General features: G+C 38.5%; 2 protein-coding genes across 2 annotated transcripts; one reads left to right on the top strand and one right to left on the bottom strand.

The window, feature by feature from the left end:
- Positions 1-3,126: 3,126 nt before the first annotated feature.
- On the top strand, positions 3,127-213,150 carry LOC149246930 (Chaperone DnaJ-domain superfamily protein). Its single transcript, XM_089458061.1, has 6 exons — positions 3,127-3,284; positions 73,619-73,711; positions 126,424-126,454; positions 212,451-212,477; positions 212,612-212,741; positions 212,894-213,150. The coding sequence occupies exons 1-6, from the start codon at positions 3,219-3,221 to the stop codon at positions 212,946-212,948; spliced, it is 402 nt and encodes a 133-aa protein (XP_089314187.1). The 5' UTR covers positions 3,127-3,218; the 3' UTR covers positions 212,949-213,150.
- Positions 145,381-208,186, bottom strand: LOC149246931 (uncharacterized). Its single transcript, XM_089457535.1, has 6 exons — positions 208,055-208,186; positions 183,599-183,702; positions 149,758-150,260; positions 149,502-149,643; positions 149,058-149,373; positions 145,381-145,485 (listed from the first exon to the last, which is right to left on the bottom strand). Exons 1-6 carry the CDS (start codon positions 208,184-208,186, stop codon positions 145,381-145,383), a joined length of 1,302 nt encoding a protein of 433 aa, XP_089313661.1.
- Positions 213,151-288,358: the final 75,208 nt, after the last annotated feature.

The raw sequence follows: 288,358 nt of genomic DNA on the forward strand, positions 1-288,358 counted from the left end.
AAGACATGGGAATTGTACCAAGACCTAAGTACACGAATGAGATTGGAGCTGAGTGGGTTTTCAAGAATAAGTTGAATAAATATGGGAAGTTAGTCATGAACAAAGAAAAACTAGTATGTAAAGGGTATGCAAAAGTTGAGGGTTTTTAATTTGAAGAAACCTTTGAACTGGTTTCCAGACTTGAAGCCATAAGAATGTTTTTGGCTTTTGCATGCTTCAAAAGATTTAAATTTTATCAAATCAATGTCAAATCGGCATTCCTAAATGGATACCTATAAGAAGAAGTGTAAATTCAGCAACCAGAAGGATTCCAACTGTTAGAAGACAAAGACCATGTGTGAAAATTAAAGAAATACCTTTATGGGTTAAAATAGCATGGTATTCAAGGCTAGATAAATACCTACAACATCAAGGTTTCAAGAAAAAGACAACAAACAACATCCTTTATATCAAAGTTAAGAATGAAAATTTGTTGATTATTGTTGTTTATGTATATGATATAAATTTTTGCAGTGATGTTGATTTCATGTGTAAAAGTTTTGGAGCTGATATGTAGAAGGAATTTGAAATGTTTATTCTAGGTGAATTTCCCTTTTTCCTTAGATTGAAGATTCATTAATCAACAAAAGGAATTTTTATTTCTCAAGCTAAATACCTTAAAGAAATATTGAGAAAAATTGGTACGGAGAATTGCTCACCCATAAGCACACCGATGATAACAGGAAGTAAACTCAGTAAGAACGATGAATCTCCTTAGATAGATTAGATAATGTATAGGTCTATGATTTTTAGTTTACTTTATCTAACGTCCTCAAGACTAGACATTATGCAGTCATAGGAGTATTGGGACGATTTCATTCAAATCCAAAGGAGAATTATGTTAATGCAATAAAGAGGATTTGCAAGTACTTGAAGGAACTATAGATTTTAGCTTATGGTATCCAAGAGGCACATATTTCACTCTCAAATTTTATACATATGAAAGTTGTGTCAGTAGTGTTGATGATAGAAAAAGCACTAGTGGGGAGCCTTCTTTCTAGCTGTTTCTTCCTGTTCTCGATTTCCTAGCTTTAATCATCCATGAACACTTGCGAAATATTTTGGGGGAGTATCCTCCGACCGTCGTCACGTTGTTGTCACCAACTCTACATGGCGCTATCTGAGTGGTGACACATGGCACTCATATTTGACCCACTAGGGTACCCAAAAACACCGAATATTCCTACCACATATCCTCCATTCTGTACTACCACATCATGCTAACGTTATCATCCACCTGTGTATCCACGAGCCAATCACCTTGCGCCATCTATCTTCTGGTGAGGAGAGAGAAAAGGGGTCCCGAGCCTTGGTTTAGTGACAATTTCCTTTGTTAAAGTTTTAATAAAACCACCAGGTTAAAGCCCTTTTAACCTCTGCTGCCTGGCTCCCTGGCTCTTATTATCTCGGGCCATTCTCAATTTCGCACATCACTATTTCTTCCGGGCTAGGCCTTTCAGCTAATGTCATCATGTTGTCAGACATGGATGCTTCGCTAAAGCTCCATCGTGTTTGGCTATGCGCCAAACTTATCTTTTTCCTATGGGTCCTCTAATAGCTCTGTAATCTTTGACTTTTGAGTCCTTAACTTTGACCGGCTCTAATTTTCAATCTAGGAGGTGATTTTTGATCTTCCACATACCATAGGAAAGCTCATTTAGAGCTCTATCCATCTGAGTGGGTCCCCATTGTGTTTGAAGAGATCTTATGAGCTAAAAATGGCTTCAAAGTCCCTGCATAATCACCAACTTTGCCTTAACCAATCTTTGAGCTATTCTTCATTCTTCTTTGTTATTGCCTTAATCCTAATCACCTTTGCCATCAATGACAACACATTTCTAACATCGTGTGGAGAACTATGTGGTGTCTAATTTTGCCTCAAGGGATTTGACTGACCCTCCTGGAGACCCAACTGATCCACCAGTTGATAATACTCCAACCTTACATTATATCGTCTGATTAGGACTACAATTTGGTATCACAATTTTGGATTTCTTTTGTCAAGATGTTTACGAGGTTGCTGATGTTTGCATGGTTCTCTTTTATTGGAATATATGGAGCAGGATGGTTGAATTGGGGATGTTTTATGGGGGCGCGCTTGTTTGGCCTGAGCAGGGATTTGCAACATGTTTTTCTTGGTCCCTTTATATGTTCGTCGTTCTTTGCAGTCGATTTGATATATCAGCTCTCTGTTCCTTTTCTTGTTGGATGTTTTTCAAATGCTTTGGTACATGAAATTGGGTATAGTGGTGCACCTCCAGTGTCTATGTTGACCTTTGGTGGGCCTGCAAGAAGTTTTACGCCGAAAGCTGGGTTTCTATGACTATACAAGTTGTTTTCCTTCTGTTTTTTGGAAGGAAATGTTCATCTTTCATGATATGTATCTCTTTGTCTGAGATGGTGGCAAACTTAGGCCGTGAAGATGATTTATGTTTTAACTAAATATACTTCTTGTTAGTTTTTTCTCTGAATATATATATGGGTATGAGAAGCGATAAAAGTTGATATTTTCTGCACCTTGGTTATGGCCATGCTTAGGCTTGTACTCCTAATGTAAATCTTATTTTTGTTAATAAAATATATTACGTTCTATTTAAAAAAAACAAAGAGGAGATAAATCCCCAATATATCATTATCATTTCCCTACACAATTGCAATCTTCTTAGTATTGAAAGTGCATGTTAAAATTTGAGTTTCACTACGTTTGGGAAATATATTGCATAAAATGCTAATATGATCTTTTTAGTCAAGAAAATATTTTAAAAATTAAAATTATTAAAAAAAAACACTTTGCCATTTATACCTTGTCAAAAACTCTCGTCTTTTAAGTCAACGAAGCTTGTCCACATAAACATGTAAAGGGGTGTCAAGTTGCTCCCTAACCCATTACTAACCATGTATCACCGAAATAGAAAAAATGATTGACATTAAAATCCCACTTTCTTCTTGCATCCATCTCATGAAGTTAGGTCTACCCACATTCTTCAAAACACTGATTTGTAAAATAAAATAAGCCAAAGAAATATTAAAAATTAATTTTATTTTTTGAAATTATGAAATCAACGTGGCCCACGTCAATATGAAACGCTGACACACATTGAAATGGGAAGAGATGAAAGTCGTACTGAGATTTTTTTTTTTTGGATGATTGAGCATATTTGAAGTTTCATATTACAGCAATGCGGGCAAGCGAGGCAAAGGCATTGCTGGGATTGGCTTCAGATGCCTTTCCTACTCAATCGGAGGTATGTTCGCCTGGCTTTCAATTGATTAATTTATTCTGTCGTTCATCCCGCGAATTTAGGAATCTCATGATGCCTCGAGACAAATTTCACAAGAAAAGAACTACCATGTTATGGCGCGATCCCTTTCAGTGATCACCCTGCTCCCCCATCTTCTGTGATTAGTTGGAAATTTTCATGGATTCTTTTTTTAATAATGCCATAATTTTCTCTTTTCTGGAAGGGATTGTGAATATAGAAAAATAGGTGACATGGATTGCCTGAAACGTCTACAATTTGCTGGGATTTAGGGTAATTCGGGTTATCGATTAATCTATTTTCCTTAGTTTTTTGTGCTTCACTGGTTATCAAGAAATTCGACAATAAGTTTTTGGTTTTTAGCCAAACTCTGGGTTCAAATGTAACTCGATAAGCATTCGTATTCTATCTGTGGCCTGAGAGGCCACACCTCCTGCTTATGAATTTTTCATCATGATTGTCTAGCTGTTTAGGATTTTCGGTCATAGCAATTCGGTCAGCTGGGGCACCGTTTGAAGCACTCTCTGAATCACTCTCTCAAAAGGGATCCAACAAAGCTGCTTGAAAGGGTTGGGACAGGACGGGTTGTGGGAGGACAGGGACAGTAAACATCCATTTGTCTGCCTATACTGAGGATGGGAGCGGTTGGGAGCAGGACGGAAACAGTAAACATCCACATTTAAAGTTTTAAACCAATTTGGCTTGTTGGACATGGGTTAAACCCCTTTGATGGTGAAGGGAAACCAACTCTGGGAAGTCAGATGACTTCCCCCCACAGACACTCAAGGGCCACTAAGCCACAGACTGACAAATATAAATCATTAAAGTGTAGTATATGCCATCATTACAAGGACATCAATTTTAATCCAGAATAATGTCCATGGAATGCCTTTCACAGTCCTTGACCATTGATCTGCTTGCTGAAATAATGGCAGCAAGCACTTTGTCATTGTGGTACTAGTCCCTCAACAGACCTTAGTTGATGGTTATGTTATAGAGCTGCAAAGACATTCCCAGGGTTCTCAACATAGGGTTGGTGTTATCTCTCTCTCTCTCTCTGTGTCTACATTTGTGTGTGTGGAATGAAACCTGCTTAACATAGACTGTGTTACTCATAAACAGGGAACATGAACATTTTTTTTCTCTATATTTTGAGGAAGTGCTTTGAGAAACATAGCTCAAGGGGTTCAATTACAAAGAGCAGACTTCCTTTTGCTATAAAAAATTAAACTCAGATTCGCAAACAGATCACTTTATGTAATAACCACTACCAGAGACAACAAATAATCATCATAAAAAGAACATGCATTTATCCAGACATTCTACAGGTATGGGAAATGAGCTTAAAAAACTAATGCTCCATATGCAGCAGACATGAATAGAACTATCCATGAGGGCCATCCTACCTCGACCGATCTCCAATCTGTCACAATGCATATACCTACCTTTCATACACTCTCAATGCACATCACAATAGACCTTCCAAATTACTTACAAGTTTCCATACTTTTATAGCTTTATGATAAAACTATACGTTATAAACATTCCCAAAGACATAACTACTACTTACAAAAAACAACAGATTTAACGAAATTACATTTTCAATAGCTTTGGCTAGGTGCTAGAAACAGAACACCCATTATATAAGAACATTTAGAAAATTGAGGTCCCTTGGATATTGCCTAGAGACCATATGATAAAACTATCCGTTATAAACATTCCTACAAACATAACAACTGCTTACAAAAACAAGAGATTTAACGAAATTACTATTTTCAATACCTTTGGTACAGGTGCTAGAACACGCATTATATAAAACATCTAGAAAATTGAGGCCACTTGTGTATTGCCTAGAGACCATGAACTCTCTTCTCTGAGCAATCATAACATATAATAAAACAAGTATAGATTTGGAATTTGCGTTAAGTAATCAATGAAAAACGCAAGAATAAGGAACAACCATACTCATACTAGTATAAATATTTTAGCATTTCTACATTTGAGACTGTTTCAAGTGCATGGTCAAACTCCCTAGACTAATTTAATCCTCAAAATTGTTTTAGTCCTGGCATAAATGCACATTGGTAGAGGCAGAAAATCATCATCCATAATATTGATCACTATCATAACTTTTATCTCATATATATATATATGTATACACACATATACTTTCCACCCTTTAAGTGGATCCATATGGTTCTTACTTAAACAATTGACTAACGAGGTCCATGTAGTCGTTAAGAGCAGTTCTAAGATGAATTTTGAATTATTTTTACTTTGTTTCATCTTGTTTAAGGCAAATTATGTCCTCCTACCTACTCTATAATAAGTGATAAATATTAATCCTAACCATTTGGTGTATTGGTGACCTTGGATACCATAGTAATGTGAGGTGTACAGTGCACTTGCAAGATGATTTAGTGGTTTTTCTTTTTATTCAGGTTAACTATTATGATTCCAAATTATGGCACTTTCTGAATGCAATTCTTACCTAACAAAATTATATCTTATTCTACACCAATTGAGTCATCTACAAACATAATCACATTGGAGAGTATGTGTATATGCAGTCTTTATAACATAATCATAATGTAGAGTACATATATATGTGTTGGAAAATGTAACTAGGTTCGGTCTTCATTAAATGTATTTGAGTCATTTTGTAACATACTTGTCTAAAGAATAAAGAAAATATTTATTATTATTATTATTGTGACTTATTAAAGCATGGATTTCATGCTTGGGTCACCATTGTTTAGGTCAAAGTCCCCTTTGAAGACTTCTAGGATTTATTCTGAGTCAATAGAGTCATTGTACTTTTAAAGAGACCCTCCTTGGGCCTTTGAATCATGTAAAAAGGTTTAATATTGAGTCAAATATAATTTATGTATCCTCCACATCAAGTCGGCCTAGAAGAGATCAAGTCGACTTAAGGACATCAATGCGACCTCTCTTGAAGCCTATAAATAGAAGCAACTCGAATTCATTTGGAGGACCTTATCTCAAGCTAGTTCGATATCCCTAAGGAAGCCAAAGAAGTGCGAAGTGGGTCTAAGGAAGCCAAAAGAAGTGCGAGTTGGGTGGAGTCTAAGGAGAAGAAGAAAAACGAAATTTTGGTGCCCCTCTCTCTCTGCTTTGTGCCCATGTTTCGCTAATGCCAGAAGCTGCTACATAGTCGAAGTTGCTGGAAAGGAGGTCGAAGATTTGGGAGGCTGACTTGGTGCGGAGGGAAGGTTTGGTCTTTGTCTAGGGTGAAGAGTTTCAAAGAATACTATCGAAATGAAGAGAATTTTGACTGGGTTTTCCCCTCGAGGGGGGTTTTGCCCTGGCATAGTGCCTGCATCGGGTGTCCATTGTTTTATGTGCTATTGCTTGATGAACTAAAAGAAAGAAGATATAAGGAATCATAATAACAAATCAAGAAGATCACAAGTAATTATCAAGAATAAGAAAATCTTTCTGCCTTTTGATTTTCTAACATGGTATCACAACTTTTGTGAAGAAAGAAGAAAAAGGCAGTCTCAAGCACTTAATCAAGGAACCATTCAAAATCAAGAAGAAGAAAATCTTTTTGCCTTTCTGATTTTCTAACATGGTATCACAACTTTTGTGAATAAAGAAGAAAAAGGCAATCTCAATCACTTAATCAAGGAACCATTCAAAAGGATTATCTCAGGGAAGGAGTCTACTATATTCAAGGAAGATGTCTAACACAATCAAAGGAGAGAACAAACTTGAAGGGGCCTCAAATTAGAGGTCTTGGAAGAAGAGGATTGTCCTCATCCTTGAAAAGAACAAGGTACTAGACTTGGTCAAGGCCCAAGGGAAAAGTAAAGAAGCCTACAGATGACTCCAGTGATGTTGACAAAATAAAATTCAGAGAATTAGACTTGGTGGCCATGACTCTAATGGTAGAAGGAATAAAGGACAATCTTGTCCCATTTATAGCCAACATCAATCATGCTCAGGAAATGTATGAAGCCTTGTCAAAGTTATTCACTATTAAGAACATTGGTCAAGTGGCAAGCTTGAAGAATGAACTAAGGACCACAAAGATGACTAAAGAAGATACAATGGCCTCCTTCTTTGTGAAGATAGCAAGAATCAAAGATGATCTTTTGGCCATTGATGAAATTGTTCTAGACAAAGAACTCGTGATCACTGCTCTATTAGGATTGCCACCTACTTGGGGTGCATTTGCTGCAGGACTTAACAGTTGGAAGGAAGCTCCCACTTTTGAAGAACTATGGACTGCCTACAATCAAGAAGAATTGAGGATCTCTCTAGTTGCCAATCCTGAAGAAGTATCTAATGCCTACACTGCTCAATACAAAGGAAAGAAATCGAAAGGACCAAGGAAGAAAGTAGACATGTCCAAGGTAGAATGCTATCAATGTCATAAGAAGGGTCACTATAGGAGTGACTGTCCTGACAATCCAAAGAATAAGAAGAGAGATAGAGATCATGCTAACATTGCTGAAGAAGAAGATCCAAAGAAAGTCAAACCTGAAGAATCTGATATAAGGGACCTACACTATTAAGTCCTTTGCTTCTAGTCCTAGATATTCTATTTTGTATTTTTGATGTTTTAGAATTTATAGGTTTTTAACATGTTTTTGGAAAAAGACATTGTTTGTTTTTGTAAGTTTATAGGTATCCCTCAAGCTTTGGAGGGAGCCCCCAACAACTCCCAAAGATAAGTATCTCATTTCCTTTCAGTTTTTGGTTTCATGTACTCATTTAGTTTTGGTTATGTTAAATAATAATCATCATTCTCCCTATGTTGTCTTGATTAGGAAAACATCTGCTATATTCTCAAGGAGTATGAAAGAGGACCTCTCAACACAAGGTTTGTCAAGGAACAATGGTATGCTTTAAAACATTGATTTCTTTATAATAAATGTTTATTCATTTGATAATCTATTACTAACATTGTTGTGTCTAGCTATAGTGAATCATATTGATTCTTATTTTGGGTGATCCATCACTTGATAAATCTACCCCACTCCTATTCTTAACTGATTTTATAGAACCCTAGACAGGTTCTCTGGGAAACCCTAATCTAAGGGTATGCTTATGGTAATGTCTGGAACTCTAAACTGCTAGGGTTATTGAGAAATGCTATTTGAAGTTTTAACTTTTTATTGAGTATGTCATGATTGGGATCTTGGTTTCATCAAGAAAACCCAACTTGTTAGGGTTGAATGATAAAGTCTAAAATCCCAAACCTTTGAAAATATTGGTAATGTTGGGTTTGCTATGTTTCTACATTAAAACCCTAACTCATTAGGGTTTGGTGGAATGTGTAAACAAGACCCTTATGATGTCTTAGAAATGATTTCCTTGGAAGGTGTGTTTGTCTGATCAAACCCTAGTTTGTTGATATTTGTGAAGTTGGGTTTGACTAACACATGATATGAAATCCCTATGCATGATGAAGTCCTAGATGTATGAGTTGACCTGTTTCTTGGTGGTCATGGATCCTAGGGTTTGGAACTAAGCCCTAGTCAAAGTTTGTTTTTCTAGGATGATAGTATTTGTGAAATTCTAGGGTTTTGGAGTTGAACCTTAGTAGAAGTAAAAATCTCTGATGTATGATGACAATATGATGATTTGAGATTTGTGTAAGATTGATGAAATCTGAGTTTTAGTTGGGATTGATGTTTGATTGAAAATCTAGGGTTTGCAATTAACCCTAGTAGAAGCTGGTCATGTTAATGACTAAGCTGTGATTGGTATTGATTAATACTCTTGTATGAAATCTAGGATTTGTATGAAAACCTAATGGAAGTCTAACATATGAATTCTGAAAGTTGTTAGATACTTTGTTGATCTATATTTGTTTGAATTCTTTCTAGGGTTTGCTATATGTTGTAGTAGGGTATGTCACACCTTTGAAAGAAACATTGAAACCCTAGATGGAATGAAAGTTGTTATGAAGTAGTCTAGGGTTTATGACAAAGTCCCTAGCAAGATGTTGAAGAATATGTGTTTCTTGTTTAAGTTTAGATATTTGATATATGTAAGGTTGAAATTCTTCCATAATTCTGATATGGCTAACTTCATGCTTCTATAGTTTTGGTTTTACTTGCTATCTAAGTTGTGCAGGTACACAATCTTCAATATGGTGAAGATGTTCGTTGATGTGATAAGCATGATGGGGATGATGATAACTCTGATGAAATGGTTGGAAGCCACGAAAGATTCTTCAATGACGAAAATAGAAGAGATCTCCCTTAGATTAAGAGGGAGTTTGCATAAAGAGGTGCACTCTGGTTGAGAGGGAGGGCATAACTTGGTTTTGATTGAAGAATGAATTTCGAACGATATGTTGCTGCATGGGAAGTGGGAAAGGATAGTTTATGATTGAAGAATCTTCTGTCAGAGATTTGGTTCATAGTCCTACTATGAAAACTCGAGAAGCAACATCAAGTTGTCTGGAAGAACTTGGAGATTTGTATTTGATTATGTACATATGAAAGTATATTATTGATTGGGGTTGTGTTTGTACAAATGAATCTCTCGAAGGTGTTGATAGCATGTTGGTTACCAATCAGTTTCATTGGGAGAGATTGGTTATCCTTAATCTTCCAGATCTAGGAGTGTTGAGGCTTTGTGAGTGAAGCATTGCCTGGGAGGACATTTGGCCGACACTTTGTGTTGATGTCTAGGTCCCGAAGTTGGAAAAGGTGGTGTTGATTATAGAGCTCTGTTTTTGGATACACACCTGGATCTTTGGGTTGGTGGTTAGCAAGTAAGCCTGATGGTACCTAGAGAGGCTGAAAGCTTGAGTCCATCTTATTCCCACTTGGATAGATTGCCCTGGTCAGGAATCTAGTTCGTGGCATTGCGGTGCCCAAATTGTTGAGAGACTATGGATACAGTGCCCTGGTTAGGAATCTAGTCCATGGCATTACGGTGCCTAAAGTTCTTCATGGTTCATATAGTTGAGATCTTCCTTGTACTGTTGGAAAATGTAACTAGGTTTGGTCTGCATTAAATGTATTTGAGTCATTTTGTAATGTACTTGTCAAAAGAATAAAGAAAAGAATTACTATTATTGTTATTGTGACTTATTAAAGCATGGGTTTCATGCTTGGGTCACCATGTTTTAGGTCAAAGTCTTCGTTGAGGACTTCTAGGATCCATTCTGAGTCAATAGAGTCATTGTACTTTTAAAGAGACCCTTCTTGGGCTTTTGAATCATGTAAAAAAGGTTAGTATTGAGTCAAATATAATTTATGTATCCTCCACATCAAGTCGGCCTAAGGACATCAGTTCGACCTCCCTTGAAGCCTATAAATAGAAGAAAGTCGAATTCATTTGGAGGATCTCATCTCAAGCTAGTTCAATATCTCTAAGGCAGTCGAAGAAGTGCGAAGTGGGTCTAAGGAAGCCAAAAGAAGTGCGAGTTGGGTGGAGTCTAAGGAGAAGAAGGAAAACGAAATTTTGTGCCTCTCTCTCTCTGTTTCGTGCCCTAGTTTGGGAGATCGAAGTCTTCCATGTTTCGCTGATGCCAGAAGCTGCTACATAGTCGAAGTTGTTGGAAAGGAGGTCGAAGATCTGGAAGGATGACTTGGTGTGGAGGGAAGGTTTGGTCTTTGTCTAGGGTGAAGAGTCTCAACGGATACTATTGAAAGGAAGAGAATTTTGACTGGGTTTTCCCCTCAAGGGGGGTTTTGCCCTGGCATAGTGCCTACATCTGATGTCCATTGTATTGTGTGCTATTGCTTTGGTAATTGCTTGATGAACTAAAGAAAGAAGATATAAGGAATCGTAATAACAAATCAAGAACATCACAAGTAATTATCAAGAATAAGAAAATCTTTCTGCCTTTCTGATTTTCTAACAATATGCAGTCTTTATTCAAGTACACTTGTTAACTCTTAAGCATAATCATACATATTTGCATAAACTGGCACAATTCAACCTAAACATAACAATGTTAGGAGAGAATATTGATTGTTGGCCATGGGAAGTTAAGCTTATGGATATACAAATTATGATAGCGAAATCTCTCATGCAACTTGATGTGACTATCAACTCATAACAATCTTGGAGGATTTGCTAGTCCCCTCTCCCCAACCTAAATGTACAAGAGCACATCGCTTACTTTTCATTTTTACATTCGGGAATTCCTTTAGAGGAGCACTTCAAATTACGTTAAATTAAGGATGACGAGGACTTTCCATGCTTTGAATCTATCCAATGATCATTTGATAAACTAAGAAATACCATTACAGCTTCAAGTCTACCAAGGTAAAACACCATTCGAGGAGTGTCATTTCAACTTAGAACAAGCTAGTTGACCATGGAACTGTTCTAATCTCAATCACCAACTATACCAAAGTTCCTCAACTCTCTCGAGGCATACTTGATTATACTGAAAGTTCAAATTTGGTTAATGTTGACTAAGTTTGAGAGCATTTACTCTATTTAGGACTTGTTACTGCTCAAATTCTCACTTAGGAGGAAAAGTCCTAACCTCAATGGGAGCGCCTAAAGTAAACTCTTAGGCAAGCCACTCACTGTCACCTTGGTGGCCTTGCCCAACTCTTCAGACTAAGGAGATGGGTGATCCTAGTGTAGGGGAAATCCCTATGGTCAAGCAAGGCAGGTTTGTTGCAAAGCATGTGAGTGAATTATTATCTCAAATTTGACTTGTAAACTTTGATCAATTTTCCTTGTATGGGAAATGAAATATCATACTTGCAAGTTGATCAACTCAAGTGCCTCAGATAAATGTTAACCAATCATTGCAAGACAAGTACCCGAATGAAATACTCAACAAGGAAATATGATTGTTTAGTTAAAACAAACTTGATCAATACCATAGTGAAATTTATCCAAGAGAAGTTCTGTTAAATTATGGTTTGTTCTATGCTTAGAGCAGTTTACTTCTTTTTCTTATTGTTATCCACAGATTAGCAATCACGTGTACATTAAGTAAAGTGCAGATAGAACATTTTAACGATCAACAGAAAAAAGGCCAAGACGAGACACAAGATGTGGCGGCTAGCCAGGGACAAACCCCAATATGGGGAAACCCTTTGATCAAATCTTCTTTTATCTTCAATAATTTAGCAGAGAGAAATAGTACAAAAGTCTGATTTATATCAACAGCAGCAAACCCTAGATCAGCCCTAAACTAGGGCAGTCAATATCTGTCAAATCGGAGGTCAGATCACCTTGATTCCGGTGCCAAAAATTGTGGCCTTCCAAGGAGAATCAACCACACCAAACTCGTAGTCAAAGAGGAGCCCACACTGGTCAACGCTGGTCAAAGTTCCTTTCTGCAGCTTCAGCCCTAGAAATCTGCATCCTCTTTTCCACACGTGTGAGAGAGAGAGCCTTTCTGCGCAGGAGAGAGAAGAGACTCTTTTTCTGCGCAGGAGAGAGAGAGATGTGTGATGAGAAGTGAAGTGTGCAAATGAGGAGAATGCTCCTTGTATTTATATGCAAAACGTTGGGGTTGAATAGACATGACTGTTGGGCTTTTGAGCCTACATAAGTTGCTGGCCAACCTTGACAATTTGTCCATAATCAAAATAAATTCATATCTTCATAAATACTTGTCGGAATCGGATGATCTTTAGATCAATCCTACACCTCTTGACGAGAGGAATCTAGGAAAAATATCAGCATCCATAAATAAGGTGACCCACATGAAGTTTGGCCCTAGTTGCCAATTTTAACACTCCCTCTCAACTAGGGAGAACTTCATCTGCAATCTGTCGGACCGTCATTGCTCTCCATCCATCAAATGCACTGTCCTGTATGGCTTGACCCTACTTGCTCTGCTTTACTCTGCTCTGCTCAAATTATGAAGAAGTAGAAATGATCGAGGATGTATCATACCATCCTCCACTGACCTGAAGCCTGTCTTAGAGTGTGTACCACTCTCACTGGTCCCAGACTAGTATCATTGATCCCAGATCAATGAAGGTCATCCTAGCATAGGGAGTACAGTAGATACAACGATGCGTCCATCGATAGAACTACTATGGTCCCTATTCTCATTTCCCTGCTCATTGATCAGATTAGAGGTACTTCCCATGAGTCCCAGACTGCATTGGTAAGATCCCTCGACAGGAGAACTAATCATCCTGTCCAGTGGATGCCACGGAGAACTAATCATCCTGGCCTACAGGAGAACGAATCATCCTGTTCCACAATCGCCATGGAGAACGAATCATCCTGGCCCACAAGAGAACTAATCATCCTGTTCCATAGTCACCACAGAGAACGAATCATCCTGGCCCATAGGAGAACTAATCATTCTGTTCCATAGTCACCACGGAGAACGAATAATCCTGGCCCATAGGAGAACTAATCATTCTGTTCCACAGTCGCCACGGAGAACGAATCATCCTGGCCCACAAGAGAACTAATCATCCTGTTCCATAGTCGCCACGGGGTGTCACAGGGGAAGGTTGAACCTTTTACCCTTTACAAAGTGCACCAACAGGGGATGGTGAGTCACCCTGTGGTCATATGTCGCTCTAAGAAGTACCCCGCGCCCCCCCTGGAGCTACCAGATCTCAGTACATCATACTTGACCCTCATCAGAGGGTCTTTGAATGACACCAAGTCGTTCTCGGAAAGTTAGGAATTTGACCTTTTGTAGGGGCTTTGTTAGAATGTCGGTGACCTGTTCATTTGTACCAATATGTTGGAGCCTTATTGCTCCTCGCTGCACCATATCTTGAATATAGTGGTACCTGATATCGATATGCTTGGAGCGATCATGAAATACAGGATTCTTTGCTAAACGGATCTCGCTCTGGTTGTCACATATAATCATGGTGGTATCCAATGTAAATCCAAATAGCTCACTGAAGAGCTTTCGCAACCAGACTGCCTCACAGGAGGCCATGCTAGCAGCAATGTATTCTGCCTCGACGGTGCTCAAAGCCACCGACTTCTGCTTCCTACTCATCCAGGATATTGAGGCAGATCCCAAAGAGAACCAGCACCCGGAGGTGCTCTTTCGGTCCTCCACATTGCCTGCCCAATCAACATCAATATACCCAAGTAGTTTCACATTTCCGGTAGTGTATCTTAATCCATGAGTGATTGTGCCACGAAGATATCTCAGTAGATTCTTGGCACCAATCCAATGTGAGTGGCGAGGCTCAACCATAGGTAGACTCAAAGTGTTGACTGCAAAGCATATATCCGGACGGGAGTTCACCAAGAACATTAATGCTCGGACGAGCTGCCGATACTTGGTAGCATTTCGTAAAACAGGTCCGGCAGTACTACCGCTTAACTTCTTAAAGTTAAGCTCCATCGGAGTAGTTACGGGCTTGCAGTTCACCATGCTGAATCTTTCCAGTATCTTCACCACATACTTTCCTTGAGATAGGAAAATCTCCCTTGGTTTCTGCTAGACTTCGAGTCCTAGGAAATAGTGCATGAGTCCTAGATCTTTCATCTCGAATTCAGAAGCCAGCTCCCTCTTACATTTGTGAATGAGAGGGTCTGCACTTGTTAGAAAGAGGTCGTCAACATAAAGCACCAGTATGAGAGGCTTGCCATCTATAACCTTAAAGTAAAGGTTAGGGTCGGCTTCACTCCTAGTGAATCCCAGCTTCATCAAGTAGCTATCGATCCTCTCATACCATGCTTGGGGTGCTTGCTTTAGTCCATAGAGGGCCTTCTTCAACCTGCACACGCGAGATTCTCGATCATAAATCTCAAATCCTTCGGGTTGCTCCACATAGACCTCCTCTTTGATCGAACCATGTAAGAATGCAGTCTTGACATCCATCTGATGTAGGTTCCATCCTTGCGAAGCGACAAGGGCTATGATCGAGTGGATGGTGGTATATCAGGCAGCAGGTGCAAATATCTCGTCATAGTCTATACCTTCCTTCTAGGAGAAGCCATGAGCGACAAAATGAGCCTTATACTTTTCTGTACTTCCATCAACTGCATGCTTTATCTTGTAAAGCCATTTTGAAGTGACAACTGTCTTGTCCTGGGGTCTGGGGACCACATCCCAGACATCGTTCTTCATAATAGACTCATATTCTTCGGTCATAGCATCCTTCCATACTTGATGCTTGACGGCATCTGTGAATGATGAAGGCTCATTTTGGATGATCGTGCTCATGATGGTCAGGTATCCCTGATACCTGTTCGGCTTCTTACTTTCACGGAAGGTTCCTCGGGGAGCTATGTGTCCTTCAACATCATCAAGTGTCCCCCTAAGCCATGAAGGCCTCTTCCTTGAAGAGGAAGGCTCAGGCGGTGGAGGATCAATAGGATCCAAGGGTTCTTCCACATCGGGCATTGTCTCATCTTCTTTTTCTTTCGGTTCCCTGGTGTCAGCTTCTTGAGAGCTCCTCAAAGTAGGAAGATTGTCCACCTTGCTAAGGGCCATGTCTTCGTCAAAGGTGACATCATGACTAATCTCGACTTCCCTTTGACTAGCTACATAAATTCTATATCCCTTAGTATTTTCACTATAACCCACAAAGATTCCTTTCTTTCCAGATGCACCCAATTTATTCCTTTTCTCTTTCGGCACATGAAAATATACAGGGCTTCCAAAAATTCTAAAATGAGATACGTCAGGTTTCTTACCGGTGAACATTTCTTCAGGAGTTTTGGAACCCAATGCTTGATGAGGGCATCGGTTTTGTACATATACGACGGTGTTTGCAGCTTCGGCCCATAGAAACTTCGGAAGTCTTTGATCATGGAGCATAGCACGGACAACTTCCATAATTGTACGGTTCTTTCTTTCTGCCACACCATTCTGCTCAGGAGTATATGGTGTAGTAGTCTCCCTCTTAATGCCAACCTCTTTGCAAAAGTCATGGAACTCATTGGATTCATATTCAGTCCCATTATCAGTCCTTAGGATCTTGATCTTCTTTTCGGTTTGATTCTTGATCAAGGCTTTGAAGTGTCGAAACCAGGAGAACACTTCATCCTTCTTTTTCAAGAAATTTATCCAAGTCTTGCGAGAATAATCATCTGTAAAGGTGAGGTAATATAAATATCCTCCCAAGGAGTTCACAGGCATCATACCGGATATGTCTGAGTGAACCAACTGCAATATATCGGAGGTCTTGCTTGGGCTTGAGGGGGATGGTCCCCTTTTGAGCTTTCCTTCGGCACATCCTGGACATATACCTTCTTGCTCTAATCTGAACTCGGGCATCCCGGTCACCATTTTTCTTACATCCGGTAGAACTTTATAATGATGGTGAACAAACCTCCAATGCCATAATTTGGACTGAAGAGATGTGTCACAAGACATGACACCCAACGGACTTCCTTCGACTTGATATAATGAATCAACTCGAAACCCAAGAGTAAAAGCATCTTTAAAGTTCTTTTTCCATACACGTACCTTGCCATCGCTGAAAGCCACCTTGTAGCCTTTGTCTTCCATTGCCGAAATGGACACTAGGTTCTTTTTGAGATCAGGTACATATAATACATCTTGTAAGTGGATGGTATTACCTTGATTCAATTGAAGAGTGACATTTCCTACGCCTTTCACGGGTATTTTGAATTGTCTCCAAGTACAATTTCCAGGTTGGTTTCTTTCTCTACCAGATTATAGAGAGCTTCTTTGTAACCAGTGAAGTGCCTTGAGGCACCACTATAAATAAGCCAATTTCCCAGCGAGTTCGGGGGAGCAGTGGTAGATAAAGCAGCTGGTAGATAATATTCATCTTGCTTATTGTCAACAGTGTTAGATTCATACCTGGAATTTCTTGCCTTCTTGAATGGCTGTCCTCTTCCTTGATTTCCAACACTCCTTTTACCTCGGCCATTTGACCTGCCATTTCTTTGATTGCCTTGAGAGGGATTTTGATCATCATCTTGGTGTGAGTTCCTTTTATCAGGACACTCCCTTGTATAATGACCTGGTTTATTGCAATGGTAACATCGTCCTTTTCTTCCACCCTTCGATCCAACCTTTCTTTTGGATTTAGCCTCGGAATTGTTTCTTCTTTTAGCATGAGAAGAAAAGGCAGCGGGATGACTTTAAGTGTGGGAATTTCCTGTTCTTCCATCCTTTCTTCTTCTTGAATGCATCTTGCCATTAATTCCTCAAATCTAGGAATTAAATTATTGTTGAGGAGAGTAGTTCTAAAAATATACCATTTAGATGGTAGTCCTCCAAGAGTTGTGAGTGCCATTTCCCTGTCAGGAATTACTTCTCCAATAGATAGGAGATCGTTCTTGATCTCGGTGATCCTTAAGAAACATGCTTGCATATTTTCATCTTTGCCCTTCCTAATCTCCTTCAGCTTATTTCTAAGAAACAGGACTTGATTTGCATCATTAACTTTAAATAAACTCACCAGTCTTTCATAGATTTCCTTGGCGGTGTTCAGCTTAGAAACATAGGCCACCAAGCGCTTGTCGATAGAGTCACGGATGATCTTCTTTGCTTTCACTTCTCCCTTGGTCCTTTTGTTCCTAGCAGCAACGGATGCATTTGATGGAGGCTCAACAACTCCGCCTCTCACATGGTCCAGCACTTCTTGTTCTTCTAATGTTAGATCAAGAGACATCTTCCATCTGTGGTAGTCAGACTTCTCATGGAGTTTGTCTTCAGCAGGGAAGTGTGTTGAGGACCCCATAGTTCTTTTTAGATAGCCTTGCCAACCTTCTCTTCAGTGATTGCTCTTGCTCTTGCTCTTGCTTGGGCTTTGTCTTCACCTTAGCTTCGATACCATGTTAAATTATGGTATGTTCTATGCTTAGAGCAGTTTACTTCTTTTTCTTATTATTATCCACAGATTAGCAATCACATGTACATTAAGTAAAGTGCAGATAAAACATTTAAACGATCAACAAAAAACAAGCCAAGACAAGAAACACAAGATGTGGCGGCTAGCTAGGGACAAACCCCAATATGGGGAAACCCTCTGATCAAATCTTCTTTTATCTTCAATAATTCAGCAGAGAGAAATAGTACAAAAATCTGATTTATATCAGCAGTAGCAAACCCTAGATCAGCCCTAAACTAGGGCAGTGAATATTTGTCAAACCAGAGGTCAGATCACCTTGATTTCGGTGCCAAAAATTGCGACCTTCCAAGGAGAATTAGCCACACTAGACTCGCAGTCAAAGAGGAGTCCACACTGGTCAAAGTTCCTTTCTGCAGCTTCAGCCCTAGAAATCTGCGTCCTCTTTTCCACACATGTGAGAGAAAGAGCCTTTCTGCGTAGGAGAGAGAAGAGACTCTTTTTCTGCGCAGGAGACAGAGAGATGTGTGATGAGAAGTGAAGTGTGCAAATGAGGAGAATGCTCCTTGTATTTATATGCAAAATGTTGGGGTTGAATAGACATGACTGTTGGGCTTTTGAGCCTACATAAGTTGCTGGCCGACCTTGACAATTTGTCCATAATCAAAATAAATTCATATCTTCATAAATACTTGTCGGAATTAGATGATCTTTAGATCAATCTTACACCTCTCGATGAGAGGAATCTAGGAAAAATATCAGCATCCATAAATAAGGTGACCCACATGAAGTTTGGCCCTAGTTGCCAATTTTAACAAGTTCACATGCACTTATCCAAGTATATCTATACTCAATGATGAACCATTAAATGATCACAATAATGTGTTGACAAAGTGCTTGAAAGATTATTAGAAGATGAAAACATAGCACTGCAAATGAATGTCATCCGCGGGACCAAATATAAACCATTCACCATTCCTAATTAAACTTGACTACAAGGAAAACATTACTGTTCAGATTGCATATTGAAAGTTTAAAGTACTATAGCAAATGGAAGAAATGGTCATCCATGCGACCAACAGATTAAACTTATTGCATTCACAAACGAACATAGATCATTAACCAAAATACCATGGACTTGTATCATTGCTTATTACATTCCAGTATCAAAACAGCAAGCTTTCTATTACCAACTCAAAGAAAGAAAGTGCAGTCAAAACAAAATGACATATCAGATTTCACAAGCTTATATTCAGCAGTGTGCAAGTGAAATGATATCAGCCACAAATAATCCAGAGTTAATTACTCATTGACAAGGTAATTTGTGTAGCAAATTAACCACAGGGAGCAAGATTCAAGTGCGTTTAAGAGATTTTTATGCTGCGTATAATCCTCGAATCAGAGTGTTATAACAATACCATAAAAACTAATGAAACACTGCTGAGATTGTGTATAGCAACCAGATTCCACAAATCAAAGTATAAGACAAAACATTATCTCGTAACGGTTTTAGATCATTAACTATATATCAACATTGTGTGACATTAATTGCAAGAGTTAAGCCTCAGGCAACTTATCGAGATGATGCCAAGTTAACCACAGTGAAAAAGATCAGAACTCAAGAGAATTTGGAATCTGTTTTAGCATGTATAATTTGGTATCTTGAAGGTATTGAAAGAATTTACAAACCAAATGTTTTTCTTATGAGGATGTACCTCAAAGAAACTTCAATTAGTGAACAGCAAGCCAATAAACCAGTGCTCTAAAATGTGAATCGGTGTAGAATTTCCTTGAAATTCTGAAGCTGCTTGATGAACCAACTGAAACTGGGTTCGATTCAACAAGACCCAAAATTTCTCTACCAAAAAGATTGCGGCAGAATAAACACAGAACTAAAAACACAGTCACACAATACAATAACACAATATTTTCTAGGGAACCCAACTGGGAAAACTCTTTGCTAGCTATAGAATTTTATTGACAGAAAATAGAGCAATGTGATCTCTTTACAAGGCAATTGTTTCAACAGAGAATACAACTAATCTCGCTGCTTGGACTAAGCTAGAAACCTCCCTGCAAGACTCAACCTCTGCTCCCTATTTCCTTGCGCTGTTTGGCTCTTATTTCCTAGTGCTGGACAGCCCCTATTATTTAGGAATTCCTCCTAAATCCGAACGCACTTCTGTAGGGAAATTCTCTGCCAAGGATCTGTTCTGCGTATAGACTGCTCCTAGCTATGCTCTTCTTACAACCAGCTCCCACACAAAACTCATGCTCAACAATAATGTTACAATTGCGCCTTTTGACCTCCTTTTATGCAATTCAACTCAGCTAAATCTGGCAAGTTAATTTAAGAAGTCAGACTTGTGATTGATTAGTTAGCTGACTCAAACTGACTCTTGTAACTTGTCCTAGCCAAGGTTACTTGGAAGCGGGAGCGGGGAGCGACATTTTCAAAAGCTCTTGGTTTGGGAGAGAATCAGAGCGTATTTTTATATATTTTGATGCATATATGTCAACAAAAGCATGTAAAATGATGAATTAGATATGAAAAACCATAAAAGCATGCATTGAACCGTATAACATCAATCATATAGAAGTTATAATCTTGATCAACCATGTCCACAAGTTAGTAACATACAACATATCAAGTCTCATGATTCATCAATCTTAAAGTTTCAAGCTTTCAAAATTCAATATATAACATTTATTATCATTGAGCACTAAAGTTGTACTTGTAACCATGACAACAAAAAATATCTAACATGAAATGAAATGTTTCAACTTTCACGAAGCATCATATTCATAATTCATTACTGTTAAAATTGGCAACTAGGGCCAAACTCCATGTGGATCACCTTATTTATGGCTTCTGATATTTTCCCTAGATTCCTCTCATTGAGTGGTGTTGGATTGATCTAAAGATGATCCGATTCCGATAAGTATTTATGGAGATATGAATTTATTTTGATTATGGACAAATTGTCAAGGTCGGCCAACAAACTTATGTAGGCTCAGAAGCCCAACAGTGATGTCTATTCAACCTCAACATTTGCATATAAATACAAGGAGCATTCTCCTCATTTGGACAATTCAATTCACTCATCTTCTCTCTCTCTCCTACGAATAAAAGGAGCCTCTTTCTCTCACACGTGTCGCTGAAAGGATGACGTCCTAGGGCAAGGAAGATGTAGAAAGAAGGATGCTAGGGCAGCAGGTCATCTCTTTGACCAGTGTTGACCAAGCGTTGACATTCCAGAAGTGTGGATTGGGTGTGGTTGCCTCTCCTAGGCAAGTCGCAATTTTTGCGAAAATCGAGGTGATCTGACCTCTGGTTTGACCGGTGTTGACTGCCCTAGTTTAGGGCTGCAAGTTGACTTCAAAATTCTGCAAATTGACTAAACTTTTGGGGCTGTTTCTTCAGGCTGTTCGAGGACAAGTGGACTGGAAATTGACCAAGTATTTTAAAGGTCAATTTCAGCTAGTTTGACCAAGTTTGAATTTTCCGATCTAGGGTTTGCTGCTGCTGATATAAAATTACAGAATTCAGATTTTGTACTATTTCTCTCTGCTGAACTATTGAAGATAAAAGAAGATTTGATCAAAGGGTTTCCCCGCATTGGGGTTTGTCCCTGGCTAGCCGCCACATCTTGTGTCTCTTGTCTTGGCTTGTTTTCTGTTGATCATTTAATGTTCTATTTGCACTTTACTTAATGTATATGTGATTGCTAATCTGTGGCTAATAAGAAGAAAAATAAGTAAACTGCTCTAAGCATAGAACATATCATAATTTAACATGGTATCAGAGCTGAGGTGAAGACAAAGCCCAAGCAAGAGCAAGAGCAATCACTGAAGAGAAGATTGGCAAGGCTATCTTAAAAAGAAATCATGGGGTTCTCAACACACTTCCTGCTGAAGACAAACTCCGTGAGAAGTCTGACTATCACGGATGGAAGATGTCTCTCGATCTAACATTAGAAGAGCAGGAAGTGTTGGACCATGTGAGAGGCGGGATTGTTGAGCCTCCATCAAATGCATCCGCTGCTGCTAGGAACAAATGGACCAAGGGAGAAGTCAAAGCAAGGAAGATCATCCGGGACTCTATCAACAAGCGCTTGGTGGCCTATGTTTTCGAGCTGAACACTTCCAAGGAAATCTATGATAGACTGGTGAGTTTATTTAAAATTAATGATGCAAATCAAGTCTTGTTTCTTAGAAATAAGCTGAAGGAAATTAAGAAGGGCAAAGATGAGAGTATGCAAGCATATTTCTTAAGGATCACCGAGATCAAGAACGATCTCCTATCTATTGGGGAAGTAATTCTTGACAGGGAAATGACACAACTCTTGGAGGACTGCCATTTGAATGGTATATATTCATGACTACTCTTCTCAACAATAACGTAATTCCTGTATTTGAGGAATTAATGGCCAGATGCATTCAAGAAGAAACGAGGATGGAAGAGCAAGAAATGCCCATACTTGAAGGTCATCCCTCTGCCTTTTCTTCTCATACTAAAAGAAGAAACAATTCCGGAGCTAAATTCAAAGGAAAGGTTGGACCAAAGGGTGGAAGAAAAGGACGATGTTACAATTGCAATAAAACAGGTCACTATGCAAGGGAGTGCCCTGATAAAAGGGACTCACACCGGGATAATGATCAAAATCCCTCTCAAGGCAATCAAAGGAATCGCAGGTCAAATGGCAGAGGTAAAAGAAGTGCCGAAAATCAAGGAAGAAGACAACAATTCAAGAAGGCAAGACATTCCAGGTATGAATTTAATACTGTTAACAATAAGCAAGATGAATATTATCTACCAGCAGCTCTATCTACTACTGCTCCCTCGGACTCGCTAGGAAATTGGCTTATTGATCGTGGTGCCTCAAGGCACTTCACTGGTTACAAAGAAGCTCTCTATAATTTGATAGAGAAGGAAACCAACCTGGAAATTGTTCTTGGAGATAATTCAAAATATCCCGTGAAAGGCGTAGGAAATATCACTCTTCAATTGAATCAGGGTAATACCATCCACTTACAAGATGTATTATATGTACTTAATCTCAAAAAGAACCTGGTGTCCATTTCGACAATGGAAGACAAAGGCTACAAGGTGGCCTTAAGTGATGGCAAGGTACGTGTATGGAAAAAGAACTTTAAAGATGCTTTTACTCTTGGGTTTTGAGTTGATTCATTATATCAAGTCGGTGGAAGTCCGCTGGGTGTCATGTCTTGTGACACATCTCTTTAGTCCGAACTATGGCATCAGAGGTTTGCTCACCTTCATTATAAAGCTCTACCCGATGTAAGAAAAATGGTGATCGGGATGCCCGAGTTCAGATTAGAGCAAGAAGGTGTATGTCCAAGACGTGCCAAAGGGAAGCTCAAAAGGGGACCATTCCCCTCAAGCCAAAGCAAGACCTCCGATATATTGCAGTTGGTTCACTTAGACATATCCGGTATGATGCCTGTGAACTCCTTGGGAGGATATTTATATTACCTCACTTTTATAGATGTTTATTCTCGCAAGACTTGGATATACTTCTTGAAAAAGAAGGATGAAGTGTTCTCCTGGTTTCGACACTTCAAAGCCTTGATCGAGAATCAAACCGAAAAGAAGATCAAGATCTTAAGGATTGATAATGGGACTGAATATGAATCCAATGAGTTTCATGACTTTTGCAAAGAGGCTAGCATTAAGAGGGAGACTACTACACCATACACTCCTGAACAGAATGGTGTGGCGGAATTTGGAAAGGAAGAATCGTACGATTGTGGAAGTTGTCTGTGCTATGCTGCATGATCAAAGACTTCCGAAGTTTCTATGGGCCGAAGCTGCAAATACCGCCGTATATGTACAAAACTGATGCCCTCATCAAGCATTGGGTTCCAAGACTCTTGAAGAAATGTTCACTGGTAAGAAACTTGATGTATCTCATTTTAGAATTTTTGGAAGCGCTGTATATTTTCATGTACCTAAAGAAAAAAGGAATAAATTGGGTGCATCTGGAAAGAAAGGAATCTTCGTGGGCTATAGCGAAAATACTAAGGGCTATAGAATCTATGTAGCTGGTCAAAGGGAAATCGAGATTAGTCATGATGTCACCTTTGACGAAGATATGGCTCTTAGCAAGGTAGACAATCTTCTTACTTTAAGGGGATCTAAAGAAGCTGACACCGGGGAATCGAAGGAAAAAGAAGATGAGACGATGCCCGATGTGGAAGAACCTATGGATCCTATTGATCCTCCTCCGCAAGAGCCTTCCTCTTTTAGGAAGAGGCTTTCATGGCTTAGGGGGACACTTAATGATGCTAAAGGACACATTGCACCCCGAGGAACCTTCCGTGAAAGTAAGAAGCCAAACAGGTATCAGGGATACCTGACTATCATGAGTACGATCATCCAAAATGAGCCTTCGTCATTCACAGATGCCGTCAAGCATAAAGTATGGAAGGACGTTACGACCAAGGAATATGAGTCCATTATGAAAAACGATGTTTGGGATGTGGTCAGCAGACCCCAGGACAAAGTAGTTGTCACTTCAAAATGGCTTTACAAGATAAAACATGCAGTTGATGGAAGTGCGGAAAAGTATAAGGCTCGTTTTGTCGCGCGTGGCTTCTCACAGAAGGAAGGTATAGACTATGACGAGATATCTGCACCTGTTGCCCGATATACCACCATTTGCTCGATCATAGCCCTTGCTGCTTCGCAAGGATGGAACCTACATCAGATGGATGTCAAGACTGCGTTCTTACATGGTTCGATCAAAGAGGAGGTCTATGTGGAGCAACCCGAAGGATTTGAGATTTATGATTGAGAATCTCATGTGTGCAAGTTGAAGAAGGCCCTCTATGGGCTAAAGCAAGCACCCCGAGCATGGTATGAGAGGATCGATAGCTACTTGATGAAGCTGGGATTCACTAGGAGTGAAGCCGACCCTAACCTTTACTTTAAGGTTATAGATGACAAGCCTCTCATACTAGTGCTATATGTTGACGACCTCTTTCTAACAGGTGCAGACCCTCTCATTCACGAATGTAAGAGGGAGTTGGCTTCTAAGTTTGAGATGAAAGACCTAGGACTTATGCACTATTTCCTAGGATTGGAAGTCTGGCAGAAACCAGGGGAGATTTTCCTATCTCAAGGAAAATATGTGGTGAAGATATTGGAGAGATTCGGCATGGTGGACTGCAAGCCCGTAACTACCCCGATGGAGCTTGACTTCAAGAAGTTAAGCGGTAGTGCTGCCGGACCTGTTTTACGAAATGCTACCGAGTATCGTCAACTCGTCGGAGCATTAATGTTCTTGGTGAACTCCCGTCTGGATATATGCTTTGCAGTCAACACATTGAGTCAACATATGGTTGAGCCTCACCACTCACATTGGATTGGTGCCAAGAATTTGTTGAGATATCTTCGTGGCACAATCACTCATGGGTTGAGATACATTGCCGGAGATGTGAGATTCCTTGGGTATACTGATGCTGATTGAGCAGGAGTGTGGTGGACCAAAAGAGCACTTCTGGGTGTTGTTTCTCTTTAGGATTTGCCTCGATATCCTGGATGAGCAGGAAGCAGAAGTCGGTGGCTTTGAGCACTGCCGAGGCAGAGTACATTGCTGCTAGCATGGCCTCTTGTGAGGCAGTCTGGTTGCGAAAGCTCTTCAGTGTGCTGTTTGGATTTACAGTGGATACCACCGTGATTCTGTGTGACAACTAGAGCGGGATCCGTTTATTAGAGAATCCCATATTTCATGATCGCTCCAAGCATATCGATATCAGGTATCACTATATTCAAGATATGGTGCAGCGAGGAGCAATAAGGCTCCAACATATCGGTACAGATGAACAGGTTGCCAACATTTTGACAAAGCCCCTAGGAAAGGTCAAATTCCTGACTTTTCGAGAACGTCTTGGTGTCGTTCAGAGACCCTCTTATGAGGGTCGAGTATTATGTATTGAGCTTTGGGAGCTCCAGGGGGGCGCGAGGTACTTCTTGGAGAGACATGTGACCACAGGGCGACTCACCATCCCATGGTGGTGCACTATGTACAGGGTAAAGGTTCAACCTTCCCCTGTGACACCCTGTGGCGACTGTGGAACATGATGATTAGTTCTCCTGTGGGCCAGGTTGATTCGTTCTTTGTGGCGACTGTGGAGCAGGATGATTAGTTCTCCTGTAGGCTAGGATGATTAGTTCTCCGTGACATCCACTGGACAGGATGATTCGTTCTCCTGTGGACAGGATGATTAGTTCTCCTGTCGAGGCATCCTATCCTTGCAGTCTAGGACTCATGGGGAGTATCTCTCATCTGATCAATGAGTAGGGACATGAGGATAGGGACCATAGTAGTACTATCGATGGACGCATCGCTGTATCTACCGTACTCCGTGTTAGTGTCAGTCTTTCCAGCCTTCCTCCAGTGATCAAACGTGCTCTTACAAAGTGATTTTGAAGTGTCAAGGTCAAATTTTGTCATTTCAGTGAAGTCTTCAAGCAAAATTTGATCACTAGGCATTAGGTCTACGGTTTGCTTTCACTCTTTTCAAAATTGCCCAAATGCCAATCCATGTCATCATTCTGCTGAGTCTATCATCATTCATAGGGTTGTCATTATCATGTCAGTGTCGAATGAGTCATTTTACACCTTGTTCATGCTTCAGTTGCGCCTAGGTAAGGTCATTTCCCTCTCCTAGAGTTTTGGAGGTAATTTCTCTTGGACGGTCAAATCATCGGCAAAACTTGTATCCTGATGTTCATACACCTTCCATTATCCTTAAAGTACCTTATTAAATGCTTCCCATCCCTTAGATCCGCCAAATTCCTCATTTTCGCACAAACCCTAGTTTCTTGCTACAACTTGGCAATTTTCTAGGTTGGGCCTGTGTTTTGCCCTTTTGGACCCCTTCCCCTCACTCGATCTCCGCGATTCCACTTTCCCCTGCTTCCTAACATCCCTCCCTACTTCCAAAAATTTCCCCAAGAATTTAGAAGCCTCTTATCCCCTTCATTTCACTTCATTTCGACAAAATTCCTTGTTTCACACATCGGGATAAGTTTCACTCAAAAGATGTTTCAGAGCAATCAAAGATGAATTTTGGAAAACTGAGAGAGGTTTTTGTCCACAACATGCCAAAGAAGAAAAACCTCCTTCACTTTTTACACAGGTGTCATGGTTTTAGAGAAATGTCAAAAATACAATCGCCAGATCCAAGGAGGTTGAGCAAAGCACTAAAACGGAGAAAAAGGCCCGATCCACTCCAAATTTTGGCCAAAGCCTCTTTGACTGAGCATGGTACTTGATTGGGGACTCCCAGCCCAAATTTCAAGAAATTTGGAGAAAATTTTGTCAATTGTGAATTTTTTGTGCCACACACAGGTTTTTGCCCTCAACGCGTAGCGCGCCGCGCGCTACCCTGAAGATGGGCAAGTCCATTTCTCAAAAACTCAGCATTTTTGGATTTGTCATGACAAATTACACTTGCTCAGCAATTGCCAAGAAATTTCACCAAGTTTTGAGCCTCCAGAAGGTCAAAAAACATGCAAAAAATGACTTTCTGCCACTTTTTTGACACACAGGAAGCAGTCTTGGGAGATTGCAATTTTAGAGGGGCAAATGGTCACCAAATTCAGAAATTCCACTTGGGATGGAAAGTAGACATCCAGACCTTTCCAACAAGCCCACTTTTGCCTCATTTGGACTCCGGGAAGTGCCTCAAAAGCAGGCCCAAAGGCGCGCTACGCGTTGAGATTCAGGGCGCTACGCATCAGGTTATTTTCACAGAAATGCACCTACATATAGCTCAGCAAAACGCAGTTTTGACTAGGTTTGACTTTTTGGAGTGGGTTTTGATCCTCCTTGATGTAAATGATGTAATTTTATGATACTTTGACACTTATTTATCTCTTCTAGAAGATTCATTCATGAAATAGACAAAAATTTAATGAATGAATTGGTTTCCTAGCTTATAGAGGCAAGTTGTTTTGACTGCCTAGATTCTAGTGCTCAGTTTGGAATTGGTTGAAACAACTCCTAGGATAGTGAGCTCGACTCCTAGAGGCAAGGAAAGATGTTAGATTGCCTATATTATGTACTTTCTTGGTCATTTTCATGGTTGGACTCTAGAGGGAGAAAGCTTCTATTATATTACTCATTGTATCTCTGCAATTTTGGCAAAGGAAGAAAGACCAGGGTTTTGCAGTCCTTTTTGGGATTCCTGTGGTTACATGTATTGATGGTGTGTTTCTCTTTGTACTTGTAAGTTTGTTATGTGAATCATCTTCTTACTTTTCCTTCTGCAAATTAGGCAAATGAAGTGTTAAAGTAGAATTCATGATTACCATGCTCTGCTTTTAAGTTTGCTTAATATCAATGTTTTCATCTGTTTAAGGGGAATTCAAGGTGATTGCTTGCTCTCCTTAGCTCCTCACTAGTCATTCTCATCCATCCAACTCTTTCAAAGGCATCAATACAGTCTCCTATCTTGCCCCAAAGAGCCCCCTGCGAAAACTGTGTCCAATCCCCGCACCCAAAATTGCCTTTCCCCGATTTTCCACCAAAATCCTAAAAATCTCAAATCAAACCTTTTATCAGTTTACTAGCCTAAAATCAGTGTTCTTTATTGGTTATCTCCGCCCTTTGAAGATCTTTGCCGAGATATACCGGAGAGAGCCCTCTCCTGCCCCGTAGGGCTAGCTACGAGGCTAAGTGGTTTGATGTTGCCTTGGAGTTTGCCTTTCTCAGCCTGAGGTGAAATTTCAAGCGCTAACATACTGGCGACCATACTGGGGAGAACAAACTTGTTTGTGGGTTGATGTGTTTGTTTCATAAATCTTAGACGGAGCCTGAAGTTATGCCAGGTAGCCTTCGAAACGCTTTTGCTTTGCATAAGCGGAAGTAGATAAACGCTGCTTCAGTCAATCTCGGTGAGCTTGTGAATACAACATTTCATTTGCATTTTACCTTAGTACATGTATCAAGTTCAGATCTGATTGTTGATAATGGACAACGATCAGACACTGACAAGGCTGAAATCATTCACCTGGCGACTCTTTTCACTGAAGAATCCAGCCACCTGTGCTTCATGGTGACTTCACTGCAGAGAGATCAGTAGCTTTGAGCTTTTCAAGATGGATCGGATTGCAAGAAGATACGCTCCCCTGAGCCGAGATCACATCCCTGGTTTTCCAAATAAAATTCCGAAGGTAGATTGGTCAAGGAATTTGCCTACATTTAAAGATGATGGTCGGAAGGACGCTGCTCTACATCTGGTTAGATTTCACATGCATATTCGCAAGTTGAAGGTTGATTTTCCTGAAGATTGCTTGATGAAGATATTCATGGCCACTCTGGAAGGTAAAGCCCAATCTTGGTATGAAAGTTTGCCGCAGGCCTGTATTTACTGTTTAAAGGATTTTCATGCCTTGTTCATTGAAAGATATCAAGCATCTTATCCATCATTAAATTTGGTTCATGATTGTTGCAAGCATGCTTATAGTTTATTGAAAGCCTTGAGAAATATTATGAAGATGATAATTTTATGGATGTTGAGATCATGGAGGCTCTGTATGAGAATCCATTTCAGCAACATGAAGAGAACCTAGTGGATACCCATCAAGATGATCAGGAAATTTTGCAGCAGAATCAAGATCAGCAGCTTGAAGATGGCAATATGGCTGAAAATGATGAAAGAGAGGGTTCTATTTCAGATCTGCCCACAGAAGAAGACAGCGTGCAGGGTAGTCAAGATTCATGTGATGCAGTCAAGTCAACTATTTCAGATCAACATTCAGATCATGATGACCAAGAATACCTTGTGCCGAATCCTATAAAGAAAAACTTGGCTGTTGAGATCATTTGGCATGAAGAAAACAAAGTTACAAATCTAAGTGCTCCCATTTCATCAGAACAGAGTCTTCATGAGGAGGTCATTCAGTCTGCTCATGAACAGCAAGGTGAGATCTTTGCTCAAGCAAGTGAAAAAGTTTCTTTGAGTGAATTTGTGGTAGACGATGTAAATGATAATATTGTGCTTGATAATATTGAAGAATGTAATAAGGAACTTGATAATTTGGTTGTGATATCATATGAAGATGACCTACCATATTGTCAGACTACAGAAGATCATAGCAGACAAGATTACCTTTCAGATTCTTCATATGTCTCATGTGTTGAAATGTTTTTACAAGAGGAGATCTGCTCATCTACCTGTTCAAAGTGTTTTGAAGCCCATGAGAATACATTTACTGAAGCACATGATGAAGGCAGATCAGAATTTGAAACAAAGGACACCTTGTTCTTTCAGCAGGAGGTGGCAATGGCAAATCTTCATGTTTTTTACAATCCTCTAGCAAGTTTGTTGCAGCCAGCAGTGAAAGTGTTTATTACAGTGTTTTGTTGCAGCCATGGTCAACTATGTTTTTGGATGCCCAGTGATAGGTTTGTATTGTTGACCAGAAGATCTAATCAGGAGAATCAATCAAGAAGGCATCTGCTTGATTGGTTGCATTGGCATTTTGATATAGTTTGATGTATATTGTCTTGTAAGAAACACAGGTGGTTGTCATCATGATTTCAAATCTTCATGGACTGCTGTCCTTCAAAAAGCTTTCAAAAGTCTTGTTTTAAGTCAGTCATGAGTCATTTGTGTTTGGTCTGTTGAGTGAGTTTTTCAAGTTATTTCAGTTTGCCATCGAGTTGGTTTGAGTCAAGTTTCAGTTAAGTTTCAGTCAGTTTTCAGTCAAGTTTTCATTCAATAAATGAGTCAAAGTCTTGTGTCGTTTGCCGAAATAATGGACTCCATAGCCCAATGGACGAAGGCGCTGGTCTGCTCTCCCAAAGATCTGCTGTTCTTGGCACCTCCAAGGAGCTACTATCAGTTTTGGGAGATTGCAATTTTGGAGAGGCAAATGGTCACCAAATTCAGAAATTCCACTTGGGTTGGAAAGTAGACATCTAGACCTTTCCAACAAGCCCACTTTTGCCTCATTTGGACTCCGGGAAGTGCCTCAAAAGCAGGCCCAAAGGCGCGCTACGCGTTGAGATTCAGGGCGCTACGCATCAGGCTATTTTCACAGAAATGCACCTACAGCTCAGCAAAACACAGTTTTGACTAGGTTTGACTTTTTGGAGTGGGTTTTGATCCTCCTTGATGTAAATGATGTAATTTTATGATACTTTGACACTTATTTATCTCTTCTAGAAGATTCATTCATGAAATAGGCAAAAATTTAATGAATGAATTGGTTTCCTAGCTTATAGAGGCAAGTTGTTTTGACTGCCTAGATTCTAGTGCTCAGTTTGGAATTGGTTGAAACAGCTCCTAGGATAGTGAGCTCGACTCCTAGAGGCAAGGAAAGATGTTAGATTGCCTATATTATGTACTTTCTTGGTCATTTTCATGGTTGGACTCTGGAGGGAGAAAGCTTCTATTGTATTACTCATTGTATCTCTGCAATTTTGGCAAAGGAAGAAAGACCAGGGTTTTGCAGTCCTTTTTGGGATTCCTGTGGTTACATGTATTGATGGTTGTTTCTCTTTGTACTTGTAAGTTTGTTATGTGAATCATCTTCTTACTTTTCCTTCTGCAAATTAGGCAAATGAAGTGTTAAAGTAGAATTCATGATTACCATGCTCTGCTTTTAAGTTTGCTTAATATCAATGTTTTCATCTGTTTAAGGGGAATTCAAGGTGATTGCTTGCTCTCCTTAGCTCCTCACCAGTCATTCTCATCCATCCAACTCTTTCAAAGGCATCAATACAGTCTCCTATCTTGCCCCAAAGAGCCCCCTGCGAAAACTGTGTCCAATCCCCGCACCCAAAATTGCCTTTCCCCGATTTTCCACCAAAATCCTAAAAATCTCAAATCAAACCTTTTATCAGTTTACTAGCCTAAAATCAGTGTTCTTTATTGGTTATCTCCGCCCGTTGAAGATCTTTGCCGAGATATACCGGAGAGAGCCCTCTCCTGCCCCGTAGGGCTAGCTACGAGGCTAAGTGGTTTGATGTTGCCTTGGAGTTTGCCTTTCTCAGCCTGAGGTGAAATTTCAAGCGCTAACACTCCGTATGCTAGGATGACCTCCATTGATCTGGGATCAGTGAGAGTGGTTCACACTCTGAGGCTGACTTCGGGTCAGTGGAGGATCGTATGATACATCCTCGATCATTTCTTCTTCTTCATAGTTCGAGCAGAGTAGCGCGGAGTGGGCTCAAGCTGTACAGGACAGTGCATTTGATGGATGGATAACAACGACGGTCTGATGGATTGCAGATGAAGTTCTCCCTAGTTGAGAGGGAGTGTTAAAATTAGCAACTAGGGCCAAACTCCATGTGGATCCCCTTATTTATGGCTTCTGATATTTTTCCTAGATTCCTCTCATCGAGTGGTGTAGGATTGATCGAAAGATCATCCGATTCCGATAAGTATTTATAGAGATATGAATTTATTTTGATTATGGACAAATTGTCAAGGTCGGCCAGCAAACTTATGTAGGCTCAGAAGCCCAACAGTCATGTCTATTCAAACTCAACGTTTGCATATAAATACAAGGAGCATTCTCTTCGTTTGGACAATTCAATTCACTCATCTTCTCTCTCTCTCCTACGCATAAAAGGAGCCTCTCTCTCTCACATGTGTGGCTGAAAGGATGATGTCCTAGGGCAAGGAAGACGCAGAAAGGACGCTAGGGTAGTAGGTCATCTCTTTGACCAGCATTTACCAAGCGTTGACCTTCCAGAAGTGTGGATTGGGTGTGGTTGCCTCTCCTAGGCAGGCCGCAATTTTTGGCACGAAAATCGAGGTGATCTGACCTCTGGTTTGACCAATGTTGACTGCCCTAGTTTAGGGCTGCAAGTTGACTTAAGAAATCTACAAATTGACTGAACTTTTGGGGCTGTTCAAGGGCTGTTTCTTCAGGCTGTTCGAGGACAAGTGGACCGGAAATTGATCAAGTATTCTAGAGGTCAATTTCAGCTAGTTTGACTTTTCTGATCTAGGGTTTACTGCTGCTGATATAAAATTACAGAATTCAGATTTTGTACTATTTCTCTCTGCTGAACTATTGAAGATAAAAGAAGATTTGATCCAAGGGTTTCCCCGCATTGGGGTTTGTCCCTGGCGAGCCGCCACATCTTGTGTCTCTTGTCTTGGCTTGTTTTCTGTTGATCATTTAATGTTCTATCTGCACTTTACTTAATGTATATGTGATTGCTAATCCACGGCTAATAGGAAGAAAAATAAGTAAACTACTCTAAGCATAGAACATACCATAATTTAACAATTACCAATGAGTTATAATTGCCAACTTCAAAGTTCAAACTTAAATTGTCTATATTGTTTACAAAAAATATCATAATAAATATGAAGGAGTCAACAATTATAAAAACTAGTAGAAACTAGAAAAGGCAAGTAAATCTATTCCCTATTGCTAATGCTTTGGCCTCTTGCCACGAGAAATGTCTAATTTCTGAGAAGGTCGTGGTGGTCTTCTAGAAGTCTCGGGAGGAGGCATAGCTGAAAGACTAGGACCAAAAGACACATGCCCTCCACGTGAGGATATAGATGGAGGTGGCAGCAGCAAAGGCAAAGTTGTTGGAACTCGAGCACTGCTACTAGAGGGTGGGGGTTTTGGCTGCTGTTGCTTCATCATCATCCTTCAAAAGTTATATTTCCAATTCTTCTAAATGTGGAACACCATCCTCCAAATTATCTTCCTTTGAGTTGCTGTCCCAAGTTGTACAATATGATGTATCCTCATGAGCCCAATCAAAATAATGGCTCAACAACCTCAAGTTGTAGTGCACATAAACCAAGCTTTCTGCCTGGTTTTCGTTGAGTTTGTTTCTTCTCACATTATGGATGAAGTTGTAGGTGTTCCAACACCTATTTGCAGGAGAAGTATTTACAACTCGTGAGAGCACTTTTTTTGCCAAATTTGGCAAAAATCCTTGGATACCATATGCATCCTACCATGTGATAGCATCAAATCTGTCCCTATCTTCCATTGCATGCAAAGAACCAAACACTCCAGTGCTAGTGAAGTATCTGCTTAATTCAAGACGCAGATTAGCACACTCCTTGTTAGGGACCAACTTGTCTAATGCTTTCATATATCCTTTTTCTACTTCTGGATCTATATGAGGTTTGGCCCTAACCTCACCCATAGGTGTAGGTTTTCCCAACCAAGATGGAGAGTAGTGTTTTGGCATAAGGATATACGCTAAAGCAACTAGTGGAACATTAAGGTTATTCCACCGTGCACACACAAAATCGTGAATCATATCATACAAGTTGGGATCTTTTTCTTGAACAATATCTTTTATTTTCCCTAACATGTTATCCATCTCCTCATACACCTCCCCAATCACTGGTTTATATGTATCTGCAAAACAAATCATGGTATAAATGGGCTTGGTGAATTGCAAAACTTCCCTCACACATGCCCAAAATAGACCATTAAGAGCAGTTTCCTCCACTTGTTTAAAACCTTGCCTGTTAACTGTGGTTGGAGCCCTGTCCTTTAATACTTGCCAGTGTTGACTTGATACCATGCTAGCCAATGACTCTCTCGCCTTCAAAAGGCGCCTGAAGGAGAGGTAATAGCTAGAAAATCTAGTCTTTGCAATCTTCAATAGGTCCAAACTTGAATGACTGCGAAAAGCCCATGGGTATTGCTATGATTGGTAATAAATTTTATCAATCTCTTCCCTCTCTTGTACAGATCACCAATCCATCTGTATTGAGGTTGTTTGTTTTTAATGATATCATGCATCAAAAGGTTCATTGTGTGAACCAAACACCCAAACCAAAATATGTTGGGGTATCTATCCTCAATAATTGTTGCTGCTGCCTTACAATTGGAAGCATTATCAGAGATGACTTGGATGACATTGTATGGCCTAATACGTTCAATTGTTTGAAGTAATGGTTTTGCAATTTTGATGGCGGCCTTGAACTTTTCTGAGTAATCATATGCTGAAAGGAAGATTGCACCACTAGCAGACACAAAAAGAACATTTATCAATGGCTTGCCTTTTACATTTGTCCATCCATCAGATACAATGGATACCCCATGCTCATTCCAAGAATTTGTCATGTTACCCAAAGCATTTGTTATTTTTGATTTTTCATGATCAAGTCCCATGGTTCTAGCCTTGTCATACCCAAGGCTCTTGTATCCTTTGGGGGCATCATTAATGGTCAAAACCATTTCATTCCAATAAGGTGAGCGAAGAACATTGAATGGTATCCTACATGCATAGAGAAGCCGATAAACTTTTGCATCCACATCATTCCTACACCCTTTGTCAAGGAAATATGATATGGTTCTACACCTTAAAGGGATGTTTGTTCCCATGCCTTCATATCCACTGGCTTGGGAGGATGCTAATGGAGTCCTTTGTCTAAGTGATTGTGGGCTATCATGCTCAAAACCAGTGTTGCACGAAGCGCCCCCCCCGGTTCCAAGCCCCGAAGCGCGTCCCGTACGGAAGCGCCTAGGAAGCTTGGCCGGAAGCGCCGCTTCGACTTTTTTAGACGCTTCCTGGAAATTTGGAAGCGCTGGCGCTTCCAAAGCTCTGAAGCGCGCTTCGTACGACGCTTCCCAAACGCTTCCCAGACGCTTCCCAGGCGCTTCCCAGACACTTCCGTACGCTTCCAGAAAAGCTTTCGGAAAAGCATTTAGAAAATCGTTTTTTTTTTCAATTTTTTTTTAAATTTTAGGTGAGTTTGCTTGTTGGGGGTGGGTCCACCTTGGGTTAGGGTGACAAATGAAAGCAAAAAAAAATATAAATATAGCAGATGCTCCCTCATGGTAATGTTAAATTCTAAAATTAAAAGTGACATTCTCCTTTATTTTTCATTTTCATCCTTTTACTTAAATTTTTAACATTACCATGAAATGACTCAGAATGTTTGAGAGTGGTTCCAGCCTCATTGGACTTCATATGGAGAAAATAGAATTTCATATCCTATTCAAAATTCAGCAGACTTAACAGTTTTCAGGTATTCAGGATCAATGGGATTGTGGCATTTCATTAGATTATATCAAGTATGAAGGTATGCGATTAGCATTTAATCAAGAGCACCAAGCCCTATATGTACCCTGGTGTTGGTGGTGTTAATTGTTGAACTCCTTTGTCACGCGGCACGCCCTTAGCAAAAAATTACCTTTCAATCAAGTCAAAATCATCGATCAAACATGTTAAGCTTTTTCTACCATATTTTAAGTCTTGAATTAGGTAGTTTGATCAAAATTGGGCAATGTTGACTAATATCCCTAGACAATCGAGGTAGAGGCAAAGGCTAGAGTCTAGACAAGAGGAGAAGAATCTAGATTCTAGATCATTAATGTACAATGGATGTTATATCTATCTTGATTTATGCAAAAATATGCATGTTTTCATGTCTTCTACAATTAATTTGGTATTTGGGATGTTTGTTTTGAGTATAAATGCAAAAATATATATATATATATATATATAGCAGACGCTTCTGCGGACGCTTCGCTTCCTAGATTTTTGGAAAATGACGCTTCGGCGTCCCCGCTTCCAAAAAACGCTTCTGCTTCGCTCCCGCTTCATGCAACATTGCTCAAAACCCTTTGATCTGAGCAAAGAACATTGAATGGTATCCCACATGCATAGAGAAACTGATAAACTTTTGCATCCACATCATTCCTACACCCTTCGTCAAGGAAATATGATATGGTTCTACACCTTAAAGGGATGTTTGTTCCCATGCCTTCATATCCACTGGCTTGGGAGGATGCTAATGGAGTCCTTTGTCTAAGTGATTGTGGGCTATCATGCTCAAAATCCTTTGATCTTTAGCTCTGTATTGAGCTTTCTCCTCTTCCCTTTATGTATTTGGCACTTTGTAGTGCTGCCACACTTATACAAGTTTTGATTCCTACTTGTTTATCTCCATACCATGACATTTTCCCACAAAGGTGCTTTCTAGCACGGGTGTATGACCATGTGTAAATTTTTTTGCAATGGAGGCATGTAAATTTATTGGTTCCACCCCTTTTCCCTGCTTCAGACCTAGAAAGATATTTCCACAATGTGGTTTGGTTTGCTTTCGTTTTTGTGCCCTCATCACCTCCACTCTACTCTTTCTCCTCCTCCTATCTAGGGTTTCAAATCCACCAAAACCCACTTCCTCATCCTCTTTATCATGATCAATCCCCCTTTTAATCTCCAACACCATAATAACAAAAAAATGAACCAACATCAAGAGAATGCCAAGCCATATAACCATGATGTTCTTTGGTGGAGTTATAGTTTCTTGCTTGCAATAAAATGGAGGAATGGGAATGGGAAAGAGAGAAGAGAACATTTTCATTTAGCATTGAACATATATAAAATACAAATGCTAGATTAGAGTCTAGATCCACTGGAACATATACTGTAGCATCCACTTGCTCTGCTCTACTAGCATCCACCTTCCTCTAGTTTGTGACTAGAGGCATGGCCACGGGCTTACAATCGTGCATATGAAATATTTGGAGAATCTCTGTAGTGTACTTCCCCTGTCCCATGAAGATCTCATCATCACCTTGCCAAACCTCTAAGCCAAGTAAATTGTGCATAAGCCCCATATCCTTCATCTCAAACTCCCTTGCAAGGTCCTCCTTGCATTCCTGGATCAAGTTGTTTCCTCCAATCAATATAAGGTTGTCAACATAGAGCACTAGAATGAGCGAAATCCCTCCAACCATGATGTAGTACGGGTTGGCATTCGCCTCACTCTTAGTGAACCCCAATCATCAAAGGTAACTGTCAATACGAGTGTACCATGTTCTCAAAGCCTGCTTGAGCCCATAAAGAGCTTTCTTCAGCTTTCTGCTTGTTGTCACACAAAGTGTCTAGACAGCGCGATAACACTCAGAGTAAGGGCTCTCACTCTAATCCTTACTTCGTTTAGACTCTCTCCTAGATAAGTCAATGGGGCTAGTCCTTGAGGTGAATGGTAAGCCATCTTATAAGTTATCTTTTTAGCTTATATTAGTGCATCTCATTATATCAACCAATATTTCATATAGCAAGGACTTGACTAACAACTCTATCTCTCCACCAGATTAGAGCACATTGCTAGGGAGACAATGATTTATAGACACCTTCATCATTGTCTCTAAAGGCACATAACCCATCCGAATGTTCACAAAGTATGTCCTTTTAGGACCATTCCCCTCTTGGATTTACACACCCTCAAGGAATTTCCTCTTTGACTACTCTTCCTTATTGGATGTCGTACCTCATCCTCAAAGAGTACCGGTATAGGTCTCAGATGCTTACCCAATCCTCCATTCTTTCTTGACGATGTGAAGACAAGAATGATGTGTCTATCTCTCCCTCTCAACCAGGGAAGATCTACTCATTCCTTTACCCATGAAAGGAATATATCCAAGCTCCCTCTTAACTAGGGACTTGCTTCCAATATCAATTGTCAATTCTTCTGTAGAGATCATGGTACCATTAGCTGTTTGTAGGCCTCCTTTTTCTTCATCATCAACTTTTGTGCACATCATGGAGCCATCTTATTTCACAACTTCTCGTAGGGATAAGCCATCACTTTCCATATCATCAATTTTTATCTGTTGTGTATTCACGAACCAATCACTATGGAGCTTGAACATAGCTACTTCTGAGCATTGGGAAAGTGATCTACCAAGACGTGATCATTGAACCATTTGCAACCTGCTACTTTTCCTGTTAGTGATATATATGCCAAAGTCATCCACTCAATTTCTGCAATTGAATCTCAGTCACTACATCTTCCTGCAAAGCATCTTCTTTTGGTAGTAGAACATATATCGAATCATCAAAGTCATCGGATTATAACATTTCATGCCTTGTCTTCATCAATATCCTTATTCAATCATCAGTAAAATTCATCCTCACATCAGGTTATCTTCTCAAGGATTTCGTAGCTTCCTATGAAGTTGGCAATCTTTCATATTATATCGGATGTTTGATTACTACCAACATGTCTCTTACTTTAGCTGGTCATCGAGCTTTCCACAAATTGTTCCTCATCCAAGTGAATAATTTTTTCATCAATTCATCTAATGAAGGATCGTGAATGACCTTCACCAACCAGATGCTGTATGAACTTCTACTATAGATGTATATTGGATTTTCTTAGTATGTTGTGCCAAATCTTTCTTTTTTATCAATCAACTCATAATGACGATCATCTCAATCACGTATCCTTATGATCTTTCTTTACATGAATCTTACTATACGTGTTAGAGTGCCTAAGGATCCAACTTGTTTACCAAGTTACCATTCTCAGGGTCCTTCCATTTCCCTCCTATCGTGCTCACCAAAACATAGGTTTTGCTTTCTTAAGTGATCTTCCTTTGCTTTCTTCATGATGCTTCTGCAATACTTATTAACAAACACAACCAAGCAAATATATGTAATAGTAAAAGCATGATGTCCATCAGTGATTCTAGGGTTTCCATGGATTTTAAGAGGATGGACTCTTAGTTTTTTCAAAAACAAATCTTAGCGTACAAAATCATCATGTCCATCAATACTAGGGTTTATCAAATACCCTAAACTACACACAAGCCCCAGAAATCAGGAAATAAGTTTAGGATTTCCATGTAGTTAGGGTTTCTCATGTACCATCTAGGGTTTTGCAAATCTAGATTTCAATACCAATATCAACAAATTTCAATAACAAATCTTAGAACCATACAATCAACCAATCCTACAAAATTTCATGTTAGACCCTTAATAAATGAAGATACCATACATACCTCATGATAACATACCTTTCATGATCAAAGGCCTGCTAAGGGATGCCATGTGCTTCTAAATGTTCTTCAAGAGTGAAGACTTATAATGATGCCATTGCCAAGAATTTCCTTACAAAGGTATTGTAATCTTTGATGATGTCATGATTCTTTTCGCTGCTCTTACATGTGAAGACTTCAAAAACTATCCATGGAAGATTCTAAGGGTATTGTCCTTCCCTTTTGAAAACATAGACGATATGCTATTGCTCTTCTTATTATTGATAGAATACTATCTCTTTTTCCTTGAGATAGAGATACTATGTCGTGTTCAGAGATCGACTCTCCTTGCTTCAGGATGCTACTGCTCTGCTTGCACATTTTGTGATGCACAGGTCTCAAAGAATTTATTTCAACAATATCCCTTTACCCAAGAATTTTCTTGAAGTCTTCAAGATATTGATTTTGAATGTCGGTCAACACAACAAAGCCTTCCTTTCACTGTTCACTACCTGTAGCTTTATATATCTAGGCTTCCTTTTCAATGTGAACAATCAATATACAAGTAGCTTTCTTACTGAAGATTAGGCTCTAGGAATAGGGATTTCAAGACAACCCCTTAAACATTTCTCTTGAAGTGATTCTATGTACAATACTTCTTCCCAAACTCAAAACGACTTCAATAATCTAGACATAAGATTACAAGTGTGATAGACATATCTTTCAATGTCAAGAGAGGAGGTCGACTTATTGTTGAATAGGTTCGAACTGTGTATATATATATGCCAATTTCGTCATTGCAGATATGCGTGCACAGATCCTTCAGGTTCTTATCTTTCTATGCCACTCCACAAGTCAACGAATTATGGTGACTGTAGCTTGATAAATACTCTTCTAAGATAGGCCAATTGTGCCTCCAATCAATTTGATTTTCTGAACAGAGTAGGAGTCTCGACTCTTTTTCTTGGTGGTTGAGGCTTCAATATACGTCTTTTGAAATGTAATTATGCCCAAAACAAGAGGAGGTCTCTGCTTCTTCTGAAGTTACTCCTTATAGCTCTCAATTAGGCCTTCAACTTGGATTTATGAAGACTGACTCTAACTTGCAAGATGATCCTTTTCAACAAGGAATTGATCAACCACAAACATGTTCAAAATTTCGGTTCTCTTGGGTAGACCTAATAGGTTTTGGTCCTCTTATGCTTAGAAACTTGGTCTTGGCTCTCTTTATAGAGAATGGGTCTCGGTCTTTAATGAGACTTCAAAATTTCAGCTCCTTTGATAAGGTGACAATAGCTAGCCTTTTAGGGCTTCTGATGCAAGACTTGAGCTCAGAACTATTGAACTATTGTACAATTTCGGATCCTTTTTGGTGAGGGTTTTAGACCTTGTAAGGTCACCCTAGACCTTTGCTCTTCTTGCTAGGATGCTCAGCCTTCCCTAGGATGCTTATCTAGCCTTTCGGTCTTCCAAATACAAATTTTTTATGCCCTCACTTTTCTATAATAGGTTTGCGATTTTGTCACAAAGAAGAGTACTAATAAAAGGTGCCCATAACTTTGTTTTCTTTGTCAATGTGTTTGGCCTAGAGTGGGCTATTGGATTAGCCCTTCGGTCTCCCAAAATAAGGCTTGTATGCTCTTCAAATACCTTCTCTCTTCCTATGTATGCTTGCGGCCTTATCACTGCAATTAGGGCTAGATTGAGTGCCCAAAAATTCAATCCTCTCCCTCTAGGAGCTCGTTCTTGGATAGATGCCTTCCTTGAGATGAATTGGAGCCAAAGAGATCTTCTTTTTTGCCTTTTGCTTCAAAGCCTTAGCTCTGATACCATGTTGAGAAATGTAGGGCAGAATAAATTAGGGTTTTATAAATTTGATTTCTCTTTATCCTTGACATTTTCTTGTGATATTAGATTAGTGCATCATCATTATTATGTTGTTCTATTCATCATCAAGACAAATGCCAATAAGAAGATCACAAGATGCCAATAAGAAGATCACAAAATAACACCAGAGATAGGCTCCAAGCCAGGGCAAAACCCCACAAGGGGAAAACCCAGAAACTCTTCCTTATAGAATCAATTCAATGAAGACTTCCAAGACCTTGACCCAAGACCAACCAAAAGACAAGCCAGCCAAACCCTCCAACGAAAATTTCTGCAACTTCAGATCTGAGGAAACCCTAGTTTCGTCCAGCAGACTCGCACGTGTCATCTGTAGTAGTACCAAGAACATAATTTCGCTCTTCCTTCCTTTTGCTGCTTCTTCAAGAAATTTTGCTCCTCTTCCTTGTACAGATCAGATCAGAAAAATACTTGATGCTTGTGTGTATCTAATTAGGTCGAGCTCCTCTCTTTATATAGGTTTCTTGAGGGGTACATTAGGCCTCTTCTAGGCTGACTGGTAGGCTGATCGACTTGTCCTTTTGGTGGCTTCTAGACTTATTTTTTACACAAATATTTTTCTTTTCTTGATACAAGAGCCCTCCAAGGGACTTTACATTATGACTTTGACCTTTGACTTGACACAATAAATCCTAAAGCACACAATGGGTGCTTCACCTAGAATGAGCAAGAAACCCATATAATATTTTTTATTTATTTTTTGACAAGTACAATGATTACATGACATCATTATAATTATGAACACCAACACTAGGTACATCTTCAACTTATGCTAAGGAAGACTTAAGCGAGGTCTATCTTGGCTAAGGCATGAGTCAAGAAGACTTTTACTCGCTACTTTTCAACAATCAGTTCCAACGCTTATACCATTGGTTTGCTCTCTAGGTTTATTTAGATCAGAAAATGGACAAGATGTTGTGAAGAGGAGCATTCAAGATTCATTTATCAATGGTGAAACCATTAACCATCATGTTCATGGATAGCAAATAATTTACTAAATCATCCACAGAAATCTGAAATTGAGGTTTGTTATCATAAAATCTAGCACCTTGGGCAAAGCCTTTACAAGGTGCTATGACTAGTGGGACATTAGAAGTGTTGCCACCGTTACCTGAGCAAAAACTTCCTTTGTTTTAGCGAAGGAAATGTCCAGCGCAAGAAAGGCTTATAGTAAGACTTGGAGTTTTTAAGGCAAGACGCAATCACGTCTAAGGTCTCCTAAGTAGCTATCCAATTCACCACTGATATATTATATCAAACAACTTATGGATTGGGTGGTCACAAAAAGTAAATTCCAGATTTGATTTTATTTGCTCCAAGGCTGTTCTAGGGGGTTTATCAAGTGGTGATCTCATGCAAAACAATCCCCAAACAATGCCAAAACTTGAAAAAAATGCCAATAGCTGTTACAAAACTTGTGTAAAAGTTGAAAAATTATAGAAGTAAACAAGTTATAACAGAAGTACACTTTATCCCTTTAAATAACTAGTAAATAAGTAGAAATTAGGGCCAAAACAGTAGATAGATCTAGGGTTTAAGTAACTTATTGATTCTGGAAATTTAAGAGTATATAACATCTAAAAAAACTAAGACATCTGGTCCTGAAATTGCTGTAATATAAACCAGCCAGGTTGATTTTCCAATTTAAATGATTTTAGGTCAAAGAACATGTGTGAACTAGGATTTTAGGTTAAAAAAGTGCAAGAAAACCCTAGACATCTAAGGTTTTCAAGGCATGTAAATTAAATGTAAGATAAACAAACCATAAATTTACTCTAAAACAAAGGTAAACTTTGGAATTTGAATTTATGATTGACTAGATGAAAGAAGACCAGGCATATGGGGTCAACTAAGGACTGTCATCAATGTTATCAGAACCGAACCGGTGATCGAACCTAAAAACCCTGAGTTGGGAACCGGGAAAAAACCGGTTTACCAAAACAAAAAATATTCATATTTTAAAGAAAAAATATATATATTCATGTGCATCCATATGAATCCAAACCATTTATACACAAATATGCAAAGTATCTCATTTATATAGCAAGTAATAGTGCATATAACCAAAATAACACTTAGTGCAAAACATCGTTGAACCAAATAACATCAAGAAGCAGGCTCTAAAAGGCCTTTATAGTCCAAAATAACACGATAGTGTGATACTACAGTCTACAATACTACAACTACAACCTACAAGTGCTAATTGTCAATGCCATCATCAAAATCATCATCCAGAACATCCTCCTCATCCTCATTTGAAAAATGAGTAGCATCCAAGTCTTCAATGGGATTACGGCTCGATTCCCCTGGCGCTGAAGCTGCTACTGGTGCTTCTAATATATCTTCCTCTGCAACCTGTGGAGGTGGGTCCAAGTCCAACCAAGAAAGGTCTTCATTGTCAAATACTGGTGCTTGACTCTCCACAACCCATTTTGATGTTGGATAAAAAAAATCCCCTTCAACAAGCTCCAAAATCCACTCAACAAAACCCAAAGATCTTTGGGAAAAAAATTCCTTGAAGAAACTCAAAAATCTCCTTTAGTAATCAGCTCAACAACTCTCCAAGACTCCAATCAACTCTTCAAATCTGCAAAAAATCTCCCTCAGAACAACCCTACAAAACACTCCAAATTCTCTTCATCGAATTCAACTCAAGAATTTCAAGAGATTCGAATGAATAAGGCGAGTGAAATAGAAGGCGTTGTGTAGGTTTTTTTTATCCCTGGGCTGCGCGGCTACGCGCTGTACGAATCGACCTGAACTGACCTTAGAACCGGAATAGGCCGGTTCATTACTGAACTAGCCTATTCCGGTTCAGAGGCCCAGTTCAGACTGAATTTGGCCCAAAACCGGCCGGACCGGTCGGTTCCACTAGTTGCGGCCAGGTTCTGATAACATTGATTGTCATCAGAAAGTGTTAGTAGAACTAGGGTGACAGTTAGTGTTGTACACTACAAACTCTAACAAATCCACCTAGTGCTTTACAAGCTTCAATATAGTTCAAGGTAAAATACTTCTGTAGTAATAATCTAAAAGCTTTGTAGAAGGGACTTGTTTAAGAAAAATACAAAGAGAGTGCGCCACCACCACTAGAGAAGTACAATTGCACTTACAATTGTTGAGGATAGTAGCATCAGATAGATACTTCAGACGAGTCTATGTCTAGAAGTGTGGAAGTCATCCAAGACCTTCAGCCTTAGCAAATTATTTTAATTAAAGGATTTATTAAAGTAATTGTTTTTTAATGGAAAAATTGAGTTAATCCAATGAAATGCAAAGGTTATTTGCATTAGTGAACTAGATGAATTTTAACTGTCAATCTCAAGTGAGTTGAGATCTAATCTTCAACCATCAGTCACTTCAAAGATTAAGGTTGTGGATTCAGTTAATAACTCAAACTTATAAAAGTGAGGCTAGGTGAAGGGAAAAGACAAATCAAGTGAGCACAAGACAGTGAGATAGTGACGATCTCAGTGATTGGGTGGAAGAGAACATTCATCCAAGTTGGCAGATTCTAGAGGAAGAGAACAAGGGGTAGCAAGGGAGAAGGATCTAATAAATAGTCAACAAGACCGACAGATCTAATAGCCAACGAGATTGAAGGTAAGGTTTTGAGGGTTTAATCAGCTAGAAAAAATTCTAGGTTTTATTGTTTGTAATTTTCCTTAGTAGGCATTAGATTTCCTAGGAAGGGAAGCCCTTGCATGCTGTAAAACTACTGTTAATGGACAACGGATTTGAAGGACATAACACTCCAACACATCCCACTGCCTTCTCTATGCCTGGAGATAACTCGTTATCACTGTTCTAAGCTTGAGGATAATTCGACCTCTTCTAGGGCTTGACCAAACCACAAAAACCCAACACAAAATTTTAAGGAATTTCTGCCCTCTACAGAAGGTTAGACTAAGGCTAATTCGACCTCTTTCAAGGCTCGACCCTCCTTCTGCACACAGAACAAGGACTAGATCACAGACAAAATTTTGATGCTTTTTCTTGGCTTGAACAGACCTTTGTTAGGGCATGGATCACAGACAAAACTTGGTGACTGCTCCTCCCAAACTCGCCGTAAAGAGAACCCTTCCTAGGGAACATATACAACATAGAAACTTCGTCCTTCTTCCTGGGCAAACTCGGCCTACCTTCCAGCACAAGATAAACCATAAATTTTGCTTCCCACGAGCTGCAGCTCCTTCTTAGATTTTGCGTCTCCTTTCTAGGGCAAATGTAGGCCTAAGAATGATGTGCTATGATGTGGTGAGACATCTCCTTAGGTCTCCTATATTTATATCTCTCCAGCTATTGACTTAGGGGCTCTTAACTCCATTAAAGTGCCTCCACAACAATAATTAGAATAAAGAAGGATTAACTTTGGGTCTCTAGCCCACAACATTGAGTCCAAAGCCCACCACTTGGGTACATTTCCCACAAAAGCTCATTTTCGTGGGTCAACTCCACACCAACCTAGTACCCTAAGGTTTGTGGGAGTACCTCCCAAGCTACAATTTCAACACTCCCTCAATAAAGGGAGGTACTACCATACCTTGGAAGCATCTCATCTTCCCATACAGGCCAACAATCCCCCTGTATGGCTGCTCTCCATTCATCGTATGCTTCGTCATCTATCATGCAAGCATGACCTCCAGTGTGAACAACACTCTTCTTGGAATTGTCCTCGCCACTAGAAGCTTCATGCTTCTTCTTCTCCTCATAGGCCTTCATGCCATTCCAAGGTTCCTCCTTGTCAGATGTGGAAGTCTCCTTTCTTCCCTTTGATGATGCACTCTTCTTGGGTTGCAGATTCTCCCTTTGAACCTGCAAACTCCCTCTCGAACTTGACTCCCTCTGAGTCCTAGAACCCTTCTTCCCTTGATCTATAGGCTTTCCCTTTAGCTTGTATAGACCCTTCTCCCTGACGCCAAAGATTACTCCTGTGGAGTTAGAGCCACTGGGCCTGAGTATCTCCTTCCCATCTTAGAATAATACTTCAAACCCCTTAGCCTCAATCACCAGGACAGACAACATGTTGCACTTGAGCTTTGGTACCCATAGTTACATCTTGAACTTGTAGCAGCCCTCCTGAGTCCATCCTGAATGGTACAACCCTTGTCCCTCTGATAGCTTTCTGATTCTTATCGCCAATCTTCACATGCAAACTAGAGTCCCACTCAGTCAGGGTCTGAAACACTTCCCGCGATCTTGTCATATGCTTCGATGCGTGGGTATCAATGAACCAAGCACCCCCACCAACGTGGTGCTCTAAGAAATGAGAGACTAGAGAAAACTCCTTATCGAATGTTCTCGTGAAATCATCCTGCTCGAGTCTCTTTCTTCCTCATTATCTCCTTTCTTCCTACGTAGACACTTACTCGCATAATGACCATGCTCGCCACATGTGGAACACTTCACTTTGCTCAAGTCGTTCTTCTTGCCACCATTGAATTTCCCTTGCCTTTCATATTACTAGCAAGAGCCATATTCTCTTCATTAAAATTCTTCTTTTGAAGATCCTCATTGTGAAGTTCTTCCTAGATGAAATCATCCCATAACCTGTTCCAATTCGACAACTTGTCTCAAGCAACTATTCCTTTGATAAATGGCTTCCATTCCTCGATGAAGCCATTCAAGGCAATCCTTATTAATTCGGAATTTGGAACGTTATCTCGAATGGCAGTTAGCTCATCACAAACTTGAGAAATCCTCGTCAGATATGGAGCCACACCCTCGTCATCCAACATCTTGGTGTTCTTAAGCTTATCTCTCAATACTAACAACTGGTTCTCGTGCTTAATTTAGAATAAGTCCTAAAGAGCCTTCCACATCTCATGTGCAGTGTTTTTTATGCTTCAATGAGGTATTAAGTGATCCTTGACACCATCTAGGATGATGAGCTTAGCCTTCGCATCTAACTCTTCATATACTTCCAACTACTTAGGATCTGTTGGTTTTTGAATCTCCTTATTAGCAATTTCCCGTGTTTTGTTCACTAACAAGACCAACTTGATCCTTTCCTTCCAAGGACTATAGTTGGACAACCCGTCCAACTTGTCCTCATATCTTAGACTAGTAACCAACTTGGCTATGCTGTTAGTCCTTCAACAACAAGGCAACCAACTCCCTGTTGAGCTGTTCCTTTTGCACACTTTGATTCAGCTGTTCTTCAAGTAGCTTTGAAACCATGTTGATTTTTCCTAGTATCTTAGATTTGGTCTATGTCTAATCACGATTATAAAGTCATAAGCATAAAGGTTAACTATTTTTTTAATTTTTTTATGAAGTTTGAAATATTTACAAATACTAAAATAAAATATCTAGAAATATTATGTTTACAAAAAATTAAAACAAAAAAATTCAAATATCATTTACAAACATTTACAATGTAACTAGCTCTTTAAATAACAAATTTATTCTATTGAGCACAATAATATAAAAAGAGATAAATGAGATAAATAAATTTTTCCTCTAGCTAAGGTCTAGAAACCTGCAACAAATTTGTCAGATAAATCCTTCAAGTGAAATAAAATGGACTCTCCTACTTAATCACTCAAGAGTTGGTTAACTTAAGCAAAAGCATCCCCTTACACTTGAGATCTGTTTCAACTGAATATTTTCTACACACCTCAGAAATATTTTGTTAGCTTCAGATGAGACATGAAAAATATAATAGAAGAAAATTCTAGCAACTTAAACAAAATCACACTAGCCACTTCCAATCCTCAAATATTCTCCAGATCTAATCACCAGTGTAAGATAGCTATACACTAGTAATTCTATGTATGGAATGACTTAACAAATAAAATCACCATATCCATAAGAGAAGAGCCACAATTTTTCACCCCAAAGACTTGTGTATTATTATTTAAAAATAGAGAAAGCTTCAAGACCAAAAAGCTAGAGCACAACAACATTAAGATATGATACAATGAGGAGCATATGCTTCCTTATATAGAAAAAATGAGAGCTCTAGAGGCTCTTCCAAGTGAATAACGGCTAGTTCCATGAAGGTGCACAATTAAATGCTTGATCCATGTCAAAATGATCTCCACCGTTGATTGCTTGAGAAAAAATTCGAATTCCTTGATGATGCCTTTTTTCTTGGTCCAAATTTTATTTTATTTTTTTTCGCCTTTGGACTTTTTCTCCTTGAAAAACCCCCATTCTTTTAACCAACTTGGACCATAAGTTTGATTTTCATTAAAAAATCGATTTTTCTGGGAATTAATTCTTTTTTCCTAGGCCAAAAATATTTTCTTGAATTTTTTCTTGCTTGATTTGTGGAGATTCCCTTCTTGGAAAGTGCACATTCACTTTTTTAATATTTTTCACTTGGAGAGAATTTATTTTTCTCTCATTTTTATTTTCTGACCAAATTTCGGCTAATTATTTAACCACTTTTTTGCCAGAAAACCAAAAATAAAAATTAATTAATTTTTTGGCTTAGGATTTTAATTTATTTTGGCCAGAAAAATTAATTAATTGATACTAAAAGGTATTAATAATTTTTTCCACCTTTAAATATTTAGGCCATGGTGTGTAAATATGAGGGACCGTGCACCAAAATATTTTTACATCAAGATATTATAATTAACTCAACCCTTGAAAGGGGAAAATACCTCTAGACATAGACCTTTAATAATTTACCCAATTCTGCGACCAATATGATTTAGTAGACCAAGTGACTTGTAACAAAATAATTTAACCAATTAACTTAAATTATTCCCAAATCACCTTTACAAAAGAATCGACTAGAACACTAGGACTCACCTAAGATCTTGACGATAAATTCCATCCTAGCTTTGGGGTGAGGTTAGAGAGAAAAATTTTGCCAATCATCTGTGTTTAGAAATATAGATGAATCAGTGAGACGAAAAACCTCCTAGGATGAAAATCTTTGCCAAGATAATAGGCTTACCTAGGTTGTTACATACGTATATGGTCTTACTAGAATCATTTACATTACAAACATTGCAGAATGGGTTTATAACTTTGATAGACTGATGACTGATGAATCCTGGATATTTGATTGCTTAAACATGAAGAAATTCTTATGCAAAAATGTGCACTGCTATAGGGTAGTTGACACAGAGTGGTCAACATCTGGCTCTACTTGGGGACACGTTGCTTCACTGAAGGAATGTGAGAATCCAGAATCTGCACCCAAGCAACACACAAGTTCATATAAGTAGCATCCATCCAAATATAATCCAAAAATCATCATATAACATTAAGCACATGAAATAGAAGCTCAAAAATATTCTTCTAACATGAAAAATAAATCTTTTTAAAGGACAGAAACAAAAATGCTGAAACGAAATCTAAAATAAGGAGTAAGGTTAGAAATACAATACAGAAGATGCCCTTATGGCATCAGATGTCATCTTTGTAGAACAACTTGAGCATCTGGCCATTCGTAGGTAAGTCTAGTGGTTCACCATCCAATGTGCTCAAATGAAATGAATTTGGTCTAGCAAGTCCTCTGATGATATAAGGTCCTAGCCACAAGCTGTCGAACTTTCCCTATGTTACTGGATCTGTCAGGCTTAGCGGCTGGATTCGCGGATCCCTAGATCAGAGACGGATTCGGATCCGGATCCACGAAGATCCACCCCGCCCAACATTTGTTTGTGTATAATATGGTTTGACGTCAACACATATTTCCAAATTATATTTCAGCGCAAAATCTAGAAAGAAAATGTTAGTGGATGGATAACCCGATATTGGAAAAATCAGCCGTGCGGGAGTTCATTAATCTGTGTGTAATATGGTTCGACGTCAGCACATATTTTCTATTTTCAAATTATATCTCAACGCAGAATTCTAGAAAGAAAATTTCAGCGGATGAATAACGCTATATTGGAAAAATCAGCCGTGGCAATAATTAACAAGGGACTTCATTAATTTCAAGATTATACACCTGCGGTTGACCATAGTATAAACTTTATTTCAAGATTATAAGATACGGATGTTGGGATATTCTAATTAAATTATATGTTTATTTTAAAGGTTTGATGAAGTAAGTTCTATAAAGTAACTTCATTTAATTTAAATATAATAATTATTAAATTATATGTTTATTTTAAAAGTTTCATAAAGTAAGTTTATTTAATTTAAATATAATAACCAGTAATTAATGTTTCAATATTATGATACATTAATTTTAATATATTAAATTAATAATTTTTTTTTTCATCTGAAATTAATAATTATTTTAAAAATATTATATAGAAGTTTAATATTTAAAATTTTAAACAGAAATTATAATTTTTTTTAATACAAATTTAATTAATATTTATAAATAATATATTAATTCTGATAATATTTATCTAATATATATTTTTATAGGTACTATATATAAAAACTATATATTTAAAAATTAATATATGTTTTTATTTTATTTTTATATAAATTTAATTTTTAAAAATCATAAAATATTTTATATTGTTTGTACTTGCCGTATCCAGATCCTGGCTTTTCAAACAACTGGCGGATCTGTATCCGAATCCGGATCCGTATCCGAATCCGGATCCGTATCCGAATCCAGATCCGAATCCTGGTAACTTAGAACTTTCCATGACTTCCTGGTTTCTCATTCCTGCGATTCCAGAGTAGCACCATGTCTCCTACCTGCAAAGATCTAGCTCGAGATGATTTATCAAAACTTTTCTTAACATTAGATTGATTTTTACACATATTATCAAAAGCTTCTATATGAGTTTCATCCAATTCCACAATTTGATCAATTCTATGTTGAACAACATCTTTGTCAATAGAGAAATGTTGAAGGAGTTGATAAGCTGGTAATTTGAGGTGCACAAAAAGAGTTACATCTAAGCCATAAACCAATTCAAAGGGACTTTTACCAGTAGTTTTCTTCTTTGTAATCCTATCTGCCCACAACGCATACTTGATTTTGCTATCCCAAGCCCACTTATTGTCTCCTACTATCTTTTTGATAATGGTTATAAGATTTTTATTACTAGACTCTGCAAGACCATTTCCTTGAGGATAGTAGTTAGATGAATGAGACAAGATAATGCCATACTTAAAACAAAATGATGAAAACTCTGAAGAACTAAAAGCCTTGGCATTATCGGTAGTAATCTTAGCAGGGACACCAAATCGAGTAATGATTTTATTTTCAATAAAGTCCATAACAACCTTTTCAGTGGCATTCTTAGTAGGAATAGCTTCAACCCATTTAGTAAAATAATCAGTAGTAGTTAAGATCCATGAGTAGCCATTACTAGAATTCTCATGGAATTTCCCAATGAAATCCAGACCCTAATGCTGAAAAGGAGCTTCAACAACAACAGGCTATAAGGGCAAGGCTGCTAACTTTTGCTTCCTAGTGAACAATTGACAAGCTTGGCAACATCTAACATACTTGTGCACATCAAAAAAGATTAAGGCCAATAGTAACCAACTCTAAGGATTTTGTGGGCAGTAGTCTTTGCAGTGTAATGACCACCACAAAATCTTGAATGAAACTTAACGATAAGATTTTTCGATTCAACTTCGTCAACACACCTAAGTATTATTCCTTCAGGATTCCTCCATCCAAGGCCATCCTTCATGATGCAATACTTAGTTGCTTTTAATCTTAGAGCTCTTCTCTTATGAGCAACTAGATGGTTAGGACATGTAAGATTTTGCAAATAATAAATAATGTCCTTGTACCATTCAATTTCTCCTAACCTTTGAAGCTCAAGTGAAGTTGAAGAATTATTTTGACAAATCAAGCCTAAAGCCTTCTCATTACCTTCAGTCAACATTTGGGCCAATCCTTGACCCTTAACAAGCTTAGTGGGTCTAATTTCCAAATCATACTCTTGAATCTTAGTGACCCACCTAGCTCTAGTCCCTAAGCAATCAGTTTGAGTTAATATATCTTTAATAGTAGAATGTGGGACAAAAGCTATAACTTTAGAATATCCCACATATGTCCTAAAATGCTTAAGAGACTTGACCAAGGCATATGCTTGCTTTTCCATGGTACTATAATTTAATTCGGAATTCTGAAGCGCTCTACTCATAAAAGCAATCGGTTGCTCATGACCTTCTTTATTCTTCTGAAGCAAAACAACTGCTATAGTATCCTCTGAGGCGAAAGAGAAAATCATGAACTCCTTTGAATAATCTGGGCTAGCTAAAACAGGAGCTTTAGCGATAGAACCTTTGATTTCCTTAAAATATTTCTTACTATCATCTTTCCATATAAACTTTGCATCTTTCTTTAAAAGACTTTGAATAGGCTTAGCAATTTCTGCATAGTTTGGAATGAACCTCCTGAGAAAATTGATCTTTCCAAGGAAGGACTGAAGGGACCTAAGGTTATGAGGCAAAGGAATGTTCTGGATGGCCTCAACTCTTTCAGGATCAATCTTGATCCCATCCTTAGAAATGATGTGACCAAGTAATTTACCTTCAGTTACTCCAAACACAGATTTAGTGGGATTCAAAGAAATTCCAAATTCTCTACACCTGTTAAAAACTTGCCTGAGATGATCAATATGACTAATACCATCCTTTGAAAAAACCATAAGATCATCTTGATATATTTCAATGATTTTACCAATTAGTCCTTTGAAGGCATAGTCCATAGCTCGCTGAAAAGTCGCTCCAACGTTAGTCAATCCAAAAGGCATTCTTATGTATTTGAATGTTCCCCATGGTGTGGTGAAAGTTGTCTTATGACGATCCTCTTTCTTTACCCATACTTGATTATAACCCAAGAAACCATCTAGCAATGACATCATTCCTGAACTTGTTACTCTTTGCAACATGGTTTCCATGTTAGGCAAAGGGTAATTATCCTTTTTACATGCTAGATTAAGGTTTCTAAAATCTACACAAAGTCTGATTGTTCCATTTTTCTTCCTAACAATCACCAAATTAGAACACCATGATGAATGCCTAGTCTGCGCAATAATTCCAGTTGCTAGCATTTTTTGAAGCTCTTTCTGAACCAAGGGAGCTAACTTAGGATTGATTTGCCTAAGTTTTTGATGAAAGGGTTTAGCATTTTCATCTTTTAAAGGGATAGTGTGTTCCATGACATCTTCCCTATAACCTTTTAGCTCATCATAAGAAAATGCTAGAACATCTCTATATTCATGAAGTAAATCAATTAACTTCTTCCTTTCTTCCTCCGTGGTACCCTTACCAATTTTCACAATTTTCGGATCCCTAGAGGTACCAATATTTACTTCAATGTATTCCCCTGGATCAATCTTCTTCTCTTCTCTTTTCTTTGTAGCATCATGCCTATCAAAAAGTCGCTCTAATGCTTGCCGACCCCTGGGGATAGGATTCATCACATCATCATTAACACAATTACATCCTTCCTCCTTATAAGAAATGTTTAAATCTTCAAATTCTTCTGAGCTATTCAATAAGCGAACTCTTTGACTATCATCATTAAATACTTGCCAATGCTCAACATTATCGGGAATTGAAGGCCTAAAAATAACTTCCATCTTGACTTGATCATTTACTAACTCATCAGATAATTGCAAAGTAGATGCTGCCACTGCAAGTTGATCAGCATGGATGTTCTTTTCTCTAGGGACGGCTTGAAGATCAAGAGCATCAAAAAGTTCCATAGTGTCCCAAACTGCATTTCGATATCTCTTGAGTCTATTATTCTTACAAGCAAATTTGTTTTTGATTTGCATAATGACTAAATTTGAATCTCCCTTGATACTAAGCAATTTAATCTTTAAATCCTTTGCCAATTTGAGACCCAACAATAGAGCTTCATACTCAGCTACATTGTTGGTAGCTTCAAATTCCAATCTATAGGCAAATTTGAAAATATGACCAAGGGGAGATTTTAACACAATGCCAACACCTTTGCCATGCCTAGAAGCTGCACCATCAAAATACATATACCATACTTGATTCTTTAAATCAACAATCTTTTCATCCAAGGGAACTATGGAGTTAGACAAAATAGCATAATTCCCAAGGCTAGGTTGTTTTGTTATAATCTCGTTATGAGGCCTCTTGGGGTCTTCCACATGAAATCTTCTTTCAAGCTCCCTATCAAGCCTTACAAAACCATTGCCTCTAGGAGAAGGAATAGTAGCATAAGTCCAATTCATTTGAATACTCCCTCCTAGATCAGAAGCCCACTTTCTCGATAGCAACATACCCCAAGCATCAGGCACATCAATCACAACGATGTCCATGGAAATCATTATATCAGGATAAACGGACAAATGCACTTGTAAATCCTTAATTAAACCATGCACTTCAATTCTCTTAGAATCCATGGCACAAATGTTGTGATAAGGTCTAGAAATCCTTAAGTTGAGTTGTTCCATGACCCTTTTGGTCATGACACACGCCGATGCACCAGAATCCAACATGCAGTTATACAATCGAAAACCATTAATAAGTAAAGTAATATAGAATGGTTGATGATCTTTATTATCTGGTTCCATACTTTGCAAATACACCGGAGCATCTTGATAACCAACTTCAGGAGCCTTTTCACGAAAAACATCACCACGAGGAGCATCAATAGCCTTCAATAACTTAGCCTTCTGGGAGGGAATCTTTATTATCTCTGTGACAGGAACCAAGATCTTAGCATTATTAATCCAACCTCCCAAATCAATATTCAATCCAGAGTTAGAATTCAAACCAGGGTTAGGAACTCTGGGAGTAATCTGATTTTCACATTGCTCCTTATTTCTCTGCTGATAAGTCAATCCTTTATCTCGAGCAATCTCCAAGATTTGTTCCGAAGAAGGATTTTCACCAAATAGCTCAGACATCATGTCCTTCTCATCATTAAAGGTATTAATACTATAAGAAGATTGAAGATTTTTCACATCATGATTGTTTTCGACAACTTCCATCCAATCTTCCATGGATAAGTGATGCTCATCACCAACAATATTAATTTGATTACTTGTCCCAATCATTCCACTATCCATAATTCTCTTTACAGTAGGACAAGTAGCCTCATCATGAAGGGCATCACAAGCTCTACAATAAGGAGGAGCTTCTTCCACAAGATGAGCAGACTCAAGTGGATTTGGTGGTCTTTGCTCATTTGATGGGCCCCTCTTTTGCCAAGCATTATTATTTCGATTATTCCTAGGTTGGATATTTTGTGCTTGCAATCTTTCCATTTGAACCAACCTGGTTTGGATGGCACTGATTTCTTTAGCATGATTTGACATCATTTTTGCTTGATTAATTTCCATGTTCTTAATCATTTGCGTCAATTCTTTAATAGGATCATGATCAACCTCTTTAATTTCTTTTCCTTTAGAATCACGAGATTTACTTGGACCCCTATCAAAACCTGGAATCTCAGATTTCCTAGATGCTTTCCTACATTGTTCCATTTCTTCAGCCAAAGTCTGGGCAGCCCTATAATCATTAGGTTTAGCACGTCTCAGCTCATAAGATGTATCATTGTTAAATGCATCGAGATAATATTCCAAAAGAGACTTATCAGTAGGTTTATAATCTTGAGGTAAATCTCTAACAATACCATTAAACCTTTTATTAAATTCTTCCACAGTCTCATTTTCATTCTTCTTTATGGTGCTGATAGCTCTAAGTAAGTGCCTTTCTTCTTTTTTATCTCCATACTTATCCTTAAAGGCAGTAATAATCGATTGCAATGAATCAAACGAATTATCAAGCTTTTCTGTAAACCAATCCAAAGCATCTTCTTCCAAAGAAAGGACAAAGAGGCTCATCTTCACATCTTCATGATTATAGTTGGGACCTCTAGCATATTTTCCCAACCAAGAGCTAAAAGCTTTGAGATGAGCTTTAACACTAACCGCATTATTTCCTTGAAAATATGGCAACTTGTCAAGACCATTATCAGGAAGATCATGCGGATAACCTTGAATGTTAGCAAAGTTACAAGGGGTGAACAAGTCCATGATGTCTTGTTCAAAACTTCAACTTGGTCAAGAAAAAGCAAATGGATATCAGGGATAACTTCTTGTCCAAGATTATCAAGGAGTCTATGAGAAAGAAGCTTGTGTAATCGAACTCTAAGAGCCCTTTCAGGTTCTGGAGTAGGATTATACAAAAGACTTGGATTCCTTCTAGTAGAGATCCTTGCAGAAAATGTAACAAGTGGAGCCGCCACTTGAACAGGAACCTAACTCTAAAGACCCAATATGCTAAGAATCGAAAGTTAGTGAATAAACCGAGTCAAAGTAAACTTATCCCCAGCAGCAGCGCCAAAAATTGTTGTCGCCTAAGATGTACACCTAAATGTGGGAAAGGTTGATAACCTTGCAAGGTATAATCTTTAAGGCACAACCCTCAGAGTAGGGGCTGTCACCTAATCCCTACTCACTCCGTTTAAGCTCTCTCCTAGATAAGCTAAGGGGGGTAGTCCCTAAGGATAGTTAGAAAGGTAAAAATTGCTGCAACAACAAGTCTAGGAGACTAAGGGCAAGGAAATTCTTTACCTAAGCAACTTGATTAAAATTATTTAGCAAGCTTGATTACTAAAAGAGCAATGTAAATATTTAACAGGACAATCCCAATAAGATAAATAAGACAATGACTAGATTAACAATGATAAACCAGTGCCTTATAACAATGCTTAGAAGAGATTCAACACTTGCAAGATATTTCAAGTCACAAGATAAATAATGCTGCAAGACAAGTATTAGTATAGGAAATGGCACAATATTAAAAGTTGAGCAGAAAATCTGCCTTGCAAGAATAAAAGAAACTTGTACTTTTCTTTTAAAGAGATGCTCAAATAAATGTAACAATGTCAATGGACAATGAGCAAAGAAATTAAATGACTACACAAGATCAATAATATAGAATTGTAAGTAAAGATAGAGTGCTCACAAAATAACAATATGGCAAATTAGACAAAGCCAGATAGGTGAATGCAAACTAAGTTAGGTGGAATGCAAAATCTAACTCTAGAATGCAAATATTGATGAAAGATTTCAATGGACTACAATGATAACAATGTTGCTTCAAGAGAAGTTGATAGAAATCCAAAGATTACTATAAACACTTAGAACACAAGATTAGCTTATACAATAACCAATGAAGCAACCATAATTATTCAAGACCAAAACTGACAATTAAAGTTAAACGAGTTAGAGCAAGAATTCCACAATACTTTTATACAATAGAGAATTTAAGGTTTTCTTTGCTTGTTTAGATAGTTGAACAAGTAAATATTATGGTCAACTCTCAATCGTGAAATGGCAGATGAAATTGCTAACAATGATTAGAAAATTACTTCAGATCATAAACAACAATTGAAGCAAAGCAGGAAATAATTCAATGAAATCAGATCAAAAGCAACTAGGAAAGTGCAAGACAGAGAATGCAATTAGAAGATGCAATGCAGTGTGCAATTTTTAATAGCTAGATCAGAGTTAGCAACGAAACTAAATTCAAGAAGAGCAATTAACAAATTAGATCTAAATTTTAAGAAAACAAGAAAGCAAGAAGGCCTCCTTCTAGACAAGGAGGCAAGATACCATGGGATTGAGGTCCCAAGCTCCCTAAAAAAAAACTTGAAATTTTATTAATGAAGTTACGAAGAAGCCCCCTTTAAAAGAGAGAAAAGCCCTTTGAGCCTTCAAGAGAGTTACAAATGACAGTGCTTTTACAATGACCAATCACTCAAACCTTAATATACCAAAGAGAAAGCTACAAGTCAATACGTGATAGATTCTAATAAGAAATGACTTGCTTCCAAACTCTTTGAAACCCACGGTCTCAAATGACAAAATCCTCAAAAATCCTACAACCAATGAAATAAAAAAAAAATCTTATGATGAACTTCTCAAGTGCTTCAAGCCTTTAGCCTCCTCAAAAGAAAATTTCAATGCTCCCAAAGTTTGAAACTTATTTGTAGTCTCCTTGCACTAGTGCTGAAAATGCTTTCAGCCCAAAATAGAGAACAACAAGGCTCAAATCCTCTCAGCCTTAAAGAAATTGATCCACTAGTTACCCAATAATGCTCACAGCCAGTCTGAAGGAAAGGGAAAAAAATGTTCACAACCTTGCAAAGAAATAAGCTCAAAAAAAATTTAATAAAATTTTGTAATCAATTTGTAAAATCCTCAGGCCCTAAACTCTTTTTTATTTTTATTTTTATTTTTAAAACAAACGAATCAGATTTATAAATTTGTTGATCCATGCTATATAGGAACAAAAAGAAAGTCTGCATCAGTTCTTGGCCTAGGAGAAAATAAGGCTCCAAGACTTACAACCTAGTTCAGAGAATTAATTAGAGTTTAATCTTAAATTTTATTTCAATTTCTGGGTGAATTTCTTGAAGCTTTAGATCTGAAAATTTGCTGAAAATTCCTCCTTCAATCTGGCTCTTTGCGCTTGTGGACAAAGGTTCCTCTAGAGCTCACGACTAAAGGGAAATAGGCCACAAATGAAAGCAATTCTTTAAAAAAAAAAGAAAAAAAATGATGAGATGGCACCAGACCGTGCAAAAACCCAAAATAAATCTCTCAATCATATCCAACGAGAATGAGATTTTAATAATCCAGCGGCCGAGGGGATTAAGCCTCAAAAAGGGGCTTGCGGCTAAGCTAGAATTGACAATGAGGCTAGTGAATCCATTTAAAAAATTCGCTGGTCAATTGAGGCCTTCAAATCGTTGAGAGACCCTGCAAAAAATTTAATTTGCTTCTGCTAAAACAAATGAGGATTAGAAATAAAATTATAAGTCTCTATAACCCTGCAACTAGCCTAAATCTGAACCACAAAACTTATCTATGAGACTGCAAATCAAACCCAAATCGAAATTTGAATTGGAGAACCAAACAAAACTTATAGTTGAAACCATGAAAATTTTCTGAAGTGAAAAGAGGTTCTCAGTCCTTCACTGCCTAGCTTTGGGATAAAAGAAATGATAATAATAAAAAGCTTGTGCACTGCCTAGTTTTGGGATAAAAGAAATGATAATAATAAAAAGCTTGTGGCCTTGTAGAAAAAATAGGCAAACAAGAAAATTTTCTGAGGCACAAAGCGTTAAAATATTAATCCTCTAAGCCTACAATGAAACCCTAAAAGCTTAGCGGCCCCACAAAATAATACTAAAATTTAAAAGAAATTTCAAATAGAGGCCTCAAATCCTAACCATTTAGGTTGGGTGAGGGATGGGCCCACAAATACACCTGTAAAAAGAAAAGCCAAAACCTACGTTGTTCCTATGGAGACCACAAATATATATAAAAGAAAGTCATATGCATAAAGGTTAAATACATTTTTTGTTTTTTATTTTTTATTTATTTTTATGAAGTTTGAAATATTTACAAATACTAAAATAAAATATCTACAAATACTATATTTACAAAAAATTAAAACAAAAATAATTCAAATATCATTTACAAACATTTACAATGTAACTAGCTCTTTAAATAACAAATTTATTCTATTGAGCACAATAATTTAAAAAGAGATAAATAAATTTTTCCTCTAGCTAAGGTTTGGAAACCCTACAACAAATTCGTCAGATTATTCCTTCAATTGAAATAAAATGGACTCGCCTACTTAATCATTCAAGAGTTCGTTAACTTAAGAAAAAGCATCCCCTTACATTTCAGATCCGTTTCAACTGAATATTTTCTACACACCTCAGAAATGTTTTGTTAGCTTCAGGTGAGACATGAAAAATATAATGGAAGAAAATTCTAGCAACTTAAACAAAAGCAAACAAGCGACTTCCAATCCTAAAATATTATCCAGATCTAATTACCAGTGTAAGATAGCTATACACAAGTAATTCTATGTAAGCAAATGAAGTAACAAATAAAATCGCTAGCAGAAAATTAAGCTCAAGAATTCATTACCATATCCATAAGAGAGGAGCCACAATTTTTCAGCCCAAAGACTTGTGTATTATTATTTCAAGATACAGAAAGCTTCAAAACCAAAAAGCCAAAGCACAACAACATCAAGAGATGATACAATGAGGAGCATATGCTTCCTTATATAGAAAAAATGAGAGCTCTAGAGGCTCTTCGAAGTGAATAACGGCTAGTTCCATGAAGGTGCACAATTAAATGCTTGATTCATGTCAAAATGATCTCCACTGTTGATTGCTTGAGAAAAAATTCGAATTCCTTGATGATGCCTTTTTTCTTGGTCCTATATATATATATATATGTATGTATTTGTTTCTGACTTTTTCTCCTCGAAAACCCCCATTCTCTTAACCAACTTGGACCATAAATTCGATTTTCATTAAAAAATCGATTTTTCTGGGAATTAGTTCTTTTTTTTCTAGGCCAAAATATTTTCTTGAAATTTCTCTTGCTTGATTTGTGGAGATTCCCTTCTTGGAAAGTGCACATTCACTTTTTTAATATTTTTCATTTGGAGAGAATTTATTTTTTTCTCATTTTTATTTTTTGACCAAATTCCAGCTAATTATGTAACCTCTTTTTTGCCGGAAAACCAAAAATAAAAATTAATTAATTTTTCGGCTTAGGATTTTTATTTATTTTGGCCAGAAAAATTAATTAATTGATACTAAAGGGTATTAATAATTTTTTCCATCCTTAAATATTTAGGCCATGGTGTCTAAATATGAGGAACCATGCACCAAAATATTTTTACATCAAGATATTATAATTAACTCAACCTTTGAAAGGGGAAAACACCTTTAAACATAGACCCTTAATAATTTACCCAATTTTGCGACCAATATGATCTAGTAGACCAAGTGACTTATAAAAAAATAATTTAGCCAATTAGCTTAAATTATTCCGAAATCACTTTTACAAAAGAATCGACTAGAACACTAGGGCTCACCTAAGACTTTGACAATAAATACCACCATAGCTTTGGGGTGAGCCTAAAGGGAAAAACCCTGCCGATCATCCACGTTTAGAAATACAGACGAATTAGTGAGACGAAAAACCTCCTAGGATGAAAATCATTGCCAAAATAATAGGCTTACCTAGGTTGTTACATACATATATGGTCTTACTAGAATCATTTACATTACAAACATTGCAGAATGAGTTTATAACTCTGATACACTGATGACTGATGAATCCTGGATATTTCACTGCCCAAACATGAAGGAATTCCTTTGCTAAAATGTGCACTGCTATAGGGTAGTTGACAGGGAGTGGTCAACAGGCCTTGTGTCAAACTTCTTGTTGCGCAGACCTGTGTCTCTCCTTTGACTTGCCTCCTCTAGATTCGTCCTACACTCTTTGATTATGCTAATACCCTCTCTCTCCCACCTGTAACTCACTCTTTGATTCAATTTTCCCTTGTCAAACTTCAGCCACTGAGAAAATCGAACTGCTTGAGCCACTGAGTATTTGCCTTGGTGTGTTTTTCATCTACCCATCAACTTCTTCTTATAATCTTCTGTTGGAGCACCAACGGCCAAGATTAAAACATAATTGATGGCTAAGATTGACTAGAAGTCAACCCATGTCTTCTTCTAGAAGGTTCTCACCTAGACTTAATTAATACCATTTAATTAACCAAATTTCCTAAGCTTAGACTTAGGGAATCATTTAAAAAAGTTAATTATTATAATTGAGTTGTCTCTAGGTGGAATTTCCATAAACGATTTCTAGGTTTTGGAGAATACATGTATTCTGGCCTCTCTACAAAATTTTGTGGCTAGAACACATTCGATGTTACAAAAATCAATAAAGGTGTCCCTCTCTAAAGCATTAGGGCACTTCCTTTAGCAGAAGATTTCAGCTTCTTACCAGATTTGGAAGAGTTTCGGGAACTGCACTAAGTGTTCCAGTGTTGGTGGTCATCCTTAAACCACTACCTTATGCCAACATTTCATAGAGCACATTCAGCCTAGTGCTACCATGCATTTTTCCACATTTTATATTACAACTCTCTTCTTGGACTCATACATACCCCTTCGGATTAAGAGGGGAATGTTGGACACCTAATTTGCTAAGGGTTATGGCGAAGAAGTTGAACAGTCAATGGGAGTCCAATAGTCCTTGGAAGATGAATCTAAGAGTCACTCCATTGTATTATAAATGTATATCATTTGAATAATATATCATCTAATGCTTATCTTTCATATCCTCTGCACTCGCCATGGTTGTGTTTAACAAGTACTTCATTGTTCTAAATTAAATATCATTGTAACTTGTCTTTAAGTACTTAAAATATAACAATCTCACCTTAGGGTTTGTTGTCGCACAGATTGTCACGACAACGCTCAGACCAGGGGCTGTCACTCTGATCCCCGATCTCTCCGTTTAAGTCTGTCTTCCGCGGCTAAGGGGGGTAGACCCTATGGGAAAATGATTGACCAACTGTGAAACAGTTGGGTTAGGAGACACGAGGAAACAAGCACTCGATTGATTTGTTAAATAAATAGACCAGTGCCTTATGAAGTTAATGTTTAAATGATTAAATGTTGCAGAAATATGAACCATGTAAAACAAACATTTATCATCAAATAATTCAAACAAAGATTAAATTTTATCAAATGCGAGAAAATGCTTAAATGATACTCCAGCAATTTAAAAATCCGAAAGATAAAGCTCGATACACAACCATGTAATTTTAAACGCTAATTAGATATCTCATTTATGTAGCTAATCTTCAAAATGATCATTCAAGCATGCTAAATGATAAACATTAATTCCACATTAAAATTTTAGCCTTAGCAGAGAAGATAAAATGTGATAAATCCCCGAGCCAAGACTTAAACTGGCCAAAAACTTTCCCGAAATATTTTTATGTTTTTTTTTTAGATAAAACAAAAATTAAAACTAAATGAAACCTAAAAAATAATATCAAAATCTACACTTTAAAAGAAGAGAAACTTGTTTTTTTATAATTTTATAATTTTTATAATTTTTTACGATTTTTTAATTTTTATATATATTTTTAAAGCTTTAAACTTAAAGCTAAAAAATGAAAAAAATAAAATTTAATCTAATCTAAGACCTAAAAAAAAAAAATCAAATCTAAATCAAAATCGAAAGCTCTTAAATCTAACAAATCAACAAAAAACTAAAACCCTAACTGAAGACTAAAGAATTTTTTTTATTTTTTATTTTTTTTTAATTTTTTTTTATATGATTTTTATATTATATAAAAATCTAACTTTAAACAAAATTAAAACTAAATTTAGAGAAGTTTAAAATCTAAAACCCAAATTTAACAAATCTGAAACTAAACTCTAATCTATAGGAGCTTTTTTCCTTTTTTATTTATTATTTATTTTTATTATTTTAAAAGTCAAAACAAAATGATACTAAACTCTAATCTATAGGAGCTTTTTTCCTTTTTTATTTATCTTTATTATTTTAAAAGTCAAAACAAAATGATACTAAATTCGAATAAATTCAAAATTTAAAATCTGATAATAAAAGTCAGACATGAAAAAGAAATGATTTTATTGTTTTTATTATTATTATTATTTTTATGATTTTCTATTTATAAATAAAACGAAACAAAACTTTAACTAAGATCTAATCTAAAACAAATTGAAAATCGATTTTTTATTTTTATTTTTTATAAAGATTCAAAATTTTAAAATGAAAATAAAACTGAAATCTAATAAAATTAAAATCTGACTTAAATAAAACAAACCAAAAGGAAGATACGCTAACTCACAAAATCGAACTATGCTAACCCTGACATAACATAAAAAAAATCGAAATTGTGTGCAGGTACGCGTGAGAGGGATTTGATGGCGGCAGAGAGGATGCAGGTGGAATTGGCAGCTTTGGAGCAGGTTTGAAAGTGCAGCAGCAATGAGGGCTCAGTTTTTGAATGGCTGGACGGAGGGAGAGCCCGAGGGCAGAAGAAGGTGCGGCTTGATCAACGAATGGACAGTTGCGGTGATGGTTTGGAGTCTTGGACACTTTTTTTTTTTGCAGGTGATGGCACTCAGGAAATGGAGGGCGGATTGCACGCGGAGTGCAGGGTTTTGGAAACTGCGTACAGGCAGAGGTAGATGCGCGGAATGGGGATTTGGACGGAGGATGGGCGTGGGTATGGCCCAGGTTTGGACAGGCAGTTCGATGGTGGAACTGAAGGGGCATGACGCAGCAAAAAAAAGAGGAGATCACTACACAGATGAGCAATGGAGCAGCGTTGGAGCTGTATGAGCAAAGGGCCACGTTTTTTTTTTAAATGACTGCGTGAGGAAGTTGAGGGGAGGTTGTTGCGTGCAGCGATTTATTTTTTTTTGCAGCATACAGGCAGCTGGCCAAGCGACAAGGGCTTTTCCTAGGTCACAATAAATTTTCAAGAAATTTCTTCCTGCAATACAATCGAAACCCTCCAGATCTGAAAACAACTGAAATTTGAAACCCTTGGACAACAAAATAGCTTAGACAAACCCTCGGAAATCTTCAGAAAACCTTGCAACCTGTAATGGAAAATCACCCAAAAAATAATATGTGCATAAAAACAAAACTAAAACCCTAGATCAGCTAAATAATTACAATATTTACAGATTAACGACTCTTAAACAGCCAAATGTGTCAATAATCACAGTAATATTATCAGAATTTAATTTTAATGTAAGACGCTTCAGAAAACCCTGCATGCATTCATAAAAAATATTTCGAATGATAAGCCCGGGATCAAGAACTAGCTGGGCTATTTCAGAAAACACAACCCGGGAGTTGGCTAGTTCAGCCGAGAACTTCCCCTAACGCCCGGTAAACTCAAAACTAAGATTTCCTACACAGCTTGCAATCAACCATTAACATAGAGGGAAAAAACGATAGTGAAACCCAGATCAAATGGAGATACCTGCCACTATATTTCAGAATTTAAACTATCATTCAAACCCCAAAGATCAGACAAGATACCTGTGCCTAGATCAATCTTCATTAAGCTATCCTCAATGGCTGAAAATAAAATTATGCAGAAAAATAAAACAATCTTACAGCATTTCCAGAAGAGTAACACCAACAAGATTTTTAACCCCAAAGTCTTCCTTTATTGCACAAAATATGACTACAAGAGAGCTTTCTTTAGCACCAGACTCTCAGATCCAATCTCATCTCAAATGACCCCTAACACCCTATTTAAAGGAAAAATTCCCAACGACTAGTTCGAGTGATCCACGTCAAAATGATCTCGACCGTCGATGAGGATCAAGACATCTCTTAATCTCATCCGTCGAATTTTTTAATGCATTAAAAATTGAAATTCTGCATTTATTTACTCAAAAATATTATTATTTTATTATTTTTAGGTTTTTACCTTATTTTATTATTTTTATTTATTTATTTTATAAATTTTATTATTTTTTATTTTTTAAAATTTTTATTTTTCAGTTATTTTTTTTTAATTTTTAATTTATTTTTAAATGGATCCTCGAACTTAGCCTTTGGAAAAATCACCTATGACCTAAGACTTAGGACTTATGAGGGGATTAAAACATTTTCTAACCCTCAAGACACTTTACATCATGACTTTTACAACTTTACATCTCAAGGGGGAGAAACCATTTGACATAGACCCTCATAAACCACCCAGTTCTGCGACACAACTATAATCTAGCAGATTAACACACTAGGATTCTCCTAAGATTCTAATGAAAAAATCCATTCCGGCTTTGGGGTTAGGCTGAAGGAAAACTCTGCCGATCATAGATTGGTGAGACAAAAAACCTTTCGGAACGTAGATTATCACTAGGAAATTAGGTCCACCTAGGCAATTTACATACACGACTCATATCTGCTAAGATTATTTACAATTCACACATGCAGACTAGGTTTACAACATAATATGATCAAGTCGACGATGACTATCGAATGGCACGGACATGTCGATCAAGCGCTATCCCTTTTTGCGAAGAAAAGGGGGTGTCCTGCTATGGGTAGTTGACACGTAGTGGTCAACAGGGTTAATCACTCATATGTCACATTTACATTTTAGGACTAGTTTTGCATTAACTAACTTACCTCCAAGCATAAAATTGGTTGATCAAGAGATAGGACCACCTTTCTCACCTAACTTTCGAAGTCTAGACCCTCTTTCGTGGTTAACATAGTGACCTTGCAGTCATCAGAGCCACAGTCTTTGCAACACTGGAGGCATCAGGTGGTTAGAACTTCAGGGGAGGTATCATTAATATAGCATTTGCTATCTTCCTTGTTAGCTTTTGGTAGCATTTGAAGTGCTCCAACGTTGAAAAATGGTGGAGAGGCTAAGGCACATGAGTTTTAGAGAACCGAGAAGCCATTTGGTAAAATTCCACCCGGATTGTATTTTATTAAAATAATTAATATTTTTAATGGGGTTCCTAAGTCTAAACTTAGGAAAATTAAAATTTTCATGGGTATTAATCAAAATATGGGTGAGAATGATCTAGAAGGTGGATTAGGTCATTTTTTAATCTTAGCCGTTGATTAGAGACTTAATCTCGATTGTTTAAATCTCAACAAGAAAAGTATAAGAAGGAGGCTTGGGGTTCGGTTAGAGACACACAGAGGGATTGAGGAAATCGATTTTCTGAGGTGAGAAGTTCTCAGGAGGAAAATCGATTGGAGAGATCTTACAACAGAGGGGCATGGATAGTTCGAGAGTACTGACAGAGAGGCGGAGAGAAGCCACTGGAGGCACCGCAACAGCTAAGAGGACTGATGCTGGGCCAATCTGGGCCCACGCAGGCCTGACACAGAGCCAGAAGGGCCAGGGCAGAAGCAGAAAGTTGCCCTCCACACAGAAAGCTGGAACTGCCGGAACAGCCAGGAAAGCTGATGTAGTGGGTAGAAGAGCTGACGCAGAGCCTGTAGGGATGATGCAGGGTCTACGCAGGGCCAACGTGGAAGTAGCCGGGGCTAGCCAGTTTTGTTGCCAAATCAGTGGAAATCTGCCAGGTGAAGTGAGGTAAAACTCCCTCAGATTTTCAGCCATTGTATTTTCTCTGTCACTAGATTGCCGGGAGGGCATCCAACATTTGTATTCAGAATTACTGCTTAATAATAGAAAACCCTTAGAGCTACTGCACCGGTTTTCCTGCAATGGGTTTTTTCCCAAAAATAAATGTGTCCTATGTATCTTGTTCTTTGCTCAATTTCCTTGTTTCATGCAAATCAAATTTAAGTAGTGTTGGCTACAAAAGTAATTTGCTTCAGTATTCAGAAGAATAACTTGATGAATGTAATTAAAATCATGTAGGTGAAGTAGATTCAGATTTGTTGCAGTAGGGGTTCCTTGAGGATTAGGAATTTTCACATGGTATCAGAGGATTGATTTTGAAATAGGAAGAGTAGATCCAGTGCTGAGCAGTGAGGCCAAAAGCTGCACTTGGCAGCGATTCGAATCCCCTTGAAGGGATTGTGCAGTCCTTGTCGGGAAGCAGATCCGAGGAAATCTCTCTCTGAGTGAGACGACAGAGAGATACGATTTCCAGTGGAGTGACGTAGAGCCTCAACGCAGTGCTTGAAGGGCGCAGTTTCTGCTGCGGTAGAAATCCGCTGGAAAAGAATGAAGACACGTAGAAGGGGAATTTTCTCCTCAAAGAACTTTTTGCCAGAAAGTTTGAATTTCTCACTTGCTAAGAAACTGAACAGTGACTAGAGGAGTCAGTTCGACAGTTGCGTGAGATGGCATTGCATGGGCTCAGAGATTAGGAAAAGTTGGAAGATGCTTTCAACAATGTCATATGGAAGACCATAATCTTAGCTGTTCTGGAGGAATATGATCTCGAGGCCTACGTCAATAGTGTTGTAGTTGTTCCTGCTGAGAATGATCAAAAGAAGAAATACAAGGCCGAGCAGGGGAAGGCAAAGAGGCTCATTCTTGATGGAGTACAAGATCATGTGGTTTCACACTTGCAGGCCAAGGATACAACCCGAGAGATGTGCGAAGCCTTGTCTTCTTTGTATGAAGGCTCTTCCGAACAACGAAAGATGTATTTGGAGAAGAAGTTGCAACAGACTTTGATGCAAAAAGGAGAAGGGGTGAACCTCTATCTTCAATGTCTTCAGGACACTAGAGAATAACTTGTTGCAGTGGGCTCCACTCCTCAGCGAACTGCGATGGTGAGGATAGCCCTGAATGGAGTCTCGGATGGATGGAAAGTTTTTGTCCAAAGCATATTGGGCAGAGAAAAACTACCTTCATGGGAGGAGATGTGGGCGACTCTTCAACAAGAGGAGTTAAGGAGGGACCTAGTGAAGGTCAACCTCAATGGTAGCAGTGGGAGTGGAACAAAGACGAAGGGGGAGGAGGAAAATGCAGCTCTAACATCGAAGGGACAACAGACGCTGAAGCGGAAGAAGGACATTTCGAAGGTGAAATGTTTCAGATGTGGCGAGATGGGTCACTTTGCATCTCAGTGTCCTTTGAAGCAAAAGGATAAGGATGAGAAGCATGATCCAAAGGTTGCAACTGCGAAGATAGATGAGGAAGAGTATTCCGTGAGTGCCCACGCTTCTCCAGGAGGGAGATGGGGTGATATTGAGTTGTAGTCGGGAGGACTACATGTGGGCAGGATCCTTGAGGAGTCCACTCTTGGATCAATTCCTTGCTACGGGAGCCCAAGATTCAACAATAGCGAGATGGAATTATTGTCGGATGTTGCAATGGAGTGTTTAGAGGACAAATGCAGTAGCTTGGGACCAGAGAGTCAGAGACTGATCAACGCAGAGCAAGGTTGGCAGTAGTGCAGTTGGCAAAGTGCAGGAGTCAGCGACAACACAAAAGATTTAGAGGGTCAAAATCAACAGCAGTCAGATTCCAACATTCATTGTATTATGTTGAACACAGTTAAGTTCAACTAATTTTGGATGTTTTTCAGTTGCTTTTCTCAACAATTGAGTTGCAGTATGGATGCAGTGTTAGTAGTGGTAGTGCTAGCAACATAGCAGATGCAGCGTTTGAGATGCAGTCGCTGACGGGTCTTTCCATCTTCAAATTTCATAGGGACTACCCCATAGCCTGCTGTAGGGAGACAACTAGAACATGGATGGCGTAGATTAGAGTGATAGCCCCCATCCTGAGCATTGTCACATCTTGCCTATACAATTTGTGCGACAATATGAACTTGTGGTCAAACCCATTCCAAGAGTGGGGCTGACTTGACCAAATGAGGCTGACATTGTCAACATAGAAATTCATAATTTCTCCTTTGCTTTGTCAATGAAAATATCGATTGTAGCTACCAATTTTCAACAGCTAAGGTCCTGACAACCTGTTGGATGGGTACACACATGGTAGGGGCACATTGTCACCTTGACACAAGCCCTGGATGTTTAGGCCCAACAACCTACTTAATGGCCAAGAGAGGAGTCTCTAAGATAACACCGAATGATCGAAACAAGATTAATGCTTTATAAGTGGTCACTGTCGGAACTGCATAGGTGTAAAAAGATGTTATTGTGCAGCTGGAAACGAAATAGTGGATTTCAGTAGTACCAAAAGATAAAAGATATAGCTTGTGACTAGTGGATTTTGGTGTACAGAAAATAATCTAACCAAATATGCAATTAATTTTTGATTTGGGCTATTGGTTGGAGAGTTATAGGTCCAAAAAATTGGTAAGAGAGTATGTCACACTGTAGAGTCTGCGTAAAAATGCAAGGACAACAACCTATTTAGCCCATAGTAGCCACACTATTGGTGCCTAAGCACTTCCATATTGTAAGTCTAGGGGTGCAGAGATATGAAGGTCAATTTTGAGGTTTCCTTCAACCTAAAATAGCTGAAAAAACTATTTTCCAGCAACCCAAAAATCAGTTTTCAGAATTTTAAGTGAAACTCTCTTGGGAAAATTCAAGACAAGGATTTTTAGATTTAGATCTATGCCTTTAATATGGTTGGAAATTATATAAAGTTTACTCTAAACAACAGAAAGGGTTGAAATTTAAGTGCAATAGAGTTAATGGAAGAGGTTTGGTGATAGAATAACTCACTTGGATGGCTAAAACCTCTCTTTTGTTGCAGATCCTGTTTATTACAGCCAAGAAATTTCCAGATCTGCAAGACAAATCAGCTGGATACAAGTGTAAATATACTAGAAATGATACTTGTACATATCCTTGGTTAGATGTGACAATTTACCCAAATTTCCCAAGGAAATGCTTACTAAAGAAAGTAAATGTGAGCTAATTTGTCCTAAGCTAAGTCAATTTGTACTAAATTAAGTCCAAAAAAAAAAGTTCTAGATTTTATTAATAAAGATGTGGTTTTTGGGTTATACTTGTGCCTTACTGACCTCACCCTTGTAGTAGCATGAAATTGACACTTTCTTAGGTTGATATAGCCTGAAAACTCAAGGGCATGGGCTTGGTCATAAAGAGAAATTGTTCCCACTATTGACTTAATCTTCTGGATAATATTTGAACCCACTTAGGAGTGACCTCTCTCAAAGTGGTGTCACCTGTCTTGAAATCCAGTGTATGACGAATACAATACCCTCCACAATTCGAAGCTCCCCTTCGGAATGGTCTAGTTGCTTGGATCGATCCACTTGCAAAGAAAATTGGTAAACTGGTATTGCCCCTTGGTTTTTTCCTTCCATGTGAATTTGTAGCTCCTCAATGGCAAGATCTGTTAAACCTCATCATAGTTTTACTTATTACCAAGAAAATTAGATTAAAACCCCGATAACATATATCAAGAAGAAAAGTGAAGATAGAAATTGCTCCACACAATTTATATAGAATAGATAAAGGTTTGCAAAGAATGAGTTCTTTTATTATGATGGTGCCAATCTCAAATGACAACAAAAACATTGCAAATGAGGGGAGGTTAGCCTTTATAGAAAAAATTATAACAGCTAGAAAAGATCTAGCTAACAACTAGTTTTGACTCTCCCTCAAGAAAATATTTTACCAGTCATTCACATGTTGGAAACTTAGTAAATAATTCATGAAATATTACAAAATATTTTTTAATTCACCCATTAGGGGGTCAACTTGGACAAATTTCCGCAAATTAGCTCAAGATTCCCTTTGCTTATGGTCCACGATGGTCAATAGTTAAAATAGTAGGCTTAGTACGCTCAACATCCTGCTTGTTTGGTCCATGATGAATTTGGCTTGATCATTTAGTGAAAAAAATTATCTTGCAACAACTACTTTCTTGGTCCAATACTCAACTTCCCAGTCCATCTTCCATCTAAGGGCTAGTTGACCCATTCCAACGGCTAATTTGACCAATAGCTAGTTTGACTTGATTTTTCTTTCGAGTAATTTGACTTACCCACCCTTCTACTAGATCTTCAACGCCCTTTCCCTTTTGGCAATTTTGGAACTTGGTATTGCTCTGCTGGCCTGAATCTGTGCTGGGTATCTCTTAGATTTTCCATATCCTCTAGGGCATTGCCACATCATCACCCTGTATGCCATGTCATCACCTCCTTGTGATGGTTCTCTAATGCCCTAGTTGATTGTCTGAAATATAGCACATGGGTATTGTTGGTCTCTTCATGTTCATCACTTTTGATGTAATGCATGTTTGATTTTGCCCAACACTCTCCCTGTTTTGCCCCTTGGAAAGATGCTTTGATCTATAACCAATTTTGACCAAGTTGTAACTAGCCCTAATTGGAAAAATTCCATGTGGCATGGAATCCTCTCATCAAACTGAACAATCTGGGACCAACTTGACTTTTTGATCCCCGAGACTAGTTTACATTGGGAACTGTGAAAAGCCTCGGTAAATGTGAAATGCTGTCAAATGAGACTACCGTGCTCTGAGAGTTGTCATGAGGAATACTTCACCAAAGCCAAGGCCACCTATAGACTCAATAGACCCCAACCATGTGGAATGACCTAGGTGCACCTTGAAGTAGATTGGACTGACCCATACATTGGTGATCACCCCTACAAATACAGACTCCCATAAAACCATGAGTCCACAAGAGTGTTCACCTAAGGCCTTCCAATCATAGCTAGGACGAGAGTAACCTGAAATGGAACTTCAAGGGACCGACCATGGTCCGACCAAGACACGGGTCTAGGATAACTAATATGGGGTTTCACATGGCTTTTACATTGCTTTTGACTTGTGACCTTGGGCTTACAATGGTGATGGAAAATGCTGCAAAAAGTTTTTATGTACCCCTGCTGACATGTGGGGTAACAGGCTGCAAAGACATCAACCAGAAAGAACACCAAGATGGAGGTAGCTCTCTTTCCTTCCTTAAAACTGATATTTGAACTTTACATTGGTGTGAGCTTGTAAAAATAACTAAGGTGTACCAAATAACTAATGTAAATGATGGAATAAAACTTTTGGATAGCCTAATTTCGTACTGGCTCAGGGAAACTAAAAAATCTAGCCTAGGCATTAAGTCAATGCTAGAACAAAAGTATAATTAAAAATACTAAAGTAAGCTCAGCAAAATTTTCTAACCTGGGCATTAAGTAAATGCTAGAACAACAATATAATGAAAAATACTCATGTAATCTCACCAAAATTTACTTTTGCTCAGTTGTCATATTGAGATTTTGTTTGTCTATATATGCCTATCAATTATGTTCCATCCCCTGTGGAATTTCTCGAAGTTTGTGCCAAAAATATTTAAGTTTCAAGCCAGAATCTTCATATAATTTTTGTTCAGTGTTCATCCTCACAAATTCACAAGTGACTTCTAAGGTTTTCTGTTAAACCCATCCTTATACTGAAAAGTAGCTGAAGTGCTATGGTGATGTACATGGAATTGATGAATCAAGTATTTTTTTATTAGGTCACCACCTAGCTAGTCCACTATATATAAGAGTGTGAAGTAACATTGTGCCTTTATTGATGTTAACAGTTATTTTACATACTCATTTATGATGTGGCTGTTAGGAAATTCAAAGTACTTGTGAATGATTGCCTTTTCTTAACTTTTATAACAATGCAAGTTTTAGAAGAAGTTCTAGCAGACCTGGCGACACTGACAGTTAAGATAGTTATCAAACCTTTTTCTCAAAGATTTTCCCATGCTTTTATGGAATTTTGCTTGTGTTTGGAATTTGCTTTAACATTTTTGGGATTCATCCTAGGTTAAAGCTGCATACAGAAGAAAGGTGTGGGAAAGTCATCCTGATCGTTTTCCTCATGGAGAAAAATCTCTTGCCGAGTCAAAATTCAAACTGGTAAATATCTTTAGAGCTTGCTTTCTGCCATTATTTATTTTAAGTTTATTTCTAACATGTGCCCTTTATACTAAATAATTTTCTTTTTAGTCTTCCAAGCACATAAAAGTCTCAACTCATACTGTTCACCGTTATGAACTTTAATAAATTGTTGCAATGTTTCTTTGACACACGTTACAGTCATGTGAATTTCATGTCAAGCATTCAAAACAACTTTGTAGGTAGTTGAGTGTTATGACACTCTTGAAAGGAATGGAACTTTACTAAGCATCTAGTTTTTGATGAGTGAGCACCAACTATACTTGCAAACTGATGATTGTTTAATGATGATCACGACAATGTCCCTGGGGTTAACACAGAGTAGCTCAAGAATTACTAACTTTATCGCAACATATTGCATATTATGTTTCTGTTTGATGAGAAGAAGGGGAAAGAAGAAATTCAACTAATGTCCACAATTGACCGAGACCGATGAGTTTGATAAGAGGGTCCAGAGTATCTGAATTTGGGAATGTACAAGGAATCTTTTTGCCATGTTTGATATGTCAAAAAGTAAATGGTAGCTAAATGAGATGGTAAAAACTGGACTGTTGGTGAAATGCAAAATAAATAGAATGAAAATGGTTTGAAGGATCCATCCTGCAAAAGAAACATGCAGGTGGTAGTATATCTGTTAAGGCTTAATGGCTAGTGTCCTTGTTCATATGGAGTTCTTTAAAAGATGGTTGCAAGTGCACTACTGGGTATATCTGTATCCCAAACATAATCGTGATATAATTGGTTTCATATGTTTTTGTTGTTATAAACCAATTGGTTCATCAACTGAATATCCAATATAAATAGCAGGATTCTTAATATAAATGATGATACTCCATTGTATTGCATGTCAGGTTAAATATGCACATTGAATAGTTACATGCTAAATAGACATGACTTATGGCCCCTGAATATAGCTTTATTCTGTAATGTATTTTACATACGTTACATGACCCCCCTTAAATGATGCTTTTGTCCTCACAGCATGGTTTTGAGAGTTGCTGTTGCTGGAAAGCCCTTGTTTCTGATTGTAATTCTTTCCTATGATGAGAGATTCTTAGTGCTGTCCCAGGTTGAGAAACAGTATGATTAGATATTTGATTGTGACTTCTCTGATTCCAGTATGTGTTTGATTATGACTCCAAATTGTATTGGAACTCTGATTCTCTGGAATGTAAAGAGTGTGTTGCAAATGTTGGTGCTGGTAAGTCAAGTGGTCCATGTGATATCTCTTGTGGTTAGGGTGATGATAAAGCATTTTTGAATCTTGCTTCCTCTTGAGCTTGATTCACTCTAAATTGGGTTTGTTGTCGCCCAAATTGTACATGTGACTGCGACAACAACTCAGGGCAGGGGATGTTACTCTGATCTCCGCCCTCTCTGTTCTCGCTGTCTCCCTACAGCAAGCTATGTGGGGTAGTCCCTATAAAATGTGAAGATGAAAGGCTTAACGGGAACCGACAAGCTCGGGAGACACAACTGAATGGCCTAACAACTTGGTTAATGATGATTAACAAGTTTAATTATTAGCATGATTTGATTAGATTATTTAAGAGACCAGTGCCTTATGGAGTCAAATCACTTGCATAATATAAATTACCTACCAAGTTACCGGATGAATAGTTGCTGCTTAGCATGCACACTATCCTATATGCGATGCGACACCTAAAACTAAGTGAGATTCTTGGTTAGTTTTAGATTAGATGCCTATCTAAGTGAATCTTTTCTCTCAGCTGTTTGGAAGCTAGTCTCAAGTGTAGGTTGTGGAGAGAAACCCAGGAGAAGATAACAAAAACTATATTAACGATACCTGCCTTGAAGTTCTAGCCACCCGATGCCTTCGGCGCTGTAGAGGCAAAGTACAAACAACTTGTAGGAAGTCTCAACTACCTGACTACTACCTGACCGAACATTTCATTCGTTGTTGGAATCCTCTCCAAGTTTATGCAAAAGCCTCGTGAGGGTCATTGATCTGCTGCAAAAAGAGTTCTAAAGTACTTGAAGGGAACTCAAGACTTTGGACTCAAGTATACATAGGTGGATGACTTCAGCTTGATTGGATATTCAGATTCAGATTTCGATGGAGATAAAGAAATTGGGGTATCTACTTCAGTCTATGTTATGAGTTTTGTATCAGGAGCTATCTCCTGGAGGTCATGCAAACAATCAATTCTAGTAGATTCCACAATTGAGACAAAATAGGTGGTAGCAGCTGAAGCAACAAAGGAAATTGTGTGGCTCAAGAAAATTTTGGAAGATTTGCAGGAGAAACAAGTGCATTCAACTCCTCTTTTGATTGATAACACTTTTGCAGTAAAATTGGCCAAGAACCCAAAGTTCCATGATTGAATGAAGCACATCAATACAAAATACCATTTGATTCGACATCATGTTGAGGGGGGTAGTCCCTATAGAATGTGAATATGAAAGGCTTAATGGGAACTGACAAGCTCGGGAGACACAACTGAATGGCCTTACAACTTGGTTAATGATGATTAACAAGTTTAATTATTAGCATGATTTGATTAGATTATTTAAGGGACCAATGCCTTATGGAGTCAAATCGCTTGCATAATATAAATTAACTACCAAATTACTGGATGAAGAGTTGCTTCTTAGGATGCACACTATCCTATATGCGATGCGACACCTAAAACTAAGTGAGATTCTTGGTTAGCTTTAGATTAGATGCCTATCTAAGTGAATCTTTTCTCTCAGCGGTTTTGAAGCTAGTCTCAAGTGTAGGTTGTGGAGAGAAACCCAGGAGAAGATAGCAAAGGCTATATTAATGATACCTCCCTTGAAGTTCTAACCACCTGATGCCTCCGAAGCTGTAGAGGTAAAGTAAAAACAACTCGTAGGAAGTCTCAACTACCTGACTACTACGAGATCTAACATTTCATTTGCTGTTGGAATCCTCTCCAGGCTTACGCAAAAGCCTTGTGAGGGTCACTGGTTTGTTGCAAAAAGAGTTCTAAAGTACTTGAAGGGAACTCAAGACTTTGGACTCAAGTATACACAGGTGGATGACTTCAGCTTGATTGGATACTCTGATTCAGATTTTGATGGAGATAAAGAAACTGGGGTATCTACTTCAGGCTATGTTATGAGTCTTGTATCAGGAGTTATCTCCTGGAGGTCACGCAAATAATCAGTTCCAATAGATTTCACAACTGAGGCAGAATATGTGAAGCAACAAAGGAAATTGTGTGGCTCAGGAAAATTTTAGAAGATTTGTAGGAGAAACAAGTGGATTCAACTTCTCTTTTGATTGATAACACTTCTACATAAAATTAGCCAAGAACCCAAAGTTCTATGATTGAATGAAGCACATCAATACAAAATACCATTTGATTCAACATCATGTTGAGGCCAAAACAATCCACCTATGACATTGTTCCACAAATGAGTAGATTGCAGACATCTTCACCAAAGCGCTTGGAAGGGAAAAGTTTGAAAGATTCAGAATGATGCTTGGACTCACCAACATCCCTTCATATTAAGGGGGGGAATGTTGACACCTAATATTTGGGATTAGGAAATCCACGTACATATTGTAAATAGAAAAAAATAAAAGAAGCTAGAAGACGAAGAGACATTGGGAGATGAAACCCAATAGTCTCCCTCTCCTTGTATATATTCATATTATGTTTTAATGCAAAGGCAACAAGTTATTCGTGGAGTTACTCTTGGCTTGACAAACTAAACCCCAAAGTCTTTGTTTATGATATTTCAAACGTTCCCAGCAGATCCACCAACATTACAAAATTACATAGACCAGAGTAAAAAATTCATCATGACTTGAGAAGCAAATGGCTTCTAATTTATAGATAAATCCTCTAAGTGGAAAATAATGGCTAGTTGGCTTGATCCTCGTCAAAATAATCTTGACCGTTGATAAATATTTGATCATCCTTTAATCTCTGTTGTCGAAAATATTTATTTTTGAGGAATTTTCGAATTTCTCATAAAAACTATCTTTTATTAATTCAAAAATTGTTTTTTTGGATTAATTTCTTCAAAAATTTGATTTTGACTTAACCACCAAGGTCCAAGGGCTCAATTTTTCTTAAAATATCGATTTTTGCCTTGGTGGGGGACCTCCAAAAATCAACTTCTTTTTGACCCACGATTTTTTTGGTCATTTTCCACTTGGAGAAATTAATCTCTAAAATTAATTTTTTGACTCAAAATTAATTAATTTTTTGGCTTAGGATTTTATTTTTTTTGCCAGAAAATTTAACTAATTGACACTTGAGGGGATTAATTATTTTTCCCACCCTCAAATACTTTAGCCATGGTGTCTGATTGCGAGGGACCATGCACTAAAATATTTTTTACATCAAATAATTACAAATTCAACTGTCAAAGGGGGAATACCCATTCGTTTTAGACCCTCAAAATAATTACCCAATTCCGTGACACAATATGATCTAGAAGACCAAGTGATTTGTAATAAAATAATTTAGCCAAATAGCTTAAATTATTCTCAAATCACTTTTACAATATACTCAACTAAAAACACTAGGAGTCACCTAAGACTTCATCAATGAATTCCACCCTAGCTTTCAGGTTTAAACTGGAGAGAATTTTTTTGCTGATTATTCATGTTTAGAAACACACATAATGCGGTGAGACGAAAAACCTCCTAGGATGGAATTTGTTGCCAAAATCATAGGCTTACCTAGGTTGTTACATAATAAAATCGCCGTATTAACATCATTTACATTACAATTTGCAGAAATTAGGTTTACAATGACATAAGAACTGGTTGGCTGATGATTTTGAACTTTGAAAATTTCTTTTCAACGCTTCCTTGGACTTGTGACAAAATAGGTGCAACATCTGGCTCCATATGGGGACACGTTGCTTCATCAAAGTGACGTGAGAATCCAGAATCCTGTATCTAATAAAATGTAAGTCATCATAATCAATATCATCATGCATATATAGAATATCTGCTGGAATAGAAAAAATCTACTCTAACAAACTGAAATGTAAAGACATAAAACATAAGTGCATAACAAGAAAACTAACTAATGACATAAATGAAAAGGAGTAGGGTTAGAGATACTATACAAAGGATGCCCCATGGCATCAAATGTCTTCAACATAGTGCATACTGAGCATCTGCTGACTTTTAGGCAAGTTCGTGGGTTGCTTCTTTGACGTGCCATGCTGAATTTTGAAGATCTTAGGACTTTGACTTATCTGTATATCGAGCTGCTCTCGGCCATCAGATGCATCAAACCTCTTCCTTCTTCTTTTCCATCTTTTACTTTTGTTTCTAGCAGGTTTTAATGCTAATAATGGGACCAATGTAGATTTTCTGTCTTGATCTTGAAAATGCTCGGATGAAAGATCTAAAGAATCTGAAGTACGCCCAATCTTATTCTGAATATACTCTATCAAAGGTGACACATAAGCTTGATCTTTCTCAATTTCTTTTTCAAGCATGGCACTTCTAGTTAACCTGTCTTCAATGGGGCAAGTGACCTCCTCGAAATGAGATGTGAAATGCTCTGGCAGATTGGGAGGCTTATGATCTGTCAAAAGTTCTTTGTTTGAAAAATCCCACACCTACAACCTATCCATCCTTTGTGGCTTACTTTGAAGAGTGATCTGTTCAATTTTCATGACATTCATTTGATTAGAATGCTCAACCTTGATAGCACTGATTTCCTTGGCATGGTTTTCTTCCATGGTCAACAACTTATTCTGAAGACATATTTGACCAACTTCCATATCGTTGATCACTTTGACATGATTTTCCTCCATAGTGATCAAATGGTGTTGCATGGTGTTCAGCTAATTAGAATGATTAATTTCTGTGATTTTCAGTTCCCCAGCGTGTTGTTCTTTCATGGCTAATAACCTGTTCTGAAGACCAACTTCCAAACCTTGCATAGAGCTCATTTCTTTCTTATGATTTTCCTTTATAGTGCTCAACTCCTCAACATGCTTTTCTTATATGGTTAATGTTGGAATTTCTAAGTCTATCCGTTAGAAACCCGTCATGTACTTTGTTGATTTATTCCTACCTACTTGTTCTGTTAATTAACAAGTTATTTACCATGTAAATACTGAAAATACATACAAGTACATGCTCAACACATTACAGATCATCAACTGAAGGAAACAAAACAAGCACACAAGTGACACCGTTGTTTTTGGACCAATGTCCCCAGAAAAACCCAATGCGGGAAAACTGGTGCAACTATCTGAGGGTTTTATTGTTATGCAGTTTCTGAATACAATCTGGGTGCCAAAACCGGGTCACCCAACATAGAATAATCTCGGCAGTAGTACCTCTCAGTCGGAGACAAATGTTCTGGCTGAAACCCTGGTTAATCACTTCGGCAACTTCACAACTCTAGTCTACCCCACGAAACCCCAACGTCAGCGTCTAGGGACAGCGTCAGCCCTTTGTGGCCCAACGTTTGCCCAACGTCACTCTGGCTTGGCCTGCGTCAACCTCTGGAGGCATTGTGTCATCCCTCTGGCCCTCTGGCCCTCTGCGTCACCCACGCTAGCCCTCTGAGGCACTGCACAGCTCCTGGCTGCCTCTTGCGTGAGCCCCTGGCTGGTTCTGCGTCCCTCACTCTCGGCTACTGCGCTGATCCTCCTGGTGCTATCTCTACCTCTCGGCTTCTGTATTCACTGCCCCTCAGATGCAACTCTGATCACTTTCTCGACTTCCTCAACAAACCCAGCCCCAGAAAGTCGAAATCTTGATCAACTCGGTGTGTTTTTTCCAAGTGACCCTCAAGCCTCCTCTTATACTTTTCTCGTTGACAAATCAACGACCGAGATTAAGTCCCTAATCAACGGCTAAGATTAGATCTGGCTTGATCCATGACTTTTGGACCATTCTAACAAAGTTTTATATTAATTCACATTAATATTTTATTTTCCCTAAGTTTAGACTTTAGGGACTCCATTAAAAATATTAATTATTTTAATATCGCCCAAATTGTTTAAAATCTGCCCAAACCCTTTCTGGGTATTGGAGATCTCATGTGCCTTAGCCTCTCCACCAATTTTTGTGGCTAGAGCACATCTGATGCTACACCAAATCAACAGTTAACAATTTGGTGTGCATGGATTCCATTTCCATGGCATGATCTGCGAATAATCTCTCTTGATTAAGTTCCATGGTTTTCATCAATTGTGCTTGACTGAATTGCATGTCTTTAATCATTTCATTTAATTCCTTGACAAGATTCCTATCATTCTTTTTTTCATTGTCAATATAAATTTGATCTTTTGTCCCTGCCTTTCCACTATCGAGTATTCTTCTTGCAACGATACAAGTGGATTCATCATGAAAATGATCAAAAGGTCTACAATATGGCAAAGATTGATGTGGGACATTCTCTTGACACCTTTGTATGATACTTGGGTCCTTCACATGATCACTTTTTTCTTTCTTCATACTACTAGAGGCACAAGGCGAGCTCCTTTTATCTCCATATTTATCTTCAAAGGCATCAATAATTGATTGTAAAGAGTCCAAGGTTTTATTAGGGAACTCAAAGAACCAATCCATAGCATCTTCAACTAAGGTGATAATAAAAAGCCTTATCCATACATCTTTGTCGTCGGAATACATGCGACACTTGTTCATACAGGGGCTGAAATTCTCGAGGTGCATCTTGACACTATAAGCATTGTTTCCCTGAAAAAAGGGAACCTCCTCGATGACGTTGATGACTTTAGTTGGATAATCATGAGGATAACCTTGGAAGCTAGTAAAATCGCAAGGGGTGAACAAGTCATCCATGATGACTTCCTCAAAAAGAAATGATGGATGTAGAGAGAGAGCCTTGTTCAAGAAAAACAAGATGTCTACAAGAAGCGAGCTTCTAGCAGAAATTCTTGTAAAAAATGAAAGAATGGAGTTGCCACTTGAACATGAATCTAACTCTAAAATCCAAAAGGCAAAAACCGAAAAGTTAGTTAGGGAGAAAGAAATGGATATCAAGGAGGCCTGAGAACAATGAATGCTTACTAGAATGTAATTTGTTCAACTTAGCTTTGAGAGCGGGCTTAAGCAAGCTACCAGGATTTCTTCTAGTATAAGCTCTTGTGAATGGATGAATCAATGGAGTTGCCACCCAAACAAGAAACTAACCCAAATGTCTAGGTGCTAAAGGGGTGGATAGAAAAATGATGAGAAGATCGGTGAGAGAATGAAGGATAGGATAATGAAGAGATAAAGAAAAGAAGAACGTCAAAAAATGTGTGGCGTTGCTGGCTAAAATGAAGGATGAGAATGATGATATGATGAAAAAAGATGTCGTAACACAAGGCTCAATAAATTGGTCCCCGACAACGATGCCAAAAAATGTTGTGGCGTTGCTGACTTTAAATGCAAAAGATGACAAAGATTGAGAAAATGTCGTTGAAGTGCCGAGAACAAGATAAACTTATCCCTGACAATGACGCCATAGAATGTTGTTGTTCAGATTATATAGGCACGGTGCGACAATGACTTAGGTTTGGACATGTCACTTTGATCCCCAACCTCTCCGTTCTAGCTGTCTCCCAACCACAGGCTATGGGGGGTAGTCCCTATTAAATGAGAGAATGCAAGACTCGTTGGCAACCAACAAGTTCAGGAGACACGATTGAATGGCCTAGCCACTTGGTTGATTTTAACAAGTTATGAAATTAGATTTGATTAATTATGAGACTAGTGCCTTATGGAGTCAACTACTTGCATTATATCAAATAAGGACCAAATGAGCAGATGAACAATCGTTGCTTAAATGATTAACTATCCTATATGCTATGAAAATCATATGACTTAGATGAGATGCAAGATATTGACTTATTTTAATTAAATGCCTAGCTAAGTGTATCCCATGATCTTTATCTATATTGAGCCTAGTCTCTAAAGTGGTAGAGAGAAGTCAAGGTGAAGAAAGCAAGGGCTTGGTTAATGATCCCTCTCCTTGAAATCTAACGTACCTGGTGCCTCTAGTGCCGCAGAGACTGTGGCTCTGACGACTGTAAGGTCACCATTTTAAATACTATAGGGGCCAGACTTCTCAAGCAAAGATGAAAGGGTGCTCCTATCTCTCTATCAACTAAGCCTATGCTTGGGGATAAGTTATTAATGCAAAACTAACTGTAGGATGAGATGCATGATATGTCGAATGCTTCTTGAGTTAAGATTGTTTAATGACTTTAAGCACTTAGTAGAGTACTTAACAATGAATTAAGAAACAATCTTATACGCAAGATAAAGTGCTCAATGTTGCAAATGCCAACAAGATTCAAGATATATTCAAGGTACAATTGCCTCCAACATTAAATAATCACAAGATATATGCTTTCCAGATTAGATATCCACTTTAGACATGAACCATGAATCTAATGATAACTAGAGCACTTATTCACTTAGACAACAATGCTAATGATGACTACTCAAGAGAGATAATGCCCTTTAGAAAATTAGAAGCCTTTAAAATTCTGTCAACAAGATATTACTAGTAACAATCATTCAAGAGATTAAAAACACCTGTTGATTTGTGTAGCTTGAGAGGTACTCCAAGCCCTAGGGTTCGGGGTTTAGAGGGCAAAGTGCCACAAGGGTCACTTGTGGGCTTGGAACCCAAAGATGGGGTTTTGCACCCAAACATTTTTGGGGCAATTTTGGAGGCACATTTCTACATGTGATGGCATGAGACAATAGAGGGCGGAAAGGAGAATCCAACGCTTCGAGAATCGTCGAATTCCGAGTTGTAGAAGTGGAGAAATGAGTTTTTGAAGCTGACAAATTAATCATTGGTTTTCAAGTCATGTAGGCTTGATGTAAATTACTCCAATAGATAGGTCTCTTCACTAATTCGTTGGATCCCCTCTTTAGGCTATAAAAGGAGGGTGAAGACATGTCATTTAGGCATCCTAAAGTGCAACACCTACATTGGTGAGAAACTTGTTGGAGGAGAGGATTTTCTGAATTAGCTGCAGCAAGGAGAGGTAGTCTAGCATGGGTGAAAGAGGATTGTTTTAGGGCCTGTTTCAAGGTGACTAAGGGCTGGAAGGTAGGTCGAGTACCTTGCTAGAGGGTCGAGGAAATGCAAGTCTGTTTGAGGGTTGTTTTGAGGTAATAAAGGGTGGATAGACCCTTGGAAGGGGCAGTCACAGTCCTAGAAGGTTGTTGTGGGAAGGCCGCAGGCCTAACCAACCTAAATAGGGCTATGTAGGGAAGTGTTGGGGCTGGTTCATGCCCAATACAACAACGTTGAGAATGAGGACACTTCCAAGGGTAGGCCGCAACATTTTATGGCTGTTTTGGTGACCGTTTAGGGGCTGTTATAGCAGTCTAGGATGCCCTAACTAGTCACAATTACAACAAAAATGCATCAAACCCAAAACAACAATGTTGAAGTGTGTTGGGTTATAGTTTGGTGACTAGATTTGGATCAAATTGACTTGCAGCCTGTGGGAGCCAATTTGGAGGCGAGATTAAGTGATCATATGCCTTCATCAGTGTAGATTCCACAGTGATTGGATTGGGTACCATTGATCTGATTGGAGGGTTGTGTGTTGGCTACCCAAAGTAACCCTAGGGAAACAAACAAGAAGGATGTTGTTGGTGCGTGATTCGATGAAGTTTGCAGCCTAAAGAGTAGCTCTTTGATGGATGAAAGAGGCTACTAGAAGGCAAATTGGAGCTCAGGAATTAGGCCTACCTAGAGAGCAGTTTGATGAGCCCGTGTTCATTGTAGCAGAAGTGATATGCAACAGTGATAGGCGGCAACCCTCCGAGAGTCTCGATGTGTAGTGGGCTTGATGGACTAAGGCACTACTAGTGAGCAGTTCGGAAGCGAAGGATCGGTAGGACAAGATACGACATAGAAGCTGCAACAAAGTTTGTCATTGTATCTTGTATACCATAGACTGTTTTATTATTCAGATTTGGTTTAATATAACGAAGATTGGTGATTGTACATTATTGCACAATTTTGTTAAAAACTGTGTATATTTGTGCATATGTGATTTATTGCTTTATATTTCTATTGTGCAAGGTAGTTTATGGTTGAGATTCCTGGTTTGGTAGTGTCAGTGATTTTAAGACTCTAACCTAGACCCAAGGTCGTGGAAATTCAACAACACCTATATTTTTAATACCAATGTGTTTTAATCATTTAAGAGGTAGATGATTTAATGCTCTTTAACACAATTAGAACAAGTTACTTCAAGTGCCAATTAGATTGCTAGAGACAATTAGATCTTCAAAAGGACAATTCAACAATTTAACAAGAGATTTTCGAGATTAATGCCAAGTGCTTTAGAGAGTGAGCTTATGTGCACAATAAGGAGTATGGAACTTGTTACTCCTGCCGCCTACATCTACCTACAAGTCAGTGAGAAAAGCCTTCAAACCCACAAGGTGTGGTTGGTGGCAGGGAACTAAGAGAAGGGGCTGTCATACTAAATCCCTTCTCTCTTCATTTAAGCTATCTCCTAAGTTAGCTATGGGGGGTGGTCCCTAAATGGAAAACTAAGTTTAAAGAAATGTGAGGTTCTAGGAGATGTGTTAAAGTGAAGATGGATTACTTTTAAGAATTATGAGCAAATATGATATGAGCAATAAAATCATTAACATGATAAAACCATAAAACCAGTGCCTTAAGATAAATTGTTCAATAGAAATGAAAGATACATTTGCTCAAAATAAAAGTAGAATGCTTCCAACAATGGAAGCAAAGCATTCTTGAAATGGAAACAAATATGTTAGCGCGATAATCAATACAAGATAAAAATGCTTTCAAAGTATAATCAATGTCTAAATCAAAGCATATAGAGATATCTCGCAAAAGGAAAAACAATTAGTTTTCTACTTGCAAAAGGAAATGAAACAATGCTTGCTAGCATAAAATATTCAAGAATGACAAGTAGAATGGACAATTGCAAGTGAAATCATAAGATATATTAGGATGAGATGCACTTATACTAGATTTGAATGCAATTAATCTTGGTTATTTTTAATCTAAAATGCCTAATCTAAGTAAGAATTCCTCCTCTTGAGCCAAAGGGTAAAAGTTGGGGTGACTGTAAGAAAGAGGGGGCGAGGGCACAAAGGTGTCATTAACGATATTCGTCCTCTGAGTCTTACGAGCCAGCGCGTGTCTTTGTTCCTACAAGGGGACAAGCCACTTTCATAATTGCAGAGTCACGACGCTTTTACCGTACTTCATATCAAATGGAAGAACTTTCCAAGAAAACCTTTTTCCCTATACTTTCTATCAACCAAGCTTATGCTTGGAGGTTAATTTTAGTGAGGCTTGAAAGCCTCCCCATACTAAAATGCCCAGATGAGAGTGCAAATTGTGTTAACCCCCCAATTAAAATATACTTACATGCAAATGCTTCATAAATGGAAAAAGATGACTTGTAAAACTTTGAGAATTTAGCATGTAAATAAACTCATATGTGCTTGCATGAAAATAAACAAATGAAGTGGATTGTTTTAAAGCTATGTTTGTTCCAATAGAACTGGCTCAAAAGCTACCAATGTGTATAATAAAAAAAATGAAGCATGTACTCGAAGGAATAATCAAAACTTGCTACAATGTTGAATGTTATCACATAAGATGAAATTTACTCAAAATTTTACAAGTTGAAGCTTATGCGTGTAAGAGATTTTAAAATTAGGAAAAAATGTATGCGGATTGGAATGAGTTTATTCTTAAGCATGAAATTAAATGACTAGAAGTTAAGAAAACTAAAAGCAAAAAATCAATCAAACCATAAGAGTTCCCTCCTCAAATGAGGAATGGGGATGCCATGGGAAAAATTCCAAGCTCCCTCAAAACATAAATTTTATTTTATTAGAAAATGAGGCATTTTTATAGAAATGAGGGGCTTGGGAAGAGCTTACAATATGCACTTTAAACTTACTCTTTCCAAAAGTTACAAGTGTAAGATTCTAAAGATTTACTTGTAGATGTTACAAAGTAAAAACCCAAATCCTTGAGGTGAATAATGGTTACAATTCCTCAAAAGAATGAGGCTTTAGAAGAAGAGGGGAAGTGATAAGAAGGAGGTACTTGGACTTGAGGTTCCAAATGGAAAAAAAATTCCTTAGCTTATGCTTCAGATCCCTTTCTTCAAACTTGAATTGCCTCCAAGAACACCTATAGGAAAGAAAGCAAAAGAGCTAGCATGCAAAAGAAATAGCGCTGATATATGTGAGAGAAAATCACATGCATGAGAAAGAAAGAGTTAGAAACCCAATGCAAGTATAAAATACACTTTATATTACAAATTCCCTCACTAAGATCAGCTTGAAAGAATTGATTTAGTGAGTGAGAGTTAGGATTTAAATCCAAGAAGTTAGCTTCAAATGCTAGATAAAATCAATATGTGCACAAATCAGAGAAGAAAATATATGAATTTTTTTAGAGATGGAAAAGAAGCAAAGGGCTCATGAAATCTCCTTTTAAATAAATCTTTTGATGTCTTATGAAATTGTTGGCTTGAACAACTTGTGGGATCTTTGATATCCTTGGAGGTGACTATTCCAACCGAAAAAGTCCTCACACTCCAATAGACTTGGTAATCTATCCTTTGAATACACAAATGCCTACAAACCAATTGTTAGTGCAAAAGAGAATTGGCATATAGAGGCCAAGTTGAGCTTGTCATTCAATTGAAAATAACAAGCTACAACAAGAGCACAAAATATGCCAAGCCCAAAGGAGATTTGAGATAGCTGCAAATCTCCCCTCCCTAGACAATAGTGCCCTCAAACAAATGCACAAAAAACCAACTAGATAGCAATATAAAATCAAATGAATAACAACATCAAATGAAACAGGTATGCCTCATCAACCAAAGAATGCACCACAAGAGAAGCTAGTAACCCCAAAGACTTTCACTTTATTTAGCTCAATAACAATTTCGGCATAATAACAATAACCACAAGCTTCAAAAACCATGCTCAACAATGAGAGCTGGGTCACATTTATAAGAACTTGGGAGAAAATACCAATGTAGAAGAGAAACGCCAAGTGCCCAAGAGGCAAATCGAACCTTCCAAGTGTAGAGATGACTGAAGTGAGTGTCACCCAACTACTCTAGATTTCAATAAACATTCTCCTTAAGTTTCTAGCGTATCAGTCTCCCAAGGCAACACATTTCTTGTGTGAACAAGTGTGCAGATGGGTATCGTGGAAGGGAGACACATTCCCACAAAATCTGAACTAAATTTCACTTGATCTGCCATCACAAAGACCTCTGCATACACTGTTGTAGACTGCTAGCTGATTGATTGGCTGTGAGTGATGTAGTTTAGTTACAGTGTGTGTCACAAGTGGGGGACCAAAACTGTCTCATGTGGTAGTTTTGCCCCCACTCTAACTTTTCCAAATCCGTGAGCCTAAAATACGCCCAAATTGCTACGTATGAACTTAACTGCTCCTTGAGTTTTAGTGGGGGACAAGTGGGAGGTAAAGTCTGTCCTATGTGGCAGTCTTGTCCCCCTTCAACTTTCTCAATCTTTTCAACCTTCACGAATTCTCTTAAACTGATTTTTACACCTGCCGAGTGGATAATTCAGGACTCTTTTGACTGCTGGTTGACTTGGTCTGTATGATTTTCCAATGTGGCTGCCATGTCACTGTTTGTCCCCCACTAACTTTAATGTGCACCAACATGTTGAAATGAATCAAATTATTTAAATTTTAACCATATGTAATATTTCAACATTGCCTCTTTAACTCAACATGGACCCTTTTAACTCCCTTTGACTTGCATTTGGAACTTTGACTTTTGACTTGTGCTTCATGTGGTGGGCCCCACATAGTTTCCACATCACCTGACCTTCACTTAATGGTTGACCTTCACCTTTGACCAATTATTCATTTTTTCTTTTAATTTTTTCTTCATTTTTGCCACTGACATTAGAAAAATCGGCTTTTGAGGGACTATAAGTCATTTTTTGACTCTCAAAGTGGGTCCTAGGATAATGCTGGGCCTCTGAGGATGAATTTCGAGTAGCCACACGCATTAGATATTTTCTAAGACTACTTATTTACATCATTACATAGAAATTAATTAAAAAATCCCGTTTTGTGGAAATCTTTTAATTATTAAAAGTTCCTACTTAGACCTAGCGAAATTCCATGAAATTTTTTGTGTGATCTAGTATGGTAATATACATCGACTCTAGACACTATGTGTTAGAGGCTCAACCTTCAAACCGTCACCCCAACTTTGGGGTTAAAAGTGAATGAAAAAACATAGAAAATTATCCGCCTCTAAAAAAGAAGGGATAATTAACCAGGTAAAAAAAACACTCCATGGTGTACTCATTTGCTGATTGAGTCCCAACATCCTAGGCCTGTTACAGACTCAAAACTCATCATTACTAGTATCACTTATTACAATTCCCCGTAGGATGTGGAATTTGCGTACAAGAGAGATGATGAGAAATAGAAGTAGAGTTTAAAAACTCTTGTTGACTGATGATATCTGATGGTACAAGTGTCCTTTGGATCATCCTTGGGCATGGAGTTTTCATATAATCATCAAGTGCCACTCCAGTGGTCAACATAACTCTCAAGGCAACAAACATTAGTGTCCTTATCCAATATTACAATGGTAACAATCCTTTTAACAATAGCACATTAAATAATGAAACAAATTCTTTCCTTAATGAGCAATTATTATCTATAGAGCATGAACAAAAGATAACTTTATGCTACTTATGTTCCAATGATATCAAAATGAGCAACAAGTAAATTTTATGACAACAAGAAGCTAACAGTGAGTTATTTTTATGCCAAAATGTCAAACAGTCCCAAGGTTACCTCTTCTTCTAAATCTAGATGAGAGCACTTAAAATTGTTGAGAAATCAATACAAGTAGATTAGGGTTTGATTCCTCTTTCTTGATAATTACTTGTGATTTATGTTGGCTTCTTTTACTTCTTTATTATCTTATCTTTCATTAAGCAATTACCATATTATGTGTATGAAGATCACAAAACAAAAGACACAAGATGTAGGCGTGCTATGCTAGGGAAAAAGCCCCCTCGAGGGGAAAAATCGGTCAAAAAATTCTTTTCCTTGAATAATATTCTTTGAGACTCTTCAACCTAGACAAAGATCAAACCTTCCCTCCACACCAAGTCAACCTTCCAGATATTTCACCCCTTTGCGGCAACACTTCCACCTCAAGAACTTTGACTATGCAACAACTTACGGCATTAGGCAGCAACTGGCAGCAACAATACTTGGAAGACTTCAATCTCCCAAACTAGGGCACGAAACAGAGAGAGCAGCTCCAAAACTTCATTTTTCTTCTTCTCCTTAGACTTGACCCAACTTGCACTTCATTTAGGCTCCTTTTACCCACTTGACGGTTCTCCAGCTTCCTTAGAGATATCAAACTAGCTTGAGGTGAGATACTTGAAATGAATTGCGACTTCCTTCTATTTATAGGTTCCAAGTGAAGTCGAATTGGTGTCCTTAGGCCGAATTGATCTCCTTTAGCCGACTTGGTGTGGAGGTTACATATATTATATTTGACTCAATAGTAAACCTTTTTACATCATTTAAAAGCCCCGGAAGGGTCTCTTTAAATGTGCAATGACTCTATAGACTCAATATTAATCCTAGGAGTCCACAATGGGGACTTTGACTAATATAATGATGACCGAAACACGAAAACCATGCTTTAATAAATCATTGATAAAATAATAAAAATTCTTTTCTTTATTCTTTTGACAAGTGCATTTCATGATGACTCAGATACATTAATGAAGACCGAACCTAGTTACATTTTCCAACACTTCCTCTTAACTAGGGAGTTATTCATAATATACAAATACAATGGAAGATCTCAGGCTATATAAATAATGAAGAGTTTCAGCACCACAATGCCATGTACTAGATTCCTAACAAGGACAATCTATCCATTGGTCTCTCATCAATTTAGTCACCGCAATGCGACGGACTAGATTCCTGACCAGAGCAATCTATCCAAGTGGGAATAAGGCGGAATCAAGCTTTCAGCCTCTCTAGGTACTATCAGGTTTATGTTATGAACATAAATTATGTAAAAATAAATAAAAATAGATAATAAATAGTAACCATAATAACATAAAAATAATAATAAATAATAAGTAAATTAATTAATGATTAGCTAGTTAATTATGAAAAGGCATGTCTTAAAGACATGCCTGTTCATGAAAGGGTACTTACCTGGCTATATATACAAGACCCTCATGCTCATTTGTAAGTATCCTACATCAATTCTTTAATTCAATATACAGGACCCTCATGCTCATTTGTAAGCATCCTACATCAATTCTTTAATACAATATACAGGACCCTCATGCTCATTTGTAAGCATCCTACATCAATCCTTTAATACAATATACACTTTGCAATTACTGTCCTACAATGGATGTCTTTGTCTACGAAGTATTTTCATATTTCCGCTGCGTATACGACTTTTGGTCATTACAGTTTACTTGCTAACCATCAACCCAAGGACCTAGGTGCGTATCCATGGTCAGAGCTCTACGACACACGCCACCCTTCCTACTTTGGGACCTAAACATCAACACAAAGTGCCGGCCATATGTCCTCCTTGTTGAAAAGTGTAATTAGGTTTTGTCTTCATATTGACATGTAATTGTGACTTTTGTAAATGATGAAAAGAAGAGAATAAAATTATTTTTTGTAATGCCTTGCTCCATGGGTTTCATGAGCAAGAGTTTTTATATATAGATGGCTCCCATTGAGAGTATTAATATTTGTTGTTAAAGTCAAAGAATTAATGTCATGTGTGAAGAGCTCTTCTTGAGCATGTATATATGTCAATAAGATTGTCAATAGCGCTCCAACGACGAGCACAAGTCCTACTCTTCCATGTTGGCTTCAAGATGGAGTAACCAACTCATGTCGGCTCATAGTTTGAAGATCCACCTATTCATAAGTTCATATCAGCGAAATATGATGGACAAACCACTATATATAACAACCTCGGCCTATTCCACAGGACATAATTTCACAAATATCTCTGAGTTTTTCGGATGGGCAAAACAAACATAATTTCGGATCTTTGGCACAGTGAGAAAGTTCAGATATGTTTGATATTTTCAGAGGTCAAGCACAGAAGAAAGTTTGGATAGGAATGCAGAAAATGTTTCGGTGAAGGAGCTCAGATCAGGGTACTAAATTGCAGTAGACAAATTTGGTATTGTCTCATAGTCAAGGGTGAATCTTTGTCTCGGTGCAACAAGAGAAGTTTCGGTGATACTACAGTGATGTCTCCCCACTGTCTCGGTGTTATATCACGGCAAAGACTTCTGTACTCTGTCTCACAGCAAAGGAGAGATCAGTGCCACTCTTGTAGAAGGGTTCGATGTAACTATGATTCAGTGCTATTGTTGAAGGAGAGGTTCATATCTTTACAATGATCTCATATGGTGCAAGATCAGGAACCGAGAGAGAGTAAATGAGAAGATGGAAGAGGACTTGTGTCTTGGTCTTGGAGAGGTTACTAGGTTAAGGGTCTTGGCATTCGTCAATTGGAATCTCTATAAGAAGAATTTGTGCGGGTTTTCCTATCAAAGAGTGAGAGGTTTTGACCCTGGCTCATAGCCTACATGCTGTGTCTCTTGTCTATTTATGTTCATGCATTGGTTACTGTTTGATGAAGAAGAACAGTAATAATCTAACAAGAAGAAGATCCTAATTTAAAGAAGTAAAAAGCATTCACAAGCAGTCACTAATAAAAGAGAAATCACCTAATACTAATGCCCTAGATTTCTCAACATGGAATCGGAGCTAAGGTGCTAAAGTCAAAGGAAGGGCATCTAATCAAAGAGACACTCAAGGATCAAGTTTCAAGAAAGGCATCAAAACAAGTCGAAGGTTATCAAAGCAAAAGATCAAGATCTACATTGAAGAATCAAACTCTAGATCGAAGAGGTAGTCTACAACAACAAAAGTGTTAGATTCTCTAGTCATCATCAAAAGACCACAAAGACCCTCGTCAAGTTATCTACAAAGCAAGGTAGCTCAAAGAAATTTAAAGACAAAGATCACATCATCTTGAAGAAAGTCGAAACCCTAGTGGCAATTCTGATTTGCACTCATTACCTACCGAAGAAGTCGAAGTATCTTGAATGCTAGAAGGCATTTTCATCATATTCAAGGTTATAAGGCAAGCAAGGATCCTCTCCTTGTCCTTGAAGAAGATCATTCGAGGAAGCATCAAATCATCCTTATCAAAAGGAGCCAGATCAAAAGGCATTGTCATCATAAAAGGAGAAATCTTCTTTATTGAAGAAAGGTTTTTCATTTGGAAGAAGATCATCCAAAAGGAAGCATTAATACATCTTCTTCAACCATTATCAAAGTGATCAAGATGAAGATTTCATCTTCACTTGTCAAGTAAGTATCTTTCATTCTTTAATGAAATTTGGTAAAATGACTTCATGTTTTCAAGGAGATCTTTAAGTTGGTTGGGTCAGAAAAAATTCCTTGCATAAAAAAGGAGGATAGACATAGTCGTCAAAGAAAGTGAAGTCATTGAACACATCAATGGTAAAGGTCTCCTTTGAATTCATAGAAAGGGCCCCCCATAAAACAATATTGGAGACAACAAAGAGATGTATATGATAAGATCGTAAGACTATTCTTTGAAGATGAGATAAAGAAGGTCACATGACTTAGATCTGATCTACACAAAGTTGAAGGTGTCAAAGAATGAAGGGATATCTTCATAAGATCTCAGCTGCGAGATCCGAGAGAGATGATAAGAAGATTATCAACATTGTTCTAAAAGCACTAACTGATGAACAAGGTAACGAATATCCATGGGGATAAGAAAGTTACCTCATTCAACAACTTGTGGTTTCTATGCAAGATAGAAGAAGACAAGTTGAGGGAAAAAGTGTTGAAGGTTGAAGGACTCAAACATTTGCAGGAAGGAAAGGGAAGTTTTGAAAATCTGTTCCTCCGAAAAAGAAAGAAGAGAATAACTGAGATTCAATGCTATGGATGTAAAATTATGGACATTACAGGAAATATTGTCCTAAAGAGACAATATCAAAAGAGGAAGAGAAGAAGCCCATATCACCAAAGAAGTGGAGCTGAAGAGAAGAAGTCCAAGAAAAGAGGAAGTAAGAGATCTCTACTATGCTGAGATAGTCTCCCTCACAAAAGGTCTTGTCATAGCTCCTAAATATTTTATAGGATATGGCTATAATAAATAATAAGATGCATCGTGGCATCATGGAAGCATTAGAAACAAGAGCTCGTGACATCACCATAGGGAATCATGAAGGATAGACGGAACAAAATCCATGGCAATCAAATATGAAGGATATAGCTCTTGGGAACCTCATTGCAAACTTAAGGAAAGGAAGAAGTCATCCAGGACAAGGCTCATCATACATCAAGTCAAAAAGGAAACATCTGCCGGATAGGGATATACAAGATCCTCAAGATTCTCTGATGGAATCCTCATCGGAGGGTTCACCGATCTAGAGAGGAAGCAAGTGTTTCATCAAGGACTCCAACTTGTGGAGTTCATGGGATGATGATATGATGACATAAGAGATGTAGCAGATAAAGGGGTTGAAGATCTTTTCAATCAAGGAAGCTGTTGAAAGAAGCCTAGATGACCTAAAGGTAAATGAGGTATGTATGCTTGTATTTAATATTATAATGTCATGTCACATGGTTGCAGGTAACATGGATCACTACTTCTATCTTGAGAAGCATGATCAAGGGAAAAGGATCTCCTTCTCTGAAAGGATGCAGAAAGGCGTAGGTCACACTAGATGAAATCAACATAATATGTCCTCATATGAAGTATGAGGTGGTTGACTACAATTAAGGAACTCTGATTTGAAGCTATTGGGAATGGAATGTGTGAAGAAAGGAAGGAATAGATCGTGAGATATGCAACCATGATAATGGCAATAAACATCTAAAAGCCCAAGAATATTTGACTAGGAAATCTCTCGGAAAGATATGAAGACTTTGATGAAAGTCTGGAAAAGATGGAGACCCTTGACAATGGATATCTTTGGGAGATGTGTCAACATGAATGCGGGATGCTGATACCTACAGGAAGATGTCATGATGAATGACCATCACAAAGGTAATTTTTGTTTTAAATGTTCATTTTTATTTTTGAACAAATATCTGGATGGGCTTATGCAATACTGCCAAAGGGAAGAATTATTAATGACTTCCAAAAGGACCATATAGAAGGATGTAAGATCCTTCCAAAAATATGGCATGAAGAAAGCAACATGACATGAAGCAAGGCGATATGAAGACTGGTGGATCACTTTTTGATGAAAGGAATGATGACATGACTGACTCGTCGATGAATGTGATGGATGGTCTGTGCCCTATGAAAGAAGCCACAAAAGATGAAGACTCCTAGACAAAGAAATTCATGACATCAAAGGGAGGATCTCTTCAAGCAGCTGATCAAGGAGCTGATGTAGGTCTCTAATTAAGAGGGATCTTGAAAGCAAGTTTCTTACTTGGAGGAAATTTGGAAATTCCTAAGCCAAGAGGGAGCTTAGGTACATTCCTTTCGTAGGAATGAGTACATTTCATTATTGGAATTGATATGTCCTCCCTAATTGAAAGGGAGAGATAGACATCATTCTGGTCTTCACCTGGGAAGACAGAATGGAGGATTGGGTAATCATCTGGCATCCCGTACTATTTGAGGATGAGATAGGGCTTCCAAGATAAGAGTAGTCATGGACCGATATTCTTTGAAGACTGGTTATCCAAGATAAGAATAGTCCAAAGAAGGTCATACTCTATGAACACCCAGATGGAGTATGTACCTTGAGAGACAATGATTTTGGTGTCTATGTATCATTGGTTTCACCAACATTGTGCTCTGATCATGTGGATAGAGTTGTTAGTCAAGGTCTTGCTATGTGACAGTGCTGGTTGATATGATGCTAGATAGATGGGTTACCAATCCAATTCTTCTTATGAGAATTTCTTCAGATTGAGAATGACCAAGTACCATTATGAATACCCCCCCAGTTAAGATGGAGTGTTGAAAAGTGTAACTAGGTTCGGTCTTCATAATGACATGTAATTGTGACTTTTGTAAATGATGAAAAGAAGAGAATACAATTATTTTTTGTAATGCCTTGCTCCATGGGTTTCATGAGCAAGAGATTTTATATATAGATGGTTCCCATTGAGTATTAGGATTTGTCATTAAAGTCAAAGAATTAATGTCATGTATGAAGAGCTCTTCTTGAGCATGTATATATGTCAATAAGATTGTTAGTAGCTCTCCAATGACAAGCACAAGTCCTACTCTTCCATGTCAGCTTCAAGATGGAGTAACCCATTCATGTCGGCTCACTGTTTGAAGACCCACCTATTCATAAGTTCGTGTCGGCTAAATATGACGGGAAAAACACTATATATAGCAACCTCGGCCTATTCCACAGGACAAAATTTCGCAAATATCTTTGAGTTTTTCGGATGGGTAGAACAAAGATAATTTTGGATCTTTGGCACAGTGAGAAAGTTCGGATATCTTTGAGATTTTCGGAAGTCAAGCATAGAAGCTAGTTCAGATATCTCTTAGATTCTCTGAGGTCAAGCATAGCAGCAAGTTCAGATAGGAATGCAGAAAATGTTTCAATGAAGGAGTTCGAATCAGGGTACTAAATTGTAGTAGACAAATTCGATATTGTCTCACAGTCAAGGGTGAATCTCTGTCTCGGTGCAACAAGAGAAGTTTTGGTGATATTACAGTGATGTCTCCCCACTGTCTCTGTGTTATATCACAACAAAGACTTCTGTACTCTGTCTCACAACAAAGGAGAGATCGGTGCCACTTTGTTGATTTGGGGTAGTATCGGATGTGCTCTAGCCACGAAAATTGGTGGAGAGGCTAAAGCACATGAGATCTCCAATACCCAGAAAGGGTTTGGGCAGATTTTAGACAGTTTGGGAGATATTAAAATAATTAATATTTTTAATGGAGTCCCTAAGTCTAAACTTAGGGAAAATAAAATATTAATGTGTATTAATATAAAACTGTGTTAGAATGGTCCAAAAGTCATGGATCAAGCCAGATATAATCTTAGCCGTTGATTAGGGACTTAATCTCAGCCGTTGATTTGTCAATGAGAAAAGTATAAGAGGAGGCTTGAGGGTTACTTGGAGAATACACTGAGGGAGACCAGTCAGTTCAATTTCTGGAGCAGGGTTAGCTGAGAAGTTGAACCAGTGGTTTGGTGAGCAGTCAATAGGCAACATGTACAAAGCAAAGAGGCAGGATCAGCCACTGGAGATCAGCGCTAAGGCAGGAGAGGCAGACGCAGGGCTTTTCAGGCAAACGCAGAGGCAACAGAAGATTGCGCAGTCACTTGCTGGGCCTGCGTGAGTGATGCAGAGAGGCCCAGGGCTGACGCAGTCAAGAAAGGGTTGACACAGAGGGTATGAGAGCCACGCAGAGGTCAGCCGGGCTGATGCTGGGATCAGGAGAAGTGATGGAGAATTATTTCTCTCTGTGGGTAAGCCAGTTTGGCACCCTGTTGTACAGAAGAATTGCTGAATAATAAAATCCTCCCTTGCTGCACCGGTTTTCCCACATTGGGTTTTTCCAGGGACTGTTGTCCAAAATATCTGTCAATGTGTTAATGCTTGTGCATATGTTTGTTTCTGTATTACGGTGTGATATCTGCAACAATATTTATTTTAATGTTTATTGAAGTAATTTCATAAATAACTTATTGTGGAATAAGTAGGTAAGATAAATCAGTTGTTGCAGTGATAGAATTTTCACATGGTATCAGAGCAGGTAATCAGAGACAGAAAGGGAAAATCAGTTATGGGTCGAGATCACGATGCAGAGTCATCCACGTCAAGGGACTCACACAGATTTTCAGAAGATTGCACAAGAGAAAGAGATTTCAATTTCTTTATGTTGGCTTCCAGGCTGGAAGAAGAAGTGGCGTGTATGACTAGTGCTGCATCATCAGAGGTATGGTATATAGACAGTGGAGCTTCGTGGCATATTATGGGAATCAGGGAGTGTTTCTCAGAATATTGAGAAGAGAAGATGAACTTTCAGATCACCATGGGGAACAAGGCAAAGTGTACTCCAGTAGGGAAGGGTACCATAGTTTTTCAAACAGAATCAGGAGAATGGTTTCATGCTACAAATGTACTGCATGTACCAGGATTGAGGATGAACTTACTTTCCGTATCGCAACTACAAGGCAAGGGCTATGACGTCTACTTCATCAAGGAGAAGGTATATGTTAAACACCTGAGCTAGAAAAAGAAAGTGCAGATCGGGATCAAAAGTAATCGGTTGTATATATTGCAACTAGAATCACCAATGGCACTAATAGGTAGTCATGGAGACAAGGACTTGAACAAACTATGGCATAGAAGAATGGGTCACTTGCACCATGGAGCTCTGAGAATTCTCAAGAGCACTGTAACAGGAGTTCCGGATCTGAGTACGGAACGAAATGATGTATGCAGGGGATGTGTTCTAGTAAAGTATGCCAAGGCAACATTTCCTAGGAGCAAACACAGGGCCAAGAGTATACTAGGATTGATACAATCTGATATCTGCGGACCTTTGTCCGTCAAAGCTCTCAGTGGTGTCGAGTATTTCCTTACCTTCATTGATGACCACTCAAGGAAAAATTGGATTTATTTTTTAAAAACCAAGGATGAGGTTTTCTGTCGGTTCAAGGAGTTCAAGGCTCTAGTGGAGAATCTGACTGGGAAGAAAATAAAAGTTTTGTGCTCAGATAATGGTGGAGAGTATGTCGATAAGGGCTTCACTAATTTTTGCGCTAAGGAGGGCATCAGAAGAGAGTGGACAGCTCCATATAATCCAGAGCAAAATGGGGTAGTAGAAAGAAAGAACAGGACTATTGTAGAAGCAGCTAGGGCCATGATGTATGATCAGGATATGCCAAAATTCCTGTGGGTAGAAGCATGCAACACAATAGTCTATGTTCAGAACATGACTCCTCATCGAGCAGTGGGCAAGATTACTCCAGGGAAAGTCTTCACAGGGAAGACACCTAAAGTTAGTCATTTCAGGATATTTGGGAGTCTAGCATATTACCGCATACCCAAAGAAAAGAGGAAGAAGCTGCACCAGACTGCGGAAAAGGGATATCTGGTAGGATATAGCGAGAATTCTAAGGCGTACAGAATCTATCTTCCAGGGAGCAGGAAGATAGTAGTACGATGAGATGTAAAGTTCATGGAGGACAGGGCTTTTAGAAGATCTTGTGAAATGCCTTCCGAGGAGCAGTTGAAAGAGGAGCCGTTGGTTAAGCCTCTTCAACCAACAAAAGTAAAGAATTCTTCCTCAGGACAGGAAGATTCTCAGGATGAGGAGGAGGAGCAAACAAAAGCACTTGCTGGCAGAGGATGAACTAGCAGGGAACTTCGTCAGATTCTGCGAGATGCATAGGACTTCATCAGTGCACCAAGAAACAATAAGAGGGAGCGAAAACAATGAGATAGATATCAGGCATTAGTATCTCAGGATGGAGAGACTGCCAGTTTCAAGGAAGCAGTTCAACATCAGGTTTGGCTAGATGCGACGGTAGAGGAATACAACTCCATAATGGTAAATGATGTCTGGGAGGTGGTGCCAAGACCTCAAGACAGATCAGTGGTAGGTTCAAGATGGATCTACAAGATCAAATACGTTGCAAATGGCAGTGTTGAGAAATATAAGGCCAGGTTTGTGGCTAAGGGGTATGCTCAAAAGGAAGGGATTGACTACGAGGAGATCGTCGCCCCGGTAGCCAAGTATACATCTATTAGGACCGTGATATCTCTTGTAGCCCAAATGGGATGGGAGATCCATCAGATAGATGTCAAAACGACATTTCTGAATGGGGTAATAGAAGAGGAGATATACATTGAACAACCAGAGGGCTTTGAAACTCATGAGAAGAAGTCTCATTTATGCAGATTGAAGAAAGCCTTGTATGGGCTGAAATAGGCACCAACAGCATGGTATGGTCGGATAGATGGCTACTTGCAGAAAATGGGGTTTGTCAAGAGTGACGCGGATCCGAATCTCTACTATCTGGTTGTAGAGAACGAGCTGCTAATCTTAGTATTGTATGTGAATGATCTCTTTCTGACAGGATCATCTAGACTCATTGGGGATTGCAAGAAGAATCTAGCCACAAAATTCGATATGAAGGATTTGAGACGAATGCACTACTTTCTAGGGTTGGAAGTTTGGCAGCAGAAGGGAGAAATCTTCCTTGGGCAAGGGAGGTATGCTACAGAAATCCTGAAAAGATTCGGGATGGAGGACTGTAGACCTATGGCTACGCCAATGATCACCAATTGGAAGAAGATTGATGCATTAGAAGACAAGGATGTCGATCCCACCCTATACAGGCAGCTCATAGGGTCCCTGATGTATTTGGTCAATACCAGGCCAGACATTTGCTACTCTGTCAACACCCTCAGTCAGTTCATGGTGGAATCGAAGAGGGCGCACTGGGCAGCAGCCAAACATGTTCTCAGGTATTTACAGGGAACAATCGATTATGGACTCTTGTACACTAGGAGTAAGGATATCATATTGAGTGGATTTGCTGATGCAGATTGGGTGGGAAGTTCAGTGGTTCGGAAAAGTGCCTCTGGGTACTGTTTCAACATTGGATCAGGAATGACCTCCTGGTGCAGTAGGAAACAGAAGTCCGTGGCTCTGAGCTCATTTGAGGCAGAATATATGGCGGCAAGCACAGCTTCGTGTGAGGCCATATGGCCTAGAAAATTGCTTATGAACCTATTAAGAAGGAATATGGAGGCGACCAGGATCATGTGTGATAATCAGAGTTGCATCAAACTCTCTGAGAATCCATTGTTTCATGATAGGTTGAAACATATTGATATCTGGTGTCACTTTGTTAGGGACTGTGTCCAACGAGGAGCTGTACAATTGAGCTACACTCCTACAGGAGAACAGGTGGCGGACATCCTCACCAAGGCCCTTGGAAGGACAAAATTTGACTACTTCAGGGAAAAGATGGGGATGGTAAAGAACCCATTTTAGTAGCAGAAATGGGAGTGATAACTGCAAGGATGCAGAGGGAGTTGCAGTGCGGATGCAGTGTTCGGAAAAAGGACAAGCAGAAGCACGGATGCAGAGGGAGTTGTCGTACAGATGCAACAGTGGCAGTAACAGAGCCATGGGAAGCAATACGAGATGCAACAGTGCAGAGGATGTTGGGTAGGGAGGCTTAGTATCAGTAAGGAGACTGATGCCGGATGATTAGGGTGATACTCAGTGAGGAGTATTACTAGAGCACAGTCCTCGCTAAGAGGGAGTGTTGATTTGGGGTAGCATCAGATGTGCTCTAGCCACGAAAATTGGTGGAGAGGCTAAGGCACATGAGATCTCCAATACATAGAAAGGGTTTGGGCAGATTCTAAACAGTTTGGGAGATAGTAAAATAATTAATATTTTTAATGGAGTCCCTAAGTCTAAACTTAGGGAAAATAAAATATTAATGTGTATTAATATAAAACTGTGTTAGAATGGTCCAAAAGTCATGGATCAAGCCAGGACTTAATCTCAGCCGTTGATTTGTCAAAGAGAAAGTATAAGAGGAGGCTTCAGGGTCACTTGGAGAATACACTAAGGGAGACCAGTCAGTTCAATTTCTGGAGCGGGGTTAGCTGAGAAATTGAATCAGTGGTCTTGTGAGCAGTCAGGAGGCATCAAGTACGGAGCAGAGAGGCGGGATTAGCCACTAGAGATCATCGTTGAGGCAGGAGAGGCAGGCGCAGGGCTTTTCAGGCAGACATAGAGGCAGTAGAAGACTGTGCAGTCACTTGCTGGCCCTGCATGAGTGACGTAGAGAGGCCCAGGGCTGACGCAGTCAAGCAAAGGATGACGCAGAGGGTTTGAGAGCCATGTAGAGGTCAGTCGCGCTGATGCTGGGATCGGGAGAAGTGCTGGAGAATTATTTCTCTTTGTGGGTAAGCTAGTTTGGCACCTTGTTGTACAAAATATTTGCTGAATAATAAAATCCTCCCTTGCTGCACCGATTTTCCCACATTAGGTTTTTCCGGGGAATGTTGTCCAAAATATCTGTGTCAATGTGTTAATGCTTGTGCATATGTTTGTTTCTGTATTACGGTGTGATATCTGCAACAATATTTATTTTAATGTTTATTGAAGTAATTTCATAAATAAGTTAATAACTTATTGTAGAATAAGTAGGAAAAATAAATCAGTTGCTGCAGTGATAGAATTTTCACACACTCTTGTAGAAGGTCTCGATGTAACTATGATTCGGTGCTACTGTAGAAGAAGAGGTTCATATCTTTACATTGATCTCATATGGTACAAGATCAGGTACCGAGAGAGAGTAAACGAGAAGATGGAAAAGGACTTGGGTCTTGGTCTTGGAGAGGCTACTAGGTCAAGGGTCTTGGTCTTGGTATTCGTCAATTGGAATCTCTATAAGAAGAATTTGTGCGGGTTTTCCTCTCAAAGAGTGAGAGGTTTTGGCCCTAGCTCATAGCCTACATGCTATGTCTCTTGTCTATTTATGTTCATGCATTGGTTACTGTTTGATGAAGAAGAACACTAATAATCTAACAAGAAGAAGATCCTAATCTAAATAAGTAAAAAGCATTCACAAGCAGTCACTAATAAAAGAGAAATCACTTAATGCTAATGCCCTAGATTTCTCAACACTCCCAGGCAATGCTTTACTCGCAAAGCCTCAACCAATCTCTTCCAATTTCTTATCATCAATACAATTAACAATATCTACTAAACCAAGCATGTTCCTTAGATATTCAAACTTCTTATTAGGAAGAGCCTTTCTTAGTATGTCTGCTACTTGTTCATTCGTCGAGACATACTCCAACTTCACGATCCTATCTTGCGCTAGGTTCCTAATAAAGTGGAACTTATTGCTGATATGCTTCGTTATAGCATGAAACACGAGATCTCCAAACATCTTGATACAACTTTGATTGTCACAATTAATGACAGTAGGATCTAGAGACTCCTCGAACAAATCTGTCAAAAGCTTCCTTAACAAAATGACCTCCTTTCATACTTCACATGCAGCCACATATTTTTCCTCAACACTACTGAAAGCAATGAGATCTTGCTTCCTACTCATCCATGGGATTATAGTAGCGCCCAGAGTAAAACATCCTCCAATAGTGCTCCTTCCATCAGTCTTACTGCCACCCCAATAAAGAATTTGTGAAGCCAATTAGCTTGACTTCCTTACTATCATACTTTAGGCAGTGATGTATGGTTCCACGAAGATACCTCAATATGTGTTTGGCAGCTATCTAGTGATAATGATGAGGCTCCAACTGAAATTGACTAAGAATGTTTATTGCAAAACATATATCTGGCCTACCAGATACATTAGGGAACCCACCAATTGTTGATAGGAGGTAGGATCCACGAGACTAGAGTTAGAACCCCTCAACTTCTTGAGATTGGTGATCATAGGAGTAGTCATCGGCTTGGAATCCATCATCCCGAATTTCTGCAACAACTTGATGATGTACTTTCCTTGCCCCAAATATATCTCCCCAGGTCTCTGCCATACTTTTAGACCTAGGTAATAGTGCATTAGTCCTAGATCCTTCATTTCAAATTCAATTGCCAACATCTTCTTGCATTCTTGAATTCTTCGCTCCACACCTGTGATGAATAGATCATCCACATATAGTAGAATAATGGTAGGATCATTATTCACGACCTTGATGTAGAGATTCGGATCAACATAACTCTTTACAAACCCAATTCTAAGTAGATATGCATCCATCCTTGCATACCATGCCCTAGGTGCTTGCTTCAAACCATATAGGGCCTTCTTAAATCTGCAAACATGAGAGTCCCTTCTATTAACTTCAAAGCCTCTGGGTTGTTCGATATACACTTCCTCATCAATGGTCCCATTTAGAAATGCGGTCTTCAAATCCATTTGATGGATATTCCAACCCATTGTAGCAGCCAATGAAACTAAAGATCTAATGGTAGTGTACCTTTCTCTGGGTGCAAAGGTTTCTTCATAATCAATGCCTTCCTTTTGAGAGAAACCCGTTGCAACAAATCTAACTTTGTACTTGTCTATACCTCCATCAACGACATGTTTGATCTTATAGATCCATTTGGAGGTGACAACCGATTTGTCACCAGGTCTAGGAACAATATCCCAAACCTTATTATTCATGATGGATTGATATTCTACTTGCGTTGCTTTTTTCCAAACCCCTTGATGAGAAACTTCTTTGAATATAGATGGTTCGGCTTCAATTAACTTTGTCATATATGCAACATAACCAAAATATCTTTTCAGTTTCTTACTTTCCCTGAAGGTTACTTTCTTCGCTTCATGCCCTTCATCATTTTCTAATGTAGCTTTTAACCAATTTGGCCTTTTCCTTATGGTTGGGATGACCTTCGATTGAATAGGCTCACTTGGTCCTCCTTCTTCTTCTTGATTTGTAGTAGGGTTTTCATGATGATCTTCTTCTTCTTCAAATATTGGAATTTCTTCGTCATCAAAATCAATAGGAATATCCTTTGGTTTTTTGTAGGCTTGATTTTCATTGAATATGACATCCCTACTTGCTTCGATATGTCTTCCTTCCTTAATGTAGATTCTATATGCTTTTGAGGAGAGACTATATCCAACGAATATTCAACCACACTTGTTAGTTCAAAACACATCGACCAAAAATTTCTCTTATGTGATTTCTATCGAAGGACGTTGCTTAATTCATTGTGGATCACAGAAGCTTGAATATAGAAATTCCCTTGATACTTGTAGAATCCAACTTCTTTCGCCTGTCTTTCGGAACATGGATGTATGCTGGACTTCCAAAGATTCAGAGGTGATCCATACTTGGCTTCTTTCCTGTGAATACTTCTTCAGGTGTTATATTGTTAAGACTTCTATGAGGACTTCTATTTTGAATGTACACGACTGTCATTGCTGCTTCTCCCCATAAGAATTTTGGTAGGTCTTGATCAAGGAGCATTGTTTGAATGCCTTCTTCAATTGACCTATTCTTTCTTTCGGCCACTCCATTTTGTTTAGGATAATAGGGAACAATGAGGTCCCTCTTAATTCTTGCTTCCTTACAATGTGCAATCAATTCCTTAGAAGTGTATTCACCACCATTGTCGAACCTTAGAGTTTTTATCTTTCTTTCGGTTAGGGTTTCCACTTCGGACCTAAACTCCTTGAACTTTTCAAATATTTCATCTTTTGTTTTGAGAAGGTAGAGCCATGTCTTTCTAGAATGGTCATCAATGAATGTTACATAGTAGAGATCACCTCCAAGTGATTTGTCAGACATGGGCCTATACACATCAGAATGAATGAGGCCTAATATCTCTTTAGACCTAGTTTCATTATTCGGAAATGGATTTCTTGTATGCTTTCCCAAAGAGCATCCCTTGCACACACCTTCATGATCTAACTTCATATTGGGGAGGCCATGAACCAATTAACTAAGAGCAGGGATGACCTTATAATGTAGATGACCATACCTCCTATTCATAGCTCAATGGGATTGATTTGCATGTGAACCAAAGCTTGAGGAGGTGGTGTAATAATTCTATAAAGGCTTCCTTCACGAACTCTAATAACCCTAGCTTTATCAATGCTAGAGTCTTTTCCCCAAACCAATACTTTTCCATCAACAAAAGCAACTCTATCCCCTTTATCTTCTAAACAAGAAATAGAAAGTAAATTCTTTTTCAAACCTGGAACATATAGAATGTTGTTGAGATGCAGTTTCGATTGATTTTCTAGCTTCAACGATGTTGATCCTAGGCCTCTAACAGCATAGCTTTTGTTGTCACCCAATTCCACTACATGAGAATATGGCTCTTTTGATAGTGTATGAAGTTGTTTACTTTCTCTTGTCATGTGTCTTGATGCTCCACTATCAATGATCCATGCATTGTCATCACTATGAGAACCTGTAAGAGAAACCAAGAATCCATGACTTTTGACTTTGTTGAATAAGTAGTAGATGACCTTCTTGATCCAACTTCCAACAACGTTGATACCCATCTTCATGTAGTTTATCAACGAGGCAGAATCCATGCGAACAAAGTGATCTTCTACTTTCCCTGACCTTAGCTCTGATACCATGTTGAGAAATCAATACAAGTAGATTAGGGTTTGATTCCTCTTTCTTGATAATTACTTGTGAGTTATGTTGGCTACTTTTACTTCTTTATTATCTTATCTTTCATCAAGCAATTACCATATTATGTGTGTATGAAGATCACTAAACAAAAGACACAAGATGTAGGCACTATGCTAAGGCAAAACCTCCTTGAGGGGAAAACCCAGTCAAAAAATTCTCTTCCTTCAATAGTATTCTTTGAGACTCTTCAACCTAGACAATGACCAAACCTTCCCTCCACACCAAGTCAACCTTCTAGATCTTGGACCCCTTTGCAACAACACTTCCACCCCAGCAACTTCGACTATGCAGCAACTTACAGCAACAGGTAGCAACTGGCGGGAGCAATACTTGGAAGACTTCGATCTCCCAAACTGGGGCTCGAAACAGAGAGAGAGTAGCTCCAAAACTTGATTTTCTTCTTCTTCTTACACTTGACCCAACTCGCACTTCCTTTAGGCTCCTTTTACCCATTTCGCACTTCTCCAACTTCCTTAGAGATATTGAAGTAGCTTGAGATGAGATACTCCAAATGAATTCGACTTCCTTCTATTTATAGGCTCCAAGTGAGGTCGAATTGGTGTCCTTAGGCCGACTTGATCTCCTTTAGGCCGACTTGGTGTGGAGGTTACATAAATTATATTTGAGTCAATAATAAACTTTTTTACATGATTCAAAAGCTTAAGAAGGGTCTCTTTAAATGTACAATGATTCTATAGACTCAATATTAATCCTAGGAGTCCACAATGGGGACTTTGACTAATATAATGATGACCCAAGCATGAAACCCATGCTTTAATAAGTCATTGATACAATAATAAAAATTCTTTTCTTTATTCTTTTGACAAGTATATTTCATGATGACTCAAATACATTAATGAAGACCGAACCTAGTTACATTTTCCAACAAACATAAAATGCAAATTATGAAAAGATGCTTCAGTCACTGCTATATATATTAGACTTCAAGGTACCTATGACAATCATCCAATTTTCATGAAACAAGTCCAAAAGTAACTAGCCAACTGATTGCAATGACTTGTTAGGTGATTTTTGGCTATTTTAATGATTATTTAACCACTGTTAAAAGATTGTTAGAGAGATGTATCAAAACAGTGAGGAGAGTAGAGGTTTTAAGGGCAAACCACTTAGGCTCAAGGCCTTATAAATGACTAGAATCTTACTCACGATTCCCTCAATGGAATATCTAGCTGCAAACACCAATGTTAGCTAAGAAGATCACTTGAAAACCGCTGCAAACACAATGAATTAGCTCAAAAAAAATCAATCCAAATGAATGAATAGAGAAACTAGGGAAGAGATGGAGGGATCAAGGCTTTAGGAGGCCACAATTAAGAGGGAAGAGGCCTCAAATGCCTGTGATAGGGCAAGGGAAGGCCCAATGAGGGTTGCCGCAAAGGAAGACAAGGCCAACAGGCCGTCAGCTCAAGGGTAGAGGCCTTGTAGGCCTACCACAAGCCCTAAGAGGCTGCGGCTTAGGGAAAGGGAAGGTCGAGGGGAAGGAGAAGCCTTGGAAGGGCCTGCAGTAGGGAAAGAAGGAAGGGAAAGTCAGGTTGAGGAGGAGAGAAGGTAGGATGAGGCAGGGAAGAGGCCTTTAGGCTGTGACAAGGGGATAAAGAGGCAACAAAGGGATAAGGAGGGTTGATGGAGGGAGAACGAGGGAGGGTTGGAGGCCATGGCAGAGGGATAGAGGGATGGCCAAGGGCCTTTAGAGGCCTGTGGCTAGGTCTAAAAGGCTTGAAAAGAGTTACAACATGGGCAATAAGGTGGACGACAAGGGTTTGAGGCCTAGAATAGGCCAACATATCACCCAAAGGGCTAATAGCTAGGCTAGAGGCCCACGCTAGGGCTAGGAAGGCCCCTAAAAAATTTGCAAAACCCCTGCAAAAAATTCAAATTTGCTTCAGATCTTTGAATTTGCTCAATTTCAGTGCAAAATATTCGATGATGGTCTTGCAAATAGAATAGAGACTAGATCTCACCCTCAAGGGCCCAGATCTGGCTCAAAATCCTAGCAAATCCTTTGGGATAACTTGAATCTTACCTGCACAAATCAAAATAAAACACACCCAAAACCCCAATATATACAAAAATTTGAAATAAAACCCCAAACCCGAATTTCTGCAAAACAAGGGTTAGAAAATTTTATTTACAAAAGATATTTACAATTATATATTTACAAGATATATACAAATATACAATGCTTGTGGAAATAAAATAATTTTGAGATTTTTTTTTTTTAAATGATGAATAATGACCATAGATCAAATGTGTTTTGAAATTTATTGTATTGCCCACAACCTTAGCGAAGTAAGAAAACCATAGAGAAATACTGAGAGTCCAAACAAGGTCAGATCTTCTCCAAAGTCTGTGAACTTGGAGCCCAAGGGCTGGTGTACTTGCAAATTCTATATATATTTCCTCAATAGAACTTGTTAGACATATGGCGAATCATATCAACTAAGATAGACCCAAAATCTACCAATAGAATGTTCTTATCACCATCTCATGAATAAACATGCTTATAAAATTTTAAGCACAATATAGAGAAGGATATAATCAGCACATACCATATATCATTCGACAAAGAGCACCATGAACTAATCCCCAAAGTCTTTTATTATGATATTTCAAACGTTCCCGGCAAATCAGTGGAACAACACCAATGTTACAAAATTACATAGACCAAAGTAAGAAATTTCATCATGAATTGAGAAGCAAATGGCTTCTAATTTATAGATAAATCCTCCAAGTGGAAAATAACTACTATCTGGTTTGATCCTTTTCAAATTAATCTCGACTGTTGATAAATATTTGATCGTCCTTTAATCTTTGTTGTCGAAAATTTATTTTTGAGGAATTTTCGAGTTTCTCATAAAAACCATTTTTTATTAATAAAAAATTGATATTTTGGATTAGTTTCCTCAAAAATTTGACTTTGACTTAACCACCAAGGTCTAAGGTCTCAATTTTTCTTAAAATATCCATTTTTGCCTTGGTAGGGGATCTCCAAAAATCGACTTCTTTTTGACCTACGAATTTTTTGGTCATTTTCCACTTGGAAAAATTAATTTCTCTAGAATTAATTTTTTGACTCAAAATTAATTAATTTTTTGGCTTAAGATTTTATTTTATTTTGCCAGAAAATTTAATTAATTGACACTTGAGGGGATTAATTATTTTTTCACTCAAATACTTTAGCTATGATGTCTGATTGCGAGGGACCATGCATTAAAATATTTTTTACATCAGATAATTACAAATTCAACCCTCAAAATAATTACCCAATTCCACAACACAATATGATCTAGTAGACCAAGTGATCTATAATAAAATACTTTTGCCAAATAGCGTAAATTAATCTTAAATCACTTTTACAATAGACTCGACTAAAAATACTAGGACTCACCTAAGACTTCGTCAATGAATTCCACCCTAGCTTTGGGGTTTAAGCTGGAGGGAAAAACTCTACCGATTATTTGTGTTTAGAAATACATATAATGTGGTGAGACGAAAAACCTCCTAGGATGAAATTCGTTGCCAAAGTCATAGGCTTACCTAGGTTGTTACATAATAAAATGGTTGTATTAGCATCATTTACATTACAATTTGCAGAAATTGGACTTACAATGACATAAGAACTGATTGGCTGATGATTCTGAACTTTGAAAAATTCTATACAATTGCTTCCTTGGACTTGTGACAAAATAGGCACAACAGGCTCATGAAGCCTAATGGACATGTCTTTTGACCCTTAACAATTTGTATAAATAAGAGTGATGTCTAACCTCATTTGGCATCTCATCACAACACATCCTTCTCTCTCTCCTCTGATTGGTTTGTACAACTATTGGGCAACTGATTTTTCTAACACGTGTGGTAAAAAAGAGGACAAAAATTATAGGGCCGAAAGTTTGAAGTTTTTCTTCAGTTTGACTAACATTGACTTTGACTTTTTGGGCAACTTTTGACTTCAATTTTTTGGGAGAATCTATCTCAACAGGTCACATTTATTGGCACAAAAACCAAGGTGATCTGGGCACTTTGACCTGCGTTGACTGTAGGTCTATTTTACTGCAAGGTTGACCGAATTTGACTGCAAGGTTGACCGAATTTGACTGCGGATTTGTTCACTGTTTTGGGCTGACTTTGACCAATAAGAGAGGCCGAGTTCCTCTGTCCTTTGACTGAGTTGTTTAGGGGAAGTTTGACTGCTATTGACTGAGGGTAGAATTGCAGATTTGACAACGATGTTTTGGACAATGATTTGGCAAGTCAATTTTGACTTGAATTTGTATTATTGTACTCTCTCTTTCTCTCTCTACTGAACATTTGATATAATAATAAAAAGAATTGATCAAACGGATTTTCCCATCTTGGGGTTTTTCTCTGGCACCAAATACTGGTGTTCTCTTGTCTTGGCTTGTCTTCTGCATTTATTGTTGATGTTCTATCTACAGTCACTATCAATGTGATTAATAGTTAATGTGATTGCTATTGGTAATCAAGGAGATATTGTCACTGGGCTGATAAAAGGACATTGAAGTAATTGTTGCAAGCATAGAACATACCATTGTTATCTAAAATTAACATGGTATCAGAGCTTAGGTGAAGACAAAGCCCAAGCAAGAGAGAGAAAAGCAATCACTAAGAGATTTATTGGACAAGTCTCAGTGGCCTCTACATCTTACTTTAAAATTGAGGACAAGCTCAATGACAAATCCAACTATTATGCATGGAAGATGACTTTGGACTTGACTTTGGAGGAGCATGAAGTATGGGACTATGTGCAGGGAAAAGTGGTGGAGCCTCCTTTAAATGCACCTGTTGCTACAAAGAAGAAGTATAGAAAACATGAGGTCAAAGCAAAGAAAACTCTGATTGACTCCATTCAAAAGCATTTGGTTGCCTATATTTCTGATTTGGGAACTCCTGAATAAATATATGATAAGCTGGTTGGGATGTTTAAAGTGAACAATGAAACCAAATCCTCTTTCTCAAAAACAAGTTGAAGGTTATGAAGATGGATAAAGGGGAGTCTATCCAATCTTACTTCATGAGAATAACACAAATCAAGAATGATCTTCTATCTATTTGGAGAAGTTATTGCTGATAGGAGCTCACTCTCATTGCATTTGGAGGTCTTTCAAGACCATGGAATGTATTTACCACCACCATTCTCAACAATGACATGATACGTGGTTTTGATGAGTTGTTGGCTAGATGCACTCAAGAGGAGACTAGGATCATGGAGAGAGATAAGTCCTCAAATGGAAATGAACCCACTGCCTTTTCCGTTCATGCAAAAAGGAAGAATAATGCTACTTTAAGGAGACAAAGTCAAGGATCTAAGAAGGGATTCAAAGAAGGAAGAAAAGAAGGTGCTATAATTGCAACAAGTTCGACCTCTATGCTAGAGAGTGTCCTCACAAGAAGAATCCTCGAAGGGATGACGAAAATAACAACAACAATTTCAAAGGCAATGGAAATCAAAGGAACAACATGTTCAACAACAAAGGAAAGAGGAATGATCCCACTATTCGAAATGGAAATGGTTGACCTCGCAAAAGGACAAGAAATGCCAGGTGTGATGAAGGTAATGTCGTAGAAAAAGAAGACGAGTTTTATCTTATTTTCGCTCTATCTATTGCCTCTCCTCCAGATACTTTCGATATTTGGTTGATTGATAGTGGAGCCTCAAGGCACTTCATTGGATACAAGGAGGCCCTCTCAAATTTGGTTGAAAAGAAGACTAATCTAAAGATCATACTTGGAGATAATACCACCTACCCCGTGAAAAGGATAGGTACTGTCTCTCTTCACTTGAACCAAGGTCAAACCATTCATCTACAAGATGTGTTGTATGTGCCCGATTTGAAGAAGAACCTGGTGTCTATTTCTGCGATGGGAGATAAAGGCTTCAAGGTAGCATTCATTGATGGAAAGGTATGTATTTGGCATAGAAACCCTAAAGATGCATGTACTCTTGGATTTAGGGTTGATGGTCTCTATCAAGTTGGAGGAAGTCCTTTCAGAGCTTTGGCGAGTGATACTTCTCTCCAATGTAAATTATGGCATCGAAGGTTTGCCCACTTACATTACAAAGCCTTTTTTGGGGTAAGGAAGATGGTCACAGGGATGCCCAATTTTAATATGAACCATGAAGGAGTTTGTTAGGGTTGTGCAGTTGGGAAACATACAAAGGGACAATTCCCTTCTAGTGAAATAAAGACTACGAATATTCTTTAATTGGTCCATTTTGACCTATTTGGTGCCCTACTCGTAACAACATTGGGAGGATAGATATGATATGCAATATTTGTGGATGACTACTCATGCAAAACATGTATCTATTTCTCGAAGAAGAAGGATGAAGTGTTCAAATGGTTTTGTTCTTTCAAGATATTGGTGGAAAATCAAATAGGGAAGAAGATCAAGATGTTGAGGACCGATAATGGAACCGAATATGAATCGAATGAATTCAATGGCTTTTGCAGAGAGGATAGAAATAAGAGGGAGACAACTAGTCCATACACTCATAAGTAGAATGTCATTATTGAAAGAAAGAATCGAACGATTATGGAAGCCACCCATGCCATGATCTATGACCAAGGTCTACCGAAGTTCTTATGGGGAGAAGCTGCCAACACTGCTGTATATGTTCAAAATAGGAGCCTGCATCAAGCTTTGGATTTCAAGACACCCGAGGAGGTATTCACTGATAAGAAACCTGATGTTTCTCATTTTAGAATCTTTGGTTGTCCGGTATACTTTCATGTGCCTAAAGAGAAAAGGAATAAGTTAGAAGGTTCTGGGAAGAAAGGTATATTCGTCAGCTATAGTGAAAATTCAAAGGCATATAGAATCTATGTACCTGGTCAAAGAGATGTGGAAGTAAGCCATGATGTTACCTTTGATGAAGACACTACCCTTGGGAAAGCCAAAGATCTCCCCATCTCAAGGAAGGATGATGATGATGCACCCGAAAAACAAGATGAATTTCCGATAGATGAGCCTATGCTCAACATTGATGGTCTGATGGATCCTATTGATCGACCTCCTGGTGATCCCTCTACCTCAAGGAAAATACCTCTATGGCTCAAAAATACTCTTGAAGATGATGAAAGACATACTACTCCAAGAGGGACATTTCGCAAAAGTAAGAAGCTGAACAGGTATCAAGGGTACGTGGTTGCCATGAGTACTATTGTTCAAGCTGAACCATGCACGTTCGAAGAAGCCGTATAACACCAAGTGTGGAAGGATGCGATGAATGAGGAATATGAATCGATCATGAAGAATGATGTCTGGGACGTGGTGCCTAGACCTAAGGACAAGTCCATGGTCACCTCAAAATGGCTTTACAAAATTAAACATGGAGCTGATGGAAGTGCTGAAAAATATAAGGCCAAGTTTGTTTCTTGTGGCTTCTCTCAAAAGGAAGGAGTGGACTATGATGAAATATTTGCACCGGTTGCCCGATATACCACTATCTGATCTATTATTGCTCTCGCTGCCAATCAAGGATGGAGCCTAAATCTGTTGGGATGATGTCATAGTTGGGTTGTAGGTCATAGTGTGATTGGGTGTTCGGTCAAAATCATTGTAAATCATATTGTATCATGGATCGTTGTCCCTCGTACGGGAATCCACACTCTTGTCTCATTTCAGTCATTATAGGGTGGCAGGGAGGTGCTAGGCTGATGCATGAAGTCGCCTACAGGTTGGAGCCTGTAAACACTTTAGGATGGTAGGTTGGTCTAGGATGTTGGGGCATCCATTCAGTTGACTACTGAAGAAACCAGGGCGTTGGGGTGTCCTTCCAGTGGGAGCTGGAGAAGAATGCTTTTCTAGAATTCTAAGAAGTTGTTTCTTTCATTTCGGTTGGGGTTGAAGATTAAATAATTTATCAGAAAAGCATTCGGTGGTTTTTGACACGGAGGGGGTTTTCCACCTAAATTTTTTGTGCCTACTGTGTTCTTTTATTTACTGTTATTACTGCATAAACATTAATAATAATTGAAGATTAACTAGTGCGCTGAAAAGATTTAAAAGTGCTAATTGCTAAGGAATACTGATTCACCCCCCCTCTTAGTATGTCCAACACAATATTTTTGGACAAATTGTCCTTGGAAAAACCCCGAAAGGAAAATTGGTTTTGCAGATGAGGGTTTTATTATTTCTTCAACAAATCAAGGATTACATAAACTGCTTGCCTGACATTGGCGAAGCTCTAGTAATTATTTTTTCCACTTCCATTGACCAAATCAAACTGGGAAATCAAGAGTTTCCCTTTGCAAACAGAGTCAGCCTCTCCTAGGCAATTCACAGTTCCTCTTGCAACTTGCACTGGCTATTTGCAAAATACAAACTGGCCTTCATAAACTCGCACTGTCTCCAGAAGTCAATCTTGTGAGTAAATACTGCCTCCAACAACTCACTAAACCCACTCGCACTACCTCCAGGGAATAGTTCTAGCAACTAACAATTGAAACGAGCCTCTGGGAACTGGCATTGGATAAACTGCCTATTTAAGCCTTTCGTTTGTAGAATAATTCAACCTCTTCCTTGCTCTTGGAAAACTGGAATCGTTGTGAAGAATTTCTCTGGAAATTCTTTCCTCAATCTCTCCCATTGAAACCCCATTGCTAGTGTCTCCCACGGTATCACTGCACCCTTGCTGTCACAACAAATCTGCTTGTTCGAATGATCTCCAAAATCCCCATCGATCTCCTCTTATAATCTCTTGTTGACAAATCAACAACCACAATCTAACTCCAATCAATGGCTAAGGTCATATCGACTTCTAAAAATCAATTTTCTATGTTAGTTTTCCAGTGTTCTATGCTTAACACAATCACTTATTCCAATTCTTCTTCAATTAGAAATCTCAATTTTCCAGCAACAATAAGAAATTTTAGATAGAACAGTAACTTAAATGCACAATAGAAGACAACCAAGAATAATAGAGACACAAGATTTGGTCAAAGACCAGGGAAAAAACCCCACAAGGGGGAAACCCTTTCCAAAATACTCTTCTATTTGATTGTCATCAAATGTTCAACAAAGAGATACAATGTTAAAGTACATCCACAATGAGTCAAAGGTTCAAGCCCTTGACTAACCAAGTCAACTATCCAATATCCAATCCAAAATGAGCAATGTAGTCAAATCTTGTCCAATGTCAAATTTGTCAATTATGGTCAAAGTCAATAGCAGCAAAAGAAGCCCTAACCAGTCAACGATCAATGGTTAAATCAACCTCCAAAAGGCTTGGTCAAACAGTCAAAGAACTCGACCTTCTTTCCTTAGCCAAACCTTGTCAAAGTAGCCTCCAAAAGCTCGGTCAAAGGAGATATAGATTTTGTGGTCAAACCTCAACAAATTTGCGATCAACTTGGTCAAAGTTTGCGGTCAACCTTGGTCAAATAGGCCACAATAGTTCGGTCTCTTGTCCAATCAATTTGGCCTTCCAAAAGGAGGATAATTCCAAGTCAAATGGACCCAAGTCAAAGACAGTCAAAGGCAGTCAAAGACTGGTCAATGCTGTCCTAACAAAAAGTCAACGCACTAATAAGAAAAGTCTTCCTTCCCCTCGCACGTGTGAGCCTGAACCTCCTATTTCAAACTTGTACGAGCCAATCAAATCAAGAGAGAGAAGATAATGTGATGTCTCCAAATGATGTGACATGGTGTGTATTTATATGTGGTTGATGAGGTGGCTTTTCCTTGCCCAGGCCGACATGTACTTTTTTGCACATGTGGGTTTCATATTAAAAATAATATTTTTCCATGACCAAATTATATTCTTCCAAGGGCTAGTAGGGTCTTCTCTGAATGACAATGGCTTCCCAATGGAGGGGATTTCTACCCGATCTGCCAAATTTCAACATTCTAGAAGTTTCTAGAGCAAAATTGATTTGTCTCAATTAATCCAGATTAATTAACTCATTTCCCTAAGTTAGACTTAGGAAAATAATTAAAACTAGTTAATTAAATCTAATTAAGACATTTCACTTCAAAACTTTTTCTGGGTATTGGAGATAATTAATCCTCTTGTGTTCGTCAGTCTCATAGACACCATTTGAGACTAGAACACTTGTTTCAGGTACAAAAACTAACACTCCCTCTTAGCGAGGAAGGTGTTGTCCATTACTCCCAATTTATACCTGAAGAAAACAAACTTTGCTTTACCCAAGACCTTTGTTAGAATATCTGCAACCTGTTGATATGTGGAACCATTCTGTAGCCGAACTGGTCCACGTTGTAGACAATCCTTGATGAAGTGGGATCTGATGTTGATGTGCTTCGACCTATCATAAAAATTGTATTCTCAGAGAGCTTGATACAACTCTAGTTATAACAGAAGATACTTGTCGACTCCAACCTCTGACCAAATAGTGCCACTAGTAGCTTTTGAAGCCAAATAGCCTCACATGTAGCCATGCTTGCTACCATGTTTTCTTCTTTTGCATAAATCAGTGCCACAGACTTCTGCTTCTTGTTGTACCAAGAAACAACCCCTGATCCAATACTAAAGAAACAACTTGAAGTGCTTTTCCGATCCACTGCACTACCTACCCAGTCTACATTTGTGTATCCCATCAACCTGACACCATCACCTCGAGTAAACCTCAAGCCATACTCAATTGTACTTCATAGATATCGCAGCACATGCTTCACTGCTGTCCAATGTACCCTCTTAGGTTCAACCATGAATTGACTAAGAGTGTTAACCGCAAAACAAATGTCTAGCCTAGTGTTGACCAAATACATAAGATAACCAATGAGTTCTCTATACAAGGTGGTGTTCACTACCTCCTACTCTGACACATCTATCTTCCTTCAATTGGTAATCATAGGAGTAGACATAGGTCTACAGTCCAACGTCTTGAATTTGATCAAAATCTCCATAGCATATCTCCCTTGACCAAGGAAGATCTCCCCATCTGTCTACAATATACCTCTAGACCTAGAAAATAATGCATCAACCCCAAATCCTTCATCTCAAACTTTGTTGCGAAGTCTCTCTTGCAGATCTCTATGAACTTTGGTGACCCTATTAGTGATAGATCATCCACATATAACACGAGAATGAGAAGCTCACCTCCTACCATCAAATAGTATAGGTTCAAGTTCACCTCTCTCTTCACGAAGGTCATCAACTACAAGTAACTGTCGATCTGACTATACCATTCCTTAGGAGCTTGCTTGAGTCTGTATAACACTCTCTTCAACTTGCATACATGAGTATCCCCCCCGTGTGTCTCAAATCCCTCTAGCTATTTGATGTATACCTCCATTTCTATTACTCCATTCAGAAAAGCCACCTTGACATCCATCTGGTGAATTTGCCATCTCATCTATGCTGCTAAAGAGATCATGGCCCTGATGGAAGTGTATCTAGCCACTGGAGCGAATGTCTCCTCATAGCCTATGCCCTCCTTCTGAGCGAAACCCTTGGCCACGAACCTAGCCTTATACTTCACATTGCCATTTGCAACGTGTTTGATCTTGTAGATCCAACGTGAACCAACCACTGCCCGATCTAGCGGTCTAGGCATGACCTCTCACACATCATTCAACATGATGGAGTTATACTCCTCCACCATTGCATCCTACCACACCTAATGCTACGCATCCTCCTGATAAATGGAAGGTTCATTGTCAATGAGCTCACTCATCAATGCCCTATACCTTGAATACCTTTCTGATTGTCTGCTGTCCCCGATGCTCGATCTAGGAGCTCCCACAAACACCTGCTCATCTCTCAACATCTGAAGCACCTCTCTGTTTCTTCTCCCATTAGTGGTGGGTCGAGCTTCCTGCTCCTTTGCCTCCTGTTGCTGCTCCACTTGCTGTGAACTCTCCTCTACACCTGTACTTGTGCCTATACTAGTCATTATACTCGTACTAGTGCCCCGAGCTTAAGATCCCTGTTCATCCCTTGGAGCTTCTGTTGACTCACTTTGATCAACTACTGGCAACTCACGAGATCTCTTGGAGACTTTCTCCTCCTGGAAATAAATATCCCGTCTCACAATGATCTTCCTACTATTTGGAATGTAGATCCTATATGTCTTGGACATTTCGCTATAGCCAACGAAATAGCCCTTCTCTGTAGTCAAATCCAACTTGGTGCGTTTATCATTTGGCATGTGACAATCACTATCCTGCCAAAAATCCTGAGGTGCTTGACTTCCGACTTCTTTCCTTGAATGCCTCCTTGGGTGTCATCTTCCCTAACGCCTTGTAAGGAACCCTATTTTGAATATATACTGCTATACTACATGCCTTTTCCCAGAGATATTTAGGCATGTCCTAGTCATATAACATCTCCGTCACTGCTCCAACTATTGTCCCATTCTTCCTCTCAGCGACCGCATTTTTCTGTGGATTATATGGAGTTGCCCACTCTCTCTTGATGCCCTTGTTTTCACATAACTCCTTGATGGTCTTCTCAACATACTCTCCTCCATTATCTGTACGAAGCACCTTAATCTTCTTGCCTATCATTTTCTCCACAAGAGCCTTAAACTCTTGGAAGCGACTGAAGACTTCATCTCAAGTCTTCAAGAAGTATATCCAAGTCTTCCTGGAGAAGTCATTAATGAATGTCTCGAAATACTCATAACCCCTTAGAGATTTCATAGACAACGGGCCACATATATCATAATGTATCAGGTCCAACATACCCTTAGCTCTACTGTCACTCCTAGGAAACGCTGCTTTCTCAAACTTCCCAAGCATGCACCCTCTGTATCCATCATCAAGTTCCGCACTTATTTTTGGAACTCCTGTTATTGTCTCCTTGAGTAATCTGAGTGCTCCATGATGGATGTGTCCCATCCTCTTGTGCCATAATTCTCTCATGTCTCTGCCACTACTGCTGCTCACTAGTGCCTTTGGAGCGTCCAATTGCAATCTGTATAGCTTGTTGCTTCTCACCCCAATCTGTTTTGCTGATTTCCAACTTTGGTGTTTTATGGACAACTTCGGCCCTCGAAAGTAGACATCATATCCCTTATCTTGAAGAGCTGAAACTAAAATCAGGTTCATACCTAAACCTGGCACATGCAACACTTCTGTAACATTAGTGCTCTTGCCTGACTCCCTCTAAAAGGTAACTGTCCCTCTCCCAACTGGAGTGCACTTGGACTTATTTCCCATATGAATTTAGAAGCCCACTTCTTCCTGGTAACTGGAAAAATATTCTCTAATCGTCGTCACGTGGCATGATGCTCTACTGTCAATATACTAGACACCTGTGGATGTAGAGCTAGAGAAGCAAGCTATGAGAGTGAACTCATCCTATAATCTCGAAGATAGCTCGTTAATATCCACTTAAGTTGCCATCTTCTTCCCTTTCTTCTTCTTGTCGCCCTTCTTTCGGTTCGAACATTGACTAACATAGTGACCATTCTGACCACAACCAAAGCACTTGATTTTACTCAAGTCCTTTTTCTTCTCTCCTCCCTTGGACCCTTTGCTAGAGCCCTTCTTGGCCTTTCCCTTTCCAGCTAGTGCCATGTTCTCGTCATCTTCATGCTTCTGAGTTTTACTGCTACTGCCACCATTGACAATACTTAGTCTAAACTCCTCCTGAGTGAAATCGCTCCACAGTCGATCCCAACTCAATAGTGTATCTTGTCCTCTAATCACATGAACGAACACATCACATTGCTTTGAGAACCCATTTAAGGTCGTTCTCACAAGCTCATCATCAATTAAATGATCTCTAATAGCTGCCAACTCGTCCTTGACAAATCAAACTCTGGTGGGGTAACTAACAACATTTTCGCCCTTCCTCATCCAGGTATTTCTCAGCTTATATCTGAGAATCAACTTTTTTTTTATGGTAGCATCCTGGAATAGTTTTAGAATGGCATCCCACATCTTATTTTCTCTATCCAAATCTACAATATACAGAACAATGTGATCCCAAACCCTGTCAAGGATTATTCTTCTCACCTTGGCATCCTCCTTGTATGCCATGTGCTGTGTTAGATCAGTTGGTACAACTACAACACTTGTCGCATATTGCTTGAGACCATTCTCTTCCAGCGACAAAGAAATTCTAGCTTTCTAGGAACCAAAGTTTGAAGCTCCATCCAATCTATCTTGATCTCTCAATCCAACATAAGCCATTTTTGAAAAACCCTCGAAAAATAAACAAAACCCCAAATAAATCTGAAGGAGTTCAAACTAGGTTTTATAAACCCTTGTTTTCTCTTCCCGTGTCCTGCGCTGAGCCTCTTCTGACCTCAAATCTGTGCTTCACTAAGTTGCTCTGCTACCATGTGAAAAATCTATTGCAGTGATTGGTTATAAATCTTTATCTTTGCAGATTATTTGTCTTCTATAAATTGCTTACGATAAATACTAAATTAAAACACAACAGCAATTTCACAAATAAATAATTACAGGAACTGAAAAAGTAGCTCACACATAAAAAATTGACATCGATATTTTTGGAAAAATTGTCCATGGAAAAACCTCAAAGGGAAAACCAGTTCTGCAGATGAGGGTTTTATTATTTCTTCAGCAAATCAAGGATTACATAAACTGCTTTCCTGACACTGGCAAAGCTCAAGTAATTATTTTTTCCACTTCCATTGACAAAATCAAATTGGGAAATTAGGAGTTTCCCTCTCCAAACAAACTCGGCCTCTCTTAGACAATTTGCACTTCCTCCTGCAGCGCTCACTAGCTATCTATAAAATACAAATTGGAGTCCAGAAACTTGCCCTGTCTCTAGAAATCAATATTGTGAGTAAATATTGCTTCCAACAACTCGCTAAACCAACTCGCATTGCCTCTGGGGAATTATTCCGACCACTGGCAATCGTAACGAGCCTTTGGCAACTCGCATTGGATAAACTGGCTACTCACACTCCCTGTTTCTGCCTTTCATCTGTAGAATAATTCGACCTCTTCCTTGTTCTCACAAAACTGGAATCACTGAGAAGAATTTCTCCTAAAGTCTTTCCTCAATCTCTCTCGCTGAAACCCTATTGATGGTGTCTCCCACGCTATCAGTGTGCCCTCGCTGTCATTGCAAATTTTCTTGTTCGAATGATCTCCAAAAGCCCCATCGATCTCCTCTTATAATCTCTCGTTGATGAATCAACGACCACGATCTAACTCAAATCTTTGCCTATGATTATACTGACTTTAAAAATCACTTTTCTAGAAGTCTCTAGAGCAAAATCGATTTGTCTAAATTAATCCTGATTAATTAACACATTTCCGTAAGATAGACTTAGGAAAATAATTAAAATTGGTTAATTAAAAATTTAAATCTAATTAAAACATTTCACTTAGAAATTTTTTCTGGGTATTGGAGATAATTAATCCTCTTGTGTTCCTTAGTCTCATATACACCATTTGAGACTAGAACATCTGTCCGAGCTACAAAAACTAACATGAATCAAAGTATTTATTTATTGAATAAAAATTTGAATCATGTTTATTGTGTGTGCGTGTGTCTATATATATATAAAATCCTTGATGTCCCCCCAGCTGCCCATGAATTTCCTTAAAATTTGTGGGTGCTCCTAGATGTTCCCGTTGCATGTCTCCCTATTCCTATTTCCGCATCCTGCCATCCCAAAAACTTGGTGGAACATTGGTTTTATCTCTACTTTGATTTATGTTCAAAATTTTAAAGTTTGTAACAGGATGATTCCTTTCTTTTGGATTAACTTCCCTGTAGTTCTTGCAAGGATCAGATTCCAGGGTTTGATGCTCATCGAACAATCTTTGAGATGTTTGGAGACCTCAATAATAAAGGTAAAAGGGCATCCATCCAAAGAGTAAATCAAGACTCCATGCCCAATGGTAGCACCTAGGGGTTTTCTGAGTTTTTCTTTTTCTTAACCATCTCTAAGTTTTTCCTTTTATTTCAAGTTTGTTTAGCAACCTAGGGTTTAATTTATATCATGATCAAGGTTGCCTTCTTCCAAGTTATTGAGCTAACACTCGTTCATATTTTGCACCTAAATTGGAAATTTCAAATGCAGGTCGATCTCTTTGCTTGGCTCTATTTGAAATCGAATTGCAATTTGTGATTGTTTTTATTGCACTTATTAAATATAACCTATTTTAAATCAATCTGTCTCCTTTGGGTTAAATCTGATGGTTTCTCATTTCATTTTGCCTGCATTTAGCTCTTATGCCCTAAACACAGCTTAAAATAATTCACAGATATAATGGTCGATTCCAATTTTTAGTGGATCTGTAATTATATAGACAAATTAGATTGAAATAGCTCTTCATGAGATTAATATTTTAATGGATCTAAGTGGATGGTTAGACTTAGTTGGACTAACGTTTTCATATTTAGAGTTTATTTTCTTTATCGAGTGACTCAATGGTCCAATTTTTATTGGATCTGTAATTATATAGACAAATTAGATTGAAATAGCTCTTCATGAGATTAATATTTTAATGGATCTAAGTGGATGGTTAGACTTAGTTGGACTAACGTTTTCATATTTAGAGTTTATTTTCTTTATCGAGTGACTCAATGGTCTGTTCAAACCATGCTCAATTTATTCTCTTGCACCAAACGATTTGCACTAAAATGATTCGATTGCTGGTCTGTAAATTATCTGAGAGTTTTAATATAAGCTAATTTATTGGATCTGGATCTGAACTCTTGTTTTGTTTCATTTATTTATTGCTCTAACAGCCCTGGCAAGGCAAGTTGATGCATGATCATGCTCAATAATTACCCTTCTAAGCCTAACGTTGCACCATTATGGTTGGATTTTTATGTGGTTTTGGTTCATGATCAGCTACGTAAACCTGAAGTAAACTTTCTATCTTTACGTACTTTTGTGATTATGATCTACTGTTCAAAAGGGTTTAATGTTAAGACCACTCTGAATATTGGAACTGCTGAATATTTTTGACTGTTGGTTTTATATATTGGCGGTGCTTCTCTATATTCATATCATTTGAAACCTACAGTTAACTGTTAAAGGTCTCAAACGAATCTTTTAGAACGCTGAAAGGTTCACCGAAATGTTAACTAGTTCATGATCAGCACTTTAAACCTGAAGTAAACTTTCTCTGTTTGCATAATTTTATGGTTAGAATCTGCTGTTCAAAAGGGTTTAATGTTAAGACCACTCTGAATATTGGAACTGCTGAATATTTTTGAATGTTGGTTTGATATCTTGGCAGTGCTCCTCTATATTCATATCATTTAAAACCTACAGTTTATGTCTCAAACAAATCTGTTATAAGGCTGAAAGGTTCACCTAAATGTTAACTGGTTTATTAGACTTGAAGGGTTAAGCGCTATCATTTTGGTATCTTACAGACTTATCATTTCAACTCACTATAGAGTAAAATAATGCACTCATAATTATTTGCTGGACTATGCTGATGGTTGAGTTTTATTTATTTATTTATTTTGGGTAAGTTGAAATGTTTCAGTTGAAAAATTTCTGAGTTCAAATCGATAATAACACATTCAATACCTACCTTCCTTTGCAAACATTAGGTTTGATTTCCAGATCTTATCACATGAAAACGTTGCACTATAAAATTCAATGACCTTCTTGAGGATTTGATGAGTTAACTTGACAGTGAAGTTATGATTCTAATGTTTTTTGGCCCTTAAAGATAAATTTAATTTATGGTGCATTGATATTGTGCCCAGTGACTTGTATCAAGTTGGCCTCAACTACAGGATGATACCTAAAGGGCAAGTTAATCCTTAACGTTTCACAAACTCTTGCTCTGTTGACATATCACACGGATTAAAGCCATGCACACAACTCATATGCTTTGGTCCAAATCACTGTTATAATGTTGCAAAAATAAATCTCCCATAACATCAAATATTGGTTCAAGTCTGATTTATTTAGCATATTAAATGTTCCATGCGCTATTGATCAGAAGTAATTTAATGTTGGTCTTATGGGATATGTGATGCATAACTCAAGTTATTAAGAATGATGAAGTTGTTTCTTAATTGACAGCAAAGCAATAACATTAATTAGGGATCACTACATGGCTTTCACACTTCAGCAAATAAACCATTGGTTCTATGAAATTCTGTTAGTTGATCTTGACAAAGGAATTATCTGATGATTATGATGGTCTGAGTGTTCACTTACATTGTTTGACAACAATGATATACCACAGAATTGGCAATATTATTATTCAGAGCATTTGGTCATTTTGTGAGGACGTTTGATGGATTATAGCCAGCTACGATATTTGCAGACCTCTCCTTCACATACAGCTGAACAATCATGTAAATCTGGAGCTCTCACAACAGTTTGTGGTGATGACATTTCAATGTGGTCTAATATTTCATTGAGCATTTGTTGCAACAATTCATCTCTCACCCTGTCATTAAATGAATCAATCACTTCTATCAGTTCAATAGAGAAGCACATTCATCTCATTTTCATATCATTAAAGGCTTGTTTTAGCTAGGAACAACTTGCATGTTTTATCTTATCTTAAATCATTGAGAGTGAGTTGGTAACATTGCTAATCAATCCAAACCAAGTAACACCGACGCTGCTGCAACAGAATAGGTTAGATTGACTCTTAGGGATTCCCCTCTAGGCTAGAGTAGTTTCCTCCTTAATCTGAAGTGTGGGGCAAGGCTACAGAAGTGACAGTATGTAGCTTGCCTGTTGTTCCTCTCGGTTCTCTCGCTGTGGTTAGGACTTTTCCTCCTGGGGTAGAGTTTGGGAGATAACAGCTAGTGTTAAACATAATATAGTATTACAATAAATGATGACCTTAGCCATAATTAATGCCTAACGAAATGCATTAATGACACAATATGGGATGGTCATGGCTACATGTACAAATTACACCAATTATTCCAATAACTCCCCCCCTCAAGTTGAATAGAGGGCAACAAAGAGAATCATTACAACACAAGATTTACTTCCCCCACTAACGACAAGCAAGGGGCCACATCACACCCCCAAACTCCCTATTACCCACACCAACATGGTTCCACAATTTAGTGAAGGTGGTCTCTAGTAGAATTGTAGTGAAGTTGATGTCAATGATCTTGAAAGATCCACTATAACATGCCGGTGAACCGAAGGTACAAATTACATCGTAAACATAACTTCAAAAAGATTCAAAACACTATTTCTTATCAAATGTTCATGTAGGAAGCATTTATGTAGGTCATAGACATGTATTTTCACGTTACAGAACAGGTGCCCAAAGCTGGATTAACATATTGCTAAACATTCTAGGACAACAACATACAAGGAGATTGTAGTACATAATAATTGACATCAAGATTTGATGTTTTACTTACGTGCTCAACTCACATGGGTGAATGGTCAATATATCAGACATTTGGATTTCAAGGTCAGTATAACATGATTTAAGCTGAATGGACAGAGGATTTTTATAACAAATCACAATAGATTTGACTTATCTTGTTAGATTGAATGATCAATTACCATTTTTTCAACTTGCTATGACAACAGAAATCATTATTTCTTTCGAGTGATAGTTCACTGACATGCATTTTTTACAAGGGGCAATAACATTTGATCCTTGTCACAATTGATTGCTTTGCATCTTATTCCTCCTTAAGTGTTAGCTTCTGATCCTTGTAACAACTGGGTACTTTGTGTGTGAGCCCTTGAACATGTTTTCAAGGTCACTAAACCATAAACCAACAAATGACGTAACTGAGCAGTTTAAGTATGCTTGTTTGGCATATTGACGTGAAATGATCATTGAATATTGTTGTGGTATATACTTTTGACATTGAAGTTGGAAATTGGAATTCCTAGGCATCTTGCAAATCTTAGTGAGACATTCAAATTCCGTTGCAATTTCACACAGCCTTTACAAATTCATTATTAGTTCAAGTCATTACTCTTTAGTTCCTAGTTTGTTGTTTAAACTTTACACTGAGGATCAGCTCTGTTCATCTTCCACTAGACGTTTTAGTCTTGTGTTACGTCTTTACCAATAATTATTTCAAATTTAATTTCTATCTTATTCTCTATCTCTTCTTAGAAGGGGGTAGGGAATCTTGATACATGGACATACAAACTTAATAACTCTCAACATGAGTCTATTTGATGTCTCATTCAAAATATTATTGGTGCTTGTGTGTCTGGAGGAAGGTGCTTGACCTCCCGTACTTGGTTTCCTCCGTCATCAGAGGGGGCTCAACACATGCCTGCCAATCTAAGTTGTCCAAGTCAATGTTAATAGGATACTTTATCCCTTCTATTTTTGGATTTTTACCGTGTTATTACAAAGTGTTCTAATAGAAATTATATATTAGTTATATGAAATATGTATGGTGTACATAAAGACAGTTCTTTATAGGATATTCCTTCATCTCTTTGTCAAAATTTAGGTGAAAAATTTGACATGAAACTACAGTTCTGATATTTTTCATTGTCAAATTTGCAGGTTTCTGAAGCATATACATGCCTCAAGACTGGTATGGTTTATGCTATTTTTCTCTTAACTCTTTGTTTTAATATACAGACATTAGCAATTACACATATTTACAAAATCACCCCAGCTATACTTGGATACTCGAGTGCCAAAGTACATAATTAGGATCACTAATTTTTATTTTCTACATTTACCCACTTATGGATTTTGAAGAGTTCTATACCTTAATTCTAAATAATCTGCTATGGTGAATTAGAAAATTTTAAATTGATTGTCCGGGACATTCTGGTCTCAAGATTCCTCAAAATGATAAAATATTATGAAATTTCCAGAAAGGCAATTTGATATTGACCCTGGAATTCCAAGAATACTTGTTGTAGTGCGATGTTTCCTCATATTGCTTTGGTCCTTGCTTAGGAGTATTTTGAATGAATTTTGATTTATGAAGCCTTTTCTTTGTAGTGGTGTAGTTAGACTTTCTTGTTCGATAGAGTTTTACCTGGCTCATTGAAAAAACAAGCCAAATCAGTTGTTGAGTCAGCCAAAGGACACGTTAGCAGCTGACTTGGTCTACTTTCTGGATCAGTTGTGTCTTTCTTGAATACTTCCTAGCTAGATCATTTCACACCTTAAACCTAGAATACCTTTTATAAGTGATCTCTTTTCCACCAGGACTTCTCCCATCGGTGAAGAGCAGGGGGTTTTGGCTGTGGTGACAGTGGATTACTACCACATTGTTGATTATAGATCTAGTTTATACTTTGTAGGGTTTCCCTCTCCAAGGTTTGCTAGATTTTGTGGCAGCATTTTTGGCGCTGTTTTCAGGGAAAAGCAAGTCTATCTTTATGAAATATTTACCTTCTTCCCTAAGGACAAGATAAATCATTTTGGCTACTCCATTGGAAGAACGGAGCCCCCAGTTCTTTATTGAACTTCAATGTTCCAATGCTTGTAGGGTGAAGCAAACATTCTTTAAGGCACCTTAAATTCACCCTGGCGACTCTACACTTGATTGTTATGCAAAGTTCAAAAGAATGGTTCCTTGGAAGTTGTATGAGATATTCCTCGACATCCCAATATTCGATGGTAATCCATTATTTGTACTTGATCATATAGCAGAATTCATCTCCTATGTTACAAGAGGGGGCATCACTCACCAAGATACTTTGATGAAATTATTCATTGAGTCTCTTGGAACATGTCAAATCAATGTTCTCTGTGACCCTGCCAACAGCACTTTATTTGAAGTTTTTATTGGAAATTTTTTTCGGTGTTGGAGGTCACAATTCATGACTAATGAAGATGCACGCAACATCTTGGCCATTAACCAATTCCGTCTTTGCCTTTTTGAAAATACAAAAGAAGATCACCACATAAGAGAAATCCCAGGCCGTCCTTGTGATGAAGGAGACTCAATTTTCCTCGTGACAAAAAAGAAAGTAATAAGGAAGTCATAAATATAGAAGATCATGGTCCCCTAGACAATCAACCAGATGAGGGCTACATGGAAGAGTTTTTTGCTACAAGTTGGGGAATTGACATAGAACCACTGGGCTGGTTCTTTTGTTTTCCCCCGTTTACCTATTGAAGTCCGATTCAACGACCTTTCACAACAAATGACGGAACCTTTTTTACATTCTCGGAAATTGATAGATCTCGATATCGGGATCTCGGGTCTCGGCCTCTGCTACCACCTTGTGGTCTCGATACTTGAAAAGACAAATGACGGGGAAGTTCTCGTCTATTGGGACCGTCAAATGACGAACCAGCCAAACTCCTGCTGACATTCACAGCGGGATCTCGAGCCTCAGGCACCAATGGAATCTCAGACCCGCTACCATGATTCTTCCTTGAGGGTCCGATGCCCCTAGGTCTTGAGAGACAGGATGTCAAATGTCAGCGATTTCTTTGTTTCTTGAGGTCGTTAACTAACAAATTGGCCTGCACAGTCTCCAATCGACCAGATGGTTCGATTTCTCCATACTTAACTTGTGTTCTGATTGGGCGGTGATTGAGAGAAAAACCTTTCAACGGAAATAATTTTTGTATCGTCGTCTATTGCCGAACTTCGAAGGACTTGTACTTTTGCGGCATCTCCAGTGGATTCGGCTCCCGCTCAGACTGAATTTCAATGCTTTAACAACACAATGCAAAAACTCAGTGGCATCAATTTCCCCTTTCAACGTAGGTCGTTGGCGAACTTTCCACTGATCAAACCCATAGTTCGATCCATCTTAACAGACTTCATCCTAGCAAAATATCACACCTGGGAGATTCAATCCGTAACGAGCAATATCGACCCTAACTCTAAAAGTCGTTCACACCCTTCTCTACAGGAAACTCGTACGGTTCCCAGAGCAAGCATTTAGCAGTTCATCGTTCACGATTGAACTGAAATATTTAACGCATTGCTAGCAAGCATTTAGCAGTTCATCGTTCACGCTTGAACTGAAATATTTAACGCATTGCAAAAATACAGAGCCAGATATTTCACTAAGACAAACACATGCAGGATATTGCTTTCAACATTTAGATTCAATACACAGGTTTTTTTGGCCTTGATTATACATTGCGGCCGGGGTCCTCTGCCCTGGGCTTTTCGGTCCTTCTCATTGTCTCTACAACTACTTCTCAAGCCGCTTCGAGTTGCTCCTCAGCCAAGAAAAGGAAAAAAATATCCTACAACAAAATGGAGCTTGCTTAACTGGCGTTCCTCTCTTTTAATTATACCTATCCCTATTTCTAGAAAATAGATGCCATTGTATCCTAACAGACTTCCTAAGGACACCTTACATAACTTCCTAACTATGCATATTCTTCAAGATTGAAATATTACAAATTAAAGAAATTGCTAAAGGGAACCAATGCCCTTGGTAAAATTCTGAAGACCCCTTAGGTCTAGTTACACGGTTGATTTTTTATTTTTTATTTTTTTGAGAGGCTATGCTCTTGCATCACATTTCGAGGAATCAGCCTTGAATGAATGACCTAGTCCTTTAGTCTCCAAAGGTAGTTTCTGAAGTTTGCTTGCCCATAATTGATGCTTGATTTATGACTTCTACTAACTAGATTTCAGAGAGATGATATGATTTGGAATCTTTAGAAAATTTTGGATTAATGTCATAAGTCCAGACTTTTCTTCAACCACAAATGTAAATTCTGTCAGTGAGTGTAGCTTCAGTCTTTACATTATTCAGATCTGATGATTCGGTTCCCCTTTATTAACAGATTTTCATAAAATGCCTTAGAAATATATTTCGTAATCTTTCATGTCTTGGAGATATATCACGCACAATTTCATGCTTAAAACTTCCAGCTACACAGTTGTTAAACCTTGACAATAATAGTGCTGTTATTTAAGTAGACTCGACCCCCAATTCATCTAGTTTTTCATAGTGTCACAGAGGATTCAAATGTCACTTTTCGGATGTTTTTGCCTTATACTTCTTGAGCGAGTACCCTGTTCAAAGAGCAAGTAGCTCAGTCTTTCCATTTAGAACAAAGGTATGTATGTTGATGAACTAGAAATAATTGTTCTCCTGTGGCTCGTAATTCCTCCCTGTAGCTTGCATTGTCACAGCTATATTCGTCTTCTTATGGTTCACAATTCCAGGAGTATAGTGCCTCAAAAAAATTGTTTTGTCCTCAAAAATATGTCTCAGAGAAATCGATTTCCACCAATGTTGCAGTTATCGTTATCGGGATAATATCGGCAAGGGAAAAAATCGGAAAAAATCGGGAAAAAATCGTAAAAATCGGGAAATAATCGGGAAAAAATCGTAAAATACAAAAATATTCATTTTTTTTCAAGCATCTACAACATAAAATAAATACATTGACACATAAATATGATAAAAGAACTAATATATAAGATGTGTAATATCATTTCTAGTGCTACATCACACATAACAGTGAATCATGTCCTGAATAGTAAGTCCTGACTCTTGAGTCCCAACTCAGCCTCAAAATATCAACAAAAAATATAATAATGTATCTCATATTATGAGTCATAATGTCATATACAATGAAATGAACCAAATAACTAAACTCTAATACTACTGATTTCCTCTGCCCCTCTTGTGAGAAAATGCAATAGCTTTCCCTTTCCCTCTAGATGTAGATGCCGGTGGAGTTGGCAGTGGACTTTGCTGTGCTCTAGAAGCTGAAGAACTAGGAGTAGGAGCTACAGGAGGTAGACCACGTCCTCTACTGGTGGCAGGGGTAGCCCGGGTAGGTGGTGTCACCTCCTCCTCCTCCCCCTCTACGCCTTCCACTACCTCCTGCTCTAACCAATCATTGGCAGACTCCATGAGAGGCCTCTCGGCCTCAACCCTCCATGCAGCAGTGGTGTCAATCCCATCCAATGAGATGGCCTCCATATCAGGTATCCTCTCAAGTTGCTTCACCCACAATCGAAGATTGTAGTAGACGTAGACCATGTCATTAAGTCACTGGGATTCCAACCTGTACAAAGATCATGAAATAATAATTATAAAAAAAATATTGTTTAATGAATTCAAAAAATTAAGTGGAAATTTGCAATATTTTAAGTTTTAAGTTTAACCCGTTGCGCTTCTTGTTGTGTATTTTATCAAATACACTCCAGTTGTGCTCGCATCCTGAGGAGCTACATGTTTGGCTGAAGATTCGAATGGCAAGCTTTTACAGATGGGGTACCCTGACACCATACATTCTCCACCATGCATCTACAACAAAATTACAAATAAAATTTTAAATAAACATAAGAAAAAAATGAAATTTGAAAGTTGAAGCAAAGTATGAAGTTATGAACTTGAAGAGACAATGAAATTTGAAACAAACTAAAAAATACTTGGCATTTTAGTTGTCCTATCAGTCAGAGCCATCTCAAAACCAAATGTGCCACCTGCCATCCTGTATGTCTCCATTTCTTTGGAGATTTCCGTACGTTCTGCTGGAAATCGGACCATCCTCTAAACACAGGTTAAGAATCCATCCATGATCTCAGCATGATAATGGAGTGTGTTGTTCCATCGTTCATCAATCACTTTCCATAGGAAGAGTTGTTTTTGAAACCCCTTATCTCCCTTATCATCATAGTAGGCCCGAATGGATTCTTTGGCCCTGTCCATGGCCTCATACAAATAGCCCATTGCGGGCTTCTCACCATTAACTAATTGAAAAACGTTTACCAAAGGTTCAGCAACAGTGCACACTTCCTGCACTCCCACCCAGAAGTCTTCCCGGTATGAAACTAATCTGCATATGGCCTCTCCCTTTGGTTTGCGGCTCATTGTCAAAGCACGTCACTCCTCTGAAAGAAACATTTTCTTCACATCCCACATAGAATTCAAGAGGGATTGAAGAGATATGAAACTGGTGGCAAACCCTGTAATGGCGGGGCACACCAACTCCTTGTTGTTGGTGAATTTTCTCATCAAGCTAAGCACAGATGTATGATTATATACAAATTTTGTAATGCTTTTTGATGAGTCAACAATATCTTTGATAAAGGAATTTTTTCCTATGTCCTCCAACATCAAATCAATACAATGTGTAGCACAAGGTGTTTGAAATAAAGTAGGATGCCTGTCCATAAGCATCCTGCCAGCAACAACATAATTTGCAGCATTGTCCGTTATGACTTGGATAACATGTTTTGCACCCACCTCCAAATTAAACACATCCATCAAATCACATAAAGTTTTTACATCTTTGATATGTGAAGATGCATCAACAGATTTCATAAACATTGCCCCTGTGGGACAACTAACCAAGAAGTTTATAAGGTTTCTCCCCTTTTGGTCGGTCCAACCATCTGACATCACAATGCATCCTATTTGTGCCCATGATGCCCTAAACTCCTCCAATATTTTGGTGCACTCAACCTTTTCATTTTGAAGAATATGGCCTCTAGAGTCATCATAAGAAGGGATTTTGTACCCTGGGTCAACAGTTGCAATAGCATCAACAACAGGCTGGAAAAATGGATTATTCCTTGCAACACTGAAAGGAATATCACTCAAAAGGAGAAATTTGGCCAACAACTTGTCAATTTGTTCTTTCTCAGTTTTTTTAAGCATTGAAGTGATAGATGGTTGTGAACCAGACATGGTTCTAGGAACAAAAAATGATGAGGCAACTACCGGGTTGGTTGTAGATATTGATGCTGAAGTAGAACCAGTGCCACTTCCTTATTCACCTGAGCCTAACACCCTCTTTGCCAATTGCTTCTTCATTTCTGCTTTGGCCTGTCTCTCGTGCTCTAATTCTTCCAATGATCTCATGGCTCTTCGGATGATTTCCGGATTTGTATTTGTGCAAGGCCCTACATCAAATCCAAGGATTTGTGCAAGGTGATACTTCAATCTATAAAACCCCTTGAGATATGATGCCCACACAACTTGCAACTCAAGTTTATTCTATCAAACACTCCATCATGTTCACCAAATTCCCACAGAGGGTCCAATTTCCTTGGCATGTTTGTAACTTGGTTGAACTCTTGACTCTTGAGTTTTAAATTTGTAAGATGAAGTTTGAACTTTGAAGTTGAACGGTGAACCTATGGTACAATAATGATTGCAAGTTACAAAAATTAAAAAAAATTACATACATGAGTAACATGACAAAACGCATTGACTTTTTGACAATTTAACAAACAAAAACACCATCAAATCAACTCAAAAATATTTGATAAACAATGGGTTATCCAAACCCAACCAAAAAAAAAACCAAAACAAAACAAATAAATTTGGTGCCCATACCGGTTTGTCGGAGAAAATTGATCCTCTCATCTTCAGCTCTCAATCCACCAGGGTTTTTGAGTCGTTTTTCTTCTCCTCAACTCCCAATCGACCAAGATTTTTCTCCTAGGTCACTCCCAATCCATGCCGCTACCGCTGTCTGTCCAAATGAATAAAAAAAATCGTTTTTTTTGTGCGTTATAAAGCCGTTGTCCGCCGGCCCAACGATTAGAACGACTCGAATCGCGATAACAACGAAAAAATTGCGAAAAAATCAGTGTAAAAATCAGCCGATATTATCGCCAAAGTTAAAAAATTGCGATTTTATGATATTATCGCGATTTTTGCAACACTGGTTTCCACAAGAATATTACAGAGAGTCGAACTGTTATTTATCTTTTTCTTTTGCTTGAGCAAAGGTGTTTAAATATATCCTTATCCTTTATTTTGACCTCAAAATAGAGTTTGGATAGATTCTACAGACTTCAAATCAATCTTCTTAGATTACTGCTACATTGTCTCATGATGAAGTAGGCTTCAGTGAGAGAGAGAGGACTATTTTGCTTCTTCGATCTTCCTTAGCTCTGATACCATGTTGAAATTCTGTAAGATGATAGAATTTCTTATCATGGTAATTACTTGTGACTGATATGTATTCTTTTCTTAGTTTTTACTTGTTTATTTTTGTCATCAAGCGATTACACAATAGCAAAACATAGAGAACATATTGCACAAAAGACAAGGGACACCAAAAATTAGGTTCCAAGCCCGGGCAAAACCCCACAAGGGGGAAAATCCAAAAATCCTCTTTTTATAGAATCAGATCAAAGTGAGATATCCAAGACCCAAGACCAAGACTAGGACTGCCACAAAGACCCAAGTCAACCCTCCTCCAAGTCTCCTCAAATCAAGTCAAAGTCAACAAAAGTCAAAGCTGGTCAAATCTTTGAAATTTGGTCAACTCTTGAAATTTCGGCTCCTGAAATCTCGGGCCTGCAGTACCTCAGAAAAATTTGCACGTGTGAGTAGAACTAAGGCAAAAAACTCGTCTTCTCTCTCTCCTTTGACTTTCTTTTCTCTCATTTGACTTTGACTGTCTTCTTCTTGTTTTCGCACATAAATCGATGTGATAATGGATGGATGATTAGCTCCTCAAGTGGTCGAGTTGACTTGTATATATACATGTCTAAGAGGGACGAATAGATGCCTCTTAAGCCGACTTAGTCTTGTGGATGACATTTTGACTCTTGACTCAATAAAAATAATTTTCCTTTTTCTTACAAGAAGTCCTAATGGGACTTGACTCAATTACATCTCTTTTAACTCACAATAAATTCTCTTTTGACTCAATTGACCCTATATGCATGAAGAACATGCTTTGACTAAAATAAAAATAATAATAATGAATATAATCAATGAACATAATAAATACATCAATGGTACATTTGAATTACATTATGAGGATCGACACTAGTTACATTTCCAACAGATAAGTCACGATTCATCACTAGATATTTACCATGTAGATAAGAGTTTGATTAATTTTGGACTCTAAAGGTCATTTAGAGGCTTAGTGTTTAGTTATTGTCTCTTTATAACAATCAATTTCTTATAACTTTAATTTTATGTATCTCAAAACTTACAACTAATGTATTTTAGAACTCATAATTAATGCATCTTAGTGGAATTTTACTTATATGCACCCTGCATGCAATATAAATTAACAAACCTACTTATGGCTGATGGACTCTCTATAGAAGAGAAGAAACTAATAATGCATTACTGAGAAGATGGATGACACTCCTAGTTTGCTATGATCCTCCTAGAGCTCTTGGCCGTGTTACCCACCAAAGGTGGGTAAACCCTGGGAGAATTTTTTCTGCTCATTTGACAGCCAGGTAGCTAGCAACCCCATGATGATGACCACACAACACTATTATAGAGTTCTCTACCAATTGCTCTGGTCAGATATCTCTCCCATTTGGCATTTCTTCTTGAAGGAAAGTGGGTTATTTCTGGATAGGCACTCTAACCATTCTTGCAATAATGTGCTTTCATTTAATGTTATGGGCATATTAATATGGATCATGGGGCAAATTGGATGATTGAATGATATTGGTTGTATTCTTGTTCCCACATTTCACTTGGGATATGTAACTAGGTTTGGTCTTCGTAATGCCATATGTAATCATGATTTTATGTATTTAATGAGATGAGAAAAATAAATTTGTTATTGGTGTTCTTAAGGCATAGGTTTCATGCTCAAGAGAAATTTATTTTATAGGTCAATCTCCATTGAGAGCTTCTAGGGCTTGTCATTGAGTCTACAAGTCAAAAGAGTCATTGCCATGTATGAAAGACCCTTCTTGGGCATGTTACATATTGTAAAGAAAATTATTTGAGTCAAAATTAGAGTCAAAAGACCCTCCAAGACCTTGTCATGATGCAATGAACAAGTTGGCCTACACAAGCAACAAGTCGGCCTACAAGGACATGAAGCCTATATAAAGGAGGACTTGACCTCATTCAAGGATAGAGAAGATACACACACAAGTTCGACTAAGAGAGAAGAGAAGTGCGAAGAAGAGGATCAAAATATAGGAAGAAAAATCGAAGGTGAAAAGGATTGTTTTTTGGGCTATACTCCTCACACGTGCAAGTTTTTAAGGTCACTCTCTGTTGCAGCAAAATCATAAGTTACAGTCATCCTTAGAAGGTTGAAACAAGGTAACCAAGATCAGTTTGCCAAGCTGAGTTGTCAAGGAAGGAAGAGTAGCTCCAACGAAGAATCGAAGCTCACAAATATGCCCTAATCAGCTCACACATGTGGAATCTCAGTAATTGCAGGCAGGCCGAAAATTGTAGGTTTGTAATAAGAGGTTGAAATTGAAGAGAAGTCGAAATAAGTAGTGTTGCAGACAGTTTGACCAAAGTTGACTTGGAAGGAGGAAAAACTCATCAATTAGAGAGGTTCTTGGTCAAGGGTCTAGGTCTTGGAATTCGTCAATTGAAGGTCTATAAGAAGAGAAGAATTCTTGCGGGTTTTCCTCTCAGTTGGAGAGATTTGGCCCTCGCCGATCGCCTATATCTTGTGTCCTTTTGTCTTATTGTTCTTTATGGTTTGGTAGCTGTTTGTTGAAGAGAACACTCATAATAAACAAATAAAATAAAAAGCTAATCAAGTTAAGTAAAAATATATCACAAGCAGTTATCAAAGTAAGAGAAATCACCTAACCTAGGCACCCTTAGATTTCTCAACACGTGGGACCTCCTCTGAGGCCTTAGGGATAGGAAGGGAATTATTGGAGAGGCACTGATTGATAAAGCATGTCCAGGGTAATCCATCCTTACCATTTTCTATCTCTCCCAATAATCCATCTCCATTCCTTGGGTTGGTAGTCATTGGTCATTCAAATTGGCACCCTTCATCCACATCCTTGAGTCAAGGCCCACTTGGCCTCAGAGGTTGATGGAGTTGAAAACATTAAAAGCGTATAAAGCCACAATGAAGGAAAATGTAAAATGCAAAAGATGGTTAGGATAGTATTTAGCGTGTGGGAAAAAGCCTAGCATGAGCTCTACCCCCCTCATTAGCCATCACTCAATTCCTCAAACATTTAATGCTTTATCTCAAATAAAAGAAACCTTGAATGTCCCAAAGCCGATGAGCAAGAAATTGCTACATCTTAAGGGGGTATTGGAAAATTATAAAAACAATCTTGGGCTCCTAAGGTATGCACCAAATAAATGCAAATCATTAAAGTAAAAGGCACATTGGAGGGGTGTATAAAGCAGGATGAAGAAAGGGGTAACTCATGCCACTTGATTTTGGACCCCCATTAGTTGGTCTTATGGCTGTGGCACCTGGCTTGTATTCTCTCCCACTTAATGACCATCATTATCATAGGAACCTATGGATTTGTTGTAACATTTTCTTGTTATCTTTTTTTTTTTTTTCAAAAAACGTTCCAAATTTTTTAAAGTTTTTGCACTTTGTAAATAAATGTATGTGCTCATTTTTATAAGCACCATATATAATATGTTTGGTTTCATATGAATAAAGTTTTTTTTAATTAAACTTTGGAAGAGCGCGCTCTCATAAAGCTCCCACATCTTGGCGCGGTAGAGATCTAACACATAAAGATCGATGGTGATAATATAAAGCGGACGTCCCCACTTGCTCGACATTTAATGCGGACGGGGGTCTGCAATTCCCTGTTTCCCCGAAATCAGTGTTGCTACGTGGCGTCCTATGATAAATTTTGAACCCCCGTCTTTATACCGCTTACCATTACACCCCCCCTCCCCCTCTACAAACCTGCCTACGGTTTTTGTTAAAGTTATCGTTCTTGCAAACTTTTTAAGATTGCCACTATTTTGATTCCTCGCTAACTACATTGTCGCCAATCGCTAGCATCTATTTTCCAATCGCTACTTGTCAAATTAAAATGTAGCCAACCATTAGTTCATTAATTAGCATTTATCGCAGAATGAAACCGTTATATTTTCAATGTCTATTTTATTAAATCCATTCCACTCTATTTCATTTTCGCTCAACATTCCCGCCATTTCAATTTCTTCAATTTTAACCAAAGCTGTTACCTTATGTCCCTTTGTCAAAGAGTTACAGCCGAAGAAGAACACTACTATTTTAGAGCCAATTGAAGTTATTAGCTGCAAGACTATTTCAAAAGTCCCCATTCTACAGGTAATTTCATTCTCTTTTTCCTCATTTCATATTGAAAGGATGAGTTCACACAAGGGAAAGTCTGCAAAAACACAGTCAAAGAACCCACCGTCTTCTACATTTGTAAAATTAGATGAACTGCCAGTAATTGATTTGGATGTAAAAATAGTGGAAACAAAATGTGAATTTGACATTTATGAATTACACAATTGGGCATTTCAAAAATAGTGACGATTTTTCCTTTGGGAATCATTCCTCCCCCAATTTGTGTTTCTGCAGACACCATTTTCCTGAGTTCGTAGTATGGTGTTCAGATAGGTACCTACCAAGTGAAAGAGCCATCATTGCTAAAAATGGAGAGCCTTTATTTTGTATTACCTCTGAGTCAATTTTGCAGGCCCTTCAAGTTGTTATTCCCAGCTCTCTTCATCCATTATCTAGTGAGGTTTTGTTGGAAATCTATTAGAAGTTGACCCCTTAGCAAATGACTTCTATATTTGAGTCATTTTTTCCAGAAGGAACTAGTATTCCCCAACATAACCCTCCCTATTCTTCAAATGTCTTCCTAGATATTACTAGACAAATCATATCCATGTTGTGTTGTCTTTTAGGGTATGAAAGTGATGAAGTGGTAGATGAAGTAGTGCTTGGTTTTCTGTCAACCCTTCATCAGGAAAGAAGCCTTCAATTATGTTTAATTTTAGTCAGTTTCTTTCAAATATCATTCATGAACAAGTGTTGAGGATGACCCAAGGACAAGATGCCAAGAAAAGGTTTCCAATAATAGGTATTCGCAACATAAAGGCACATGAAACCTCAACAAGCCCTCAAGTTGAAGCTAGATCCAAACTAGGGTTTTATCCTAGGGAAAACAACAAGGGCAAGATAAATTATCGATGAAAATGGAAGGAATAGTCACCAATGTTGAAAAATGTGTAACTAGGTTCAGTCTTCATAAGCATGAAATGTATTTTTGATTTTGTAAATTATGAAATGAAAGAAATTTATTATTATTATTATTTTTGGAGCATGGGTTTCATTCTCAAGGTATTTTATTTTATAGTTCAAACATCCAATGAGTGCTTCTATGGTTTGTCCTAGGTCAAGAAGTTAAAAGAGTCATTATCATAAGTTGAAGACCCCACTGGGCACATTGTAACTTGTACAGAAAATTATTTGTCTTTAAAAGTGTAAGAATCAATGTTGCGAGAATCGCGATTTTATCGCAATAACATCAAAAAAGTGCGATTTTTTCATTTTCCCGATAATATCGCACGATTAATTCAGTGATTTTTTCATTTTGACAAAATCGTGATTTTTTGGGATATTTTATTTTATTTTTTATTTTTAAATTTGCCGATTTTTTGATGAGGAGGAGGAGGTGACACAACCTACCCAGGCTACCCCTGTCACCAGTAGAGGATGTGGTCTAGGTCTACCTCTTGTAGCTCCTAGTTCTTCAGCTTCTAGAGCACAACAGAGTCCACTGCCAACTCCACCGGCATCTACATCTAGAGGGAAAGCTATCGCATTTTCTCGCAAGAGGGGCAGAGGAAATCAATAGTATTAGTTATTTGGTTCATTTCATTGTATATAACATTATGACTCATGATATGAGATACATTATTATATTTTTGTTGATAATTTGAGGCTGAGTTGGGACTGACTATTCAGGACATGATTCATTGTTATGTGTGATGTAGCACTAGAAATGATATTACATGTCTTATATATTAGTTTTTTTTATCATATTTATGTGTCAATGTATTTATTTCATGTTGTAGATGCTTTAGATATTAAAAAAAATTGAAAAAAAATGAATATTTTTGTATTTTACGATTTTTTCTCGATTATTTCCCGATTTTTACGATTTTTTGATTCTTTTTTTTCCCCCTCGCCGATATTATCCCGATAACGATTTTCGCAACATTGGTTAGAATGCCCTCCAAGACGAAGTCAGCCTGGCAGCTGGCAAGTTGGCCTAAAGGAAGAGCCATTTCCACCCTTGAAGAAGCCTATAAATAGAAGAGGACTTGTCCTCCTTGAAGCACACTCTCTCACCACTCATTCTAGCAAAGGAAGAGGAAGGAAGAAGCAACGAAGAAGAAGAAGGACGAAGGAGATTTATGTTTGAGCTATCTTTCTCTCACATGTGCTAAAGAGTGTTGAAGAATGGAGGGCAATGTTGTGTATTAATATTCTTCACACTTGATAACAATTTGTGATGCACTTTGACAATTTATCTTCTTCTTCTTATTGGTGTGTGTGTTCAATCAAATTGCTATCAAAACAAAATAACGAGAATAGAAAGTTTGGCTCTTTGCTAGGGACAAAACCTCTCCACTCTTAAGAGGAAAACCCTTGGTAAATTTTCTCTTATTGAAGCTTCTTATTTGAACAACTACCAAACCCTAGACCCTTGACTAGGATGTCCTCCAAGCATAAGTCAAATCCTTCCTCTTTTTGCACTATAACTTCCGACACATGGACCTCTTTCTTTCGGCACTTTGCTCCTCAGCACTTCGTCCTTCTTCTGCTGCTTGTCTAAGTTAGACTCTCTTCTTCTTAGGAGAAACCCTAGAAAATTAGGGCTTCTTTACTTCGCTTTAGAGAGAACCTTCTTCGCTTTCCTTAGGAGACCTTGTAGACCTAGTTACACATCCGAATGAGGCTTCTAAATGTGCTACCTTCAACTGCTGTCAAATCCGCAAAAAGTACACTGCTGAAATCTTCACACGTGTGGACAAAAACCCTAAAACAATCCCCTTATGTTTGCTATCTTTTCCTTCCTTCTTCGCTGCCTTAGAAGGCTCCTTTTTGTCGACTTCTGCTTCTTCTATTCTCAGCGAGTTTCTGGCTCCTTTTCTACGCTGAAAGAGAGATATGATTGATGTTCAAATGAGGAGTGGACAACCTCTATAAATAGAGGTCTGTCCCTCCTTTTCAGGCCGACTTGACTGTTCATTAGGCCGACTTGACTGTTTCATCATAATTCATCTTTTATTCATTATTTGGCTGCTTGGAGACTTCATTGAAGCTAGGAGAGGATTTGACTTGACTTGGAGGTGTTTCCATGACCTTGTACATTGACATACATGATGTAACATGCCCTCAAAGGGTCTCATCATAATTACACTTTGAATTTGACTCTCTAGAAGCACTTTAAAATGTGCTTGACCTATTTTCAATGAGCAAGAAACTCATTGACAATTTATATAAAAATAATTTCTCTTTTCTTGAATAAATACAAATATCAGAATTACATTTATGAAGACCTAGCCTAGTTACTTTTTCTTCAACACTCCCTCTTAACTAGGGAGGTATTCATAAACCATTACAAGGTGTTTGACAATTTTCAATTTTGAAGAATTCACATAAGAGAAACAGGATTTGTAATCCATCTGTTATAGCATCATATCCATCAGCATTGTCATAGTGCAAGGCCTTGGCTAACAACTCCATCTCATCATGAGATCATGAACTACAATGCTGGCGAGACCAATGATTTATAGACACCTTCATCATTGTCTCTCAAGGTACCCACCCGGATGTTCACTGAGTATGAGCTTCTAGGACTATTCTTATCTTGGGTTCTCAGCCCTCAAAGAATATCGGTCTTCTTGCCTACTCTTGTCTTGGATGCCAGATGATTACCTAATCCTCCCATTCTTTCTTTCCAAGTGAAGACAAGAATGTTGTGTCTATCTTGTGTCTATATTTCCATTCATGGCTTTCATCTAGACTTACTACTGCTAGTCCTGGTCTAGTGCATGACCCATGAAATGAAAAACACAATTGTCAATCCTTTGTATTCAGGGGTGATCCAAAACTCCCTCTTGATTAGGGACTTGTCAGAGCTCCCTCTTAACTAGGGACTCTTTTCATTCATCAACAACTTCTTCTTCGGGGGTCCTTTAGGTGCTTGATCTCCTTCCTTTCTTTGATGTCTTGAAGTCTTTGTTCGAACTTCTTCTAGGTAGGCCACCATCCATCGATCAATTTCCTTCTTGGTTTTTCATGTCATTGCTTCCTTTATGGAAAGTGGTTTTCATGTCATACATCAGGTTTTCTTGTCATCTTGGCTACTCCTTTGTTATCTTGTCCATGCTTCAAAATTTTCTTCTCATGGATGCTTCGTTGTACTTGCTTGTTTACATGCTTTGACCTAGTAGCCCATTATGACGTCATCCTGATATTGTTTCAACATTGCTTTTTCCTTTGTTGGATGGTTTCCTCGTCATGACATCTTTGTAGAGTAGAATCAATTATCTGCATCTTTTATATCTCCAAGGCCTTCATAGGTGTCAAGTGTCCTTCCTTTGTCAGAGTGGCCCTGCCTTCTTTCAGGAGATATCTTCAAAGTATCTTGTCAGATCGTGATTCTCGGTGATCATGGTGTTCTTCCACATGCTTGGTCTCTTTATTCATTTGCTTCTTCTTAGATAGATAGGTAAACCATCTTATGCTTCTTGTGAGAGCATTTCTTCATTGCTTGCTTCCTGGACTAGTTAGCATTTCTTGTTGCTTTGTAGTCAACAATCTGTTGAAATTTCTAAGTCTAACATGTTAGAAATTCTTCCTGCATTATCTGGTTTATTTCATCTATTTGTTTATTCCTTAACAAGTTATTTAACCATATAAATACTGAAAATAAACACAAATGCAGTCTCAACTCATATCCAAATCATCAACTGAAATAATAGACAAACACACAAGGGACACCATTAGTTTTAGATAACCATCCCCGGAAAAACCCAACTTGGGAAAATTGGTGCAGCAGTTTTGAGGGTTTTATTATCAAGCGACTTTCTTGAGTACAACTAGTGTGCCAAACTGGTTCACCCAACAAAGATTTCTATCTGGGAGTAGTATCTCTTCTCGGAGACAGATATTCAGCAAGTTTGCCCAACGAAAAATCCTTCTGGCGCTTGCTCTCAACTCTGCGTCAACTCTGCTAGCCACAATGTCACTCCTAAACCCTCTGTGTCAGCCTTCTGCCTCTCTGCGTTAGCTTTCTGGCCTTCTGCATCACCCACGCAGGCCCTTGAGCCTCTGCGCAGTCTCTAGCTACCTTTGGATGGCTCCTGCTGCCTTTGCGTAGATCTGACTGCCTTTGTGTAGCCTCTCCAGGCTTTGCGCTGACCCTCAAGCACTATCTCTGACTCTCTGTTATGTACTCACTGCCCCTCGCTGCAACTCATATCACTTGTTCGATTTTTCTCAGCAAACCCCGCTCTAGAAAACCGAATTGACTGATCAATCTTGGTGTCTCTCCAACTGACCCCCAAACCTCCTCTTATACTTTTCCTGATGAGTCTTCAACGGTCGAGATTAAGTCTTTAATCAACGACTAAGATTAGATTTGGCTTGATCCATGTCATTTATAACATTCTCACCCAGTTTTATATTAATACCCATTAATATTTAATTTTCCTAAGTTTAGACTTAGGAACTCCATTAAAAATATTAATTATTTTAATATCTCTTTAACCGAGTGGAATTTCCCCAAACCATTTCTGGGTCTTGGAGATCTCATGTGCTTTAGTCTCTCCAACAATTTTCATGGCTAGAGCACATCCGATGCTACCACAAATCAACACTCCCTCTTAGCGAGGAATGTGCTCTAGTAATGTTCCACCACGTAACACCACACTGATCCTTCCACACCGGTACCTGTGCCGATGCTTGGCTTGCTGCCCAACATCCACTGCACTACTACTTCCTATATTGCTGCCCATGGCTCTGCCACTGCCACTGCTACATCTGTACTGCAACTCCCTCTGAAATTGCTGCATCATGCACTACCACTGCTAACTGTTGCACTGCAACTCAGTTACCGAGAAGTAAGTAACTGATATACTCAAACTTTGACATCCTTGTCAGTCCGGAAGCCTCCTGATGCTGAAGCTACCTCTGCTGCCTCTGTGCTGCTGCAAACACTTCTGTGTCTCTCGCACTGTTGCAACCTCCTCTGTGCCTCTCGCATTGTTGCAAACACCTCTGTGCCTCTCGCACTGCTGCAACCTCCACTACACTGCTATAGATCTCTGCACTCTAGCACTGCCTTGTTGCTCCATCGCATCTTGCTTCTACCGACATTCATCATCCTGCTACTATCATTCGGGGCTCCTGTAGCCGGATATGATCCAAGAGTTTGGGTACCTCAAGGATCCTGCCCCTCATCTTCTGTAGTCCTCATGACAATAGCTCGATGTCTCCCCACCTCTTCTCTAGAGGCGCATGAGCACTCATGGCACAGTCGTCATCAGTCTCGACTTCTTTCTCCGCCTTAGTCGGAGTTGCCTTGGAGTTAGAAGCCTCTCCCTTATTCTTCTTCCTGGGACACTAGGACCTAGGTTGCATAATGACCTAGCTCTCCACAATGGAAGCACTTCACCTTGGAGATGTCCTTCTTCTTCCTCTTCCCCTGCTATCCCACAGATGCCAGAGCCGCATCCTCCTCCTCTTTCTTGATTCAACCTCCTTTGTTGCTACTTCCTGTGTTAGTCAATCATCTGATCTCTTCTTGGTGAAGAGCTGCCCACATCTCTTCCCATCCTGGAAGATCAGCTTTGCCCAAAATGCTTTGGACAAATGTCTCCCAATCCTCGGAGACTGCATTCAGGGCGGTCCTCACCATGAACTCCTGATCCGGTGTGGCCCTTATGGAAGTAAGTTGGTCCCGAATCTCTTGCAACCTGCTGAGGTATAGATCTATCTACTCCCCCTTCTGCATCTGATACGACCGCAGTTGATTCTCCAACAACATCTTCCTCTGCACAGAAGTGCCTTGATACAATGTCGTCAAGGTATTCCACATCTCCTTTGTCGTGTTCTTTTCGACAATATGCAGTATTTATGATCCTTGACCCCATCAAGGATTATGCACTTTTCCTTCGCCATTGCATCCTCATACTTCTCATTATCAACTGGATCGATTGGGATAGCCACGGTTCTCAAGGCGAAGCCCTTGATGCGATGTCTATCCAGCACTGATAGGATCCTGGCCTTTCAGATGACAAAGTTGGAAGCCCCATGCAACTTGTCCTGATCCCTCAGTCCGTTCACTGCCATCTCCACTCCTTCTTTTGGACTCCCTCTGTGATTTGACTTCCCTCCTGGAAATCTGCCTCTAAGTCCTGATTTCCCTGCTGGAAATCTTCCCACCAACTGTCGATCCACTCCTCTCTGATCCTCTTTGCAACTGCAACGTGGATCCGGTTTTCTTGGCTAGAAATCTGTCAAGGTAGTGACTCCATCTACCTTGGTTCTGTCCTATTAGGTACTATTCTGCTTCGACAACAACAGCACCCCACCAGCTTCCTAATCCACAATCTGCCCATAGCTCCCTATGCCCTAACAACTGAAGAAACTGAGCCTTCCAGCTCTGCGCAATTCGGCAAAGGCTGAATCACTCCTTTGGCCAACTGCGTCAAGCCTACCTGATTGAGTAGGATGACGTGGCTCTTCGTGAGCCTCTTCCGCCTCTCTCTGCCTCTGTGCTGACCCTCCTGCTGGCTCGAAATGATGACACAGGCCCTCTACATCACTTCTTCTTCGCTACTTCTGGTCTGGAACAACGCTGTCTCTTGGGACAGCTGCTACTGCTACAAATTTAAGATTTCTCTTATTGGCATCTTCCATTCTCCTGTGATTTGTAATGCTCTGATACCATGTTGAAATTTTTAAGTCTAACACGTTAGAAACTCTTCCTGCATTATCTTGTTTATTTCACCTACTTGTTAATTCATTAACAAGTTATTTAACCATGTAAACACTGAAAATAAACACAAATGCAGTCTCAACTCATATACAGATCATCAATTGAAATAATAGACAAACATACAAGGGGCACTGTTATTTTTTGACAATTGTCCCCAGAAAAACCTAACTTGGGAAAATCAGTGCAACAATTTTGAGGGTTTTATTATTAAGCAACTTTCTTGAGTACAACTAGGGTGCCAAACTGGTTCACGCAACAAAGATTTCTATCTGGCAGTGGTACCTCTTCTCGGAGGCAGATATTCAGCAAGTCTGCCCCACGAAAAATCCTTACGGTGCTTTCTCTTGGCTCTGCATCAGCTCTGCTAGCCACAACCTCACTCCTGAACCCTCTGCGTCAGCTTTCTGGCCTTTTGCGTCACCCACACAAGCCCCTCAGCCTCTGCGTAGTCTCTAGCTGCCTCTGTGTGGCCCTTGCTGCCTTTGCGTAGCTCTGACTGCTTCTGTGTAGCCTCTTCAGGCTCTGCGTTGACCCTCAAGCACTATATCTGCCTCTTTGCTATGTACTCACTACCCCTCGCTGCAACTCAGATCACTTGTTCGAATTTTCTCAGCAAACCCCCGCTCCAGAAAATCGAATTGACTGATCAATCTTGGTGTCTCTCCAATTGACCGTCAAGCCTCCTCTTATACTTTTTCTGTTGAGTCTCCAACGGCCGGGATTAAGTCTCTAATCAACGGCTAAGATTAGATTTGGCTTGATCCATGTCATTTAGAGCATTCTCACCCGATTTTATATTAATACCCATTAATATTTTAATTTTCCTAAGTTTAGACTGAGGAACTCCATTAAAAATATTAATTATTTTAATATCTCTCTAACCGGGTGGAATTTCCCCAAACCATTTCTGGGTCTTCGAGATCTCATGTGCTTTAGCCTCTCCACTAATTTTCATGGCTAGAGCACATCCGATGCTACCACAAATCCACATGGTGAAAGAGATTCTTTCATACTTGATCATGTTATAAAACTATTACCATGACTCAATAATATACAAATGATAACATGGCTAAACTTTGATGCATGCATACCTCATCTTGATTCTCCTTTGATCATCTTAGCTTCATTTGGTTGTCCTTGGTGTGGCCCTTCTTGCTTCATTTTAGCTTGCCTGCATATCATCCTTTTCTTGAATCCCATGAATGGGATTCCCAATGAGACATTTGCTTTGGCCCATGAACCTTCTTTTGAAGATTCCATCATAGGATCTTAAAGATCATTGCCTTGCAAATGTTTCTTTTCTTTTTGATGATGGAGGTCTTCTAAGATTCTTAATCATGATCAATTTTCCTTTCATCGTGGATGAGGTCCTATACTAGGTATGCTTCTTCTACATGAATATCTTGAGCTATATCTGCCATGCTCCTATATTTTAGAATATATTTCTACTCATGCATTTTTGTTCTTATCATAAACACTACATCTTCATGAGTATCTAGAACTCTATGTACATCATGCTTCTAGATTCTAGAGGATGTTTCTAGCCATGCAATTTTAATCTATTCCTACATGCTCCTATCCTACTCAAAACTTTGAAAGAAGTCTAAAAGTAAAGAGTTTGACCTAGTCATAGTAGAGATCCGGAGAATCTTCCTTCTTTTGCTTCTTTCCTTCTTCTTTCACTTTTTTAGTTATGTGAGCTTCTTCCCTCTTTCTTTTGTTGTTTTTGTCCTTCTTAAGCTTTGGACAATTCCTTTTGTAGTGTCCATATTCCTGACATCCAAAACATTGGATTTTGGACATGTTTTTGTTGTTAGTTCTTCATGGACCAAACTTGCCAAATTTACCCTTTCTCTTGGCCATGGTAGCAAATGCTTGCTCCTTTGATCCCACATCTTCCTTTGCCTTGAGTCTGGTTTCCTTTGTCCTGCATAGAGACCACATTTCACTAAGAGTGGTTGCTTCCTTCTTGGCATATATGCTTGATGTGAAGTTTCCCCACTCCTCAGGTAGAGCATTGAGTACTACAATTGTCATCTCTCTGTCAGAGTTGACTTCCCCAAGCTCTTGAAGTTGATCTCTCATTTCAGAGATTTTCATGAAGTAGGAAGTTATTCCTTCCTTTGTTATCTTCATCATGTACAATTCATTCCTTAGAGATATTACTTCTCTGGTTATGGATGCCGAGAATCAGTGTTGATAATATCGGTATCGGGAAAATATCGGCGAGGGTCCGGAAAATATCTTATCGGAAATATCGGCGAAAATATCGGCAAATATCGGCAAGCATAAAAAATGCATAATATATTCATTTTTTTCAGATTTCTAAACATATAAAGCAATAACAACATGAACTAAACACATTGGCACATAAATATGAAGAAGGCATTGATATATATGATGTCAAATAGAAATGATACATCAAACTTCAAAGGCGATACCAAATCCTGCTGATCCCTGATAATTGTCCAATCAAGGACTCAAACAAAATAACATCACATATCCTGCTGATCCCTGATAGTGATAATTGTCCAATCAAGAACTCAAACAAAACAACATCACATATATAAAACTTTAAAAGTATTTCATCATCATGAGTTATAAACTTATATGTAGCAAAAGTTGAAAACAAATAAAACTAGCAGCTATCTATCTGAGACCATTGGCCTCTCCCTAGCAGCTTTCTTTCTGTCTTGTTCAGCAATTGCTTCACGAGCTTTTTGTATAACCTCTGCACTAGAAACCATACAAGGCATCACATCTGCATCATATGCAGAGAGTTTAGCCAGATGGTATTTCAATCGTGTAATCCCTCCTGACATCTTGGTCCCACACAAGTTGCATGATATATATGCCTGATTTGCCCCACCAACAGCCTCCCCATACTCCCAAAATGGGTCCAAGGCTTTTGGCATATTTGACATTTGTAGTGAACTAATTCAAACCTAGGGCACAAAAAAAACAAAAAATTGGCATTAAATGAGTATAACTATACAGTGCCCAGCAAACACTCAAGAAACTATTTTAATTTTTAAAGCAACATCTTCATGTTCAGAATTTAAACAACAAAAGCAAGCATAAAAAATGCATAATATATTCATTTTTTTCAGATTTTTAAACATATAAAGCAATAACAACATGAAATAAACACATTGGCACATAAATATGAAGAAAACACTGATATATATGATGTCAAATAGAAATGATATATCAAAGGCGATACCAAATCGTGCTAATCCCTGATAATTGTCCATTCAAGGACTCAAATGTGGAGAACCAATACAAAATAACATCACATATAATAATAAAAGTATCTCATCATCATGAGTTACATGTAGCATAACAAATAAAACTAGCAGCTATCTATCTACTGCCCTCTCCCCCTTTTACGGGAAAACATGATGGGCTGTTTGCCAGGCCTGCCCCTAGTAGTAGAAGGCCCTGACACTGCCTCTGCACCTAATGTTAAATAATGAGTGATAGGCATGGAGCTATGCTCTCCTATATCTATAGCAGTTGGTGTTGATGCTGATGCTCCCGCAGTGCCCTCCTCCTCCTGCTCCTCCTGCTCCTCCTCTAAGTGCTGCTGCTCCTCTGACTCCGAGTCCTCCTCTTGCTGCCCCTGCTCTAATGGATCATCTGCCACTGGCTCTAACCATGAAGGTGACTCCTCCAATATGGGCTCCTGAGACTCCACCCTCCACTGAGACAATACATCAATATTGTCTAAGGAAATGGCATCTGGATCCACTGGTGATTCTATTTGCCTCACTCGAAGTCGGATGTTGTAATGCACATACACCAAATCGTTGAGGCGTGCGAACTCCAACCTGTAAGAGTGTCAAAAAAAGTAATGAGTCTTGACTCTTGACTCTTGACACTTGAAGGTCATAAATTAAAAATTAAAAATTACAATAAGTGTAATTACTCAACTGAAGGCTTGAGTTCAAAGTTATACCTGTTGCGCTTTTTGGCGTGTATTTTCTCAAATACACTCCAATTGCGCTCACACCCTGAAGAGCTACATGTTTGACTCAAGATTCGTATAGCCAAATTTTGCAAATTTGGTACCCTTGCACCATAGCTTCGCCACCAAAGATCTACAACAAAATAATGAAATAAAAAATTCAAAAACTTAAAAGTTAAAAGTTAAAAGTTAAAACATAATTAAATTCAAATTTCTAATTTCTAATGAGTGATGACTTGTCACTTACGTGGCATGAAGAGGGCCCTTTCCTTAATGGCATCATCAAAGCCAAATAGGCCAACACAATCCTGATAATTATGTATCTCGCGGCTGATTTTGCTACGAACCTCAGAATCAGGTACCATCCTCTGAATACAGGAATGGAGCCCTTCCATCACCTCGCCATCAAAACGAAAATTGCATTTGTATGCAAATGCAGGGTTGAGGAAGAGTGCTGCTGCATGAATGGGTCGATGAAGCATCCCTGTCCACCGACTATCGATCACATCCCATAACATCATCTGCCTATTAAGGCCAGCAGAACCCTTGTCTGCATAATAGGAACGAATGGCCTCCTTGGCCCTATCCATGCCCTCATACAAATAAGGCATTGCAGGCTTCTCTCCATCCACCAATCTAAGAACCTTTACTATAGGTTCGCTAACTGCACATGCTTCTTGTACTCCACGCCAAAATGTCTCAGAGTACACCATTTTTTCAATGGCTCTCCCATCAGGTCTCCTGCTGTATCTACAAACACGCCAATCATCAGACACAAACATTTGCTTCAACTCGAACTGACATCGAAGCAAAGACTGAAGAGTAATAAAGGTTGTGGCAAAACGTGTGATGGCAGGACGCCGCAACTCCTTGTTTCTAGTGAACCTCCTCATAAGGCTAAGAACAAAAGCATGGTTATAAATAAACTTGGGGATGCTCCTAGCCATATCAACTGCCTCCTTGATGAAGGAGAGTTTCCCCATATCCTCAAGCAACAAATCAAGACAATGCGCTGCACATGGAGTCCAGAACAATGTGGGATGCCTCTCCATAAGCATTCTGCCGGCAGACACATAATTAGCTGCATTGTCTGTTACGACTTGCACCACATTCTGCACACCAATCTCCTGAATGAACCCATCTAACAACTCACATATCGTTGCTGCATCTTTGATATGTTCTGATGCATCCAACGATTTAATAAACATGGTACCTTTAGGACAATGTACCAAGAAATTTAGAAGGGTCCTACCCTTCCTATCTGTCCAACCATCAGACATCACTGTGCATCCAGTGACTTCCCATGTCTGTTTCAACTCCGCCAATCTAGAGTTGATGTCCTGTTTTTCTGCTTGAAGAATTGGCCCCCGCAACTCCTCATATGTGGCACTTTTGTACCCTGGGCCCACAACAACAATAGCATCACACATTGGTTGCCAAAATGGATTGGTTTTTGTGATGCTGAGAGGTAAGTCGCTCCAAAAAATACACCTCCCCATGACTCTATCTGCTTCTTCCTTCTCCTTTTTTTTATAAAGCGATTTTATGCCAGGTTGTGCTCCAGCTCCTGTTCGTGGAACAAAAAATGATGACCTCGCATTCACACTAGCAGTAGCGCTAGCATGTGATGGTGTGCCAGTTGTGGAGCCCCTCCCACTACGGCCAGTAGGGCCACTACCCTGAACATCAAAATCAGGAGAAGATATCCCAAAAGATCTACCTGCACGTTCAGCTTTGTTTCTTTCCGCCTCTTCCTTCTTTCTGTCCTTTTCTTCAATTGCCTCAAGACCTTTTCGTATAAGCTCCGGACTAGAAACTTGACAAATGCCAACATCATGTCCAGGGAGTCTAGCAAGATGGTATTTCAGTCGTGTAACCCCCCCTGTCATCTTGTCCCCACACAATTTGCATGAAAGATATGCACGATTTGTCCCACCATCAGGGATCCCATACTCCCAAAATGGGTCCAAGTTTTTTGGCATATTTGTATTTTGTAGTGGGCTAACTCAAAAGGAAACCTACAGCACCAAAAAAAATTTGGAATTAGTAACTTAATAAGTAATATATAATATTATAAGTTTTTATTAAACTTATTATATTTTTAAATTCAAAATTAAATCATATTTTTAAATTTAAATTAAATATAAAAATGAATTTTTTTAATTATTTAATTTTTATTTTGTATTTATAATTTTATAGAACTGTCCAGAGAATTTTTAAAGTATTAAATTAATAACAATAATAAAAACAAAATTTTATTTAAAATAAAATAATTCATTTTTAAAATAAAAAATTACAAATACACCTCCAAAATAAATCTATATTTATAATATATATTTTTGAGTTAAAGTTTAAAATTTAAATATATAGAGAGCATTAATTTTAACATAAGTCGGTAATAATAAATTATAATAATAAGGCTAAATTATTATAATAATAATAATTATGTGCAGCCTCAGTTCCTGATAGTGTTAAGGCTGAACTCTTGCAACGAATCCGCTCTTTCCTGATGTCAGCCACACTCTAATGTTTTCTATTGAAGAACCCTCAGCATGTTGAAAAGAAGCCAAAGATACAACATAAATGGATTATTCATTAGATTCGAAACACCCAGTCACAGTATGTCTAACTGAAAATCTTCGATCTGCCATACAATACTGAGCTAACAACCTCAGAAATTGTCTTATTAGACAAAGCCTTAAAGGCATTCCTTAGATAAATAATACAGGAGTTAGGTGAAAGTTGTATATTGTTCAATCATCATCTAAAGGCTAAGTCTATATGTCGTAGACAGTCTTGGAATAAGTTAGGAATCTGAGCGGCTGAGCCAAAATAGTGTTAGATGGTGGCTCTTGAACCATTGTATAGAGCATAAGGCAGACGTCAAACAATCCCAAATCTGTTCTAAGGTTTAACGAAATGGTTTGAAACCTCAGAATGTTACATGGATCATTGTTGATTATAAGTATAACGCTGGGGCATACCTGTAAAGTTGTAAACCCTCCGCAGCCAAAGTTCAAAGTTCAAACCCTCCGCAGCCACCGTTCGTAGCGTCTCCAGCTCTCACGAAACCGAAATGGCTCATTGACGTGAAACGAAAACCCTAAACCCATTTTATAAAGGCTGCCGGCGATATTTATGGTCGTCTCGCGCTATTTGGGAAAATATCGCCGAAATCTCGTGAATATCGCGATAAATTCGAAACTAGCAAATATCGCGATTTTTTCGGGGCGATATTTCGGCTCGCCGAAAATATCGCGATATTTGCGAATATCGTCGATATTATCAACACTGCCGAGAATAGCTCTACTAGCTTATCATAAATTTCTTTTGATGTCTCAAATTTGGAGACATAGGGAATGAGAGAGTCTTTGATTCATTCTATCAAAATCCTTTGAGCTCTTGTCTCATCCTTATTGTACTGGGCTAGGACTTGAGTTTGTTCCTTAGTAGGGACAGTGATATTCCCTTTGAAATGTTCTAGGAGTCCATTCTCCTTGAGAAGTAGATTAGTCCTCTTCTTCCATGCAAGAAAGTTATTGGTACCTACCAATTTATTGCCTTCCTTGCAAAAAGACATTGATGTATATTCAGAAGGGGACATGTACTTACTTGATAGATTTTGAGATGTAATGGACTAGCTTCCTTCTTGAAGGCTTGATGGCTTGTCTTCCTTGAATTTTGATGTTCTTCAAGTTTCCTTCTCCAAGTGGACTTGCTAGATGATGAGATTTTCTTGATGACTTGTGCCTTGGTGTAGGTCTTGCTTCAATCTGCTCTTCTTTGTGGGTGCCTTTATGTAAGGCTCTTCTTCTAGCTTTTTAGACCTCCTTGATGAATTATGGATTGTATACCCTTCTTGTCCTTGAAGTGATTGAGACTTCTAGGCTTGATGCTTCAACATTGTAGATGCTTCTCCTTGATGAGTGTTCTTGAGTTGTCGTTTCCTTGATGTGTCACCTTAGCTCTGATACCATGTTGAAGAATGAAGGGCAATGGTGTTTACTAATATTCTTCACACTTGATAACAATTTGTGATGCACTTTGACAATTTATCTTCTTCTTATTAGTGTGTGTGTTTCATCAAACTGCTATCAAAACAAAATAACAAGAACACAAAGTTTGGCTTTCTACCAGGGACAAAACCTCTCCACTCTTGAGAGGAAAACCCTTGGTAATTTTTCTCTTATTGAAGCTTCTTATTTGAACAACTGCCAAAACCTAGACCCTTGACTAGGATATTCTACAAGCATAAGTCAAATCCTTCCTCTTTCTGCACTATAACTTCCGGCACATGGACCTCTTTCTTCCGACACTTTGCTCCTCAGCACTTCGTGCTTCTTCTGCTGCTTGTCTAAGTTAGACTCTCTTCTTCTTAGGAGAAACCCTAGAAAATTAGGGCTTCTTTACTTCACTTTACTTAGAAGATGTTGTAGACCTAGTTACACATCTGAATGAGGCTTCTAAATGTGCTACCTTCAACTGCTTTCAAATCCGCAAAAAGTACACTGCTGAAATCTTCGCACGTGTGGACAAAAAACCTAAAGCAGTACCCATATCTTCGTCGTCTTTTCCTTCCTTCTTCGTTGCCTTAGAAGGCTCATTTTTATCGACTTCTACTTCTATTCTCGACTAGTTTCTGGCTCCTTTTTTGCGCTGAAAGAGAGATATGATTGTTGTTCAAATGAGGAGTGGATGACCTACATATATAGGGGTCTGTCCCTACTTTTCAGGCCGACTTGACTATTCATTAGGCCAACTTGACTGTTTCATCATAATTCATCTTTTATTCATTATTTGGCTGCTTGGAGACTTCGTTGAAGCTAGGAGAGGATTTGACTTGACTTGGAGGTGTTCCCATGACCTTGTACATTGACATACATGATGTAACATGCCCTCAAATGGTCTCATCATAATTACATTTTGACTTTGACTCTCTAGAAGCACTTTAAAATGTGCTTGACCTATTTTCAATGAGCAAGAAACTCATTGACAATTTATATAAAAATAATTTCTTTTCTTGAATAAATACAAATATCAAAATTACATTTATGAAGACCTAGCCTAGTTACTTTTTCTTCAACAAAGAGGACTAGGGTTTCTACAACAGACTTAGGGCATCCGTCTTCAAGTTTGATCTTGGAGAAAAGGAGGCAAAGAGGTTAAGCGAAGTTCACTTTCAAGCTCCAAAAGTCAGAGAAAGGCAAGCGAAGGTCACTTTCAAGTTCCAAAAGTCAGGGAAAGGCAAGCGAAGGTCAGAGGAGGGCTCTAGAAGAACATCCAAGTTCCCACGTGTGGCAGCAGTAGTGCCACAGTAGTTGTTGGGAGGCCGAAATTTCAGATATGTAGTAGGAGGCTGAAAATCTTGCAGCAGGAGGTCGAAAAGGTGCTATTGGAAGAGATTTGACTGGGTTTGACTAGATCAAAGTTGGCACATCATCCAAAGAGGTTGGTCTTGGTCTTGGAGGGTATTGGTCTCAGTCTTAAGGTCATGGAATTCATCAATTGAAGAATCTATAAGGAAGATAAGAGATTTAAGGGTTTTCCTCTCAAGAGGAGAGGTTTTGGCCCTGGCTTGCAGCCTATATACTGTGTCATTGTTCTTCTTGTTTTTGGTAGCTATTTGATGCTTCACACATATAAAAATAAGGAACAAAGCTAATAAGTAAAAAGGAATCACAAGCAGTTATCAAATAAAAAGAATTAATCATATTCGTTTCCCTATTGAATTCTCAACATGGTATCAGAGCTAAGGTTGGCTAAGAGCATCATGAAGATCTCTAATACATTGAAAAAGTTCATCAAGAAGTGCTCAAAGGTAGCAAGCTATCTCAAGAAAAGCATCAAAGAAGCATGGAGTCTCTTATTCTCTACAAAGAAGGAATTAATCGAAGAAAAGGATGAAGGCCTCTTCTTAGCACTCACTGGCACATTCCAAGACAAGAGCATTTGGGTAATTGATAGTGGTGCATCTAGGCACATGACAGGTCATCACAAAAAATTGAAGACTTCGTCAAAGGGAAAACGTTCTTATTCAATGGAACTTGGAGATAACAAAAGCTATCCTGTTAAAGGCATTAGAACAATCTCTATAGAGCTGGAGAATGGAAGCAACATTCACCTCAACAACATCTTATTTGTTTCAGGTTTGCATAAGAACTTACTTTCCATTTCAAGTTTAGAGGATAAGGGTGATAGAATAGCTTTCATTGATGGAAAGGTTGTTGTATGGAGTAAAAACTCAAGCATAGAGAATGCTAGAGTGATTGGTATTCAAGAAGGAAGACTTTACAGGCTGATATCTCCTCTAGCTCAAGCCTTGGTTCACATTGAAATTATCCCATGTGAACTATGACATAGAAGATTTGGTCATATTCATTTCAAGATCCTCCCAACTCTAAGTTCCATAGTAGATGGAATACTTGAACTGAAAGAAGACCATGAAGGAGTATGTAAGGGATGTGCATTGGGTAAGAATACCAAGAGACCATTTGGAAGCAGTGCGTCATGGTCAAAAGAAATCTTGGATCTCATTCACTCCGATGTATTTGGCTTTATGACTCCTAAATCTTTTGGAGGTCATCTATATTATGTCGCATTTATAGATGATCATTCAAGAAAGGCCTGGGTTTACTTAATGAAAACCAAGGACGAAGTGTTTACAAAATTTCAAGAATTCAAAGTTGAAGTGGAGAACCTTACAGAAAGAAGAATTGAGATACTAAGATCCGATAATAGAGGAGATTATACATCCAAGGAGATTATAGCATTCTGTAAGGAGTCTGGGATTAAGAGGGAGTTGATAGTCCCATATAATCTCGAACAAAATGGAGTTGCAGAACGAAAGAACCGATCCATTGAAGAAAGTGTAAAGGCGATGTTACATGATCAAGATCTACCAAAATTTCTGTGGGGAGAAGCCATGAAGACTGCAATATATATTCAAAATCGAAGTCCCCACAGGTCGCTGGACAACAGGACTCCTGAAGAAGTATTCACTGGGAAGAAACCTACTGTAGATCATCTCCGAATCTTTGGGTGTCCTGTATATATTCATATACCAAAGGACAAAAGAAAGAAGATGGATCCATCAGGCATGAGAGGAATATTTGTTGGCTACAACAACTCCTCTAAGGCTTATAGAATCTACATAAAGGAAGGACACCATATAGAAGTAAGTCGAGATGTCATATTTGACGAGAGTATCGCATTCAAGAAATCTAAGGAACTTCCCATGGACTTTGATGATGAAGAACTTCCAGTATTTGAAGAAGAAGTTAACAGGGAAGAAGAAGAATCTCATCATGAAGATGAGGGTCCCAGTGAACCCATTCAACCTGTGGTCCTCCCCGAATCAAGAAAGAGACCAAATTGGTTGAAATTTACACTACTTGATGCAGAAGGTCATGGGGCAGCGAAAGGCTCATTTAGAGAAAGTAAGAAACACGAAATATTCTGGGTATGCTGCATACATGACAAAACTAATAGAAGCAGAGCCATCTACTTTTGAAGAGGCTATCAATCATCAGGAATGGAAGGATCGTATGTGTTGTCGCTCCCAGAGACAACCTTGGATTGCTTACAAGACCAATGCTTGGACACATCTAGATTTTGTGTCTCAAATGATTCTCAGTAAAATGGAGACATCACATATATTCTACATGTATATATAAAATGGAATGGGTTGGTTCATTCATCTAAAGGAGTAAGACATGAATTTATGGTACTTCTTCACATGTACAAATCGTAGAAATATATGCATAAAACAGTGGAGGTCGAGTAGTTCAAGGACTTACAGTTTAATAAGATTTTAAGAGCAATGAGAGAGGATAAGAAGAAAGAGCAACTCATCACATAGAGCTTAAAGCATCAAGAATTCTACCTTTAACACATAGAGCTTGAAGCATTAAGGATTTCTACACTTATTTGAGTTACAGGTAGAAATAATGGATAAAAGAGGGACTGAATGTTATGATTCATGTAGCGCAAATTTAAAGATATAATTTCAATAATCCATACAGGCACATGCATTAATAAGTCAATACAAATGAATCTGTGAGGAAGTATGAAATATTTCTAGCAGCTATGATTGCATGAATTCAGAGAAGAAACATGAACATAATGGGTTTTAACTTTTAACAGAAGGATAACATATTGTAATACTTGAAGGGGGAATCACCACCATTTCCTTGATATTATGAAAGATCTGTATTATAAAGTCATATAGTCTGAAAATAACATGTAGTGTTTTCTTTAGGATTTATGAACCTTTGTAAAGTGTTTCTTCCCCCTATTTATCTGGAGAGGGGGAGCGTTGAACATTCATTACATCAAAATATCTTTGGCCGAGTCTCAGTTGTCAGGTCGACTAGCTGTCTCGGCCAGGGATGGCTCTATGGCCCAAAAGCATTACAAAATATTAATTGCCTCATTAAAGGGTGGCACATTACAGGATAACAAATCAATCAACAATCAGATGAACAATGTTAACAAAATATCTTCATGCCCATCCCTGTGATTGCTTCTGCTTCAGGTTGTAGTTTTCTCACGGTATGGCCTCCTGTGTTGCTCAGCTGACTCCCGTCATTTTTGCCTTTACTGCTTGAACCATTTATCCTTCAAAGCTGGGAGTGGGCACTATCAATTTCATGCCGCAGTATTGAAGCAGAGGACCCTTGGGCGGTACTTCGTCTTCCCTATGTATGGGGGCACCATGCTAGATAATCAAGTCTTCCCGAGCTACCAAGTCCTTGTTTACTTCTGTTAGTGTCGACCCTAGTTCCATGTCACAGAGGGCCTTTTTGGATCAGCCCATGCCAGGTTTGAATGCTCCATCTTCCTTATTAAATGCCACAACTGCCGACCCACCATGCCTTTAAAGTTCTGTACTGCCTGGTCGTGGAGTTCTCATATCAGGATTTCTCACCGAAAATCTTTTACAGGACGGGGCCTCCAGATCCACTTTAGCCCCTTTTGCTTCATGTGACTGGGGGCTATGACCAAGTGCTTAGTCCTTTGGGTGCTAGGGCCTTTAGACTCCCCTCTGGGGGTCTTCTTCCTTTGTTACATAGAATCCCACACACCAGTGGTTTACAATGCTTTGCCTTTGATATCTCCCCTTGACCCTTGCGATCGTCGATCTGCGGGATTGGGCCCACCTGGGGTATCGCAATCACAATATGGGAGAGAGTGTGAGGATGAGTGGTTTTCGGAGGGGGGCATGAGCGGTAAGTGGTAAGTGAGGGGGGGTGCAAAATGATATGAGAGGGACATGTAGCGGCAGGGCCTGGCGAGGAAACCGCTTTTTCGGACCCCCCGTCGCTGATAAAGGGAAACACAACGCGGGGGCTGAAAAGGCTTGGGCGCTGTCGATTTGGCGGAGTCAATTTGTGCCGTCCGGAGATGGGCAGTGTTTATTTGATGGCGGAGGAGGGACCACGAGATTGATGACATCATCAGTGCCATGTGGCACCTCCTGAGTGGTGACACGTGTCACACAGATACGCCCCCATAGGACCCCTGAAAATGCCAAATCTGCATACCACGTGTCCTCCGTATTGCCATGTCATGCTGACGTCAGCTGCCATGTGTATTTATTTGGACCAATGGTATTCTGCCACCTGGCCCCCTGGAGGAGAGAGAAAAGGCGTGTCTGCCTTTGATTTTGCAACTGATTTCCTGTGTAAATCGACAATCGGCCATCCCCTGCTGCTTTAACACTATCGATGTACTTCCCGCAATTCCTTAAGAATGGTCTATTGGACCTGCTGATTGCTGATTTGCCGATATCAGAGCTCTGCCCCTTTGTATTGCATTTTGAAATCCTGCCGATCGCCGATATGTCGCGCCTTGGATCTTTGACTTTTGCCATCGCCGATATCGGCGATCGCCGATATCGGTGATCGCTCCATCGCAGGTTTGCTGTGTCCTTCCCCCGCTGTTGCTGCTAGGAAACTGCGATTGTGATTTGCGATGAGCTTGACCCTTAGCCATTTTTCCTTTGTTTTCTGGCTTTGAAAGGGTATCTTCAATCTGCTCTAACTTCTGATCCAGGAGTCCATTTTTGGACTTCCACCTACCATTGGAAAGCTTATTCCGAACACTATCCAGTGGAGAGGGTTTGATTTAGCTTTGAGAGCTTCTATGGCTTGGAAGATGGATGCAAACCTCTATGTTCTTTGGTACTCTTTGTACAACTGGAACTTTGTTTTCAGAAGGTGACAACATTGGCTCCACCTGGGGACAGTGCCTTGCTAGCAAGGTGCTGAGAACCTTCAAAATATGAACTTCTCCTTTAGGCATGGAGTCTTTTGTAAACAAAAGATAATTCTGTGAAAGTGGAATTTTCAACATAAACTGGAATTTTCTTATAACAATTACAATACACACACCAATATTTACAGTGAGTGCAACACAGGTACCTCTAGTTTTGGAAATAGAGTTTGAGGAATTGACTATTTACCGACAGTTTCGGCGATTCATTGGCCAGATTTTCAAGCATGTACGTGTTATTTCCTCTCTCTTCTGTAATCTTGAAAGGGCCGAACCAAAGTGTTAACTTAAGGTATGTTCTATGCTTAGAGAAATTTATTTGAATTTTCACAGATAGCTCAATATCTTTTCTAGATTAGCAATCACATCAACATAATAGTAAATTGTAGATAGAACATAAACATAAATCGCAGAAGACAAGCCAAGACAAAAGGACACAAGATGTGGCGCTAGCCATGGACAAACCCCAATGTGGGGAAACCCTTGATCAATTCTTCTTATATGTTCTTCAGTAGTTCAGCGGAGAGAGAGAGAGATAGTACATATACAATAGAAGTCAACACTTTGTCTTATTTAAATAAGAGCATAGATCGTCTCTAAGTAGATGATACATGATGTAGCTGAACTTAGTTGAAGACATGTTACTTCAACTGATTCTCCTAGGTGACTCCATCACCATGCTGCACCTATCATTGTGCTGCTCCTCATCATCATGCTGCACCCATCATCACTATGCTGCATCTCATCATGATTCACTAATCATGACTGTACCCATCATTGTACTACTGTACTATGCTGAGCTATGCTATGCATTGCTGCTCCCTGTACTTGCTGCACCAAGTACCATTGCTACACTGTGATTGCTGCAACATGTAGTTGCTGTCCCATGTATCCACCATGAACGATTGCTGCACCATGTACTTGTTGTCCCATGTCTCCACCATGAACCATTGCTACTATGTACAACTACCAATTTGGCTCCCATAGATTGCCCAACAATCTGATCCAAACTGACCCAAAGAATGGATCTAACACATATCACAACTGCTTCTCCAACACAATTGTACACCATTGTTTGCACTGTTGTGCCTGCACTTCTGGTTAGGGCTTGTACCACTGCCCTTAACCCAACACACAGTCAGCAAGACTAGCCCTCAAGGGCTGTAACCTGCCTTGGAGAGGCTCCTCCCATGCCACGTTGTCCTCTAAAGGGGCTGTCCACCTCAACACACTAGAACTCCAATAGCTTGCTATGGCCTGTGGCCTAGCTTGCTGTAGCTTTTCGGCCTCCTCCAAAACGTGCCCAAACAGTCACCCAATTACCAATGTTTTCTCCTCTACTCGTCTTAGCAGCTTGCCCTGAACAACCCTTAAACAACCTCAGTAAACTGTGGCCTGGGCTAGGAGGGACACTCTTCCTCCACGCTGAGGGTAAGGGCTAAAACCAGCCCTCAAAACAACCCACACAATCCTTTGTTGCTATGGTATGGCCTACAGCCTACCACACAACACTACTATTGCAATAAGGCATTCCTCAAACACTGCTCCAGCCTATCCGCAAGCCTCCAAACAAACTTATGAAGAGGCTCTTCAACTCGGCCTAGCCCAACGTATATCACAGCTCCCTCCAACACTTTCGGACCCCTGTTTACCCTTAAGACATTCCTAAAATCCACGTTGTAATTTCTTTTGTTTGCTGCGGCTCAACTCAGAAGTTATCCTCCTCAACGAGCTCCTTTATGATGTATTGTGTGTTGCACAATGGACTGCGGTTAGGGCATCCTTTAGGACTACGGCTAGGCAGCTTATTTAGCCTCCTTTCCTCTTGCGTCTAGGGCTTCATCCTCCTAGATTTCTCTTCCACTAAAACCCAAAGCGAGTGGAGAGAAATCAAGAGTGAAGCGTGTGTGGAAATGACTATCAAGTCACCTCCTTTTATCCTAAAACGTTGAGCACATGTGGGGGTTATTTGGTTGTTGACCGACCTTGACGAGTTGTCCTATAACACAAATAAATTTATATCTCCATGAATACTTATTGGAATCGGATGATCTTTAGATCAATCCTATACCTCTCGATGAGAGGGATCCAAGAAAAATATCAGTTGCCATAAATAAGATGACCCACATGGAGTTTGGCCCTAGTTGCCAATTTTAACACTCTCTCTCAACTAGGGAGAACTCCATTGACTAATCCATTTGCCAGACTCTACTATCTCTGCCATCAGTGCCCTGCACTGCTCTGCTCTGCTGAACCATGAAGAAGAAGAATTGATCATATCACTCTTACTGACTCAAAGTCAGTTCCAATTAATCCTAGATCAATATCAAAAGAAATTGTCCCAAACCACTCATACTGATCCTAGATCAGTTCCAATTGATCCCAAATCAATATCAAAAGAGAGTGTCTCAAACCACTCATACTGATCCCAGATTAGTTCCAATTGATCCCAAATCAATGTCGGTCATCTTAGCATGGGGAGTACAGTAGATACATGATGCATCCATTGACAGTACTACTATGGTTCCTAACCCCATTTCCCTACTCATTGGCCAAATGAGAGGTACTTCCCATGATTCCCATACTGCATGGGTAGGATGCCTCGACAGGAGAACCACTCATCCTGTCCATAAGTCGCCATGGGGTATCATAGGGGAAGGCTGAACCATTCACCCTGTACACAATGCACCACTAGGGGAGGGTGAGTTGCCCTATGGTCGCTTGTTGCTCCAAGAAGTACCCCAAGTCCCCTCGGAGCTCCAAGAGCTCAATGCATGCATCATACAGGACCCTCATAAGAGGGTCTCTCAACGACTCCAAGTCGTTCGGGAAAGTCACAAATTTGACCTTTCCCCGGGGCTTCAACAGAATGTCTGCGATCTGCATATCAGTCTCAATGCGATGTAGCCTTCTTGCTCATCGATGTACCATATCCAAGATAAAGTGGTACCTGATGTCTATACGTTGGAGCAATCATAGAATACGAGATTCCTCAATAATCAAATCCTCCTTTGGTTGACACAGAAGATCACGGTGGTATCCATCATGTGTACAAACAACTCATTGAAGAGCTTCCACGACCAGGCAGCTTCACACGAGTTCATACTCATAGCTATGTATTCGGTCTCAGCGATGCTTATAGCAACCGACTTCTGCTTCCTGCTCATCCAGGATATCGAAGTAGAATCCAAAGAGAATCAACACTCAGAAGTGCTCTTGCGATCCTCCACACTGCCTGCCTAATCAACATCAGAATAATCATGAAGCTTCACATTTCCGACAGTGTATCTCAATCCATGAGAGATTGTGCCTTGAAGATATCTCAAATGATTCTTGGCACCAATCTAGTGAGGTTCTACCAAATATGAGCCCAACATGCTAACTGCAAAACATATATTCGGACGGAAGTTCACCAAGAACATCAATGCGAATGAGTTTATGAAATTCAGAGGCATTTCCCAAATCTGGTCCGGTATCACTACCACATAACTTCTAAAAGTTAAGCTCCATCGAGGTAGTCATGGGCTTGCAGTCCATTCCAAATCCGGAATCCAACTCCCTCTTACTTTTGCGAATGAGAGGGTTTGCATCTATCAGAAAGAGGTCGTCCTCAGAAGGTGCTAGTATGAGAGGTCTATCATCCACAACCTTCAAGCAATGGTTTGGATCGGCTTCACTCCTAGTGAATCTCAGCTTCATCAGAGAACTATCAATCCTCTTGTATTAAGCCCGGGGTGTTTTTCTTCAAGCCATAGAGGGCTTTCTTCCACTTGCATACATGAGATTCCCGATCATGAATCTCAAACCCCTCGGGTTGTTCCAAACCTATGGACCTGCTACATGAGGGCAATGGTCCCCTTGTATGATTTTCGTTCGGTACATCTCAGACATATACCTTCAAGCTCTTCTTGAATTCAAGCATCCCCGTCACCATCTGACTCACTTCGGGTAGGGCCCCATAATAAGTAGACCTCCGGTGCTATAAATGAGATGTGTCAACTAAGATGGTCCCCAATGGATTTCCTGCAACTTGATACAAATTGCCAACCCTGAACCCATGAGTAAAAGCATCTTTGAAAATTCTATTTTCAAACACGTACCTTTCCATTGATGAATGCCACCCTGAAACCTTTGATTTCCATTGCCGAAATGGACACCAAGTTCTTCTTGTGATCAAGTACATAAAATAGATTCTTGTAAATGAATCGAGTTACCCTCATTCAATTGAGAGGTAACATTCCCTACACCCTTTTCGGGATAGGTGGCATCGACCCCAAGTATAATCCCACGATTGTTTCCATCTCTACCAAATTAGAGAGAGCAACCTTCTATCTGATGAAGTGCCTTGAAGCACTATGATCAATAAGCCAGATTCCCAAAGAATTTGGGGGAGAGGGCCAATATAAGATAATGCTTCCTTATCTTATTAGAAACAACATTTGATTCTTCATACCCGGGGTTCCTTGCTTTCCTTGAAGAGTCGGCTATTTCCTTGATGAGCTGCATTACTTGTCATTCCTCCGATCATTGAAGATGTCCCTGGAATGATTGTTATCATCATCAAGTGATGTGTCCCTACCATTCAGACACTCCTTCGCATAATGACCAAACTTATTACAAACAAGGCATCTGCCTTTCCTTCCACCCTTAGATCCGGACTTTCCATTGAAGTGATCTTTAGGTAGGCCATCAGACGCTTCCGCTGCGCTATTATGATAATATTCTCTGCTTCGTCTTCACCCTTGGTGAATTTGAAGAGGGATGAGAAATCCATTAATTCTTTTGCCTTTCCCAACTGTCTTCGGTGATTGCTCTTTTACTCTTGCTTGGGCTTTGTCTTCACCTCAACTCTGATACCATGTTAAGTTTAGGTATGTTCTATGCTTAGAGCAATTTATTTGAATTTTCACAGTTAGCTCAATATCTTTTCCAGATTAGCAATCACATTAGCATAATAGTAAATTGCAGATAGTATATAAACATAAATCGCAGAAGACAAGCCAAGTCAAGAGGACACAAGATGTGGTGCTAGCCAAGGAGAAACCCCAATGTGGGGAAACACTTGATCAATTCTTCTTATCTGCTCTTCAATAGTTCAACAGAGAGAGAGAGAGAGATAGTACATATACAACAGAATTCAACACTTTGACTTATCTAAATAAGAGCATAGATCATCTCTAAGTAGATGATACATGAGGTAGCTGAACTTAGTTGAAGACATGTTGCTTCAATTGATTCTCCCAGGTGACTCATCACCATGCTGCACCTGTCATTGTGCTGCTCCTCATCATCACGCTGCACCTCACTGTGCTGCACCATGCTGCACCCATCATCACTGTGTTGCATATCATCATGATTCACTAATCATGACTGTACCCATCATTGTACTACTGTACTATGCTGAGCTATGCTATGCATTGCTGTTCCATGTACTTGTTGCACCAAGTACCATTGCTGTCCAAGTACCATTGCTGCACTATGATTTCTGCACCATGTACTTGTTGTCCCATGTCTCCACCATGAACCATTGCTGCTATGTACAACTACCAATTTGGCTCCCATAGACTGCCCAACAATCTGATCCAAACTGACCCAAAGAATGGATCTAACACATATCACAACTGCTGCTCCAAGACTATTGTACACCACTGTTTGCACTACTGTGCCTGCACTTCTGGTTAGGGCTTGTACCATTGCCCTTAACCCAACACACAATCAACAAGACTAGCCCTCAAGGGCTGTGGCCTGCCTTGGAGAGGCTCTTCCCATGCCACGTTGTCCTCTAAAGGGGTTGTCCACCTCAATGCAGCCCTAGAACTCCAACAACTTGCTATGGCTTGTGGCCTAGCTTGCTGTAGCTTTTCGGCCTCCTCCAAAACGTGCCCAAACAGTCACCCAATTACCAACGTTTTCTCCTCCTCTACTCGGCCTAGCAACCTACCCTGAACAACCCTTAAACAACCTCAATAAACTGTGGCCTGGGCTAGGAGGGACACTCTTCCTCCACGCTGAGGGTAAGGGCTAAAACCAGCCCTCAAAACAACCCACACAATCCTTTGTTGTTGTGGTATGGCCTACGACCTACCACACAACACTCCTGTTGTAATACAACATCCCTCAAACACTGCTCCAGCCTATCTGCAAGCCTCCAAACAAACTTATGAAGAGGCTCTTTAACTTGACCTAGCCGAACGTATATCACAGCTCCCTTCCAACACTTTCAGACCCTTGTTTACCCTTAAGACAACCCTGAAATCTACGCTGGAATTGCCTTTCTTTGCTGCGGCCTAACTCAGAAGTTATCCTCCTCAACGAGCTCCTTTATGATGTATTCTGTGTTGCAAAATGCACTGTGGTTAGGGCATCCTTTAGGACTGTGGCTAGGGCAACTTGTTTAGCCTCCTTTCCTCTTGTGTCTATGGATTCATCCTCCTAGATTTCTCTTCCACTAAAATCCAAAGCGAGTGGAGAGAAATCAAGAGTGAAGTGTGTGTGGAAATGACTATCAAGTCACCTCCTTTTATACTAAAACGTTGAGCACATGTGGGGGTTATTTGGTTGTTGGTTGACCTTGACGAATTGTCCCATAACACAAATAAATTCATATCTCCATGAATACTTATCGGAATTGGATGATCTTTAGATCAATCCTGCACCTCTCGATGAGAGGGATCCAAGAAAAATATTAGCTGCCATAAATAAGATGACCCAAATGGATTTTGGCCCTAGTTGCCAATTTTAACACATAGTGAATCGAATTTTCCGTGTTTGCCTTTGTCTTCCCTTCGGGCGTCCCATCGGAGAACTAAGTCTCTTGGTTGAAGAGGCCGATCCTTGGCCTTCTTGTCAAACAGGGATTTCATCTTTTGTTGGTAAATTGACAATTTGACCCCCACTGTTCTCTGCGTTCATGAAGCTCGACCTACTGATTTATCCTTCGTGTCAAGGCACTTGGCTCTTCCTCAGCTTGTTGTACTAACTTTTCCATCGACATCGCTAATTGGATTTGGAACACTGCAACCTTACCATACACTAGCTCAAAAGGTGATTTCCCCATGGATCGTTTGGGAGTTACTTGGTTGGCCGATAGGGCAAACTTCAGTTGGGAGTCCCAGTTCCTCTGATTCTCAACGATGGTCTTCTTCAGCACCCTCACCACATTTTTGTTTGAGGACTCAGTCAAGCCATTACCTTGGGGATAGTAGGTAGTGGAGTGCTCGATAATGATATTGAATTTCTAGTAGACGCTGGTGAACTTGGCAGATTTGTGTTGGAAATACTGAGGGGGGGGTGAATCAGTGTTTCTTTTCAATTATTATTTTTATAAGTTAAAAATATTTATATTTGGAACACAGAAATAGATAACAGGAATAGATGCTTTTATTAATGTGATCTTTGCAATAAATCAAGTACAATATATGTATATATATATATATAGTTTCAATCAGTTGCCAAGCACCAACTTGGACTCTTTGTGAGGCTCCAACCTCCAGAGCACCAACTCTGTCTTGTCAAGGCACCAACCTTGAATTTAGGAGCACCAACTCCCAAGACACCAATCCTATTAGTTCTGAGGCACCAACCTCAAGGGCTCCAACCCTCTGCTGTAAACTGTCTGGGTCTGTTTGGTTGTAATTCTCTGCTCCCAACCTTGCTGGACCTATGACTTACTTCTGTCCTCCTGTTCCTTCCACTTCTGCCAGAACTTTAGCTTCCTTTTGTTTCTTACAGTTCATCAACAACACTAAACTTTCCTTGTTCTCTGTTTTATATGCCTAATACGCCTGACCTTTGGCTTCCTCCTTGCTCGCTTGAGCTTCAGCTTCCTCAACGCTCGCTTGATCTTTCAGCTTCCTCTGCGCTTACTCTTCGGCTTCCTCTGTCTCTTTGAATTCATCAATACTCACAGAACGCGGTAATTAAGAAGAGAGGCCATCTTTATTATTATTCAAACAATAGACTTATTCTTTACGACAATCGCAACATTCATGAACAGTCGGAGTTATTCCTTTAAACCCACAATCGCAATCGCAACATTATGGAGGTCTTTATAAGTCGTGCCCATAGTACAGCTGATGGCGGATAGCCGATTCCCTTGCTGCCGACGGAGCGGATGCGATTATGTTATTAACCAGTTGTTAATAACTCCATCGAGTCCATCGCCTTATCGTAATCGACAGTTTATATCGTTACACTCCTTCAAGACTTGCGATTGAACCGGATGCGATATTACATTAAACAAAAGTTAATACACCCGTCGGGTCTGTATATATATATATATATATATATATCGCAATCGCAGGTTTGCATCCCTTTGAGACTTGTGATATCGCAATTGGAGCTTTAATATGACAAGGCCTTAAACACTTGCGATACATAACTCCCGACGCGGCGGATGCGATATAACATTAGGGCGTATTACAATGGTGCAGTTGGGTCCATTCTCCACCGTAGATTTCAACCCCCAAAATCCGACGGTCTACAACGATTTCGGGTGGACTACTTGCACGAGAGTTACCCGCTCGAAATGAGCGGGTTTTTCTCTCTCCTCTAGTTGCTACATATCAACCATTGAATGGAATCGGGCGCTTTCCTCTAAATATCACTTACCATTTTGCATCCGCCTGAAATCCCGCTTATAGCTTTAAATCCGCCTTCCTTCGTTGACTAACGCCTGAGCTTGTTTGTACCCGATGACTGTAGGTCTTCTACCATCGACGGCTGCAACGCCTTTTCCTGATTCCTCTTCTGCTACTGCTTAAATCAATCTCCACCATTCATTTCTTGACACCAGTCTGCACGATTTAATCTTGGCCGATCATTTCCTTCGACCTCGTCTGTTGATCTCCGAGATCCAATGGTTCCTGTGCATTCAATCTTCATTTGTCTCCTCGCTTTGACTTTGATTCATTTCTTCAGTGTTTTTCCTGTGGCTTCAGGTTTTCTTCAGGGTTTCGGTCTTTCACTTTTTCGCTACTCAACTCTCTCTAAGCCTGCCTTCTCTGAATTCATACAAACCCATTGTGGACATATGTTTCTAGGCCTGAAGTAGGGAAAGGGGTGGAACTACTAAATTTACATGTCTCCATTGCAAAAACACTTAGGTTCATACACTCGTGCCAGAAAGCACCTCTGTGGGACAATGCCATGGGAAGGAGGTAAAAGGTAGGAACCACAACTTGTGTAAGTGTGACACATGTATTCCAGAATACACAGAAATCGTTTTGGGAAATTCCATCTAGAGAAGGTTTAATTAAAATAATTAATTATTCTTTAATGGAGGCCTAAGTCTAAACTTAGGAAATTAAAATAATTAAAGGGTATTAATTAAACTGTGGGTGAAACTTCTAGAAGAAGACAAGGATCAAGCCCAAATGATCTGAGCCATCGATTAAAATATAATATGGGCTGTTGGTTACTCAACGAGAAGATTATAAGAAGAGGCTTGATGGGCATTTGGAAGACACATTGGGTGAGAGATCAAGAGATCAATTTTCTCAAGAGAGTAGCGCAACAGTTGCCGAAGAAGTGATCGAGGTGATTTCTTGCAGTGAGGGGCAGGGATGGTTTCCGGAGGAAGATTTCTTGATCCAGGGATACATTGCAGAGGAGGCAGAGAGATCTAGAAGAGGCAGCGAAGAGACATACTAGGCAGTGTAGGGCCACGCTGAGGCAACACAAAGCCTGAGAGGAGATCTGTAATTTGCTGGAGAATTGAGTTCCAGAGCCAAAATATGGGGTGTGAGACCAGAAGGGCAGAAAGTTCTAGAGGCAAATCGATCAACCGGAAGGAGTGACGCAGTTCCTAGAAGCTGTGACGCAGAGCAGCACAGTGATTGTGCAGAGACTGCGCAGAGACAGCTAGGGACTAGCCATTCATTGGCTGGATCAGTATTGGATCACCAGTGATAGTGTGAGGTATGTCTCACTCATCTCTTCGTTAGTCAGATTCTCTGTGTTGGATAGCTAGTAAGGCATCCAAAGATTGTATTCAGAAACTACTTCATAATAATACAAACCCTCAGCTATTGCATTGGTTTTCCTGCATTGGGTTTTTCGGGGACATTGGTCCAAAAACAACAGTGTCACTTGTGTGTGTTATTTCCTTCTTGCTCAGATTCTTGTTTCCACATATGATTTAAAGTTGTGAAGGCTGCAGTTGTATTTACTTCGATATTTATAGTCAAGGTTGCAGGGGAGCGCTGTCCCCCTCACGTCCCCGCTCCTAATTTGTGCTCCGGGTGAGAGCTATTCAGGAGCGCTCCCCGATAAAAAAAGAACGCTCCTTGGTTTTTCGGGAGCGTTTAGGGGAGCATTTGGGAGCCTTCGCTCCTTGACCGTTCTCGTACGCTTCTGGAGCGTTTTTTCAGAGGAAGGAGTAGTCGGGGAGCGATCGCTCCTGATCGCTCCCCCCTTTGAAAAAACGCTCCCGTCTGCAAACGTCGAAAAAAAGGCCATGTGACTGAGAGGGAGGGTGATGACCGATGGCGGAGAGGAGAGAGGAAAGGGAGGGAAAAGATAAATAGACCCTGTCCCGTCCCATTATTCACTTCATCCATTGAGAGCAAGTGGAGCAAGAGAGATTGGAGCAAGACAAAATTTGGAGCTTGGAGAGAGGCGCTTGAAGGAGCTTGCAAGGGGAGATTGGAGCTTGGGACTGAAGGCCAAAGAGGTAGGATCTACACTCTAATCTAGAATTTTTTTTATGTTCATTGCTAAATAAATATATATATATATATTTTTTCTCTATTTCCCATTCCCATTCCTCCATTTTTTTGCAGACTCAAAACATCAAATAACATCATGGTTATATGGCTTGGCATTTTCTTCTTCTTGGTTCATTTTTTGGTTATTATGGTGTAGGGGAGTAGAAGAAGGAGGGTTGATCATGAAGAAGACGATGAAGAAATGGGTTGTAGTGGATTTGATGAAAACCTCAGAGAGGAGTACCTTGGTGAGGAGGAAGAGAGTGAACATGATTCAACCCAAAAAACTAAACAAGACCAAACCCCATTGTGGAAATATGTTTCTAGGCTTGAAGGAGAGAAAGGGGGTGGAACCACTAAATTTCATTGCCCCCATTGCAACAAAACTTACATAGGTTCATACACTCGTGCCAGAAGGCACCTCTGTGGGAAAAGGCCATGGGATGAAAATAAACCAATAGGAATCAAAACTTGTGCAAGTGTGTCAACAACAGATAGAGCCAAATACATAAGGGAAGAGGAGGAAGCCCAATACAAATCTAAAAAATCAAAGTGTTTCTTTGAACATAGTTCACAATCACATGAACATGCACAAAGAACTCTTGCAACATCCTCCCATGGTAGTGGATATGGAGGCACATGACCAAACATCTCTTTAAGACGTAGAACCATATCGGATTTCCTTGATGAAGGGTGTAGGAATGATGTGGATTAAAAAATTTACCGGTTTCTTTATGCATGTGGGATACCATTCAATGTTCTTCGCTCACCTTATTGGCATGAAATGGTTTCTGCCATAAATGATGGTCCTAAAGGATACAAGAGCCCTGGGTATGACAAGGCTAGAACCATTGGACTTGATCATGAAAAAGCAAAAATATCACATTCTTTGAGTAGAATGACAAATTCTTGGATTGAGCATGGGGTGTCCATTGTATCTGATGGATGGACAAATGTAAAAGTCAAGCCATTGATAAGTGTTCTTGCTGTGTCTGGTAGTGGTGCCATCTTTCTTTCAGCATATGATTACTCAAAGAAGTTGAAGACCGACATCAACATTGCAGAAACATTTCTTGAAACAATTGAATGTATTGGGCCATACAATGTCATCCAAGTCATCACTGATAATGCTGCGAATTGTAAGGCAGCGAGAGCAATTATTGAGGATAAATACCCCAACATATTTTGGTCTGGGTGTTTGGTTCACACAATGAACCTTTTGATGCATGATATTATTAAGAACAAAAGCCAACAATACAAATGGATTGGTGATTTGTACAAGAGAGGCAAACAAATGATAAAATTTATTACAAATCATAGCAATACCCATGGGCTTTTCTGTAGTCACTCAAGATTGGAGCTGTTGAAGATTGCGAAGACTAGATTTGATAGCTATTACATCACCTTCAGGCGCCTTTTGAAGGTAAGAGAGTCATTGACTAGCATGGTATCAAGTCCACACAGGCAGGTATTAAAGGAAAGGGTTACAAATGCAGCTGACAAGCAAGGTTTTGAACAGGTGGAGGAGACTTCTCTTGATGGTTTGTGTTGGACACGTGTGAGGCAAGTATTTGAATTCACCAAGCCCATTTATAACATGATTCATTTTGCAGATACAGATAAACCAGTGATTGGGGAGGTGTATGAGCAGATGCATACCGTGTTGGGGCAAATAAAAGATATTGGTCAAAAATATGATCCCAACTTGTATACACTGATTCACAATTGTGTGTGTACATGGTGGAATAAACTTAATGTTCCACTACATGCCTTGGCATATATCCTTATGCCAAAATACTACTCTCCATCTTGGTTGGGCCAACCTGCACTTGTGGGGCGGGGTTAGGGTCAAACCCCTTAGAGATCCAGAGGTATCTACAGGATATATGCAAGCATTAGACAAGTTAGTACTTGGCAGGGAGGAGTGTGCTAATCTGTGTCTTGAATTAGGCAGATACTTCAGTTGCACTGGTTTGTTTGGTTCTTTGCATGCAATGGAAGATAGAGACATATTTGATGCTCTTACATGGTGGGAAGCATATGGTGGCATGGGAATTTTGTCAAAATTGGCAAAAAAAGTTCCCTCACAGGTTGTAAATACTTCTTCTGTAGAGAGGTGTTGGAGCACTTACAACTTCATACATAATGTGAGAAGAAACAGACGCAATGAAAACCGGGCAGAAAGCTTGATTCATGTGCACTACAACTTGAGGTTGTTGAGTCATTATTGTGATTGGGCTTATGAGGATCCAACATATAAAATTTGGGACAACCACCTAGAGGACGATAATTTGGAGGATGGCACTATACATCTTGAAGAATTGGAAGCAAAACTTATGAGAGATGAAGATGAAGTAACAACAACCATGCCACCCCCACCATCCAGTAGCAGTTCTAGTGCTCGAGTTCCAAGTATTGTTCCTTTGTTGCTGCCTCCTTCATGTACATCCTCGCGTGGAGGGCATGTGCCTTCTAGTTCTGGTCGTGTGACTGTGCGGGAGGAGACTCCTAGAATACCATCATGACCTGCTCAGAAATTAGACATTTCTCATGGCGGAAAGAGGAAGCTGTAGATGATAGATTTACTTGTCTTTTCTAGTTTCTAGTAGTTTTAATAACTGCTGACTCTTTCATATTTATTATGATATTTTTTGTAAACAATATATGACAATTTAAGTTTGAAGTTTGAAGTTGGCAATTATAACTAATTGGTAATGAATTATGAATATGATGCTTTGAGAAAGTTGAAAGTTGTTTCATTTCATGTTAGATATTCTTTGTTGTAATGGTTACACTTAGCTTACAGGTACAACTTTGGTGTTCAATTATGATAAATGTTATATGTTGAATTTTGAAAGCTTGAAACTTTAAGATTGATGAATCATGAAACTCAGTATGTTGTATGTTACTAACGTGTGGATGTGGTTGATGAAGATTATAACTTATAGATGATTGTTGTTATATGGTTCAATATATGTTTTGTATGCTTTTTATATCTAATTCATCATTCTACATGCTTTTGTTGACATATATTCATTAAAATATATATTATATAAAAAAAGGTTCCCACAATTGCTCCTGAACTAGGAACTTCTGAAAATGTCGCTCCCGCTCCCGCTCCCCGTTTTCGCTCTCGTTCCCAAGTAACCTTGTTTATAGTAGAACAAAATAAATAACTTGCATGGATTAACAAGTAGGAGAAGTAATATCAGCTTGTTGCAGTAGTTATTCGGGGATTCTCGAATTTTCACATGGTATCAGAGCGCAGGTGAAGCAAGAGATAAAATCGGAAGAGCGCAACATTGAAGAGAAGGAGGGAGATCGAAGTGCTACATAGGCAGCATATCAAATTCCCAGAGGTATTGCGCAGTCCAAGCCAAAAGGGCAAGAGTCTCAAGGAAGATCTCTCTTTGAGTGAGTCGACAAAGAGGTAAGATTATTGAATTAAGGCTTTTGTGATCCATATCAAGTTTTTGAGACATGTTTTCGGCTATAATCACATCAAAATTCATTTGTCGATGCGTTTCGAACTAGCAAGTGTGGTTCATTGTCAGGACAAGATCTCCAGATCGAGATTTGTCAGTGACAGAGGGAACAGCGCAGTAGAAGCTTTAGTGCAGAGCAGTCTTCTGGTGAGACGCAATTTTTTGTGGTAGTTGATGGGGCATAAAAACGTCATAAGAGGGAAGGAAGGAAACACTATTTGAGGGAGTTTCTTCCTCAGAGAATTCCTATCCAGGGAATTCAATTTCTCTTTTGTTGAGCAGTAGTACAGAGGAACAAATCTACTAACTCCAGCACGGAGTGCGTAGGCTAGCCTAGTTGCAATGCAGAGGAGAGAGAAGGCAGTTCGACATTTTGTTGGCAGATATGGCAGCTAATAAGCTGAGAGATCAAGCTCGGTTGGATGGAGCATCCAACTATGTGATTTGGAAGGCTAGGATTGCATGCCTTCTGGATGAGCATGATCTCAAGATGTATGTCGATAGTGTGGTAGCTGTACCTGATTATGCAAATCCACTCAAGAAGTACAAGGTTGAGATGGCGAAGGCCAAGTGGTTGATCCTCGATGGAGTGAGGGATCACGTTGTATGTCACATTGTTGGCAAAGGGACGACCAAAGAAATGTGGGATGCCTTGGCTACGATATATCAAGGATCTTCCGAGCAGCGGAAGATGTACATGGAGGAGAAGTTGAGATTAGCTATGAAGAGGTGTTGATCCGTTCCTATCAAAGCTTCAGGAAGTTCGAGATCAGTTGGAAACTATAGGATCAACACCTCAACCTACAAAGATGGTGAGGTTGGCCCTGAATTCAGTCTTAGAAGAATGGCAAGTATTGTCTAGAGTATCCTGGGTAGAGAGAGATTTCCGGATTGGGAAGGGATGTGGGCCGCTCGTCAGCTGGAAGAGATGAGGCGAGACTTAGTCAAGTGCAAGCTTGATAGTAGTAGCAACAGTGGGACGAAGCCCAAGGTGGAGGAAGAGAATGCAACCCTTGCATCAAAGGGGCAGCAGGAGCAACGAAGGCGAAAGAAAGACGTCTCAAAGATCAAATGTTTCCGGTGTGGTGAATTTGCTCTCTATGCTATGTAGTGTCCTCTCAAAAGGAAGGACAAGGACGAGAAACATGATCCACAGGTTGCAATCGCAAAGATCGAGGAAGAGGAGTTTGCCATGATTGCCCAGATACCTCCACGGGAGAGGTGGGGTGATCTAGTATTGTAGTTTGAAAGAACTGCAGGTGGGCAGGATCCTTGAGGAGTCCACCTCTTGGATCAATACCTTGCTACAGGAGCCCATATAAGAAGTAGCAGGATGAACCAGGGTTAGTTGATGCAGAGGAGTGTCGGAGTGACAGTTGCAGTGGCTAGGAGCGCCAAAATCTGAGCAACGTAGAGCTAGTGTTGGCAGCAGTGCTGTTGGCACAGTGTAGAGTCAACAACAACGTAGAGGCTTCAGAGGGTCAATGCAGAGAATAGCAATAGTCAAAACTCCAACAATAGATGCATCATGCTAAACACCTGTTCAGTATTTTGGATGCTTTTCTATTGTTGTTGCAGCAACAACAATTGTTGGAGAGGGTTGCAGAGCAGATGTAGTGTTGGCAGTGGCAGGGCCAGCAGCAACACGGATGCAACATTTGTGCAGTAGTTGATGGGCAGTGATGTTAGACATCAACAGCGCAGAGGGAGATGTTACAGAGAAGGGTGATGCTTTAACATGTTGCATTACTAGAGCACATTCCTCACTAAGAGGCAGTGTTGATTTTTGGTAGCATCGGATGTGCTCTAAGCCTCAAAATTTGCAAGGAGGCTAGGACACATGTATTCCAGAATACCCGGAAATCATTTTCGGAAATTCCACCTAGAGAGTTTTATTAAAATAATTAATTATTTTTTTTAATGAAGGCTTAAGTCTAAACTTAGGAAATTAAAATAATTAAAGGGTATTAATCAAGCTATGGGTGAAACTTCTAGAAGAGGACGAGGATCAAACCCAAATGATCTGAGCCATCAATTAGAATCTAATCTAGGCTGTTGGTTACTCAACGAGAAGATTATAAAAAGAGGCTTGATGGGCATTTGGAAGACACATCGGGTGAGAGGTCAAGAGATCGATTTTCTTAAGAGAGTAGTGCAGCAGTTGTCGGAGAAGTGATTGAGGTGGTTTCTTGTAGTGAGGGGCAAGAATACATACTTCTTCTGCAGAGAGGTGTTGGAGCACCTACAACTTCATCCATATAATGTGAGAAGAAACAAAATTAACGAAAACTGGGCAAAAAGCTTCGTTTATGTGCACTACAACTTGAGGGTGTTGAGTCATTATTGTGATCGAGCTCATGAGGATACATCATATACAACTTGGGACAACAACCCAGAGGAAGATAATTTGGAGGATGGTGCTCTACATTTAGAAGAATTGCAAACAAAACTTTTGAAAGATGATGATGAAGCAACACTAGCCATGCCACCCCCACCATCCAATAACAATGCTCGAGTTCCAACATCTTTGGCTTTGTTGCTGCCACCTCCATCTACATCCTCACGTGGAGGGCATGTGGCTTCTGGTTTTGGTCGTTTGACTATGCGGGAGGAGACTCCCAGTAGTAGTAGACCACCACGACCTTCTCATAAATTAGACATTTCTTGTGGAGGCAAAAGAAAGCAGTGGATAATAGATTTACTTGTCTTTTCTAGTTTCTAGTAGTTTTTATAACTATTGGCTCTTTCATATTTAATATGATATTTTTTGTAAACAATATATGACAATTTAAGTTTGAAGATTGAAGTTGTCAACTATAACTCATTGGTAATGAATTATGAATATGACGCTTCGTGAAAGTTGGAAGTTGAAACATTTCATTTCATGTTAGATATTTTTTGTTATAGTTTGGTTACTTGGTAATGGTAATGGTTACAAGTACAACTTTAGTGATCAATGATGATAAATTTTATATATTGAATTTTGAAAGCTTGGAACTTTAAGATTGATGAATCATGAGTCTCGATATGTTGTATGTTACTAACTTGTGGACGTGGTTGATGAAGATTATAACTTCAAGATGATTGATGTTATATGGTTCAATCCATGTTTTTATGCTTTTTATATCTAATTCATCATTCTACATGCTTTTGTTGACATATATGCATTAAAATATATAAAAATATATGTTATATAAAAATTCGCTCCCGATTCGCTCCCAAATCGGGAGCTTTTGGAAATGTCGCTCCTGCTCCCTTGTAAACTTGGCTTTGCTTCCTTCTAATGGCAGAGTTTGCGATGGAAACTTGAAAGCAAGTATCAAAACTAAAGTCGAAGGTGGTTTTCTTCGTTAAAATCCCAGTAGTTGGTTCCATACTCCTAAATATGATTAGATTTTTTACACAGAAATGACCCAATTTTTTTTTTTTATTGTTGTCGGAATGAACTCAAAATTCCTGTGGTTAGATAGGAGGAACTTACGAGAAGGTAAACCATTGAATAATTTAGAATTTATTATAAAGGTGATCAACTTTTTTAAATGTTAAAATTCATTGTAGAATGAGGATTAAAAATTAAAATGTAAAATAGATTACCACATTCTAAAATTAAAGTTGAGATTAATAAAATTAAGTTTATTTTAATTATGGACTTTGTTAAAATTCTTGATGAATTAAATTTTTTATAATAGAATTTTAAAACTTTATTATATATTAAATAAATTTAAGTAATTTTTTATAATATAATTTTTTAAAATTGATATATATTAAAAAATTGATTATCTAAGAATTGAAATGAATATAAATCTAAATTGAGTTTATATACATAGATTGTGAAATATCTAATTAATAATAATGGTTAACTTTTTTATTTATAAAAAACAATTCTCATTTTATTTGACAAATATATATATATATATATATATATATATATATAAATATGTTTCCTTAAAAATAGGGAGCTAATTTGTTCACCTTTTTGAGTGAATAATTGATTTTCATGAGAAAAAATAATATTTTTTCTCAAGAAGGGGGGTACTAAGGTAAAGTGGGTGCTCCGAGTTAGAAAACGAGTACCCCAAGGCATATGATACCTCCTAGTACCATTTTTTTTTATTACATAAATTTTACAAGGGAAATTCCTGTGTGAGAGAATTTTTAATAAAATAGAAATCCTAGAAAAAGTTAATGCAATTCCGTAAGACTCTGGGTAATGGATAGCATGGTAATATATATTGACTCTAGACTTAGACAACACCACTAAGAACTAGCCATTAGGACGTACTATAGCTTTGGAGGTATGAGTAAAAAAACTTGGGAAATTATTAATCACTAAAAAGCAAATAATAATTAACTGAGTAAAAAAAACACTCTAGAGTCTAGAGTAACTTCCCTAATAACTAAGTCCTAGGGAGCTAATTCTTTTACATGAGTTCATCATGCTAACATCTTTTATTACAATTCCCCCATGGGAGTACGGAAATTGCATAGAGGAAAACTAGAAGGGGAAAAATTGTCGTGCAAGGCTTCTAAACTTGAAATTTGAACAAGTGTCTTGTTCGAACTTTGTGGCTCAGTGCAAGTCCTGCCTGGTACATCTATGGAGGTAACATGGCTTACAATGGTGTAAAAAACGCTGCAAGAGTATATGTTTGCTCCTTCTGACATAGGAAGCAATAGGTCCATCTTCGAGGTTTTTTCCATAGTTAAGTTTAATACTACCCTAAGTTAGTGGCTTCCAATTCAATTTATTTTGCTTTATGGCCAATTTAATCTGACCCTTACCAGAGATATTAATTTTATAACAGTAAAACAATTGCAGAATATAAACATTTCAATTATTGAAGATAAAGAGAGGCATAATTGCATCACCTAATGCAAATATCAACACACATGGAAAGATGAAAGTGGCTTCCAATTCAATTTATTATGTTTTAGGGCCAATTTAATCTGATCCTTACAGCGATATTAAATTTATAACAGTAAAACAATTAGAAGTGCAGAATGTAAATATTTCAATTATTGAAGATAAAGAGAGGCATAATTGCATCACCTAATGCAAATATCAACACACATGGAAAGATGCAAGTGGCTTCCAATTCAATTTATTATGCTTTAGGGCCAATTTAATCTGATCCTTACCAGCAATATTAAATTTATAACAGTAAAACAATTAAAGTGCAGAATGTAAATATTTCAATTATTGAAGATAAAGAGAGGCATAATTGCATCACCTAATGCAAATATCAAAACACATGGAAAGATGATATGTTAGAAGTCATGCCCATTTGAGATTCTTTTCTTAATTATTCTTTCTTTACAATGTGTTGTCTAGTGCAATTCAACTTGCACATCATTTATTGCACAATGCATATTACACGGCATTGCTACTCACTGTTGTGCATAGCAATTTTTTCAACCTATTATTGTGCATAAGACTACACAACCTATTGTTGAACACAATACTGCACAACATATTGTTGTAGAACTTACATTCGTTTTGTAGACAAGGCTATATTCGAATGTTCTCACTTAGTCAATCTCTAAAATAATCTATTCATGAAAAATGTTTTTGGGATTTTTGGTTTGGGAATTTACCTTGAAGCAAAGCGTCAATGATCAGGTCAACTATTTTGGTTTTTGTGTTACAAATCTTTAATTCTACTTTATATGCAATCTTGTATTCTGACAAAGTGGTGCTGAATTGGGATATTCCAGGTCCTTACATGTGATTGAGAATTCTTTATAATTTCAATGTTCATCTAACTGTCATATTGTATCACAATTGGTGTATGTTGATCTCCAATTAAATATAGTATCTTTGTAAGCCTTTTGATCTATATAGTTTCCTTTGTCACTTGGGATGCAACTATATATTCCATTTTAGTTTGGATAGGGACATGGTATCTTGCATCTCACTATCCCAAGATATGATTCCATTACTTGTCATGGAAGAACAACTTCTAAATCTTTTGTTACTAATATCTTATTCCCAATTACAATCAGGAAATCCAAAGTAGTTGTAAAAAAAATTACCGTCTACACTTGTATTGAGAATAATGCCATTGCTGGTTGTTTGCAGTAATACGTGCACATTCCTAAGAACAGATGAGGAGCGAAGTTAGGGTTAAGAACAGAGAGCAACAGGAGCGAGCTAGTAACAATGGAGGGGCAAGGAGGAGGGAGTTCCACTCCCTCCTACAGTAACGTAGTATCAAGCAGAAGCAAGGAGGCGAGTTTGAATGGATTCAGGAAACCTACGGAGGCAGAAAAAAAGAAGGCAAACACAAAAAAGCCGGAAAGCAGCAAATCCGATGAATAGGAAGAGACTCACGGGGCAGTCAGGAGGGAGGAGAGACCAGGAGACAGTAGTCAGAGAAACGAGTACAAATCTGCAACGGGACCCTATAAACCCAAGTCAACCATTAAACCCTGGGTGGTCCTGAATGATCCTGCACTACAGGTGCACAGAGATCACATGGTGACTTACGTAGTTATATGCAAGTTTATGGGTATATGGCCTACAAAGAAGAATCTGTACACATGAATAAGAAACAACTGGAAACCAAAGGGAGAAATAAATCTACATCTAGGGTCCAAGGGTTTCTTCACAGTGGTTTTCACTAACCTAGAGGACAAAGACAGAGTGTTCGAAGGAGGACCCTACTTCTATGCTGTTGCAGGCCTATACATGCGACCTTGGGTGACAAACTTTGTCCCGGAATGAGAAACGTTCACATTGGTCCCGGTATGGATAAGACTATACTCCTTACCTCTAGATTATTGGCTGCCTGAATCCTTAAAAGCTATAGGCAATAAATTAGGGCATTTTCTAAAAATATCAGAGGCAACTCTGCGAGGTAAATATACCTCCTTCGCCCGCATATGTGTGGAAATGGATCTATTGGGAGCACTTCCGGATGAAGTTGTTCTAGAAGTCTATGATGAGGAATGGGTACAGGTGGTGGACTATGAACATGTCCCATTCAGATGCCGTAAATGTCATGAACATGGGCACCTCTTTAGAGATTTCCCACAAAACAAAATGGAGAATAATCCGAGAACCAACACAAGCAAAGATTCTGAAGGATTCACCAAGATGGGAGGCAGAGGGAAAGGAGGGGGAAGAAAGTACCAAAAGAAACCTAGTGAGAACAAGCTACCAAGTCGTAACAGTTTCGAGATTTTAGAAGAAGGAGAGAACAATGGAAAGGACAATGCACCAGAGATCAATCCCACAGAGAAGGAAAAAGAGGACAGCATGGAAATCATACATGAAAACAACGAACAAAAGGAGAATCTACCAAACAATATGGAACTTGGCAGGGACCATGAGATGACCCCAAGTGAAGTTGGGATAGAGGACCACGAACTATAGGAGATTCTTGAGAGGGAGAATCTTGATCTAGAAAAGTTCCTCCACCAGGGAACCAACAAGGGAATTGACTCTCTACCACAAGAGGAGTTTGACAGAGTACAACAGCTCTTCCTCTGGAGATCTCAAACAAAGGCTACTGGAGTCAAAAGGAGCCATGATAGCCAGGAGAATAGAGGGGTCAAATCAATGGAGGAAGCATCAGGACACTCTACCAAGAACCCAGGCAAGAAAAGAGGAAGGAAGAGACAGAATGAGCTGCTGACAGAGTGTGGGAAACTCATGATCAACTCAGGCAAGATGAAAGATCTCACCAGTTACTCATTTACAAACCCATCATCATGAAGCTCACAACCTGGAATATTAGGGGTCTAGGAAGTAAAAGAAAACAAAGAAATCTCAGCAATAGAATAAAAGAAGAAAACCCAGATATGGTGTTTATACAGGAAACAAAATGTTCAATAGACAAAATCCGGGAGATACACAACAAATGGCTTATTAAATATGAGCACCTAGAAGTCAAAGCCAATAATACAGCGGGTGGGATTCTCACTCTTTGGAATCCTTAGAAATTTGGAATTCTGGATGCTGAAGCATCCAGGAACTACCTCTCAATGGTTATCCAACCTTTGGGTGATAAGGAAATCTATATGATCACAAATGTCTATGGTCCTCAAAAACTTGAAGACAAGCTCAGGCTTCTCACTTCACTGGAGGAATTGAGAGAGAGGCACCTGGTAATGCTCTGGATTCTGGGAGGAGACTTCAACATGATCAGATCTCTCATAGAAAAAAAGGAGGGACCAGAACACTAGGCAGAGACTGCAATGCCTCCATTGCATCCAGAACTTCCTAATCAACATGAGGCTAGTGGACATGGAAATAGTAAATGGTACCTTCACATGGAACAATAAGAGGGGAGGAGCTTCCCAAGTTGCCTCGAAACTTGATAGATTCGTCATCTCGAAGGACCTCTTTCTCTCCGGCCTTAACTTGAATTCTTTTATCTTTCCTTATGGAGGATCGGACCAATGTTGCACGAAGCGGGAGCGTTTTTTGGAAGCGGGGACGCCGAAGCGTCATTTTCCAAAAATCTAGGAAGCGAAGCGTCCGCGGAAGCGTCTGCTATATATATATATATTTTATATTTTTTTGCATTTATACTCAAAACAAACATCCCAAATACCAAATTAATTGTAGAAGACATGAAAACATGCATATTTTTGCATAAATCAAGATAGATATAACATCCATTGTACATTAATGATCTAGAATCTAGATTCTTCTCCTCTTGTCTAGACTCTAGCCTTTGCCTCTACCTCGATTGTCTAGGGATATTAGTCAACATTGCCCAATTTTGATCAAACTACCTAATTCAAGACTTAAAATATGGTAGAAAAAGCTTAAAATGTTTGATCGATGATTTTGACTTGATTGAAAGGTAATTTTTTGCTAAGGGCGTGCCGCGTGACAAAGGAGTTCAACAATTAACACCACCAACACCAGGGTACATATAGGGCTTGGTGCTCTTGATTAAATGCTAATCGCATACCTTCATACTTGATATAATCTAATGAAATGCCACAATCCCATTGATCCCGAATACTTGAAAACTGTTAAGTCTGCTGAATTTTGAATAGGATATGAAATTCTATTTTCTCCATATGAAGTCCAATGAGGCTGGAACCACTCTCAAACATTCTGAGTCATTTCATGGTAATGTTAAAAATTTAAGTAAAAGGATGAAAATGAAAAATAAAGGAGAATGTCACTTTTACTTTAAGAATTTAACATTACCATGAGGGAGCATCTGCTATATTTATATTTTTTTTTGCTTTCATTTGTCACCCTAACCCAAGGTGGACCCACCCCCAACAAGCAAACTCACCTAAAATTTAAAAAAAAATTGAAAAAAAAAACGATTTTCTAAATGCTTTTCCGGAAGCTTTTCTGGAAGCGTACAGAAGCGTCTGGGAAGCGTCTGGGAAGCGCCTGGGAAGCGTCTGGGAAGCGTCTGGGAAGCGCCGTACGAAGCGCGCTTCGGAAGCGCCAGCGCTTCCAAATTTCCAGGAAGCGTCTAAAAAAGCCGAAATTCGGAAGCGCGCTTTCGGCCAAGCTTCCTAGGTGCTTCCGTACGGGACGCGCTTCGGGGCTTGGAACCGGGGGGGGGGGGGGGCGCTTCGTGCAACACTGGATCGGACCACTGGCCTGTTCAGCTAGAAGCTTCATTTATTGGCACTTCGAGGAACAGACCTTTCAGGTTCGAGAATGTTTGGCTTACTCACCCTGACTTCATCACTAATATTGGTAAATGGTGGACGGAAGACTTGCCCATTCAAGGCACGAAAATGTTCCTTCTGCAACAGAGACTCAAACATATCAAGCTCAGACTTAAAGAATGGAACAAAAATGAGTTTGGCAATATTTTTAAAGCCAAAAGAGAAGTGGAACAAAAATTACAGAAAATTAACCAAATTCTCATCATGGAAGGCTTCACTGAGGATAGGAAAATGCAAGCTGACTCTCTCCAACAGGAATGGGACAATAGATGTTAGCAGGAAGAAATCTTCTGGAGACAGAAATCAAGAGTGCAATGGATTAAAGAAGGAGAAAGAAATACGAGGTTTTTTCACAAATCTACCATGGAACATAGAGCTCATAATCAGATTACAAAACTCATAGATCCTCAAGGGAAAGAGTTGAGCACGCACAAAGATATGGAATCCATTCTGGTACAACATTTTCAAAACATTGCAGAGGAGCCCATCTTAGACAGATCTCTATTTATTAAAAGCTTCACTCAGCACATTCCAAAACTGGTGACCAGGGAAGATAATTATAATCTCAACAGGCCAGTGACGGAAGAGGAGGTCAATGAAGTAATCAAAGAGATGCATAATGGGAAAGCTCTAGGCCCGGATGGTTTCAATGTAGACTTCTTCAAGGCAGGTTGGGAAATAGTCAAACATGACATCCTTGAGGTGGTGGAGGATTCGAGAAATTCAAAAACAATTCTAAAAGCGCTAAATGCCTCCTTCATAGCCCTAATTCCTAAGCAGGAAAAAGCTATGACACCAGATCGATTCAGGCCCATAGCTTTATGCAATGTAGTATACAAAATCATCTCTAAAGTAATTGCAAACAGACTCAAGCCCCTTCTTCCAACTCTCGTGTCTGAGGAGCAAACTGGATATGTGGAAGGAAGGCAAATTCTCAATAACATCATTCAAGCTCACGAAGTGGTGCACTCTCTCAAGAATAATAAGCAAGCAGGTATGATCATACAACTTGACCTAGCGAAAGCTTATGATAAGCTAAGCTGGTCATACATCAGGGAAGTACTAAAAGCATATGGCTTCGACCATAATTGGATAAGATGGGTTATGGCTCTGGTTACCTCTGCTAGCTTTTCAATCCTTCTCAATGGCTCTCCATCCAGATCCTTTCGGCCTTCGAGAGGTCTCAGACAAGGAGATCCACTCTCCCCCTTTCTCTTTATCCTTATGATGGAAGGATTAGGCAAAGCGATCAATTCAGCCAAGGTGGAAGGAAGAATCCAGGGTCTCAAGCTAACCCAGGACGGAGACTCATTGACTCATCAACAATTTGTAGATGACACCATGCTGCAGGGCACACCCACGGTCAAAGAAGCCAAAGCTTTCAAACAAATTCTGCATGATTTTGCTATGGTTGCTGGCATAGAGGTAAGCCTCACAAAATCAAAAGTTTTCTTTTTCAACACTAATATTGCTATTCAAAGAAATCTCTCCAGAATTCTCGGCTTTTAGAGAGACCATCTTCCCTCCAAATATCTGGGAATACCTCTCACTGACAAACCTTTGAGCAAGGAAGTTTGGGAGCTAGTGACTAATAAACTGAAGGACAAAGTCAGTAAATGGACAAGTAGATCTTTGAATTTAGCAGGCAGGCTAGTTCTCACTAAGGGGGTCCTGCAAACCATTCCAATCTACATGTTTTCGGCTCTTCCTGTCCCAATAGGAGTTTTACAACAAATCGGGAATATTCAAAGAGATTTTCTTTGGGGAAAAGGGGAAGAAAAAATGAAATGGGCTCTGGTAGCCTGGGACAAGCTTTGCAAACCCAAAACTCATGGGGGTTTGGGTCTCCATGACCTGGAAACTCTCAACAAAGTTTTGGGGGCAAAAATTTGGTGGAGATGACTAAAGGAAATGAGAAATCCATGGGCCAAGCTCTGGAAACAGAAATATGCAAAGGACTGGCAGGAAAGGGACCATATTCGAATGACAGGACACATCAGGGGCTCCCATATTTGGAACAATGCTTGGGAGAACAGAGCCTTAGTTCAGAAACATAGTTTCTGGGAGATTGGAAATGGGAACTTAGCCTGGTTTTGGGAGGATAACTGGCAGCAGGAACCTAACCTATGCAAAGAAGGACTGGACATTCTCAAAGAAGATACTGTCAACAAAGGGCTACAAAAGGTCAATGACTATTGGGATCAAACAAGGAACAATGGTAAATGGAGAACATGGAAGGTACCAGTTTACAGTGAAGAGACCCCTTTGAAGGCCCAGGTTGAAGCTCTTGCAGCGATCCTGGAAAAGAGAAAAATTTTGATCTCAACTTCCATAGACCAACTAAGATGGGGAAGAAATAGTGAGGGCAACTTTAACCTCAAAGAAGCCAAAGGAATTGCCACTGGACATAACCTTCCAAACCCTGACAAAATATGGAAGGACCTATGGCAGAACCCTCATTGGATGAAAATCAAACTGTTTGTGTGGATGGTACAACACAAAAAGATTCTGACTTGGGAAAATCTTAGAAAGAAAGGTTTTGCTGGACCATCTAGATGCCAGTTATGTGGTCTTCATGAAGAAACGATGGATCACCTTCTCAACCTCTGCACATTTACCTCAACTTTATGGAACTGGGTTGCCTCAATCTTCAGGCAAACTGATAGGGATGAAAACGACATCTTTAAAACTTTAAAGAATTGGAGGAAAAACCTATCTGAAAATGAGACAGTCAACATAGCCTGGACTCTGATTCCAGGCTTTTTGATCTGGAATGTCTGGAAAGAACGCAACAACAGAATTTTCAATGATAAATCTGGCTCAACCCAAAGCATCATAGCTCAGCTCTTAAGACAGCTCAAAGAAACTGTAAATACCCTTCAGAAGCAACCTCCCGAGAATCCTCCTTCTCACCAGGAGGCTCGCATTCTTTTGCTTTTGGGCCTCCAGAAGCTTGTTCCCCAGGGCACAAACAGGATTGCAACACACTCTTCAGTGGGGAAGGCTTACTGGCAACCACCCCCCCTGGCTTTTTGAAATTCAATATAGATGGAGCCTCAAAAGGAAACCCGGGGGTTGCGGGTTATGGTGGAGTTATAAGAGATGACAAGGGAAATATAAAAATCATCTTTCATTGTCATTTAGGGAATGCTACCAACAATATGGCAGAACTAATGGCCATAGAGCATTGCTTAGAGATACTGATGGATCTTAATATGCATAACACAATCATAGAGGCAGATTTTGCATTAACAATTAATTCTGTTAAAAAATAGTAAATGGCTCAGCACCAGAAAAAGTCTCAAACAACTGGAGACTTTTGTAGGTCTATCATCGTATTCAATCACATCTAAGAACCCTGAGAACCCTAAGTTTTGTTCATGGGTGCAGAAATGCCAACAAATTAGCGGATTGGTTGGCGAATGAGGGGATCCTCTGTAAAAAAGATAATAGTAAATGTAGGTGGGAGTTAGCACCCGCAGGGAAACTGTGTGAGGACTGCCACATTCTGGCAAGCATAGACAGGGAACATTATCATAGTATGAAGGATAAGCAACAATTTGGAAATTAAGTTGATGGAGGATAAGGGTTCAACAAGCAGCAGACCTTAGAGTCAACGCGTTTGGGTCTTCCAGATGGCGGCATGAAGCGGAGAAAGAGTGGTATGCTTTTTCGAGGAAAACAGAGTTTTAGCAGTTTAGTGGTTTTTGGGCGTCCTCGATCCCCTAAGCGGTATTTTAAGTTTTGCCCCCGATGCCACTGACCAATCAACATGTGGCGGCGGGAGGAGAGACAAAACCACCCACATCGGGCGGGTTTTCCTCGTGCTTCTTCTCCGCCCGATATTCTCCTCAATCGTTGGATCCTGCTTGTGAAGATCTACGGACATGGTTCATCGAGCTATTTGGCGGTGTTATCCTCCGAGCTCATCGCGATCTTGGTGGGGTCTCGCCCACTTCTCATGGGTTTCGGGTGGTAAAAGTGCTCGGGAGTTATTTCCCTGGGCGGACCCAAATGGACTATTAAGATGGTTTTGGTACCTTTTCGGGCCCGTTGTGTTTGATAAAAGGTGTGCTAGTTGAGTTCCTGATTTTGCCCCTCAACTGTGTGATCTTTAGATTCAGATCCTATGGTCGTCAGTGGTTGCATAGTTTTGTGGGCCCTAGGCCCAGTGTTCGAAGCTTGGAGGGGCCTGGTTGATCTTGTAGGCCTCAGTGCCGTGGTTTGTAACATATATTTGTAATTTTTGAATTAATGAATGAGAAGAAAACACTCTTGCTTTAGCAAAAAGAGAGAATAATGCCATTGCTTATCACATTGTTGCAAATATCATCGATATATTGTGATATATTTGAGTTTTTAACCCTCCACATACTATTAGGTGATTGCAATGTTGGGTATAAAAGTATTGTGGTATTTTGAAAATATTGTGATATATGGTCAAAATGTCATGAGTTGATAAAAAATATTGGCTAGGTTGTGACATGTTGCTTATAAAATCTGTCTTTTGTACCTTTTAAGTTTCCCTGATAGTTCCAGTAAGCTTCTTTTTGGACCCTCTGCAATGTATTCATCAGACAATATTTGCAACATTGGTTGATTTTTTGAGCTATTGAGGAATTTTCTTAACTTCTTGCCAATATTGGAGGCTGTAACAACCTCAGATTAAAAGTTCACGTAATAAAGTTAATTAAGGCAAAATAAGATCAACGTCATGGGACACTTATTCCAAACTAAATGTTGGGCAAAATATCCTAGTGGGCATCATTTGTGTATTATGGCTAAAGGGGAATTGGCAAAGACAATGGCAAAGGCTTTGAAAAGGAAAAGAGACATTTTTATTATTTTGTTTATGAAAATAAAGGAAAATATGAGAAAAGAGAGGTGAAAGGTCATGTGTTGCATGTGAGGAGGAAATTGAAGGAAAATAGAGGAAAAATGAAGAAATTAGAGACATCAATAATAAAAATACATCAAAACATCAGTTTGGGGCCTTTTGTCAACTTTATTTTGGAATTAGTCTCAAAGAGGAGAAGAGCACCAAGAGGAGAAGGAAAACAAGCAAGCGAAGGACGAACAAGGAAAGGAAAGAAAAACAAGGATCAAGCAAGGAAAGGTTGGATCAAGCAGCTTCAGTGGGAATACTTGCAGGTAACATGTTGCATGTATGATTTCCTAGGTGGTTTTGGAATGCATGGTATATGCATGTGTGTATTTGGTTTCTTTGTTGTCATTGGCATGGGTTTTGCCGGTTTTCAACAATGGTTTTAGCTTTGCCTTCCATTTCCGGATAGCCATGGTGTGATGGGATTCATTCTTGTTTGAACTTTGGATTGTTGAAAATTTTGGATCCAAGTGAGGTGGTTTCAGGAAAATCCCAAGGGTTGTGGGTGGAGATGTTTTTCTTTGGGAAGCCTTCAGCAGGTGGGTGGAGACAGGAAAATTCCACAAAGGATGGTGAAGGAATTCTGAGACATCCAAGATTGGTTTGGTTTTGTGATCTCGGGACCGGTTTAGGTGAGATCACAGTAGTGTGAGGGTGAAGGTGGTTTAACCTCTGGATTCCCTTGTGTCAGGCCAGGAGGTAACTCCACAATGCGAATTGTGTTTTTGCATTAAGATTGCTCATGGATATATACATGGAGGGAGAGACTCTTGGGCTTCACCTCCCAGTGTCTCTTCATATTCCTAATCTCCTTATTTTCTATTTACATTATTTACATGAATTTCCTAATCCCAAAGATTAGGTGTCAACATTCCCCCCCTTAATATGAAGGGATGTTGGTGAGTCCAAGCATCATTCTAAATATTTTGAACTTTTCTCTTCCAAGCGCTTTGGTGAAGATGTTTGCAATCTGCTCATTTGTGGAACAATGGCGTAGATGGATTGTCTTGGCCTCAACATGATGTTGAATCAGATGGTATTTTGTATTGATGTGTTTCATTCGATCATGGAACTTTGGGTTCTTGGCTAACTTTATTGCAGAAGTGTTGTCAATCATGAGAGGAGTTGAATGCATTTGTTTCTCCTGCAAATCTTCCAGAATTTTCTTGAGCCACACAATTTCCTTTGTTTCTTCAACTGTTGCCACATATTCCGCCTCAATTGTGGCGTCTGTTGGAATTGATTGTTTGTGTGATCTCCAAGAGACAACTCCTGATTCAAGATTCATAGCATAACCTGAAGTAGATACCCCGGTTTCTTTGTCTCCATCGAAGTCTGAATCAAAGTATCCAATCAAGTTAAAGTCACCCACCTGTGTATACTTGAGTTCCCTTCACGTACTTTATAACTCTTTTTGCAACAGACCAATGTCCCTCACAAGTCTTTTGCATAAACCTGGAGAGGATTCCAACATCAAATGAAATGTCCGGTCTGGTAGTAGTCAGGTAGTTGAGAGTTCTTACAAGTTGTCTATACTTTGTTGCATCCTCATATTCTTTTCCTTCAATGGATGTGAGCTTCAAGTTCTGTTCCATTAGAGTAGTCAAAGGATTGCACTCAGTCATGCCAAACCTATTCAAGAGATCTCCATTGTACTTCTGAGAGAGGAATATAAACTTCAGATGTTGAGTTACTTCAATACCAAGATAGTAGTGAACATAGCCCAAGTCAATCATTTCAAAACCTTTCCTCAATTCCTTCTTTATGGATGAAATGTAGCTTTCATTGTTCCATGTCATCAAAAGATCATCTACATACACCACAAGATATACAACTGTTTTGCCAACTTTATTGACAAACAAAGTTACATCATCAAGATCATAATGTTTGAAGTTGAGTTTCAGAAGATGCTCAGTTAACTTTTCATACTAGGCTCGTGGTGCTTGCTTGAGGCCATACAAGGAATTCACAAGCTTGCATACTTTGTGTTACTAGCCCTTCACAACATATCCTTCTGGCTGGGACATAAAAACATTATCTTTCAGATCTCCATTCAAGAAAGCAATTTTTACATCCATTTGATGGACTTTCCAACCATTCTAAGCTGCTAAGGCAAAGAGTGTCTGGATGGTAACCCATTTTGTTGTGGGGGAAAAAGTCTCCTCATAGTCGACCCCTTCCTCCTGTGCAAAACCTTTTGCCACAAGCCTGGCTTTGTGCTTGTCAAATGAGCCATCAACTTTATACTTGTTCTTGTAGACCCACTTACAGCCAATTGGTTTGGTTCCCAATGGCGGATCAACCAACTTCCAAGTGCCATTCTTTATCAAGGTATCATACTCCTTTTGCATTACTTCTTTCCATTCATCATGAGAAGCGACTTCTTTAAAGGAAGTTGGTTCAAAATCTGAAGATAGATTCAATTCACAATCATAAGAAACATCCATATCAACAGGGGAATTAGAATCGTCTACATCACCACCATTTTGCCTGGTTGAATTTCTTGTTCCTGTCTTTCCAACCTCATCAGGATGAACACTTTCAAGTGTCTTTGTCAGCCATTTTGGAGGACCTTTATGAGATGGCCTAGGCTGCTCAGTTGACTGAGTTGGGACTGAATCAAGATTGAGTCTCCCAATTCTGTTAATCACATCACTCAAAATATCATCAGTGGTTGGAGCTTCACGTGGGGGAGAGAGTGCTTCAAAAGAAGATTCCACAGATGGATCTAGAATAGGAATTCCCCCTTCAAGATGTGGAATCTAATTGTCAAATTCTTGAAACGACTTTGTGTGTCTGAATCTATCCAAGCGATCGAGTCGCTGCTCAACAACATTGTCAACCTTGGAAGATTCAAGAAAGATCACATCTCTAGATACAACAAATTTCGTATTAACTTCATCATAGAGATGATATGCTTTGGAGGTATTTGAATACCCCAAGAAGATACACTTATGACTCCTTGCACCAAGTTTGTCCTTTGTTCCTTAGGTATCAAGGCATAATAGGTGGAACTAAAGACCCTGAGATGCTTTACCGAATGAATGTGGCCATACCACATTTCATAAGGAGTCTTGTTTCTAATAGCATTAGATGGACACCTATTCTTTACATATACAACACATAGAACTACATCAGCCCAAAACATCAATTTTACATTCTTGAAAAACATCATGGAATGTACCATATTTAAGATTGTCCTGTTCATTCTTTCAGCTACTCCATTCTATTGGGGATTATAAGGCACAATTGTTTGATGTTTGATCCCATGCCGGCAAAGATAGTTTTCAAATTCATTTGAAGTGTATTCTTCTCCATTGTTAGTGCGAATAGAGCTAATATGAGATTGTGCATCATTTTCAATCCATGCATGAAAGTTCTTGAATGTTTGAAAAACATCAGATTTGTTCTTCAATAAATAAATCCAAGTTATCCAACACATTTTGGTGTAGTCATCAATAAAAGTCATCATAAATTTATTTTTGTTTGTAGAAGGAACATGCATTGGACCACATAAATCTGAATGGATAAGTTCAAGTTTTCTATGTGCTTTGGAATGAGAATCATGAAAAGATCGTTTGCGATGCTTTCCTAGAATACAAGCATCACATTGCTTAAGTTCCTAGGAATTGTAGGCAAACCAGTAACACCACTTTTCTTCAACGTACGAAGGCTGTCATAATTCAAGTTTCCAAATCTAGCATGCCATAAAAGACTTGATGGAAATGTATCTTCATCATAATGAGAACTATATGAGAATTTTTGTGCATGAGCAAAGGTACCTTGCAACTTCAGAAGTCTTTCTTCTTCTATCCCAGTTATGACAAGTGAGCGATCTGATGCTTTTTTGACCTCAACCTTACCATCAAACATATGAATGGAGTGTCCTTGCTGGCGGATGTGGACCAAGGACAAGAAGTTTCTCCTCAACTCTTGGAGGTATAGAACATCATGTAGAAGAAAGTCTGGAAGACTAGGCAATTTGAGCCTGATCGTGCCAAGCCTTGATGGCTTGAGTTTTGATTTGTTTGTAAAGTATACTGCTCCATCAACATTGTCAGTAAATTCTTCAAAAAAATCTCTTCTAAAGGTCATGTGGCAAGTTGCTCCTGAATCAAGCAACCAATCATTTTTCCAAGAAGAAAGTGAAGCATTAAACAAGTCTTTAGTTACTCCAATATTATACTGTGCCACAACATAATCAGCAAATTCAGGTGGTTTACCTTTCTCATTGTCATGAGTTTTAACTTTGGCTTCATTTCTTTCCTGCTCAATTTTGTCCCAAGGCAACTTACATGTGGATGCATCATGTCCATCTCTATTGCAACGTATGCAATGAGGATCAAACTATTCTCCTTGAAACTTTCTGCCCCTTTGCCTCTAAAATTTCTTCTTCCTCTTCCTCTTCGGCCACCTCTTCCTCTAGAAGAATCTTGAGCATGATTCTTCTCTCTATGTGCAAGACACACAACTTCTTCAGAAGACTGAGGAGCTGTCTTCTTCCCAAAAGCCTTCTCTCTCTCAACAAACTTTTTCTCAAGGGAGTCAAAGGTAATCTCCTTGAGGTTTCCCCTTGGTTGCAATGACAAGATAATTTGAATAAGTGGGATATAGTGCCTTGACATAAGCTATGAGAGGAATGTCTATTTGAACATTGGTGGTTTTGATATCATGCATAATAGATCTTACTTCTGATGCTAAAGCAAGAGGGTCATCATTTTTCAATTCAAGACTGAACAATTTAATCATCAATTGGACAACTTCAAGTTTAGAGTGTGAGTCATAGAGTTCCTTCAACTTCTGTAAGGCTTCAAAAGCATTTGAAAATGGTGAAATATGGTGACTCACCTCTTCATTTACAGATGCTACAATCAAGGTATAGGCCTTGCTGTTCTTATTTTCCCAAATGGTGATCTCCTTATCTGAGGTGAGCTTTACAGGTTCATTATCATTTCTCCTACACAAACTCCTTTCCACAACTCATTGAAAATGAGAGTGTATTTTATTTTCCGCGACCATTCAAGATATTTCTCTTTCCCAGAGTGAACTACAACAATACATATTAATGAATGCATTTAAAAATGTATACTACAAAAAAAATTGTACTTCTGGTGTAAAAATTGCACTTTACATATATGACAGAGGTATAATTGGGGTAGGGGGTATATGGGAAGGGTATTATATGGGGAGGGTCAACGTATGGATACATATACCATATACCACATACATATACCATATGGAGGGCGGTATTAATTTAATTTGGAGTCGATGGTATAGGAGGGGAATCGGGCTAGGTGAGTAACCGACTGTGCTGAGGAGGATACGATGGGAGCCATGGTGGTATGGAGGAGTGGCTGCGCAGTGGGGAGGGGTGTGAGGGGACCGGTGGGAGTCGAACTGGAACCGAGGTTGAGGGATGTTAACAGTCTGGTGTGCGAGAGATTAGAGTAACTAGGAGTCGGTGTGAGGAGCACAGTTGAGGGCCCAAGGGCTGAGGTCGACTGTGTAAAAAAAGCGGAGCCGACTGTCGACTGTGGGTATGGAGTCGACGAGTCTAGTGAGAGGAGTTGAGGGTGTAGAGAGGTATGCTGTGGGTGTATAAACTGTGCAATGGGTGGAGGGGCATTACAGGGGTCGGTGCAACGAAACTGTGTGAGAGCAATCGATTGTGGTATGAACGTGAGAAACCACTGGGGCTGCGATATTATCAGTCGAGGGAAGTGATATACAGGGCTGTGGAATGATATTACCACCGTGTAATAACAAGAGTATGGGAGTCGAAGAGATGCATAGTGGGGAGAGCGAGGGGCTCGAGTTGCGTGTTCAACCAACGCCATGAATTATATAACATATACAATGCTCTAGTTCTGAGTATTAACTAGTGAGCCGAGAGGAGAATCCACAAAATCCACAGAATTAGTAAGGCTACAAATTAGCGCTACAAGAAGAGGTGTCAGTTCTACAAAATAGGCAGGATAGGAGGGAGTTACAAGGGCAGAGGGAAGCTAAAATGAAGTTGGCTCTGATACCATGTCAGGGAAGGAGGTAACTCCACAATGCGAATTGTGTTTTTGCATTAGGATTGCTCATGGATATGTACATGGAGGAAGAGAGTCTCGGGCTTCACCTCCCAGTGTCTCTTCATATTCCTAATCTCCTTATTTTCTATTTACGTTATTTACATGAATTTCATAATCCCAAAGATTAGGTGTCAACACCTTGGTTGTTTATGGATTAGTTTATCCCATGAGATCCCACATTCATGCTTGGAATATGGCACGGGGGTGATTGGCTGAAACAAAGATTCGGTTCAACCCAATCTATGGTCAGGTGGTACGTGGAAGTCTTTGACTTGGTTGGATTTTGCATATGGTTAATAAGAGCTAAGTTTCTCTTGTCCTTGATGAGTAATTGTACTTGTATTATGTGGCTTTAATGATTGTTCTATCATTATTATCTACCTGGTTATATTCTGGTTATAAGCATGGTTATATGACAGATTTAAATATGGCTCTTATCACATTTTAATTAATGAATGTCTGGTTAATGAATGAATGACCTAATTGGTGTTATGACAACTATTGTGAGAAGACATTGGTCCTTCTTGTTAAACCTCAGATAAGTTTCAAATCTGTATGTTCAGATATGCATTCATCACCTGTAGGTTGCATGTTTACCGTGTGTTTGACGAAATGTCTGTCCTGGTCGGGAGGGGTCAAGTCAAGTCCTTGTTCAAGTTCTTGGTTTAGAAGTTTTGTTTGTATGTTATTCATCATTTTTGGAAGTTTCATTGAGTTTTGGGTAGAGGCTTGAGTCCTAGCCCTGAAAACGTGGCTCAGAATTCGGGGTCGCTGGCACAAAACTGATTGGAAAAGTCCATAGTTACTGGTAAGAAATCTTATGGGAGCGACTTGAGGTTTACAGTCGCTTGGAGGCCTTGACAAGGGAGTGACTGAGAGCCTAGGTTAGTGAAAAAGAGAGTTAGCTCAGAGGTTGGACACCTCGAGGGGTTGGGTAGCTCCTGGAGGTCCTGTAATGCCTGAGGGAAGTTAGTGAGGTCTTAAGTTGTTGACTTCATTTCCTTAAGGTCACATAGGAGGTTTAGTCTTATCATAGTGACCCTCAGCTCATGTTTAGCCCAGGCAAACCGGTGAAAGTGGGTAAATGTGGGAGGAGGCGTTACAGGGTGGTATTAGAGCGGGTTGCGCTCTCTTTGGGTAAAATATGATGTTGTCAAGGTTATGGTTGTCATGCATGGGGTCATGGTATACAATTGGTATGGTCATGCATGATGTTGTTATATTGATATGATTATGATTATATATGTATCATGCTAATGTGGACTAATTTTGCAGATGAGATAAACCTCCCTTGAACGTCAATGAGGTATGGTTTTGATTTTGGTATCTATTTGGTTTATCTGACATGGCCTACTTGCAGGAAGAAGAGAATCAAAGATGACGAGCAAAATGGTAGACTACAGTTCCCGTGACTCTCCCTACAGATCAGTTGGGAAGCAAGGAGATGAGTATTCTCCTGGTATAGCAGATACATTGAGGAGTTTGAGGGCAAAGATTAGAAGTTGCAAAGCAGACAATGACAGGTTGGTTGAGGCTCAGGAAAGACTTGCAAGGGCTTAGGAAAAGCAGGCATAAGTCAATGCAGTGATTCTTCAGAGCTTGTCAGATTTGTAGAGACAGGGACAATTGAGGATCAGTCAAGAGTAGGAAGAGAAAACTAATGGAGCCTATGGTAGCAGGTCTCAGTCTGGATACATGTTGGATAAAGGGGATACAGTCAGAGGCGACAATCACTGGATACACCTGACAGGAGGATTGGTATGTATGAGTATTGTTGTTGCTCAAATTGTACAGGCACTGCGACAATGACTCAGGTCGGGGGCTGTCACCCTAATCCCCAAACTCTCCGTTTTAGTTGTCTCCCAATAGTAGACTATGGGGGGTAAACCCTATGGAAATGAAATGATGAAGGACAAGTTGGGGACCAACGAGTCTAGGAGACACAGTTGAGTGACCTAGCTACTTGGTTAAATTTAACAAGATTTTAATGATTAGATTGAATTTATATTTGAGACCAGTGCCTTATGGAATCAACACTCTTTTTTGTTATTAAATTGAGACCAAGTACCGGATAGACAACTGCTGCTTTGATTATGAAATGGAAATCCTAAGACCTAGGTGTGATGCAAATATATTGGTTAGTTTTAATTAAATGCCTAATTTAAGTATGGCCTTCCCTTAATTGTTTTGAAGCTAGGCTCCAAGGTAGGTTGTGGGAAGGAGGCCAACTGGAAGCAAGCAAGGGCTTGATTAACGATACTTTCTGTTAGGCTCCTATCACTCGATGCCTCTGGCGCTGCAGAGACTGTGGCTCTGGCAACTGCAAGGTCACTGTGTTAACCAACGAAGAGTTGTTAAGCCCCTCAAGCTAGATGAGAAGGGTGGCCATAAAGGTCTATCAACCAAGCTTATGCTTGGAGGTAAGTTATTGATGCAAATTAACTTAGAATGCAATGCAAGGATGGAGAATGAGCTTTAGATTAAGATTTTCATAATGATTAAGTACTTGGGCTATGATTAAATCTTGAATTAAGGAAACAAGTACTTGACAATGATATTCAAAAGACAATCTTAACCATAAGAGAATGTGCCAAATTAACAAGATGTGCCCAACAAAATAAACGATTTATCAATATGCTCAAGATAGCAACAATATAAGTCAATAGTAACAATTAGAGCACCTTTCTATTAGAACACTTAGCCAACGATTATTAGACAATGTAACCAATGTTCCTTAGTCAAATTAGAAAATGCCAATGACCATTCAACTTAAGAGATGCTCAATTAAAACAAGAAGACTCACAAATCCCTAGATCTTAAAGCGCCAATGTAAAGTTATCTTTCAATAAGATATATTAGCAATGAAACAAGAATGAGAGTTATACCAAGGCTCTTGTACCAATTAGAATGATGAAGACCATTAAATCTCAAAAGACAAATGATGTAAAACAAGATGCCCAACAAGATATTCCTTATCCAATGTAACAATCTTATGAATCAATGAAAGCACTTAGAGCCACTTATGATATTCAGATTCCAAATGACATAAATGAGCAACTTAGGACAACAGTAGGCTACTTATGTTCCAATGTCAAAGGAGAAACAAATGCGTTTATGACAATAGTGAGCAACTTAGATTTATCTTAAGCAATCAAGCTTATTAGGGCATGAACATAAAATGATATTCAGTGATTACCAAGTAAACTTATGACAGCAGCAAGTGAGATAACAGTGAACAATAGGCCAATAATAAGCTACTTATGAATTTTCCTTATGCCGTGTGTCAAATAGTCATAAAACTTTCACTTCTTGACCTAGACTAAAGCACTTGAGATAGAGAACAAACAGTGAAAAATATGCTTATGCCACTGATATCAGACTTGATTATGCTTATTATGCAAATGTGACAATCATTAAAATCATTAGATCTTTGCCGAATGAACAATGCTTAATTTACCTAGGTGACTTGCCAATGTGTTTAACAATGTGAGTAATTTTTATGTTGATTCAATGAAGTAAATGACACTGTTTCTATCTGACTTTAGTAAGCATTCAAAACAGAGATAGATCTTGCAAATTTATGCCAAACAAAGAATGATCCAGAAGTGTAATTAATTCCTTGGGTTATTAAATAATTTATGAATTATTTTTTAGGGCACTTTTATAAGGATTTCATCACTGTTATGAAATGTTTATATGCTGTAGATGAGCAGTGAGGAAACAAAGGGTTTGAGGGTGCAAACTAGTGAGCCCCTTGGGCTTGGAGACACTTGCCAAACTTGTCAATAAAATTTTCCCAAAGATGGTCCACCTGAAACACAAATTTTATCCCAAATTCCCTGCAAATGACAATGATTAACTCATAAAATCGAATGATTATCACGAGGAAAACATAAGAAGGTAAGGCTCAATGACACCAACGTATCAATGGAAAAAGAGTCAAAATAGGGCTTCCTTGAGAGGATGTAACGCCTTCAAGGTTACAACAGTGAGGGCTGAGGTGAAATAAGGAGGAACCAAGGGAGAATGAGGGTAGCGACAAGGAAATTAGGGCAGCGTAAGGCAGATTAGGGGCTGTGTTGAGAGGATGAAGGTCTTAGAGGCCACGATAAACAAGGAGAAAGGAAAATGAGGAATCTATTGGCTAATGGAGGAGAAAGAAGGGAAAGCGGAACCTTGGAAGGAAGGGCAATGAGGAGGGATGCCAGCGGAAGAGGGAGAGACGCTGCAATAGAGGAAAAAGGGTTGAGCGGACGACTTGGAGAGGCCTTTAGGGCCTGCAGCTAGGCCAAATTAGGCCCTAGAGGTTGACGCAGAAGAGGAAGGGGCCACAGTAAGGCGGGTAGGGCCACGTTTGGCCTAAAGGCCCTAAAATTTCTTGAAACCCTCACAAAATTCAAGAAAACTATTTTAGGTCTTGAAATTTCTCTGCAAATGATCACTAAAAACCCCTTGAAGGTTGACGTTTTCTCCTTGGGCTTGATCGTTGAGCTTGGAGGAGCAATAGATGGTGGATCTTGCCTTCCTAGGCCTAGATCCACCTCTAGAAACCCTCTAAAAAAATTTCCAAGGGCTAAAACCCTTGAAATCCTTGAAAAGTATTCAAATCTAGCTTGAAGTTCACCTGCATAAATAAAATTTCAAGAGCCCAAAACCCAAATATATACAAAAAATTAAAATAAATCCCAAAACCCCAAAAGCCTAGCTGCACACAAGGGTTAGAAAATAAAATTATCTACAAAATTTTATTTTACAATATACACAATGATTTATGGCTCTTATAAGCAGATCTATTCGTTAAATGCACAATAGATAAAAATAGATGAGTGAAATAATTTAAATGGGTGAGCAATGGTCAAGATCTCTGCAAAAAACCAATCGTTAGATAAGCTTTGAAATTTAACAAAGTGGGCTCTTCAGCTTTCTTGTCTTGAGAGTTGGTTGGTCAAACTGGAGACTTCCCCTCACGCCCAAGTTCTGAATACCTGAAGTCTCTACACGATAAACTTATTAGATCAATAGGGTTTAGATAGACACCATAACCCTCAAGATCTAAATATACCTAATAGATCAATCAAGTTAGAATGCTTCTCTAAACCCAATAACTAAAGCAAGATACCTGTGCAGATAGTTAATCCAATCATTGGCTAGTGAAATAATAACTTATAAAATATTATTCAATAGAGCATTAAGAACATGATCCAATTTTTTTTTACTGCAAGAACTAGAAGAGGAACACCACCATGAAGAAACCCCAAAGTCTTATTATTTCCAGAAAAAATTACAGCAACATAGCTTGACTCAGAGCTTCTTTTACAATATTTTCTTGTAATTTGAGAAGCAAATGGCCTCTAATTTATAGATAAATCCTCCAAGTGGAAAATAACGGCTAGTTGGTTTGATCCCCGTCAAAATAATCTCGATCGTTGATAAACGTTTGATCATCTTTTAATCTTCATTGTCAAATTTTTTGATGTTTGAGGAATTTTCGAATTTCTCATTTAACTCATTTTATATGAGCTCAAAAATAATTACTTTGAGCTAATTTCCTCAAAAATTTGACTTTGATTTAATCACCAAAGCTCAAAGGTCCAATTTTTCTTGAAATTTCCAATATTACCTTGGTGAGACACCTCTAAAAATTCATTTCTTTGATACCCACAGATTTTTCCACTTGGAGAATTTAATTTTTCCAAGACTTTAATTTTGACTCCAATTAACTAAATTTTTGGCTTAGGATTTTAATTTATTTTTGCCAGAAAATTTAATTAGTTGACACTTGATGGGATTAATAAATTTTCCATTGTCTAATATTTTATCCATGGTGTCTAAGTATGAAGGACTATGCACCAAAATATTTTTTACATAAGATAATTACATTTCAACCCTCAAAGAGGAACACCCGTTTGTTATAGCCCCTTAATATATTACCCAATTCTGCGACTCAATATGATCTAGTAGACCAAGTGATTTGTGATAAAATAATTTAGCCAATTAGTTTAAATTATTCCCAAATCACTTTTACAAAAGACTCGTCTAAAACACTAGGTCTCGCTTAAGATCTTGACGATAAATTTCACCCTAGCTTTGGGGTGAGGCTAGAGGGAAAAACTCTGCCGACCATCTGTGCTTAGAAACACAAATGAATAAGTGAGATGAAAAACCTCATAGGATGAAATTTGTTGTTAAGATAATAGGCTTACCTAGGTTGTTACATACATATATGGTCTTACTACCGTCATTTACATTAAAATATGCAGAATGAGTTTACAACTCTGATAAACTAATGACTACTGATGATGAATCTAGGATAATCTGACTGCCCAAACATCATGGAATTCCTTTGCGAAAATGTGTAGTTGACATAGAGTCGTCAATAACTATCATTCTAGTTCCTCATCCAGGAGACATTATCACCATCATCACTATCATCATCCTTATAGGAGGAGTGAGTACTTGCTTGAGGAGTTCAAGAAAGTCAAACCTCCTACATTTGATGGAGAGATGAAGAAGTTGATAGATGCAAAGACATGGTTTCTTGGGATGAATAAATTCTTCAGATTGCATAACTACTCAGAGAACATGAAAGCCAAAATAGCTACTTTTAGTCTTAAAGGTAAAACAAATATCTGGTGGGAAGATGTGAAGAATGTCAAGGGTATTTGGGAAGAAGATTTGATTTGGGATGAGTTCGCGACTCTTCAAGAAATACATGTCGGAGTGGTAGTATGATGACAAAGCGAAGGAGTTTTATGAGTTGCAGATGGGTTCTATGACAGATGATGAGTATACTAGTAGGTTCCTGGAGTTGTTGAGGTATGTGCCTTACCTCAAGGATGAGAGGGCTAAGATTCAAAGATTCATTAGTGGTTGCTAGCAACATATAGAGACTAGATTAGTTTGATGAGCCTAGATCGGTGGAGGAGACCATCCGAAAATTGAAGCACTCTTATGAGCAGTCAAAGCACAACGCTGAACCTAAGCGTGATTTGAAGGGAAATGAGAAAGTTAAAAGGGAAATAGCCACCGAAGCGAGGAAGACCCCAGAATGCAGGTGAGAAAGAAAATGTTGCTCCTTACAAAAAGTTCATTGCAGTTAAGAAGGGACATGGGTCACAACCTGGAGAGCAACATAACAAAGGTGATGGTAGGGGACCGTTGCAGTGTTGGATATGTGGCAAAGATCACCACAAGAAGGATTGCCCATTGTACCATGGTGGCATGCCTCAGATCTATAATGCTCAAGAGGAACAAACAGTTCGGGATGTTGGTCATAACATTCCTCAGATTTATTCAGCTATAGACAACAAGCAGGGAAATCATCAGACATCCATTATTGAGATGGAAGGTAAGCTCTGTGGTCGAGTTGTTTCTATTTTGATCGATCCTAGTTCTAATTATGTTTATGTTAATCTTGACCTCGTGGATAAGTGTGGCTTGAGAAAGAAGTGCATGCAGAGTCTTGGTTGGTGTAGTTAGCTATAGGTACTAAGAAGAGAGTTCATCACTGGGTAAGAGCTTGTGCATTTGACTTGAATGGTATGCCTACAACAACACATCTGAATGCACTGCCATTGGGATCATATAGTATGTTTTTGGGTATAGATTTGGATGTATCTTCACAGGACCAAAGTAGATTGTTATGACAAGGCCATTGGGTGCCTAGATGATAATGGGGAAAAGAGAATCTTGCAGGGAAAGAAGAAACCTACATCAGTTAGAATGATTACATATATGCAGGCTAAGCGCAGTTGCAGGAAGGGGTGTGTAACGCTTGTAGTTCATATTTCTAGTGATAAGGGTAAGGATGTTGAGGATGCAAAAATCTTCAAGAGGTACCTTGTATTGGAGCAATTTCAGGATGTGTTTCTAGCATAGATTCGGGAGTTGCCTTCTCACAGGGAAGTGGACTTTTCTATTGAGTTGGTACTAGGGGCAACACCAACATCAAAGGCACCTTACTGGATGAGCACACCAGAGTTAGTAGAGTTGAAGTTGCAGTTGAAGGAAATGCTTGATAAGGAATATATTAGACCAAGTGTATTGCCTTGGGGTGCACCAGTATTGTTCGTAAAGAAAAATGATGGTACTCTTAGGTTGTGCATTGATTACAGGTAGCTAAACAAGGTGATGATTAAGAACAGGTACCCATTGCTGAGGATCGATGACTTGTTTGATTAGTTGAAGGGAGAAGTAGTGTCCTCGAAGATTGATTTGAGATCAGGATATCATTAGGTAACCATCAAAGAAGAGGAGATCTACAAGATTGCTTTCAGGATCAGGTATGGGCATTATGAGTTTGTTGTGGTTCCTTTTGGTTTGACTAATGCCCCAACCACTTTTATGTGCTTGATGAAGAATGTATTGCGTCCTTATTTGGACAAGTTCGTGATTTTGTTCATTGATGATATATTGATATATTCGAAGAATGAAGAAGAGCATGTAAAATACTTAGCAACAATGTTGAGATTGCTAAGAGAGCATTAGTTGTATGCCAAGCTTAGCGAGTGCAACTTCTTTAAGAAAAAAGGTACATTACTTGCGACATGCTGTTTCCAAGGAAGGCATAATAACAGATCCAGAAAAGATAAGGGCTATCATGGAGTGGGTCACTCCTAAGAATGTGGATGAGGTCAGATCATTTATGGGGTTAGCAGGTTACTACAGGAGGTTCATCCGGAACTTCTCACGGATTGCTTATCCTATCACATTATTGCAGAGGAAAGGTAAGAAATTTGAATGGACAGAGGAATGTGTAGCCAATTTTGAGCAGTTGAAGCAGTTGTTGACAAATGCTCCAGTTTTTAAGATTGCAGATCGGGATAAAGAGTTCGTAGTGTGTACATATGCCTGCAAGAGAGGACTCAGTGGAGTCTTGATGCAGGAGGGACAGGCGGTGTGTTACGAGTCCATGAAACTGAATGAGCACGAGTAGAACTATGTGACTCATGATCTTGAGTTGGCAGCTATTATTCATGCCTTGAAGGTGTGGAGGCATTATCTTCTTGGTAGGAGGTTTGTATTGATGAGCGATCACGATGGATTGAGATATATGTTTAGCCAACCGAATTTGAATGTCAGACAAGCTAGATGGTTGGCCACGATCAGTGAGTTTGATTTCGAGATCAAGTATAGTAAGGGTAAAGAGAATAGGGTTGCAGATGCTCATAGCAGAAGAGTGCAGGTGAATCATATAGCGACTATGAGTTCTTATGGGACAAATTCACAGGATTAGATCTTACAGGCAGGACAAAAGGATGACAGGTACAAGGAGCTTAGGCACAAGTTACAACAGGGTGCAGGTGATCAGGATATGGACTATCATATCACGAAAGATGGTTTGGTGAGATATAGAGACATGATCTATGTGCTAGATGATAGTGGCCTCAAGAAGCTTATCTTGAGGGAGTTTCATGTCAAGCCATATTCGGGTCACCCAGGATATCAGAAGACATTGACAACAGTGAAGAAGTTCTACTATTGGCCGAATTTGAAGAAGGAAGTCGCATAGTTTGTGGCTAGATGTTTGGACTATCAGCAGGTGAAAGCAAAGTGTAAGCATCCAGGTGGATTGCTTTAGCCTATTTCGATTCTAGAATGGAAATGGGAGGTCATTTCCATGGATTTCATTACAGGTCTTTCGAGGACATCGAGGCAACATGATTCTATCATGGTTGTGATCGATAGGTTGAGCAAGGTAGCTCACTTCATTCCATTGAAGACTACTTATTCAGCTAATGAGGTGGCACAGGTCTTCATCAGGGAGATAATGAGGTTGCATGGTGTTTTAAAGAAGATTGTGTCTGACAGGGATGCTAAGTTCACATCCGAGTTTTGGAAGGCACTATTTGCAGGTTGGGGGTTGGAGTTGGCCTTCAGTACAACTTATCATCCACAGACAGATGGACAGACAGAGAGGGTCAACATGATTCTGGAGGATATGTTGAGGATGTATGTCATGCACCAGCAGAGGAGATGGGAGGAGTACCTTCCATTGGTTGAGTTTGCTTACAACAATGGTTATCAAGAGTCACTGAGGATGAGTCCGTTTGAGGCACTGTATGGGCAGAGTTGTAATACTCCCATCAGCTGGAGTGATCCAGTGAACAGGGTACTTATTGGACCAGATATGTTGGCAGAAATGGAACAGGAAATGCAAGTTATAAAGAAGAATCTAAAGGCAGCACAAGACCGACAAAAGAGTTATGCAGACCAGCACAGGGCATTTAAGGAGTTTCAGGTTGGGGAGCATGTGTATTTGCGCATCAAGCCCAAGAAGAGATCCTTAAGGATTGGATCATGTGCCAAGTTGGCACCACGGTATTGCGGGCCTTTCGAGATCCTTGAGAGGATTGGACCAGTGGCCTACAGACTTGCATTGCCTCTGACAGTGAAAGTCCATGATGTTTTCCATGTTTCATTGCTTAAGAGATATGTAAAGGATGTTGATCATGTTATTGATTGGTCTGTATTGCAGGTGGAACCAAAAGGAGAATTCCAGCCAGAACCTCAGTGCATATTGCAGCGGAAACAACTCATGCTCCGGAACTGAGCAATCAAGCAAGTTAAAGTGTAATGGAATCACTTTGGGCCCGATGAAGCTACATGGGAGTAGCTAATCAGATGCAGGCTATGTATCCTTCATTGTTCGCCGGTGCAGAGAAATGAGTTTTTGGTATTTGTACATATTTATGTATGGTTTCTATTGTAAATACCACAATGAGCTGTGTTATAAAGCTCCAATAAGTGGTATGGTTGTCTTGTTGTCATGATTGTCATGATGGTCTTGTTTTTGAGCAGAATTTTCATTGTAAATACTTCAACGAGCTAAGTTATAAAGCTCCATAGGTAATATGCTTTTGGTTTTCAACGATTTTGCTGGTTGTAGGTGTCATAGAACATCGAGGACAGTGTTCCCTTAAGGGGGAGGGGTTTGTAACAACCCCCTTAAAATTTCATGTAATAAAGTTAACTAAGGCAAAATAAGACCAATGTCACGGGACACTTATTCCAAGCTGAATGTTGGGCAAAATATCCTAGTGGGCATCACTTGTGTATTATGGCTAAGGGGAATTGGAAAAGGCAATGACAAAGACTTTGAAAAGTCAAAGAGGCAGTTTTGGCATTTTGTTTATGAAAATAAAGGAAAATAGGAGAAAAGGGAGGTGGAAGGTCACAGGTAGCATGTGAGGAGGATATTGAAGGAAAATAGAGGAAAAACGAAGAAATTAGAGGCGTCAATAATAAAAAGATATCACAGCATCAGTTTGTGGCCTTTTGTCAGTTTTATTTTGGAATTAGTCTCAGAGAGGAGAAGAGTGAAAATTTCGAAGCCCAAATTTCTACAGCAGCAACTGATTAAGTTCCTTCTATTTGTTAATTACTGAACAAATTATTTACTGCTTCCTACAACAAATACCAAAATTAATACACTACAGCCTTCACCAATTAAATTAAATGCGGAAGCAAGAAACTGAGTAAGAAAGAAATACAACACGACACCGTTACTTTTGGACAAATCTCCCTGGAAAAACCCAATGCAGCAACTGAGGGTTTGTATTATTAAGCAATAATTTTCTGAATACAATCTTTGGATGTCTTGCTGGCTATCTAATACAAAGAATATGACTGACAGAGAGATGAGTGAGATATACCTCACACTATCATTGGTGATCCTCACTGATCCAGCCACAAAATGGCCAGTCCCTTTCTGCCTCTGTGCAATCACTACGTAGGCCCTACGTCACAACTTTTGGGGACTGCGTCACTCCTACTAATCGATTTTCCTTTGAGACTTCGATTTCTGCCCTTCCGGTCTCACACCCGTCTTTCGGCTTGAGAACTCGACCTCTCCAGCAAAATACAGATCCCCTCTCAGGCTTTGCGCTGCCTCAGCGTCAACCTACGTTGCCCAACATAGCCTCTGCACTGCCTCTTCCAGATCTCTCTTCGCCTCCTCTGCAATGTATTCCCGGATCAGGAAATTCTCCAACCAGAACTATCCCTGCCCCTCACTGCAAGAAATCTCCTCAATCGATTCTCTAGCAACTGCTGTGCTACCCTCTCTGAGAAATTCGATTTCTTGATCTCTCTCTGATGTGTCTTCCAAATGCCCATCAAGCCTCCTCTTATAATCCTTCAGTTGAGAACCAACGACCCAGATTAGATTCTAATCAATGGCTCAGATCAGTTTGGCTTGATCCTTGTCTTCTTCTAGAAGTTTCAACCACAGTTTGATTAATGCCTTTAATTATTTTAATTTCCTAAGTTTAGACTTAAGCACCCACTAAAAATAATTAATTATTTTAATAAAATTGTCTCTGAGTGGAATTTTCGAAAACAATTTCTGGGTATTGTGGAATACATATGTCTAAGCCTCCCTGTAAATTTTGAGGCTTAAATCACATCCGATGCTACCATAAATCAACACTCCCTCTTAGCGAGGAATGTGCTCTAGTAATGCAACCTGCTGAAGCATCACCCTTCTCTGTAACATCTCCCTCTGCGCTGCTGATGTCTGACATCGCTGCCCACCAACTACTGCGCAAATGCTGCATTTGTATTGTCGCTGACACTGCCACTGCCAACACTACATCTGTAATGCAACCCTCATAAGCTCTGCATTTGTGCTGCTGCTGGCACTGTCGCTGCGAACACTGCATCTGCACTGCAACATTCTCCAACTACTGCTGCTATTGCATCAGCAATGGAAAAGCGTCCAAAATTACTGAATAGGTGTTCAAAATGATGCATCTGTTGCTGGAGTTTTACCTTCTGCTAGTCTCTTTGCTAACCCTTTGAAGCCTCTACATTGCTGCTGACTCTACACTGTGCCAATTGCACTGTCGCCAACTCTACTCTGCACTGCTTAGTCTCTGGTGCTCCTAGCCACTGCAACTGTCACTTCGACACTCATCTACACCAACTGACACTAGTCCATCATGCTACTTCTTATCTGGGCTCTCGTAGCAAGGTATTGATCCAAGAGGTGGACTCCTCAAGGATCCTGATCATATGCAGTTCTTTTGAACTATAGTTTTAGATCACCCCACCTCTCCCTTGGAGGTATCTGGGCAACCATGGAAAACTCCTCCTTCTCAATCTTTGTGGATGTAGCGTTCATATCATGCTTCTCATCCTTGTCCTTCTTCTGGAGAGGACACTTTGTAGTGTAGTGACCAAGTTCACCACACCAGAAGGACTTGATCTTCAAAACATCTTTCTTTTTCTTCCGCTGCTCCTGTTGCCTCTTAGATGAAAGGGTTGCATTCTCTTCCTCCTCCTTTGGCTTCGTCCCACTGCTGTTGCTGCTACTATCAAGTTTTCACTTGACTAAGCTTCTCCTCATCTCTTCCTGCTGAAGAGCAGCCCACATTCCTTGCCAATCTGACAATCTTTCTCTGCCCAGGATACTCTAGATAAACACTTGCCACTCTCCTGAGACTGAATTCAGGGCTAACCTCACCATCTCAATAGGCTGAGGTGATGATCCCACCATTGCCAATGAGTCTCGGATCTCTTGAAGCTTCGTTAGGAACGAATCAATGCGTTCCTCGTTCTGCATCTGTGTGGAGCTCATCTCCTGCTCCAAGTACATCTTCCGCTGCTCCGAAGATCCTTCGTATAGCGTGGCCAATGCTTCCCACATCTGCCGGGCAATATCTTTGTCGGTGATATGACATACTACGTGATCTCTCACTCTGTCGAGGATCAATTGTTTGGCCTTTGCCATTTCAACCTTGTACTTCTTGAGCGGATTTGGATCCGAGGTTACAACTACCACACTGTCGACATAGGTTTTGAGATCGTGCTCATCTAGAAGGCATGAGATCCTTGCCTTCCAGATCACATAGTTGGATGCACCCTCCAACTGATCCTGATCTCGTAACCCATTAGTAGCCATCTTTGCCAACAAAATGTCGAATTGCCTCCTCTCTCCCCTGCGCTTCTACTGGGATGGCCTACGTACTCCCTGCTGGAGTTAGTAGATCTGCTGCTCCCTGCTGCGGCTCAGCAAATGAGAATTCAGACTTCTTGGCTTGAAGTCCTCTGGAGAAGAATTCCCTAAATAGTGTCTCTCTTCTTCCTTCTGACGTTTTTGTGCCCCAACAACTGCTGCAGAAAACTGCGTCTCACCAGAAACCTCTTCTTCCCTGAATCTTCTACGCTGCTCCCTCTAACAATGGCAAACTTCGATCTGGAAGCGTTACCTCTTTGTCGAATCACTCAGAGAGAGACCTTCCTTGAAAATTTTGCCCTCATGGCCTAGACTACACAATCCTTCTGGGGATTCGTTTTGCTACCTATGCAACACTTCGACAACACTGAGCTCTTCCGATTCTGCTCTCTTGTTTCACCTGCAGCTCTGATACCATGTGAAAATTTGGAAGCCCAAATTTCTACTGTAGCAACTAATTAAGTTCCTTCTATTTGTTCATTACTGAACAAATTATTTATTGTTTCTTACTACAAACACCGAAACTAATACACTGCAGCCTTCACCAATTAAATTAAATGCGGAAACAAGAAACTGAGCAAGAAAGAAATACAACACATGACACCATTATTTTTGGACAAATGTCCCAAAAAAAACCCAGTGTGGGAAAAGCAGTGCAGTAGCTGAGGTTTTGTATTATTAAGCAATAGTTTTTTGAATACAATCTTTCGATGCCTTGTTGGCTACCCAATACAGAGAATATGATGGACAGAGAGATGAGTGAGATATATCTCACACTATCATTGGTGATCCTGACTGATCCAACGACAGAATGGTTAGTCCCTTGCTGCCTCTGCGCAGCCTCTGTGCAATCATTGCGTAGGCCCTATGTCATAGCTTCTAGGGACTGCGTCACTCCTTCTGCTGATCAATTTTCCTTCGAGACTTCGATTTATTTCCTCCTGGTCTCACACCCCGACTTCTAGCTTCAAAACTCAACCTCTTTAGCAAAATACAAATCTCCTCTCAGGCTCTGCGTTGCTTCTGCGTCAGCCTACGTTGCCCAACGTAGCCTCTGCGCTACCTCTTCCAGATCTCTCTTTGCCTCCTCTGCGATGTATTCCTGGATCAGGAAATTCTCCAATCGGAACAATCGCTGCCCCTCACTGCAAGAAATCTCCTCAATCGATTCTCTAGCAACTACTATGCTGTGCTCTCTAAGAAATTCGATCTCTTGATCTCTCTCTAATGTGTCTTCCAAATGCCCATCAAGCCTCCTCATATAATCCTTCAGTTGAGAACTAATGGCCCAGATTAGATCCTAATCAATGGCTCAAATCATTTTGGTTTGATCCTCATCTTCTTCTAGAAGTTTCACCCACAGTTTGATTAACGCCCTTTAATTATTTTAATTTTCCGAGTTTAGATTTAGGCACCCATTAAAAATAATTAATTATTTTAATAAAGCTGTCTCCGGGTGGAATTTCCTAAAACGATTTTTGGGTATTATGGAATACATGTGTCCAAGCCTCCCTGAAAATTTTGAGGCTTCGAGCACATCCGATGCTACCAGAAATCAACAAAGAGCACCAAGAGGAGAAGGAAAGCAAGCAAGCAAAGGGAGGACAAGGAAAGCAAAAAGAAACAAGGATCAAGCAAGGAAAGGTTCGATCACACAACTTAAGCGGGAATACTTGTAAGTAACAAGTTGCATGTATGATTTCCTAGCCGGTTTTGACATGCATCGTATATGCATGTGTGTATTTGGTTTCTTTGCTGTCATTAACATCGCTTTTCCCAGGTTTCGACAGTGGTTTTAGCCTCGCTTTGCCTTTTTCAGATAGCCATGGTGTGATGGGATTCATTCTTGGTTGAGCTTTGGATTGCCGAAAGGTTTTGGATTCAGGTGAGGTGGTCTCAGGAAAATCCCAAGTGTTGGGGGTAGAGATGGTTTTCTCTGGGAAGCCCTCAACAGGTGGGTGGAGATAGGAAAATTCCTCAAGGTATGGTGAAGGAATTTTGAGGCATCCAAGCTCGGTTTGGTTTTGTGATCTCGAGACCAGTGTAGGTGAGATCGCGGTATTGTGAGGGTGGAGGTGGTTTAACCTCTGGATTCCCTTGGTTGCTTATGGATTGGTTTATACCATGAGATCCCACATTCATGCTTGGAATATGGCACGGGGGTATTGGCTGAAAGAAAGATTTGGGTCAGTCCAATCTATGGTCGGGTTGTAAGTGGAAGTCCCTGGGTTGGTTGGCTTTTGCATATGGTTAATAAGAGCTAAGTTTCTCTTGTCCTTGATGAGTAATTGTACTTGTATTATGTTGCTTTAATGCTTGTTTTATCAGTGTTATCTACCTGGTTATATGCTGGTTAAGACATGGTTATATGACAGATTTAAGTATGACTCTTATCACATTTTAATTAATGAATGTCTAGTTAATGAATGCATGAAATAATTGGTGTTATGACAACTATTTTGAGAAGGAATTGGTCCTTCTTGTTAAACCTTAGATAAGTTTCAGATCCCTATGTTAAGATATACATTCATGACCTATAGGTTGCATGTTTACCATGTGTTTGACATAATGCCTGTCCTGGTTGGGAGGGGTCAGGTCAAGTCCTTGGTTTAGAAGCTTTGTTTCTATGTTATTCATCATTTCTAGAAGTTTCATTGAGTTATGGGTAGAGGCCTGAGTCTTAGCCCTGAAAAAGTGGTTCAAATTTCAAGGTCGCTGGCACAAAACTAACTGGAAAGGTCCATAGTCACTAGGAAGTAGGCCTATGGGAGCGACTGGAGGGTTACATTCGCTTGGAGGCCTTGACAAGGGAGCGACTGGAGGGTTACATTCGCTTGGAGGCCTTGACAAGGGAGTGACTGAGAGCCTAGGTCAGTGAAAAAGAGAGTTAGCTCAGGGGTTGGACACCTGGAGGGGTTGGGTAGCTCCCAGAGGTCCTGTAACACTTGAGGGAAGTCGGTGGGGTCTTAAGTTGTTGACTCCATTTCCTTAAGTTCATATAGGAGGTTGAGTCTTATCATAGTGACCCTCAACTCATGTTTACCTCGGGAAAACTGGTGAAAGTGGGTAAATATGGTAGGAGGCGGTTACAGAGGTTAGGGTTTGGGAGGAATTAATTGAGTGAACACTCATAATGTTTGGTTGGGTACCTGGTACATACCATTTCATATGTTAGATTCATTACAAAACGTTGTTATGAGATATAATACATGCTTTCCTTCTCTTTTTGGATTTGAGGATGCATATCCATCAATAACTAGAGTGCTTCTTGTCTTATACATCTCCATTGAAAATTGTTATGTATGTTTTAAGATACTACATTTGACTAATATGTTTGCTAATTTTCTCTTTATCTAGTAGATGGGAGAGGAATGTTTTAGTTGTTCTTCAATTTACAAAGCAACATTTTGGTCCTAGTAGCAACAAATCCTTCACATTGATATGTATCTCCTACTATAGCTCTCCATTAAGAAGAACAAACTTTGATACCATACTTTTTCTAGACATTACGATTGTTATGGCTAGTGAAATCTGAAAGGATGTTCATTTCATAAGTGGAGAAAACGTGTCATGGTAATTAATGCCTTATACTTGACAATGCCTCTTAGCATAAAGTCAAGCTTTCTCCCAATCTTTAGCGAATCAGATTTTGACCTGTGTTTGAATATCCAGAATAATCGTTTATGCTTCAAATTGTAAAACAAAATACATTATTGACTTATTCTTCAAATCATAAAGGAGGATATATATTAACCAAAGAAAGGGCGACTATTTGACATGAGAAAAAAAGTGCCCAAATTCAAATTCAAATTCAAATCATTATATTAAGTCGTTCAGTGCATTGTCTTGTTATCTTTCCATAGATAATGCCAACGTTCTAATCCATTATTATTTCACTCTGTAGGTACAATATGTGGAGAACCAACTTCATGTAAAATGCTTTTCCTTTCCATTTATCTTTTTCCATCTATTATTTCTTTTAATCAATATTCACTTTAATGCGTTAAACTTTTCCTTTTTTTTTTTAATCCTTGTATGATTTTTGTAAAACATGCATGTATATAGCTTGCTATGTGCATGTTGTAAGGACAGGTGTGCCTAGAAAAGGCATGCATGGCAACCCTACACTCCTTAAGATTCCTTTTGCAATATTAATACTTGGAACAGCCGGGCTTGGTGGGTTCAATGCTACAAGGTAAGTTTTCAAATCATGGTAAAATATGGCCGTGCATTGTTTGGAAATTAAAAATTTGTCCATGATAATATGTACTTATTATCAATGTAGGAAACATTTTACTAAGTGATGTTTGCTTACTGACTTTGTGTTTTAAATGTCATTTGTGACAGGGCTTATCGAGAGCAAAGGCGTACCTATCCATCCCATAATCCTTTTCTTCCTTGAGATACACATCGAGGGTAAGGCGCAAGATTTGATTGGTCATTCAAACATGCAATAAGTCAATGAATGTTCATATTAATCTTAATATTTTTTCTAACAAGGGAAAAATTAAAATACTCTATTTTTTCCAAATTCTTACCATCAGTTTTATTTTTTTTATTCGGATTTTTATTCATTTCAATATAATCCTTACCTTGTGATGACATTAGTTGCAGAATAAGCTTCCCTTTCTCTTTCCTCTATTTTCACAGAATTAAGTCCCAGTCATACGTAGAAGTGGAACTTATCTGTGTAAATTATTTAGATGCTAACAATAGGGTATATTGTATTGTGTTATATACCCATAAAAATAAGATGGTGAAATAGTCACTATGCTATTAGCTTGTCAAAATTATTATAGTAATGAAATTTTATTGTGGGTTAAATTATATATAATTAATATTATTATTTTTAATTAATTTTTTTAGTTTTATTAATCGCTTATTCTTGTGAAAATTATTATAGTAATGAAATATCAAAATTATTATAGTAATGAAATATTATTGTAAATTAAATTATATAGTTAATATTATTATTTTAATTAATCTATTAGTTTTATTAATAATTTATATTTTTGATATTTTATATATTTGATATAAATTATATATCTGATATAAATTATATATCTTATAATTTGAAAATTTTAATTATTAATTTTTTAATATATAGAAAAGTACATTGGCCAAGATTAAGATGAAATTATTTTAAATTATCATTCTCCATGACATATACGTACATAAGATGGATGAAATCACTATATGCATTTATTTCAAGTTACATTATTTATTTATTTATTCCAATGACATTAAATGGGATGAAATCACTAGATGCATATTTGAGTTATATTTTTAGTTTTTTAGTCATGTCAAAATGATTGGGGTTTTATAATTGGCGTGTTTGGTGACTCTTATATTATTATTTATCCCAACAATATTAAGAGAGATGAAATCACTTGATACATATTTCAAGTTAGATGAAATCACTTGATACATATTTCAAGTTAGATTTTTAGTTATTTTAAATTTATTGAGGTTTTATAATTAATTAGTTTTATGAATCTATAATTTTGTAATTGTAATTTTATTCGTATGGTAATTGTAATAATAGATAATTTTTTTAGTTATTTTAAATTTATTGAGGTTTTATAATTAATTAGTTTTAGATTGGCATGGTAATTGTAATTTTATTTATGCTAATAAATGATTAAATAAATTTTATTTTAATATTTTTAATTTAATTTTATAATATAAATTTAATATCATATAATAATGATATTATGTAATAAAATATTTTAATTAATTTATAAATAATAAATTATAATTATGTTGGTAGATATGTTTATTTTAGAATAAGGGTTTTAATATCCATAATTAATAGGTGAATGGTTGGTTGTGATTTTTTGGTATGGTATTGGCCCACGATATTGTAACAAAGACTATTTATAGGTTAAAAATTTCCATAGTAAAGTGTGGGTGAATTAATTATTTTTAATAATAATAATGATGTTAGTGGTTATGGTTTTTTTTTAATTTTAGCAACATAATGTATTATGAAGTGTTTTGATGTATTATTGGTGCTTAACATCCATTTAATTTATATGGCTGCCCTAGTTATGTTTTATGTAATCTATAAAAGTTTTTAAAAAGTAAGTGAAATAAAAGATTACAAAAGCATTATTTTTGATACACTTGGAGTTATTTTTTTTATAAAGGACTAATTTTAATGCATTTGTACTATTTAAATTTATTTTATTAAAATGATGCAAAATCTAGCTCATCAAGTTAAGCTTGAATGATGGGTGTTCAACCAAAATTGTTTGTTGACCAATATTGAGATTCAACCTAGGTTTGAAACTTGATTTACTTGTTTAGTGTGGCTTGTGGGAGGTTGTTTTAGGATCACAAGTATACGGGCAATCCCTCCTACTCAACCCTAAGCATTCTTGGTGATAGGTGCAATCCCTCTAACTCAATCCTAAGTCTTTTTGTGATAAATAATAATTTTACTGATAAAATAAAATAAAAAGAATGACTAAAAAAACATGTTTTCACTTTTTTTTTTATAAATATATTTATTTTAAGTTTAAAATATTTATAAGAATGAATGCCATAAGTAGTTGTTAATAATAATAATAATATATATTTTAATGATGATGTTGGAATAATCATGTCTCTTTATTAAAGCATTAACTAAAACCAATTGAGTAATAGTGAATGGATGTTTTGTATTAGATATGTTATTTTGGTTGAATTAGGAATATTTGTTTAATTCATAATTAAAAAATTAAAAATATTTTTTAAATATTTTGTTTTAGATATGATATTTTTGTTGAAATAAAATCATCACGAAGTCATTATTATCAATTTTTTTTTTTGTATAAATAGTTTTCTCTTTTTAAGTGATAAAGTGTAGGTTTGGTTACAATAAAACTTATAGGTCTATCTTTCTCTCTAATCTAAGTGCTTAGGTATAGCCATAGGTGCAAATATGACTATAGAGAAATATTAAGTTATGAATGTTTATGTGACAAGTATAATTCATTAACAAGTTGAAAGTTGAATTTATACTTTAATGTTGACTAAAGCATATATGAATATATGAATCCATTGATATAATTTCTAAAAATAAAGTATTTTGAGGAAACCTAGTTTCGAAAAAAAGGAGACATATCTTATAAATATGAAAAAATTGTGAATATTGAAAGTTTTAGAAAATAAAAAATGTAGGAACATAATCTTGTGAATATGATGAAAACCATGTAAAGTTTAAAATTTTAGGAAATTAAAATATTTAAAATTTAGATAGCTAAATTTAAGTAGAATGAAGATAAATATATATATGTGTAAATCAATGCATGGTTTTCTTTCAAGCTAAGGACGTTGTTATTAATTTGGTCATATGTACAAAAAGTTGTCAAAGAAACATTGTTGTTTTATAAGTGTTTATTATTCAATAATATACTTAATCTACAAGCACAATGATTTGGATCCTCTATGTGATTCAACCCTTCATGTCCACATGCACATATTAACTCACACATGAAAAGCAAGACATATTTCTTACAACGTCAAGGTAGAATTTTAATATAAATTATAGAAGGATTTTTTTTCCTATTAATTCCATGCACTAATTTCCTACAACCATGCAAGATTACCATAAAGATACAAATCAACTCAACAAAGAACTAATCATCATATTCACAATTCACAAATTAATAACACTTATTGAGATTCAACAATCACTAAAACTTAAGGTAGGAGTTTGATTTTCCACCCAACCATGGATTAGTTGCAACCTGTATTTTTTGTAGGAGTCACCCTCGATCTAAATCCACGATTCAAAGGGATTTTTCAAGCAAACTCAGTTAGAAGTCATGTTCACAAGTTTGGCTCCTTACCCAATAGCCAATTTTGTCCTCAAACTTCTTTCATTCAACCAAAATCCAACCACTTGTTTTTGTTCAAATGCCTTTTTACCTTTTTCTGGTGTCTCTCTTCATGTTCTTCATCGAGCACTCATCAAGATCTTTCTTACTAGTTGCACATTTGATTTAGCGGTGGTGCCAACTAACACCACTCAAGTTCTTCTTCTTTTTCCCCCTCAAATTGTGGATTTGTGGTCTCACTCTTCAAACCATTTAAATAAATTTATAATCATTTATAGTTATAGTACTATTACATTACAAAAATCAAGGGTAGTATATCGGGGGTGTTACAATGTTTAGCATACTTATATAAAGGTTAAGTAAATTTTCTTTCAACATAAAAATGAGTATGGATTTAATAATTTAATCAAATAATGGATAATACATTTTGTTTTCATTTTGATAGGGTGCTTATAGTATTGTTTTACTTGTAAGTTTAGTTTACTACTTGATTATTTGCATGTGTAGGGCACTTACATTAGTTTATCTTACATTCATGCATAGATTAAGTAATTTAGATGAACTATGTATACTAGTGATGTGTCAAGTACACATATCCAATGAATTCATGGGTAAGTTGGTTGTCATGGACTGCAAGAAAGCTATACATTAGTTTAAGACATGGTTTATGTAATGACCCTCCCACCCCTTAAGGATCATGGGCTATGGAACGTGTTACCCACTTGACTCGATCTCAAAGGTTTGTTATGAAGTTGAGATTACAACCACTTCATTCTTCAAGTTTGTTGACTTTTAATTCTAATACCACTTTTGCGTTCAACTCATCGAGAGCTTTTTGGTGATATAAATTTTATCTAAATCCAAATCCTAGATTAGAAGTTAGGTGTGTTAAAAGTTTTGGACTGTTAAAAGAAGCCATGTCATGAATGGAATCCCTCATAGAACCGACATAACCTCCACCTGGCTCGTGTGGCACTACCATGTCATCTCCACATGATCTAGAAATACCAAACAATGATGAGTTAAGTTGCCTTTGCGTAAACACAATTTGACATGTAAGGTCAAGGATGTCGAGTGTGGTGAAGCTCTCAATTCCACGTCATGTTGGATCAGAGTTCTCCCGAATCCACCTTACTCACACAAGTACAACATTAGTCCGTTGATTTGATGACCCTCGAGTCTGATGGGCCCACCCTTGACATATCCTACATCTGATCGACTTCAATTAACCTCACTCTACATGTATTGTGACAACATATGATGTTGATGACGATGAACCAGTGGGCTCCACCCTTGAGTGTGTCACATCAAATCATCTACTTAGCTTGCTTGCCCACTTATCTCAATAAACTCGATGACCTAAAGGAAGGGTTACCTTTTGTAAGGTTCTGTCATTTGATCAAAACTTTTGCCATCGGATTGACCCTTAAAATGTGAATAAACCACAATGCTTTTAGCTTCTCGTGGTCTAGTCGTCTGATGAGAAGGTTCCATTGGGTTGGTTTTGTTGTCATATTGGTCTTTCCATCATCAAATCAACTCTTTTCATGTGAGCAACCCACAACATACTTGGCCCTGATTTTTTGGTTGTCTGGTGGCATAGTTCCAACAACTAATTCCACATTGTATCATCCCTTTTCACATGGATAACTCACAACATATTTGGGTTTGATCATCCAATCATCCGGTCCTTCGGTGGGCCAAGTTTTGATGGCTAAGATTCGACCATGGGCCCACTGCCGCATCTACATGACTTGTGCATGATTGCTCTTATGGCTCTAAACACAACACAATGGCCCATTTAGGTTGAATCATAGTGAACTAGGGCTCAACCCTCAACCCTTCTCCACACCACTTTGTAGCATGCCATATTCTCGTTTTGCAGGTCCTTGAGACATGAAGAGGGGCAAAGCCCCTTCACAAGTTTCACTAAGCTTGTCAATAATGCATGTGAAATGATATACCAATCAACATAGTTCTATATACATCTTGCATAGGTCAATTAATTTCATAGTTTGAAGCATACATCTATTAATCACATAAATGTGAATTACACATAACTGCATAACTATAGAAGGACAATTACAATATGTAGAACTATAATTCAAGCCATTATTGTCAAGCTATATATATATATATATATATATATAGAACAGAACGTATGGATTATCACATTATTCTTGAACTAATACTTATCAACAAAACCAAGTAATTCATTTAGTTCATAACATACATGATAACCTGCAAATCATGAGTATGGAAGTGAACTTCCTAGTGCGTGCATTCATTAAACCATTAACATATAAGATAGCTTGTAAATCTTGAGCACATAGTGAACTTCAGGCATTTACTCATGAATATACAACACAACCAGAAATATTATAGTTCATAATTTGGTATGCATAAATATTTATATTTATCTGTGTATGTTAAGATGGCTGGAAACTAGAGGGACTTCCACTCTCCACCCAACCATAGGCCAACTACACCATAACTTTCTTGTAGCTGACCACCCTCGAGCCTGTTGATTTGGGGTAGCACCAGATGTGCTCTAAGCCTCAAAATTTGTAGGAAGGCTTAGACACATGCATTCTCCAACTTAGAAATCGTTTTGAGAAATTCCACCAGGAGACAATTTTAATAAAATATTTAATTATTTTTAATGGGACCTTAAGTCTAAACTTAGGAAATTAAAATAATTAATGGGTATTAATCTAAACTGTGGGTGAAACTTCTAGAATAAGGCGAAGATCAAGTCAAATGATCTTAACCATTGATTATAATCTAATCTGGACCGTTGATTGATCAACGAGAGGATTATAAGAGGAGGCTTTATGGGCACTTGGAGAACACCCTAGACGCAGATACCTAGTTACTTGAGTAAGATTGATTTTCTCACTGGTTGAAGATCGGCAAGAGAAAATCAAATCGGGGGGAGAGTTGCAGGTGAGAAAGGAAGAGAGGGCATCAACATCTTCAGAGAGTGCAAGGTAGTAAGATGCAAAGCAGGAACAGGGTGACGCAGAAAGAGGCAGATTGACGTAGAGCCTGCGTGGGCAGCATGACACTAGGCCAGTGTGAGAATTTTAACGTAGAGGGACGTAGAAGGATTTCGTGAAAGAGGAAGTACTTCACTTGGGTCAAAAATTTGTCAGGAAGTGTCTATAAAATTTCTCATTCTTAGTTGTAATTTGTACATGAGAATTTGTTGAAGAATAATAAAACCCTCATTTGCGGCACAAATCTCCCCACCTTGGGTTTTTTTTGGGACGATTGTCCAAAAATCACTGTGTCATTGTGATTGTATTTGTTTTTCCTTACATTACTTTCTGCAATGTTTTAATTGTGAAGGCTACAGTAGAATATATTTCGATATTTGTTGTAAGAACACTGTGAATAACTTATTTATGAGATAATAAGTAGAACAAATATTAATCAATGCAGTAGGATTTCTGTTTAGAAATTTTCACATGGTATCAGAGTTAAGGGAAAGCAGAAGGAAGAAGGCGGAATACCCAACGTTGAAAGGTGAAGGGAATTCGAAATCATTGCAGGGGCAGTAATTCAAATCTCCAAGGGGCTTGCACAGTTTAAAGCCAAGAGGATTGGATTTCGTGGGAAAACTCTCTTTAGTTGAGTCGACAGAGAGATAAATCTTTCCAATCGAAAATTGTCAGTGGTAGAAGGAACACCGTAGCAAAAGATTCAACGAGAGGGGTTGTCTTAGGTGGGACACAGTTTTTCTTGCAGCAGTTGCTGCGACAAGTTAGCATAAAAAATTGGCACAATATGGATACTCAAAGTGTCTCAGATTTATCTACCAGATTAGATGAAGAATTCACATGCCTAGCAAATTCAGCGTAAGTATATGTTTGGTACATTGATAGTGGGGCTTTAGCTCATATGACTGGAGTACGAGAACATTTCTCGAGTTATCAAGAAGAACAAATGGACTTCCAAATTTCTACAGGAAACCAAACGAAATGTACTCCAGTAGGGAGAGACATCATAACATTCCAGATGGAAGCAGAGACCAGCATCCGAGCCACCAATGTTCTGCATGTGCCGGGATTAGGCATTTCAGTGTCCCAGTTACAGAACAAGGGATATGATGTATACTTCATGGGAAAAAAGTATATGTGAAGCATCGAAGCTAGAAGAAGAAAAGGAAAATTGGGATTCGAAGCAACAAGTTGTATAGATTGTAGCTTTAATGTTGGGTCCCTATAATACTAGTGATTACCCCATTACTATTGTAGTTATACCCCTTATTTATATTGTTGTGCCCCCATTGCCCCCATATTGTTATTAATGTGCCCATAGAATCCCTCTATTGTTATTTTTGTGGCTTTATATTATTATTGTTAGGTCGGCTGGATTATATTGTGACTCCTTAGACTCCTATATATAGAAAGGAGGTTTTGTCATTTGTATCATCCAAGAATTGTTCATTTATGTAATGTAAAGGAGGTTGCCCCCTCGAAGAGGCTGAATTCTAAGGCGTTGATCTATCTTTTCTATCTTTTCTTGAGCTGGTTTCATAACATTTGGTATCGGAGCTTTGGATTCTAGGGTTTCGCTGCTCCAAACAGGTCATCGTGGCATTTTCGCTATAACTTTTTTTCTGTGACGTTTCAGAAGTCGCAAAAAAAACCCATTTGAGAAGAAATCGCGCTGAACCTTGGGTCCAAATTTCAGAGCTTTTTGCGCGATATTTTCGGAGATATGATCTGAGGAAGTTGGTCTTTTTGCAGACTCTTGAATTACACTCAAAACAGGTGACCTGGGGAAAATCGTCATAACTTTCTTTCTGAGCATCGGATTGAAATTTCGTAAGAAGGTACAGAAAGAGGACGGACTGTAGTTTTCTTTTATATATCTTTCAGAGTCAAAGGTTGAAACAGTGACACGTGGCACTTCATACAAGTTCGCTCTACTGAACTAGTCTATAATCAGGTCACTGCGGGAGATTGTGCATAACTCTTTCTTGGAGAATCCAATTTGGATCAGACTAGTGGCATTGGAAAGAGGACATAGAAGGCTACTACAGGTCACAATTTTAGAACTGGATGATTCGAAATTACAGAGATACATCAGATTCAATATCAGGCTTCTACAAAGTAAAAAAAAGGTGTGTAGTTTTTTTTTTAATTTTTGCATAAGCTTGGTTTGAAGGAATTCAAAGGGCATAGTAAAGCATTATTATCGGTAACTGATGCCCCGAGGAAAGAAAATGCAAACACCTAGTAAGGAACCTGAAAGCTCTAGCATGACTCATGAAGAAGAGGAAGAAATGCTACATGATATATCAAAATTACAAGAACAAGTGCAACAAATGTCACGCTCACAAAAGCTAACAGATGCTAAGATAAATGGCGTGGAATCTAAGATAAAGGGCATGGAAGCTAAGATGGATGATCTGAAGACAGATTTGAGGAATGTTTTGAAGACAGAAATGGCAGATTTGAAGACAGATTTGACAAATTTTCTACAAGAAATACTTACTAATGGTGAAAAGGTTGTAAAGGAAACTCATGATGTGAACAAAAGAAATGTTAATCATGATTCCATAGACTCTAATGTTGGATCGAAGACCCACCATATTCCAAAAATCGATATGAGGAAGTTTGATGGCAAGGATCCCGCCACATGGATATTACAGATGGAGCAATTCTTCGATCTCAATAATGTGCAAAACACACAAAAGGTACGTATGGCAACTTTATATTTGGAACCAAATCAGTTTGTATGGTATCAATGGCTTTGCTCTCGTAAACAATTTATCACTTGGGCAATTTTTACGGAAGAATTGATAGCACATTATGAGGATACAAAAAGCAACACTTTTTTTAGCCAATTGATAAGTCTCAAACAAAAGGGTTCAATAATGGAGCACATTGAGGAGTTCCAAAAATTGAACATAAGGGTAAAAGATATTCCAGAGGAGCATAGGATTGATGTGTTCATAGGGTCTTTAAAGGATAATATCCAACATGATGTTCGCCTTTGGGAACCTGATTCATTAGAGAAGGCATTCAGGTTAGCAAGAAAAATGGAAAGCAAAATTATGGCAACCAGGAAGCATACCACTCACAACTATAAAGACGGAAGTGTTGTTGCCCCTAGTCTTCCACAACCTATAAGGTTGACACCACAACAATTGGAAGAAAAAAGAGCAAAAGGGCTTTGTTACAGTTGTGATAGCAAATACACTAAAGGTCATAAGTGTGCTGAGAAGAAATTATTCTACATAGATTGTGAAGAGGAAGAAGAAAAGGAGCAAGAAAGGTCAAAAGAAGAGGATATACTCCAGGAACAAAGCCTAGATGAAGAACAAATAAATCCGACCATATCTTGTAATGCATTGGCGGGAATTACCACTCCTCAAACCATCAAGATAGAAGGACAAATCAAGAAGAAAAAGGTAATAGTGTTGATTGATTCAGGAAGCACCCACAATTTTATTCATTGTAGGGTAGCAAAAGAATTGAATTGCTTCCTATATCCAGCACCAGAGTGTCAAGTGATGATTGCAAATGGAGGAACAATAAATTGCTCTGGAAAGTGCCATAATATCAAGCTATCCATGGGAGAATATGTATTGACTAGCCCAATGCTTTCCATTCCAATGGGAGGTGCTGATGTTGTACTAGGAGTCCAATGGCTACAATCCTTGGGTACAATAGCTTTTAATTTTCAAGAACTTTTCATCAAATTTTCTACGGAAGGAAAGGAAGTTGAATTAAGGGGTATTGCAGGGAAACCAGGAAAGATAATCAGCTCTAATGGTATGACAAAGCTTCTAAAAAAGGAGCAAAGAGGTGTAATTGCACAATTATGTTCGCTAGATGTTTCCACATTGGAATCATCTATTTCTCCAGATCTCCAAAAAGTCCTGGACAATCATTCCAAGGTATTTGAGACTCCCAAAGGTCTCCCACCTATGCGTGATCATGATCATGCTATTCATCTGATTCCAGGAAGTGTTCCTCCAAACATCAGGCCGTACAGATATCCCTATGTCCAAAAAAGTGAAATTGAACGTATGGTTGCAGAAATGCTAGAGGCTGGTATAATTCAACCGAGTCAAAGTTCTTTCTCTACTCCAGTAGTATTGGTGCACAAGAAGGATGGATCATGGCGCATGTGTCCGGATTATAGGGAGCTCAACAAGCTCACTATTAAAGATAAGTTCCCCATTCCTGTCATTGATGAATTACTGGATGAATTGCATGGATCAATTTACTTCACCAAGTTGGATCTTCGTTCAGGATATCATCAAATCAGAATGAAGATTGAAGACATTCCGAAAACGACATTTAGAACTCATGAGGGTCATTATGAATTTTTGGTCATGCCTTTTGGCCTTACCAATGCACCTTCAACATTTCAAGGTTTGATGAATTCAATTTTCAAACCATTCCTTAGAAAATTTGTGTTAGTATTTTTTGATGATATACTAATCTACAACAAGTCTTGGAAGGATCATGTTGAACATGTTGACAGGGTGCTACAACTATTGGAGGAGAAACAATTATATGCAAAAAGATCCAAATGTTTCTTTGGAGTCCAGGAGGTGGAATATTTGGGTCATATTGTATCTCATGAAGGAGTTAAGGTAGACCCTAGCAAAATTAAAGCCATTAAGGAATGGAAAATCCCCACATCCATAAAGCATCTGCGAGGATTTCTTGGTTTGACAGGGTATTATCGCAAGTTTGTTAAGAATTATGGGAGAATAGCAGCACCTCTAACAACATTATTGAAGAAAGATGCATTTTCATGGACTCCGGAAGCAACAAAGGCCTTTGAACATCTTAAAGAGGCAATGTGCCAAGCACCGGTCTTAGCTACACCGGACTTCACAAAAACCTTTATTGTGGAATGTGATGCTTCAGGAAATGGAATTGGTGTTGTTCTAATGCAAGATGAAAGACCCATTGCTTTTGAAAGTCGTCCAATCAAGGGAAAGTTTTTAAGCAAAGCTATTTATGAGAAGGAAATGTTGGCAATACTCCATGCACTTAAGAAATGGCGACCCTACCTAATGGGAAGACACTTCAAGGTAAAAACGGATCATGATAGCCTTAAATACTTTTTAGAACAAAGATTATCCTCTGAAGAGCAACAAAAGTGGGTCACAAAGATGTTGGGTTATGACTTTGAAATCATCTACAAAAAAGGGAAGCAAAATGTGGTGGCAGATGCACTCTCAAGAAAGGATGAGGATGTGGAAGCATTGTTGTGCGCTATTTCTATTATCCAACCAGATTGGATAAATGAAGCAAGGGAGGAATGGAAGAATGACGAAGAAGTGTGGGCACTTATTCGAAAGCTACAACAAGATTCCAGTACGTCTGATACATTTAGCTGGAAAAATGATTCGTTATGGTACAAAGATCGCTTATACCTCTGTAAGAATTCCCAGCTAAAACAAAAGATTCTTATGGAATTGCACACTTCTCCCTTAGGAGGGCACTCAGGATTTTTAAAAACTTACCACAGGGTTAAGAAGGAATTTTTTTGGGATGGCCTTAAATCAGATATTCAAAAGTTTGTGGCAGAATGTTTGGTTTGCCAACAAAATAAAGTTGAAACAATTAAGACACCGGGTCTATTACAACCTTTATCCATTCCAAGCCAACGTTGGGAGGAGGTTTCAATGGATTTTATCACAGGTTTACCCAAGTCTGAGGGAAAGAGTGTCATCATGGTGGTAGTTGACAGACTTACCAAGTATGCACACTTTTGTGCATTATCACATCCATTTAAAGCCAGTACAGTTTCTACTGCATTTATGGAAACAATTCAAAAGCTACATGGAAACCCAAAGATTATTGTAAGTGACAGAGATCCCATTTTCACTGGAAATTTTTGGACAGAATTATTTTCTTGTCTTGGTACTCAGTTAGCTCATAGCTCATCTTATCATCCTCAATCTGATGGGCAAACTGAGATAGTAAACAAATGTTTGGAAGGATATCTTCGTTGCTTTGTATCTGATAAACAGACACAATGGGTCAAATGGTTGCCTCTGGCTGAATGGTGGTATAACACTTCCTTCCATACAGCAACAAAAATGACCCCATTTATGGCACTTTATGGGTATCAACCACCATCCATCACATCATATTTAAGAGAAAATTCTAAGGTTCAGGCAGTGGAACATCACATCGAACATCAACAACAAGTCCTCCAACTCTTAAAGGATAACCTCGTGTTGGCACAGAATAGAATGAAACAACAGGCAGATCAACATCGCAGTGAAAGAAGTTTTGATGTAGGTGATTGGGTATTCCTACGGCTACAACCATATAAGCAAATGTCCCTCAAGCAAGCTAAGAAGGATAATAAATTATCACCAAAGTATTATGGTCCGTACAAGGTGTTGCAAAAGATTGGTACTATGGCATACAAATTGGAGCTTCCTGCAGCTTCTCGATTGCACCCAGTTTTCCATGTTTCATGTTTAAAGAAGGTTATAGGCGACAAGCTCCCAGTTCAAACAATATTGCCAGAACTTGACGAGGAAGGAAAAATTATATTGGAACCGGAAGCAGTTATAGAAACAAGAACTCGACAGCTACGAAATCGATCAATTTCAGAGTATCTTATCAAGTGGAAGAACTTATCCGCTGAAGATTCCACATGGGAGGATGAGAATTTTATGCAGAAGTATCCAGAACTACTCAAGCGTTGAGGACAACACTTTTTTGAAGGAGAGGGGCATGTTGGGTCCCTATAATACTAGTGATTACCCCATTACTATTGTAGTTATACCCATTATTTATATTGTTGTGCCCCCATTGCCCCCATATTGTTATTAATGTGCCCATAGAATCCCTCTATTGTTATTTTTGTGGCTTTATATTATTATTGTTAGGTCGGCTGGATTATATTGTGACTCTTTAGACTCCTATATATAGAAAGGAGGTTTTGTCATTTGTATCATCCAAGAATTGTTCATTTATGTAATGTAAAGGAGGTTGTCCCCTCGAAGAGGCTGAATTATAAGGCGTTGATCTATCTTTTCTATCTTTTCTTGAGCTGGTTTCATAACATTTAATCACCAATGGCACTGATAGGCAACAATTATAATGGTGAGAAGGAGAGAAATGAATTATGGCACAAGCGAATGGGGAATTTACACCATGGAGCACTGAGGATGCTCAAAGAGACTGTTACAGGAGTGTCAGTCCTTAGTAGTGAACGTGATGACTTATGCAGAGGATGTGTGCTAGGGAAGTACGCTAAAGCAACTTTTTCGAGAAGTAACAATAGAGCAAAATGTGTATTAGGATTAATACACTCAGATATCTGTGGTCCTATGTCCATAAGAGCTCTTAGTGGTGGCGAATATTTTGTCACCTTTATCGATGATCACTCCAGAGAAACCTGGATCTATTTCTTAAAGACCAAGGATGAGGTCTTTGATCGTTTCTGAGAGTATAAATCTCTTTTTGAAAATATGACAACGAAAAATATAATGGTATTGCGTTCAGATAATGGTGGAGAATATATGGACAAAGACTTCACAAATTTTTGCGCAAAGGAGGGCATCAAAAGAGAGTGTACAACTCCATATAATCCAGAGCAAAATGGGGTAGTAGAACGAAAAAAACAAAACTATTGTTGGGGTAGCCAAAGCTATGTTGTATGATCAGGATCTACCTAGGTATCTATGGGTAGAATCTTGCAAAACAACAATGTATATCTAGAATAGAACTCCTCATAGAGCATTGGGGAAGAAAACGCCCGGGTCTTCACATGGAAGAAGACGGAAGTCAGTCATCTCAGGATATTCAAAAGCGTGGCTTAGTGTCACATTCCAGACGAGAAGTGTAGTAAACTGGATCAGACTGCAGAAAATAGGTACCTCATAGGATACAACGAGACCTCAAAGGCATACAAAATCTACATCCTTAGCAGTAGGAAGATTATAGTGAGACAGGATGCAAAGTTCATGGAGGACAGATCTTTCAGGAAATCCCGTGAGATGCCTGCAAAAGATCAGTGAGGAGATGTTCCATTAGACCAAGGGTAGCAAGCGCAACAAGGAGGACAAGCATGAGGATAGACACCTGGATCGAGTACAGTGACAAGTACCAATATCTCCTCAGAAGGAGGAAATGCAGATAGTTCTCAACAGATGGAATGAAAAGATCAGGAGGAGGAGTTGGTGGAGCCTCCCAACACCAGTGGTAGAACCAGCAGAGAAGTACGATATCCACTGAGGGACATAGAGGAGTTTGTTGGAGCTCCTAGAACCGAGAAAAGGGAGCGTAGACAACCTGACAGATACCATGCATTGGTAGCTTTGGTTGAAGAACCTTCAAGCTTTCAAGAAACTGTTCAACACCAAGTATGGGTGGATTCCATGGTGGAAGAATACAACTCCATCATGACAAATGATGTCTAGGAAGTAGTACCTAGACCATAAGATAGATCAGTTGTAGGATCACGATGGATCTACAAGATCAAGTATGCAACAAATGGAAGTATATAGAAGTACAAGGCAAGGTTCATGGCAAAGGGGTATGCTCAGAAAGAAGGAACAAACTATGAAGAGACCTTCACCTTAGTTGTTCGATACACCTTTATTAGATCTGTTATATCCCTAGCAGCTCTAATGGGATGGGAGATTCACCAGATGGATGTCAAGACAACATTCTTGAACGAGGTGATAGAAGAGGAGGTCTATATAGAACAACTCAAAGGATTCGAAACTCATGAGAAGAGAACTCATGTTTGCAGATTAAAGAAAGCACTATATGGGCTCAAGTAGGCACCCAGAGCATGGTATAGTTGGATTGATAGTTACTTGCAGTAGCTGGGTTTTTTCAAGAGTGATGCTGATCCCAATCTCTACCATTTGATGGTAGAGAGTGAGCCATTTATTTTGGTATTATATGTAGATGACTTGTTCCTAACTGGGTCATCCATGCTCATCCAGGATTACAAGAAGAATCTTGAAGCTAAATTCGACATGAAGGACATGGGGTTGATGCATTATTTTATGGGGTTGGAAGTTTGGCAGAAGAATGGGGATACCTTCCTTGGACAAGGAAGATACGCTACAAAAATTCTAAAGAGATTCAGAATGAAGGATTGTTGACCCACGACTACTCCCATGATCACCAATTGGAAGAAAATAAATGCATCAGGAGACGAGGAAGTAGATCCCACCTTATACAAGCAACTCATAGGGTCGCTCATATATCTCGTCAACATTAGGCTAGAAATTTGCTTTGCTGTCAACACTCTTAGTTAGTTCATGGTGGAACCAAAAAGGGTGCATTGGGTAGCAGCTAGGCACATTCCTAGGTATGTGTGCAGAACAGTCGGATATGGGTTGAAATACTCCTGAGGGGAGGACGTCAGATTGAATGGATTCACAGATGCAGATTGGGCAGGTAGTTCAGTAGATTGAAAAAGGACCTCGGGGTACTGCTTTAGTGTTGGATCAGGGATGATATCTTGGTGCAACAAGAAGTAGAAATCAATAGCATGGAGCTCAGCAAAAGCAAAATATATAGCAGCCAACACAACTATGTGGGAAGCTATATGGCTCAGAAAATTGCTTGTGAGCTTGTTCAGAAAAAGGATGGAAGCGGCCAAGGTTTACTGTGATAATTAGAGTTGTATCAAACTCTTCGAGAATCTAGTATTTCATGATCAGTCGAAACACATAGATATCTGTTGTCACTTTATCAGAGATTGTGTTCAATGTGGGGCAGTACAACTACAGTATGTCCCCACAGGAGAGTAGGTAGCCAATATACTCACAAAGGCTCTCAGAAAAACTAAGTTCACTCAGTTCAGAGAGCAGATGGGTATGGTAGAAAATTTGTTTCAGTAGCAACAATATTTTGCAGTGCAGGGACAGTTGGCAGTGGCAGTGCCATCGACATCACAAATGCAGAAATTCAGAGGGAGTTGTAGTACGGAGGCAGTGTTGGTAGTGGCAGTGTCAACAACAATACAATTATAGCAGCAACACAGTAGTTGGTGGACAACATGTCAGACATCAATAATGCAGAGGGCCATGCTCCAGAGTCAGAGCAGTATGCATCAGTAGTATATTGCTAGAGCACATTCCTCGCTAAGAGGGAGTTTTGATTTGGGGTAGCATCGGATGTGATCTAGGCATCAAAATTTGTAGGAAGGCTTAGACACATGCATTCTCCAATACCCATAAATCGTTTTGAGAAATTCCACTTGGAGAGTTTTATTAAAATAATTAATTATTTTTAATGGGACCCTAAGTCTAAACTTAGGAAATTAAAATAATTAATGGGTATTAATCTAAAATGAGGGTGAATCTTCTAGAAGAAGGCGGAGATCAAGTCAAATGATCCTAACCATTGATTAGAATCTAATCTGGGCTATTGATTGATCAACGAGAGGATTATAAGAGGAGGCTTGATGGGCACTTGGAGAACATACTATATGCAGATACTCAGTTACCCGAGTAAGATCAATTTTCTCACTGGTCGAAGTTCGGCAAGAGAAAATCGAATCAGAGGGAGAGTTGCAGGTGAGAAAGGAAGAGAAGGCATCAACATCTTCAGAGAGTGCAAGGCAACAAGATGCAAAGCAGGAACAGGGTGATTCAGAAAGAGGCAACGCAGAGGCAGATTGACACAGAGCCTGCATGGGCAGCTTGACGTTGGGCCAGTGTAATAAGTTTGACGCTGAGGGATGCAAAAGGATTCTGGGGAAGAGGAATTACTTCACCTGGGTTAGAAATTTTTCAGGTAGCGTCTGTAAAATTTCTCATTCTTGTTTTGTTGGTTGTAATTTGTACATGAGAATTTGCTAAAGAATAATAAAACCCTCATCTGCTGCACCGATTTTCCCACATTGGATTTTTCAGGGACGATTGTCCAAAAATAACTGTCATTGTGATTGTATTTGTGCCAGTATTTTTCCTTACATTTACTTTCTGCAATGTTTTAATTGTGAAGGCTGCAGTAGAATATATTTCGATATTTGTTGTAAGAACACTGTGAATAACTTATTTATGAGATAATAAGTAGAAAAAATAATATTAATCACTGCAGTAGGATTTCTATTTAGAAATTTTCATAGAGCCAGATCTAAATTCTCAGGAGATGCTTGCTCAAGGAAAATTCATACCAAAGCTTGGTAGACACTCAGGATATATAGTCCAATGTCAAGGTGGTTTATTAACTGACCTTTAGTAGTAAGCACTACAATGACTCACTCCATTGAGTTCATTCATAATGGATCAACCAAGGTCCATATGGGGTATTACTCAATCCAAGAGGTTGAATCAACTTTCCAAGTGGTTTATCGACTTTCTTTTCATAGCAAACACCATAAGGGTTTGCGGTCCATTGTCGAAGTGATTTTATCAACGGTCTAGCAAGCACCACAATAACTCATATTGTCTTGCTCAGGTGGTTTATCAACTATACAACAAGCACCATAATGATTCAATCATCCACTGAGCCTCCCATTGACCACTCAGGCATAGGCACATAATAATACAAGGAAAAAACCCCAAATTGCAGAGCACAAGGCTTAATAATTCACTCCAACATTGCTCTATCATGTTTTTTAGCTCTAGTAGCTCCTTACACTCTGTCGCTAGCAACTAGTGGAATCTTCACATTCCATGGAGAGCTAATCCACACGAGAGAACTAGTATTCTCTCATCTCTATTGACTATTGTTCTCCTCACATCTCCTATTATGTTTACTTCCTCATGATCTTTTGATTAGCCCTCACCCCTCTTTTGAGGTTGTTGTCCTTGTCCTTGATCTATAAGGGGATGTGAATGGGCGTGGTCATGTGCCCACAGTACCCAGTCTCATCTCATGGTTTTTTGTCATTGTAGTTGGTGTATTGTCAACAAGGGATTCAATGATTTAATGTAGTAAGCTATTGGCTTGGTTACGACATGTAGTAGGTCTCCTCTCCTCCGACTTGGATCTGTGGTGTCCCTCCCTTCAGGCCAACATTAAATTATTATTTAATTTTTAAGTGTTTGCAGGTTATGCTTCATCTAGTCGTGGCTCTCATGCTCGCAATACATAGTTGTTTTTACAACCACAATGGTTGGAGAAAAGGGTTGTTACAGACCACACCCCCTTAAGGGAACACCATCTTCAGTGTTCTATAAATAGAAAGCAACAAATAAAACATGAGCTTTACATTTACAACTTTTACATCCATTTATACATTAAAAAAAGGTTAGAGTACCCTCATTTTTTTGGAAATTTCCTAGGTTGCTTCATCGGGTCCAGAGTGCTTCCATTCCACCTTAACCTACTATATTACACAATTTCAGGGTGTGGTCTATCTTTTATCTAGGATGCACAATGGTTCTAGTTGGATTTCTCCCTCAGATTCCATTTGTATCACAGATCAATCAACTACATAATTAGCGTCACATAAATACTTTTTAAGCAAATAACTGTGAAATACATCATGTACTCTCACTATTGGTGGCAAGGTCGGTTTATAAGACACTAGCCCCACTCACAAAATCTGAAATGGTCCAAAAAAAAAAGTTTCTAACATAACACAATATCCCACACTCAATGAGATCTTCCTTGGTCTGATGTGGAGATATACATGTTCTCCCACTTGGAATTCTCTGTGCATTCTCTCCTAGTATGGGTAAATCTTTTGTCTCTCTTGGGCTACCTTCAACTTTTGCATGATATTGAGCACTTCTTGCTCCATTTCTCTCAGCATGTTAGGGCCTAGATGTTGAATTTTGTAGCTATGGTCAGCGTTCATAATTTATATTTTAGCTCTTGTAATGTATAAAGAATTTATAAGACATGTTCTTATGTCATTTTCATTGTTTATCCCTTGAAATAATTTGTATAAAACATATTCTTCATGTCAAATTTAAAAGAGAAATTTTTGAAATTTGAAATTTGATTTTTTTGGCTCCAAACTAGTCAAGTCGGCCCTCCCTCAAGTCAGGTCATCCCCAGTTAAGAGACACACCCATTCACGAAGGAAGAACACTATATAAAGGCATTTGATCTCCTCCACAAAGGCACCATTTGATCTCAAATAAGAAACAAAGTGTCTAGGCATTCAAGCGAAGGACAAGAATGATGAAAAGAAGGCCGAAGATCATATTTCTCTCTCCCTGTTTCTAACTCACATCATTCTCTCCTACCTTGCATGCATGTTTTTGGCCAATTTTTTTGGGTAGCATATTTTGGGAAAGTCGAATTTCTAGGCAGACAAAGAGGCCGAATTTTTGGGTTTCTAGATGGATTATGGGAGGCTGAATTTCAACTTAGGGTAGATCATATAAAGCCGAGTTGTAGGGAAAATTAGAGGTTTGACTTGATGGTTGTTGACCAAGTTTGACCATGAGCATTTTCGATTAGTTTGACCTCATAGTTGACTAGCTGCATTAGATGTCTCTCTTGTTGAACTGAATAATTTCTCTAAGAAAAAGGTTGCTGGGTTTTTCCCCCAAATCAGTTTTCCCAGGGTAAATCTTGTGTTCTCTTTGTGCATTATGACTTCTATTGTCCTTATGGTTTTATGGTTCAATTTATAAAGTATAATTGCTTAATGTTAAACTGAAATTATTAAAAAGAAAATCTATATCATTTGAAGTAATTATCGGTATTTCAAAAAGTAATGCTTGTATATATTGCACTTGAAAACTCAACTTGCTATCAGAACTTTGGTGAAGGATAGGACATTGAGATCACTCTTGGAAAGCTTTGATAAAGGGATAGAATACCTCATCTAAGATCTATATTCTTGTCTTTGACTATGGGTTCCTATATGAAGGCATAAAACGAATTAGGAGCTACAAACTTTAGGGCTTGGAAAACCATGATTGATCTCCTTCATGCAAAGAATGAACTCTTCGATATTGTAAAGGGCAAAGTCACTGAACCTGAAAAGGACGTAGAAAAATTAAAATTTGAGAAAGATGATATTACAACTAGAAGTATCATTGTAGATTCTGTCAGAGATCATTTTATCCCATATATTGCAAATCTTGACTCTTCAAAGAAAATGTATGATGCCCTAATTGGATTATACACTATCAACAAGATCGGTCAAGTAATGAGTTTGAAGAATGAGGTTTGTGACGTTAGAATGGTAAGGAATGATACTATAGCTTCATATTTCATGAGGATTCCGTTGGATCGTGTTGTCATTGATGTCAACCCATGGAGTTGACTGGGTTTGACTTTGACTAAAAACACTAGTTATTGATGTCAAATGGTTAATGAAAACTTTTTAGTAATTGTCATATTACATCAAGATAACATTTATACTGTTGGATGGCTGCAAACCCAAGTCCTAAGGTTTGGGTTCCTTAGACTGAGGATGTACCCCAACTTTTTCTAGGGTTTTTGGTAGGTCAAATAATTGGTTTTGGGTCGGAGATCTATCTCATTGAATTCTCCTCAAAAATATGTTTCTGTTGGTATGTGCTACGCCCTAAGGGACCTCCTGGTTTGAGAGATACTCACATTTAAAGTTGGTGACCCTAATTTCTAGGTTAAAACTCGAGGGGTGGTGACTTAGCATAATTTTATTAGTTGCAGGCATCACTCATCAAGTATATGGGTTCACTATCATAATATTATCCTAGAAAAGGGCATCAAGCTATTAGGTATTCACAAATTGCATCCATCCTTAATTAGAAGCCTAATTGCTTACCATAAGGCCAACTGATTCCTTTTAATTGAGCGCCTAAAAGAATCAATAAATTATTTTTATTTCAATAATCAATAATTAATAGTGTTTAAGTCTCTAGAATTCCTTCAATGTTCACATAATTAAGCCCTCTCCAAAACACTATTAAAACAAACCTAATTCCTTGCTTAGGAATAAAGGAAATTATTTAAAGTGACAAAATAACATTAATAAAGATAAAAAGAAAAAGTGTGATCCTGTAGAACATTGATTTTATAGTAGTACTTGTACAAGAAGTCTCCTAAGAGTGCAACAACTAGATAAGTATCTTGACACATTGAATTGATTTATAAACATTGACTTTAGGTTAGTAGCAACATGTGTATAAGAGTTTCTTCAGACTACAGTAGTTATATAGTGATGATTTGACATATAGATACCTAATAGTGACCAAAAATTTTGGATATAGACAAGCATTACAGAGTTTGACTTGACAATGATATGTCATAGCTACAACTCATTGATATCATAATAAGAAACTTGACAGTGAATTGACACCTTGAATTTGACTAAAACTTGTGATTGTCAATTTGTTTTAGATGTTTTATATTAATGACCTAGAGGGTGCATAGTAGTAAATGACATAACCATGACCTTACAGGGCAGCTGATCCTTACGAACAACATCATCTTGTTGTACATTTTATTGACATGAAAATGGATAGTAGCATTTGAGAAGTGATTGACAGTGAAAATATATACACTGGTAGCTCTTAGTGGGAAGAGCTTGAGAGCATTAGTAGCAGGTCATAGGGATGATCTAAGGCATCTTGGAGTATGCCATTATCAGACATTTGGGTTCAGCATTTGCATCAGTATAGGGTGATTGGTTCAATGATGTTTGGTAGCTAGTTTGTGAGCTTATGAATGCTTATCTATTTATGTGAGAAATGCAGTTGAACATTGACAGTGATGTGCAGTTGAGCAGTAATAATGATGTGCAGTTGTCAAAGATATCAACGACAGTGATGAGAAATTGATGTGCAGTGATAAACTTGAGCAAGATTGTTTAGTTTTTAGTGGCTACCAGGACTTGACAAGATACACAATATCTTCATTACAATTTTCTTATATTGATTCATAGCACAAATGTATCCAATATGAAAATTTTGAAATGTGATCTACCGACTCTTCTGGGTGATTGGAGTCACCTTCAAGTTGTGGTCTAAGAACACTTCAAGGTGGTAGGGTGGTGCTAGGGCAGGCTTTGGCTTGCACATGGCATTGTGGCATCCATTCAGTTGTGGCTGATAAACTAATAGGGCAGCGAAACATCCTTTCCGACAACAACTGGTAAACAGAGTGTTAGGGCACTCATCAGGTTGTGGCCTAATCTACGGGGTGTTGGGGCATCTTTCTGGTTGCAACATGATATTAGGGTTTAGTAGCGTCCTACAGGTTGTGGCCTGTGAATTAGGGGGTTGACATCTCCCTCAGTTGTATTTGAAATCTTGATGTAATTAATATTTCTTTTAAAGAGAGTAGAAGACAATTAATAGAGAAGCGTTCAATGGTTTTTGACTTAGAGGGGGTTTTCCACCCAAAAATATTTGTGTCCATTGTTTTAGCTTTCTGCATTGTTGTATGGTGTTGTCTCGGCGTGGATTATTATCTGAATAAAACAATAATAATAACTAAATATTAACTAATGCTCTGAAAAGATTAAAAAGTGCTAATTGTTAAGAAATACAGATTCAGCCCCCCTCTCAGTATTTCCAACTGATTCATCAATTGAGAGTCAACCTCAAGCAATTGATGAAATCATTCCCAAAAAAGAACTAATGAATACAACACTTAATGGTTTCCCTGAATCATGGGATTCATTTGCAGCATGGATATGTGCCAGAAAAGAAGCTCCAAAGTTTGATGAACTACAAACTGTGTCTACTCAAGAAGACTCAAGGCTCATATCAAGAGGGAAGATTCAAATATCTGAAGAATGTGACTCTCAAGCATATGCAACATGTTTCAGGAAGGGTGGAGGAAGAAAGAAGTTTGGTTTTCAAAGAAGAAATGAAGGAAGAAGACCTGAAAAAATAAGACACGAAGGAAGAAGATCTGCTCCTCAAAAGAGAGATATGTCAAAGGTTCAATGTTATCATTGTCACAAATGTGGTCACTATAGACACAATTTTCCTTAAGGATTGAATGATAGAAAGAGATAGGGAAAGAAACATGCCACCACAATAAACATTAATGAGCTCCTAAAGAGACCCAAGGATGAAGATTCAGGTGAAAAATACTTCTTTTACTTTTATTCTCTTACAAGTTCTATTGTAGATAGCGATGATTTGTGGCTAGTAGATAGTGGTGCCTCAAGGCACATGATTGGATATTGTGACAACCTCACAAGCTTAATGGAAATGAGATTATCTCAAAAGATAGAGCTTGAAGAAAACACCAATTATGCAGTCAAATGCATTGAGAAGACTTCTATAGAGTTGATTAGGTGAAAGCTTTCATCTAATCAACATACTATATGTACTAGTTTTGAAAAAGAATTTGGTTTCTATTTTATGATTAGAAGATAAGGGATATAGAGTAGCATTTGTTGATGACAAAGTTCTTGTATGGCCAAAGGGCTTTAGTATTGATTGTGCTAGAGTAATTAGAATTCATGAAGGAAGGTTGTATAGACTCTTGAAACAACCCACTTAAGAATTTGTACATAATGATATTAATCCATGTGAGCTTGGTCATAAAAGATACATTCACCTTCACTACAAAGATTTTCCTTTTTAAAAACAAATGGCATCAGGTGTTCCAGAATTGCAGGTGGAGCGTGAAGAAATACGTAAAGGTTGTGCACTTGGAAAGAATGTCAAGAAGCCCTTTCCAAGCAGTGGAATTAGATCCAAGGAAATTTTGGATCTAGTTCATTATGATGTATGTGGTCTAATGCCAGTGAAATCTCTTGGAGGCTCTTTGTACTATGTAACCTTTATTGATGATTTCCCTCACAAGATGTGGATTTACTTTATGAAGAAAAAGGATGAGATTATTTGACAAGTTTAAGGAATTCAAGGCTGAAGTTGAAAACTTGAAGTGAAAGAAGATCAAGATCCTAAGATATGATAATGGAGGAGAATATACTTCCAAGGAGCTCAATGCCTTTTGCAAAGAAGCTGGGATTAACAGGGAGTTGATAGTCCCTTATAATCTGCAACAAAATGGAGTAGTTAAAAGAAATAATAGAACCATTGAAGAATATGTTAAGGCAATGATGCATGAACAAGAATTTCCTATGTTTTGTGCAGTGAAACATCTATAACAACTATCTACATTCAGAATAGAAGTCCTCATCAAATTACGGAAAAAAGGACTCCCAAAGAAGCATTCACCAGACAAAAACCACAGGTTGGTTATTTGAGAATATTTGGTTGTCCTATTTATATCCATGCACATAAAGACAATAGAAGAAAGCTAGAGCCTTCAGGACATAAAATATTTGTTGGGTAGAGTAAGTCATCAAAGACCTATAGAATTTATGTTCCAGGTCAAAGGCAAGTTGAAGTTAGCAGGGAAGTGACCTTTGATGAAAATGTTGCCTATTGGAAATCTAAAGAAGTTTCCATGGATTCTAATGTTGGCAAAGAACGTGAAACTCCCAAGGAAGAAGTTGTAGGTCCATCCAATATTGCAGAACATCCCATAGATCATCAAGAAGAGCGAGAAGGGCCTTGCAAACTAGTGGATCTGATTGTTGTTCTTGAAATAAGGAAAATGCCAGCCTAGCTTAGATTTACCTTGCAGGATGTAGAAGGTCATGCAACACCACGTGGCACCTTCAGGGAAGGAAAGATACCTAAGAGGTATTATTGTTATGCAAGACTAATGACTAATCTTATTGATTCTTAGCCTTCCACTTTTGAAGAAGCAACTAGCCAACAAGTATGTGAGGATGCTATGCTAGAAGAATATCAATCGATTATGAAGAATTATGTATGGGAGATTGTGCCTAGACTTGAAGGAAAATCTGTGGTGACCTCTAAATGGGTATACAAGATCATGCATGCAGTTGATGTAGTATTGACAAATACAAGGCGAGATTTGTGGCTAGAGAGTTCTCTAAAAAAGAGGGAGAGGATTACTATGAGACTTTTGCTCCAGTTAGTAGGTACAATACCATTATATATATAATTTCTATTGCTTCTATGGGTTGGAATTTACATCAAATGGATGTAAACACTGCTTTTCTTAATGATGTGATTGAGGAAGTGTACATAGAGAAGCCTCAAGGTTTTGAGGTCCATGAAAGAGAGTCTCACGTTTGTAGATTGAAGAAAGCCTTGTATGGAATTAAGCAAGCGTCGAGAGCCTAGTATACATGCATTGACAATTATCTAAAAAGACTTGGTTTCTCCAAAAGTGATGTTGATCCAAACCTATATTTCAAGGCAGAGAAGAATGAACTTATGATTTTATTAGTATATGTTGATGATTTATTTTTGACAGGTATTGAGCATCTCATTATTTGAAGTAAGAGAGAGTTTGCCTCTAAATTTGATATGGAAGATATTGAGTTGGTGCACTAATGTTTGGGACTAGAAGTAGGGTAGAAGCCTCATATGATATTTCTTGGTCAAGGAAAATATATTATCAATATCCTGTAGAAGTTTGGAATGGTGGAATGTAAATATATGACGACTCCCATGGTGACAAATCTGAGAAAGTTGAGAGACTTCGAGTTAGATTTGGTAGACCCATCCATGTATGAGAAGTTGATTGGCTCATTGATGTATTTGGTTAATACCAGGTCATACATTTGCTTTGTAGTGAACACTTTGAGCTAGTTCTAGGTGGAACCAAGACATGCTTATTTGATTGCAACAAATCATGTATTAAGATATTTGCATGGTACAATTGATTATTGTTTGAGATAGGTCTCAACCAGAGATATGCAAGTGTAGGGATATATTGATGTAGATTGGGAAGGGAGTGCTGAAGACAAAAATAATACATCCATAGGTTTCTTAAGTTTGGGCTCCGCTATGATTTTGTGGATGAGCAGGAAGAAGACATTTGTCACACTTAGTACTGCCAAGGAAAAATATATTGCAACCAGTTTAGTAAGTTTTGAAGCTGTGTAGCTTTGGAAGTTACTCACGGGACTATTTGATCATGTGCTAGAGACGACCATGATATTTTGTGATAATAAAAGTTGTGTGAAGTTGACAGAGAATCTAGTTTTTAATGATGAGTTGAAGCACATCGAGATCAAGAACCACTTCATTTGTGGCATGGTGTAAAAGGGAACATTGACGCTCCAATGTCTCCACCAATGAGCATATTGTTGCTAATTATGTAACACCTCTGTCTCGATCAAAGTTTGTATACTTCAGGGGCAAGCTTGGACTTGTTGAAAATGCCTTTCTCATTGAGAGGAGTGCTGATGAGATAGAATTCTGGAATGACATTCTCCCTCTGTTAATTATATTGACCCAAATTAGGGAGAATGGTATGACAGAGGAAAATTATTCTTCTTGTGTCTAGTATGTTGACCTTAATGAGGAATAATGGTCCTAGAGCATCCAGTTCATTTAGCATTGGGCCTTGGATTATGCAATTAGATTTTGGCATTTGGGGATTCACCATGTGTCATTGACCTGAATATTGGTGGACCAAGATTAGTGTGGATACCATATGTTAGGTATTGACCCAAATTATGGTGACTAGTTGATGCTAAATGAAGAATTGGTACCATGTGTCTGAAGCACTGACCCGAATTATGGTAAAGATATACAATAGATCTGAAGTGCTGACCCAAATTATGGTAATTGGTTGATGCTGATGATTTACCATGTGTATGAAGTATTGACCCAAATTATGGGGACAATATACCATGAGTTTGAATTACTGACCCGATTATGGTAATTAATTGATGCCATTGGTCTACCATGTGTCATAATTGTGACCTGATTATGGTGATAATTTGTTATAACATTTTCTTAAAGAAATTTGTTCAACTAAAAGAACATCTATCTAGTCATTATGAATACCTCCCTAACTCAGAGGCACTGTTGAATATTGTAGCTATGTTCGGTCTTCATAATTCATATTTTATCCCTTGTAATGTATAAAGAATTTTTGAGACATGTTCTTCATTGTTTGGCCCCTGAAATGATTTTTATAAGACATGTTCTTCATGTCGTATTTAAAAGAGAAAATTTCAAAGTTAAAATTTGAAATTTTGGCTTTGAACTAGTTAAGTTGGCCCTCCCTCAAGTCAAGTTGGGCCCAATAAAGAGACACACCCATTCATGAAGGAAGAACACCATATAAATGCATTTGACCTCCTCCACAAAGGCACCATTCAATATCACACAAAAAAGAGAGTTTCTGGGCATTCAAGCGAAGGACAAGACAGACAAGAAGGACGAAGATCATATTTCTCTCTCGCTAACTCACACCTCTCTCCTATCTCACATGTGTGTCTGGGAATATTGTTAGGGTAACATATTCTAGGCAAGCCAAATTTCTAGGCAAACTGAGAGGCCGATTTTTTGGGTTTGTGGACAGATTCTTAGAGGTTGAATTTTTCCCTAGGGAAGATCAAATCATGCTGAGTTGCAGGGAAAAGTGGAGGCTTGAATTCAATGTTGTTGACCAGGTTTTACCATGAGTATTGTTGGTCAATTTGACCTCGTAGTTGACGAGATAAATTAGATGTATCTCTTGTTGAATGTAAGAATTTCTCTAAGAAAAAGGTTGCTGGGGTTTCCCCCAAGTGGGTTTTCCCATGGTAAATCTTGTTTTCTTTTTGTGAATTGTATCTCAATTGTCCTTATGGTTTTATGGTTGAATTTTTGAAGTATAATTACTTAATGATAAAATGGAATTGTTAAAAAGAAGATCTATATCGTTTGAATTAATTATTAGTATTTCAGAGATTAGTTCTTGTATCTATTGCACTAGGAAACTCAACACAAGAACCATTATGTTCACTGGGTCATCACAACTAATGGGAGTGTTTCATTTTATTCCATACAATACCTTAAAAAGGAATCATCTTCAGTGGCTCTTCATACCCATTGGTGTATGAAAATTCGACTAGTGGAAGAAATTCTTCCCACCTCTTTGGCTGATATATGACATACATCCTCAACATTTCCTCTAGAATTTCGTACACCCTTTCAGTTTGGCCATATGTCTAAGGATGCTATGTTGTACTAAAAACTAACTAGTCTTGAATCCAGCAAACAATGCCATCCAAAAATTTGATATGAACTTGGCATCTTGTTCTGAAATGATCTTCTTGGGTATGTCATGCAATCTAAATATTTATTTCATGAAAATATGAGCTATGTTAATAACTTTGTGGGTGGACTTAACAAATATAAAGTGAAATTCCTTGTTCAGTTTGTCCACTACCACCATAATGAAATCATTCTGTTTAGATGTCTTTGGCAACTGTGTGATGAATTCCATGGATATGACTTCTAGCTTCCACTAACAGATTGAGATTGGTTGTAACAACCCCGTTGGGTGTCTTCATTCTACTTTGACTTGTTAGTAGTTTAGGCACTTGGAAACATATTCAACAACTTTATTTTTCATTCTTGGCCAATAATACGATTTCTTTATGGTTGTTATCATCTTTTTATAACCAAGATGACCTAAATAAGGTATTTTATGAAACTCATCCTTTATGAGATTCTTAAAATCGGTCACATAAGGCACACATCATCTTTCTTTGAACAACAACATACCATCATCAATGAGCTTGTAATTCTTTCTCATTATTCCCTTTGGTTCCTATTGCAAGAATTCCTTCACATGTTAGAATTGCTCATCAAGTCTCAGTGCCTCTTTAATGCTTTATTTGGTATTAATTTCACAAGTGCTCATGGTTTCCAAGTGAGCTACTTGTAGAATTTTGTTAAGTGCATCTATTACCCTCTTTTCATTGCCTTTAATATGTTTAATCTCAAAATTCACTAATTAGGGTCAACCATCTAGCTTGTATAACATTTAATTTTGGTTGATCAAATAAATATATCAACCCTCCATGATTTGACATCAGTATAAATCTCCTCTAAAGCAAGTGGTGCCTCCACATTTTTAGTGCATGCATGATTGTTGCTAGTTCCAAGCCATGAGTGACATAGTTCTTGTCATATTTATTTAGTTTTCTTGATTCACTGCAAATTACATGTCCTTATTGCATCCATAATCCACTTAGTTCTTCCTTGTAGTCATCTATGCAAACTAGAAAATCCTTTTTCAGTTATGCTATTCTGAAAATAGGTTTATGTGTGAGAAAGTCCTTGAGTTACTCAAAATTAGTTTTTCACTTTGATATCCATTGGAACTTGATTCCTTTCTTTTGTAATGTTGTGATTGGATGTCCAATATTTGAAAAGGCTCGAATGAACCGCCAGTGATTCGGCCAACCCCATGAAGAATCTAATTTTTGTGACATTTCATGGAGTAGGCCACTCCATTATGGCCTCGATCTTTTTGGGATTCATAATTACTCCTTTTGAGATGATATGTCTCAAATATTGTGTTTGTGATTGGAAGAAACATTTCCTAAGTTTAGCATACAACTTGTGTTCCCCTAGTAATTGCAATACTTCCTTCAAGTGCTCTTCATGTTCTTCTTTTTTTATTGAGTAAACTAAGATATCATCCACAAAAACTAGCATGAACTTGTCCAAATATTGGCTGAGGACGTTGTTCATTAGGTACATAAATGTGGTTGAGGAATTTGTGAGGCTAAATGGCACCACCACAAACTTGTAACGGTTCGTATCTCATCCTGAATGTTGTCTTGTGGATAGTGTTGTCCTTTGAGATAATTCTAGGTTAATTAATTATGCTAGAGCATCTAAAATATTGTGTTTGTTTTAATTTTTTTTCGATGACCAATGTGATGAGCAGGTTAAGGCAGGGTTTAAACCTTTTTAATACTGCATACTATGAAAGGGCTGATTTTTTACCTCTGAACAATAATTTGATTTATAGTGTATGGAAAGGAAGAATTATAAGAAACTATGATTTGCAAAATATCCAGACTGAATTTTTAGTTAATCATATGGAAGCATTCAAGAAAACAATGTTTACAACCCAACAAAATATATTTAACCTTATGAAGATGGTTGACAATTTATAAAGGTAGAGGAGCTTATAAAGACAGACAATCCAATAAACTATTCCCTAAAATAGATTATAACTTCATGGGGATTTAAGATAGACTGATATTCGATTTTCTCTTACCCAATTATCTTTACAAAACTTAAATACATGTAGAATAACGAAGATGAAGCGAAAACATTAAGACAAACTCACAAAGAGACAAGCTATTTGAAGTAAATCTAGAATCCTTTCATTAATGTGAAGTGAATTCAGTTTGATACAATTCTTCTTTAGAAAAACTCATGCAAGGGTTCAACCCTTAATACATCGAGTTATTGTTTATTTATACAAAAATATAAGACTATAGAAACATCTGAACTAATTTACAAAAATAGTACAAAAATATAAGACTTCTTAAACTGTTGAGATGTTGGCACCATCTTCGAGGAAGATGTTGATGACTTGGCCCCCAAAATTCTGTCATGTTATGTGTCTATTGGAGATAAAACCTTTTTACTCAATGGTATCACATAATTCATCCCATCTTTCTTCAGTTGGTATAGAAATATTTATTAGCTTTCTATATACCTCATCTACCTTAGTATACTTCTCGAAAGTGGGCTTCTTGATGAATATGTGCTTGATTTCATGTTTGATGGTTAAATCAAACTCTAACGCTTCAATAAATGCTTTCCCTGTGACATGCCACTTAATACATTCAAACTTTGATGTATCTGTGGCAATGCTGTAAAACTTCTCACAATAATCTTCCAGGATGATAAGTCTGTCATTTGGTGCTGCTAGTCCTGGCAGTCCTCTTTGATTTAGTAAATTGAATTTAGTGGGAAATATCTGGACAATATTTTCCAGAGCTTGAGACTTGGTCTCCAATTGAGTCATTAAATTCCTTTTTTGTAATACCTTTTTGATCTCCATAATAGTCTTTGTTCTGTCTGCAGTCTGAATCTGTTCCAACTCTAACCTTGTCTTTGAATTCAAGATTCTGATCATGGAAGTGGCCTCTGTTGGTTTTTGTCCTAATGCTGTTATGACTTGCTCAATGGATGTTTTGCATCTACCAATTAACTCTTCTTGTTCAAATATAATCTAGATAGATGAACAAACCTCAGTTATGGCATGATTGATATCTACCTAGATCCTTTCCTTGGCTTGGGCCAAGGTGTGAGCCATTAATAACTGATCTTCCAATTGGTTAATCTTCTTGGCCAGTTGGTGAGATTTATGCATTTCTTCAACCAAAAGGGAATCATTTTTAATCTTTTGAGATTCTACATGTTTGAGCTTTTGCTGGAGCCTGTCATTTTCCTGTCTCTGAAGAGATAATTCCTGCACAAATTTATTTAAATATTCAGGTGTTGATGTTGAATCTCCTGTTGTATCTACAACTGTGATGGGTATGGCTGTCACTGGAGCTTTAATTAACTGTGCAACCTCTTCTTTTTCTTTAAGGAGTTTCTCAATTTGTTCCTCCATCTCCTTCATCTGTATATTTTTCTCAATGATTAGTTTGAGCATGTCTTCCTTATGCTGTTGATTTTATTCAATCTCTTTTGCCAATGGATCTTCTGTAGAAGGCAGTTTCAACTGTTTTCTAAGTGCTGCAATGTCTGCATTCTTCTTCTTGATGATCTCCTCCATTGCTTTGACATCATCGGAATCATATCCCAACTTAATCACCAAATCTTCCAATGTTTTAATTTTGGTGTCCTTTGCTAATGGAGAAAACTTTTCCAATTTCAACTTAGTTTGGACATTTGAGAGGGATGTCCTTAACTTTGAAATCTCTATGGAAGTATTTGTCATGGCGGAGAAAATCATTTCTCTATACTATCTATGCATATCCATTTGATCAATAGGATGTATTAATTTTGTATCAAATGAGAAAATGGTTTTCTTATAATCTGCAGAAGTCTTTGGAGATGGCACTTGAGCCTGTAAGAATGCCATTTGAATTCTTCCCTTTTCATTATCAAATGCTTTTAACAACCTGTGCTAGGAGGTAGAAGTCTGCTTCCAAAATTGAGCATAGGTGCTTGCCTTAGGGTTTCATTCTTTTGCTTAATGTGCAAAAACTTGTTGAAGATATTGGGGTCATCTGGTTCAACCAATTCTATAGACTTTTACTTTTCTAGAGGATTATGTGAGGCCGAAGAGGATGGGGTGTCAGGGAGGTGTTCTTCTGATCTTGTAGAAACTGCAAACCAATCATAACAATAGTCTGTTGCTCTTCTTCATTTTGAGTGGTGACATCTGGGAGTTGTGTCTTCTATTTCTTCTGCTGAATAATAAACTCCTGAGCACTTATTCATGTACAGGATGGAGATGAAGGTTAATCTCTTTGCCTTTCCCCCTGTGTGTCTTGAGGTACAGGGGTGTGAAGGGTAGCTGTGGACATAGTTTTCTCTTCTGCTTCCTGAAGTGTATTCTCCTCCCACTAGTCTTGATTCATAAATTTCTCAATTTCTGGCCCAGGGGTATGATTATAAGGTGTAGTTTTAAGCTCCACCCTTAGATTAGAAATGATACTGGAAGGATCATATGAATAGGTGAAACTAGGCTGAAATTTGAACTCCTTGAGGATCAAATCTACTTCATCACTTGCTATTATGGTATTGCATATGAATGGCCCTACTTGAGTTTTGATCCTGAATTATGATTTCCTTTCCCCTGAAACAAAATGGATTTCATCCATGTTTGTCACCTGTCTTATATATTCCAGAGAGAAAATTCTCATTGGAACATACTTTGGCAACTTGTATGAAGGCAACTCACATACATATACTCTTATTTCTGTGTAATTATGGTGTAAATACCAGTCTTTAGTCTTTGTCTGTTCACTCAAGTGTAAGACCCTTTTGATTTCTGCACTAATCCTATGCTCATCCTGACTGCTAAGAAGCCCTGCAACTATATGAACAAAAATGTCAATGAATTCTGCAAACTTAAACTCAGTTTAGTTTCTTCTAACTAACAATGTCCACTGTGTCACTGCTTGATTGATGCCCTGATTATCTTGCCTATGTAGGTTGATAGGAAACTTGTTTCCCTGCTGAAAAAGAAACATGTAGACTAGTATAGATGCATAATTGAATATGTCTTCAGTATTAATTTTCATCATCTCTTCATGCATATTATCAACCAAAAATTGGCTAAAATTATACATGAATGTTGGCTTATGCTTAATGGAGAAATGGATAGAAAGCCTTAGATAGGCTCATCTACCCACTGGTCTGATGGATACCCGAAAAGGCAAGAAACTAGGGCAATTATCTGCTTGGCTTTCTCAGGAAACATGGAAGCTGGGTAAGGGGGATTTTTCTTAGGAAGTTGAGAGTCTTCTGGGAGAAAAATCTAAAAAATTTGAGCTCTCTGAGGAAAAGTTAACTTATGATATAGGTCCATTAGAACAACTCCAGAAAAATGTCTAAGGGAGTCATTATGAGGGATCAACATCATCTGGTTTATGGTTTCTGGTGTAATGGAGACTAGAATGTCTCCGTTTTAGTCAAAATGGTTCTTTGTAGTGGATTATACATGGCTAGACACCACATGACTAGATCGAGGAAATAGTGGGTTTGAGAAAGATAAACATAGGCAATAATTATTCCCAAAGGTTAATGTCATCTTGCTGATCAAGATAATTTTTCTTTAACCAGTGATGTAATTTGAAGAAGTTGAATTCACACTCGGTGTCAATAATATTAAAGTATTGGTCAGCTAAGGGCATATGATCTAAGTGTAGGGTAGCATAAGTCTTAGGGTTGTCATTGTTTTGGATTTACTTCTAGAACACTGGACTTTTCCCTTTGGTGCCATGACTATTAAATTTGAAAGAGAAAGAATGGCAGAGGAAAAAATTTGGCTTTAATAGGTACCTGGATAGACAAATAAATCTATGTCAAGGGTGTCTGGAATCTGTATTGCCGAAATTTGATAGGTGTTGATAGTAGGAGTGAGGAAGCTCTGAACAATACCTACAAATTTAGAACATTGATCAAAGTAGCTAGGGGAGCTGCACGAAATGTGTCAAAGTGTTTTTATAGGCCTTGATCGATTACCGTTAGGATGAAACCATTACCAAATAAGATTTAGTTTCATTAATGAGTAACAAGAACCTAGTAATAGATAGGAGTGTAACGGGAAAATGATAACGAGAATGTAGCAATGGGTAATAGATGGACAAGTGGCAGAATATGATAGGGGGAAAGAAATGTGCAGGAAATGATGTTCTAACCATTGGCGGGGGCGAAGGAACAATAACAAATTTTAGGGGGGGTGGGAGTGCGATGGTAAGCGATTTAGGACGAGGGGGGTGTGAATTCACGAGAGAGTGCCACATTGTGTGCCCCCCCCCTGACGTTAACGTGAAATAGGACGGGGGGTGTGAATTGGTTTCCCTGCTGTTGATCTGGGCAGGGAAATTCAAGGCCGTCGATAAGTGCGCTATCGAAAAATGACAAGATATCAAATAATTTCCCGATGGAAAATAAACTCAAGTTTAAAGCTTATTACATAACACTAATCATGTTTAAATGACATGATTAATTTATTTTTCAACTAAATAAATCTATCAAAGTATAAATATAATCTAAAGGCACATTTGATCAAGCATGCGTTTTATTTGCTAAAGAAATTCCTTATTCTATTACAAATATACAATTGACCAAGATGAAATGCTTAGGTGACTTTTTCCTCTAGTCTATCCTTTCTTCTAATTTTAACCAAGATTAAACAGTTTGGTTGAATTATTTTCTAATCCTAAAACATAAATTTAAACATGTTTGATCATGGTTTTACTGTATGATTCAAACACGATTTATTTCAAGTGGCATTTGAGCTTTCTCACTTGTGCAGTTATTTTTGTCTTGATGGGGTTTCTTTTCATATTTTTCACAAATTTTCATCTTTTCATTCCTTTATTCTATTTTTTTTTTTGTTTTTATTTTTATTTTTTTATACTCTCTTTTATAAACATATAACTTATCAAAACTATTTATGTTACAACATCGACTCCAACTGGGGATTGCTTCCTCATGGAGGATGCAGAGAACTTGCAGATCCATGTGCCTTCTCCTCGGGCTAATCGGGTCTCTGTTGAAAACAATTACACACTACATGTAAAAATAAAAACAATCTGGTGATGTACAAATGATGAATGAATGGAGGAATCTCAATATTGGATATAGTGCTTCAAATATTTCCCATTGACAGGTAATGAGGAATATTTTCCTTTCAAGTTCTGCAAGATAAAAATATTATTGCCTTTAACCTTTGTAATGCTAAAAGGTCCAAACTAGAGATTATCAAACTTTCCATGTTTTCCTTTATCTTCCCTTCTTGTATCCCATCTTAATACTAAATCTCCTTCTTTAAAATCTCTTTCTTTAACCTTTATATCAAAAAGACTTTTCATTTTCTTCTGATATTTCTGAAGCTTGTAATGAACTTCATCTTTGTTTTCATTAAGTTCTATAATTTGATTGATTCTCCTAGAAAAATCATCAGGTTCTTCATTTTCTTCTTGTAAAAACCTCATGACAGGAAAAGCTAGATGCGTAGGAAATATGACTTCCTTACCATAAACAAGCCAAAAAGGAGATTTACCTATTGACCTCTTTGGAGAGATTATGTTTTCCCAAACTACATATATGAGATGGATGTCCCAACTCCTTTTGTGGTCCTCCAATGTTTTCTTAATGACTTTAACTAGGCTCTTGTTTGAGGACTCTTCCAGTTCATTTCCTTGTGGATATTAAGGGGTAGAATGATGCAATAAAATTGGATATTTATGAAAAAATTCAATCATCTTGACACTACTGAATGCTGATGCATTATTTGTAACTATCTGTTGGGGGCATCCGAACCTAGATAGTATATTCTCTTCAATAAATTTAATAACTACAATGTCAGTTGCATTTCTAATTGGAATTGCCTCTACCCATTTGGTAAAATAATCTGTGGCAATCAATATCCATCTATGCTGGTTGCTTGATGGTGGATGAATTTCCCCAATGAAATCCAATCCCCATTGTAGGAAAGGTGCTTGAACTAGTATTGGAACTAGAGGAAGTGCTGCTAATCTCTGCTTTCCAGCAAACATTTGGCATTGGGTACAACTTCTAACCTTTTCTCCTACTTGTGCAAACAATGTGGGCCAATAAAATCTTGCTCTTAAAATATTATATGCTGTAGCTCTCCAAGCATAGTATCCTCCACAAATACCTGCATGAAATTGATCAATAATTCCTTTTGTTTCACTTTCTGTCAAGCAAAGTAAAAGGATGTTAAGTGGCTCCTTCTAATACATAGTTGCATTGATAATATAGTATTTTATGGCCTTCAAGTTCAATGTTTTACATTGATTCTTTGTAAATTCAGATGGACACTCAAAATCTCTAAGAAAATGCACAATATCAGTGTACCATTCAGATAACAAAATTTTCTCATCAATATGAATTGGAGTTGATTGGATTGAAGATGAAGGTTCTTGTGGATTCTTCTCTGCTGAAGTCTGAGAAGGTTCTTGTGGATTCTTCTCTGCTGAGGTCTAAGAAGGTTCTTGTGGATTATTCTCTGTTGAAGTTTGAGAATGTTCTTGTGGATTATTCTCTACTGAAGTCTGAGAAGGTTCTTGTGGATTTTCTTTGCTGAAGTCTGAGAAGGTTCCTGTGGATTCTTCTCTGCTGAAATTTGAGAATATTCTTATGGATTCTCCTCTGCTGAAGTCTGAGAAGGTTCTTGTGCATTATTCTTTGCTTAAGTCTGAGAATGTTCTTGTGGATTCTTCTCCGCTGAAATTTCAAAAATATAATTTATTCCCAAGACTTTACAATTTGACTTGGCTAAGAGTTTATCCAAGCTTTGACCCTTTACTAACATTGTAGTTTTGATGATGAGATCAAATTCCAATATCTTAGTAATCCATCTTCCTCTTCTTCCATGAGTATTAGGTTGAGTTAACACAATTTTAACAACACTATGGGGTCATAGGCACTAAAGGAAGAATGAAGGACATATACTCTAAAATCTTTCAATTCTTGAACTAAGGAATAGGCCTGTTTTTCAATAATATCATATTTGAGTTCAGCATCTCTCATAACTTCACTGAAAAATGCAATAGGTTGGTCATCTCCATCCTCATTCTTTTGCAAAAGAACAACAGTTAGGGTAGTTTCAGAGGCAAAGGAAAAGATGCTAAATGGTTCAGAATAGTTTGGACTGGCCAGTATTAGGGCTTCTGAAATGGCTTTTTTAATTTGGTCAAAAACATATCTTGCTAGAATGGTCCATTAAACTTCATGATTTTTTTTCTCAACATATTGGTGATATCCTTAACTATTTCAACATAATTAGGTATAAATATTCTTAAAAAACTGATTTTGCCAAGAAAAGCCTGAATTTCCTTCTTATTCCTTGGTAATCAAAGTTCTTGGATAGATGAAACTCTTTTAGGATCAATGAAATCCCCTTCCTTAGAAATAATATGGCCAAAAAATTTTCCTTCTTTGATTGCAAACAAAGACTTTTTGGGATTAAGGGAAATCCCAAACTTCTTACACCTGTAAAAAACTTTCCTCAAGTGCTTTAAATGTTTTTGATGAGAATCAGAAAACTGTCAAATCATCAAGATAAATGACAACAAATTTATTTGTCTTACCCACAAATGCTAAATCCATAGGTCTTTGAAAGGTAGCTCTAGCGTTGGTTAATCCGAAAGGCATCCTTGCATACATAAATGTACCCCAAGGAGTTTTGAATGTTGTCTTTTATCTATCTTTTGGGCTTACCATGATCTGATTGTATCTAGAAAATCCATATAACATAGAAATTATATTAGCACCTGAAACTTTTTGAAGCAATTGGTTCATCTTGGGCAATGGATAATTATCCTTCAAAGATGATTTATTCAAGTTCTTGAAATCAACACAGTCTAATTTCACCATTTTTCTTTCATACTGAAACTAAATTAGCTACCCAATCAGAATATCTCAATGGAACTATGATCTTGGCATCAAGTTGCTTTTTAAGCTCTTTTTCAATGGTAGGAAGAAGGACAAGATTAATTCTCCTTAACTTTTGCTTAAAAGGTTTAGATTTTGGTTTTAAAGGGATTTTATGCTTAATGAAAGTTGTATCATATGTGTTCAACTCACTATAATACCAAGAAAAAACATCTTTATAAGCTTTAAGGAGAGCTAAATATTTATCTTTCACTTCTATTGGCAAGGATGCAAAGATTTTAATATTTCTGATTTCTTCTAAAGTTCCAATATTACATTCTTCTATATCTTCTTCAGGTGAATTTGATAATGGATTTTTAGGAACATCATTATGGTCAAACAACTTTTCAAGAGGGACCAAGCCCTTAGGAATGAAATTGTTAGATAACTGAATAATACTATGATCACCAATTCTCGAGTCAAAATGTGAAATTTGATTTTCCTTATTTGACTCATTATTGTCCAACTGTTCTTCTTCAATTTGTAAGGCTGAAAATTCATCAATTACTTGCAAAAAAGATTTCAACTACTTATCATCATCAAATATTTGCCAATGTTTAAGATTGTCAGGAATTGATGACCTATACTTAACTTGAATTTGATATTGCACAAGCATTTGATTAGGAATTTTAAAAGAACTAGCTGAAACAACTAAAGAATCTGCATGACTATTTTCATCCCTTGGAATAATAACGATGCTAAATGCTTGGAAGAAATTATCCACTAAATCCCATACCTCATTTCTATAAGATTTAAGTCTAGGATTCTTTTTTTGACTAAGATTCCTCACTTGTTTGACAATGAGCTCTGAGTCATTGAATACACTTAGATTTTGTACTTTAAAGCTTTTGGCTAATTCCAACCCTAGAAGGAAGGCTTCATACTCTGCTACATTATTTGTCACATCAAATTCAAGCTTATAGGATTGAGTTATATTCTATTTGTCTAGTGAAATTAGTATGATACCAGCTCCAGTTCCTTCCTTTGAGCAAAAACCATTAAAGTATAATCTCCAAATATCAGTCTGAATGGTATTTGGTTTCTCTATAATGTTTTCAATGCTAAGCTGAGTGTTTTGTAAGTTATTTGATGATAATTCAAAACATCCAACTCTTGATGTACTGCATAAATGGGATGATTTCTTGCTTGATCTGATTTGCAACTAGTATTCATGAATCATAATTCTCTATATAATTTGAAATGCTCACCTCCATATACAGGAATGATAGTGTAGGACATGTTCATTTGAAGACTTCCTTCTAATTTGGCACAACAGGATCTTGATAATAACATGCCAAATTTAAGAGGGATATCAGTGACTACAATGTCTAATAACACACTTTTAATAGGGATTTGAGCTAAAGTGACCACTAGATCCTTTGTAAGTCCAAGACAAGGTACTTTCTTGGAGTCAAAAGTATATAGATCATGATAAGTTTGGGTAACCTCTAATTGAAACTGGTCCATGTTTACCTTTGGCATTAGATTATAGGAGGTTCCCGAATCTAACATGCAATTATATAAAAAAAAATCATGAAATTTTAGAGTTACATAGAAAGGTGGTACATTTTCATCAATCATATCTGAGTTGGGACCAAAGGATACTGAAGGTTTTTCATCTTGTAAACTTATTACATCTCCTTCAACATCAACGCTGGATGACTGGATCTATTTAGAAACTTGATTTTTATATCCTTGAATCTTTGAAAGTTTAGATAAAGGAATGGGTATTTTGACTCTTTCTAATTCTTTTTCAACATTGAAAGTGATTAAAGCAGTTTTATCAATTGAAGTTGTTTCATTTAACTGATTCAATGGTTGAATTGTTGTTGTTTGAGATTCAATAGATTTGATTTGTGGTTCATTTATAATGGGATTTTTGGGAGGTCTACCAGGCCCTGACCTAGGTCTTAAATCATATCTCCTATTTAGTTTTGCAATAAAAAATTCAGAAAAGGCCCGATACTTTGAAACTTGTGTCTTCTTGACCTTGTTGAGAACACTGATTTAAAGGAACAAAGACAATAGAATTTTGTACAAATGAATGATCAAGATTACTTATATCCTCAGTAATCAAAGGGCTAGTGTCTTCAGGTTGTTGATCAACAATCATCAATGGAGGTTGAATTTGTTGATAAATATTTGGTCTTTGTAATATTTGGATTTAGGGAGCTCTCCTAAATTGAGTTTGAGGTCTAGCTGAAGTTTGTTGAATTGTTCTAGGTTGAGTTTCTATTTTTGACATTCTATTTGAAAGGTTTCTAAGTAATGAAGTGATTTCATCGATCTTTTGATCTTCATTTTTAGTTTTTGAGGAAGAATATTCTTCCTTATCTTTCATTTTCCTCTCAACTTTTTGTACCTTAGCTTTAAGTTTAGCTGATGCTGACCTATGGGCTTCAACTTCTATAGCATTTGTTTTCATGTATTCTAGGGTATGAGATGAACTTTCCCTAAGCATAACTGCAAAATCATCTGCAAATGCTTTAGAAAATATAACTTTGGCTGTTGCTACTAGTGGTTTACAGTCAGGTGGCATCTTATGATAAAGTTTATTGAATATTTTTATGAAATCTGCCACTAGCTCACCATGGTTTCTTTTTAATTCTTCAAATTCCGTGAGAAAGTAAACAGGATCCTTCTTAACCCCCCACTGATTCTTAAATATGGTAGTTAATTCATTCCAAGATTGAATATAATCATCTATTAGTTGTCTAAACCAAATCCTAACATTCCCTTCTAGTGATTGAATAAACAATCTCATATATACATCTTCGTGTTCAATGTTCATGTTATCAACAAAATCCAAGAAGGCAGCTAAATGATCTTCAAAAGACAAACTAGTTTCTCCATTAAACCTTGGTAGGTGTTTTAAATGCCCATTAGGAAAATGATTGAGTATATTAGGAAGCTGTAAAGCAGCATACCTAGTTTGAATAATAGGTTGAAAACAACCATATTTGAAGATGAAGATGAACCAGTAGAAGATGTAGTAGAAGATGATGAAGTTGTAGGTGAAGATGGAGGTGTAAAATTAGGTGGAGGAGGAAAAGAGGGTGGAGGATCTCCTAAAGTTTTAAAAGATGTTTTGATAACTAACTTCTAGACCTATGTTTCAACTTCTTCTTTGTTTTCAAAGAAAGGATTTGAATATACATAAAAAGTTTCCTCAGGTTGGGCAGAAGTAGATGGAAAATTGTAATGAGTGGGGGAGATAAAATAAATAGGTTTTAACTTAGGTAAATGTACATCTAGTTCTTCTTCCGACTTGGGTGAATCTGAAAGTATATCATGAATTTTATATGATTCCAATGAATGGACTAAAAGAACTGATTGTAGATCAACTCCTTTGGATAATATTTCTAAAACCCTAGGTGTTAAGTCAACCAAATCTAATGGAGATGGCACAAACTTAAAGCAATTAGAGGCTGGAATATCCTCAGGTTGTAAAGGAATAGAAAAAGAGGAAGAAGCCTCAAGTCTCCTTCTTAAAGAGGCTTCTCTTACTAGTCTCTCTTGATCAGATAATGGAGAGACAATTTCAGAGTTAGAATGAGACCTGGTATGTCTTGAAGGAGCCAATTTGGGTTTGTGAAGTCGTCAGGTGAAATATTTTAACCTACTATTCCTTTATTCACCTTAAAGGAAGAGGTTTATCATTGTCCCAAGGAAAAATAATTCAATTTTTGATCCCCCGGCAACGATGCCAATCTGATGTTTTCGTTTGAGATAATTCTAGGTTAATTAATTATGCCATAGCATCTAAAATATTTTGTTTGTTTTGAAAGTTTTTTGGATGACCAATGTGACGAGTAGGTTAAGGCAGGTGTTTAAAGATTTTTAATATTGCATACTATGAAAGGGCTGATTCTTTGCCTCTGAACAATAATTTGATTTATAGTGTATGGAAAGGAAAAATTATAAGAAACTATGATTTCCTAAATATCCAGACTGAATTTTTAGTTAATCATATGGAAGCATGCAAGTAAACAATATTTACAACCCAACAAAATATATTTAACCTTATGAATATGGTTGGAAATTTATAAATGTAGAGGAGTTTATAAAGACATATAGTCCAATAAACTATTCCCTAAAATAGATTATAACTTCATGGGGCTTTAAGATAGATTGATATTCAGTTTTATCTTACCCAATTATCTTCAAAAAACTTAAATACATGTAGAATAACAAAGATGAAGTGAAAACATTAAGACAAACTCACAAAGAGACAAGTTGTTTGAAGTAAATCCAAAATCCTTTCATTAATGTGAAGTGAATTCAGTCTGATACAATTCTGCTTTAGAAAAACTCATGCAAGGGTTCAACCCTTAATACATCGAGTTACTGTTTATTTATACAAAAATATAAGACTCTAGAAACATCTGAACTAATTTTACAAAAAAAGTACAAAAATATAGAACTGCTTAAACAGTTGAGATGCTGGCACTATCTTTGAGGGAGCTGTTGATGACTTGCCCCCCAAAATTCTGTCTTACTGTTTGAGATAAAACCTTTTTACTCAATGGTATCACATAACTCATCCCATCTTTCATCAGTTGGTATAGAAATATTTATTAGCTTTCTATATACCTAATCTACCTCAATATACTTCTTGAAAGTGGTCTTGTTGATGAAGATATGCTTGATTTCATGTTTGATGGTTAAATCAAACTCTAATGCTTCAATAAATGATTTCCTTGTGACATGCCCCTTATCTGTGGCTAGGATGTAAAGCTTCTCACAATAATCTTCTAAGCTGATAAGTCTATCATTTGGTGCTACTAGCTCTGTCAGTCCTCTTTGATTTAGTAAATTGAATTTAGTGTGAAATCTCTGGACAATATTTTCCAGAGCTTGAGACTTGGTCTCCAATTGAGTCATTAAATTCCTTTTTTTTTAATACCTTTTTAATCTCCAAAATAGTGTCTGTTCTATCTGCAATCTAAATCTGTTCAAACTTTGGCTTGGTCTTTGAATTCAATATTATGATCATGGAATTGGCCTCTGCTGGTTTTTGTCCTAATGCTGTTCTGACCTACTCAATGGCTGTTTTGCATCTATCAATTAACTCTTCTTGCTCAAATATAATCTAGATAGATGACCAAAACTTAGTTATGGCATGATTAATATCTACCCAGATCCTTTCCTTGGCTTGGGCCAATGTGTGAGCCATTAATGACTGATTTTCCAATTGGTGAGATTTACGCATTTATTTAACCAAAAGAGAATCATTTTTAATCTTTTGAGCTTCTAGATGTTTGAGCTTTTGCTGGAGCCAATCATTTTCCTATCTCTGAAGAGATAAGTCCTGCACAACTTTATTTAAATCTTCTGGTGTTGATGTTGAATCTCCTGTTGTATTTGCAACTGTGATGGGTATGGCTATCACTGGAGCTGTAATTAACTGCAAAAGCTCTTCTTTTTCTTTAAGTAGTTTCTCAATTTGTTCCTCCATCTCCTTCATCTGTATATTTTTCTCAATGATCAGTTTGAGCATGTCTTCCTTATGGTGTTCATTTTCTTCAATATATTTTGCCAATGGATCTTCTGTAGAAGGAAGTTTCAGCTGTTTTCTAAGTACTGCAATGTCTGCATTCTTCTTCTTTATGATCTCCTCCACTTCTTTGACATCACCGAGATCATATCCCAGCTTAATCACCAAATCTTCCAATGTTTTAATTCTCGTGTCCTTTGCTAATGAAGGAATCTTTCCCAATTTCAACTAAGTTTGGACATTTGAGAGGGATGTCCTTAACTTTGAAAGCTCTATGGTAGTATTTGTCATGGTGGAGAAAATAATTTCTCTAGACTGTCTATGCATAAACATTTGATCAATAGGATGTATTAATTTTGTATCAAATGAGAAAATGGTTTTCTTATAATCTGCAGAAGTCTTTGGAGATGGCACTTGAGCTTGTAAGAATGCCATTTGCATTCTTCCTTTTTCACTGTCAAATGTTGTTAACAACTTGTGCTGGGAGGTAGAAGTCTGCTTCCAAAATTGAGCATAGGTGTTGGCCTTTAGGGTTTCATTCTTCTACTTAATCTACAAAAAGTAGCTGAAGATATTGGGTCATTTGGTTCAACCAATTTTGTTGACTGTGACTTGTCTGAAGGATTCTGTGAGACTGAAGAGGATGGGGTGTCAGGGAGGTGTTCTTTTGATCCTATAGAAAACTACAAATCACTCATAAGAATAGTTTTCTGCTCTTCCTCTTTTTGAGTAGTGACATCTGGGAGCTGTGTCTTCTATTTCTTCTGCTGAATAATAAACTCCTGAGCACTTATTTCTATACATGCTAGAGATGAAGGTTCTTCTCTTTGCCTTTTCCCATGTTTGTCTTGAGGTACAAGAGTGTGAAGGGTAGTTTTAGACAAAGTTTTCTCTTCTGCTTCTTGAAGTGTATTATCCTCCCATTGGTCTTGATTCATAAATTTCTCAATTTCTGACTTGGGGGTATGATCATAAGATGTAGTTTTAAGCTCCACCCTTAGATTAGAAATGATACTGAAAGGATCATATGACCAGGTGAAACTAGGCTGAAATTTGAACTGCTTGAGGATCAAATCTGCTTCATCATTTGCTGTTTTGGTATTGCATATGAATGGTCCTACTTGAGTTTTGATCCTAAATTGTGATTTACTTTTCCTTGAAACAAAATGGATTTCATCCATGTTTTTCATCTGTCATATATATTCTAGAGAGAAAATTATCATTGGAACATACTTTGGCAACTTGTATGGAGCCAACTCACATCCATATACTCTTATTTCTGTGTAATTATGGTATAAATAACAGTCTCTAGTCTTTGTCTGCTCACTCAAGTGCAAAATCATTTTGATTTCTACACTAATCCTAGGCTCATCCTGACTGCTAAGAAGCCCTGCAACTGTGTGAAAAAAACTGTCAAAGAATTCTGCAAACTTAAACTCAATTGAGTTTCTTCTGACTAATAAGGTCCACTGTGTCACTGCTTGATTAATTCCCTGATTATCTTGCCTGTGTAGGTTTATAGGAAACTTGTCTCCCTGCTGAAAATGAAACATGTAGACTAGTATAGATGCATAATTGAATATGTCTTCAATAGTAATTTTCATCATCTGTTCATGCATATTATCAACCAAAAATTTGATAAAATTATACATGAATTATGGCTTGTGCTTAGTGGAGAAAATGGATAGAAATCCTAAGATAGGATCATCTACCCACTGGTCTGATGGATACCCTAAACGACAAGAAACTAGAAAAATTATCTGCTTGGATTTCTCAAGAAACATGGAAGCTGTGTAAGGGGGATTTTTCTTAGGAAGTTGAGAGTCTTCTGGTTGAAAAATATCAATAATTTGAGCTCTTTGAGGGTCCATTAGAACAACTGCAGAAAAATGGCTAAGGGAGTCATTCTGAGGAATGAACATCATCTGGTTTATGGTTTCTGGTGTAATGGAGACCAAAATGTCTCCATTTTGAGCCACAATAGTTCTTTGCAGTGGATTATACCTGGCTTGGCACCACATAACCAAATCAGGGAAATAATGGGTCTGAGGAAAGATAAACATAGGCAATAATGATTCCCAAAGGTTAATGTCATCTTGCTGATCAAGATAATTTTGCTTTAACCAGTGATGTAATTCGAACAAGCCAAATTCACACTCAGTGTCAAAAATATTAGGGTATTGGTAAGCTAAGGGCATATGATCTAAGTTTAGGGTAGAAGAAGTCTTAGGGTTGTCACTAGTTTTGGATTTACCACTAGAAGACTGGGCTTTTCCCTTTGGTTCCATGACTGTGGAATTTGAAAGAGATAGAATGTTAGAGGACATAATTTGGTTTTAACAGGTACCTGGATAGACCAAATCTATGTCATGGGTGTCTGGGATTTGTATTATCGAAATTTGATAGGTGCTGATAGTAGGAGTGAGGAAGTTTGAACAATACCTGCAAATTTAGAACATTGATCAAAGTAGCTAGGGGAGCTGCGCGAAATGTGTAAAAGTGTTTTTATAGGCCTTGATCGATTACCATTAGGATGAAACCGTTACCAAACGGGTTTTAATTTCATTAATGAGTAATGGGAGCCTGGTAATAGATAGGAGTGTAACAGGAAAATGATAATGGGAATGTAGAAATGGGCAATATATGGACAAGTGGCAGAATATGATAGGCAAAGAGAAATGCATAGGAAGTGATGTCCTAACCGTTGGCGGGAGTGGAGGAGCAATAGTGGATTTTGGAGGGTGTGGGGTGGGGGGGGTGATGGTAAGTGGTTTAGGATGAGGGGTACGAATTCATGACAGAGTTCCATGTTGTGTGGATCCCATGAAAAGAAATACCGCCTTTCAGACCACCCCCCCCCTGACGTTAACGTGAAATAGGATGGGGTGGTGCGAACTGGTTTCCTCGCCATTGATCTGGGCAGGGCAAATCAAGGTCGTCAATAAGTGCACTTTGGATATCGCAAAATGATAAGATATCAAATCATTTCCTAATGAAAAATAAACTCAATTTTAAAGCTTATTACATACCACTAATCATGTTTAAATGGTATGATTAATTTATTTTTCAACTAAATAAATCTATCAAAGAATAAATATAATCTAAAGGCACATTTGATCAAGCATGCGTTTTATTTTCTAAAGAAAATCCTAACCCTATTCTATTACAAATATACAATTGACCAAGATTAAATGCTTAGGTAATTTTCTCCTCTAATCTATCATTTCTTCTAATTTCAACCAAGATTAAACAATTTGGTTGAATTATTTTCTAATCCTAAAACAAAAATTTAAACATGTTTGATCATAGTTTTACTGTATGATTCAAACAAGATTTATTTCAAGTGGAATTTGAGCTTTCTCACTTGTGCACTTATTTTTATTTTGATGGGGTTTCTTTTCATATTTTTTCACAAATTTTCATATTTTCATTGTTTTATTCTATTTTTTTTTTTTGTTTTTATATTTTTTATACCCTCTTTTATAAACATCTAACTTATAAAAACTATTTATGTTACCATAGATATCTTCTTCTTTAATATCGACTTGATGATAAATATATCTTAAATCTATTTTGGAAAATACTTTGCCCCCTCTTAGTTGATAAAATATATTATCAATTACGGGAAGAGGGTATCCATTTTTCATCATGGATTTATTTAACTGTCGATAGTCAATGCATAGTGGTAGTGTGCGATCCTTCTTCTTCACAAACAACATTGGGGCTCTCTAGGGTGACATGATGGGTTTGATATACCACTTATCCAACATATCTTTCAATTGTATTTTTAGTTATACCAATTTTGACATGGTCATGCAATATGGAGCTTTTGAGACTAGAACCGATTCGAGAATCAACTCAATGGAGAATTTTATTTCCCACTTGGGTAGAAATATTGGCACTTCTTTTAGGAATACATCATTGTATTGTTTCAAGATAGGGTGATCTTTGGTCCTAATCTCACTAGCTTCTATAAACCTGGTCACTTGGATTGCATACAGGGAACAACCCTTCCTGTTGCATTGTGAAATCGACTTGACTGAGACAAACTTTCTCACCCCTTGCAATGTTCTTTTCTCGCTTAAATCATTGAGGCATTTCAATGAATTATTATAGAAATACACCATAGTTTGGTGGGATTCCGACCAATCCACAACCATAAATACATCATTTGAACCCAATGGTAACACATGAGGGTCGTAGTTGTGAGCATGCTTCCCAGCTCGAAGTAGTACAACTATACCCAATCTGCAACCCTCTTCTTGACTCTCATGGCTAGTTGGACTAACTATGACTTTTAATGAGGTTTATTTTGCAAAGCACACATCTCTACAATTTTTGGGCTGATATAACTGAAATTAGAACTAGAATCAATCCAAAATTGGTATAGGTTGTTGGTGACCATACCTTCCATTTCGATCACCAAGGCTTGGTGATCTGCTATCTTGTTGTCTAATTCTGCATAAATTTGGGGTATGCTCTATGCCACATCATTCACCATTGTTGCTTCTTGGACATTACACACCTGCTTTTTGTTCTGCTATTGGTCAGGACAATCCTTCAATATGTGGTTATGTCCACATCCCCAATACTATAATGGCATTATCTTGGGATCCTCAACCTCTTCTCTTTCTGATTTAATAGGTCGGTCTCTATTGGCTACAGAGACATTCCGCTGAAATTCACCTTTAATAGGTGTGGTGAATTTCACATTTCCCCCCATTTTCTTGTATCTTAAGGATTTAGGTCCTTTCCCTTTGAAACCAACTTTTTCTTTCTTTCTCCAATCTACCTAGAAATGTTTTTCAAATTTCTCCATATTAGTACCTTCTTTCTGATTCCTTTGATGTTTCTCAAATATTCCCACCATATTTTAGCATTTTAGTTCAAGTTCGAAATGGATATCATAGCCTTCATGTTTTTAGAGTAGTCATGGACTTAGAAGTATTCCTTTAATCTCAACAACTACGCTTCCACTTCTTCATTCTTCTTGATATCTCCATCAAAGGTAGGAGGATTTTCTTTCTGTAACTCCTTTGGAATTCTACTTTTCTAACTCCTCCTTTGCTAGTGGAATATTTTTGTTATAACACTAGACAACTGATCATGGCTATTTGTCTCTCTTTTGAGTGTGATGAGTGGAGTTTCTCCTCTCACTGTTGCTTCACTTTCTTGTTTGTGTCTCTTTTTTGATTTGCTTCCTTCTGCTTAGTTGGCTTCCAACTCATGCTTTCGGATCTTGGATTGACATTGCTTGGATTTATGGTTGTCCACATAGCTGGCATTAGGATCATGTTGCTTTTTCCTTTGAAAACATGATAAGCTCTACAAGATCACTACATTCACGTCTGCTTGGATTTATTGAGTTCTAAAATTATTTTCATTGTCTTCCTTGCAACTCTTCAATTCAAATCTTAAGCTTCTGAGGGTGTCCATCCAATGAGGGGATTTTTTCATTTGACCTCTTTCTGATTGAATCCTCTTCCTAATTAAGATGGGTTTTGTCCATTCTGTATTGCACCGTTTTTCTACTAATTCGTCTATTTTCTATTGCAATTTATTTCTTCTTATGTGTTGTCACACACAAAACTATCAACTGATTAAGTAAAAACCTACTAATTCATAACCTTAGAATGTTAGCACCAAGCATGCTGATTTGAATTTGTTCACATAACTACAACACATTTCAATTACACATTGTAGGAAACATAAGATATATCAAAATTCTATCAAGGTTAGCAACCATATCAATTGCAAGTTTAAAATCAACCTTCTTGCAACAATTAAATTATCAGATAAAACTTTATCCTTTGTGTGCAAGCATCTTCAAGTCTAGTGTTGAACCTAGGCTTTGATACCACTCTATAACCACCATCCCTCCCCTTAAGGATCGCAGGTTGTGGAAGATGTTACCCACTTGGCTTGATATCCAAAGTATGTTATGGATATGGGGTCACAACCACCTTATTTTTTGAATATATGGAATTTTAATTCTGATATCAACATTGCATTTAATTCATCGAGATATTTTTGGCGATATAAAAGCTATCTAAATTCAAATCGCAGATCTAAAGTTATTAATGTTATAGTTTTCAACCTATTAAAAGAGGCCATATCATCAAGGGGATCCATATTAACACCCACATGGCCTCCACATGGTCCGCGTGGCATTTCCATGTCATTTTTATGAGATCCACAAGCACCAAACAATGATGGGTCAGATCGCCTATGCATAAACACAATTTGATGTGTAAGGTTGAGGATGTTGACCATGGTGGAATCCCTAGTTCCACTTCATGTTGGATTGGAGTTCTCCTAGCTCCACCTTCCTTGCATGACTTCAACATCAATCCGATGATCTCATGACCCTGAATTTTGATGGGCCTACCCTCGCCATCTCCTACATTAGATTGACTTCACGTAACCACACTCTACTTGTTCTATGAAAGCATCTAATGTTGATGACCAAGAGTCAGTGGGGTCCACCCCTCAGCCATGTCACATCAAATCATCTCCTTAACTTGCTTGGCCACTTATCTCCTCAATAAACCCAACAACTTGATGACATGGTTCCCTTCTACAAGATTCCACTATAGGATTGAAACTTTCTCCATCGGTTTGACCCTTCCCATGTGAATAGAACACAATTTTTTGGATTTCGTTGGTTTGGTCATTCAGTGGAAAGTTTCCATTGGGTTGGTTTCACTGTCGGATCAACATTTCCACCATCATATCAACTCTTTTCACACAAACATCTCACAACATACTTGGGATCAGTGGGCATAGTTTTGACAACCTTTTCCACCATTAGGTCAACTCTTTTTACGCGAATAGCTCCCAACATATTTTGGCCCAATTGTCTGATCATCTGATTGTCTAGTGAGGAAAGTTATGATGGCCAAGGTTCCACCTTAGACCCATCGATTCCTCTAGATGACTTGTGCATGATAACTCATTTGTTTCTGAACACAAATTAATTGTATGTTTAGGCTGAGGTGTAATGAACTAGGGATTGATCGTCAACGCTTCCCCACACCACTCTGTAGTATACTGTATTCCCATTTCGCAAGTCCTTGAGACAAGGCAAGGGGAATATCCCCTTGCTAAGTTTCATGAAGCTTGTCAATATTTCCCATGAATTGATATACCAATCAACCTATTTCCATAGACCTCTTGCACCAATTGGTTAATTTCATAATATTAAGCATACGTTTATTAGTCACAAAAATGTGAATTGCGCAAAACTACATAACTACACAAGGAAATTTATGGTCTATCACTAGACATTACAAGTCCATTTAGCAAGTTGATCTATTTATTTAATCCATTATTTTCAAGAAATAGAGAGAGAGAGAGAGAGAGAGAGAGAGAGAGAGAGAGAGAGAGAGAGAGAAAATAGCATATGGATTATAACATTATTCTTAAACTAATATTTATCAACATAATGAAGTAATTCATAACATACATAATAACTTGAAACTCATAAGTATGGTAGTGAACTACCCAATGCAAACATTCATTAAACCATAGACATATAAGATAGCTTGTAAATCCTAAGCACATAATGAATGCATTTACTCATGAATATATGACACAACTAGAAAGATCACAATTCATAATCCATTATGAATAACTATTTATGCTTATATGTGTATGTTAAGATGGTTGAAAACTAAAGGAGGGATTTCCACTCTCCACGCTATAATAGGCCAACTACACCATAGCTTTCTTGTAGCTAACCACCCCGAGCCAGATCCAAATTTTGAGGGGTTTCTTTCTCATGGAAACCTCACACTGTTATAACACCATTTACCACCCTTAGTATTTATGATGCTTTGTTTATGGCCTAGGGCAACCCATCCTTCTAGAATTGGTCCAAATATATTAAAAACAATGTTTTATTCCCTGTACGCTACTTTGCCTTGAGATAAAAGCGTGTACACGTGGGTCAGTCAATACCCAACTTGTGTATATGTGTTAAAAAACTTAAAAAACTAAATTTCCTTAATTATGGGTGGAGTTCACAGGTTCTACCTGTTGATTACTTCCTATTGCCCATGGCCCAACTGTTTCCCAACTAAAAAACTAATTGGGATAAGTATAAATAGACTTCTATGGGAAGGCCTAAAGGGGGAGAGGAGATGGAGTTATTATATTGAGATTATCCCTGACGGAGTCTGATGAATCCCTGTGCCTCATGCACTTCCCCAAGCTTTAGGAAACCCTTGTTTGCTTGATTATAGATATTATCCCTCTTGCTTGAGATATCATGGTGTTGGTTATGGAAGAAGATTGTTGAAGGCTGGGATAGGACGAACCCGAAGGATGGTTCCGCTTGGAGTTGGAAGAAGAAGACTCAGGTGAATTCTCTCCATGTTATTTATAGCTTACTGCAATAAAAGAAATGTTGTCTTGTTTCCGAAAGTAACTTCGTTTATGCATCAAATTATGTTGTAATTCATATATGAATGTTTTTTTGATGTATGATCAATCATTTGTTTATATGATATAAAGTTAGATTTCGTGAATATGTTTTACTTCTATACTGCTATGTATGGTCGAATTGAATGATTTTTAGGTTTGAAGAACATCAAGAGTTGTAGAGGGTCTGAACCCTACATGACCTACTCGAACGAAGGAAATCCTAGTATGGTCGCTCTTATGTAGTTTGATTATATAAACATTTTGCCTGAGTTGTATGAGTGTTTCATGTTGTAGTTTGCTTCTACTCTGTTGGGGTTCTAACCCAAATCCCTAGGGTACTTATTCCCGAAACGGAATTGGTGACTCCACTGGGGATAACAATCTTGTTATTCCTAGTTTGGGTTGTTCAGGGTCAATCAGGGCTCAGTCTTTGGTTTGCTTGCTGTTATAGTCTTATTTGGTCTACTAGAGTCTCAGACCTTAAGTCTGATCTTTTTGATCTGGCTTTGTTTTTATTTTTCTTGCAAAGCTTTATATACACCTTTTACTCTGTTTACAGTAGCATACACACACTTGTTTCTGTGAAGTTAACCCACATATACGCGAGTTTCCTATATGATAAGTGCGTGTACATGCCTTTGTACTTGAACACGGTCGCGTATACCAATTTTTGCATTTTTTTTCAAATCTCTCTGCCCAAATAGATTTATTGCCTGGTATTTTTAGTCTCTGTGTGGTCAATTTCTGTCTGAAGAATTTCATTATTTTACAAACTTACTATTTCAAAGTCTCTTCCTCATTGAAAATATTTGGCCTAGGTTTGCTTTTTGAGCGAGTTTGTAATTGGTGTTTTGGCACACAAGACTTTGTTAAGAAGTTCTTGATTGTTCTGGTCCTCCAGAACATGAGATTGTTTTCAGTTTCAGTGTCAAGCTCGGTTTTTGATCTACTTGCTTTGATTTCCTTAGTTTTTGTGGCCTTATAAATTTTCTTGCTTTTTGAAAGTCTTTTTGATGAATTTGGAAGTATTTCTTCCTTGGCTTCTTGGTTAGTTTGTCAAACTCTTTGCTGTTGTTTGGGTCGTTTGATACAAGTTGAAGTCTTTTTGTTCAATTTTTCATTCATTTTCGAGTTTATAACTTGCAAAGACTCCTTGTGCTCTTTTTTCGATTTTTTGAGTATTAGTAGCATTTTGAGTGATTTCAAAAAGTTGTTTTAGTTGTTTCTTGAAAAAGAAAATATCTCAAAAAACTTTGTTTTTGTTTTCTTTTGCCAAGTTTGATTTTGGTTTCTCTTGGTTTTTGAAAGTGAATTGCGATCTTTTACAATTTGTCCTTCTTGTTTGGAGAGAGTTTTGTGTTCAAAATTTGTATCCTCTTCAATAATTAAGTTGGCTCATTGATAGTTATAAACAATTGCTTTTTCTTTTTAGAGTGATTTAGGATCTTGCATATCCATTTTATCTTGCATTAGGGTAGTTTTCATTGTTAAAGCATTAGTAATATTTTAGTTTTTGAGTGTGTGAAGTGTGTTTCAAGAAAAGAAAAGAAAAAGTATTTTGCTTTATAGAAGTTTCGTAGAACGCACGTAGAGATCTCTTTTCATCAAAGAAAAAATGATTGCATTCATGTAGTTAATTTTTCATTAATTTCTTTTGCGTCATACAAACACCATTCGTTTCACTTCCATCTATACCCCTGACTTAAAGAAAAACGATTAAAATCAAGTGCTTAATTAAAATAAACTAGAACTTTTGTATTGTCATCAGAATACACCAACAAGTTTAGGTTTATTAGGGCCTTGGATTAAGCGAGAGGAGAGTTAACTCTCCAAGGTCACTCAAAATTACAAAACATAGAAGTTTGATTAATGAGCAAAATCCAATAGTGTTAGGGACATCAGGAAAGCTCAGTAAATGGGAGTAAAGCACGAGGGTTAGTGAAGATAAGGACAAGAGATACCCTCTCTCTTACTTGTTGGATCCTACCTCACAACTGTTTCGCCTGGCTTTTGATACGAGTTGGTGACCATAGTTGCCTATCCTAGTGTCCACAGAGGTGGCTGCGGAGGGGAATCCCGTGGCACCTGAGGTTGACATTGTATCACATTCATGAGTACTTCTGGAGGGCACCCTTGCGAAGCTTGGGGGCTTGCACTGACAAAGGCTGTTGTCTGGAGGTCAGTGTAACTACCTATGATACCTTCGCTAGTAGGCCTGGGGCGTAATTACCCCAATCTATTTTCGGAAGGCCCTTGTTATTAAATTTCTTGTATTTTGGTGTCCGGTCCTAATCACCTGGAGCGGAAATACTCGAGAGTTGTTTGATTGCTGATATCTTTAGGGAATTTTTTAGTGAGTGTTCTTTGATCCTAGTCGACCTAGCTTTATAATTTTTTGAGTCTTTAAGTAGATCTTTTAAATAATTCAAAGTGGCTGACCGACCATCTCGACGGTCTAGGAGACTTCGTGGGCTATCACCTACGAGTCCTGAGCCTTCTCCTAGAAGGTGTAGGAGTGATTCTGCCAGTGGTTTTCAACCAGTGGTAGCAGGTGCATCGGAGATTGATCCTCTGCTTGAGGGCATTAGTTCACAAGATAGACCTGGCACTAGTACAAAGTTAGAGAGGAATGCACCAGTTCTTTCTCGAGTACTCTTTCAGTCGAAAGATAATATCGAAGTTGAAGAGCTTTCAGAGTCGGTTGTAGCTCCGAATTCTCCTCTTCCTCCTGACCATCCAGACATTCTATTGTACGTTGAAACTCTGACTCATAGGCCTTCGAGTCCAGGTTTACATACATCTATTCCTTTGATGACCACTGCTGGAAGCATGGCATCTATGACGAGTGTTGCGAGCATGCAGACTCCCATATCTATACAAGGGGGAGGAACTATTTCCATCCTTTTTATTACTCCCAGCACGACTATATTTGGGTCTACTTCCATTCCGTCAATGAGTGGAAGCTCTCAGGCTACTGCATCTAGTTTTGGATTTTTCCCTTATGGAATGTCATCTCACGGGATTCCTTTAGTTCCTTTGAACATACCATCAACCACCTCTACATCCATGATGAGTGGATCAACTTCTTTTCAGGGTTTCCCATTTGGAAGTGGTCATATGCCACATTCCAATCCGACAGTAGGGTCAATGCCTTTTTCTTTTAAAAGTCAAGGTAGTAACCCCTTCCAGAGTTAGACAAACCCTGCTGTTAGTGGGATAGGAGCTGGGAATCAATTTTTCGACCAACAAGGGAATGTGATGTATTCTTCGGTTAATTAGTTTCAGAATTTTCCACCCTTTTCTAATGCATGGAATTCTTATCAGGGGCTATCAGCTCCTTTCAATACTTTGTTAGGGGGTAACTTCACTGGTTACGGAGGATTTTCAGCAGGAGTTGTTCAAACTTCGAATTTTGCCAGACCACAAGGACTGCCTTTTGGTTCAGCAGGCTCTACGAGTTACTTCGGGCAACCTAATGCCTTTTAAAATCCAGGTAATTCTTTGAGACCTTTGGGAACCTTGCCTGCTCACGATGGAATTCCCAAGGTCCCCCCATGACTTCCTTTTTTGGCCACGCTTAATTTGCTAGACTTAATTAAATTGACGAATGATCCAATTAGGTACAATCCAACTTGGCCTCCAATCCCAACTAAACTTCCCTTTGATATTCCAAAGTTTGAAGGGAAGAGTGGTGAAGACCTGAGAGACCATGTGACCACATTTCACTTATGGTGCTCATCCAACTCCCTGATAGATGATTCGATCAGGTTGAGGTTATTTCAGCACACCCTAACTAGAAATGCACCCAAATGGTATATAGAGTTGCCAGGGGGCACCTATACCTCTTTCTGTGATTTGGCTAATATCTTTTTGAACCATTTTCAGTTGCTTGTCTGATATGAAGCCGAAATTGAACTTTTGGCTAACTTTCAACAAGACACTGCAACTCACATTTCAGAACACATCCAGGAATGGAGAAGGAGAAAAAGGCTTATCAAAGCTAAAATCCCACTAGAATTCCTTCTTGAATGGTTTCTCAAATCGTTACAACCTAAGATCTCAAAGGACGTGTCTCTTTCCGGTGTTTATTCGGAAGAACAGGCTTTTTTTCAAGCCCAACAATTAGAACTGATATATTCTTAGTCTGGGACTCTTTAGAAAATTCTACCTAATGCTCCTAGATCTAAGGTTGATTTAGCAAAACCAAATATAGGCCCCCACATCGATGGTATAGTCAGATCGACTGATGTTAACACGGTGAACTTTTGAATCAATTGCAACAATTGTCTCTACAAACTGCTTCTTCTAACCAAGCAACACTGTCTACACCTACACCTTCCCAACCTACCTTTATAAATGTCATCCAGGCCTCTAAACCCAAAGGAAATCAACAATTCGATGGCAAGAGGAAGGGATGAGGGAAGAAGAAGAACCAGAAAGGGAAAGGCAATGCATACAAACCCGACAATGGTGCTGGTGAGGTTAGAAAAGAGTCCAAGAAAAAGGTAAAGTTTCCATGCAAGTTATGCAATGGAGATCATTTGACTCACCTCTGCCCTAAGATACAAGATTCTCAGCGCTTATTAGTGCAGCAAGGGTCCTCTAACTCCCAAGATCTTCTAACTAACCCTTTTCCCCAAGGGAAACAATTACTTACTGGTGCGAATTCAAACGCTGGTACCTCTGCAGGGGGCAACCAGGAAGGGGAAAATTCCTCAAATGTTTATATGATGAACGCCCATGTCGGCGTTGCTATGCGAGCACGTGATTATGGTGAAATGGAAACAACTAAGGCTAAATCTATTCCTAAAGCCACAGACCCACTTCATATTGAGCAACCCTCTTTTGAGTCTATACCTCGGATACCGAAAAGTTCCGCAAAGTGATCGATTATTAACCCTAATGCTAGGGCAGCCTAGAACTACTTGATTGTAGAAGATCTGGCTCAAAGTCCTTGTGCTATGTCTGCATTGGAGGTACTTTAGTTGTGCCCTGCTCAGAGAAGTGCTTTTCTTTCGACAATCGGTGCAATAGATCCAAAGAATTCTTTAGTGCTCACTTTTGATATGCTGAATGTCAAAAAGAGACTTCCTCACCATATGGCTTTCCAGATAAATTCCACTTACCGAAAGACCAATATTTTTCAGACAGTTATAGATGAGGGATCTTCCACATGTGTAATGTCTATGTGATGTTGGAAGGCCATTGGATCACCTTCAACTGTTCCTTCACCGACTCTCTTGACAACATTTGATGGACATTCTCATAGGCCACATGGGATTATCCCGACCTTTCCTATATTTGTTGGGGGAAAGGTTGTAAATATTGTGGTCGAAATCATTGATGCCAACCTGGATTATAACCTCCTCTTAAGCAAGAATTGGATTTACAAGATGGATGCCATAGTTTCATGTTTTTTCTGCATCCTCTGTTTTCCTCATGAGGGGAGGATTGTTAAAATTGATCAGTTGGATTATTCTCCAGGTGACTCCCACACAACTTCAGATTCTACCATTCCATTGGTGGATAATCCCTGTCAACCTATTGAGAATTTAGGAGTTGGGATGTACTCTTCGTTAATGGGTATATTTGACCTTCCTGCTCCTACAACTAGAATTAATGCAATTTCATCCTCTAGGGGACCTTCATGGAAAGATTTCTTTCGAACTCATTATTTTTCGGACCCTTGGACCTTACCTTCATCTACCACCACATTAGATGGAGGGCAGGTTGGTGGAATGGAATTTCCCATGTCTGCAGTAGAACTTAGCTATCAATCTATCGTTAACTCTACAAACAACCATCCCACTCCTTTTTCACAAGAGGAGTTAGATGGCGATGTGGCTCCGGCTTGGACCCTCGATTCTACTTCAGCTCTGGATTGCTTGGATATAGTCTTACCATCTGAAGAAGCAATTTTGGAGGCAATGATGGGTGTGGATCGACCATGGGAAGATTTACATCATTGTTCATATTTTCTTCCTCCATTGCATGAAGTTGAATCTAGGTTCTCTAATCTATTTACTAGTGATGTTTGTATAGTTTCAAACCCTTTGGCTCCAGCACAATTTTCTGCCAAAGGTAACATGTCGGTTATCTCATGAACTGTACCTGTAAACATCTCTAGGAATCCTAACATAATGGAAAATTTCTTCATCAGAGTTGATTATTCCCCTGAAGAAATTAAAATATACACCGAAATATTTAAAGAATTTCAAGATGTGTTCGCTTGGTCTTATGAGGAAATGCCTAGAATTGATCCATCTATAGTACAACATGAGATCAAGATGTACGAAAACGCCAAACCTATTCGTCAGAAACTTTGACCGGTCAATCCTCGGAAAGCGGCAGCTATTAAAGCTGAAGTTGAAAAGCTGCTTAAGGCGGGTTTCATATACCCCGTTCCTCTAACTGAGTGGGTTTCCATTCTAGTCCTGGTAGATAGGAAGCAAGAAACGATCCGAGTATGTATCGACTTTAGGGATTTAAATAAAGCTTGTCCAAAAGACAATTACCCCACACCTTTTATTGATCAAATTGTTGATGAATGTGCTGGTAATGACATTTTTTCATTCATGGATGGATTCTCTGGTTATAATCAAATTACTATATGTCTAGAGGATTAGCACAAGACAACCTTTATTTGTCCTTGGGGAACGTTTACATACAAAAATATGACTTTTGGTCTTAAAAACGCTGGAGCTACTTTTTAGTGGGCCATGTCTTATGCTTTCCACGACATCAATCATGTTATCGAAGCATACTTGGATGACTTAACTGCTCATTCTCGCAAGAGAATTGATCACCCCAGCCACCTTCGATTAGTTTTTGAGAGATGCCATTTTTATAAAATTTAGTTGAATCCGAATAAGTGTGTTTTTTCAGTCACATCTGGTCAGTTGTTAGGATTCATCGTATCGATTGAACAGATTCGTGTTGATCCTTTCAAGGTTGAGGCAATAATTCAGTTGCCTCCCCCGTCTTCCATGGAAAATTTCTTGAGGAGATTTATAGAAAATTACGCCGAGATTACCAAAGGATTTATGCGTTTGCTTAAGAAGGGAGTTCCATTTTTATGGGACGACTTCACGCAACGATATTTTGATGCTTTGAAAAAGGCATTAACCTCTGCCCCATTATTGAGTCCACTAGATTATGGCAGAGATTTCCTTTTGTATCTCACTACGGCAGAATCAACCATCAGTATGGTTCTGGTTTAGGAGGATGATGCTATCAGCGAGCATGTAATTTACTACTTGAGTCGAGGCTTAGTAGGATCTGAGCTACACTATTCTCCCTTCGAGAAATTGCCCTTGGCAGCTGTCCATGCTGTCCAGCGGGTTCATCATTACATTCTGATGCGCAAAACATCTGTCTTAGTGGCTGTCAATCCTTTTCAGTTTGTCCTCAGTAGGCGAGTGATTGGGGGAAAGTATAATCGATGGATTGTTATTTTGCAAGAATTCGATCTCGAGTTCTTATTAGTGAAATCTAAGAAGTCATTAATTTTTGCAGAATTAATTTCAAAGTTTCCTTGTGAGGAAGCCATTGTTTATGAGGAAAATTTTCCCGATGAACATTTATTCCTCATTTCTTCACAGGATCCTTGGTATGGAGATATCATTATATATCTCCAGACTTTGGAGTTCTCACCTGCTTTCTCCAAAGATAAGTGACGAAAGTTACGTCACCTTGCCAAAAACTATGTTATCATTGGTGATACATTATATCGCAGAGGGGTTGACTAAATCCTTAGGCATTTCTTAACTTTGGAAGAAGCTGATTCTATACTTAATGATTTCCACAGTGGAGCTTGTGGCAGTCATCTATCAGGGCTTACAACAACCGAAATTTTTTTGTGTGCAGGCTACTTTTGGCCTTAAATTTTCAAATACTGTATTGAAGCGGTCAAACGTTGCCAACCTTGTCCAATCTATACTCGAAAAATGCATGCACATCTAGCTCCACTTTTTCCTGTTATCACTGTCGGTCCATTTATGAAGTAGGGCATTGATTTTACTACTTGTAATCCACCTTCGGCGGCGAATCACAAGTACATCATTGTGGCCGTAGACTACTTTACGAAGTGGGCTAAGGCCATGCCTACTTACAAAAACAATAGTGAAACAACAACCTTGTTTCTCTTCAACCTGGTTATTTCACGATTTGGTATCCTAAGAGAGATTGTCACTGACCATGGCAGTCACTTCTAGAATCAACTGATGAACGAATTGGCTCTCAAGTTGGGCTTCCAGCAGGAGCATTCATCTCCATATTATCCTCAAGCCATTGGTAAAGTCGAAACTGTGAATAAGTCCCTTAAGACTATCCTGTAAAGGACAATTGATAAAATTCGATCCAATTGGCACATCATGTTGTACCTGATACTCTGGGCATATCGAACCTCAGTTAAGACTACCACCGGTTTTACTCCTTTTCAATTAGTTTACGGGCTGGAATCTATTTTTCCTATCGAATGTGAAATTCCGTCCCTTAAGCTAGCTATAGAACTTCTTCCAGAGACGTCTAGTCTCGAAGAATGCCTCATTCATTTGGAACATCTTGATGAGCAGCGTCGAGATACAGCCATAATAAATGAAACCCATAAGAAGAGGGTTAAAACTTAGTATGATAAAGCTGTCCATCCTCGAGTTTTTTCTAAAGGTGACCTTGTATTAGTCTATGACTAAGACAAAGACGCCCTGGGGGCAGGCAAATTCAAGTCTATGTGATATGGTACCTTTATAGTCAAGTGAGTTTTGGGAAAAGGGGCGCATGAATTAATTGATTTTGAAGGGAACAAGCTGGTGGAGCCCCGAAATGGGCTCTACCTTAAGAATTATTTTTTTTAGGCTTCGTCCGAGAAATTTCTTGTTTATATATATTGTATCTTTGTACATATTTGTCTGGCATTTTGTGATATCGACATTTTTTGATCTACTTTGGCAGGTGTTTATGGATGATTCGATATATTTCGGATTCACCAATGGTGCTAGTCGACACACTCGAAATCTTGCTTCCCTAGCTTGGGTGATTTATTATCCATATGGCCAGTTGATGGTGTCGAGGGGAGTGTGTATTGGCCCTGCTTCGAATAAGATTGCCAAATATACTACCGTTCTTAATTTACTATCGGGTTTGTGATCCTTATTTATATCGCCAATTTTTGAGAGTGAGAATGTTGCAATGATCATTTATTTATATTACATATGTTCACATTCCACGATCTGATAATTCATTAGCAGACTCTATTGCTAATCAAGCATTAGATTGGCCCATTAATCATTCATCTAACTAAATAACATCAAAAAATTTGAATCTGTATATATATCATAAAATCGCCTGTATATAAATAGAGTGTTCAAAAAATAATATACAAAATTGGGACAAGATGCCCTCAAAATTTGGGTTCATGCCCATAATCATGTCGAGTCATACATAGGTTTGTCTATCGACTCGGCTCAGGATGAGTGACTAAAAAGTTAACCACCGCATTGGCTACACGCCGAAGTATTTTGACCCAGTCTCATGGTATCCCTACCACGTGGCACTGCATCTCGTCAGGTAGATCCTCTATGGCTATCATAGGTACCTGGTGAGTTAGTCTCACCAAGTTTCTCTGAACTACATATAGGACTCTCTCTGTCTCAGCTTCTGTCTCTTCGGCCCCTCTTCCGTGACGCTGATGCCTTGGAAATCCATCTGGTCTCACTGGACCCATATCTAGAACATGATAATTTTTTCAGTATTCTGTCTCATCAAAAATATTTCTAAGTTCATTTCATATTAAAAAATTCAAAAAATCTTAAAAACTATCTCAAAAAATTACAAGCATGATTTGAGGGTTACTTGATAACTTTGGGGCGAGTTGAACAATCCAATTTTTTAGAGGAAAGCTTGCTCCTTTTTGCTCCACAACTCTTTGCTCCAAACAGAAATGAAAAAACTATGAGTCCAAAAGTCATTATATAACTATGAAATTGCAAAATATTTTTTCAAAAATTGATTTTTTGTCTCATGGATTTTTTGACCTGTGGGCTTGGATTGTCGAGAGTGGGTTGTTTTTCAAGATATTTTGGAGACTTCTTCGAGATGTTATTTCGGTCCCATGACTGCTGACCCGTCATGGTAGGTATCGTTCACTCACTGGCATTTAGGTTAGGGAAAACCATTTTCTGCTGCATCTTGCATACTAGCCTCCATTCAACGATATGTTAGCCATAGGGTCGACTCCATCATATCTTGGTTAGAAAATCATTTTCACTCGCTGATTTTGAAATCATGATATGATGGTAGAGCCATCCTTTACATGGGCATCTTAGTTAGAACCTCGCTAACATTGGTTGTCCATGCTGCTATACTGAGTAGGCTCGGGAGTCCTATTTAATCCCATCAAGGCACATTATCCTTTCTTCCGCACTGATTTCTAGCCTTAAACCCTAGAGACTCCTTTGTGTTGAGTTGTACTGCTGCATTGCATTTTGACAATTTGCACCTTTTTGGCCTTAAGCCGACTTCACTTGGACTCATGTTTAAGCCACTTATTTGACTATGTCTTCTACAAAATCAACCATGCAATCACTTAGCTTCTACAACTTGACACATCCTTTTACCCATGGAAAGAGCATCTCTTTGAGTGTCCTTGAACAGTTTTTCCTCCCTGCATTGAGCATAGGAATGTTCCCCTCTCAGGAACTAGATCATCTGTTTCTCTAACACTCGTTCTTTCCACTGTACTATAACATTCTTTTATTCTTTTTCCATCTTAAAGAAAAATACAAAAAAATTATATATTCCAAAAAGAGTGGGAATGGGACAACATTTCCATATTTTGTTGGTAGCTAGAGTCAGTCATGTCGCCTTTGAACAAAGCACTCAAAATAAAGTCTCTCCTCCATTTGGGTAGGATTTAGTTTGACTTAGGTACGCCTTAACCTTGTTATTCAGTCAGTACTCCTTTGATTGGTTACCTCTTCCAATCATGTGGAGAGTTTTCTCATGCCTCCTGCATGACGAACTTATACAAAGTTATCATACGCTGCCTTATAGTCATCATTGAGTCGTGCTTTTGTTCAAGGGAAGTAAGCCTGAGTCGGCCTCTCTACGATGTCTCTTGACCTATTTTTTAGTTGGCCATCCCTGGTTGTCAATGTCATGTTTGTCATCACATTAGTTATATTGGTCCTTTACTCCTGTCAGTTTGAGAAGGTCTCCATTGACTTCTTGCTGGCGCGTCTTGTCCTTATCGATGATGACATATTGCTCTGAGGGCAGGCCTAGAGTCGCACCCTGGCCCTATTTTCATTATTGATAGGTCACCTTATGCTCAGCATCGACCAGTATCATGGGTCTTTGACTAAGTGGTTTCCCTTGTGTTCGACGTCAACTTTCATTATCACACATTGGGATTCGTGCAGTGCCTTGGTTTCCATTTGACCTTATTGGTGGATACCTGGCCTCTGTGTCAGCTTTCATTATTGGTTGGTTCATAGGGTTTCTATCATGTGCTAGCTACATCTTGCGTACACCAGAAATGTGCTTCGGTTGGGTTACTACATCTTTTTAGTTTGATTCCTTCCACATTATTGGCCTATGGGTTACACTCACACTATATTGATGAAGAATGCCTTAATGCCTTCCTTCTAGCGGATCTTTTCCTATCGAGTACAACTTATTTGCTTTGGGACAAAGATCTAGAGTCCATTCGGAAGTACCTTTGGGTTTGCAGTCATCAGTGGCAAATTCCTTTACTATCGACAATGGGAAACCATCATTGTCCCCTGATTGATAGATTCTTCCAGGTGTTCAACTTCAGCTCATTTATTCGCACTTGTTAGATTGTATTGGGTACCTTGACTCTCATTATCATTAACGGTGAGTAGTCTCGCGTTTGATAATGGTATACATCAATGACTGGTAATCAAACGATTTCTCACGTGGTTGACCTCAGATCATTTATTCCCATTGTGTAGAAATGTACCACGGTAGTCGGTGAAGACCTTGGGTTGCGTTAGCATCTTTTAGTTCACTTGTCAATTGCTTATGTTGCTGCTAGTTGACACCATCCACCATATATGTTGCAGTTCTTCACAACGACATCTTATATGCTGGCATTTGAGTTGCGATGTAGTATCATTTTATTCCATCATGTTCATTTGGTACTATTGGGTTCAGTTTTTGACATTAGTGATCAGCTTCATCCTTCAGCATCATTGATTGTCTTCTTATATGTGATATTCAGAAATGTACTTTTTTAGATCATGATCAGATGATCCATCATGTACTTTCAGTTATTTATAATTGTATACATATTGGATCCTCTTGTACTTGATATGCAGACACGCTTTCCTTTTTCTGAGCATGGGTATGCCCGCCTCAGACAATAGTTTCTTTTTGAACTATTTTGATGGCTTGGAAGGCTGAATTTTGGTGAAGTCCTTCTTAATCTCGACAAGATTCTTTCCATACACTTAATACATTTTGGCCATCATGTACCCCTTCTGACCTCATATATTAGGGGGCATTTGTTATAGCACCATTTACCACCCTTGGTATTTGTGATGCTTGGTTTATGGCCTAGGGCAACCCCTCCTTCCAGACTTGGTCCAAATATATTAAAAACAATGTTTTATTCCCTGTACGCTACTTTTCCCTGAGATAAAAGCATGTACACGCGGGTCAGTTAATACCCAACCCGCGTATATGTGTTAAAACACTTAAAAAATTAAATTTCCTTAATTATGGGCGGAGTTCATAGGTTTTACCTATTGATTACTTCCTGTTGCCCGTGTGTTACCGGGAAAAGTGTCTATTTAGAACTGCTCTGTCCCACTAAGGTGTGACAGCTGCCTTAGAAACAAATAGAGAAAACTACTTTTGTATCTCCTTTATGAACTATAAATGAAGAGGAATAGGAAGAACCAACCTGTGTCTTGCGCTAGTCCTTTGATCCAATCTCTCTCCTCTTTGACAGCTTCCAGCTACCTGCTCCCTTACTTGCCCAGCTTCACCAAGTACCTGTAAGATCACAGAAGAAGAAAAATATACAAAGACATGGATCTATATTCATAAACAACTTAGGATCAGATTTAAGTTAACCATACAAATGTAACAAGCATCAATGATACAAAAGCATGGAGGAGAAACTCAAATAGTTTTTATTGATATACAAGAAGATCCAGGAGGAGTTACAACCGATGATTCCTGACCCAGCATCAACCTCCCAGCAAAGAAGCCCCTCTTCACCTCCAACAAAGCATAGATCACCCAATCCTTTGATGTTTATCTCAAAACCAACAACAATTCCTTACAATGTGCAAAATTCCAGCCTCCGGATCTCTAGGATGAGGGATCCATATATAGATGTATGCAAGGAGGATGAGTCAGCTTGTGATTTGATTAGTGGCTTCTCTCTGTCAGTTCTTGCTTCCACTTGGAGACTGAAGGCCTCTTACTCATCCTTGGTCGAATTCAGTGAGGCAAGTGTCATAGGAGAAGATTCTGGAAGCTTCCATTGTCTCTCCACCTCGCGGAATGACACTGCCATTTGTCATTTCCCGCTCAACGCACCCTGATAGTGCATTTAGGTGCGTTGCAACGCACCTAGCCAGTGGATTTAGGTGCTATGCAATGCACTTAGCTAGTGGAGCAGCTGAAATGATCCTGTTTTGACTTATTCTGAGCAGTTTCTGGTGGAGAACTTCTGGGAGAAGCTGTAATTTGTTGACCTTGTTCCTTTAGGGGTTAGAACAACACTTTTAGGGACTTAGGAGCCCTTGGTTTATGGACATTTCATGCTTGGAGCTGCAAGACACAAAAATGTCGATAACAGTTGCCCCCTAAAGTATGAGGCCGTTTATCAGGTGAAATGCTTTATTATGAGGATCCGAAGTTCTCTGAATGCTGGGAGGAGACCTGTAGTAAGATACAATACAATACATTATCTTCATACTGTTTTCATGATCTAGCTGAGGCGGGCATTCCCATGCTCAGCTTTATAAATTCATTTTCATGTACATAGGACAGACAATCGTCTGATGGTAGACTGATGATTCTGATAGAGCCATCATCCTTTTGGTAGGATGATTATCTGTGCTGCAATGCTGTACATTTCAATGTCTTTATTTTCCTGAATATATATCGCAGCCCGGATGGATGAAACTAGATCCGGGGTCTTCAATCTCGTCCGATCTTCACTCGAAGTACAAGTCGATCCATGCGAGAAATGTTTTGGAGTCGAACATGGAAAGACATCGCTTGATTACCAGTCAATGATGTAAATTGTTAACAAGCGCGAGAGGAATCACCGATAATGATAATGATCCTCAAGGTACTGCAGTACAATTCACGTGGTGTGAATAAGGACTTGGCGTCGAACACCACGCAAAATCTTTCGGTCGAAGGTCATTGATGTAAACCTGTCGCCGGAAGTGAGAAACTTGCCATTGAGGCATGCAAGCTTCAAAGTACTGAATGGGGTGTTCCTAGACCAACTTCTTGGATAATGAGCTGATGTCGACAAGAAGTGATCCGTCATAGGAGGGCCTTAATGAATCCCACATCAATGACACGGAACGGAGCAAATGATTTTGATGGAGGTGAAAACGATCTGATGATATATGGTTCAGGGTGGCGGTCATGAAAGAATGGAGTATAATGTATGGTAGTGGGCGGGACACAGGTGGCCTTTCTGGATGACTTCTCTTGAACATGTCAGCGACACTGATGTGATGGATTGGTAGCATTAACCCCAAATGTGGATGGTATGGTGTGACCATGGCGATGTGACCGGTGAATGAAACAACCCAACCCGACTCGGGCACGGAGTGGAAGTGTCATGTTCAAGAGCGACTTGCTACCAATAAAGATTCTTTGAGTTTTCTTCCCAATTTTTCCCCAGTCATTGCTGACCAATACCTCTTTCTTTTTTTCAAGCTTGAGGAGGATAACATATGCTTGTTCTATAATTTTCCCTTCGGGCAAACCCATCGCTATGTTTTAACGAGCCTAGCGATAGTGAAACTCGTTCTCGTCTAAAGACAAGTTTGTCGCTATTAACGTTTTTAACGAGTTTAACGACAAAGATAACTCGGTCCTTTTCATTTTTAGAGAGTCTGAAAAGGTACGTAAAGGTAACTCCAAAATTCCTTTTTCGTCATCTAATCCCTTAAGTCCAAAAAAGTATAAAACAATACAGAAGGGATGAATTTTCGATAGCTTTAACGAGCCGAACAAAACAAGCGCTCGATCTTTTTGTGCAATAATCCCTCAGGTCCAAAAAGATTAAAATCTAGAGGAGGGATAACACTTCCTGTCCCTTTAACGAGCTGGAAGGCCAAGGACTCAGCAATCTTTTCATATTTTACGAGTCAGTTGAAAAGAGCTTAAAGAAGACTCGTCTTTTGAGGAACGAGTGATAAAATGGGTAGCAGCTGATTCCAGGTAAGGTTTGGAATTTTCCAATCACGGCAGTGTCACAAGGATGGCTAGTGAAATCACTCTTCGCAACTGTTCCTAAAAATGGGTAAACAATCAAATGGAGGTGAATGATCGGCCAATGAAAAAGTGGAGGTGGCGGTGCAAACACGACCAAGGCTTTAATGGCTGAAGTACTACATTCACGGTGGTTATTTACCAGGGGATAGTTCATTTTTTAACGAGCTTAAACACGGGTGGAAACATTTGCTCGGTGCGGGTTTATTTTTTAACGAGATTGAACCTTGCGGTAACACTGCTCGATTAATCCAGTCATATGATAAGAATGTATCATATAAAAATGGCAATTTTTAGAGTTTTTCCCCACATCCTTTCTTCATGCAAGTTAGATAACGACTAATCTAAAAAACAGATAAATAATCGCTCTTTGCTTGCACTCCAAAAGGTTTGCATGCCCCCAGGTATAAAACAAAGTTTCAAGGTTACCTCTACTTCTTTTCGCCAAAACATTTGTTTTACCGAGAGAGGTCTACCTCTTACAGGTTACCCAAATATTGTTCTATTCACACTGCAAACAAAACGCTTCTTCGGCGATGTCTATCGAAACAAACAAAGGTGAGCGACGATGCCCACCAACTCACATAACTTTGACAAGAGAATCTTGTTCCAGAATAACCCCCTCTTCCAACCACGGATGGGGGTACAGACTAGTCATATTCTCCCGCGGTAACCTACCCTATACCTGAAGTTTTCCTGCCGAAGCAGACCGGGATGCATGCCCCCTGGGTTTCAGTCATATCCCTCCGAATTAATCGCGCTCATTGGGAGGACGGACTGCGGATTGAGACATTTCTTGCATGAAAAGACCATTTAGGGATGATATATGACTATTTGCTCTGTATGATCCGGGAAATGAAAGCTGGTCCACGAGCTTGACCACTCTTCCTTTGTGCGGAAAACACATTACTCTAAAGAGTGAGGAGACAATTGCTCCCGTGCAATAAATATAGTCTCGTCCAAGGAGTAGATTGTAATCTAGGGGTCCTTGAACTACCACTACGTTCATGCGAACTGTCTTCCTTGTCAATGTTATGGGCATATCGGGAAGGATCCCTAAAGGTCGACTGGTTCCTTTATCAAAACCTGTCAGATTTCTCATCTCAGGAAAAAGCGATGGTGAACCAAGCGCTTTCCAAGCAGTTGAGGAAAGGATACTCACAGAAGCCCCCTCATCTATGATGGTACCAGCCATAACCATTCTATATATTTGAACGATAATTCGAAATGGTATGCTTGCTGGTAAACGGGGTCTGCCTAGTTGATTCCAGTCGAAGGAGACAACTAGGTTGCTTGGAGGTGGGACCGAATAGACGGCCGGGTATGGCTCTGACGAACTTCCTTCCTGCAGTAAAGGAACGGGTAAATTGCCCCCATGTTCATCAGAGCCTGTGTTTATGAAGAGAATTTGGACGGTGTCATCCTTGTTCTCTTCAGTGACTGTATCATCTGAAGATGAAACCTCTGAAGGCAAAACTGGGTCAACTGCTGCCTCGACCTTTTGACTTTCGTCTAGTATGGATCCAGATGGTTTATCTTCAACGATAGGTGCTTCAGCCGACCACCTGAGCGGGCCAGCCAGATTTTCAACTAGTGACGGACTCGGCAAGAGTTTTTTATATCCAGGAGGAAGTCGTAACGGTGAAACCGGACGATCATCCAAAACTCTTTTAGCTTCGTCTAAGAAGGGACAACGGTGGATGGCATGATTGCCTTCGCATAGTTTACAAGGAAATCTACATTTCCCTTTTTGTCCTGGGGCTTCACTTTCACTAGTTGACGGTGTGCTTTCAACATGATCATCAGAGGTTGACGACACCGGGTTGTGCAAACGAGGAGATCAATCCCTTAATATCCGAGGGATGCAAGGACAATCTCTGTGAAAGTGGTCTCCTTTGCAAATGAAACATGGCGATTTAGGCTTGGTCGGTGCAGTGTGTGGATTTTCGTTAGACGACACTCTTTTTCCCCCATTCGCCTTTGGCTCCTTCTTCTTCTTCTTCTCTTTCTTCTTCTTTTCCTTCTTCTCCTTAGAAACTTGACTTTTGGCTTTACCAGCCCCATCAAGCGAAGAGGAAGGAGGAGAGGAGGAATTAGAGGAAGTAGAAGGCTGGTGGGCAACTCTGGACTTGTCTAATTGTTGATTCGATTGTTCAGGAATAGTGGTGTTCTGAACGACAGAGGTTGAGAAGAGCCATACTGGCAAACCAATTGTCAGCCCTGGAAGAGACAATGTGGCCATATGGGGTGCACCAACATCTCCCCAAGAGGAGAAGGGACTAGGATTTCCACCAAGGGGAATCCCTTGGTTGGTAGACTCCATTTTCTCAACCCAAGATCAACGTAGGAAAGGGGTATGAATATTCTGTTTAAAATAAATTTTTATATGCTTTGACACAACTTGTTTTTTCAGTTTTTAAGAGTCGAGAAAAAACAAAAGATGACTCTAGTCTCCTTCGATTTTTAATGAGCCTGAAGTGACAAGTGCTTAGATGGACCTTTTCCGTTAAAGAGTCTGAAAAGGAACGAAAGGGACTGCTCTGGAGGTCTAGGTAGAGGGAGTACCAAACCAATCGCAAAACTGCAGAATACTTTTTACGGTACGGCAGTCAATCTTCCCGAATGCTGTGTTCAGTGCATTGCGATCAGTAGGGCGGCCGACACGGCTTCCTATGGATAAAGGATTTAAGCCTATAGGGGTCTCCAAATATATACTCGACGGTACGTGGGAGCACAAGTCCGTACTGGCACTTATCGTCTCAAAGTGGAGGAATCACCCAACCATTAGTGAGGACAATAGTTACCAGGCATTACGACGCCGGAATACGTCTCTAGCCTAGACCTCTAAATGTTGTGCGTTAAGTTCCAAAGCATTGTTAGATTTATTGAATTTATTTTAAGTTGATCTTTCTTATGAAGTTTTCCTTTTGGGTTCACCATGAGATGTAGATGTAATTCCTAAAATGCAATCTAAATATGATAAACAAACTTTTATCTCTTTTCGGCAATGAAAATCCTAGCTGCTAGGGGAAAAGAAAGACACAATCTTTTCACAAAGAGCAAAGAGCACACTGTAAATGCACTTTCCTAAATCAAGCCAAACAGACTGTCTATATGCAAATGCACATGCATGTATTTGTTTTTCACTTTCTTAGTATTGATGCTAAAAAGAAAGTTGATGTACAAATCTGAATTTGCTTTCAAGCGACAAACACAAACAAGCTTCTTTTCGAAATCAAAAGGTAGAGATGATTACGACACTTTATAATTTTGAAATAAATACTCGTTTTGACACTAGAAAGTCGCAAATTCAAACCAAAGGCAATAGTAAAAGCATAATCGACCATCAAGAGCAAATAAACTTTCTCCTATGATCAAAATCGACACTTGCGACAGATCTAAATCAAAGGACGACAGTACGATTATTATACTTTTGCAATGGAAAAATGTAAACGACTCAACAAACACACAAAAACATCTACAGTTCTTTTGTACAAATGAGGCGGAATATCAGTAAGGAAAAGGGGTTTGAAACAGTCATATACTAATCACAGGCTGCAAAATTCAGAGACAAAACTGGAAAGAATGAAGCACAAGAACCTCAGCTGCACAGGGCTAGGCTGATCAGCGCACCTGTAACACAGAGAAACTGCATTGCAGTGCAGGTTGCCCTTTCGGGAAGTGCATTGAAATGCAGGATCTCTTCACAGTACCTGCGCTGGGGCAGAAACAAGAATCCTAACCGGGTTCTAGGTCACAGTTTGCAGTTTAGTCTTTGGTTTTCAGCCGAGTAAAAGCAATCAATAATGCACAATCAGGGGTAGATCTAAGGAGGGTCTAAGAGCTATCACAAGGGCAATCAGATAGTCTATGAATCAGCTGTTCAAATCATAAACAGATCTAGTGAATGGATTGAAGCAGCAGATGTCTACTTTGCATTTGTTATGGCAAATGCAGTTCGAATGCTACTCATAAGTTTATGAAACAAACAACAAGAGATACACAAACAAACTAATTAGACATTCTCCCCAGCGGAGTCGCCATTTTGTTACCGGGAAAAGTGTCTATTTAGAACTGCTCTATCCCACTAAGGTGTGACAGCTGCCTTAGAAACAAACAGAGAAAACTACTTTTGTATCTCCTTTATGAACTATAAATGAAGAGGAATAGGAAGAACCAACCTGTGTCTTGCGCTAGTCCTTTGATCCAATCTCTCTCCTCTTTGACAGCTTCCTGCTACCTGCTTCCTTACTTGCCCAGCTTCACCAAGTACCTGTAAGATCACAGAAGAAGAAAACTATACAAAGACATGGATCTATATTCATAAATAACTTAGGATCAGATTTAAGTTAACCATACAAATGTAACAAGCATCAATGATACAAAAGCATGGAGGAGAAACTCAAATAGTTTTTATTGATATACAAGAAGATCTAGGAGGAGTTACAACCGATGATTCCTGACCCAGCATCAACCTCCCAGCAAAGAAGCCCCTCTTCACCTCCAACAAAGCATAGATCACCCAATTCTCTGATGTTTATCTCAAAACCAACAGCAATTCCTTACAATGTGCAAAATTCCAGCCTCCGGATCTCTAGGATGAGGGATCCATATATAGATGTATTCAAGGAGGATGAGTCAGCTTGTGATTTGATTAGTGGCTTCTCTCTGTCAGTTCTTGCTTCCACTTGAAGATTGAAGGCCTCTTACTCATCCTTGGTCGAATTCAGTGAGGCAAGTGTCATAGGAGAAGATTCTGGAAGCTTCCATTGTCTCTCCACCTCGCGGAATGACACTGCCATTTGTCATTTCCCGCTCAACGCACCCTGATAGTGCATTTAGGTGCGTTGCAACGCACCTAGCCAGTGGATTTAGGTGCTATGCAACGCACTTAGCTAGTGGAGCAGCTGAAATGATCCTGTTTTGACTTATTCTGAGCAGTTTCTGGCGGAGAACTTCTGGGAGAAGCTGTAATTTGTTGACCTTGTTCCTTTAGGGGTTAGAACAACACTTTTAGGGACTTAGGAGCCCTTGGTTTATGGACATTTCATGCTTGGAGCTACAAGGCACAAAAATGTCTATAACACCATGGCCCAACTATTTCCCAAATAAAAGACTAATTGGGAGAAGTATAAATAGACTTCTATGGGAAGGCCTAAAGGGGGAGGAGAGATAGAGTTATTATACTGAGATTATCCCTGACTGAGTCTGATGAATTCCTGTGCCTCATGCACTTCCCCAAGCTTTAGGAAACCCTTGTTTCCTTGATTATAGATATTCTCCCTCTTGCTTGAGATATCATGGTGTTGGTTATGGAAGAAGATTGTTGAAGGCTGGGATAGGACGAATCCGAAGGATGGTTCCGCTTGGAGCCGAAAGAAGAAGACTCAAGTGAATTCTCTCCATGTTATTTATAACTTACTGCCATAAAAGAAATGTTGTCTTGTTTCCAAAATTAACTTCGTTTATGCATCAAATTATGTTGTAATTCATATATGAATGTTGTTTTGATGTATGATCAATCATTTGTTTATATGATATAAAGTCAGATTTCGTGAATATGCTTTACTTCTATACTGCTATGTATGGTCGAATTGAATGATTTTTAGGTTTGAAGAACATTGGGAGTTGCAGAGGGTCTGAACCCTGCGGGACCTACTCGAACAAAGGAAATTTGAGTATAGTCGCTCTTACGTAGTTTGATTATATAAGCATTTTGCTTGAGTTGTACGAGTGTTTCTTGTTGTAGTTTTCTTCTGCTCTGTTGGGGTTCTAACCCAAAGCCCTAGGGTACTTATTCCTGAAACACACACCAAAGCTTGGTAGACACTCAGGAGAGGGACTCCATTGTCTAGGTGGTTTATTAACTACCCTCTAGTAGTAAGCGCCATAGTAGCCTCACTTCCCCATTTGATTCCATTTATAGAGATTCATCCAAGGTGCATATCAGGTATTTCTCAGTCCAGGAGGTTGAATTCACTATCCAGGGGGTTTATTGATTGCCTTTTCATAAGAAACATGATGAAAATGATTTATGGGGTCTCTTCATTTACGATTTTTCTTTTTAGTCTTCATCTTGGACCATGGGTATGACCCCACTATGCTCTTTCACTGTGCTTCTGATCCATGCATGCATGGTTGGCTAATTCCTCATTCATGTATGGATGCAACATTAGTTCTTATGCTCACTGGGCAAGATCACATACAAATTCATTAAAAGTCAACGCCCTCCACGCACTTCCAATCAACTCCAATTCAAATACACATTCACCACAAAATTCACAGGTTTAAAAAAAATCTACAAACCAAAAGGACCATGTTATGAATTAAAATTCATAACTCAATATCTATAAATTGAATAATATATATAATGACAGTAAATAAATTCATATTAATTAATTAATAAATTAGTAAATTAAATTAAGATAAATCATTTAGTTTTGAATAGACATCAGTCCCCAAGGGATGTGTCTTTTGGGCTCATGGCCAGTCAACTCCTATAAAGAGAACTGCCATAGGCTTGTAACAACCATATTTTATTTGAATAAAAATTTATATGTTGAAATACATCAATGTTTCTGAATATTTAATGTGAAAGGAAATCTGTGCTCCAGTGGTATCAAAGCCCCTTGATTTTGTCATGAGAACACTGTCTGTTTTCTGCTGTCAACCACATTTTGTCAACCTATTCCATTCCATCACACTGTCCCATCCGCTGCCATTCTCCCCATGTCCTTTCTTTTCCACTGCCCCTCCCTGCTTCACTGTTCCATTCTATTCATTCTCTTTTTCCATCCACTTTACATACCACCGCTGCCATCGACTTTCTGCTGTACCGATGTTCGAACCTTCACTACCTTTCATCTCCCCACTACTACCTATTCTGCAAGCCACCTGCTCAACACTGCAACCCTTGCACGACCCCGCTACCACCATCATAGCATGTCCGTCCTCCATCTCGACAACGGATTCGAGGGTTAAACGTGTAGTCTCCGCCGTCAAGCACCGAAGGTCAATGGTGACGTTGGTTGGTCGAAACACATCCATTCATGTTTTCGATTTTGTGTGGAAACTATATAACTTAATATAGTTTGATATAGTTATTAAATATCAACTATATCATATAATTTAATTTTAATATAGTTGTATATTATAATATAAACTATATTATATTAATTGATTTTTTTAATAATAATAATTTATTAAAAAAGAATTGGGTCCACTAGGAAAAATAAGAACAAAATGGGAAGCAGTAATAATGGCGATAATTCGAAGAAAGTTCAAGAAGAACTCGGCAAAGTGCGCAGGTGCCTTGACAAGGTTGAAAGGAAGCAAGATAAATTCAGGGTTTGTCAAGACAAAATGGAATAGAATATCATAGAAATAAGGAGCATGATGAGCCAGTCTATGGGAGGAGCCAATCCACCTTTTAATCCCTTGGAGACACAAATTCCAAAAATTCTGGAAGGCTGAATTTTTCCAGATCATGAAATTCCATTGATTTACGAAAAGCCATGAATACCGCAAATACAGTTTGAAGGAATTCAATACCATACAAGGTTCTCTGATAAAGACTACTTCAAAATTAAAAGAGAATTACCTAAATATGATGGTAAGGACCATAAAGGCGCCATTTTATGGGTAAATAAAATGGACGCCATTTTCGGAGCAAACCCGCCAATAGGTGAACAAGAGAAGGTCATGACCACATCCAACTACCTGGAAGCAAAAGCATGTGATTGGTTCCTATGGTGGTCTAT

The sequence above is a fragment of the Pinus tabuliformis genome, chromosome 7, assembly GCF_031772625.1.
Source record: "Pinus tabuliformis cultivar Carrire ecotype Pingquan chromosome 7, CPIR1, whole genome shotgun sequence".
Lineage (NCBI taxonomy): Eukaryota > Viridiplantae > Streptophyta > Pinopsida > Pinales > Pinaceae > Pinus > Pinus tabuliformis.

What these genes read in the sequence shown, in the direction of transcription:
- LOC149246930 (XM_089458061.1), top strand. Translation starts at nt 3,219, where the DNA reads ATGCGGGCAAGCGAGGCAAAGGCATTGCTGGGATTGGCTTCAGATGCC. An exon ending in CCTTTCCTACTCAATCGGAG is followed by an intron (nt 3,285 to 73,618) that starts GTATGTTCGCCT and finishes GATTCATCCTAG; the next exon opens with GTTAAAGCTGCATACAGAAG. An exon ending in CCGAGTCAAAATTCAAACTG is followed by an intron (nt 73,712 to 126,423) that starts GTAAATATCTTT and finishes TCAAATTTGCAG; the next exon opens with GTTTCTGAAGCATATACATG.
- LOC149246931 (XM_089457535.1), bottom strand. Translation starts at nt 208,186, where the DNA reads ATGTACTTGGAGCAGGAGATGAGCTCCACACAGATGCAGAACGAGGAA. An exon ending in CACGCCAAAAAGCGCAACAG is followed by an intron (nt 149,374 to 149,501) that starts GTATAACTTTGA and finishes ACACTCTTACAG; the next exon opens with GTTGGAGTTCGCACGCCTCA. An exon ending in CATCAGCATCAACACCAACT is followed by an intron (nt 145,486 to 149,057) that starts GCTATAGATATA and finishes ACATGGTATCAG; the next exon opens with AGCATTACAAATCACAGGAG.